This window comes from Polistes dominula, unplaced genomic scaffold (genome assembly GCF_049000335.1).
Source record: "Polistes dominula isolate Pdom_NZ unplaced genomic scaffold, Pdom_raw_medaka contig_84, whole genome shotgun sequence".
NCBI lineage: Eukaryota > Metazoa > Arthropoda > Insecta > Hymenoptera > Vespidae > Polistes > Polistes dominula.
In genome coordinates, this window is record NW_028300944.1 from 2457993 (window position 1) to 2685649 (window position 227657).

The 227657-nt window shown below is 31.4% G+C and overlaps 16 protein-coding genes, 5 long non-coding RNA genes, 3 other non-coding genes and 1 pseudogene across 42 annotated transcripts; 10 read left to right on the forward strand and 15 right to left on the reverse strand.

Annotated features, from left to right (window-relative positions):
• Positions 1–1445: 1445 nt before the first annotated feature.
• On the reverse strand, positions 1446–5254 carry LOC107071827 (fatty acyl-CoA reductase wat-like). Of its 2 annotated transcripts, none has more exons than XM_089171697.1 (9): positions 5127–5254; positions 4389–4568; positions 3792–3885; positions 3463–3708; positions 2786–2931; positions 2413–2715; positions 2018–2311; positions 1683–1940; positions 1446–1593 (listed from the first exon to the last, which is right to left on the reverse strand). In XM_089171697.1, the coding sequence occupies exons 2-9, from the start codon at positions 4556–4558 to the stop codon at positions 1488–1490; spliced, it is 1617 nt and encodes a 538-aa protein (XP_089027823.1). In that variant the 5' UTR covers positions 4559–4568; positions 5127–5254; the 3' UTR covers positions 1446–1487. The 2 variants fall into 2 exon arrangements, with proteins under 2 accessions (XP_089027823.1, XP_089027824.1); XM_089171698.1 differs by having other exon boundaries at positions 4389–4649; positions 5127–5198.
• A 22390-nt stretch (positions 5255–27644) lies between these two features.
• LOC149032807 (uncharacterized) lies at positions 27645–37640 on the forward strand. The gene is made up of 7 exons (XR_016176339.1): positions 27645–27881; positions 33515–33608; positions 33790–33875; positions 36352–36654; positions 36754–37042; positions 37163–37420; positions 37510–37640. It is a non-coding gene; the product is annotated as an uncharacterized LOC149032807 (long non-coding RNA).
• A 7168-nt stretch (positions 37641–44808) lies between these two features.
• On the reverse strand, positions 44809–45637 carry LOC149032808 (uncharacterized). Its single transcript, XR_016176356.1, has 2 exons — positions 45507–45637; positions 44809–45156 (listed from the first exon to the last, which is right to left on the reverse strand). It is a non-coding gene; the product is annotated as an uncharacterized LOC149032808 (long non-coding RNA).
• Positions 45638–45725: 88 nt separating this feature from the next.
• LOC107071843 (nischarin) lies at positions 45726–49806 on the forward strand. Its single transcript, XM_015331177.2, has 3 exons — positions 45726–46189; positions 46541–46853; positions 46943–49806. The coding sequence occupies exons 1-3, from the start codon at positions 46062–46064 to the stop codon at positions 47906–47908; spliced, it is 1407 nt and encodes a 468-aa protein (XP_015186663.1). The 5' UTR covers positions 45726–46061; the 3' UTR covers positions 47909–49806.
• Positions 48723–70602, reverse strand: LOC107071840 (alpha-crystallin B chain). 3 transcript variants are annotated; one of them, XM_089171827.1, is made up of 6 exons: positions 70488–70602; positions 70018–70407; positions 67470–69942; positions 64147–64263; positions 63146–63332; positions 48723–49928 (listed from the first exon to the last, which is right to left on the reverse strand). In XM_089171827.1, the coding sequence occupies exons 3-6, from the start codon at positions 67652–67654 to the stop codon at positions 49734–49736; spliced, it is 684 nt and encodes a 227-aa protein (XP_089027953.1). In that variant the 5' UTR covers positions 67655–69942; positions 70018–70407; positions 70488–70602; the 3' UTR covers positions 48723–49733. The 3 variants fall into 3 exon arrangements, with proteins under 3 accessions (XP_089027953.1, XP_015186659.1, XP_015186657.1); XM_015331173.2 differs by lacking the exons at positions 67470–69942; positions 70018–70407; positions 70488–70602 and adding an exon at positions 65720–65855; XM_015331171.2 differs by lacking the exons at positions 64147–64263; positions 70018–70407; positions 70488–70602 and having other exon boundaries at positions 67470–68186.
• On the forward strand, positions 65982–78013 carry AP-2alpha (adaptor protein complex 2, subunit alpha). Of its 4 annotated transcripts, none has more exons than XM_089171825.1 (14): positions 65982–66120; positions 72805–72892; positions 73501–73712; positions 73796–73989; positions 74061–74292; positions 74387–74495; positions 74574–75217; positions 75287–75418; positions 75502–75699; positions 75783–76117; positions 76197–76465; positions 76538–76682; positions 76755–76962; positions 77035–78013. In XM_089171825.1, the coding sequence occupies exons 1-14, from the start codon at positions 66070–66072 to the stop codon at positions 77110–77112; spliced, it is 2895 nt and encodes a 964-aa protein (XP_089027951.1). In that variant the 5' UTR covers positions 65982–66069; the 3' UTR covers positions 77113–78013. The 4 variants fall into 4 exon arrangements, with proteins under 4 accessions (XP_089027951.1, XP_089027952.1, XP_015186654.1 ...); XM_089171826.1 differs by having other exon boundaries at positions 66050–66188; XM_015331168.2 differs by lacking the exon at positions 65982–66120 and adding an exon at positions 71815–72038.
• LOC107071841 (uncharacterized) lies at positions 70670–71661 on the forward strand. The gene is made up of 3 exons (XM_089171828.1): positions 70670–70921; positions 71022–71133; positions 71231–71661. Exons 1-3 carry the CDS (start codon positions 70795–70797, stop codon positions 71493–71495), a joined length of 504 nt encoding a protein of 167 aa, XP_089027954.1. The 5' UTR covers positions 70670–70794; the 3' UTR covers positions 71496–71661.
• Positions 78014–84011: 5998 nt separating the features above from the next.
• LOC107071838 (uncharacterized) lies at positions 84012–94602 on the reverse strand. The gene is made up of 2 exons (XM_015331167.2): positions 94034–94602; positions 84012–87461 (listed from the first exon to the last, which is right to left on the reverse strand). The coding sequence occupies exons 1-2, from the start codon at positions 94097–94099 to the stop codon at positions 86943–86945; spliced, it is 585 nt and encodes a 194-aa protein (XP_015186653.1). The 5' UTR covers positions 94100–94602; the 3' UTR covers positions 84012–86942.
• Positions 94603–100520: 5918 nt separating this feature from the next.
• Positions 100521–103606, reverse strand: LOC107071857 (uncharacterized). The gene is made up of 5 exons (XM_015331239.2): positions 103309–103606; positions 102590–102876; positions 101939–102235; positions 101579–101734; positions 100521–101494 (listed from the first exon to the last, which is right to left on the reverse strand). Exons 1-5 carry the CDS (start codon positions 103604–103606, stop codon positions 101234–101236), a joined length of 1299 nt encoding a protein of 432 aa, XP_015186725.1. The 3' UTR covers positions 100521–101233.
• Positions 103607–103704: 98 nt separating this feature from the next.
• Positions 103705–110587, reverse strand: ENGase (cytosolic endo-beta-N-acetylglucosaminidase). Of its 5 annotated transcripts, none has more exons than XR_016176344.1 (10): positions 110334–110587; positions 109749–110257; positions 109230–109682; positions 108972–109146; positions 108671–108889; positions 108252–108577; positions 108024–108191; positions 107829–107938; positions 104242–104413; positions 103705–103845 (listed from the first exon to the last, which is right to left on the reverse strand). XR_016176344.1 is itself a non-coding variant. In XM_015331237.2 (10 exons), exons 3-10 carry the CDS (start codon positions 109994–109996, stop codon positions 103769–103771), a joined length of 1776 nt encoding a protein of 591 aa, XP_015186723.2. In that variant the 5' UTR covers positions 109997–110066; positions 110165–110257; positions 110334–110586; the 3' UTR covers positions 103705–103768. The 5 variants fall into 5 exon arrangements, 4 of the variants coding, with proteins under 4 accessions (XP_015186723.2, XP_015186721.2, XP_089027898.1 ...); XM_015331237.2 differs by lacking the exon at positions 104242–104413 and having other exon boundaries at positions 109749–110066; positions 110165–110257; positions 110334–110586; XM_015331235.2 differs by lacking the exon at positions 104242–104413 and having other exon boundaries at positions 110334–110586.
• A 400-nt stretch (positions 110588–110987) lies between these two features.
• On the reverse strand, positions 110988–157854 carry LOC107071836 (uncharacterized). Its single transcript, XM_015331166.2, has 4 exons — positions 157325–157854; positions 135570–135718; positions 115447–115756; positions 110988–115048 (listed from the first exon to the last, which is right to left on the reverse strand). Exons 1-4 carry the CDS (start codon positions 157416–157418, stop codon positions 114834–114836), a joined length of 768 nt encoding a protein of 255 aa, XP_015186652.1. The 5' UTR covers positions 157419–157854; the 3' UTR covers positions 110988–114833.
• On the forward strand, positions 118918–118988 carry TRNAG-GCC (transfer RNA glycine (anticodon GCC)). The gene has a single exon. It is a non-coding gene; the product is annotated as a tRNA-Gly (tRNA).
• TRNAL-CAA (transfer RNA leucine (anticodon CAA)) lies at positions 123191–123311 on the reverse strand. Its single transcript has 2 exons — positions 123274–123311; positions 123191–123235 (listed from the first exon to the last, which is right to left on the reverse strand). It is a non-coding gene; the product is annotated as a tRNA-Leu (tRNA).
• LOC149032811 (uncharacterized) lies at positions 142883–143752 on the forward strand (annotated as a pseudogene).
• On the reverse strand, positions 144580–147904 carry LOC107071835 (uncharacterized). Its single transcript, XM_015331163.2, has 5 exons — positions 147388–147904; positions 147073–147276; positions 146123–146305; positions 145827–146006; positions 144580–145308 (listed from the first exon to the last, which is right to left on the reverse strand). The coding sequence occupies exons 1-4, from the start codon at positions 147770–147772 to the stop codon at positions 145840–145842; spliced, it is 939 nt and encodes a 312-aa protein (XP_015186649.2). The 5' UTR covers positions 147773–147904; the 3' UTR covers positions 144580–145308; positions 145827–145839.
• A 507-nt stretch (positions 157855–158361) lies between the features above and the next one.
• TRNAF-GAA (transfer RNA phenylalanine (anticodon GAA)) lies at positions 158362–158434 on the reverse strand. The gene has a single exon. It is a non-coding gene; the product is annotated as a tRNA-Phe (tRNA).
• Positions 158435–158835: 401 nt separating this feature from the next.
• LOC107071834 (uncharacterized) lies at positions 158836–165515 on the forward strand. 2 transcript variants are annotated; one of them, XM_089171783.1, is made up of 5 exons: positions 158836–158967; positions 160480–161135; positions 161205–161663; positions 162115–162378; positions 164968–165515. In XM_089171783.1, exons 2-5 carry the CDS (start codon positions 160684–160686, stop codon positions 165128–165130), a joined length of 1338 nt encoding a protein of 445 aa, XP_089027909.1. In that variant the 5' UTR covers positions 158836–158967; positions 160480–160683; the 3' UTR covers positions 165131–165515. The 2 variants fall into 2 exon arrangements, with proteins under 2 accessions (XP_089027909.1, XP_089027908.1); XM_089171782.1 differs by lacking the exon at positions 158836–158967 and adding an exon at positions 159539–160194.
• Positions 165516–166366: 851 nt separating this feature from the next.
• LOC149032813 (uncharacterized) lies at positions 166367–166892 on the reverse strand. The gene is made up of 2 exons (XR_016176347.1): positions 166794–166892; positions 166367–166680 (listed from the first exon to the last, which is right to left on the reverse strand). It is a non-coding gene; the product is annotated as an uncharacterized LOC149032813 (long non-coding RNA).
• Positions 166893–167356: 464 nt separating this feature from the next.
• LOC149032814 (uncharacterized) lies at positions 167357–171170 on the forward strand. The gene is made up of 2 exons (XR_016176345.1): positions 167357–167983; positions 168952–171170. It is a non-coding gene; the product is annotated as an uncharacterized LOC149032814 (long non-coding RNA).
• A 1943-nt stretch (positions 171171–173113) lies between these two features.
• Positions 173114–176091, reverse strand: LOC107071837 (uncharacterized). Its single transcript, XM_089171784.1, has 2 exons — positions 174510–176091; positions 173114–174413 (listed from the first exon to the last, which is right to left on the reverse strand). Exons 1-2 carry the CDS (start codon positions 174589–174591, stop codon positions 174184–174186), a joined length of 312 nt encoding a protein of 103 aa, XP_089027910.1. The 5' UTR covers positions 174592–176091; the 3' UTR covers positions 173114–174183.
• A 4338-nt stretch (positions 176092–180429) lies between these two features.
• On the reverse strand, positions 180430–181784 carry LOC149032815 (uncharacterized). The gene is made up of 2 exons (XR_016176346.1): positions 181645–181784; positions 180430–181564 (listed from the first exon to the last, which is right to left on the reverse strand). It is a non-coding gene; the product is annotated as an uncharacterized LOC149032815 (long non-coding RNA).
• Positions 181785–181897: 113 nt separating this feature from the next.
• On the forward strand, positions 181898–185215 carry LOC107071833 (cardiolipin-specific deacylase, mitochondrial). Of its 8 annotated transcripts, none has more exons than XM_089171774.1 (11): positions 181898–182029; positions 182156–182423; positions 182556–182640; positions 182705–182887; positions 183000–183112; positions 183212–183350; positions 183439–183636; positions 183723–184020; positions 184175–184228; positions 184386–184671; positions 184758–185215. In XM_089171774.1, exons 2-11 carry the CDS (start codon positions 182332–182334, stop codon positions 184816–184818), a joined length of 1509 nt encoding a protein of 502 aa, XP_089027900.1. In that variant the 5' UTR covers positions 181898–182029; positions 182156–182331; the 3' UTR covers positions 184819–185215. The 8 variants fall into 8 exon arrangements, with proteins under 8 accessions (XP_089027900.1, XP_089027904.1, XP_089027903.1 ...); XM_089171778.1 differs by having other exon boundaries at positions 184428–184671; XM_089171777.1 differs by having other exon boundaries at positions 184193–184228.
• A 369-nt stretch (positions 185216–185584) lies between these two features.
• On the forward strand, positions 185585–206806 carry larp (La related protein). Its single transcript, XM_089171773.1, is given in 18 exon segments — positions 185585–187773; positions 187775–187904; positions 195964–196046; positions 196132–196182; positions 196744–196915; positions 196999–197100; positions 197704–197900; positions 198542–198669; positions 198783–198972; positions 199585–200259; positions 200432–200598; positions 200904–201132; positions 201611–201784; positions 202002–202270; positions 202364–202524; positions 202732–202986; positions 204007–204140; positions 204232–206806. Coding segments are annotated over 18 exon segments (4437 nt in total). The 5' UTR covers positions 185585–186993; the 3' UTR covers positions 204772–206806.
• Positions 206807–210222: 3416 nt separating this feature from the next.
• Pban (pheromone biosynthesis-activating neuropeptide) lies at positions 210223–213653 on the reverse strand. Its single transcript, XM_015334177.2, has 3 exons — positions 213091–213653; positions 212761–212994; positions 210223–212693 (listed from the first exon to the last, which is right to left on the reverse strand). Exons 1-3 carry the CDS (start codon positions 213194–213196, stop codon positions 212467–212469), a joined length of 567 nt encoding a protein of 188 aa, XP_015189663.2. The 5' UTR covers positions 213197–213653; the 3' UTR covers positions 210223–212466.
• Positions 213654–217361: 3708 nt separating this feature from the next.
• Positions 217362–220470, reverse strand: Hand (heart- and neural crest derivatives-expressed protein). Its single transcript, XM_015334176.2, has 3 exons — positions 220260–220470; positions 219430–220172; positions 217362–218678 (listed from the first exon to the last, which is right to left on the reverse strand). Exons 1-3 carry the CDS (start codon positions 220339–220341, stop codon positions 218544–218546), a joined length of 960 nt encoding a protein of 319 aa, XP_015189662.1. The 5' UTR covers positions 220342–220470; the 3' UTR covers positions 217362–218543.
• Positions 220471–227657: the final 7187 nt, after the last annotated feature.

Below are 227657 nucleotides of genomic sequence, written 5' to 3' on the forward strand. Positions count from 1 at the left end.
TTATATTATTATATAATCATTATATATATTCATCATTCATCATTCATCATTCATCATTCATCATCATCGTGAACGAGCCTCGTAAACAAGCCTCGTAAAAGAGCCTCGTAAAAGAGCCTCGTAAAAGAGCCTCGTGAATTAGCCTCGTAAACACAATTATTCTACACATGATATTCTGCATTCGTCTCATTCTCTCAAAATTTAGTTTTTTGATGGTTTCACTTCTAACACGTGTGAACTACACACATGATTTTTTTTCTCTCTCTCTCTGTTGAGCCTTATGACGTTAGACATTTGCCTCGCTCTTCTCATGAGCTAAATTCTTAGACACTTTTATCGACAATTGCAAGGTTAGGTTCGCCAAGGTTCGATCAGCTGCTGGTGCTGACTTCCACGCACTGACGAAATAGCGATAGCCTGTAGATAATATCATTAGTATTTTTGTGACAATCATCGAGTCTGGTAATTAATCTTCTATTGATCTTCAACGATGTGCGAATTCCTCGAGTTTGGCAATGTGCGTTGCTTAAGGATCCTATAGGAGGGATGCGCCATGTACATTGCTGGGGGACCGGAACTCGATTTTGCGCGCGAATGATTCAAACATTGAAATAATTATGAAATAATGAATGGCATCAAATACAGAAAAAAATGAACTATATTTAATGATAATTAAAAATTTATATTAAAATAGAATAGGTTAGACGAAAAAATTATTATAAATTCAAGCGGTCCCCCAAGATTTTCAGCCAATGGCACATGAGCTGAATATGAATGGCACATCCCTCCTACAGGATCCCTAGCGTTGCTATGCTTTCAGTGTCCTCTTTTGTAGCAATATACCACTTTTGCTGCAGTAAGTGTATTCAAGAATTTCAGACTTTTGTTTGTAGACATCTGATAGTCTCTGTTAAATCTCTCTCTTTCTCTCTCTGATTATGCGAAGCATATGCCTAACCTTTGATTATCGTTGCAATTACCTTTTGCTCTACTACGACTGCTTTAAGCTAAGCTGCCAGTTTTTTCTAACACACTTGGCGTGCCTGAGTATTCATATCGGTGGTTGATGTAGCCAGCTACTAGCGTCCCTTTTCATCTACTTATTGCACAAAACGTCCATAGCTATACCGCCGATAGAGTCGATGACAAGAGTCTATTTTTAACAGACCGATTAGTAAGTTCTTCTTTTATTACTTATAAATATTCTAGGTTGTAAATCTTGTTAAGTTAACATATTAAAAGTTATTTCATTTCCCTTAAAATCACCAAATATCATTTGAGCTAAGAAAAAAAATTCTAACTTCTAGATACTTGATAAGAGTTGTAACATGGAGACATCTTTTCGTTACAAATGAAATCAATGCTTCAAATAGCACAAATATTTTAAAGCTAGAAGGAAAAATACATATTTTATAAACAAAAAATAAACTCATTAAAACTAATAATAATTATAAAAAGATCATTTTATTGTTGTTTTTTACAGATTGTCAGAAATAAAATATATAAGTAAAAAGAGAATATAATAAAGAATATAAAATCCAGAGAATAAGAACATAAATAGACCACTTCAACGTATAATGAGCTATTTTCAACCTGGAAACAATAAACAATAAAAAGAATAATTAATTTTAAATAGGAAAAAAATAATATTTTTTATATAAACAAAATAATAAAACATTTACCTTCTATAAAAAGGTCTTGATTCTTCAACCGTATCCATCGGCTCTTTAACCAAAAATACTCGAACTCCCCTCATGTAAGTAATAGAAAAACATTGCCAATCAATATCAGCAACATTAAAGAAGAAATTACTTTTATCGACCACAGATAATTTGTCCCATAACTTCAAGACATTATCGTTTGTAAATTCCCATTCGTTAGTTGAAAAAGAGGAAATTACACTTTTAAACTTATTTATTTTTCCATAGATGTTAAGCAATCTGAAAAAAAATACAATTAATTTATTAACGTTTCGATTTATCTGCTAATAATAAATCTAGATATTGTTATGCATTACATTGGCTTTCTTCCACTGAGATATAATAAGGTGTCCACTATAATTGCTGGTATCCAGTGCAAAAAAAATGCCAAAAAAATATGGAAATAATAATACTTGTTCAACCATAAGGAGTAGTACCATAATGTTTTTTTCCATGGAACATCTAATCCGCTTTTTCTTAAATAATTTTCTACAATACCCCAGGTAATTGGTCTTTGAACGGAGGAAACAGAATTATAAACTGGAATCTCATCGTAATCGGGTAAATACTTGTTATCTTTGCTGCAAAGATTAACACTCTGTGATATGGACCTACGAAAAAAGAGTGCTATATTATTTATTGTAAATGATTTTTTAAGAGATTAACTAAAAGATGATAGTAAAGATTATTAAAGAAAGAAGAAAAAAATTACCGTTTCTGTGCAACGTCCCATGCTGCAGCAATAATGTTATTGATAACGTAGTCGGCAGGAATTATATCGCAAATTAAGTTACTATTACAATGCAGCGTTCGTAAAATACCGGACGAGCTACCATAAGTTACACCTGTTAGTCCATAGATATTATTTATCCAACCAGCGATTGGTTCCTTTTCCGTTGGGACAACAATGGATGGACGGATGATGCAAGTTGGAATTCCATTGGAATATTGCCGTACAGTATCTTCACAGATTGCTTTTGAAAATGCGTAAGTGTTGGGCCACTTACCCAGTAATCTGCAAAATAAACGAATATGCTTATCGACTTATATCTAAAAGAAGTCAATATGTTTTTAGGTTTTATTACTTCGGGGTAATTAAATCTAATTGGTCTTCGGTTAAAATCTCTGTCAATCTAATTATGTCTTCTGTCTTCATAGGTGGCTTATAGAATTTTTCTTCGATTTTATTGTATACACAGTGTGAATAAGCTGTTGAAACATAAACAAAGGCCTAAAAAATAAAATTATTATAAAATTAGAACATTTTTTTCAAATTAAACTAATTTTTATATATAAGCTAGGGGTGCTCCGGCCATGCGTTGCTGTGGCTAATAAATATATAGATAGATCTGAATCTATGCACATAACATTTGTCTTCTTTTTCTCTTTTTTCTTAATATCGAACCAACTGCGCATGAGCGGTAACATAAGATCACCACTTACTTCACATCATATAATTTTACATTGTCTGAATATAGGCACATAACATTTGTCTTTTTTCTTAATATCCTTTTAAAGGAAAAATAATTATGGTGGGTCACCCTTATCACTCAGGGGTATAAGAAATATACGAAAAACTATTCTCATACCTATCGAAAATACACAAAAAATTTCATATAAATCGGTCAAGTTGTTTCGGAGAATAAGAATAACAAACGCTGTGACAGGGGAATTTTATAGAGATAAGATAAATCGATCTAGTGGGGAACAATGCTTAAATATACGCATTAATATACGGATGGTTTAAGTAGAAAAAAAGTACCTTTAAGTTTGTCATCTCCTGTGCAAGCAAGAGGAGATCCCTTGTTCCTCTAATATTTGTATTAACTATAATACGAAGATTTTCCATAAAACGGACGGATGCTGCACTGTGAAAAATTAAGTCGGTATCTTTAATACGATCGCGGTCCTTCTCCGACAATCCTAAATTCAATAGACTCGTGTCTCCTTCAATCAGAATAATTTTCTTTTCGACATCTTTTTGCTCTCTCTTCAATCTATCAAAAATCTAAAGATTTAAATACAAACTGTAATATAGGTTATAACTTTTATTCGCATAACAATTAATACAAAGCAGGCAACTTTACTCACAACATCATTGAAATATTCTTTAAATCGAGTTTGCGGATCTTTCTGTTTCTTTGCCCTTATCAGCAAATAAATCGTTTTTATTTCTGGACAACATCTGCAAACGGCAGAAATGGCATTTATAGTAAAAGGTTTTATCGGAAAATTAATTCTTATAAAATAAAACAATATTGTCTAAGTTTACATATATAAGTAAATAAAGAGGTAGAAAAAGAGAAAAAAAATAGATACCTTTATTTTTAAAAACAGGTACTATTAGATAAAAAGTGTTTGCTATATTATTTTTCTTTTTAGAACTTACATTTTCTAAAAAAATAATTCCTCTCTTTTTTTTTATGAAAAAAACTCTATGCTATCTTTCTTATCTAGGAAGATTACATTCCTGTGGTACAAAAGTTAAAATAATTTATAGACAAAACTCCAGGATTATTTTTCTTCTTAATTTAAAATTATATTAATCTCTAGGAGAATAATACTTCTATCAAGAACTATTCAATTATACATACTATCCAAATTTATTTAAAATTTATGATTGAAAACTTATAACGAATGTACAAATCTGATCAATAACAAAAATATAAGTATATAAAACATTTTTACCTCAAAAGTTTTTCCATTATAAGCCTTCCTATAAATCCTAAGCCTCCTGTTATAAAAATTTTTTTTCCAGAAAAAAATGCAGAAATTTCACCCTGTTGATTATAATAATTCGGCTCTTCTACCATCGAAAACAATTCCTCTTGATACGTTTGGCCGCTTAATGATGCCATTTTTTGAATTCTTTTATAATAGAAAAAAATATCACGTACAAATAAAGTACGAAAAATTTCACTTTATAATAATTATCAATGCCTGACAGATCTTAAAGATAAGTAAATATTTACAAGTTATTGAAATATATGGTTTTGATACTAATTACAGTAAAAAGATATTTATTTTTGAATTACAGAAAAATTCAATTCTAATTTATATAAAAATAATATATTATTATTAAAAACATATATGGAGTAATTATATTTACTTTTAAAAAGTTTTTATTATGTAGATATAAAAATTTTTCAAAAATGATTCGTAATATAGCAAATAATATTTACAATAACTGATGCTACTCTAATAATCTTTGGCCTATCTAATATCTCATTCATGGAAACTCCTAATAATTTATTAGTTATCCATAATAATTTTATTCACAAAATAAATTAAATTTATGAATTTAATTCGACTGACACTTGATCTTAAATAAGTAAGTACAATAATTAAACTCAATTATATAATTTGGCCATATGTGATCTTCACATATTGAAAAGATATAAGATGTTAAAAAATAAAAAAACTTACCTATTTATCCAAAAAAATATTTCCACAAAGAATATAATAATATATGATAAGTTTTTTGATTTTACACTGTTAATAAAAAAAAACTTTTAATAACTTTTCATATTATGAAAAACTAAGTATGCTTGTTAATTATTAAAAAAGATTCTAACATTTAATTTATTATTTAAAGATTATCATACTTAATCAACAATGTTCTTTTGATAAAAATATCTATTGAACGAAGTAACCTAATCCTACTACGGTTTTATACTGACTGCTCAACGTAAATGTTTGCATATATATAGTACGCATGCATACATACGTAGAACAGGAAACGACTTTGCATGCGTAAGAATGTCCGTTTAAAATAAGACAGTTTATTTAATTTATTTGGATTTCAAGGCTTAAAGCAACTATGTATCGTATTAATATTTATTATTAATGTTTATAATCAATTCCGCATTTTTCAAGGAAACAATCAATAAAAACAGCGTACAGTAATACCAAATTTATAAAATACGGCTAAAATGTTTCACCATAATTTAATATTTCACTTCTGGAATAAACACAACACGAAAATTTCACCGTTTTCACAACAAATAAATACTCCACCGTACACATTTGTATAAGTAATCATGTAAACTATGTAATATTTGATTAATTTATAAGTGACAATGGAAAAAATATTGTATCTATTTAAATCGACGAGGAAAATATTTAATTTATTATTATTTATATCAATTTATTTAAATTAATTTATAATTTATAATATCATTTAATGTTTATATCGATTATCTAACGATATTATTATTTATAGCTTATTGATCACAAATGCGTGTAAAATTATTCAATAACAATATATAGAAGTGGACAATAAAGAAAAGAACGTAGAAAAGTATGTACGTCCTACAGAGTAGCCAGATACATAAAATGCGGTTAAATCAAGATTTTGGGGGAATTCTGGTCACAGGAATATGTTTAATGAACATTGATATTTTCAATCTTTAAAATTCTTCCAAATGTTCGAGTTTCTACTACTACATTATAGTTCATACCTTCTAATTTCATATTTGTTTAAAGTTCTTACTCTATTATTACTACTGACTAAAATTACATTTATTTTAGAAAAGTATTTCATGAAACTAGTCTTGATCTAATTTTTAAAGTAACGTCGATTAAAATTAAAATTTAGACATTTTATTATTACATTTAAAATAGTAGATAATTATTTATAGAAATATAAATTTATATTGAAACGTATAGGGTTTCACGTCGGTTTTTGATATTTAATAGATCTTAAAAAGATTTCATTGCTTGGAACGTTTACATATAATAAATATTAATTAATGTTAATCGTCATCAACATGGTTTCCGGAAACGGTAACGCTGAAGATTTTATGGAAAACGTCATAGATCACGCTATTTGCTACAAAAACATATTTTTAAAATATAAATTTAATAATAACAGGACATACGAAATATCATTTGAATTGCAAGTGTAAATCACATAAATATTAATTCTTATTGAGCTTATCGTTTAGGGTTAATAAGAAGCAGATACAATAGGTATCTCCAATATGCTAATAAACCTTCAGTTGATAGCATTGGTTGCGCACGAATATTCGAGCATCATCAAATTAGGTTTGGACGATCATGTAGCATTTTTAAAATACATAAAAGAATTTTGAAAAATTACAATATTGACGAGTTTATAGAAAATCTAATAAGAGTTGAGAATATTGTTTTTATTCACATCATATAAGATGTCTTGTAGTTCAGTAGGAATAGATGAAATTTGTTTTTAGATATAGGTATTTATTAAAATAAATCATTTTTATGGATTTCATAAATTATTACTTTTTAGATTATGCTATTGTTCTACTGCGTATTATGATGTTGTTAAATATAATGAAGCTTAAGGGGGTATTCTGGTCTAAGGGCATGAGTTTTAGGTACTTTTTCAAGTGCAATAACAAAAAGACGAATAATATTTTCACAATAATTTTCAGGAAAAAAACTAGTATTCAGTTCTTTTCGTTATATTTTATTTTCTGAATAGGAAAACTCTATTCAGAAACTAAAGGGAAAGTTTAGGAGGGCCATAAAACCATAAAACAAACTTTAGAATTATCGGGATATATTGGTGCAAGAAAAACCCTTTGTGCAGTGTCGGAACCCTTTGAAGAATTTCGGATTCCTATGTAAACATATGCGATACCATAAAAGAGATAACATTCCGATGTTCCAGATCAAGTTTCTTTATGCATAGTTTCCACTACCAAAAACTATAGGCTGTACCCATCGGTGGACTATGGGGTGGATCCTTATGCTATTGGTCAATAAGATTTATAATCTCCTTCCCTCTCCATAGGGGTGTTGCTCATTTTTGATATAATTATGTGGAAAAAAGTAAGAAAGTGTCCTTAGTCAGTCCTTAGTCTTCAGTCCTCAGTTAGTCCGTCTGTATCAGTCCTTAGTTAGTCAGTCTTCAGTATCTGTCTGTGTGTTATATCTGTAACTCATTTGCATTCTGTATTCATAAAATGTTGCTAAAATGTTTCGATATAATTTAATATTTGACTTCTAGAATGAATACAACACGAACATTTATTCGTTTTCACAACAAATAAATACTGCCCCGTACACATATGTATAAGTAATCGTTGTAAACTATATAATATTAGATTATTTTGTAAATGACAATGCAAAAAATATGGTATCTTTTTAAATCGACGAGGAAAATATTTAATTTATTATTACTTATACCAATTTATTTATATTGTGACGTTCCGCCACAATTCGTCACCTAAATTTTTCGCAGTAATTCAAATCCACTTGCGCGAAACACTATTCCAGTAGTTCGTCAAATAACAATAGAAACAATTATAAGTAGTACACATAAAAGAATAACTATTACTCGCATTTCTCGAATATTCATTCTTTTTATTGGAATAAACTATTGGAAGGACTGACCCGTGCAAGACACAAGTAGGAACCATACATTATACCTTGAAGAACCTTTTCCTGGAATAATAAATACCATTTTCATACATTAAAATCCGACACTACTCCAAGACTTTCCGTGACGCCAGTAATATTTATTGCTGAACAGAGACCTTCCTTTTAACCAGCATTTAAGGACAATAAAAAAAAAAAATAAATGTCGAGGGAAAAGAGTTAAATTCGAAACTCGGAATGCAACAGACGAAAAGGTTTTTAATAGCCACCAAATATGCTCCAATTTCTTTACATGGACCCATTAGCTAACTCATAAATTTTACTGATGCATAGTCATAAAAGCACCACTAATAAAAAAAAGACCTCCCTAAAGATTCCCTCCACCTTCACAATGTCATATACATATGAAGCCTATCATAAAAATTCCACCTACGACGCAGGTAGGCAACCCTTACCTAAATCCTGGAGAATGACCATCCCCCTTTGCAACCGAATATTAATCCCCTCAAGCCATAAAACCTTTTCCCGCGACTGAGTGTCGCCAAGCTAAGAGACGCTGGTAAAGGTCACGTAGGCCCAACGGAAATGTTACTCTCTAGAACTTTCTGGAACCAAAGATAATTCATAGATATTTTCGCCCCGAGACGTTGTAACTTGCGAAACTATGCGCCTGATTGAATGAACGACTAAATATGCGGAATTAAAGATATCCTAGAATAAAAGATGTCCTAGAATAAAGAATAAATAAACCTCATCGCTAGAATCGTGCCAAGTATGTAGCTAATTAAAGGATAATCAAATGTAATCGTTCGAGAATAACGAATTGATGATTGATTAAGGATTAACAAGATGTAATTAAGAATAATTAACCAAAAGACGTATAATGAATACAAAAAGGATATAAATGCACGAATATTAAGCTACGAGATTATATATATGTCGAATATGTAAAAATATATTAGAAATGTAAATGTATTAGTAGTCCATGAGGACATAAGAATTTTCTCGAACGAGGATGCCTAGGACGCTTGGGCCAGCTAGAGACTAAGAGTGGGGGTACTAGAGCTACCCCTCCCACGAAGGATTTTCGGGGGTTATAAAAGCCAGAGTCCATCGCCCCCGCACGCACTTTCAGTTTTCACCTCGCATTTTTCAGTTTTCACTTTTGACTTATAGTTTTCTACTTCTGCTTACAATTTTGACCTCAATTTATAGTTTTACTTCAATTTATATCTTGATCGTTACTACTAGCTACCAGCTATTCAATATTTAAATATTATTTGACTGATCAGTTATAATAAATAATTAACTTTCGGGTCTTTGAGTGTCTCGACCCCTTTGGAAAGAAACCAGCCCAAGCCTCCTGTGCAATCTCGAAAGCAACCAGCAACTGTACCGAATATTGTAAGTCACCAATCATTTTTTTATCATTAAATTGTTGTTAAATCAGAGCTGCGGTCCACTAATCTTCTCCCTTGCTTCAAAACCTTCCTCAATCCACCCTCTTATCGTACGCTTTTTGCCAGACTATATCACTGTTTTAAACGAGAAACGAACGAGCCTGGTCCCGGTTAAACTCGGTGAAAGCAGAGTGACCATAAACAGGCATTACTTATACTACTTAACTAAATTCGTCCACTAGGACGTAACAAAATTGGTGTCAGAAGTGGGATTCGAGTTCGTCTTTCGTTGGAAATAGTGATAGAAAATGGCAATGAGCACTCGCGGTAAGGCTAACTTGTCCGGAGAAGAAGTCGGGATAATGATGGAGGAGATGAACAAGAAAGAGAAACGGATTAACGAAGAAAGAAAGGCAATGCAATTAGAAAAAGAACGGGCCGCGGAATTACTTAGACAGAAGGACGAAGAATTAGAAAAATTAAAGGCGCGATTAGAAGCTTTAGGAAAACCCGCGAACTCCGAACCATCGTACTCTCCTCCCACCCACACTCCTGTTTCTCGCCCTCTCTCGCAATTCACTACCTTCAATCATGCATATTCACCGAGAAAAATAATACAACAAGTACCGAGATTTGACGGAAACAACTCACGAACTGATATTTTTATTAAAGCGTGCTTACGGGCTGCACAATCGTTACAGAACTATCCCGTCACCGAGGTAATATCCGCATTGAGAAGCCGATTAACCGGAATTGCAGATGATATTTTCGCCAATACCGAATTCGAGTCCGTTGAAGCATTCATTAAAAAAATAAAAATTAACTTTCGACCGTGCAAATCCACGCTCGAATGCCTCGCCGAACTAGCGCGTTGGGAACAGGGGCGCAACGAAAGTTTAATAAATTACAGCCATAGAACACACCTAATGGTAGCTGACTTAAAGAATTCGCTCCCAGTTAACCCAATGGACCTCGCCGTTATCGTAGACGAACAAGTAGATCAGTTAGTGATAGATAGGTTCATAGACGGACTACATCCATCAATACGTACGAGCATGCAAAATGCGTCCTTTGCCAATTTAGGGGAAGCTACAGACCGAGCCGCAGAAATCGCGAGAATTAAAAATATCGGTTTATTATTCAACCAAACGTACCAACATAGAGGTCAATCATCCTTTTACCGGAATAACTATCGCGAAAATACCGAAAACAGAAATAGACGCTCTGACTATTATAGGAACAACAATAATCAGCCAAGACAACCGAACGACTTCGAACATCGGGATTCCGAACGACTGGTTAACCCCAGATATAATAACAACTTTAATCCCCGTCGCTACACCGACACAAGACAAGGTACCGACCGCCAAAATCACAGTTATAGGAATAGCGCGTATAACTCCCAAAACACCTATCGCCAAAATAATTACCGCCCGAATAATTATCGTCCTACAATGTATTTTGTCCCCGCGCAGGATTCGCAAAAGACTGTACCGCCCCCGCAAAATTACGCTCCCAGTATAGATCAAACCGTGCAAAATCCAAAACCGGCAGAATTTCTCAGACTATCTGCACAAGAAAACTCAGAACCCGCCTACGTAACTTCTTTCCGCGATTTATCAGACGTACTCACAGAGAAAAGAAAGTTTTTAGAGGAGGAACCCCCTTACCCGGCGAATTCCCAATAAAGGTTTCGACAAAAAGACAAGGGGGTAGAGCAAAACTAGTAGCTACATGGTTAGAAGGAGTAGGAAAAATCATCTTAGCTGTAGACACCGGAGCAGATTTAAATATAATAAAATGGACGGCACTCCCCCCCCCCGAAACGGAAATTAACGGTACATTTACTCGACGCTTGTCCGGAATAGGAGGTTTATCCACAGAATTCGACTCAATAGGTATGGTAACTCTGTGCGTGTACGACAAATTTTTACCTTTCCACGTAACACCGGCCAACATAGGTTTGCAAACCGACGGTGTTATAGGAGACGAATTTTTTGAAGACAAAGTCGCCCTACCCAGGTACGATAATCGAACCGTGGAATTCGAAGGTGTCAATGTCCCCTATTACGAATCAACCATTAGACTTCTCCCGCCGAAGCTAACGTCAAATGTAAGAATGTGTTTTGAATCCAGAAATTCGCAGAAGTTTAGTAAGAGGAAGAAATGCAGGTCCTGGTGTATATTTTAAGGATACAGTAGTAGATGTCGAAAGAGGAAGATGTATGGTCAAAGTTTATAATGATTTAGATAAAACCGTTCCGTTAGAAATTCCTACCGTCCTAGTCCATCCGCTAGAAGATGGAAAACCTTTAGAATCAGGCGAAGTAAGTGATCATGCTGCGTCAGTCGTAGACAATCACGAAGAGCTTTCTTTCGAAAGGAGTTCGTCAGATAGCAAAGGACAAAATGAAAATTACCAAGCAAATAAAGAATTTACATCCACGTCACGCGTAGAATTGGCGTTCGAAGAATTGTTAAGTATTTTGCCAGACTTATTTGAAATTGATAATGTTAAGGAAGGATTAAATTTTAGTAGAAGTAAGGAGAATATTACGATTGAAGAAAATTTAAATGTAGATGAATTGATGGAAAATGTTGAATTTGATGATGATGAATTGTTTTCAGAAGAAATTAGTAGTGAAAGGAATAATGTTAGTAGAAATTTCAATGAAGGAAACGCGAAGATTAACAATTTGAATAGTATAAATGAAGAATTCGATCCAGAATTAGAACCGATTAGTAATTACGCGGAATTACAAAGAATGGAATTTGAATTAGAAATTGATAAAGAAAAATTAAGACTTCGGAACGATGATAATTGTTATAAAATAATGTCATGTAGTGTGGTAGATACACCCAAGGCCGTCACTTTAACTTCTTTACTAAACACGGATAATCTGGGAGAAAAGGAAAAATCATGTGTAGAGCTAATTGCAAATAAATATTCTGAAAATTTTCACCTGCCGAATGACACTTTTGGTGCGACGAACGTAACCCAACATAGAATTTTAACCACAGACGAAATTCCGATACACGTAAGGCAATATCGATATCCTGAAGCTTGCAAAAACGAAATTAAGGCACAAATACAAACGATGTTAGATAATAAAATACCCCGACAAAATAAAGGCAGTACAAGACTATCCAATACTTAAAAATCAAAAAAATATAAGAGAATTTTTATGTCTCGTAGGTTATTACCGTAGATTTATACCGAACTTTTCAAAAATCGCCAAACCTCTTACCGACCTATTGAAACAAGATAACGAATTTAAATGGACAAACCTACAACAACAAGCATTCGATATCATGAAAGTAGCTTTATGCACGAAACCAATATTGCAACACCCGGATTTCACTAAAACTTTTCTAATAACCACTGACGCATCGAATTACGCAATAGGAGGCGTTCTCAGCCAAGGAGATATAGGGAAAGGTTTACCAATAGCTTATACATCGTGTTTGTTAAAATCCGCCGAATCTCGTTACTTGACAATAGAAAAGGAATGTTTAGCAATTTTACACTGCGTTACACAATTCAGACCTTATGTTTACGGACGACATTTTAAATTTATAACTGACCACAAACCTCTCGTGTGGCTAAATTCAGTGAAGGATAAAACTTCTAGACTATGGCATTGGCACCTGAAACTAAGCGAATACGATTACGAAATAATTCATAAACCAGGAAGGGTGAACGTTAATGCTGACGCGCTTTCGCAAAACCCAATAGAACCATTAGTCCCTTGGGACACAGAAGGAAAAATTTCCAGAATTATGCATCTTTACGGCTATGATCAAGGTCAGGGACTTGGAAAGAATTCCGATGGAATAACGGTCCCCATCCAACCACACCCCACACTCGAAAATAGAAACGTTAACATAATCGCCCCTATTTACACTCGTTCAAAGCGTAACGCTCTCTCCTCTTCACATACCGAAGAAGAACAACCATCTCGCTCTCCTCCACTGAAAAGACCAACCACCGAAGCCGACACACCTACAGAGGTTCCCAACACGCGTAACCTCTCCGAACATCCCCTCTTTTCTCCTGACCCATCTCCACCACAGTCGCCACTGTCTTCTAGACCTTCATCCCCCTCTTCTTCAAGCTCCTTGGACTCTGACGAACCCGAACCACATGCAGTCCCTCGCCCCGCAGCTCTGACCTCTCTCTTTAAACTCGTTGATTCTAGAGATTGCTTAAAATTTAGAAAAGATAATTTAGTAATATTCATATCATACCAAGGCAAACCCCTTGATAAAGGTGCCTTAGAACTTCATGAAAGTAAAATGCTGCCAGTATTTAAAGACATCATGCCCGAAAGAGCGAAAGTAACCAATACAACAAAAGATAAGAAACTAATAGTATTATCGATAGCCGATCCTCCAACGAAACAGAGTATAGTCGAAGCGTTAAAATCACTACTTGATGTAGTCATCGAATTAAGATTGAATTCAATAAGCATTTCAAAAACAAATTACATGAGTGATCTCCCATGGAGAACAATAGAAAACAAACTTAAACAAATATTTTCCGAATCTGATCTAGCTGTAATCATTTGCAAATCATTAATTCGTACTCCTTCTGAGGACGAAAAAATTAACATACTACAGGAATATCACTCATCCCCTACAGGAGGTCATAAAAGTGTGAGCAAAACTTACTGTCGCATTAGAAATTATTACTTTTGGAAGAATATGAAAGATGATGTAAGAAATTTCATAAGTAAATGTAAAACTTGCCAAATGAAAAAGATGTCCCGAGTAAAACCAAGAAGGCCAATGATACTCACCGATACTCTCGGTCGAGCTTTTGATAAAGTAGTATTAGATATCGTGGGGCCTCTCCCCATGACCCGTAAACGAAATTTATATATACTAACCGCGCAAGACTTATTAACTAAATTGTCTCGAGCCATACATTTAGCGTCAATCAGCGGCGAAGCTACCGCCGAAGCTTTCTATCAAGAATACATTTGCCTTTTTGGAGCTCCTTGTGCCATAATTACTGATCAAGGTAGAAATTTTATATCCACCGTATTCAGAAAAATAGCCAAGAAATGTAATATAAAACAATTTACTACAACTGCCTATCACCCGCAATCTAACGGATCGCTCGAAAGATCTCATCAGGTCTTATTAGAATATTTAAACGCATATGTAAACAGTAAGGGAAACGATTGGGATTCATGGTTAAACTCAGCCATGTTCTCATATAACACTAGCGTACACGAAGGAACAAAGCACACTCCATATGAATTAGTTTTCGCTCGACTCGAAAACCTTGCTCGCAAAAATTTGGAAGAGGCAAAGGCCAAAAGCAAAACATACTATGATAAAAAGGTTGTATCACAAAAACTAAAAGTCGGAGATGATGTCTTACTATTGGCAGTAAAACAGAGAAAATTCGGTAATACTTACAATGGTCCTTTCAAACTATTAAAACTGTCAGAAAATAACAATGCGATCATAGAATTAAAAGAGGGAAAAACCAGAAGAGTACACGTCGATAGATTGAAAGTATACAACAACTAAAATTTAAATTTATATACTTTACACACCGTGGTATTCGTCATTTCTTTTATCCTGACTAAACTCGATTTTTATAAAAGGAAAAGTAATTTTCAAAATAAACTACTCCGAGATTGGAGAAGCGGCGAACCCCACCCGCTATACACCTCAGACTCTCTCCATAAACGAATCGTCATCGTATGCGAAAAGCCTCCTCTCGATCATAAGTATGTAATAAGTACGATATCATATATTAGAAAATGTTGCGTCACGTCGCTCTGGTTCTTGCCACCACAAACATCGTAGGAGAATTCATCGGATTTAATCGCAATATCCAGCCCGACGCTTGAACGCCTCGCGCACCCACATTTAACTACACAAATACAAAGGTATTAGTTATACTCGATGCAGGATAATGGCTACGTTGCATAACACGGATGGATTGGACTAACATCTAACCCAGTAAATGTACTCGCATCTGAAATATTGAAACAAAGCAAGGCTCTCATAGAAATATACCGCACCAAGCACTCTCGCCACCAGCGGTATCTATACGCCTCAGCAAATCGAAAAATTAAAAGACCATCTGATGTATCCTTCTGAACAACAAATAATACAAACAATATTATGAGGACAAGGACCGGCAGACAACAGCTGACCGATGGGTTGTACCTCTCAAATTTATAACCCGAAGATACATTGGGAAAAATAGCAGATTCCACCGCAAAGAAAGTGTCGGATGGTTTCATTAATTTCGGCTCTCTCTCCGCCGGATTCATTACAATATTTGTGATTTTCAGAACAGTAAAATCATTGGTCGATTCATTAATAAAAGGTTACACCAAGTCTTCCGTCACGTGTGCATCGTTTACCTGTTGTGAACCACGCGAAGCAAACTAAGTACAGTAAACTACGCAGCAATCAAGCCGAAGAAAACATCGGTGGAAAATATACAACACCATAAAACTATGAAGAAAAGATCAAGAGGACATAAACGAATGCGAGAACCAACGAGCGCCGTTGCGTACAACAGTATGTAATAGTTGAAAAATCTTTGATAACACCCACACTAACAAATACATACGCCCATAACAAAGTCATCGCCTTAACGATAACTTTATTTTTTCTAAGAGAGGGAGGTGTGACGTTCCGCCACGATACGCCACCCAAATTTTTTGCAGAGATTCAAATCCAGTTGCGCGAAACACTATTCCAGTAGTTCGCCAAATAACAATAGAAACAATTATAAGTAGTACACATAAAAGAATAACTATTACTCGCATTTCTCGAATATTCATTCTTTTTATTGGAATAAACTATTGGAAGGACTGTCTCGTGCAAGACACAAGTAGGAACCATACATTATACCTTGAAGAACCTTTTCCTGGAATAATAAATACCATTTTCATACATTAAAATCCGACACTACTCCAAGACTTTCCGTGACGCCAGTAATATTTATTGCTGAACAGATACCCTCCTTTTAACTAGCATTTAAGGGCAATGAAAAAAATAAATAAATGTCGAGGGAAAAGAGTCAAATTTGAAACTCGGAATGCAACAGACGAAAAGGTTTTTAATAGCCACCAAATATGCTCCAATTTCTTTACATGGAGCCATTAGCTAACTCATAAATTTTACTGATGCATAGTCATAAAAGCAACACTAATAAAAAAAAGACCTCCCTAAAGATTCCCTCCACCTTCACAATGTCATACACATATGAAGCCTATCATAAAAATTCCACCTACGACGCAGGTAGGCAACCCTTACCTAAATCCTGGAGAATGACCATCCCCCTTTGCAACCGAATATTAATCCCCTCAAGCCATAAAACCTTTTCCCGCGACTGAGTGTAGCCAAGCTAAGAGACGCTGGTAAAGGTCACGTAGGCCCAACGGAAATGTTACTCTCTAGAACTTTCTGAAACCAAAGATAATTCTTAGATATTTTCGCCCCGAGACGATGTAACTTGCGAAACTATGCGCCTGATTGAATGAACGACTAAATATGCGGAATTAAAGATATCCTAGAATAAAAGATGTCCTAGAATAAAGAATAAATAAACCTCATCGCTAGAATCGTGCCAAGTATGTAGCTAATTAAAGGATAATCAAATGTAATCGTTCGAGAATAACGAATTGATGATTGATTAAGGATTAACAAGATGTAATTAAGAATAATTAACCAAAAGACGTATAATGAATACAAAAAGGATATAAATGCACGAATATTAAGCTACGAGATTATATATATGTGGAATATGTAAAAATATATTAGAAATGTAAATGTATTCGTAGTCCATGAGGACATAAGAATTTTCTCGAACGAGGATGCCTAGGACGCTTGGGCCAGCTAGAGACTAAGAGTGGGGGTACTAGAGCTACCCCTCCCACGAAGGATTTTCGGGGGCTATAAAAGCCAGAGTCCATCGCCCCCGCACGCACTTTCAGTTTTCACCTCGCATTTTTCAGTTTTCACTTTTAACTTATAGTTTTCTACTTCTACTTACAATTTTGACCTCAATTTATAGTTTGACTTCAATTTATATCTTGATCGTTACTACTAGCTACCAGCTATTCAATATTTAAATATTATTTGACTGATCAGTTATAATAAATAATTAACTTTCGGGTCTTTGAGTGTCTCGACCCCTTTGGAAAGAAACCAGCCCAAGCCTCCTGTGCAATCTCGAAAGCAACCAGCAACTGTACCGAATACTGTAAGTCACCAATCATTTTTTTATTATTAAATTGTTGTTAAATCAGGGCTGCGGTCCACTAATCTTCTCCCTTGCTTCAAAACCTTCCTCAATCCACCCTCTTATCGTACGCTTTTTGCCAGACTATATCACTGTTTTAAACGAGAAACGAACGAGCCTGGTCCCGGTTAAACTCGGTGAAAGCAGAATGACCATAAACAGGCATTACTTATACTACTTAACTAACTTCGTCCTCTAGGACGTAACAATATCAATTTATAATTTATATAATCATTTAATGTTTATATCGATTATCTTACGATATTATTATTTATAGCTTATTGATCACAAATGCGTGTAAAATTATTCAACAATAATATACAGAAGTGGAACATAAAGAAAATAACGTAGGAAAGTATGTACGTCCTACAGAGTAGCCAGATACATAAAATGCGGTTAAATCAAGATTTCGGAGGAATTCTGGTCACAGGAATATGTTTAGTGAACATTGATAGTGTCAATCTTTAAAATTCTTCCAAATGTTCGAGTTTCTACTACTACATTATAGTTCATACCTTCTAATTTCATATTTTTTTAAAGTTCTTACGCTGTTATTACTACTGACTGAAATTATATTTATTTAAGAAAAGTATTTCATGAAACTAGTCTTGATGTAACTTTTAAAGTAACGTCGATTAAAATTAAAATTTAGACATTTTATTATTATATTTAAAATAGTAGATTAATATTTATGGAAATATAAATTTATATTGAAACGTATAGGGTTTTACGTCGGATTTTGATATTTAATAGATCTTCAACAGATTTCATTGCTTGGAACGTTTACATATAATAAATATTAATTAATGTTAATCGTCATCAACATGGTTTCCGGAAACGGTAACGCTGAAGATTTTATGGAAAATTTTTTTACTTACAAAAAAATGAATTAACGTCATTTCTCACGCAAATAGCCTACGAAAACATGTTTTTAAAATATAAGTGTAATAACAACAGGAAATACGTAATATCATTTGAATTGCTAGTTCAAATCACATAAATATTAATTCTTATTGAACTTATCGTTTAGGGTTAATAAGAAGCAGATACAATAAGTATCTTTGATGAATCAAAAGATTTCATTGCTTGGAATTTGGACATATAATAAATATTAATTAATGTTAATCGTCATCAACATGGCTCCCGGAAACAATTACGCTAAAGATTCTATAGGAAATTTTTTTACTTCGAAAAACATCAGTCATTGCTACACAAGTCATTGATTATGTAAATAACCTGTGGAAACATATTTTTAGAATATAAGTGTTATTACGTAATAGCATTTGAATTACCTTATGGAACTTATTTAATAAGGGTAATAAGAAGCAGTAATAATAAGTAGCTCGAAAATGCTAATAAATATTTGTTGATGGTATTGATTGCATAAGTATATTATATATAAATATATTATGTATAAGTTAACGTCATTGCTCACGCAAATACCCTACGAAAACATATTTTTAGATATAAGTGTAATAACAACAGGACATACGAAATATCATTTGAATTGCAAGTGTAAATCACATAAATATTAATTCTTATTGAGCTTATCGTTTAGGGTTAATAAGAAGCAGATACAGTAAGTATCTCCAATATGCTAATAAACCTTCAATTGATAGCATTGGTTGCGCACGAATATTCAAGAATCATCAAATTAGGTTTGGACGATGATGTAGCATTTTTAAAATACATAAAATAATTTTAAAAAATTACAATATTAACGAGTTTATAGAAAATCTAATAAGAGTTGAGAATATTGTTTTTATTCACATCATATAAGATGTCTTGTAGTTCAGTAGGAATAGATGAAATTTGTTTTTAGATATAGGTATTTATTAAAATAAATAATTTTTATGGATTTCATAAATTATTACTTTTTAGATTATGCTATTGTTCTACTGCGTATTATGATGTTGTCAAATATAATGGAGCTTAAGGGGGTATTTTGGTCTAAGGGCATGAGTTTTAGGTACTTTTTCAAGTGCAATAACAAAAAGACGAATAATATTTTCACAATAATTTTCAGGAAAAAAACTAGTATTCAGTTCTTTTCGTTATATTTTATTTTCTGAAAAGGAGAACTCTATTCAGAAACTAAAGGGAAAGTTTAGGAGGGCCATAAAACCATAAAAGTAACCTTAGAATTATCAGGATATGTTGGTGCAATAAAAACCCTTTGTTCAGTGTCGGGACCCTTTGAAGAATTTCGGATTTCTATGTAAACATATGCGATACCATAAAAGAGATAACATTCCGATGTTCCAGATCAAGTTTCTTTATGCATAGTTTCCACTACCAAAAACTATAGGCTGTACACATCGGTGGACTATGAGGTGGATCCTTATGCTATTGGTCAATAAGATTTATAATCTCCTTCCCTCTCCAAAGGGGTGTAGCTCATTTCTGATATAAATATGTGGAAAGAAGTAAGAAAGTGTCCTTAGTCAGTCCTTAGTCTTCAGTCCTCAGTTAGTCCGTCTGTATCAGTCCTTAGTTAGTCAGTCTTCTGTATCTGTCTGTGTGTTATATCTGTAACACATTTGCATTCTGTATTTCTGTAACTACGCCACTTTGTGTAAACTTATGTAAATACCACTCGACATCACATCATAATTTAATAAACTTATTATATCATCTTTAGTCAGTTTTATATTTCTCTCTCTGTCTGAAACCACCCCACTCTATCTACAATGTTACAAGATATTCATTAATATTTCGAGAATACATAAAACAAAACAAAAATAGTGAAAAAACTCAAAATTGAAAAAGATATAGGCTGATGAAGTGGTGGGTGGGGGTCCCAAAAAAACAGCGCGCGACGATTGTCAAGATTGCAGCTGTCCTGGTAATCCGAAATAAAAAAATAAAAAAGATTATTAATTAAGAATAATGCCGCTATCGTTCAAACTAAAAGAATTGAAAAAAGTTTTTTTTTCGCTAAATTACAGCTGTTTGAAAAAAAGATACATTATTTTTACCACTTTTTGTATTTTTACGAATTTTTTAAAAATAGTAAAAATTGAAAATTTTGTAAGATTTTTGTTTGCACGATAGAGTAATGCATAGAGAAGACTCTCACTAAATTTCAAACAAATCGGTTAGGTAGAACTTGAGATATTTCTTGACAATGTTAAAAAAAAACAGTTTCGAGAAAAACGCGTTCAAGGTTTCGCGTAATAGGGGTAGGATATAGGATGCTGAGTCACTAAAACAGCCATATCTTAGAAAATAATTTGAATTTTAAAAAATCCTCTTGAGGACATATTCTTAAAAGGTTAAGCTTTGAAAATATGAAAATAAATAAAAACCCTTTTTTTCAAATTTCTAGACCAGAATTTCCTTTTAATAGTGTTTTGCTTTTAAAAGAAAATAAATCGATAAAAGAGATTTCACTTAAATGTGACATTACTCAATGTATATTCTTTTCTTTTTTATCGTAGCAATTAGATCCAAATTTACTTACAATTAGATGTTATCACTATATGTTAAAAATTTGATCTTTTTTTCTATTGGTTTAATTGGCACAATCAACATTATCGATTAGTCTTGCGTATCAAATGCAATAGCTATTATGATAGTACAAAACTATTATACTGGAGGACTGCGATTAGGGGATTGATAGAGTTGGAATCGTAATAATGTATTCCCTGCTTAATAGAGCATTGACTACCAATTGACTGACTTACGTAAAAGTATACTACGAATAACTAATTTTAGTATTTGCATATAAAAAAATTCATAGAATATCTTTTTATATTTTTAATTTGCAGATGTTTATTAAAATTATCATGGTAGATGAACATTTTTTTAGTACTTATTTGCTATGGTTTCTTTGTGGAGCTGTTTTTTTATCTAAATTATCTAGTTTCAAAAATTCTAATTATTTTATCTTCCATACTATGTACTTCTCTTCTTACATGATTTTCCTTCGTGTCAGTTTTACATTATCAAAAATATTTAACATCGCTTTGTTACTTAGCCGTACCTAATAGACGGACAGCTGGCTACATAAAAATTGATTTATCTGGTACACGATTCATTTCTATTGAAAAATGTACCTTTAGTATAGCTGAACATAAAACTGCAAGTCTGCCATCGCAAAACTGGGGCCTAAAGCGGGTGGGTACGATAGAAAACATGAAATTTAGGTGTGAAAAAAATCATAAGGTACACGGATTCTAATTATGGAAAAAGCTTGTATTTATATTAAGGAATCGCGAAAAAATATTGGCAGACAGTTTGCTAGGGATTAAAGTGCCGCCAAAGCACGCCAAAAGGGTGTAAAAATTAATTTTTTAAAAATCACGAGGTACATGAACGAAAACTGTTTTATTTTATTATTTAAACATTAAGAAAACAATTTACTAAATGGCAGACAAAAATTTTGGGTCTAAAGCCTTGGCAGACGGCTTGAAAAAGCGCGCTATAATAGCCCACATAACATAAAAACTTTCTAAAACATTTCTTGAAAAGCTTTAAACCTTTCAAAAAGGTTTCTAAAAAATCTTTCTACAAGGTGAAAATGTCCGCGTTAAGAAAATATTTTACTGATAGAGTAATCTTTTGCAAGTCTCTAAACAAATATTATTTTTGTTCTATTTAAAATAATTATCCTTTTTATTATTTATCGTTTTCAGATTGACAATTTCTCATTATACGTTGAAGTGGTTTATTTATGTTTTTATTCTCTGGATTTTATACTGCTTATTATATTATCTTTTTATTTACATATTTTATTTTTGACAATCTGTGAAAAACGACGAACTTGACTCCGTCACTCCCGAAGATGGCAGACGGGTGACGAAGGCGGTAGCGGGGGGCGTTTCATTCTCTCGAAACTTAATTTTTGAAGGTTTCACTTCTAACACGTGTAATCTGCACACATGTTTTTTTTTATATAAGTAAATACACTAATTATACTCAATTATATAATTTTGTTATTTGTGATCTTCACATTTGGAAAAGGCATAAAAATTTTAAAAATAAAAAACTTACGTACTTATCTAAAAAAATATTTCTACAAAGAATATAATAAAATATGATATGTTTTTCGATTTCACACTATTAAACAAAAAGTATTAACCCTTTGCACTCCGCATGACTTTCAGCGCTGGGTAGCAGCAACTCCGCGCGACTTCGCGGCAGAAACAGCACATTTACAGACCCTCGTATTATTTAGTATAACTTTAGAACCAAGAAACGGATTCTAATGATATTGGACTTATATTAATCTGTGGACATCAAGGAACATATTTATCTAAAGAATTTTTACTAAAAGAACTTATTTACCAAGAGAATGTATATGTGTAATAGCGTTTCAATTGAGCGCGTTCTATTGTATTTGAAATGTGACACTATTTGATAATATTTCTTTGTACATTATCAATCTCACTATAAAATGCGAGATATGCTCCTATAAAAACCTTTCTTCTACAAATTCTTCTTAACGCTCTTCTCAAGTTTTGCCAAAAATTTCTCGGACCGTCGTAATCACGCGTCTCGCATTCTCTTAGAACACAAAACCTGCTGACATTTCTTTTATACATCTTTGTTGTTTTACTACATTTTGATTCGATGTCTTGTGTTATTTTAAGAGAAAACATCAGGGAAACATGCATGTCTCAAAAAGTTGTGCTGAAATAACTTAATTCCTCGTAATCACTAATAAAATTCAATACCTCATACGTTGAGACATCGGAGTGATAGCCTAGAATTACGATGTCTCATACGGTGAGACAGTGGAGAGCAAAGTGTTAATAACTTTTCATGTGTGACAGCGGAGTGATAGCCTAAAATCACGATGTCTCATACGGTGAAACAGCGGAGTGCAAAGGGTTAATAACTTTTCTTCCTATAAAAAACTAAACATGTTGATGAGTGATTAAAAACGATTATAACAAATTGAATATAAAAAACGTTCTCTTGATAAAAAATAAAAACATTTGTGCAGATCACACGTGTTAGAAGTGAAACCTTCAAAAATTAAGTTTCGAGAGAATGAGACGCCCCTCGCTACCGCCTCCGTCACTTCCGGAGGTGGCGGACTTCTTGATCGTCTATATATTCTTTGTACACGCGTAAATATCCTTCTCAAATATAATCTCGATTTTAATCTCCCTGCCAATCTTGTGAACCTTATACTTTTCATAATCTAAAAGGTATAAAAACAAGAGTTAAACTGCCTTATTCTCTCTCCTTTCAAAATAATGACGAAAATCTTACTATTGTTTTCTTGCGAGATAGCTGCTACTTCTTGACCGCCCATATTTTCTTTTTTGTAACAGACAAAGTACGGTTTAGTTGTATGTGAAATACCGTTGATGGTTACAATAGCACAACGCTCTGACATAGCAATATTACACCACGAATCTATGTTTTGACACACACACATACACACACACACACGCGCGAAGCTTAGTAGCCAGGAGTGGGGCCCACGAATCAAAGACTGAGAATAGGAAAAACTGTATAGCTATATTCTGTCTTATTCTCTCGCAGGCTTAATCTTATATGTTTGTCTCTTTTTCTCTTTTTCCCTACTACAACGTCCATTTCCCCCCACTACAGCGTCCTTTACGAAAGCTTCGTTACATTTTTTCAAATCACACCGATTTTAAAGAAGTTTTCACTACAAAAATCTGTTTATCTAAGTAACTTAATTTTACTGTGGTTCTAGGACGACTGCTGCATTTCAGTTACCAAGTCCCAGGATTTATGCATATGCGTATACATAGTCCGCACGTCTGCATACATTAAAACAGGAAACGACATTTCATACGTAAGAATGACCGTTTAAAATAACACAGTTTATTTAATTTACTTAAATTTTAATTTAAAGCAATTATTTATCGTTAATTATTAATATTTATTATTAATATTTATAATCAATTCCGCATTTTTAAAGGATACTATCAATGCAAACGGCGTACTACAATAGCAAATTTATAAAATGTTGCTAAAATGTTTCGATATAATTTAATATTTCACTTCTAGAATAAATACAACACGAAAATTTCACCGTTTTTCCAACGACTAAATACTTTACTCTCAAAACAGATGCATCAGTAATCGTTGTAAACTATGTAATATTAGATTATTTTGTAAATGACAATGGAAAAAATATGGTCTCTTTTTAAATCGACGAGGAAACAATTTAATTTATTATTATTTATATCAATTTATTTATATCAATTTATAATTTATATAATCATTTAATGTTTCTATCGATTATCTTACGATATTATTATTTATAGCTTATTGATCACAAATGCGTGTAAAATTATTCATTAATAATATACAGAAGTGGACCATAAAGAAAAGAACGTAGAAAAGTATGTACGTCCTACAGAGTAGCCAGATACATAAAATGCGGTTAAATCAAGATTTTGGGGGAATTCTGGTCACAGGAATATGTTTAGTGAACATTGATAGTGTCAATCTTTAATATTTTTCCAAATGTTCGAGTTTCTACTACTACATTATAGTTTATACCTTCTAATTTCATATTTGTTTAAAGTTCTTACGCTGTTATTACTACTGACTGAAATTATATTTATATAAGAAAAGTATTTCATGAAACTAGTCTTGATGTAACTTTTAAAGTAACGTCGATTAAAATTAAAATTTAGACATTTTATTATTATATTTAAAATAGTAGATTAATATTTATGGAAATATAAATTTATATTGAAACGTATAGGGTTTTACGTCGGATTTTGATATTTAATAGATCTTCAAAAGATTTCATTGCTTGGAACGTTTACATATAATAAATATTAATTAATGTTAATCGTCATCAACATGGTTTCCGGAAACGGTAACGCTGAAGATTTTATGGAACATTTTTTTACTTACAAAAAAATGAATTAACGTCATTGCTCACGCAAATAGCCTACGAAAACATGTTTTTAAAATATAAGTGTAATAACAACAGGAAATACGTAATATCATTTGAATTGCAAGTGTAAATCACATAAATATTAATTCTTATTGAACTTATCGTTTAGGGTTAATAAGAAGCAGATACAATAAGTATCTGTGATAAATCAAAAGATTTCATTGCTTGGAATTTGGACATATAAGAAATATTAATTAATGTTAATCGTCATCAACATGGCTCCCGGAAACAATTACGCTAAAGATTCTATAGGAAATTTTTTTACTTCGAAAAACATCAGTCATTGCTACACAAGTCATTGATTATGTAAATAACCTGTGGAAACATATTTTTAGAATATAAGTGTTATTACGTAATAGCATTTGAATTACCTTATGGAACTTATTTAATAAGGTTAATAAGAAGCAGTAATAATAAGTAGCTTGAATATGCTAATAAATATTTGTTGATAGTATTGGTTGCGTAAATATATTCGAGGAATACGAAATTAGGTTTGGACGCTGATGTAGCATTTTTAACCTATTTGCATCATATGGAAATATGAAAAAAAAATCCCAAATCACCAAAAAATTTTTATTATGTTTTTTGGTCTAAAGTTGTATAAAAATAAAAAAAAAAGAGATAACAAAAAGAAGCAAAATATCAAATCATCATTGCATCCAAACAGTGTAACACTTATCAGTATCGGTGCTTCTCTCCGTGATCTTATACTGCTAGGAAATGTGTGTTATTTCATAAATTAAATATTTGGATTCAGTACCAAACGTAGTTGCGTATATATACGCTCTGATGGTAGTGACCAGAAAATTGAACGTAACATATATATACGCTTATGATGCAAATGGGTTAAAATACATGTAAGAATTTTTGAAAAGTTACAATGGTTACGAGTTTATAGAAAATCTAATGAAGAATTCAGAAAATTGGGCGTCCTCATATTACACAAGATTAGAGTTCTTTTAGAATAAATGAAATTAGTTTTTATGCAGAGATTTTGTCCTTAACCTAGGGGTTAAGGGGTTGGTTAAGGTAAAATGTCTGCCATAGCTCTAGGTCTGAACAATAATAAAATTTATTAATAAAATTGGAATTTCTATTGTTGGGCGCCAGTTAGGTTTTTCTTAACAGAATATATTTAAAAAAAGCCTTTTTTGGGAATTTTTTTTGCGAAAATTAAATGAGGAATAGAATTTCTTTTTTGAGGGTTGGTTAATCATATATTGAACTATGTACACAAATATTTTTATTAATTTTAGATAGAAAATGGCGTCGGTATTCGTGGCTGAACAAAACCCTGTATTTTTTTTTTTTACTAAAACGGGCGATCTCATACCTGAACAACTTATAAGACCTAGAATAAAAAAACAAAATAAATTCTTAATCTATGTACTATTATCTTGAGAAGTAAATACGGATTTTTCCCTAAGTCAAATTCTGTGAAAATAGCGCAACTTTGAATAAAAAAATCGACTTTTCGACGAAAACAAATGTAGAAAATTTTTTATAAAAAAAAAGTTTTCATTCAATTGAAAATCGGATATATACTTCTGTAGATAATACAACTATCATACTATCTTTAAAATTTCAAGTCAATCGGTTTTAATGATGTTCCAGTTCTGAGTCCGGCCAGTTTTAAAAATATAGTTTCGAGAAAAACGCATTTAAAGTTTTGTTATCACCATTCGAGACGCTTTGAGACGCTTCGAAAAAATAAGATTTCGCCATGTTGAAAATATTTTTTTGCTTTGGGACCAAGTGCATAATGTTTTTAGATGTCTAAAGTACACTTCAAGCTAAAAAAACAAAAATCGATTTTTTGAAAATTCTATAGTGGTGTTACCCCTTAACCCTTTCGCTACTACGAGCGACTATAGTCGCTCTCCATGTGATGCCACACAGGTACTACGGGCGACTATAGTCGCTTTCCATGTGATGCCGCTGAGATACTACGAGCGGCTATAGTCGCCCCCACTAAAGATGTCGCGTAATTGTATATATGATAAGCGCCTGCAGTTGCTATGCATAGAGTATCTCACTCTAGACATGCCGCGTGAGTCTTTCGTTTTGCATCATTTGTTTTTTACGGGCTTCAATAATAAACCAAATGCCTCGATCATCAGTCTTACGACACCGGCTCGAACGGTCTGTGCGGATTACGTTAGTGCTTACAAATCGTAAGAACCCGTTGCAAAAGTGTGTAGTCTGTACTAAAAATGATAAGAGGAGGGAATCGCGATATCAATGTAAGATTTGTGATGTTGACCTATGCGCAACACCATGTTTTGAAAAATACCACACGCAGTATCATTATTAAAATCAATTCTAATCATACGCTTATATCATGTTGTATAATATTATTATATTGTGTAATATCATTTGATCTCAGTAAATAAAAGTGCGCATGTTAATAAATTATAAATACTCAGTTTTAAAACAAGTTTTTTCGTCGAAAGTACCAGCCAAGAACGCAGGTTACAATAAGACGTTGATGCGACCGCTGCGATCGGTTACGTGCACCGTGCACTGTTTCGGTGTAGTGCGCCGTACTGCGGAGATCCGCCCCGTAGCGAAAGGGTTAACACTTAGCCGACCGAACGCCCCACAGAGACCTCTATAGTTACCACCGCGCTTGGAAAGGCCAAACTGCGCTCTCCACCGTACTTTTTTCTGAAGTAGTGTTTTAGAAAATAATTTTATGGCTGGCAAAGACTCCATCGGAAATCCCGAAAATAAAGAGCCGTAATAATCAGCAATGAAATATTTCAAAAATTGGTGCATTTTATTATATGTTGTACCCTATATAAATAAACTCTATAGAGAAAGAAGCGTTTCTCAGATGAAAAGGGTAGATCTACTCGAGCGGTCGGCTAAGTGTTAATAAAACCACCCAATCTATGTAGTCTCGACTAGCAGAAGAAGAATGTGACAAACATAGGCCGGTTTTGTTGAGTGACCTAATATACAATAATTTCGAAATTTTAATAAAAATAAATAACAGAGACTGTAAAAGGCAAATTACTTAACTTGTGCAAGAACAAATGATCACTGATTTTATAATGTACGATTTTAATATGAAACAATATAATACACTTTTACTCTTTGCTGAGTTTTTGGTCAGACAAAAGTAATATAAGAGAAAATAATATTACATAACAGAAAAATAATATGATATTATGATTAACAATTTTTATTACAACGAAAAGAGTTTAAGTAGTCAAAAATAAGTCTATATGATATACAATAAAATAGTGTAATAAACTAGCAAAGTCAAATACAGAATATAACACGTAGAAAAACAAATAGAGAATAGATTAATGGACATTAAAATAATAAAGACATTTTAACGATAAATCAATTATCAAATAAAGTTGTATATAAATTAATCGAATGAAGTAATATCGTATAAGATTTGACTAGAAAAATTTGATTAGACTAAGACATTAAATATGGTTGGCGAAAGGGTGAAGATCTTTTTTTTTCTCTGATTGTAAAAAAAAGGTTCCAATTTTTGACAACAATTTTCAACATCTCTAGCGCAATTCTTTCCATATTTGATGAATTGCTTACCCTTATTCTCTAATTTTATTTGGATAGCATTTCTTAGTGTCGTCGTTTGTCGAATTTGTCGAATTTGTCGAATTTGTCGTTATTTAAAGGCTGCGCACGAGGAACTACCAAAAACAATGGAGAAATAAATTAGTGTTTAGAAAAAATAATAGGAAAGAAATTATTAATTATAATAATAGAAGAGTAGGATAGATATGCAATAGTTTTATCGTAGGAATGAATAGGATAGAGATAGATAAGTAAATCAATATACACAAATTTATGTATTAAACAATACAACTTGCCCCGACAGAAAAACTCTCACTGAATTTATAAAAAAAAGCCGTGACAAGTGAATACTTTATTTATCTATGAATAATTGCTATAAATTTTTGAATCTAAATAAATTAAATAAGTTATGGTATTCTGAAAGAACACGCTCACGATTACAATGTCGTTTTCTATTTTAATTTATGTACATTACATGTATGAATTCTATACATCGAAGGTATTTCAGCTATATATGTATATACATAGATCCATGGACATAGTAACTGATATTCGGCAGTCGTTCTAAAATCACAGTAGAATTAAGTTGCGTTGTTCAGTAGATACTTTTATCGAGAGAACGTTTTTGATACTTAGTTTGTTATAATCTCTTTTAATAACTCACAAACATACTTAGTTCTTCATAAGATGAAAAGTTATTAAAAAATTTTGTTTAATAGCGTGAGATCGGAAAACATATCATATTTTATTATATTCTTTGTGAAAATATTTTTTTCAATAAGTAGGTAAGTTTTATATTTTTTAACATTTTATACCTTTTCCAAATGAGATCACAAATGGTCATATTATATAATTCAGTGTAATTAGTGTATTTACATATTTAAGATCAAGTGTCAGTCCAATTAAACTCATAAGTTTAATTTATTTTGTAAATAAAATTAATATGGATTACTAATAAATTATTAGGAGTTTCCATGGGGAATGATATATTATATAGGCCAAAGATTATTAAAGTGACTTTAGTTATTGCAAATATTATTTGCTATATTACGCGTAATTTTTGAAAAATTTAAAATTCTACATAATAACGACTTTTTAAAAGTAAATGAAATTACTCCATATATGTTTTTAATAATAATATATTATTTTTATATAAATTAAAATTGAATTTTTCAGTAATCCGAAAATAAATATTTTATTCCTGTAATTAGTATCAAAAGCATATATTTTAATCACTTGTAAATAGGGCATTTCACGTGAAGCGGACAATGAAAAAAATGTGAGGTCGTGGATTTTGTTCATAATTAGCTTGATTGTACTTCTATAGGACCTCAATAATTGTACGTCATTATTCTTTTTTTTTACCTTAGTTACCGATTTATGCGGCTTCAAAGTATTGACTAAATATGAGGAATAAATTTTTCGAATACTATTAAAAAAGTCAATCTAATAGATTATATAAGAAATAAATCGTGTTTATTAAAGAATATAGATTAATTATCTTGGAAGTAAATAATAATTTGAAATTGAACTTTTTTTCGTCTAGTAAACCGGAAGTTAAAATTAAAAATGTGAATTTAATAAACTTTGCATATTTTTATTTTTTTATTTTTACCTTAAAAAATAGCTTGTAGTATATAAATATTAGGCAAAAAAAAATTATAATGGTATCTTGATTTATTTAGAAGATATGAACTAAAGAGTAGGATTGTGCCGTAAAGCGCGCTGTACTGAGCGGTTTCTAAGTGTATAATTCATGAGTTACAAAAGTAAACTGTAAAAAGCGAGTGAACTAACAGCTCTGAGGAAGCCCTGAGGAACCGGATATCTTCTAAACGAATCGAGACACAATTATAATTTTTTTTTTTTTTTGCATAATATCAACTACACTACAAGCTATTTTTTAAGGTAAAAATAAAACAAATCACACATGTTTGAAGTGAAACCTTCAAAAAAACTAAGTTTCGAGAGAATCTGACGAATGCACACTATCAAGAGTAGGATAATTGTAGGATTTATTTATTATAATATCATTACAATATATACCAAAGGGCACCAGTATGATCTATGGGTGGAATAGCTGATAAAAAGTACACTTTTCCAAATTCAAGCAATAAAAATGGAATGCTGAATGAGATAGTTATGGATAGACACCACAATCGTAGGATGTTTATCAAAGGAAATCTAATTCGTCGAAAACGAAGTAAATACGAATAATCCTTTTTTTGAAACTCAGGTATAAAATTCTGTTTCTTAGTATGGTTTTCAATTTCCCGTTTTCATCGACATTCTTGCGCTGCTAACAAAAATTTTAGGATAGACGAAATAAAGATGTTACGAAAAACATATGGAAAATACTGCTGGACTGAACGAAGGTTCTGGTAAAAAGCAATGAGAGATCTAATTGAGATATTCTCCAGAAATGTTTTTTCAACTCTATAGCCTGCCACACTTCGAGACCATTATTATCTATAACATATCTCGTCTTTATTATTTGAACCACAAACTTATCTTTCTAAATACTCTCATCTAAATAAAGATCTAAACCCCGAAAAATCTAATGAACGCATTGAATCGTATCGCTCTCTCAGCTTATTAAACTGTGTAAACAACGAGTCTCGAAATTGGGACTCGTGGTAAACTCCACCAATTCACGCTGGATGTTCAGCCTGTAAAAAATGTTTTTAAAGCAAATAAATTACTGTCACATTTTTATTTTGCTTCTTCATAAAATATATTTGATTTACAAAGACAAAATATGTCTATTAAATTTAATTTTTATATGTTTTTATACAAAATATACAAAGATTTGTATTGACCAAGGAATACAAAAAAATTATATTATTAATTTTAATATTTACGTTATAAAGAAATTTACGATAATTTTTTATTAAAATAAAAACATTTTTAACAGGCTGAACATCCAGCGTGAATTGATGGAGTTTACCACGGGTAAACTTACCGAAATTCGAGACTCGTTGTTTACAGAGTTTAATAAGCTGAGAGACCGATACGATTCAATGCGTTTTTTAGATTTATCATTGTTCAGATCTTTATTTAGACGAGAGTATTTAGAAAGATAAGTTTGTGGTTCAAAGAATAAAGACGAGATATGTTATAAATAATAAGGGTCGAGAGAGAGAGAGAGAAGTGTGGCAGGCTATAAGATAAAAAAATATCATGTGGGCAGATCACACATGTTAGAAGTGAAACCTTCGAAAAACTAAGTTTCGAAAGAATGAGACGACTGCAGAATATCAGGAGTAGGATAATTGTAGGCTTTATTTGTTATAATATTATTATTACATTATTGTTATCACATTCAAAAATTATTATACGTTTTATTGAAAACATATATAAATAGATACCATATTACACAGTAAGCAAGTTCTCAATTCAAAAAAATTAGACGAGTTACTCTGGTAACTAAAAAATGCATGGAAGCTAAACACCTCTGTTAGTGTAGTAAACACCTCTATAGTAAGGTTTTTTCCGAAAAGTAGTGAGGTTTTTTTCCGAAAAGTAGTGAGGTTTTTTCCGAAAAGTAGTGAGGTTTTTTCCGAAAAGTAGTGAGGTTTTTTCCAATAAGTTCGTAAGGCATTTCCGAAAAGTCCATAGGGTATTTCCGATAAGTCCGTAAGGTTTTTCCGATAAGTCCGTAAGGTTTTTCCGATAAGTCCGTAGGGTGTGTTTAATTAGGCTTCGAAGAAGAGTCTCGTGAACAAGCCTCGTTAGAAAGCCTTGTAATCGAGTTTCTTTTATTTAAAAACTTTTCTATTTTATTGAAAAATTAATATAAATTTTCTTAATACGCAAACATTATAATTAAATAACATTTTTTTATTATATAAAAAAGATTTGTACATTCGTTATAAGCTCTCAATCATACATTTTATATAAATTTAGATAATATGTACAATGGGATAGTTCTTGTTAGGAGTTTTATGCTCCTAGAAAATTATATAGTTTGAAATAAACAAGAAAAATAATCATTGTGTTTTTTCTATCAATTAACTTTAACTTTCGTACCACATCAATGTAAGCATAATAGATAGAAAAAATAGCATATAGTTTTTTTCATAAAAAAAGAGAGAAATTACTTTTTTAGAAAATATAAGTTCTAAAAAAAAAATTAATACAGCAAACACTTTTTATCTAATAGTACCTGTCTTTAAAAATAACAATAATTATTCTTCTTTTTTCTCTTTTTCTACTTGTCTATTTACTTCTATATGTAAACTTAGACAATATTGTTTTATTTTATAAAAATTAATTTTCCGCAAAGACCTTTTACTATAAATGCCATTACTGCCGTTTACAGATGTTGTCCAGATATAACAACGATTTATTTGCTGATAAGGGCGAAGAAACAGAAAAATCCGCAAACTCGATTTAAAGAGTCTTTCAATGAAGTTGTGAGTAAAATTACACATTTTGTACTTATTATTATCTTTAGATTCTTGATAGATTGAAGAGAGAACAAAAAAAAGTCGTAAAGAAGATTATTCTTATAGAAAGAGACTCGAGTCAATCGAATTTAGAATTGTCAGAGAAGGACCGCGAACGCATTAAAGATACCAATTTAATTTTTGACAGTGCAACATCCGTACGTTTTATGGACAACATTCGTCTTATAGCTGCAGGATCTTTTCTTGCCTGCACAGGAAATACCAAGCTTAAAGGTATTTTTTTTCTATTTAAAGCATCCGTTTACAAATGTCTATATTTAACACTAGATTGCCCGAGACTTTGTATATACCTATATTGCCGAAAAGTAGTCAAAATGACTGCTTTGTGAAAAAATAACTAATGTGTGAAGAAATTCATTGAAAATTAATTTTTAATATTTTTTTTATATTATTTACAGTTACAAAACGGGCTATTAATAAATATTACCAATTAAAAAAATTTATTTCACTTGGAAAAAAAATAATTGATGCATTATTATCTGTAAATTTTATGCAAATAAAAGTGGAAATCTTTTTATGTGTACATCTTTCGCAAACATATTTTTGACATTTTTCACATATATTATTTGTTTTGTTGTTACGGCGAAGTCGTACTTGACAAATTTTGCATTTGTTGGAATGAGTTGCATTTGATGATTTTGTAGCTTTGTATTAAAAAATGAAAAATGGCGAACTTCGAGAGAATAACGGTTTTTCTTTAAAAAATGCGAAAATTTCATGGATTTTATAATTTTGAAATTTTTTTGTATTTTTTTCTTAAAAGTACATTTAATTACGAATATTTAAAAAAAAAACATTCCAATAGGTTGAATTTTAAAGAAGTTATAGCCATTTAAAAAAAAAGAGCTATTTTTTTCAAAAATTTTTTTTGGGTTTGGTAAAAAAATTTGAAAAAATTCTGAAAATTGTTTTTCATAGGGTAGCATAGTATAAAAAAACTTTCAGCCAAATAGAAAGGAGTCAGAGTCAAAAGTGACCGATTTAACGTGGAATGCCCCATATATATATATTAGGGTGGGTCAAAAAAATCAATTAATTTTTTTTTACAAGTGCCACGGAAAAATGAGTTGCAAGACACCATAAAAAAGTTCTCACCAAATATGAGCTCTTAATTTTAATAGGAAGATCCTCCGCATCGCAGTTTTTTTATTTTTTTCTCAGTCCAATAGAATAAAATTCATACCTCATCATTAATTGATTGTACAGAAAAATTTCCTGGAAGAATTTTGTAGGAAATTTAATGCTCTACAAAAAAGGTATCTTATAATTTTTCCGTAAACCTCACCATTTGAATGATATTGAAGATTTAAGTTTGATTATTTTAAGACAAATTTCATTTTTGTTTATGAATTTTATAACTCGACAATAAATGACTATTATAAAATGCGCAATACAAATTTTTGTAGGAAATTAAGTGCTCTATAAAAATGGTGTCTTATGTTTTAGCGATTAAATTAAGCGTTCAAAAGATATTCATCATCAAACTTTCACCTGTACTGATTTCTGTCTCTGAATATTGTTTCCTCTAATAGTTCCAATTAGAGTTGTTTTTTTGGTCAATAATTTTGTTTTGGCTAATTTTGACATGCTAGTGAAAAAGTTATCGGTCGTAATATTTCTTTCACAGCTTGTATATGGCTCGACAAGTTTCAGAACAACGTGTTCATTTAGAAGCATTAACGATGGTCGTAGTTCATCTTTCCATAATAATGTTCATTTTTTCCTAATTAAGAAAAACCATTTAAAACAAATTTGCTATTAACACCTAATGCAAAATAAAAATAAAAATCAGAATTTGATGGAAAATTTGTTGGGTTTATTAGGCATATATTGTGTTAAATCTGCACCTGGCTTTTGAAGGAAATAATTGTTCGTCAATTGTTATATTTTGCCCTGGTTGATAGCAAGCTTGACTGTTTTTAATGAACTTATCCCATATTTTCGAAACCAAGGCAAATTTATTTGTTTGTAGGCGCCTACATCTTTCGGTTCTTTCGTCAAAACTAAATCGTTTATTTTTGTAAAAATAAATCGTAGGATTTGCTTGAACTTTTCTCCGGCCATAGTTTCTCTAAAAAATTCGGGACCCAACTTTGCTGACCATAAATAACTCAATTTATTAATAAAAATCACTTGATTATTTAAAATTTCCCATGTAGTTAAAATGACTGCTTTCGGGCAATTTAGATATAACACATATATATATATACCGGAAATAAAGCAAGGAGGAGATAAAGAAAATGATTAAAAAACGCATTTATATGTTGTATAAAAAGTCAAAACACAATTCTAAAAAAATTTATCATTATATACATACTTTTTTTTCTAGTTGAAAATGAAAAGCAGTCAAAATGACTTGTTTAGACAATCTAGTGTTAAGCACAATTCCACACAGATCAATTTATTAAATTATAGACATTAGTGTAATTTGAAAAATAAATCGTTCTAATTTTATAATAATTTAATTCTTTATGCCTTTGTTTATGTTTCAACGGCTTACTCGCATTGTGTTTACAATAAGATCGAAGTAAAATTCTATAAGCCACCTATAAAGACAGAAGACATAATTAGATTAACAGAGATTTTGACGGAAGATCAATTAGATTTAATTAGCCCAAAGTAATATAACCTAAAAATATATTGACTTCTTTTAGATATAAGTCGATAAGCATATTCGTTTGTTTTGCAGGCTACTGGATAAGTGGCCCAACACTTACGCATTTTCAAAAGCAATCTGTGAAGATAGTATACGGTAATATTCAAATAGAATTCCAATTTGCATCGTTCAGCCATTCCTTGTTGTTCCAACGAAAAAGGAACAGATTGTTGGTTGGATAAATAATATCTATGGACTAACAGGTGTAACTTATGGTAGCTCGACCGGTGTTTTACGAACACTGCATTGTGATGAAAATCTAATTTGCAACATAATTCCTGCCGATTATGTTGTCAACAACATTATTACTGCAGCATGGGACGTTACACAGAAACGGTAATTTTTGTTTTCTTTTTTGAACTACCACTAAAAGCAACCTATTCTTCAACTTTTTAAATAACATTTACAGTGAATAAAAAAAAACTTTTATTGTAGATCCATATCACACAGTGTTATACTTTCCAGCAGAGATAACAAATACTTACCAGTTGACGATGAAATTCCAATTTATAATGCTGTTTTCTCTGTTCAAAGTCCAATTACTTGTGCTACTATAGAAAATTATCTAAGAGCTAACGCACTTGATGTTCCATGGAAAAATGTGGTATGGTACTTCTCTTTATGGATGAACAAAAACTTTCCATATTTTTTTGACAATTTTTTTGCACTGGATACCTGCAACTATAGTGGACCTCTTATTATATCTCAGCTGAAGAAAGCCAATGTAATTTATAACGATATTTAGATTAAAAAGCGATTTATTATCAATCTAAATATATAAAATATATAAATACTTTAAATATATAAAAAGAAACATAAATAAATAAATGTTATAATTTTTCAGATTGATTAATATCTACAGAAAAATAAAAAACTTTTAACGCGTAATGAATTTCTTTACAACTAACGAATGGGAATATACAAACGATAATGTCTTGATGTTATGGGACAAATTATCTATGGTCAATAAAAAAAACTTCTTCTTTAATGTTGCTGATATTGATTGGCAATGTTTTTCTATTACTTACATGAGGGGAATTGGAGTATTTTTAGGTAAAGAAACGATGGATACAATTGAAGAATCAAAATCTTTTTATAGAGGGTAAATGTCTTATTATTTTGTTTTTATAACAAATATTATTTTTATCATATTTAAAATTAATTATCGATTTTATTGTTTATTGTTTCCAGGTTCCAAATAGCTCCTTATACGTTGAAGTGTTTTATTCATGTTTTTTGATTCCTTTGATTTTATATTCTTTATAATATTTTCTTTTTACTTACATATTTTATTTCTGACAATCTATAAAAAACGAAAATAAAACGATATTTTTCCATTTGTTATTAGATAGAATAAGTTAATTATTTGCTTATAGAATAAGTATTTTTCCCTATAGCTTCGAAATGTTTTTACTATTTAACTTCATTTTTTTAACGAGAATATTTCTCTATATTTAAAGTATAGCAAGTATTTAAAAGTTGGAATCTGTTTTTATAGTTTAAATAATATTTAGTAATTATAAGTGGAATAAAAAAATTTTTAATATCTGTACCTAGAAAGATTTAGAACGTAGAAAATGTGTAAGTAAAAAAATAAGAATTTATCAATCGGTCCTTATGAAGAATACAATAACTGCAAATAGTACCTCATAAGAAGAAATTTCTTAACTCTTAACATTTATGTAACTATTTTAATAATGCAAAAAATATGTAATTACGAATGCCTCATCGATAATATGTTTATATAGTAACAGAAAATCTTCAATTGAAAAATTGCTGAAAAATAATATAAATTTTTCAATTAAATTAAAAAAGTTAGGAGAATGCCCATGTATTTGATAGACATTTAATTATCTGTAGTGAATAACTAATGATATGTGACAAAAAAATGATGATCGAGATAAAGAAATAATTTAATCAAATTTTTATATGAATTTGTTAACTAGTATATACGTTAATTGAAATATACTATATAATAGAAATATACTATGCCTACAAAACGTAGAGAAGGGCTGAAAATATCAAAGTCCTTCATATAGATCGCTGAAAAACACAGAGCCTTACATGCAATGGAGACAAAAATAAAATCTTGTAATACTTACTAGGAATAATTGGAAGCAATACTTATATATAATAGAAATGTACTGCGGCTACTAGGGTTAAAAAATTCTGCATATTTTTCTTAGTAGATGGTGCAACATGTTTATTCCGTCAATAATATTTTAAATTAAACGTTTTTTCTTCCCTCCGGGTGAAAGGCGTCAACTTTTCTCCCGCTGTTCAAAACGAAGTTGCCGATTTCCGCCTACGTCGAGCAGAAAAAATGTATACTCACCATGGGCAGTAAATAAGAAAGCCTCAGAGCACATGTTTGTTGACATTTCTTACTTTACCTCCCTAGGTGAGTAATATACTTACTATTAATAGATGGTAAAAGAGGTCATAAAAGTATTTTTCCTTTTTGTAATGCTAGAAAACGATCTTAACAAACTAATCGTTTCGATTTCTATTGAAAATGTAAAATAATGTCAAAAATTGTATTTCCGAGTTATGTTTAAATTTCTCTCAACTGTATATATAAAAATTCAGTGTCAAATTGTTTGTTTACGATGAACTCCAAAACAACTTAACCGATTTTAATGAAATTTGTTTATTTCGTGTGATTATTTCCAACCTAAAATATAGTATAGTTTTTAGTGATAATTTAAAAAAGAAAAAAAACAAATCATCGTTTTTGTGCAACGTCCCGTGCTGCAGCAATAATGTTATTGATAACGTAGTCGGCAGGAATTATATCGCAAATTAAGTTACTATTACAATACAGCGTTCGTAAAATACCGGACGAGCTACCATAAGTTACACCTGTTAGTCCATAGATATTATTTATCCAACTAACAATTGGTTCCTTTTTCGTTGGAACAACAAGGAATGGCTGAACGATGCAAGTTGGAATTCTATTTGAATATTACCGTATACTATCTTCATAGATTGCTTTTGAAAATGCGTAAGTGTTGGGCCACTTATCCAGTAGCCTGCAAAACAAACGAATATGCTTATCGACTTATATCTAAAAGAACTTAATACGTTTTTAGGTTTTATTACTTTGGGGTAATTAAATCTAATTAGTCTTCGGTTAAAATCTCTGTCAATCTAATTATGTCTTCTGTCTTCATAAATAGCTTATAGAATTTTTCTTCGATATTATTGTATACACAGTGCGAATAAGCTGTTGAAACATAAACAAAGGCCTAAAGAACAAAATAATTATAAAATTAGAACAATTTGTTTATCAAAGTAAACTAATGTCAATATATAAATAAATTGATCCAGTAGAGAATTGTTGTTAAAATATGCATTTGTATACAGATGGTTTAACTAGAAAATATGTACCTTTAAGCGTGTCACCTCCTGTGCAAGCAACAGGAGATCCCTTGTTCCTCTAATATTTGTATTAACTATAAAACGAAGATTTTCCATAAAACGGACGGATGCTGCACTGTGAAAAATTAAGTCGGTATCTTTAATACGATCGCGGTCCTTCTCCGACAATCCTAAATTCAATAGACTCGTGTCTCCTTCAATTAGAATAATTTTTTTTCGACATCTTTTTTCTCTCTCTTCAATCTATCAAAAATCTAAAGATTTAAATACAAACTGTAATATAGGTTATAATTTTTATTCGCATAACAATTAATACAAAGCAGGCAACTTTACTCACAACATCATTGAAATATTCTTTAAATCGAATTTGCGGATCTTTCTGTTTCTTTGCCCTTATCAACAAATAAATCATTTTTATTTCTGGATAACATCTGTAAACGGCAGCAATGGCATTTATAGTAAAAGGTTTTATCGGAAAATTAATTCTTATAAAATAAAACAATATTGTCTAAGTTTACATATAGAAGTAAATAGAGAGGTAGAAAAAGAGAAATATAAAGAATTATGATCGTTATTTTTAAAGACAAGTACTATTAGATGGAAGTTATCTGCTTAAAATAGTTTTTTAGAAATTATATTTGTGCTAAAAAAATTAATTTATCTTTTTGTATAACGAAAACTCTATGCTATTTTTCCTATCTAGGAAGTTTACATTCATGTGGTACGAAAGTTAAAATTAATTAATAGACTTCAAACTCGAAGAATATCTTTTGTTAATTATTTCATACAATATGAATCTCAAAGATAATAAGAGTACTAACAAGATCTATACAATTGTACATACTATCCAAATTCTTTTAAAATTTATAATTTAAAGCTTATAACGAATGTACAAATCTGATTGGTAATAAAAACATATATAAAATATTTTTACCTTAAAAAATTTTCTATTATATGACTTCCTATAAATTTTAAGCCTCCTGTTATGAAAATTTTTTTTCTAGAAAAAAATGGTAGCAATTTCACGCCGTTGATTATAATAATTTGGCTCTTGTACCATCGAAAACAGTTCCTCTTGACACGTTTGGCTACTTAGTAATGCCATTTTTTGAATTTTTTTATAATAACAAAAAATATTACATACAAATAAAATAAGAAAAATTTCACATTATAGTAATTATCGATGACAGACAAATTTTAAAGATAAGTAATTATTTATAAGTGATTGAAATAGATGCTTTTCATTCTAATTATGGTTTTATTATAAGTTGTTCGTTTTTAAATAAATGGAAAATTCAGTTTTTATTTTTTTTTTTAATAATTTATTATAGTAACTGTTACGTCCTAGAGAACGAGTTTAAGTAAGTAATATAAGTAATGTCTGTTTATGGTCACTCTGCTTTCACCGAGTTTAACCGGGACCAGGCTGGTTCGTTTTTCCATTTTGAACAGTGATAAAAAATGACAAAGTGCGTAGAGTAAAGAGGTGGATTGAGGAAGGTTTGGTTTAGAGGAGAAATATTGGTAATTAATCCTCCTCTGGTTTTTATTTTTTCCTTTTGTTTTTATTAAAACAATGGTTTTAATAAAAATAAAAGAGGTTTATGACTTACAGCTTGTCGTACAGTAGTAGGTTGATCTCGAGATTGCGCAGGGGACTTGGGGCTGCTTCTTTCCAATGGAAGGTTGAATAACACAATAACTCGATATAGGAGAATTATTTATCGTTTAATTAATTAATAGAATTGAATAATATTCAACAATGAATAGCTTGAACGCTAGTAGCGAATGAGAAAAATCTACTGAATAACTATAAGTAACAACTGAACTATAAGTGACTGGTAAAAATATAAATGAAGAGTGAAAACTGTAAGTGAAGTGAAAACTATAAGCGACTGGTGAAAAATATAAGTGACTAGAAAACTATAAGTGACCGCGGGGGCGATGTTCTCTGGCTTTTATATCCCCCAAAAGTCCTTCGTGGACATACCAAAGCTACCCCCACTCTTTGGCTTTAGCTGGCCCAAGCTTCCTATGCATCTCTATTCTAGAAGGTTTTTGTGTCCTTGTGAGCTACTAATACATGCATATACTATTCTTATATATTCTAGATTATCATTTATGAATTTCTATCTCTCTAGTTCTTATCATATATTCGACATCTCTTAGTCAATTACGCTTTATCATTTCTTAGTCGATTACGTTTCGTGAATCTCCAATCAATAATCATTTTATCATCCTTAACAACATTATTGCTGCAGCATGGAGTGTTGCGCAGAAACGGTAATTTTTTTTTTCTTATTCGAATCATCTCTTATATCAACTTTTAATTAATCTCTTAAAATATCATTTACAATAAATAAGATAGAACTTTTATCGCATGTATTCATATGACATGTTGTTAATCTTTCCAGCAGGGTTAACAAATACTTATCCGTTTACGATGAAATTCTAGTTTATAATTCTGTTTCCTTCGTTTAAAGACCAGTTACTTGGGGTACTATGAAGAATTATATATTCTTTGAGGGACTTGAAGTCCCGTCGAAAAAAGTGTTCTGGTTCGGCACCTTATGGTTTAACACGAATTATTATTTCGATTTTTTTTGACAATCTTTTGGCACTAAATACCAGCAACTATAGTGGATTTCTTATTATATCTCAGCGGAAGAAAACCAATGTGTTTTATAATGATATTTAGTTTAAAAATCTATTTATTATCCGTCGATAATAAGGAACATAAATAAATTAATGATATCTTTTTTTCAGATTGCTTAATATCTACAAAAAAATAACAAAGTTTGAAAATGTAACTAGTTTCTTTACAAATAATGAGTGGGAATTTACAAACGATAATGTCTTGAAGTTATGAGACAAATTATCTGTGGTTGATAAGAGTGTCGTTCTTCTTTAATGTTGCTGATATTGATTGGGAGTGTTTTTGTACTACTTACATGAGGGGATTGCGAGTATTTTTAGGTTAGGGATCCTGTAGGAGGGATGCGCCATTCATATTCAGCTCATGTGCCATTGGCTGAAAATTTTGGGGGACCGCTTGAATTTATAATAATTTTTTCGTGTAACCTATTCTATTTTAATATAAATTTTTAATTATCATTAAATATAGTTCATTTTGTTTTTGGTTTCTGTATTTGATGCAATTCATTATTTCATAATTATTTCAATGTTTGAATCATTCGCGCGCAAAATCGAGTTCCGCTCCCCCAGCAATGTACATGGCGCATTCCTCCTATAGGATCCCTATTTTAGGTAAAGACCCGATGGATACGATTGAAGAATCGAGACCTTTTCATAGAAGATAAATGTTTTATTATCTTGTTTTTATAACAAATATTATCTTTATTCTACTTAAAATTAATTATCCTTTTTATTGTCTATTGTTTTCAGGTTGAAAATTAATCCTTATTTTATTCACTTTTTACTTCTGTTTTTTTCTGACAATCTTTGAAAAACAACATTTGAGAGATTTTTACATTATACTTCTTATAAAACATAACAAATCTGTGATTTGTAGATAGCAAAAGTATTTTTCGTTATAACTTAAAAATATTTTTCTAATCAAAAAATTTTCTGGTTATATATGTAGAATCTATTGGAATATTAAAATAATTGTAAAATTATCGATGGTAATGTCTACTGTTGTCTAAAAGCGTGAAATGTATGCTCTGTCTATCGTCCTCTTCAAAATTTTCCTTCAGACTGGCATGTTCTCCTCTACGAAATTTCTTTTATTAAATGTTGTTTATATAAATTTCAGAACGTTCTGATCTTACTAGTTGTTTTGCTTTAAGATAATTATTTTAACGCTTCTGTGCAATAATGAAATCGAGGAAATTTTATATACTTTAAATGCTCGACTCAAAACTTCTTAGTGTACAAAATAAGATATTACTATATTTTTATAAAATTTTATTTAAATTTTATTTACTTGAATATTACATTTCTTACAATTATAATACTAAATAGTTTACACTATCAGTGATCCCCAGAAACTTTTGCTTGTCTGATCGACACAGTGCCGTAAAATTATCGAAAAAGTGCAAAAAAAAAGTATATTTTCGTAATTTGATGACCTATTTTTTGTTGTTTTTTTTTTAGTCTTCTTGTCTTTTGTCCTTTTAATTTTTAATTTGAGTAACTCGAAGGTGACTATGCGACTATGCGACTATGGTTTGACCATCGAATACCGAGTAGTAAATATCGACTTTTCGATGCATCGATGTATATCGAAGAATCCTACTTTCAAATCTATCAATATAATATCAATATAATGGAATTACTAAATATATTAATTGCAACGATACATAAATAAGACTGTGTAGGGCAATAGGAGGCCATAATCGAGACATTTCGAAAATTATCGAATTATCGTAAATTATCGTACAATTATCGTACAAAAACTCAAATTTTTGTACATTTTTGTCACATAATCAAAGTTGGATGTACGATCGTACATTGTTTCAAATTATGTGACGTGTACGATAATTATCGTACGAATGGGAACAAGTTGATTAATTAACAAGTGGCCATGTTTATTTTATCCAAGGTAATAAACATAGCAGAAAGAAAACTTATGGCACCATCTAGCGCCACAGCATTAAATTAAAACATACATAATACGTGCTTTTTCATTTAGATGACAACAAATGTTTACACATTCGGTAAAACAAAGTAATAGTTACTACCGATAGATAGCAACATAATTTAACCCTTTCTAGGGTTAATTGCTCCATCCTATAGGAGGAATGCGCCATGTACATTGCTGGGGGACCGGAACTCGATTTTGCGAGCGAATGATTCAAACATTGAAATAATTATGAAATAATGAATTGCATCAAATACAGAAAAAAAATGAACTATATTTAATGATAATTAAAAATTTATATTAAAATAGAATAGGTTAGACGAAAAAATTATTATAAATTCAAGCGATCCCCCAAAATTTTCAGCCAATGGCACATGAGCTGAATATGAATGGCGCATCCCTCCTACAGGATCCCTAACCATTTCAATACGGTGAAAAATCAGTCCGAGTGCGTCCCATTACAAAGATCAGTTCATTTCTCCTCCAAGCGATTGTTAGAGAAAAAAACTTTTATGCCTAAAAGATTGAAGGACTTGGAGATGCATAAATGTCCCCATAACAGTGCACCATCAACAACAGTGATTTCACAATTGAATTTTGAATTGAATGAAAAATTGTCCCGACTGAGACAGCACATGTCCTAGCCGGTGCGAAAGGGTTAAACATCTATTTGAAATAAAATAAAAAATGCCGAATATATTCTCGTTAAATGATTAAAAATTAATGCAACAGAAATCATTTTTTTTTTTATCATAAGAATGAATAAATTTTAACAATATTATAATATTTGCTTCTTCCTCAAACATGATTATTATTTTTACCTCTAAATAGATTTGTAATACGAATTTAACGAACTAGTTAGACCAGTGCTGTCAGATCGTGGGTAAATCTTACCCTCTCCCTGTGCCACTGGGATTGCACACAATGAAAGTTTTCCATGTCCGTGTGTTTGGGATTTCGATGAAAGCCGAGTGTAACCGAAGTTGGCGGTTGGCCACGAAGTGGCACATTATGAAAGCGACTCGTGTCCATGTGTTCGGACGACACGAGTCGCTTTCATAGTGTGCCACTCCGGCGTGCCCGCCAACTTCGGTTACACTCGACTTCTTTCGACATCCCAAACACACGGACATGGAAAACTTTCATTGTGTGCAATACCAGTGGCACAGGGAGAGGGTAAGATTTACCCACGATCTGACAGCACTGAGTTAGACTACGACCTTTGGTCAAAAATATGGGGTGTCATTTAAAAAAAAACTGAAGATAGTCTTAAAAAACATTTTATAATTTTTGCAGCTTATAGTCAATGAAAAACAGATAAACATTTGTTTAAACTATTTTCTTATGAAATTATCGCAAGTTCTTGAAAAATCATAAATACAGTTATATAGGACACCTTGCATATGCTATAAGAGGTTTTGAATTTAGCCGCCATGATGACGTAATTGATCAAAGTAACAGTAGGGTATAGTTCACGACTGACTCATTAATAACAATATATCCACAAAGATGAATTAAATGCTTAAACGCAGGACGACTGAGCGGTGAAGAGAATTTTATCGTAAAAGAAGCGTGTGTTAGATAAATAAAATGCAAGTAAAGTGGCCAAATTGATACGCAAAGTGTATCTCATTTGAATAAATGAAAATAGCGTGGTTGATATCAAAGTGATTTCAGTTCAACCGAGTGAGATAACCTCTCAATCAAATCAACTTAAGTGTCATTTCGAACAAGAACTTTGTGCAATAAGTTAAATGTAATGGCGTGTCTCCTTTTAAATCAGGAAAATGTTAATATCAAAATACCATCGGTTGAAAATTTGGATGGTATCACCTATTACTGTATTGAGGTTAAGGTAGTTTCCGTCAAGTGGACCGTGAAGCACAGGTAAAATATTAAATGTAAACTTTAGAGCTTATAACTATCTGTCTATATATTTCTTTTCACATTTGTCTTCATTGGATTGCTTTTAACTTGTTAACCGTCCGGGACGTATATATACGTCAAACGTATATTACGTATTTTCTATATAGAAAAAATATATATTTCACAGTCCTTTCATTTATTTTAAGCATAAATAATAATAAATAATAAATAAATAATAAAAAAAGGTGCGTAAAATTAAAGAGGGAATTCCCCAGTTAACAGGTTAAAGTTGTACCTTTAGATGACGCATCAGTGGCATATTTTGTATTACAAATGTTTGCAAAGTTAATGATAATTGTTTACATTTAAAAGGTACAACGACTTTGTGGAACTTCATGAGAAATTGGTTACGGAGCACTGCGTGGAAAAGGATATCTTACCACCGAAGAAACTAATTGGTAATAAATGCGAAGCCTTCGTGGAAAAGCGCAGGGCCAGTTTGGAGAAATACTTGAACGCCGTTTACAATTATTTGAAGAAAGCTATGCCCAGGGAATTAGCCGTCTTCTTGGATCTACACATCTACGATATATTTTTTCTACTACAAAGCATGGCCTTGGAATTGTTCACCGAAGGCTGTAACTTATTAGAGAATTCTAAAAGTTACAAATTTAATCCGGTAGAGGTAAGTCAAATTTCTGTCATCTCTTTTATCATCCTCGTAAGAATAAAATTTGAGCGATAAGTAAAACTAATCTATATCTATTCTTTCAGTTATATGCGATCAGCGAAAGATTAAAACATCCGTGTCCTATCATGGAGGTCGTAGATAAGAAATATGACTTTAGTCATGTTTTGGATTTTAATAGTCATTTGAGTAATTTAACGATATTAGGTAGTACCGAGCCGTATAAAAATAGCAACATCTATTCCTCCTCTTTATCCATCGAATTGTCGAGTTTTAAAAATCTCGAAGAATTAACGATAGACCGATATCCCGTTGATAAGATCTATAATATGGGAAATGTTCGGGATACCGTTAAAGTTCTCAGAGTTACTAACACTAAACTACGAAATATCGTCGAGCTTGCAATGTGCGAGGAAGTTCACAAACATATAAACAACGCGAATGATTCTCACGTGTGGTTAAAAGTAACTCATTTGGATCTCAGTGACAATCGAATAGAAGTCATAGACGAAGCTATCAGATTGATGCCACACATAGAAGTTCTCGTTTTAAATAATAATCTTTTATCCGAGATATCAAACGTTACCTTATTACCAAGATTATCTCAGATCTATCTGGCATCGAATAACTTTACCAGCTTACCCGATGATTTGCATACTAAACTAGGTTACATAGTTTACATAGATTTGTCGCAAAATAAGTTAACCTCATTGGCCAGTTTCTCTAAGTTGTACTCTTTGGAAGGTCTCGATGTCAGTTGTAATCGTATTGAGAAAATCGAAGAAGTCAAAAATATCGGTCACTTGCCTTGTCTCGAAGACTTGAGATTAACCGGTAATCCTGTATCAACTATAGTTGACTATCGAGTCAAAGTATTGGAGCCCTTCGGAAAGAGAGCAGTTGATATTTGTCTCGACAATGAGAAACCTAATCAAAAGGAGCTGGATACCGTATCGGTGCATCAAGCTTTACGTATTGCTAGAGAAGGAAAATCTCCTACTTTCACAGCGGCTGATGCACCATTATTTTCTGCGGAGATACCGGGTCTATAAAATCAAGACATTTTTACATTTCTATACAATATTTATCGAAAGATACTAATGTACCCGACTAGCACTCGACACACTTATTTTTTAAATCATTGAACTAAATTTCTTTAAATATTTGACGATTACCAATTATTTAATAATTTAATTCACAATAATTTCTTGTATTATATTATTTTATCGCGTCTAGACGTAAAAATTAACTTGTAGATAACTATGCCAAAAAAGAAAAACAGATCTGTAGATCTGTAGAAAAAGAGATCTGTATCAAATCAAAATGAACAAATGAAGAAGAAAATAGCACTGCAAGAAAGAAAGTCAATTCGAATCGTTTGTAAGCATTAGAAATAACCAGAATGAAGAAAATCAAATAAATAGAATAAGCGTAAAACGTATTCCTCTTATCATTCGTATCATTATACTCGCAAAATAATAAATGGTAGGCATAAGTTATTGGAGAAAACGTGTCTAGCTAATTTTATCGATGATCAAACGTTATCTTCATTTCTTCAATACGTTCTACTAAAACATTATCAATCATTATCACTCGTTGTTTAATATTGTTATTTTTTACGATGTAAATTAGTATATGTACTTTTTAAGGTGTTATTTAAAAAGAAAAGAAAAAGGAAGAAAAGCAAAAAAAAAAGGCCGTGTAAGAATTATGCAAGAAGATTGGTACGATGGTACTAAGAATATAATTATATTCGCATATTACAAATACTCTCTGTACAAAGCGACAGAATATTTTTTGTTAAATAAAAGATGTTAAAAAAAAACAACAAAAAGAGAAATATATCACTTACTACATTCGTCGTGCTTGTTTTTTTTTTTTAATTTTATTTTTATCGAAACTTTCATATTCCTTGCGTTACCTTCGACGATTAACATACTCATAAATAATAATTGATCATAATAAACTTTAAATTACGTTAAGCATCGTTGTTACGGGTCTTTTTAACGTACATCTAAACTAACAAGTATATAAGTTATAATATCGATACGAGAAATCGATCATCTTCCATTTACACGTATTATAAGCTCCTGGTGATGATGGTGCAAAACTAAAAAACAACAACACGTATATACCAATGCTTTCGAAGCGAGTTATACGGATACACGTGCGTACATATACGCAATCAAAAAAATACATTTTAATAAAAAAAGAGACAAGTTGTCAAAGGCATTGCATATCTCTCTCTAAGCAATTAACGCATTATTTTTTTTTTCAAGAGTATTACAAGTGTATATCATATCAAACAAAGTTATCCAATTTACGCGTAAAAATGAAAAACATCTTTTTTTCCCTTTTTTTTTTTTTACAAATATTTAATATATGTATGTGCGCGTGCGAGTGCGCGTATATATATATATAATATAATTAGTAATATTATCTCTATACTTTTTGATATCATTTATCTTTTGCACGTTCCATCACTTCTTTTTTTTATTTTTTTTTTATTTTTGCGCGCAAACATATATTTTCTCTTTTAAGAAAACGTTTATAAATTCATCGAAAAAAGATTATTATGTCCGATCGAATCATTTTGTTTCTTGATCATTAAAGTCGAAAAAAAAAATAGTGTTAAAAAGTATCAGATGATTTTGAGTCGTATTGGGATAATATTTTTAGGGGTAGAAAGTTGGCGAGTTTTTTTTTATTTTTGTTTTGGTTTGTTTTTCGCAACGTTTCTTTCTGTTATTCGGTATGGAAGAAGACAAGCTTTTCAAAAAAAAAAGCTCTTTTTTGGGGATAATAGAAGGTTGTATGAATTTGGGACAAGAGAGAAAGGAGGGTCGGTCGGTGGATGGAAAAATTTTTGTAATTTTTTTATTGATGCGCGATGGGGATTAATTTTTCGCCAGAACCAATAGCCGGTAGAGGAGCTTCAACGGTTAAAACACCATCCTTGCTCAAAGATGACTTGATGCTTTCTGGATTCGTTCCTTTGGGTAGCAAAAATTCACGATTGTATTCCCTGTAAACGGATTTGCTTTCCGTTTTTTCCTCGTGCTTGGCGTGAACCTAAAAATCATATAATAAATTATTTATTTTATTCTATATAACTATAATTATATAGTTTATAGTAATTATATCTTTATATATAAAAATTCAGTGTCACATTGATGATTTCTAATAAACTTCGAAACTAATGAAACGATTTTAACCTCATGGCCACATATGTGGATGTTTAGTTTTTTTTATAATTATAGTTAATGTCAATAATAAATAAAACAAAAATTTGATAACTCAATGAGAGAAGTAAACATTTGGTTTGGCTGTACTATTTCCGATGTACAGTTAAAGAGAAAAAAACATTAAATCATTTTCTTCTGGCTATAAAAAAATCGTCCCTGAATAGGTTAATAAATTTGTTTATATTTTATTTTATGTGGTTTTTTTTTCAATTTAGTATATAAGATAGTTTTTATAGCGATGATTTTTATTTTTTATTGCTAATTTAAAGATTTATTATTTAAAGGTTATTTAGGTCTTCAGGTACTGTAATTTTTTAATAGATGGTGCTGTATTACAATTCAATTATTTCACGATTTTTTCAGATTTGTATATTACATAACTAAGCTTACTTTTTATGTTTTTTCGAGTATTATTATTTTATGTATTCAATTGTAATTACGATATTATTTTGTGCATCGTTATAATTAAGTAAATAGTTTAGAATTATATTGAATATACACATAAAAAGTCAGTGTCACATTGTTGGTTTGCGATGAACTCCGAAACTATTCAACCGATCTTTATGAAATTATTTTTATTTTTTATTGCTAATTTAAGAATTTATTATTTAAAGATTATATTAGGTCTTCAGGTATCGTAATTTTGTAATAGATGGTGCTGTATTACAATTCTGTGTTAGCATAACAGCTGCTAGTCTCAGGGAAGGAAAATTAGTATGTAGTGGTCCCCGGGGTGGGTAGGTCCCAGTCACCATGACACAGCGTGTCCTCAGGTTGCGGATAGAGGAAGGGCCTCTGGGTCCTGCATGGGGACGGAGGTTAGCTACGAATAAATTAAATAAACAGTCGCGGACAACCGACTTGGAATTGGCCCTCCTGTTCGGGGGTTGGGCGTAGGTCTGATTACCCCACTCCGTAAAAAGACTTTATCAAGAAACAAAGAAAACTGCCACGGATTCTACTAGGGTAACATTTTCCGGAGGTAAACTCGTCCCCCGTTCGGATCTCCGGGTGAGGACTACCTTTGGGAATTCGTGTCGGGTAAAGTCAAATGGAAGGATCGCGCTCAGTGACGGGAATAATGGCGGGATTTGGTATTTGCGGCAATGAACTTTCGAGTTCCTAATGCCGGTTAATAATAATAATAGTAGTAATACTATTGTAAAATTGTAAAATTCAATTATTTCACGATTTTTTCAGATTTATATATGACATAACTAACCTTATTTTTTGTATATTTTTTCGAGTATTATTATTTTATGTATTCCATTGTAATTGTGATATTATTTAGTGTGTTATTATAATTTACTAAATAGTTTAGAATTATATTAAATCCACATTTTAAAACAAAACCACAGCAATGTGTGGCCGGAGAACATTCTATTATATTATATAATTTATAGTTATATATTATAACTATAGGAATAGAGAGAAAAAAAATGAAAAAAAAAAAAAAACTGGAACGTAGATTAACATAAATCGATAGAAAATGTTTCTGCATTTGGGTTTGCGTGACATAGTATTATGTTTGCTTTTTATTAGTCCTTTCAAGCTAAACGACAAGCCTACACCTTCGACCTATTTTTCTTCTTTCTCTTATTTTCTACTTTCCAATATTTCTTTCTCTCTCTTTCTCTGTCTATCTCTTTCTCTCATGTCAGTTTTATTTTATGAGATATAAATAGTTTGTAATGAAAGGTTAGCTAGACTGATTCGCGAGGAATGGTTGACCTATTTGTCGCGTCGCGACAATGAATCATTCTTGCTTGGCTGTGACCAACAACTACTCTAAAGAATCTACTTGCATGAGAGGAACGTAGGTCAGTATATCTTGAAATAATTTCACCAGACAGAACATATGTGCCCATAATTATAAACGTGATCTAATTGTAAGTCAAAATTAAAACAAAAAATAAGTTTATCAGTTATTTCATATCATATTATTTTAAACTAAATAAATTCAATGTAATTTTCATGATACATGTAGCCCTCCTACAACATGGTATCTTATAACACGGTTTACTTTCAAAAAAAACCTTTGTATAACACTGTACTTCTACAGCCACGACGAGGATTGCCGTCTTAAAAATACAGTGTTGAAAAAAGTATTTCTTTTCATCTCTATGGTCTGAAAACAAAAGTCTCATACAACACGGTTTCACACAACACTGCATTTTTCTAGGTACCTATCTACAGTGTTATAGAAGGGTTACCTGTATTGTCAAAAATGATTCGTTAGATAATGTTTGTTATTTCAATATCAGAATTCATTTATCTCAAACCACTTTCATAATTATGGGCACATACATTTCATCTATGCAATTATTTCATTTTTGGTACGGTTGTTGTCTATAGACAACAACAAAAATGGAATCTAAAAAAGGTACAAACGAGTATTCAGTTATACTTTGATTGCTGATAAAGGTGAAAGACGTATGCAGTTTTAGTCATTAATGAAATAAAAGGTAATCCTGAAATCGCATGGAAACGTAATAAAGTTAAGATTACATATTAATGTATACGATACACGCGAATAATGGTAAAGAATAGAAAAGTACTGAAAGCTCGGAACACATATATATACATTATATGTATGTATGGAACCTTGGTTTGCAAGTATAATTCGTACCGGAAATGCATTTGCAATTCAAAGCACCGTAACGAATTTCCCTAGAAGAAATAACGAAAAATATCACTCGTTCTATAATTACTTTTCTCATATAAAAATAATATAAAATATAAAATACTAATAATAAGTAAAATTGAAATTGGCCGTTTATTTTGAAAGTGGCTTATCTGTACCTTTAACCAAAAAAATTGCGATTGATACACAAAAGATGCGAAAGAGGTGCAAATGAGTAACTTTATCACATGGAACAAGTTTAACACTTTCCTTGCCTAACTTGTCGTTCATACCACCATTTGATTTTCAGAACATTAAATAAATAACTTAAACTTGATTTTCAAGCAACGTGTATCACCAGTGGTACACATGACACAAAATGTGATTAAGTATCACTAAAGAAAGCACTGTTATCCATTGGTTCATTCAAATCTTTTTCTTTATGTAATAATTCAACAAGAAACCTAACTTGTTTTTGCCTCCTTTCAAGTATTTGATGGAAACGTAACATTGCATTATCATTAAACAAGTTTATTGCTCGTATTGCTGCAGTTTTACTTGGATAATATTTTTCAACAAAATGTTGCACTGTTTTTCAGATTGTATACATCTTTCCGATCTTATTTGAACTGAGAGATTCTTCAGTTGTATTATCTTCTTCTTTGTCAGACAAGGTATCTTCCATAACTTCTTGTTGTTGTTCACGTTGCAGATCCATCAATTCGTCTGTGGTCAATTTCTGTTCATGTTCTTTCACCAATTCTTGAATATCATCCTCATTTACTTCCAATCCCATGGTTTTTCCTAAAGACACAATTTCATCTACAACTGGCAAATCCTGTTCATAAACAAAATTATTTTCAATAACGCAAGTGAACCACAATTTTTTCCAAACAGAATTAAGGATTCCCTTAATGATCCCATTCCAGGCTTTATCGATGATATCGAGACAATTCATAATCGTGAATCGTTCTTTAGATCTAAACGACGATGACCAGGTGCATTGTTCATAATTAACAAAACTTTGAGTGGCAAATTATTTTCTGATAAATATTTTTTCACGGTAGGACCAAAGACTTCATTGATCCATTCAACGAATAAAATACGACTGATCCGAGCTTTACTGTTGCATCTCCATATAACGTTTAATTGATTTTTCTGTACCTTACATTTTTTTGAAAGCTCATGAATTCTCAGAATTATAAACTAGCAGGGGTTTGACTTTGAAATCACCGCTTGCATTAGCACAGAACAAAAGAGTAATACAGTCTTTCATAGTCATTGTCTTCCCTTCTACCACAAAGTAAACCTTTTTAGGCATCATTTTCTAAAAAAGTCCTGTCCGGTTGCAGTTAAAAACTTTCTGTGGTAAGTGGTGAAACTCGTCAATGAACGTTTTGTTTTCCTTAGAGTTGAAACTCACAGTTTCACTGTGTTTCGTAACAGTACAAATCCCATTTCGTTTTTTAAAATTATCGAACCATCCTCTGCTGGCCTTGAAACCTTCCTTTCTTACCAAAGTACCTAGCAATTTATTTATGAGATTGTTATACAAAACTTCAGCTTTTTTGCATACCAAATTCTCGATTATTGTATCACCTGCTAATTGTTTCTCATTTATCCACAGTAAAGTCAATTTTTCAACATCTTCCAAAACTCGTGACCGTTGTTTCGATATTCTTGTAATCCCTTTAGCAGTATCCAATCCCATTATTTCTTCTTTCTACTTTAATATTGTACAAATCGTTGACGTTAATTTGTTATAATATTTAGCAATGTTTGCTACACGCATACCACGATTATGTTTATCGATGATTTCCTTCTTAACACTAGATTTACCACCATTTTCAGTATACATATTTTTACCACACTAGTCAAAATAACTGATGTATAAAAAAAAATGCTTATTTAGGCTCTTCCAGTCTTTATTTACTCTTAAAAAATAACAAAACACTTAATTTCTATCGTAATTGTTTCTTTCTTTTTAATACCTTCTTTCTATTTTTTTCATAGGGTCCATTGCTTCATTAACCCATTAGCTGCCACGATCCCCATTTGGGGATTTTGGAATTTTAAATTCACCACTCGATGAAAAAAATATATTTGATACGCGTGACTGTTTTGTTTTATTCTATTGGGTTGTTCTGAAAGTAATTTCGTTTCTTCCCGACAAAGGATTTAATTGTATTTTTTCGAACCCAACTTCACACTTAAGCTGCATAATCATTATATGTTTTGAGAGCTGATATAGCAAGGCTTGTGTGTGAAAAAGTTCAATTAATTCTACGCAGTAGTTTTTGGTTGGTGCCCTTTTAAATATGGAGAGCAATAAGCAGCATTTTCGTCATATTTTACTTGTTTACTATAGAAAAGGTAAAAATGCTGTTCAAGCCAGAAAGAAATTAACCGATGTGTATGGAGATGTGTTGACAGTACACCAGTGCCAGAACTGGTTTGCAAAATTTCGATCCGGCAATTTTGATGTCGAAGATGCACCACGTTCCGAAAGGCCGGTTGAAGCTGATAAAGACACGATAAAGACATTAGTTGATGCAAATAAGCGAATAACAACACGTGAGATCGGTGAGAGGTTAAATTTATCGAATTCAACTGTTTATGACCACTTGAAAGGCCTGGGTTTAACCTCGAAGCTCGATATATGGGTTCCCCATGTTCTCACGGAGAGAAATTTGTGTCATCGCTTTGGCGTCTGTGATTCGCATTTCGAAAGCCAATATCCATCTAAAAAAGGTGATGCTGTCTGTTTGGTGGGATTTTAAAGGAATCGTTTTTTTTTAAGCTTTTACCGGATAACACAACAATTAATTCGGAAGTCTACTGTCATCAGCTGGACAAACTGAATGATGCACTTCAACAGAAAAGGCCAGAATTAATCAACAGAAAAGGTATAGTGTTCCACCGAGATAATGCGAAACCTCATACAAGTTTGGTCACTCGCAAAAAGCTTTTACAGCTTGAATGGGATACACTGCCACAACCACCATATTCTCCAGATCTGGAGCCTTCGGATTATTATTTGTTCCGGTCATTGCAAAATTTTTTGGACGGTAAAACCTTTACTTCAAATGAAGAGGTCAAAAATCACCTGGATCAGTTTTTGACCAGCAAAGACCACAAATTTTATGAGCGTGGAATCATGCTACTACCAGAAAGATGGCAAAAGGTGTTGGACCAGAATGGCCAATATATAATTTAATAAAATATTTATTCATTATAAGAAAATTGTTTTTCATTTTTCTCAAAAAAAAAAAAAAAACGAAATTACTTTCCGAACAACCTAATATAAATATCAGTCAGTATTGTGGATGGCGGAAAGTGTGTATTCTGTGCTTCGTTTCGTTACAACAAGCGAACAAATTTGAAATTCGTTTGTAAGTTGAGCGGAACAAAATTGTCATACTTGAAGCATTATATTTTTGGTTTGGTTCTTATTTTATAATAAAATACCGTGGATAAATATGTAATTTAGAGGTTATAGTAACAATCTGTTACTTACTCAGTCTTCTGTTTTTTATTGAAATGATTTTATTGATCATTTTATAACGATACCCATTTGAGGATTGTGGCTGATATCAAGTTTCTTTTTCTCTCTCATAGGATTTATTTTTATTTAGTGAGAGATGGATACTAGAAAGTTCAACCGTATATTGCATAAGTAACTATAATAAATTTATGGGTGGTGTTGACAAACTGGACTGGAATGTTAACAAATACAGGATAAAAATTCGTGGAAAGAAGTGGTATTTTCCTATTTTTACCAACATAACCGACACAACAGTTGTAAACGTTACGTACTATATTGCCATTCTAACAAAGCTATGTCATTATTGGAATTTCGACGAAATATCGTCCGAGCATATTTGCAGCGAGCATTTCCTTCTAATCATAAAAATCATGGTAGACCTTCTCTACAAAAGCAAACGTCAAAACGTGTTCCCGAAAGCGTAAGGACGAACCCAATAGAGCATTACTTAGAAAGAACTCTTGAAGGAAAACAAAAAAAATGCGCAGTATACAAAACAATGTGTGGCAAATGTAACGTTGGGTTACATGTGAACTGTCTGAAAGAATGGCATAAATAACAGCTATTCTCTTCTATGTATGAGAAAACGCATATAATTAGTTTTTTATTAATTTTCTTTCATGCAACCTGCCACAATCCCCATTTGGGATTTTTTCAAAAATATTAAATATTTTCAAGACAAAACTTAATTCGAATATAATTATACTGCTACACAAACTTTTGTGCATATATGTATATATATATATAACTTATCCGGCCAAAAATTTCACGAGTAAAAACAAAACTTTAAAAAAAGATTCTACCAACAATAAAACAACCTCGCATAGGGTAATTTGTTTTTATGTTTATAGCAAGCATGCAAAGATTGCCATCATACTCGTTTATCAAATTAACATTTTTTACTCGTCTCGCGGAACACTCGTAAACCACATTACTCACAATCCAAGGTTTAACTGTATATATATACACACACACATATATATATAGAAAGAGAGAAAGAAAAACCGACGAAGGCCGAGTTAACGCGACCCAAGCCGACACGACTTTTAACCAAACTATGACTCGAATCGATATACGAGAAATAAAAGATGCTTTGCTCGAAAGCTTTCTTCAAATTTGTAACAATTTTTACATAAATCAATTCCTTTAATTTGACTTTGAAAGAAAACAAAATGTTGCAACAATATGCAAGTGTATCTTGCAAATCTTTGATTATGTCATCGATCACGATTATTATCGTGTTGTGTAGTCATCGACGTATATAGAAAACATACAACATTTCAATTTAAACTCATTATAATAAAGTATAGTTTATTCTTGTTTGTAAAACTCTTTTAAAAAAAAAAAAAAGAACAAGGAAATGAATTTTTTCTTTGCGTGTCAAACCAAAGAATTCGATTATAGAAGATAAACATTTATTATTCGGTTCGATGACGATCCTAAAGAGGATGATCGAAAAAACAATGACACTGATAGGTGTGCCGAGTGATGAAAAATTGATCTCTCGTCAGAAGAAAATGGGAGTGGATCAAAAGTGAATAGAACAAAAAAATGCAGGTGCAGGATTACGCTTGAGAGGACAAAGTTACTATAGTTTCCTTTGCAACGTGTGTATATGTGTGTGTTGTGTGTTGTGTTATGTAAAAGGCGCTAACGAATCTTACCAATCCGTGATTAGGGTTCTTCTCTAAAAGTAATCTTGGTGCCAAGTTAACGCAACCTTCACCTTGTCTTACGCGCAAGAATACGTTCTACTTTTAAATTTGACTCTCGATTTATTTTCGTTCGTTAAAACAATCGAAAAAGAATCCAACTCGAATTAAATTCGGTTTGTTCTTCACTATTTTTTCAAATAGAATTACGTTAAGGGTAATCTTAGAAGTTGCCAACTAGAAAAGAATACACGTAGATGTAATTTAAGCTCATTCTTTGCTTAAATATCATCTTACCAACTATTACACTATATCTTGTATCATACTTTAAATTTTACCCCTTCGATCATCCGCGTTTTATTAATGCATTATTATTTTTAAGGTTAGTTTTGATTTGACATTTTAAATCGATTACTCCATTCGAATAAATTTTCAGATCATTTTTGTGTGTTATTTCGAGTACGATGTTTTAAGTAGAAATTGAAACAATAAATTAATCTTTTATCTTGTTTGGGTCACAGATGTACTGAAATTACATAACCTATATGTTAGGTTGTCCCAAAAATTTCTTCCTTTTTTTTTTGGTGATAAAATATACATATATTTATTATTATTTTAATTTTAATTATTTTCTTATTATATTAAATATTATTAATATATTAATATATAACATTGTATGCGTAATATATTATTTTTTAAATTGTGTTTTACGTTATTTTACTAAATAATATCAATTCTACTCTATTTTACCTTTTTTTTCTATATTTTAAATTATTCAACATAAAAAGTATAATGCCCGTAAAATTTCCCCCAAAAAAAAAAAATCTTTTAGGACAACCTAATATACAAAAATTCAGTATTACATACTAAAGTTGATTTAAGATGAATTTCGAAATTATTCAACCGATCTTAATCAAATTTTGTTCATTTTGTGTGATTTAATTCAACTTAGAAAATAGAATAATTTTTATCGCGATTTTTTAATTTTATTTTTTAATAATTTGATTTTATTTAATTGAAAGATTTATTATTTAGAGGTTATCTAAATCTCTAAGTACTGTAAGTTTTCAATAGATGACGCCACATAATAATTTAACTATTTCACGTTTTTTTCAGATTTACATATGACTTAACAAAACCTTACTTTTTATATATTATATTTTCGTGTTTTATTATTTATTATGTAATTGTAATTTTAATATAATATTATGTATAATAATTATTATCATACATAATAATTACATTTATTATGTATATAATTGTAATTTAAGTATCATTTTATGTAATTTTATAATTTACTATAAAATTAGGTGAACTCGGCCATGCATTACTGTAACTTTGTTATAAAAAAAAACGTTTATTTAATATAATATTAAACTATTAAATACAGTCAAATGAATATTTCATCCTTGTTTATTATGCATTACTATTTTCAAATACAATAGGTCAGTTTTGATTTGATATTTCAATCGATTATTCCATTCGATTAAATTTCAAACCATTTTTTCGTGTTATTTCGAGTACGACACGTTAGATAGAAAAGAAAACAATAAATTAATCTTTTACGCTATAATCGCGATCAACGAGACATATATATATATCTTGCTTGGGTCACAGACGTGTGCTGGAATTACATAAGTAACTAAATACGGATCATTGATGAGTCATCGCGAGAGTTTCTCTTTACATATTTCCTTCCGTCCGTCCCTTTTTCTTCTCCTATCCTCTACTTATGTTAAGTTACGACTCAGATAATTTTCTGTGTTTCATTTCATTCTATCCTATTTTTAGATAAAAAAAAAAAAAAATAATAAAAGAAAACATTCAAAGAATTCTTATTTTCCCTATCACATCATGAAAATGAAAAATGAACTACTTATCCGCGATTACGCTCGCTTTAAATCGTCCTTGATGCAAAAAGGAGGACCTTTTAAGGACAGCGTACGTCGTACCGAGGTCTTTTCAACCTGAATAAATTGGTCCTTGACCACGATTAAAATTAACAACCTGCTTTCGAGTATGCAATCCATCTTCTCCTCCTTTTCTCATCTTTTAAATCGGGAGGGACACGTATGGAAAATGATTAAAGTTTGTCGAATCATGGAGATCGATTACGAACGGCCATTTTGTTTTTATCGAAGCTCGAACAAAAAGGAAAAAAAATAAAGGCTGGACATCACCTCATTTGCATTTACAAAAGGAATGAGATAATAATGAATTGGCTTCGATGAAGGATGACGCAATCTGATGTAAAAAAATGCTTTATTATAGCGTTTGCTTTTATTTAACGAGAATAATACAAAATGTGCAAAAAGATTATATTTTCTTTTTTAAATAATGAGACGAGAGAGGATAATTTTGATTAATAAATGAAATTAAAGTCAAGGAGACCTTTTATTGAGCGAGACGAAAAAAGGGATAGAAGAGAAAACCGGTGCAACGACCTTGTTTCCGTAGCTTTGCATAACGGCGTCCGTACTATTAGGCAGACAAAAAGTTATGTCGTTACTACGCATGTCAAATTATTTATAATATTTTAAATCAAAAAATCGTTTACTGATTTTTATCGTTACGATATTAAAAATTTTGCATAGCAAATAGAAAAAAATTGTTAATAACGTGATTAATTAATTTAATTATTGATTAATAAAAAAAACTTGTTTGAAAAATTTGTTCGTTTGAATTTTGAGGTTAAAAAGTGACATTACTTTTCGATCCACTTAATATTACATTATATTGAAAAATAATGTCGTTACTACGCATGTCAAATTATTTATAATATTTTAAAACAAAAAATCGTTTACTGATTTTTATCGTTACGATATTAAAAATTTTGCATACCAAATAGAAAAATGTTGTTGATAACGTGATTAATTAATTTAATTATTGATTAATAAAAAAAACTTGTTTGAAAAATTTGTTCGTTTGAATTTTGAGGTTAAAAAGTGACATTACTTTTCGATCCACTTAATATTACATTATATTGAAAAATAATGTCGTTACTACGCATGTCAAATTATTTATAATATTTTAAATCAAAAAACCGTTTAATGATTTTTATCGTTACGATATTAAGAATTTTGCATACCAAATAGAAAAATGTTGTTGATAACGTGATTAATTAATTTAATTATTGATTAATAAAAAAAACTTGTTTGAAAAATTTGTTCGTTTGAATTTTGAGGTTAAAAAGTGACATTATTTTCCGATCCACTTAATATTACATTATATTGAAAAATAATGTCGTTACTACGCATGTCAAATTATTTATAATATTTTAAATCAAAAAACCGTTTAATGATTTTTATCGTTACGATATTAAGAATTTTGCATAGCAAATAGAAAAAAATTGTTGATAACGTGATTAATTAATTTAATTATTGATTAATAAAAAAAACTTGTTTGAAAAATTTGTTCGTTTGAATTTTGAGGTTAAAAAGTGACATTATTTTCCGATCCACTTAATATTACATTATATTGAAAAATAATGTCGTTACTACGCATGTCAAATTATTTATAATATTTTAAATCAAAAAATCGTTTACTGATTTTTATCGTTACGATATTAAGAATTTTGCATAGCAAATAGAAAAAAATTGTGTATAACGTGATTAATTAATTTAATTATTGATTAATAAAAAAAACTTGTTTGAAAAATTTGTTCGTTTGAATTTTGAGGTTAAAAAGTGACATTACTTTCCGATCCACTTAATATTACATTATATTGAAAAATAATGTCGTTACTACGCATGTCAAATTATTTATAATATTTTAAATCAAAAAATCGTTTACTGATTTTTATCGTTACGATATTAAAAATTTTGCATATCAGATAGAAAAAAATTGTTGATAACGTGATTAATAATTTAATTATTGATTTATAATAAAAACTTGTTTGAAAAATGTATTCCTTTGAATTTTGAGGTTAAAAAGCGACTTTATTTTCTGGTTTACCTAATATATTATTCCCTAATTGTATCTCTACTCACTCAGAGCTTAATTATTATTTTTTTTAATAAATAAGATAACTCGAGCATCGATCATTTGATTGTTTTAATAATTTCATATTATCTTATCGCGCTTGTTGTAATACGTTCTACGATGAATGATAGAAGAATAAGAAAATCATTTCACATTCTTATCGCGGTTGAAGAAATAGAAAACATTAGATCGAAATAAAGATAAATAAAGCGAGTTAAAAGAAATGTTGAAGAAAAAAATATGAAAGAAGAAGAAGAAGAAGTAATTGTTTCTAATATTCTAGTAGAGAAGTAACTCTTCATAATGGTCGAATATTATCCTGGTTTCTCCGCCGTGACGGGTTGGCATAAAATATATTTTTGGTAGCAGTTATTTTTATCCTAAGCCTCAGCAAGAACGTCGGCCAAAGAAGATGAAGAAGAAGAAGAAGAAGATGAAAACCGTCTTTTCACATCTCGAAATCTCTATCATCTTCTATGATCAGAAGAAAATATTTCCAAGAGTATTCGTTTAGAGAGATAAGTTCTAATGTAATTAGCGTATCTAATGAAACAAAGTATAGTTTCGTTCCTATTCTACACGTAACACAAAGCTGGTAGGTAACTTAAGTTTTCCCCGAACGGGAAGTGACGTAAGCAAGTGCAATTAGAACGTTCCAGGTCGTTCACGAAGACCACAAAATGATGTTCCCTTCCAAAGTATTCCAAAATATAATTAACACGTTTAATATACGAATAACAATGGGACACGCCATATGGTCTTAATAATATTGGCCAACTAATAATATTGGCGCCAATTGCGCAAGACACTGAACCAGATTTGCATCTTGCCAAAATGCAGCAGGGTTGCGCAAAATATTCGTTTAGCTATCATGAGTCAGACTATAATATTTTAACGTCGAAGCTATCTTTTCTTTCAAAACCCGTTAGGGTGAATCAAAAGTTTGTGGAATTTTTTTTAACAGGTTTCGTGCAACGGTAATCTTTCATGATTTTCCATTCAGGCCGCGTGGGTCGTATATGATCTACATCTTTAAAGATTAGACAAAAAGTTGTTGTTTAAGACGTATACCTTACATTTTGTTGAAGATTCCAAGTGGCTCGAACGAAAAATGTAGTGGGGGTCGTATACGACCCACATAGTACGGAACGTGTTAAACATTTCTGAAGTAAATTTTGACAAAAACAATTTCCCCATTATGAAGTTTTGATCCTATTTAATTGGAATGCATTTTATAAACTCACCAATAATTTGTTGTCCACAGTCTTGACGACGATTTCTTCGGGCGTATATTGAGACACGTCGAATCGTAGTTTTAACATTTTACTGTCACCCTCGTCCTGTATGAGAGGACTGTTAAGGCCATCCAACCAAGTCGAATCATGTTGAGGACTCAGCGAGCTGTTCTGGCTGCTCTGTTGTGTCGTCGAGCTGAAAATTTATCAAACGATCCTATTATAATATAATAAAAATGAAAAGATAAACATACAACGAGTAGAAAAAAAAACTACTTGGCTGAAGTTGAATCAGAATCGGCTGTCCAACTGACTCGTAACATAATTTTCAAATAATTTCAACGAATAAGAAAGAACAACAACTTTGTTCACAAATATTTCTAATAGTTTTTTATTAATTCGATTAACTTAACTTAAGTTGGACAGCGATTTTTTACATTTATGAATTTTCCTAACCTACGATGATGATGCAACGTACAATTGGAAAAAAAGGAAAAGGAAGAAACAGAAAGATGAAGATTTACAACGTGCCTGCCTAAATTGACCAATGTACGATTTCTGTGCTATGAAAGACGAAGACGAATAAAACGAAGACGAAGACAAAGTGCCATAATGAACGTAAAAACTAACATGATAGATAATATATATCTATATAACACATTGGAAGAAAAATAATTTTCTTCTATTTGTTTTATCATCCGAGAACATGAATAAACGAGTAATGAATCTATAAATTGATCGTGAACGCATTAAACTACTATAAAAAAGTAAACGCAATGATAAACATGCTATTAAAAAAAAAACTACAATCTAATAAATACATTAGGTTTATACTAAGTTCTACATGAAGTTTGCTAGCAAGCATTGGATAAATGAGGAATTAAGAAACAGGAATAAAGGTTTCTACGAGTGTGTAGGTGACATCAAATGGTTCATTTCTTTTTCGTTGGCCTGGACGATGCACTTGGGTGTTGTTGTTGATGTTGTTGTTGTCGTTGAAGCAAGTTCACCTTTTAAAGTTATCGAACGTCGATCGTGCCGATGATGCCGTAGGCTCGGCCTTGTCCCAACCATCACTCTTCGAGGTCGTCGAAGTTTTGTGTTCGCTGCTGCTCGTGTGATGCCGACTTCACATTCGTTGTTGTTGTTGTTAATCACCAACGTGTGCCAATGCAGAGAGAGATAGTTCAGGCGGAAATGGAGAAAGAAAGCAAAGAAAAAAATAGAGTCAGAGAAAAAGAGGATTAAAGGAAAGGGAGAAAAAGGGAACAAAATTTATTAATTAATAGCCTTTTTTTTTTAATTTCTTGTCATTTTCTGTTGCTGGGTTAGTTTTTTTAAGTTTGTATTTGTTTTATTCGAGTTTTTGACTGTCAGTAGAGCTAGCAAGTTATTGCGGGTTATCGCACTTTCTCGCGTTATTGCAATCTCTCACGAAATGCTTTCGATGATAATCCGAGTTAGATGACGTCTAATCTTTTGTTTTCAAAATCCGATAGGAGAATCGACGATTTCGAGGACGCATTTCGATATCTCGATCGAATTACTTTGATTTTTGTAAATTAAGCAAATTTTTTCCATATTTCTTAACCTTTTAGGCACTACACGCCATTACAGTGGTTTTCTCGGATGCATTTTCCAGTACAACGCGCCACTATAGTGGCTTTCGCGAATGCCATCTTCCAATACGACGCGTATAATGGCTTTCGCGGATAACATTTTCCAGTACGATACGCCACTATGGTGGCTTTCGCGGATAACATCTTTTAAAATATATTATATCTAATTTTATTATAATTATTAACACGTTGTCGCAAATGACGATTATAGTCGTCCGATCTTTGTGTTTCTGAGCACAATCGTCAAATTAAAAGTTTGCGGCAACGTGTTAAAGTAAATTGTTAAAGTTGAAGTATATGTGTATCATTTCTTTGAGATAAAATTATAATTTAATCATGAAAAACTTGATTAAAATTCATTTGCATCACACATCGTAGTTTTATCGTTTACACGTAATTCTCGTTGAAACCTGCCATACAGAGAAACAGCAATATTTAGCAGTGACTAAAAGGTTAAAAATAAGAATTTGAAGGTACGTAGGAACCTAACAAAATCCCTGCTGTAAAATGCCTAAACGAGTAAGGATGAAATGTCTGAGATATTAGCAGCCCCTCATTGAGGAAAATCAAGAGAAAACACGTTTATAGGAGTTATAGTTAGACAGGACTCGTTCGTGCGAGCTAATCTTTCTTCAGCACGCATCGTGCATGGTTACTCGAGTGGCGTAATTGTTAAAAGCCTAAGGGGGTTTAACTCTGACGGCTCGTCAATGAAAGCTCAGACGTTGTGAAGGAAGCACAATTAGAACACGTTGCACTTAACAATTTATAACTTGAACGAACTTTAACGAACTACTTAGATTTTTTATTTAAATGAAAAAATAACTATGGGAAAATGTAACGATGCTTACAAGATATCGATTTGAAAGTTTTCCTGATCAATTATTCGGATTAATCCTAAAACACGATGCACATTCTTATATATATGGTTCTTTTTTTCATTTATTTAAAATCATAAACCTACCGTAACTTGATAACAGTTTTATGCCTCGGAGGATAAAGATCCTCGTCGCGTTGAGTGAAAATCATTGGAAAAACAATGGAGTATGATAGAAAAACAAGAAATTTGTCGTTACGATCGAACGAAGCACAATACGCATATGTCAAATTGCAAGGTTGCGTTAAAACTATTGCGCATAGTGTTCACGGTCCTTCCTAAGAGCGTAGTGTGTCGTAGTAACTCTATGCATGATCGTACGAAACGATAGTGGGGAAACAAATTTGTGGATGAACGTGCAACGTGCGTTTATTACTGTCAGGGACACACCAAACGAGGAATGACTTCAGTATCGGGATTCAATCTTGCGAGAAACGATGCATTCAACAACGGAAGTGTTCTTCAGACACACCTGGGACACGCGTAAGGTGATCAAATTCATCATTTCATGTATTACGCAGTATTTACATTGATGTGATTACGTTAGAAAAAAAAGGTAATCCGTTAATAATACTTTTTAACTTAAGTCATGAATATTTATTTGACTACACGACTGGTGACACGTGGAACAAGTCTTTTTAATGATTGTTTTACTAATTACTGTCTCATCATTCAACACAAACATACACAACACACACACACGCGCGCGCGCGCGCGTATCGATCCGTTTAAAGTAGGAAAAAGGAGAAGGATATTTGTACGCGTCTTTTGTTCATTTCCTTCTTTCCCTTCACCCTATCTCTCTTTCTCTCTCTCACTTATACAGTTTGTACTATACATAGCTCCCACGTTTATCCCGTATATACAAGATTGAAAATCGTGGAGAGCTGCGTTTGGGTTGCGTCTTCGAATGCAGTGACGGAAGATCTAAAAATAACTGGAACGTACGACCTATGTAAGCTTTGCAGACGAGAAAGAATGAAAGAAAGAAAATGATGAATATATGATCGAAAAATCAAACTTCATTGATATTAAAAAGAAAATTTACAAATTTAAGGAGTGAAAAATCGAAATGCGTACCGATCTCTCGACGATTCTAACCAATTGCGTTTAAGCTTTAACGAGAAAACATGACTATGTTATACGGTACGTAATGCTAATACCTATTAATAGTAGATTAACCTAACACAGTAAATAATTAGTACTCATGTTCGTATTTACGAAATTGTACGAGATAAATGTGAAGTATCGTTTTTGCTTCGTCTTTAACGTTAAACGTTAAACACCTTTAACACTAGATATATCACCATTTTCAGTATACCTATTTCTACCACACTAGTCAAAATGACTGGTGTATAAAAAAAAAATGCTTTTTGAGGCTTCTAGTCTTTATTTATTCTTAAAAAATAATAAAAAATGTTTAACAATAATAATTTTAATAAATAAATGAATTTATAGATATTTTTAAATAACAAAACGCTTAATTATTTACAGAACTCAAATGTTACATGAAGTAGAAATTTTGAATTAAAATAGCCCGACCAGTCAAAATGACTGGTCTGGTATATCTAGTGTTAACCATTTCTATCTCTTGCAACATTGTGACCCATTGATAAATATTTAAAACAAATGTATAAATTAATGTTAATCGAAATCTGTCTAAGATTATAAATGTCAACTTTCTGTAATAAGCTGCCCTTTAATTTCGGAATATCGAAAAAGACGGTGTTGTCAAATTATCGAATAATAAAATGAACGTAGAATATAGAATAAAAAGTATACAAGTTGATAGAATAATTATTATTATTAATATGATATATTAAAATAAAATTCTTACCTGGTGGTACTCTTAAAGAAATTGCTTTCGCGATTCATGAGCTCGCTGCGGAATCGCGACATCTCGTCCTCCATCTTCCTCATTTCGGCGTCAAAACGTTCCCTTATGTTGGAAAATTCGGTGTCAATAACGCTAAAGTCACCCAACTTGATGGGAATGTTGCGTTTAATTCCACTATCAGCCATATTTTTTCCCGTGTACACAAAACTTTTTGTAATCTTCTCTTTCTCTCTCTCTCTCTCTCTCTTTCTCTCTCTTTCTTCTTGCTTCCTGATATTTCTATCTCTTTCTTTCTTTTTTCTATCTTCTTCTTCTCTTTCTTTCTTTCTTTCTTTCTCTTTCACTGACCCACTCGAAAAAATATGCTACTTGGTATTATAGAGATCACACGTGTTACAAAACTTGAATTTTTGAATCGCGAGCAACGATGAATGGAAAGCAAAATAAAAATGAATCAAAAAGTATACCCTTCGACGTTTGTTCTAGGAATGAGCGCGCCTTGCTCCCGACTCCTTAAATAGTTACGCGAAGATCATTGAGACGTTCGGCTCCTTTCGGTTATGTTCGCCCACTCTCGGTTATCATCGTTCGCTCTAACACGCGCTTCGACACATCGAATATCGATATATCTCGAAGTCAAACGCGCTAGATATTTAAACCTTTTCATTTGGAAAGTTTACTTGAAATTTCGATTGTTTGTAAAACTAAGATTAACGTTTTTGTAATTAATCATTTTGTTCATTTTAATTAATTGAAAATGGAGTTTGAAACGGATGCACACTTTTGCGCTAATATATCAAGTCGAGTCATCAGTAACTTTCGTTGTTTTTTTTTTTGCATTAGACATTTATTTTCAATTATATTAATTTATTCGTCATTTAACTGCAACGTAAGTTACTTATGACTCGATTTACTTTGCAATCGATTGTTATTAATAAAAAAAGAGAAACAAGATACGTATGTAAAACGTAAATAAGTAGATTTTCGTAGGCGTAGTTGAAACATCATCTCAAAATTAGATAAAACACTCATTGAATACCACCGAAGGAATTGCGATGACTAATACTCTTCTTACTATCGTTTCCTTATTAAAAAGCCCTTTTAATAAGGAAATAATGAATAGTAATTATAAATAATGTTCTCTCCCTCTCTCTCTCTTTTTAATCGGTGCTAATGCGCAACTCTTTTAAAAAAAAAAATCAATTCGATTCCGAGGTTATTGTGCCGGTACGTGGTAAAACGATGTCTGATATTAAAGAGACTCTTCTTATTCACTAAAGATCGATTCATTCGAACGAAAATATTTCTTTCGAAACACATCGTGAAATATTTTTACATCGCTTTTCCTTCGGCATTCGAATTCCTTGGCAACACGCCCGTCAAACGTGAATGAGTTTAACGAGATTTAGTCGCGGATAATTCGATTTTCACGCTGATAATTGGCTATTTAGATATATGACGGTCTATCAAAAACTTTCAGATTCGATTTTAACGAACCTCGATAATAAATATAATTCTACCATCAAATAATTACCGTGAAAAATTTAAATCAACGACTACTAACAGCTAAATCAGCTGTAGAAGAAAGATTTGATTAATTTGATTGAAATTTAGAAATGCATGTTATAAATGACGTAAGTCATGTTGTATATACTGCTTGTTGTCATATAACGTGTGTGACTACTACATCACAGAGATAAGGTCGCTAAAAGAAGAGAAAAGGAAGGTCGATGATTAAACTGTGTCAATGTCAGAATCTTTGAAGCTTGCGGGTCCATAGTAAATGCTCGAAAAGAGAGACCTGCAAACCGGTTTTTTCTTCTCTCTCTCTCTTTTCTTCAATCTTTTTAAACATAGTTAGCAAAATCTTCAAACGTTTGTCTTTTCTCTGCGTGGGGGAACTTGACTCGTATGACGTCATCTATGTGGGGGTTACGCTGATCGATAGAACGAGTCACAACGTCCCTAATATGGACAGAGCATGAATTCGTTACACATGATACGAATGACCGTATCTAGTTGTAAGAATTTAAAGAAAGTTTTTAAATTGTCTATCGCAATGTTGCATACGAGATCTATTATCTATTGCAACCGAGATCTTCATTCTTCGAGGAAGATAAGACAAACAGTTCTAGAAACCGTCCTATTTTCTTCCTATCCTCGACATTGAATTGTTAAAGAATGGTCAAGAGAGAGTGAGAGAGAGAGAGAGTGAGAGAGATTCGTTGAACGCTTAAAGAATTCGTTCGAACGTCTTTGGCCTCGGATACTAGGGCTGTGTCGGATTTGGTTAGCTATTAATAACTCTCGGCGCGTACCGAGGAGATGCTATCTCTTCCACGAAGTTGCTTTTCTTCTTTTCTTCGACGTACCAAACTTGAACATAATGTCTAACGAAATTCCTTCAACATTTGACGTTTTAATCATTTCCAAAGAATAGACCTTCTGGTTACCAGCAAATACACATTTCCATCTGAAAGGCCCAAACTTCGTTTAGAAATGAGTTATCCTTTACAACAAAGACTTTACATACAATTATTATTCTTACTCTAAAGATTAAATGCTTTTAAGCGAACCCTCCTCAACAATGATAATTTATTTGTCTCCTTTTTTTTTGTTGGACGTTGTTTGTACGATCATCCTTCTTTGAATTTTAAATCGATTATCGAACGAGATCATCAATGTTAAAACGTTGCAACAAATATTTTGTGTTGTAATCAATATTTTATTATTTTTACCTATAAATTGTCATCTTTCTAGACAATACATGCAACATGTATTTATATTAGAGCGCGTGCTAATGCGAAAGGTGGATTGTTGCCAAGAATGCAACATTGTATCGCAAGTACCTTAACCTTTCTTCATTTTTGATGATGTAACGATTGAAAGCATTTGTATAAAGGTACTTCTATTTAATAATTACTCTTTCATTTTTCGTCTGAAATAGAAAGGAATAAATAACAAACACGAAATAAATAAAAAAAAAGAAAGTATTAGAAAAAAAAATAATAATCTAACCTAATAACGGGGAATAATCTTCGAATGCAGTGGCTAGAAATTTAATAAGATTGAATAAAGTAAGCAGGCAAGATTGAGCGATTACATCGAATTAGAGCTTATTCCGGAGCTTCGTGAATAAGATAACCATAATAATAGACAATGTACTTGTAGAAAATCACAAATAAGAAGAAAACATTTGAATAGTTGCCCCTTGAGGCGCCACTTGTCGCGACTTTGATCCCTCTGACGGCAATTTGTACAAGTTTATCAACAGAAGTTGGTCAAACTAGAATGTGTATTTACATAGGTTATAAAATTCGACGCAATGCAGAGACAAGAGAATAGGGTTGAAAATAAAAAAGTGTTTAATAATGAATCAAGAATGCCCAAAAGTGAAAAAATATTTGACAAGAAAAAATATAGATTAAAAAAGTATAGTAATAAATATAAAGGTAAGAAAATGAAAGAATTTATATATGTCGTTGCGATTAGCGATCGTAAATTATTTTTAGGTTAGATTCTAATACTTTCAATGTGTTATATTTTTGATAGTTCATAAATGGCAATTACGAAAAACAGTAGCTATTTTACGTGATTTTTATAATAAAAATCACAGGGGTGAGCATGGTCAACAGAATAAACTTGAATTTAAAAAAGGAACGAGGTAAGATCATTAAATGTAAACAATTATTAACAACTCTTCAAAGTTCAATCAACTTGCTTCGAATTTTGATCTATTAATGTTTTATTAATTGCATTAGCGGGCCAAAAAAAAGTCCCAGCTTCTTTGACTTTGCAAGGAGTCAATACTTAGAGAAGAAGGCAGATAAGAAAAGAAAAAAGGAAGAAATATTAAGAATACTAACGATAAAGAAAGAAGCTTTACGGAAATACAAGGAGAATAAAATGCAAAAATATAAAAAGTTATCTAAAAAAACGAAGAAGGGTCAACCCGTAATGAAGGAAAGAATAGAACTTTTATTGCAAAAAATACAACAAGATAAAAACAACGATGTCACTGTGTAAATTATACATTTACAATATATTTAAATCTAAATAATATATTTAGATTAAAGTATGTGTTACGAGTTTAATTTGCTCGTACGTAGACTATTTTCGTTAAATGTAATTGTCATCGGTGTACAAAAGAATTAAAAAGAAATAAAATAACGAACGATTGATTAAAAAATAACGACTACGATGTGAACTTAACTATAAATTAAAATAATTATTTGTACATTCCTTCCTATAATTTTAAGTACAGCGGTACTTATTTAAAAGAAAAAATAATCGAACGAACAATTCGGTTTTATCGACCAATCGATTAGAAAGGTAGGAAAAAGAGAAAAAAAAGATGATGGCGCGAGCTCGAACGATTTAAAGAATAAAGTTTTTTCGCGCGCGTATCAGGGCGCATGCGCGTTGTTCTATACCGTCGAGCCGTCAACCAGTGAACGATTGCAAATGGCGACAGCCACGAAATCTTTGGCACCGACTCGCGAATAGTTTCACGCTCACCGTGCACTTCGCAACCGAGCCGCGCTTGAACGCTGTCCTTAACCCAGATCGGTATGTATTCTTTCCTTTAAACAATTTTTATCTTACATTTGACAGATCCTATCGAGAATTTTTCCAAAAATTATCCCAACTTTTATCCCGTACGGCAGACATCCTACGTTACCCCGCGCGTCCAGTAAAAAGACAGCTTGCCACCGATCTCTCTCTTCCCCGCCGAAATATCTACATTACACTCCTATTACTCTCTTTCTACTTCGATCGATACGTCAGACGATTCTATTCTCCTTCTACTTCTTCTTATTCTTCTTTCTCTATCTCTTTCTTCCTATTCTCGTCCTTTTCGTTGTCGTCGTCGTCGTCGTCGTCGTCGTACTTCATTCGCGACACAATTTCTTCACCTCCTCCACTCTTCCTCCTCTCCTCATCTTCATTTTTTTCTTCTTCTCTTCCTCCTCCTTCTCCTCTTCCTTCTCTTGATGATACCGCGACGATTTACGAATCTCCCTTTGTCCGCTAATCGTTTTTATTGACTACGTGAGATTCTAACGAGAGTGATAACTATTGTCAAAATCATTTATCCATCCAAATTCGTCATTGATAAAAAGTACATATATTATTTCTAATACTATTTTTTATTTAGATAAAATTGTATTTGATTTATTGTCTTACAAATTAATTGTTATCATGTACAGCGAATAGAAAGTTAACTTAATCATCTGTCATTTTTGTCTTAAGCATGTGAAGTGAATGGACACACCATATCTAAATATTTTCTCTGAAGGAATACTCGTCATTGATGATATATTTGACATTACAGGTGGTTCAAGCAAAAGGAGGCAAGATGCCGGCTGTTAGAGGTGATGGCATGCGAGGATTAGCAGTCTTTATTTCAGACATTAGGAATTGTGAGTTCAGCGATTAATATATTTTCATATGTACTCCTTAATAATCAAATGCGATTAGAAATAAAAATGGAATGTCTATTCTAAAACTGTCTTTATTGGTTTACTCGTTGAGATATGCACTGCCATTGAAATTTATGTGACGTATAAAATATGTAAAGAGACAGGGGGCGGAGTCCTGATATAACCGATATAAGAGTATCTTACTGATAGCTTTGCTTTTAAACACAGATGCATAAAAATAATTTGATAATGTTTAGGAAAGATACAGCGTGCCCTAAAAACAAATTAGGATGTTCTATTATTTACTTCAACTAATAATCAATGATATTATATTTATCATTTTCATTTGTTTAACAAAGTTTAGCAGTTTAAGCTTTAATTGTAAATAAATCAATATTTGGTTCTCTTGATGAACAGCCAAATGGCATAATGCCATTATAGCTTTTCAAAAAAAAAATATATATATATATAACAATTCAATGTCTACGTAGTCATTATGTGTCCAGAAGTTTCAATCATTAAATGTCATTTTTAAATATAAGAAAGATTAATAAAACAGATCTTAGTTTTAATTGCAAAGTATTATGAAAAATGTAATAATTGTTCAGGTAAAAGTAAAGAGGCAGAAATAAAAAGAATAAACAAGGAATTGGCAAATATACGCAGCAAATTTAAAGGTGATAAGACACTGGATGGATATCAAAAGAAAAAGTATGTGTGCAAACTTCTATTTATTTTCTTGCTTGGTCATGATATCGATTTTGGGCACATGGAAGCGGTTAACTTACTTTCCTCTAATAAATATTCGGAAAAACAAATTGTAAGTCGCATTCATCTTCTATGTATACATACATTTAAATATAAGAATGTTTTATTATATATTTATTTATATAATTTTTGCAGGGTTATCTTTTTATATCAGTTCTAGTAAACACCAACAGTGATCTCATTAAATTAATAATCCAAAGTATAAAAAATGATCTTGCGTCTCGCAATCCAATTCATGTAAATCTAGCGTTGCAATGCATCGCTAATATTGGTAGTAAAGAAATGGCAGAAGCATTTGGAAACGAAATTCCAAAGTTACTTGTGTCAGGGTAAGTAAACTCTTTACGTTCTTCTCTAGGTTATGTCACATGCTTATATATAATATATATTTTCATTTCAGGGATACAATGGATGTGGTTAAGCAAAGTGCAGCGTTGTGTTTGTTGCGATTATTACGTACTGCCCCAGACGTTGTTCCTAGCGGAGAATGGACATCTCGCATAGTACATCTTTTGAACGATCAACATCTTGGAGTTGTAACCGCAGCTGCATCGTTGATAGATGCACTTGTTAAGAGAAATCCTGACGAATACAAAGGTTGCGTTAGTCTCGCAGTTTCCAGATTAAGCAGAGTATGTATTACAAACAGAATTTACTCGTCTCTTCTTCAACTATTATAAATCAAACTAATTCTTTACTATTATAACGAATCTTTTATGATTGTAGATTGTCACGTCGAATTACACAGATCTACAAGATTATACTTATTATTTCGTGCCAGCTCCGTGGCTGTCTGTTAAATTATTAAGATTGTTACAAAATTATACCCCACCAGGTAGAAAAATATTCAATTTCTATGACAAATTTTCTTATTTATAACATGACTTATTAACAATTGTATTTCTATATTTAGCCGAAGATCCAGGTGTCAGAGGGAGATTAAACGAGTGTTTGGAAACGATATTAAATAAAGCTCAAGAACCACCAAAATCAAAGAAAGTACAACATTCTAATGCAAAGAACGCAGTTCTTTTTGAGGCTATTAGTCTAATTATTCATAATGACAGTGAACCAAATTTATTAGTACGCGCGTGCAATCAATTGGGCCAATTTTTATCAAATCGCGAAACGAATCTACGTTATTTGGCACTTGAGTCTATGTGCCATTTAGCCACATCCGAATTTTCCCACGAAGCTGTGAAGAAACATCAAGAGGTAGTGATATTATCTATGAAGATGGAAAAAGATGTTTCAGTAAGGCAACAAGCGGTAGATTTATTGTATGCCATGTGCGATAAGAGTAACGCAGAAGAAATAGTACAAGAAATGTTAAACTATCTCGAAACTGCAGATTATTCTATCAGAGAGGAAATGGTTTTAAAGGTAGCCATTTTAGCGGAGAAATATGCTACAGATTATACTTGGTACGTTGACGTTATCCTAAATCTAATCAGGATAGCTGGTGATTATGTCTCGGAAGAAGTCTGGTATAGAGTTATACAGATTGTCATTAATAGAGATGACGTACAAGGATATGCCGCTAAAACTGTTTTTGAGGTAAATTGAATTATTTCTTATTCCTACTTAAATCTTTTCTATATGATCCTTTAATAAGAAACATTTCAGGCTTTACAAGCGCCGGCGTGTCACGAAAATATGGTCAAAGTCGGTGGTTACATTTTAGGAGAATTTGGTAACCTTATTGCTGGTGATCAGCGTTCATCTCCATCCGTACAATTTCAACTATTACATTCCAAGGTACTTTAACACTCTTTTCTCTCTCTTTTTATATTATAAATTATGTATCCTTCTTCTTGATAACACATCTATGTCGATTCTAGTATCACTTGTGTTCTCCAATGACACGAGCGTTATTGCTATCTACCTACATCAAATTTGTTAATCTCTTCCCCGAAATACGGACCCAAATTCAAGACGTTTTTAGACAACACAGCAATTTGCGTAGCGCGGATGCCGAACTTCAGCAAAGAGCATCAGAATATTTGCAATTGAGCATAATAGCTTCTACTGATGTATTGGTATGTTAAAAGATATATGTGTGTGTGTATTTCTTCATTTAGGTTCCAAATTTAATAATATATATTTGCATGAAATTATATAGGCAACTGTACTAGAAGAAATGCCTGCGTTCCCAGAACGAGAATCTTCGATTCTTGCAGTTTTAAAGAAAAAGAAACCTGGCCGTGTACCGGAGAACGAAATAAGGGAAAGCAAAAGCCCAGCACCAAACACCAATCATCACGCGGAAGCACCATCTGTTACTGCAGTTTCTGCAGTTAACAATACTTCTGCAGATCTGTTAGGTTTGTCGACGCCACCTTCGTCTCAACCAACGAGCAATACTGGTGTTCTTCTGGACGTCTTAGGTGATATTTACAATATGCCAAATAAAGTTGGTGCAACCAACGGTACTCAAAATATGTACAATCCTAAAAAGTGAGTTATTTCAAACAAAAAAATCATCATTCGTATAGAAGAATATACATTTGTCAATATATTTATGGTCTGCTTGTAGATTCGTTTGTAAAAACAATGGAGTACTCTTTGAGAACGATTTGATTCAAATCGGTGTTAAATCCGAATTCAGACAGAATCTAGGACGCGTTGGTCTTTTCTACGGCAATAAAACTCAATACGCATTACATAGTTTTCAACCACAGTTATCGTGGTCGGAAGAAAATCAAGCAAAGTTGGCTGTTCAGGTTAAGGTCGTTGATCCTGTCTTGGAAGCTGGTGCTCAAATTCAACAGATGATCAATGCTGAATGTATCGATGACTACAGTGGTGAGTAAACTAACTGTATTAGAAATGTAACCACAACTAAATCTTAATGATTTTATTTTGTTTTTATTTCAGACACACCTAGTATGCTTATATCTTTTATTTATAACAACGTACCGCAGAAAATTACTATGAAGTTACCATTAACGATAAACAAATTCTTTGAACCAACGGAGATGAACGGAGAATCTTTCTTTGCACGATGGAAGAATCTTGGAGGGTAGGCAAATTTAAAATGAAGAAAGTAAATTTAAAACTGTTGTATTGTATCGAACATATAATATATTTTTAGTGCGAATCAACAACGCTCGCAAAAAATATTCAAAGCGCAACAACCGATGGATTTGGTTCAGGTTCGTACAAAATTGCAAGGATTTGGAATGCAGTTGTTGGATGGAATCGATCCAAATCCCGACAATTTCGTTTGCGCTGGTATTGTTCACATGAGAGCTCAACAAGTAGGATGTTTATTACGTCTTGAACCGAATAAACAGGCTCAGGTAATATTTTGTAATATTTTTTTTGATGAATGAATTTACTATACGAATGACTTGTATACACTTTTTCTTCAGATGTTCCGATTAACGGTGCGTTCGAGTAAAGAATCTATGTCCGTTGAGATCTGCGACCTGCTAGTGGATCAATTTTAAAAAAAGGGCCTAGCAGGCGTGTATAGAAGCGACGAAGGAAGCTAGTTTCATGGTCACGTCGCGGGAAGGCACGATAACGCTTTGTAATGCTCCCAAATGTCGTCGACCGCGTTGTACCAGGAAATAAGAAAAAATACTAATAATTAAACGTTAAGAAGCGTGTGCTGCGGTTATACCCAAGCTTACGGATGATAGACATCTTTGATTGCTGTTGTAATATCCAACGCCATGAAAATCATACTCACAAGAGATATTTGGTGGCACGTAAGAAGAAAGTTTAAGAAAAGAATTTACGAGGTTTCCTGAGCAGCCTAGCGTTAGGACGTAAGATTAATATAAAAAATGAAAGAAAAGAAAAGTAAAAAGTCTAGGACGATGAAAAATGTTCAATGATATATACACTGTATATACGGTGGTGGTATCATTGTACTTTGTCAATCGTTTCTACGCGACGTTTCCATCTTATCAGACTCAGCATTCCGGCACAGACGTAAACGTATGTACCTTTAGTTTCTAATTCCACGTGTCGGGTTCTCGTAGACGTTTATTCTCAACGTCCAAAATAGTTTTTTTGGGGTGGGGGGGGGGGTTTGAATTTTGTCAAGCAGAGAACGGAAAGCAAATAATTATTCGCACCGATCTTTCATTTCGTTTTCTTTTTTTGAAAGCGACTCGTTTCCGTTTACTATCTTTCTGTCTGTTAATGTGTGTGTCTGCTGTTCTATGTGTGTTGTGTGTGTATGTGTGGGTGTGTATCTCTCAATGTGCATATGAGAATTGTTGCGTACGTCACATGCGAATGATAGAAAGAGACACTCGTGCCGTACGAAACAAAAATGCGATTATGCGTGTGGTATATACTTTTTTTTTTTTTTTTTTTTTTTTTTTTTTTTATATATAACGAGCATCATACGAAATCCAAAAATAATCCTCAATAATTTTACGATATATGTGCATAATATCGTAGCAGCGTTTATAACGCAACATATCAGTTTTTTCGTAGCACACGAGCAATCATATGTCGCAAGTGCCATTTCCATGCAATCACTCGTTAAGAATTATCTATATCGCGATCCATTTTTGTCTTTACTATTTCTTTCGAACTTTTTCAAACCATTTTCTTTTAAACACTAAACGTACCATGATCGAGTCCTGTAATTTGTAAAGATTATTTAGAAATCTTGTTTTTGGTGAAAACACATCAAATTTAAGTTAATCAATTTTAAATAAAATAAGATACATTTGCTAAAATCTTATTCCATATGAAAATATAATCTTTTTTTTAAGATGGTATAAATAAATATATATACAAAGTGTCGGTAGGTTTAGTGTTAATCTCGTTTTCATCTTTATCACAATGGCATGCAAAGATTAATAAGTAGATTTATAGTTGCGTTAGAACAATTAGATCCAAGAGTTTCATTTATATTTGAATATTTTTCTATATTTTCCTAATATAAAAAAACTCAGAGACATAGAAGATTTCTATGATCAATTTTTTGTTTTCTCTGCTTCCTATAATGTTCTCTCTCTCTCTTTTTCTTTCTCTTTCTCTGTTCTTCTGCTTAGTTTCGCGGGATAAATCCATGGCTGGTATATTTCCCCCTAAATTGTATGTACTAGAAAAAAAAAAAAAGAAACATAATATGTTTATGCGTTGATAAAAATGATGATGCTTGTCGAAAACGTTAAGATGGATGATGGTGCCGTGATCTTTTTTTTTTTTTTTTGATGAATAATCCCGAGAGCGCTAATATAATAAATTAGTTCTATTTCCATGTAAGCATGACTAGAGATTGATCTTTAATTAATTTTAACGAATCTTTTATATGAGATGTATATTTCATTAGTAACATATGTAATAGAGAGACGCGTGTACATTGTACAGGTGGTGATATTTACAATGCACCGATAAAATGCATTAGGAAAGATTTGCTGCGTGGTTGGATTGTGAATATATGTTAACGAATATATATCGTCGAAAGAGTATAACCAAGAAAAGATTGATGAGGAGTCAGGGAGGTGGGACGTTGATGATGAGAAAGGAAAAGGAAAGTAAAAAATGCAGCTTTAAAGCGACGTTGAGACATGAATAATATAGTTTACGAAAGACGATGATAATTCATTCAGATGATTGTAAAGCTACTATTCAATTTGTAAATAAGTAATTTTCATTATAATAATTAGAAGCAAAGCCCCCTGTTAACACTTTAATGGCTGCTCACACAATATGTGTGTGATGGCTGGGCCAATTTTTAGCATTCGTTCACACAATTGTGTGATGCTACTAATGCTGTTTAAATTAATTCTTCAAAAATATTGCCAACCACTGGCAACATTTGACTACGTAGACGTGCGGCCATTAAAGTGGTAATGAGGGATTGTTTGTAAGCGAGATAATGTAGATCGGCAGTTACTCGTAAGCCTCGAGAGAAGGAACCTTTTAATTAATTCCTTTAGTAGTTTTTTATTTTTATTTTTATTTTTTTTTTTTTAAGGTTAGAATACCATCAAACTTTTCCTATTGCGTATATGCTCCTTCCGTTTGTTCAAAAGGCGCACCACTACTCTTCTCAATATGACGATGATGCCCTTTTTTTTTTTTTGCATATATTTTCTTTTTGTTTTATATTTAATCATAAGTTCACATAAATATTGTACAATGGTATAGATACATATCTGTTGAATGTGAATGTTTAACTTATAATATATTATTCAAAGTTATTGAGTTAAATGCGTTTGATGATCGGCGAAGAGAGAGTTAGAGGGGGAGGGGGAGGGAGATCTACGTAATTTACAGAATCGAAAAAAAAAGATGCCTACATTCTTCTTCTTCTTCTTCTTCTTCTTAAACGTTTTACGTCGCGTAGAAGTTAATATTTAAAAAAAAAAAAGGAACGAAATAATATGAAGCCTGTACAAATTTCGAACCGATAATCGAAATGATGATAAACAAATGCAAAGAAAGAATAATTAAATATATTAATCGTGGACAATAAGTATTAAACAGGCGATGTTTTTTGTTTTTTGCGAATAGCTTAATTGCGACAACAACAACAACAACAAAAACAAACGAAAAAATAGTTTGTTTTTGGAAACGGAAATAAAAAAATGAAAAATTGTCTTTTTGCGAATTCGGGGATACGTTCTATATATCCCATCCAATTAAGTAGTATTCAATGTGTTATATATGTATAAAATATATCCATGCAGAATCTCATTACTAATTTCGAGCATTTCTACTTCTTCCTTTTATTATTATTTTTATTCTTATTTTTTTTTTTTTTTTTTTTTTTGCAAAAAGTTCAATGGAGAGTAAAACAATACTCGTATTTCTGCTCGAGAAAAAAGAATAAGATTAAACGATTATCACATTATTCGCCAGTCATGGATTTTTTTTTTTAAATATCATAAATAATCGAAAAAAAACAGAACCAAAAAAACAAAATGTAGCTCTCTTATTTCTTTTTTTTTCTTTTTCTTTTGACAAGTGTGAACCACTAATGAAAACACAAAAAAAAATCATTTCTAAAGAAAACAAATTTATTATACAAAAATTGAAAGTGTTTATGGTAGTAGAGGTTCGTTTATTTGTTAATATATATATAAATATATATATATATATATATCGGTACAAAAATTATAATGAATGATGATGATGATGATAATATTCGAGATAATTGTATATTTAAATGTCTTTATTTGTTAATTTACGAATGAATGCGTGTTGTGTGTACGTGAGAGAATTTCGCGTGCGCGGTTATATACGATATAATATATACATATACATATATACATATATATATATATAAATATATGTATACATACACGAGATAAATATTTGATTATCTTTTTTGTTTTTTTTTCTTTCATTTTTATTTACGTAATAGGGGGCACACATAGAAAAAATCTCGATACTTTTCCATTTTCCAAATTATGCGATAAAAAAAAAGAATTAAAAAAAAAAATAGGGTTCCTTTAGCTTTATTAAATCTAATTTATATATATATTTTCTCCTTCTTCCAAGCACTGCTAGCGAAAAAAAAAAAACAAGAAAAATAATAACGAGCGCGAATCGCTTATTGTAATATTTGATTATTTTATATTTTTTAGTTTATATATATATATATATATATATATATATATATATATATCTGTACACATTGTTTTAGAGATGCGCGACTTTGATTTATATTATTGAACAAATATATATAATATAATATAATAATAATAATGATAATGATAATAATAATAATAATGATGATGATATAAGCCGTTTATTTTGAAAGTCGCCTGACTCCATTTATGTTCGAATTGAGATATTGAAGGGTTTGCGTTTCAATGCAATTAAAAATATACTAACGAATTATACTGCTTAAGTGTATGTAAAAGGTTTAAATTTACAGTTCTTATTAAAATAGTGGCAATTATTAAGTAAGTAATATGCGTTTTCTAACCACGAATGGAGTTAAGCGCCATTGTCAATATCAACAATTTGATTTGTTCAAAAATTTCGAAGAGACCCAACTCCATTCAACATAATTTAAGATACTTCAAATTGAAAAAAACAATACTTAATTTATTTTACATATCTTTAAAACACTTCAGAAACATAATTTATGCGATTCAAAATATTTTTTAACTAAATAACGTATAAAATTACAAACATAACCTACAAAACAATTTACTACTCATCTACATTTTGTGTGTGTGAAAGGGATTTGAAAAAGTCATGATGTTCCCGGTGGTATAGAACGTAATAGGTCAATTATGTCCTTGAATTTTGCCGTTGTAATTTGTCTGATATTTTTATATAGTGGTGTCAATACAATATTTTCGAATTTTCTTGGTCTATCTCGACGTGGTAATAAATTCAGGACTTTCAAATTTTCATTCTCATTCATTGATGTCTTATAGAAAATTTGATACGGTTTCATTTCTGACAAAATGCATGCAACATATTTTTATACCAGTTTATTGATTCTTCATCAGAATTCTTTACCTTTTTAAAAATTGCGTCTTCTAATCATTTTCTTCATACAAAATCTTCTTGTACAATAACCAGGTGCAACCGGAAAATAATTCTTGACAAATGGAGTTAGGCCATTTTCAAAATAAACAGCTCATATATTCCGTATATATATAAAAAAAGAAAACAAAAAGTTTGAAAATATGTTTATATTGATTACAATATGTTTGTTTGTTTTATTTTCTGACAATTTTCTTTCGTTTAGCATCACATGTTTTATAGTTTGCACCAGCCTGTAATGCGTTAGTGAGAGAGGAGAGCATTGTCAATGGGTGCCGTGACGTGCCGTGCCAAATACTCCGAAAGCGCAAATGGGTCCACGAATAAAAAAATATGCTATTATACGATGGAGACCAATAATAAGATGTACGCCAAACTATATAAAAAAAGGCTAAAAAGGAAAACACAAGAAAAAAAAAAAAGAAGAAAAATATAACCAAATATATTTCATTAAAAATCCTATATATATATAAAAAGGGTTATTCACCAGCACTTGCCACCTAAATAGCTCCGAACGTATGAAAGTAACAGAAAAATGGATAAGGAAAATGCTGCATGAAAAATTCAGGACTACAATATGACATTAGTGTCTTTTTGCGAGATTAAGTCATATTTCAGATTTATTTGAATACTTATTTTCGGATAGCGGCTGACAAGACAAATCCAATGATGTGCAACATTAAATACAAAACCCGACAATGACCAATAAAAACTATTCGGAAAATATCTGTACCGTCCGTTGTCGGAACAACTAAAGTATGACGCAACCCTGACGCGACCATGACGCGGAAGAGTTGTATTGTGGCCGGCTTGTTCACCAGTTTTTACCTTCGTTGACCTTCAAAAATATTAATGTTGCACATCATTGGATTTGTCTTGACAGCCGCTATCCGAAAATAAGTATTAAAATATAACATTATATTTCAAAAAACAAAGTTTATCAATAAATCTCGAAAATGACTTAACCTAGCAAAAAAATACTAATGTCATATTGTAGTCCTGAATTTTTTATGCAATTGTTTCCTTATTCACTTTTTTACTACTATTATACTTTCGGAGATATTTAGGTGGCAAGAGCTGGTGAATCACCCTGTATATTACCGTAAAAGACCGAAATTGGTTAATGTCAAGATTGTTGCATAATCATGGTGTGTATGTTAGAAATATTAATGTGTATGAATAAACTCAAATATTTAGTCTTTCACCGTAGTGTGTTTGGTACGTGTTGACGTTCACCAGGTGAATCTTGACATTATCTGATTTCAATATACATACGTATAAACATATATATTAGGTGGACCGGAAAGTAATGTCGCTTTCTAACCTTAAATTCAAACGAATAAATTTCTAACAAATTTATATTTTTAATTAATAACATAATCAACTTCGTTATCAACAACCTTTTTTCATCTATTATGCAAATTTTTAATATCGGACAGATAAATTCAATCAATTTTTAATTAAAATATAAGAATTGACATACATGGAATCCCCTAATATATATAGTTATAATATAATATATGTATATATATATTTTTAAAATTTTATTAAAAATTTTTTTTTATTTATTAATTTATGTATAAATTTTATTTATATATTTTAAAATTTTAAATATATATATATATGTGTGTGTATGTACCATAAATAGTTAGAAGAACTCGATACTATAAGAAACAAGATGAATGGTAATTCTTGTTCGTGCTTTTCGACGAGAACAAAACAACGAGCATGATTGAAGTATCATGTCCGTCTTTATTGTTCATTAAATTATTATTTATTATACCTCTGCTGGTCTGGGGTAAAAGAATATGACCGCAGTAAATCCCAGCTTGTCGTAAGAGGCGACTAAAAGGGATAACTCATTCTGGTGTATTGTTAATATTATTATTGTTATTATTATTAACATTATAATATCGTAAGTTTACATTTACACTTACATTTACAGACTTATTATGTATAAATTAAAAGTTAGGGGTATTAAAATACCCATATTCGTACGCGCTCATAATGCAAAGCACCAATGACTTTTGGCTGGACGGTTAACGAATGATTTTTTTATTTTCTTTTTTTATTTTTTTACAAACGCTTCCGTACAAGCCAAAAAAAATTATTCATTATTAAATAATTGTGTATGTATACGATGATTTATTTTGGCATTAGTTTTTTTTTTTTTTTTTTTTTTTTTTTTTTTAAGTGCATACTCTTCGTAAATAGGAACAACGAATTTTTCTACGTAAGTTCATTTAATTAGATTTAGAAAATGTTTTTCTTTTTTTTTTTCAGAAAAAGAACGTCCATTTATTGTTCATTTTTTTTTTAATTTTTTTTCGTAATAATTGAGTCTTTTTTTTTTATTTTATCTAAAGTGTGTTATAATTGTTAGATAAAATGTTCATTTAAATATATATATATATATATATCGCGAATCAGAGGTTTCTATTTATAATATAACAATTTATTATAATAGTATGAACGATTTAGAATTGAAATATGTTTTAAGGGATGAAATGAAAAAATGTAACAATAATAATATACACATAATTAAATTGTTAGGCGTATTCGATGTGTGAAATATTTTATAGGTTATAATTCCCATACGCGTTTTCCTATCTACGAGGACAAAAAAGTATATGCTATTTTTATTTCTTATTAATATTTATATACGTTTTTTTTTGCAATGATATATCGTATGTATATGTATAAACGATTAGGAAGAAAACGTGAAATGATTAAAAAAAAAAGTAGAATTATTAACCCTTTGAGTGCTAAATACTTTGAACTAAAATGTTTTGTAGAAATGGAATAATTTATTACTAACTAGATTCTAATAATAAATTGTATTTATTAATTAAAATTTTCATTTCTGAATATAATTTAATTAATTAATATAAACATTACATTATTTTTCATTAATATTAACAAACACGTATATGCGTCAATAGACGCACTATGGTAATTTTTACCAAACGCATATATACGTTCATAGCACTCTAAGGGTTAATTACGATTCTAGTGCATTTGGTTTTATTTTATTTCGTTTTCTGGCAATAATGATAATCGACCATTTGCGATTAGGGTACTTGTTATGTGCATAAACTTACGCAACCCTAACCTATAAGAAACATTTATTTTTCGATCGTATTTTTATCTTTTTTTATTTTTTCTTAAAATATCGTGTATTTTCACGATATATATATATATCATATCGTAATAACCATTAACTAACATTGTAAATCAGCAAGAACAAAAAACATATTGGCACCAATTTAGAATCTTTCGTGTTCTCCATAATGGCGTGTTTCATTTATTTAACAGGTTGAATGCCACGCCAATTTTACCGGAATTGTCCGTGGCGCCAGGATGTGGAATATATGTCTATTAATCTGGCCACGGCGGTCACCGGTGGCCCCCATGGCATCACAGCCAAATTAAGTGCCGATCACCGGTGACCCCCCTGGCATTTAACCTGTTAATAAAAAAATTAAAATAGACGGATTGTAATCGACAAAACGATGCTGATGTTTCTGTCGTTGTAACGCGATGAAATCTAATTCGAAAAGTTACAAAAAAAAATGAAAACCATTTAATTTTCACATTATTCACATTAAAAATAGAAATATATGCAATATGTGATTATATACAAGACGTGTATATAAAACAAAAGACCGATATTACAAGCGTCCTAATTAAAGATAAAATGAAAGTATGATGATGCCATCGATAAACGAAAAAAGTTCGTACACATTCTATCATTTACATAATCATTTTCTCATACGATAATTCGCTAGTACCGTTGTATACCTATTCAAAGTATTATAAAAATGAATCAAATAAAAATAGCTATAGTATACAAAGCGTGCTGCTGCCATATTGGTAGGGGGCACCACTAGTGTGACCGCTTGAAAAAAAGGTGATTTTGGAGAATATTTTTTAAAGAAAACTACTGCTTGGAATGTTTTAATTTTTTTAAGGAGATATTCGTGGATATGTAATGAATATATGACTAAATTTTTGGACCAGAAAATTGAAAATTAAGCGAGTTATTTGCAATTTTCCAAGGCCCCAACAAAAAGTCCCCTTACTGCTGTAGTTACAGCAACCTTGAAATCAAAAAAACCAAAAAATTTATTAAACTAGAAGAAATTTTCCGTACCATGAACCTCGGTCGAAATGAAAAATTGAAATTTAACAAAATGGCGGAGTTTTGAATAAAACGTTTCAAATTTCGTGCGAATATTTGATAATTTTTGGCCTGCTTGTAATTCAAAGTTGATGACTCTAATTCAAAAACTATTTGAGATATGCACTTGAAATTTTAGTATGTTATTTTTAAAGGTATAGAGACTATCGAAATATGCAAGAAAAAAAATCGATTTTTTTCAAAATTTCACACTAGTGGTGCCCCTTAAATGGACATTCGTGCAAAAAAAAACACACACATTCATACTTTATCGAAGTTAATTTCGGAAGAACTTTGGACTTATGATCGTCACATGCATATGTACACATATATATGTTGGCATATTGAGTTTTGACTAGTAAACAAGGATTGTTTTTTTTTTTTTTTATGTTTTTTTTTCCCCCTTTTATTAGGGTGAAACAAAATTTCGTGCGTTTTATTGTATAACAAACTGCATAATGAGGTCGTTTATTTTTGTAAAATTTATTTTGAAAATGTTAATGAAAAACAAGTGCATAATGGGGTAGATTATTTTTGTAAATTTTATTTTGGAAATATTAATTGAAAAAGAAAAACGCACGTACTTTTGATTCAACCTAACCTAATTCACCCAAATGAATTTCAAAGCCTTTGCATCGTTCGAGATTTGGAATCGTAATTTTCGTAATCGTTACGATCAGTTGATTCTTCATCCAATAGCAAATCATGATATCCAGCAGCTTCGATATCTTTTTCAATAATTTTTTGTCTGTCTGTCAAATGAAATATTTGTTCAGGTTGATTGATCAATACAGTTTCCTCGTCGGTATTTTCGGCATCTTCGGGTGCCAAGAAAAAGTTGCCACGATTTTTACATTTCCTATGATAATCCGGATTATCCGGAGCAGCACGATGACATGAATCGCAAACCGTGTCGGTTTTTGCGGTACACGGATGTGCTTCGTACAATCCTGGACCACACCTCGAACATATCCAGCAGGGTTGGGTACTGTGATGAGGACTATAAGTGCCAGATAAACATTTGGTACATTCGGTGTCACGACCACGAACACATCTACTGGTTGCACCCCAACCTGGACCGCATCTGGTGCAATGCGAACCCCCTTTATGATGCCTTATGCGTGGTCTACCCTCGGTCACCTGGAATCGAAGCAGAAAACAACAGACGGTTAATACCACCTTCTTTTCTTAAGGTTCACTTCCCTTTCCCTACATTCCCCTTACCCTTCACAGTAAACGAGATCGAAGTAAAAAAAAGGTTAGTGCGAAATTAGATAAATTGTCATTTTGTTGTTGTTGTTGATCGTAAAAGGGGTGAATACGATCAGTTTTATCTTCGACTAAATTTAGTATTCAAATTGGACCGTTGAAGAACAGGTGTCCAGGAATAAAATGCACCTGACTTCGAGGCGAACACCTTGCGCCTGCCTTTCTTTCTTTCTTTCTCTTCGTTTCCGTAAATACATGGAAAAATGTTATAAATAACCTAAAGGCAAGAACAGAAATGGCCTCCTTTTTCATTTATTCACGTTATTGGTTACCTTCTCTCGTGGATTCTTTTTTTCCTCTTCGAAATAAGTACATTGAACTGTTACTTTTTTCTTTTTTTATTTATTCTTAGAATATATATTTTTTTTCAAATTTCTACAAAGAAATAAACGAATTGGAAAAATATATGGGTATGGGAGTTGGGGTAAGGTAGGTTAGCAGGTGTTAGCAGCCGGTTTTCGGCACGTGTCGTTATTAATTTCTTATTTCTTTTAACGAGATAAAAACGAAAGGTGTATCCTGAAAAATGAGAATACGTGTCAGGTCGTATCGATCGATTTCAAAGAGGAATGATAACGTAGACGAGTTATCGAATTGATCAAAAATAGCGTCATAATAATAATACTAATACTTTATAAATATAATATTGCATTAATACTATTAGAAGGGGTGAATCTAAAGTTGTCACGTTTATTGTATTATAAACTGCATAGTGAATTGTTTCTGTAAAATTTATATATTTGGTTTATCTTATTAATATAATTAATATTTAATATATTGATAATACAAAATGTGTCACACAATTGAAAATTATCAAAGCTCTGAAAAAAAATATTTAACTCTTACAGTTAATTCAAAAACTGTATAAAAGATTGTTTTTGTAAAATTAACATTGGAAATAATAGTACATTTTTGTTTCAATCTAATAATATAACTAATATTTAATATATATAAATAATAATAATACAAAATATTTCAATTGGAAGATTATCAAAGCTTTCAACAAAATATTGAACTCTTACAGTTAACTCAAAAACTGTATAAAAGATTGTTTTTGTAAAACTTACATTGGAAATATTAATAAAAGTTTGATTCATAATATACTTTATACATATTTCCTAATAATATGCTAATATTTAACTCTTATTGGTCGTCAGGTTTTTATCTTGATAATTCTCACTAATTGTAAACAAGTTTTAAGTGATTTCAGTAAATATGCAATAAAATTGTTTAATATTATAAGAATAACTCATTATTTATTAGAAATTATTTATTTTTTCCTTTTTGAAGAATTACTACAATTATATAAGATTATAATTTATTATTTTATTATTAATAACATATTTTTATTTGTAAGTCATTTCCCATGTGACTTACGACCAATACGGGTTAATTTATTGAATGTACAAAATATTTCAATTGAAAGATTATCAAAACTGTGAAAAAAAATGATATTGCAATAAATTCAAAGGAATTTCCCTAATCAGAAACTACTGAATCGATCTTAATAAATTTTTTTTTATTTCATATGATTTTTTTTTAACTTAAAATATAGGATAATTGTTATCGAGATTATTTTTATTTTTTATTGCTAATTTAAAAATTTATTATTTAGAGGTTATGTAGATCTGTAGATACTGTAAGTTTTTATTAGATGGCGCTGTATTATTTTGATTAGCGCAATTATTTTGATATATTTAGGTCATACGTTTTTTTTCATATTTACATATGACATAACTAACCTTACTTTTTATATTTTTTACATTTTTATTATAATATATATTTATATTTTATATTTTATATTTTTTCCTGTACTATTATTTCATGTATTCCATTCTAATTGTGTGGTATTATTTTATGTTATTATTTATATATTATAAATATATTAAAAATTTATGTTGTTTTATGCCTAATTTGAATTCCTAGAAACTATTAGTGAATATTAATTTGATTGCATTAAATATTTTAGAATTATATTAAATCAATATTTTATAACAAAACCACAGCAATGCGTGGTCGGAGCATTCTAGTTTAATATATAATTGATAATACAAAATATTTCGATTGGGAAATTATTAAAGCTTTAAAACAAATGATATTGCAATACATTAAAGGATTAATATTTTATTAAATAACAATTACAAATAATTTAATAATAATTAAATATAATTTTATAATATTATATATAATATTAATAATTCCCTCTAATAATATATACTAATATTTATAATACATGATTAATAATAAAAAATATTTAAATTGAAAGATTATCAAAGCACTGACAAAAAAAAGAATAATATTTCGATACGTTAAAGGAATTCGAGTATAGTTTGATTGAAAATTTGTCGTATCGACGATTAACGGAAGTAGCAACGCTCTCGCAGTGACGAGTATGAATAGGAACTTCCGGCAGGGCGGATACAAACCGGAAGCTGTAATTGTCATCATATATATATATATACATATATACTCCCCTCCTTTGCATGTTTTATTTCCTTTTCCCTTTCCTCTAGTGTTTTTTTTCTTCTTTCTTTTTTTTTTCGAATAAACGTTTGACTTGACCATCGAAAAGTCGAGTTGGTTTTTTTCCCCCTATCTGGTAGTTTTATTCATCGACGCGTGCAATAAAGGGCCCGGTGCAATGCGTTAAAGGGGGATGTTACTCTGGTCCCTTCCACGATTAATACACGATAAGGAAGTAACATTTTTCCCATTTCCATGTTCAATTGGTATGATCGTGACTACTATAATATACTTAGTATAGTATTCACCCTACTACTACTACTACATCGACGATTCAAAATCGAAATGGTCTTCCCCCAAGTTTGCTCGAAGGGTTAAAGGAAATACCTTAGCAGCTGCTTCGATAATTATCTTTACGAAACACTCTCATAACTTCCCATTGTTTTCGAACGCCTTTGGCTTAAAAACGAGAAGTGGGCGGGAAATACTTTGGGTATAAAAAATCATAAATCATAGCAAATCGATTCACCTAAAGGCGGTCCCCCTCCCCTTTTCCTCTCCCCCCCTCCCACCTTCCTTTCTTAGTTTTTTACACGGTTTAACAAAGATACATTCGTTCCTTCTTTCATTCGTTCGTGAAGCTGTAAATTTTAAATCAGACAAATCGAAATAAATTTGATATAAAACATCGAACACATTTAACCTCTTAGACACGGCTGAATTTGGCGCGATTATGTAAACTGTACAATATGTGTTGAATAATGGTTGTTTTCTACATTAGAATTAAATTTTTGATAATTAAATTATAATTTTTCTTAAAAACATGATACACATACTTTAACTTTGACAATTTACTTTAATAATTAATAATACAGTTGGTACACAAACGGTGAACATGTGAGGTAATAGAGCAAGCCACAATAGTGGCGCGTTGTTCAAAAAGATAACATCAGCGAAAGCTACTATAGTGACGCGTCGTTCAGAGAGATGAAATTCGCAAAAGCCAGTATGGTGGCGCTTCGTTCAGAGAGATGACATTTGCAAAAGCCATTATAGTGACGCATCGTGTATTTGAGGTTAATAACAAGGGAAAATAGGTGACCTATGGTGGAATTTCTCTTCTCTTATATTAGAAATAGATTTATAACTTTACGAGACAGAGAAAGAGAGAGAAGAAATTTCGTAGCTTCGGTGCTAGCAAAAATATAGGTCAGATGGTGAAAAAAAGCTTTTCAAACGTTTCCTACCAGAAACAGAAAGAGAGAACATTTGCATTTGATTTTCCAAGAGCCTGCGCGCGTGTCAGGGACCTAAAGTAATTGCAAACAGCCTCGTAATTAGTGTATGTATATGTATGGGTGTGTGTATGCTTCTTTTTTTTTTTATTTTTTACAGAGGAAAAGGAAGAGAAAATTTGTGGCTAATCGTGGCCTTCAATAGATCCGACTAAAATTATAACGTTTCCAACTTTATTTTCTTTTTTTTTTTGTTGTGTTACCTTTTTAAACGACCAAAGTAATGAGTAAGCACTTGTGTTTATTTCAAAGGAAAAAAATAACTACTACTATTACTAGTCGTAGGCGATTCTTTTAGCGAGATAAAAGGGAATACGAATGTTTAGAATATTCTATTCGTTAAATAAAACTTGCCGTGGTATTTAATAAACACCTTAAATGCAGTTCTCCCTTTTTAAATGAATTTCTTTCAAACTCTAACCCAGCACATGAATAACAAAACTAGGGCAAGTTGAAGCTAGCCAAAAAAAAAAAAAAGAAATTAAAAACAAGTTGATTTCAAAAATATTTAACGAAATATATATTTTTTTTTCCAAGAGAATGTTTCACAACAACAACAACAACAACAATAAAAAAATGTAATTGGACTCGAATGATAATGACTAGAAGAATGACGCAGAAATCGAACGAAAAGTCAAAGTTTAAATAATCCGTGGGCAGTTATCTCATGTGTTGTGTGCGTGTGTGTGTATGAGTGTATGTGTGTGTGTATGTGTGTGTAAATGTAAAAGTGCATGCAAAGAGACACATGAACGAAGAATGAACTAAAAGATATAAGCACTTGTGGAATCGGCTCCCACGAGTTGCACGGTTCGTTAGTAGAAATTGCACAGACTTTTGACCAGCCCTGATCTTTCTCGGTCGACCTTAAGGTTCAACCCTATTCTCTTTCTCTCTTTCTTTCTTTGTGTGGGTTCGGGGCCCTATTGTCGTCACGGGGATGCGCGTTTCATGCGAACCACTCTCTTATCTGAACAAACGATCTTACCTTTTCGCCACTTCGAAGGAAATATCCTTATGAGATAGTTCCAATTTCATTTTGTCTTTTCTTTTTTTTGTTTTTTGTTTTCTTTATTTTATCTCCTATTATTAATTATCAAAGCAATTAGCCGGTAGATCTTTTGTCTGTACGTGTAGGTTAAAATTTACGGACTGTGAGTCAATTTGACTAATTTCAAATTTGTTTTGTTAAATATTTATTTTTATATATAAAAATTCAGTGCTACATTGCTGGTTTCCAATAACCTTGGAGACTACTGCAATTTACTTTTACTTAATAAAATATTTTTTATTTTGTGTGATTTTTTTCAACTAAGAATATAGAATAATTTTTATCACGATTATTTTTATTTTTTATGGTTAATTTAAAGATTTATTATTTAGAGGTTATCTAGGTCTTTAGGTACTGCAATTTTTCAATAGATGGCGTTGTATTAAAATTCAATTATTTTGATATATTCAAGTTATACGTTTTTTTCAGATTGCTTTTTATATTTTTTTTCGTGTATTATTATTTTATGTATTCCTTTGTAATTGTGTACTGTTATTATTATATAATAATTACATATTATATATTATATATTAATATTTATTATTATTATATATTTTATTATTATATAAATTTTATTATTTATATTTATATTTTTTATTATATATATAATATATAAAGTTATTAAAATTATATATGTATAATAATGAAAAATTATAAAAAAATTTTTAAATATAATAAAATAAATTATTATTTATTTTAATAATTTATTATTTATATTTATGTACATATAATTTTATATATATAAAATAAGGTTACTAAAATTATATATATAATAATAAAAATTATAATATAAATATATAATAAAATATATAAAATAATAAAAATTACTAAAAAATTTATAAAAATATAATAAAATAAATTATTATTTATTTTATTAATTTATTATTTATATTTATGTACATATGATTTTATAAATATAATATAAAGTTATTAAAAAATTATTTATATAATAATAAAAATCATAATCCAATAAAATATAATTATTATATTATATATTAAAAATAAATGTTATAATATAATTAATAATAAAAATTATAAAAAATTTATTAAAAAATAAAAAAAAATTATTATTTATTTTAATAATTTATTATTTATATATATATATATATATATATATTTCACATTTATCAATATATATATTGATAATTTTTTATTAATGTTTATATAATAATATTTATTATTATTATTATATAATAATAATAGTTAAGATATATAATAAAAATAATTTAGAATTATATTAAATAAACATTTTATAACAAAGCAACAACAAAACGTAGCCAGAATATCCTAATAAAATTTAAATATTATATTTAAAAAAAATATGTATATATATACATATTTTTAATACCATAAAAACAATTTTGAACTTAAATGTTAATTCCTCCCCCTCTTCCCACACTACTTTATTCAATGTTCGTAAGTTAAAAAAAAAAAAAAAATAGTGAACAAAACATCCATAAATCTAATGTTAACAGTTGTTGTTGTAATTGTTATAATCGCACGTTGTCGAGAGAAAGAATCATCGTTTCCGTCTTATGCAACGTATGCCCATCCTGCGTTGATTCGTATGCAAAGTCAACGTTTAGTATCAAAAAGTTAAAAAAAAAATTATTAAAAATGTAATTAAAACTTACATCAATAGGTAGGATTAGGGTGATAATTGTTAACAATATCACGATAGATTTCCTCGTTGAGATCATCTTCAACTCTTTTTTTTTTTTTATAATAATTAATCTTTTCTCAATGAGATATCTCACACTAGTGTTTATAACGTTCTCAAAGAAATCATACTCATAATAGGATTTTAAATCAACGATTGATACACTTGTTAAAACTTTGAAGTTCAATTATATCGATGAATATTATTACAACTACCGGCTTAGAAATAGAAAGGGAAAAACCAAATCAGTCAGACAGTGGACGTTACGCGAACGACGGTTCAACGTGGACTGAAGCTGGGAGAGCGAAGGTGGTGGGTACGGTGAAATGGTTTCGTTGAGAGAAACTACTACGACGGTCTGACGACGGTACAAACCGATACAAACACTGAAACAACACAACGTGTGCAGCTGTGTAACAACATGCACGTACGTTCGGTCATCTGGCTCCTTTCTAGTCCCTTAAATCCCTTCTACCTTTTTCCTTTCTTTCTTTTTTTTTTCTTATACCTGAAATGGTTCATATAGATGACACAGACTAGACCATAGGAATTAGAATGAACTTGCTAAATCAGTTCACATAGAAAATTCATCCCAGTATTTTGTCTTTTTTTTTTTTTTTGTTCTCAAGGGAAAACTTATAAATGGTATCGATTATGTGCATTCAGGTTCGATTAGTCGCATTTCATCCGACTAATATTCGATTAGGTCCCGCGTTTAGAATGATCGAATTACCCGATTATATCCCGACGAATTGTTCTGATTGAAATTCGATCTGAAATAGGGAAAAAAAGAGATTGGATTTAAGAACACTGAGGTTGGGTTAAGATATGGAATTTGAAAAGGTATTAAAAAGTTGGGAGCAACGATGAGCACACGGACCATTCGTTGTTGGTTGTTGTTGTCAGCTGCTGTTGGCGGTGCAGCTGACAGGCCTTCTGCTCAACGTTTTGCCAGCCGTCGTCTTCTTCTTCTTCTTTGGATACTTGTGCTACAAGAGAAGTAGTAGTACATTACTTGAGTATCTACTGAAAGAAAGACAGGTGTTTGGCGCAAGAACGGGGTTGTGTGCCACGCGACCACTGGCCCTTCAAACTTAACATAATCAAAAGAAAAAAATTATAACCTAAATGACAATATTTCCATCTGTTAGATTAATCGATTTTTGTTTTGTTTTATTCTTTTAAATGGGTTCCTTAGGATCTCCAAAATAGCCCCAAAAAATTATGCTCAAAAAATCATCCTTAATGCAAGTACTTGTTTGTCAAAATACATCATGACTTTCTAATAACTTTAAGACTGTAAACCCGTTTGTCTCAAAATAGCATTTTTTCAAGTTGGCCCCAACCACAACTCGGACAATTTTCAACCAACTCACTTCAAATTTTAACTAGTTCTTTTAAAAATATATTGTCTAAATAAGTACGTAAATCTTTTTTTTGTATATGGAATAGTTCATTTGTTCTTAACAATTTTCTGACGATTTTTCTGCTAATTTTGCAAATTCGACTTTAAAAGTGCGCCTATCAGTCAAAAATCGATATATCACAAAAAACCTACGTACTTTTCTAGCTGTTGTTATATACAATAAAAAAAAATATATTAACTCATAATTCAAAATTTACAGTAGCTATTGATATGGCGATGGGCCCTTCCAAAATAAAATAGGTTATCTAAGAAACGCTGTACAGTCGCCATTTTTAAATAAATTATTCCATAAAAATGATGTTTTACAGTCATATGTTTTAGATACTAATTCAAAATTTACAGTAGCTATTGATACGGCCATGGACCCTTCCAAAATAAAATAGGTTATCTGAGAAATGCTGTACAGCCGCCATGTTTAAATAAATAATTCCATAAAAATGATGTTTTACAGTTATATGTTTTACATACTAATTTAAAATTTACAGTAGCTATTGATACGGCCATGGACCCTTCCAAAATAAGATAGGTTATCTAAGAAACGCTGTACAGTCGCCATTTTTAAATAAATTATTCCATAAAAATGATGTTTTACAGTCATATGTTTTAGATACTAATTCAAAATTTACAGTAGCTATTGATATGGACTCTTTCAAAATAAAATAAGTCGTCTAAGAAACGCTGCACAACCGCCATTTTTAAATAAATTATTCCATAAAAATGATGTTTTACAGTTATATGTTTTACATACTAATTTAAAATTTACAGTAGCTATTGATACGGCCATGGACCCTTCCAAAATAAAATAGGTTATCTAAGAAACGCTGTACAGTCGCCATTTTTAAATAAATAATTCCATAAAAATGATGTTTTACAGTTATATGTTTTACATACTAATTTAAAATTTACAGTAGCTATTGATACGGCCATGGACCCTTTCAAAATAAAATAGGTTATCTAAGAAACGCTGTACAGTCGCCATTTTTAAATAAATAATTCCATAAAAATGATGTTTTACAGTCATATGTTTTAGATACTAATTCAAAATTTACAATAGCTATTGATATGGACTCTTTCAAAATAAAATAAGTCGTCTAAGAAACGCTGCACAACCGCCATTTTTAAATGAATTATTCTTTAAAAATGATGTTTTACAGTCAATCTCCTATGTACAATAAACTTTTACCTGTGCAAACTCAATTTAAATTACATTTTCATGAAAAAAAAATTCACAAAAAAGTATATTTTTTGGGGTACTAAAGTGGCCTTACCCCATAAGAAAATTATCTTGTTATCAAGGAAATCCAGTCGATCATTGCGAAAGGGTCAACTCAGCTCGTGATTCCACGATATCTGTAGACCAAACGTTTCCCATACATAAATAATGCCGCCTCGCCTACACCTAGCACTTTATAACGTGTATATATATATACCCCTCCCCCCCCCCCTATTATATCCTATTATATCAAACAGCTATTATACGGGATATATATGTATTTTATGGTTACGTCGTGCCTCGATGGCGACGTAACGATGAATGCCCTGAGCTGATTCATCGCCTAAATCGGCACGCTCCTATTTCCATGCACATTTCGAAACATTCCAGGAATGACGCCTTTCGAAACCTTTTATCCTAAGGATTTCTTATTTTTTTTTTTTTTTTTTACTATTATTACATATCAAATTTGTGATGTTTTTCTAATGAGTAAAAATATCTATTTATCTAATTTGATATATATATAATTGAATAAATTAAAACAGCATTGTATGAAACAAAAAAGGTATGCTGAATGTATTTGGAGAAGATATACATTAAATTATCGTGATTGTTATTTCTACAAACTCTAATGCAATTAAATCTAAGAAAAGAGGGATTGATAAATTCAATAGATCCGAAAGTTTTATTTGTACCGGAAAATGTCGGTCCGTTGCTTCATCTTCTTTCGTACTTTTCAATTTAATTCGATTAATGTCCTTTCCTTTTTGATTCACCCTAATTGATTTATCTTACGAGTAATTTGAATGCGTGTATTTTCTATTTTGTACAGAGAGTGTCATCTAGAAGGAAAAATTCGATTGCACCGACCGATAGTAAAAAAATAATCTAATTTATGTACAATCGGTAATGTAGAAATCTATATTTTTATTATTATTATTTTATACCTTTTGTAATTTTTTCTAATGAGTGAAAATATCTACTTATACAATTTGATATGTCAATAAATCAAGTTTCGAGTATTTAAAAAATATTTCTCGATATCAAATTTCGATTCAAGAGGAGCTTTAAAAGACAATTAGATACGAAATATGCAATAAGAAAATCTCCATTGTAGAAATTTTTTCAATGAAATTTAAGAAAGAATAATTAAATAAATTAAAACAGCGTTAAATAAAATAAAAAAGTTGTGCTCGATGTACTCGAAAAAGATAGAAATTAAATTATCGTGATCGTTGTTTTCACAAATTTTAAGGCAATGGAGTCTAAGAGAAGAAGAGTTGATAAATTAAATAGATCTGAATCTTTTATTTGTCCAGGAAATTGTCTGTCCGTTGCTTCATCGACTTTGGTACTTTTCAATTTAATTTAATTAAACATCTTTTTCTTTTGATCCACTCTAATTGATTTATCCTACCAATAATTTAAATGCGTGTATTTTGCATGTTTTTGTATTTTGTACAGAGAACACCATCAAGAAGAAACTATTCGATTGCACCGACCGAGCTGAGTTTCCAACCGATGGTAACAAAATAAACTAATCTATAAACAGTCGATAATGTAGACTTCTATATTTCCTTTAGACGGATATTACAGGCATACGACAAGTTATCGAGCGAGTTTATTGTGGTGATATTACCAATACCGCAAAATTTGTTTTTAACGTAATGCCTTACGTGCAGGACGGTGGTACGGCCCTGCGGGAAATTTTTTGAAAAAAATTTGCAAAATTTTCGAGAGATTGTAGAAGTTGTCGTCGATCAAATGGTATATTATTAAGAATACGATTTAATGATAATAATTACATGAATTTACGTGATTTATTAGATACAGGATGAAACTGACGTTATGATTCATGCTCTTAATGATATCAAAGATAAGTTTCGAGGATTATCGAAAGCTACAGCTCGGAGAATAACGAAAATAAAAAAACGTCTTCATGAGATTTCACCGGACTTTGACTGGAGAGCTGATGGAAAAGATACAAAGAAACTTTCTAAATTATTAGTTACGGTATTGTCCGATTCATAACTTGATTAGCATTACAGTAAGCCCTCAACTTTCGCATAGAATTGGCTCCTGAAAGTGTGTGCGAATGTTGAATGTTCAAAAGTAGTGGGATATAAAAAAATATGCACCAAAAATTTTGTTTTAACCCTTTCGCACCGGATGGAACATGTGCTGTCCCAGTCTGGAAAATTTTTAATATTACGGCTGAGACAATATGTCACAACTACTAAAAAATATCTACGATAAAAAGTAACGCCAAGTTAGGCCTAAAACTGATTCTTAGTCCGTCTTAATGGTGAAATCATTGTTGTTGATGGTGCGCTGTTATGGGGATGTTTATGCGTCTTGAAGATCTTCAACCTTTTATGCATAAAAGTTATTTTTAAGGAGAAATAACTGATCCCGATAATGGGGCGCATTCGGACTGTATTTTTGGCCATATTGAAAGGATTAAAGTATTTATCTAAATTAGTAAAACACAACACGTTGATGCACGCCTTAAGGGGTAACACCCCTGTAGAATTTTCAAAAAATCGATTTTTTGTTTTTTAGCTTAAAGTGTACTTTAGACATTTAAAAACATTATGCACTTAGTCCCGAAGCAAACAAAAATTTTTAACATGGCGAAATTTTATTTTTACGAAGTGTCTCAAAGCGCTTCGAACAGTGATAACAAAACTTTAAACGCGTTTTTCTCGAAACTACATTTTTAAAACTTGGCGGACACAGAACTCGACCATCATTAAACCGATTGACTTGAAATTTTGAAGATAGTTTAATAGTTATATTTTCTACAGAAATACATATCCGATTTTTAATTGAATAAAAACTTCTTTTTTTATAAACAATTTTCTACATTTTTTTATGTCGAAAAGTCGATTTTTTTATTCAAAGTTGCGCAATTTTCACAAAATTTGACTTAGAGAAAAATCCGTATTTACTTCTCAAGATAATAGTACATAGATTAAGAATTTATTTTGTTTTTTATTCTAGGTCTTATAGTTGTTCAGGTATGAGTCCGCCCGTTTTACCAAAAAAAAAATACACGGTTTGGTTCAGCCATGAATACCGACGCCATTTTTTATCTAAAATCAATCAAAATATTTGTTTGCATAGTTCCATATATGATTAAACAACCCTAAAAAAAAACAATTCTATTCCTCATTTAGTTTTCGCAAAAAAAATTCCCCAAAAAAGACATCTTTTTCAGGCTCTATAGTGGTGTTACCCCTTAATGCAAAACTGAAACTGTTTTGTTGAATCATCATCTTTTGTTGAATGTCATCTGAATAGTCATCTGATGACTATTTTGATGTCCCCCTGAGAGGGGACATCCGATCGCAGAGGATGAAACATTTTTATCTTTAAAAATGTGCAAAATAGAAAAAGTCGAGGGCTGCCTGTATTTACAACCGATTTGTATCTTTAATTGGTATTTTTAGAAACCCCCGAGATCAGATCAGAGCAGTCTGACCCAACGGAAAAACTCGTTCACCGAGTTTTCATGCGAGGACAATGGTTGAAGAAAGAATTGTTACGTTTGCAAGAAGAAAACGCTAAACTTGGAATATATTTGAATAAATTTCGATCCCTGGCGGAGGAAAGAAAGGAAGAGGAATTGCATGTACCGCGTATCTTGGAAAAAGAAAAGAAATATCTCGAAAAAGAATTGAACGAGTTGCGTCAAATTTACAAAAGAAATTTGTCAATCATCGAGCAACTTTATATTGATTATCGAAAATGTGCAATCGATCCAGAAATTAATTGTACAGTACTTCGACAGGAACATTATGATTAATAAAATCCAAAATGTTCTTTTTTCCTCCTTAAACTTTCTACACATTTTATTAAATTTTATTAACGGACAACAACTTTCTACATTTCGATGATGTTTAGATATAAAAATAACTATATATCATCATCATCATCATCATCACTGTAAATTAATTATTATTAACGTTATTATATTAATCTCAACATTATTACTATAATTAAAATTAATTAATTATTATTATTATCATTTGTAAACGTATATACATGACAGAATCTACACAAAACCAAGTACATGCCTATCGTAGTAAAAAAAAAAATAAGAAAAAAAAAGGGATAGGTGTACAAATAACTAGAGATTTGGGATATAAAAAATCTAATCTAAAATCTCATTTGTTCGAGCAACCGACAAAATCGAATTGGAATAGTAATACTTGAAATTGTTTCGTCGTTAAATCAACATACGTAAAAATTCGTCAATGCGAACAACTAATGTAGAAAATAATTCACGTTTCTATGTATACTTTGGAAAGTTTATAAATGGAATAATACCGATGGTATCAAAAAGAAATGCGAGAGAACTAAGTGTGCCGTCTGATGGAATTCTTTCTTGCTTCTTACTTAATCTCTCTCTCTCTCTCTCACTCTTTTTCTTTCTTTCGCATGCACGCGAAGAAAGCTATGAAATTATTTGATCCCAACGACGTTTTATACTCGACACAACGAATTTAATCGAGCATCGAGTTGGTCAGTTTTCACGTATTCTTAGGGATACCAACTTCGCTGCCATGATGACTCGAAGCTTTAGACTTTCTATCTGGATCCATTGCTATGGAGATAAATTCTTCGGAAATTCTTTTATCTAAACCGGTATAGGTCTGTGCCAGGTCAACTTGATCTTCACTTATCGATGATATTCTTTTGAATTCATTTTTTCCTTCCGTTTCTTTGCGCCCTTTCCTTTCAACGGTGTCCCCTTGTTCCGATTGATTGTGACGTTTATGTTTCAGTCGAATCTGTGGGGACAAACGTTAGATGCATCGATTCGTGCAACATTAACAATGTTATGCGTATACCTAAAAATATTTAGGAACATTCACCATTTGCGATGGTGGTCGTTGAACGTAAGGCGGCATGTGAGAAATTACGGAGACTGGGCCGTATGGTGTTGGTGGTATAGCAATTGGTGTCGCTGAAATAAATCCTCCTGGATACTTTCCTGGTGCACCGGGTGGTGGTGGTACTCCGTAAGGTGTCTGGAATGAAAAAACAAACAAATAAGACATGAAAACTTGAAAAAGTGGTATCAGAATTTATTTGCCTTACGGCAATCGACGTCCGAACTTTCTAGTCATACAATTAGTCGTGCCACTGACCTACACATCCCAAAAATCTTTTCGAACACGTTCGTTGTGACATCATTCTCAAAAAGAAATATATACGAAAATGAAGATACTTACTCGTATCAAGGGATGAACAGGCATCACCGGTTGAACCACATAAATCGGTTGGTTCTTCGGCACGTGATTTTGTGCGACAACCCATTGTTGAACCATATTACGTGTCTTCAGTCGACCATCAACGCAACCGATCTCATCAGCTGGATTCGATCTCAGACAGCTACAGAGTTTTGGTGTTAAGGTCAAACAGGTGTAGCCTGAGATGAGTAATTCCGCGACACTACCGATCAGCAAACCTATGCTTGCCAAGAGACCGGCCCAACCACCTTCTATTTCCAATATATTGTTCTCTTCACCCTAATAAAATCAACAAAATGATTTCATTTGAATTATATTTCGTAAGGTCAATCGAGAAATTCTCTTTCTCTCTGCCATTTTGTTCGTTTGCAGCCATTTTGGGTTGAACGTTAGCGAGACTATCTCTGAAATTCCATAATGGTGCTTCATGACCGCATTTTAGCCTTGGCATTGATAACTTTCTCCAACGATCGCGTCTACCTTTGCGAGCCGAGCCGACTACCTCGAAGTAAAAAACCTTGCGAGTTGCTCACCAATCAGGACGAGAGGAGAGGGGAAAAGGAGGTCATCGATAAGGGCTCGGCACGTTAATCGATGCAGAGAGAAAGAGTGGGGGAATCCAAGAATCCTTACAGGAAGCGTAAAAAGGGTCGTTTCCGGAGTCCTTTGAGAGTCCCTGACGACCGCTGTCAGGGCCGTGATGGCAGCCATGTTGGAAAGCGCAAGAGCGACCAAGCTTGAAGCTAAATGAGCTGTAGAAAATCCAGAATTTGTCCTTCCGGATGAACTAGCCAAAGCTGCAAGTACTCCCAATGCTCCGGCCACCAATGCACCTGTTCCTGCCCATAATCCTGCACCTGATCCTCCTAACGAAGCGCCATGGACCAATACCAAAACACCGAACACGACCAAGACGATACCTGTACAAAAGTACAATGTCAGTAGATCACATTGTTTTTTTTTTCTTGAAATAAGGTTTTCATTTCTGACAAAAATTGCTGACAAATTCCCTCTGACATTCCAATTTTTGTTGTCACGGTTTGCGAATCTTTACGGATTCTAATGGCCTTAACGTGTACGATTATTATAACTTTCTAAGTGAAATGTTTTCACTTTTACGCTATTTTATTCCATAGGGCTTAGAACACGCGCACATCTCTCGAGTCTTTCTAATGAATTTTTCTTTTTTTTCTAGTCTATTTAAGATCAACAGCATCGTATGAAAACTCATGCGTGTTACGAGAAATTAAATCGTTTTCTTTTCTAGCACGAAGATGTCGTGCCGCTAGTTAATATACCTCAAGGATCATATTAAAAGAATAAAAAGCTTTTTGAGTTTATTTCAAACTTACCTAACAATAATTGACCGCAAGATGTGAACATGAGAAGATTAGAATCGTCTCCGTGTTGCGCGTTACGCAATTTTGTTTCCTCCTCGTCGTTTTGTTGTCTAGCATGTGGCTGATGTTGCTGTTGTTTATGTTGTTTATCCGATATCAATATCTCTTTGGAGTGTTTAGATTCCATGCAACTTTCCGGCTTAGAACCGGCATTGCTAAATTCCTTAGATTCGTTCGAATCGCTAGAATCCTGACTCCTGACGGTCGAGTCCAAGGCCATACTTGCGTCATTTATTTTGTCCTTCATCATATTTCGAAGCAAAGTTAGAAGGAATTCCTTCAATCTATCTTCGATCTCTCCCTTTACATATTTCTTTTATTAAATCAATTCGAAATTGGATTCTATCGGTTGCTCGGTACTACTATACTTCCGATCTTATTCTTATAATATATTATATTACTTCTAACGTGGCTAGGTTGTTCGGGAAAGGTCAGTAGACACGGTGTAGTCGCTGATCCGGTTGGCACAGTCCGCTGACTCGCAACGATCTGTAAATTAAATAAGAAAGAAGTGTGTCGAGATCTTCTTTTTACAAACTCATAACATAAGATTTTTTCAAAGTATAAATCGAGGTAATTTAGAGGCAAGGTCAATCTAACGTGTATCAAAATCTCGAGCCAACAACGTACCAAGACAATCAGCAATCTGAACCTTCTCCTAGCTTCAAAATCTTAATCCCAAAATGTGAATGATCAACGAAATGATCCTAGTTTGTTGAATGGGTAGACACTTTTGAAAAAACACTAAAATAACACGCGTACACCGATGACAACACGACAGGGTCAAAATGAATAATATAATGTTGATAAAAATAAGAACGAGGGAGGAGAACAGTCGGCAAACAAGTGAACGTCAAAGTCGACCAGTCGATCTTACGTCCGTACCGTGACTGGGGAACGTTTAGAGGTAAAGAGAAGGAATCGCGAATGTTGTACCAGCAGCAACCTTTCTCTCTCTCTCTTTTCCCTTCCTCTTTCTATCCCGCTTTCCCGCTCACCGTAGACACACAGGTACAACGCAGTCTTCGTTCACCTTTCCCTCCTTTTCAACCTGCGCCTTCAACGAGAAGATTTAACGTTAAACCAAGAACAACCAAACAATAGAGGGGGGGGGTTAGGAACAAAAATAAATCCAAAGAAGAAATTTGGGGTTAAAGGACGTTTGTTGTTCTACCAGTGAAAAACGTTAGGCGAGTTCTCGCGCGTAACGACAGGTTGGTTTAAGCTCACTCGAGCGATAACTTTCCGCAGTTAGCCCTGGTTCTAACACACTCCTAGACTACAATTAGCCCAACCACGTCTAATAAGTTTTTCTTCTAGCGATAAAAGCCATAACATGTTAGTAACGTCGCCATGCTTTGCGTTTGTTGTTTGCCCGAGACCAAACTCGGTAAGCATATCTCCCGTTGGCTGACTTCTTTTATTATTATTCTCATACCTTTTTTTCCACGAGCATGATGCCGCTACTACTACTATTATTCAAGTTTCCGAAATGCCGATCGGAGGACAAGATGGAGCTAACTATTCCAACAGAGAACTTCCAGAAGTTTCTCTCTGCCTTTCTAAACCGAGAGAGAGAGAGAGAGAGAGAGAGAGAGAGAGAGAGAGAGAGAGAGGTCAAACATCGTGAACGCTAGCGAATCCTACTTGCGCGCATTTCAAATTATTATCCAGGCATCCCATTTATCTAAAACGTTTCCAAGGAGAGCTAGCGAAAGTTTAACCCCATGATTCGGTACTTTTTGCCAATCAAGCGCTCAAGGAAAGTGGCGATCGTTAGAAACCGACCGGACGTGGGAAAACGAAGACGACGACCAAGAGTCGTTGCTCCGATGAGAATTGTTGTTCTTTGCTGTACATTCCATGGAGATGAAATAATAATCTGACCTTTTCTTCTTTCTTCTATAGCAAATAACCGAGGCATTTTCCTTTTTTCTTTTTAGAGTTCCCATTTCTTTGCGAGCGCGATCGTAACTCTGAGAAATTATGCAAATAAGAAATAAGAAGCGTTGAATAGCAAAGCGTTGGCAAAGCGAGCAAGTAATTAACAAAATGGTGTTAACCAGTGTTAGGATTAGAACTACAATTTAATGTTTCGTCACATAAGGGAAATTGTCATGTTGCATTCGGACAGGAAATACCAAGAAGTCGGAGTGTTTTTAATGAAGCGAGGGAAGCAGAGAATTGGAAGGTAAACTTCTTGCCAGGTTATCGACCTAAACTCAAACTAAATTTATGCGGTTCTCAATATTATTATTATTATTGTTTAGCCGCGTCGAATTGATCGTCCAACTTGATTTTCAATTAAATTCGAAATATTCCAGTAACTCGATTATTTCGTCATAAAAAAAAAAACGGGTAACGACCCGAATACCTAAGCAACGAGTTTCCACGTACAAGTATTTATTGAAATGTGTTCACATGTGGCATATCAAGTAGTAATAGGTATATGCAATTTTCGCTATACTACAGTTAGGCGCGCACGCGTTCATTCGCGCGGCCAACTGGAAAATCGAGTTCCTTCAAGCCGTTTTCCCTCCAACCAACGGAAGCTGACTTTATTGGAGCAGAAAACTGTACCACTGTCACGAATCTTCCTTCCCTTCACCCTATCATCCTCGTCCTAACCGGATAATTATCCGATCGGACGAGGTGAAAGTACTCGTAATAGGATTTCATAAATGAACGCTATGTGAAAATACGGAAGCAACCTTGAAATACCTAAAGACTTCCTTGCTTACTTTTATTCCCACGGTATTAAAGTACAATATTATTTGAACGTTAGACGCTACCAGAACTTTCCAACTTAATCAAATCTTGTCATCTGAAAAACCACCGCGACCACGAAAAAAGAGCCGAAAGAGACGAACGAAATACAAGGTTTCTAATCGCTAGCTCACTTGACGGAGAAGAAGAAGGGGTAGGGGAGGGGGAGGGGAGGGGGACGCAAGGCAAAGAGAAACGTCACGGAAAGTCGAGGAGTAGTTACGTTAACCACCGACAACAGAATTTCACCGTCGGATTTACTTTCGATATCGATTCGTTGCGTACACAACAAGTGTTGAGACGATCGAACATAAGAAAATAATCTTACAATTAGAAAGAGAAAAATTTTCTGAAAGCACCTGTTTGGTGGAGGGGCATAGGGAGGGGTAGAAGAAGAGAGAAGGAAGTCGTATCGGTGCGATCGAAACGGTTAAGAGAGTAGGCCAACGAACTGACCGGTGCAAGACCAACGAACCTCGTTCCCCGCAATGGATTGCGTACGTTTACATTCCAGTAAGACGTTCCTAGGAGCGCCGTATCTCGTCATCGCGTCGCGAAAGTAAAACGTGACCGACCCGTGTGTGGCGGTCGAGTTGTAACCCGATTAACCGAAAATGATTTTTTGATTTCTATTATCAACCCATAAGAAGTAATCAAATATTTTGTTCTCCTGATAGAATTTGAAAAAAAAAATTGTGGAATGCGATTAGAGTGAACGCGCATTTTCTTTTCTACTCTTAACTATAAACTTCTCTCTTTTTCTCTCGCTGACCACCGTCGTCCTTGAGTATCAACAACACCCAACTGGCTCGCCTTGGCCAAGCAGGAAAACATTCTGATCTCATCCTACAAACGTGAAACGGCATCGTCTCTTAGTATAAGGATTATCTACTTATAGGTCACGCATAATCGAGTATTACCCGTTTATCCCGCCTACGGTTATAAACCTGTATCATCATCCCAAGGGATCGTTGAATCAAAATTGGAATAAAATTGCTTGCAAGACTAGGTGGTAATAGGCGAACGGGAATCGATATTTGAAAGAGGTGGGGGGTTTGGGGCGCGAAAACTCGAGCAAAGTACCGCAGGAATATCAATGAAGGTACGACCGCCACCTCGAACACTCTCGAATTACATAGGACGGGGTCTCTTTCTCTCTCTTTCTCTGTGTTGCGACAGGGAGTAGCGTAATTCGGGTCGGTCTGCCACTAGAATCTCAACGAATCGTTGTTAATGTACTCCTTTCGATCGAGCAAGCGAACGAACGCTTCTGCTTCCTTCCTCGAGGCTTACGTACGAAACATGTTGCGTATTTCAAGTGAAACGACAAATGCAAAATAATTTATACATTTAACCAACTACTCTTTGCGAATTACGCAAATCTTTTCTCTGTCGCAATGCTTAATTGCTTGCGCGCGCACTTGCATAAATAATAAAATGAATTTTTCTCTTTAAAATGCGAGGTCAAGGGTGTCGAAAGCCTATCTCCCTAAAGACTTTCAACTTTGACATATATATATTCTCTTTGGACGTATGTGCATTGTCTTTGCTCTTTGTACCGTTTGTCTCGAGTACCGTTGTTCGTTTCGCGTAGGCGCCACACCTATCGTTCCCGTAAACAAGTGTAAACGAATCAGCATTGTAATGCGGCTAATAAGGTAGAGTTGAATGAACGCGACGACGCGAGATTAGCAAGATCGACTCACCGTATCGACAGTGTTTCCCTTCCAACGCGATCTCCCCCAAATAACAGTTATTCTCCCTGTAGAACTTCACACCGATCTCGTTCACGGTCCTCAGGTCGGTCAGGTAAATGCTAAAAGAAAGTAAGAAAGGATAAATGAACATTTGTAAATACCGCTATTATTGGTTTTTTTCTTTTTTTCCTCGTGCTTACTTACCACTTTCTCCAACCTGCTCCTAACTCGAAGCTCTCGTAAGACGTGATAGATTTCAAGCCTAAATCGTTGCCCAATATCAGGACAGGTTCATCTGAGCTCGTTTCTTCTGCCTTGTAAACAATGGATCCTTGCAGATCTCGATCAAACTCGACGTATACTAGGAATAATCTGTAAATTGTATTTTATTTCATTTGTAATTTAAACTAATTCTATTGTTAATTTACTTACCTGTGATAGTAAAGAGGATTTGTAGTTATCACTTTAAGACAACCTCCACCTTCGAACGAATATTCGTTGCAAAACTCGAAATAGTTCGCGTTTGTGGCTGCTGATTTTGGTTGAAAATTTACGTTATTGTCTAAAATCCGAACGAAACTTTTTTCTGTTTCATACACGTAAAGAATTTTTTTCTTCGTAGAATTTTCATTTTCTTCAACGGATTGGACCTCTTCCGTGAAAGCAATAATTTTGAGAAACGGCACAGGCACGGAAATTTGTACTTTTTGCATGGACAAGTTATAAAATGGTTTCTTGTTGGAATCCTCGAGCTGCGTCTGTAATCAAACAGCAATAAATATATGAAATAACAAGTATTTTACTCTAACAAGAATAAACAAAAATAATGAAGTTAGCCTTTTTTTATTTACAATACCACGACGATAGTAGGCCGAGCCGCTGCCCCGACAAAAAGATGTACTAAACTTTTCGTTGTAATAAATTGGAATATGAACGTATAAGAAAGGAAACAGTTGAGCCCAAAACATATCCTCCAATTGATCAAAGGTTTTCGCACCGAAATATTCATGCGTCCAGCCTGGAGCAAAAATGGCAACCGATAGATTTTGTTTGCGTATCCTTTCCAGTGCCTAAAAGTATCAAAATATCCTTTTCTCATCCTTCATCTTTCATCCTTTTTTATTGATATCAAAAATAATGTTAATCATTTACATGGGCAGAATTGAAACCACCGCCTCCGGGACAACCTCTACCCCAAACGTCCAGACCCACATAAATGTCTTTTATGTTACGTTCGAGATCTTTTGCAAGCGTACAACTATTTATTAATTTCTGATCGGTCCAATTGTAATTTAAAAAAATTCCATCGCAACTTAGAAAGAAGTCTCTACAATAAAACATTAATTAATATCGATCATTCTAAATGATGTCATATAGTTACATGTAATATTCTAAAAAAAATAACATTACTTGTTTTTTATATTAAGTTCATCCTGCCATTTTAATTCTCCTGTGTGCGTTACGCTGTCATACCATATTATTTCAGAATCAATAATTTCTTTGTGAATACTATCAGTTAAATATTTGACAAAATATACAAGATTACCAATGTTTTCTAGTTTAATTTTATTTTCAACGTTCAATAGCCAACCTTCGAATTTATAAAATTTAGCTATTCGAACAAGCGCATTGGCAAAACGTTTGATAGTTTCCTTAGAGTGCAAGATCGAGTTCCAAATATCTTCTCCATTGGTATGCTCCGTTATCACCGTGCCCAACACCTTTACCCCATGGCTATGAGCAGCATTGATCCATCCATAAGGTGGTATAGTTACAAAATAGTGGCTGAAGTAAACGAATGTATCTATGATACTCCAGTGATAAAATAAATATTCTTCATTTGAATTAGAACCATTTATGAACCTGAATAAAATACAAAATTATTAATTCTATAATAAGTATAAGTACATTAAATAAGTGAAATCTTACCTATCTTGGAGGTAACCACCTTTCATGTCGTGACAAAGCAAAGTTTTTGGTACATTGTCCGCTTTAAGTTTACTTAAACTCAATGTTTTGTGATGTACCTCTAATCCATGATAAACGTATTCGGTGATCTCTCTCATCGGTGTCACTCTTGGCCATGTTACCAAATTTTCTAACCCATCGTACAATTCCTTAAGGTTACGAAATGGAAAAGATTCCTCCTTGCCACTGTTCATCTCTACGGTTTGCATTCTTCTGATGTTATCATAGACATACTCCGTACATGTTATATTAGTTATAGGACAAAGCCTTTCCGTTGTACTTGAAATACCGGAAAAAATGTGTTTTATAAACTTGATGAATAATATTTAATACAAATAACTCATGGGACGAATAAAACATTTGCTTATCGCACGTACAATTTTATCGAGACAAATTTTTATCAAACAGCTGCGAATAGTTTGTTGCATTGTCATAAATGGAATCCATGAGATTTTTTCCCCAATATCATTCTGTAACAAAAAACATAACAAACGGACAAAGAGGTTATGTTGTCGTCTACTACTGGAAATTTCCATTTAAACGTACACGTGAAAGGAAATGATATGAGAATCTTCAAATTGCATTATGTTATATTTCATCACACGAAAATATTGATAACACGTTATCGACGATGCGTCAACTACTGCATAATCATATTCATTTCTTTTTTTTTCCACAAGATAAGATACACAGTTAACTATTTTAAAAAAATATTTTCATATTTCTACCATATCCTTTTTATTATTTTTAAAATGTTTATATAAGAATGTATAGAGTATACAAGATGTTTTTTGTAAAAAAAAAATTTACCGCGACTTTTCGTTAATTTCAATATCGCGACTGACTCCATTTTGTATATCGATTTATTGGCGGTAAAATCAAACGAAATAACACGAGAATAGTAGAAAAGGATTGATATAATCAATTGAATAATAATAAAAATTAAATATTGATCGTAAGATCCTCATTTACTCGAATAACAATAATTTTTAAAAAGTTTACATAAAAATATATAGAAAAAAAAATGTTTATTATATGCAACCAGTAAAAAAAAATTTACCGCTACTTTTCGTAAATTTCGATACCATGACTGACTCCATTTTATATATCGATTTATTGGCGGTAAAATCAAATGAAATAATACGAGGATAGTAGAAAAGGATTGTTATTATAAGTTGGATAATAATAAAAAGTTAAATATTAATCGTAAGATCCTCCTTTATTCGAATAACAATCGTTTTTGAGAAGACAGGAGATCCCACGAACGTTAAGATAGACATAACTGTGTGTGGGATAGTTTGGAAGACGTACGAGATCGTTACTTAAATATAAAAAACTAACGAAAAATCAATCCGCTTGAAATATTATCCTTCTTCCTTCTTTTCTTCGTTCCTTCGTTCCTTCATGATGGTCCCTTGGCACGTCACCGCAAGATTTCGCAACTAAATTTATTTTACAAATCTATCAACTACTTGTTGTATTTTTCTTTCCTTTTCTCTTCCATGTTTTTTGCAATCCTCGTCGTCTCATCCGAGTTATTGCGGGGATAAGAAATGTCATGGATTGTCTAATATTTGTCGCATACTAGCCGATATTTTTTTTTCTTCGCAAGATAATAAAAATTGAAAACGCAATGGGTATGTGTACAAGAGTTTAACGTGGAGTTAAATTCCATCTACAAAATAATCATCAAATAACGTAATGACAATTTAATCCTTTGCATGCATGGATGAATATATATGTATATATATATATATATTTATTATATATATGCTGTTTACGTTAATTCGTTCATTCTGTACAATTGAAAAGGTCAAATCATTTGGTTTAGCATCGTTATTATCGTAATCGTATATTTCTCCACGAGATATTGGAAGCTCTTATATGTTAGATAAACGAATGCACAAGATCAAAGGATATATTAATTGTTTATAATATAGGAAATATGACGTGGCCTAAAATTTCACACGAAAAGAAAGACATTACACAATTCTTTTCGTTGATTTTATTGAAATGATTATAAAGCCACGTTGTTACTAAGTTTTTTTTTCATTACTAACGACCCTGATGAAAAGTCAAGCCTTTCAAAAGTATTGTAAACTTTTAGACAAAGTTATCATTTTTTTTGCGTGTATATATCACATTGGAGTCTATCTAATAATACGACTAACTATAGGTAATGTTATCTCTCGTCGTTCCTAAATATATTTACCTAATTATAGCCCCTTTTCTGTCACACTTTCTTTCATAATTAACTTATCTATAACACATAGGTTTGCTAACTTTTTTTCATACGATTTTAAATCTATTTTAATTGTAATTTAAATATACGAAAGTAGTCACAGGAGAACATCATTTCTCGTGCCTTGTTGTAACTGTTGTTGAAGATTTTTGAACAAAACAATTTTCATTTTTAATTCTAAATAATAATCTTTACAGAATAGGGACTTTTTAAATACAGTAAATCCTTAACGCGTATGGTCAATCGAAACTGCCTTTAAATTGTCAAACAAAATTATCCTAGAAACGCATTTGTAAAAAGTATATGACATCCAAATTCTATCCAACTAAAATTCTCTATTCCTAATTTATTCGTAAGTATTTATATATACATATATTTTGTTTGTATAGGTATATATAATATGTATAATGTATAGGTCGTTATCTTAATATTTGGTTCCTTGTATAGTGGTTAATTAATGCGTTCCTATTATGTATGTATGTATGTCTCTATATACGGATTTATATATATATACAGGGTGTCCCTAAAATATTATCCCAATCGTAATCACTTGCAAAGCAATAAAAATAACATAACTTATTTACTAAGCAAACAGATTACTGCATTTTATGATAAACGCTATCAAAGTTATCGAAACAACTTGAAGATTATGATAGGATCAAAATAATTAGGCGAATCAATGATAATAATTAGAAACACGTGGATATTATTTACACCTAAAAAAAAGATAGAAGATTACTATGGTATTAAAAGAAAAATATAATAATATTGAATGAAAATATTGACCTAAAATAAAAATTAGACATATAAAAATATATAATACTGTGTTTCGTTGGACTTAATAATATATATATATATATATAATATAGCCTGTGTGTGAGTATATTAATTGAATTATTCAGTAGATTTTTTTTTACACTCATCCCGGGCAAGGGAAATGCGATGCGGTAAAAATGATCACGTGATCTATGAATAATAACTAGAATATGACTAGAATATGAATAAGATATGAATAGGATATGATGATTTTTAGAACCAACTAATAATAGTTAAGATATAGTCACGATATGTGGTCTAAGCTAGAAAATGTCTATAATAAGGTATGACAATTCGAATATTTAGACAAAGATAAATGCAGAAATCTATAAGGATGAGAATTATGTTAACTTGTTTTGCACGTAGTAGTAGTAGTAGTGGCGTATAATCTATTTGACTAACTGCATGAAATTTATTTTCACGTTTTAACATCATGTAGGCCGAATAAATCTCCTACATTGTTTCTTTTTTTTTTTTGTTTCTTTTTTTTTCTTATTACATTCATAGGCCGTTCCCTACAGAGAAGAAATTTTTCCTATTTTAATCAGGAAACATCCCTCGAGAAAAATGACTAAACACATTTATGAAAGTTTCATATGTATTTGGAAAGGAGAATAAAAAAAGCTCCTTTCCTTTGCAAAATAATGGAAACACGTTTCTCGTACTATTTTCGGTATTTTTTTTTTTTTTAAACTTTTTTTTTCAAAAGTAAGCATTAGGTATGATCTAATAATAATAATAATAATAATAATAGGTGATAGAACACGATTTGATTTTTTGGAAAAATTTGAAGGTAGGCTGTTCTACGTAAAAAATGTTTGTTCTATCTTTGAGATGAATAAAAAAAGAAAAAAAAAGAAATGGAAAGGCACGTTCTCACGATTGAGAGAAGGCGCCGCAGATTTTTTTGTTCGTATCTCTTTTTTTTTAATCGTTTGAGTCCCAGGGTGTATTGAAAAAACATTGTCTAAGAATCCCAAAAGGCGCAACCTTGCGATTTCTCTAAATGAGTACGAAAAGACCCAATGCAGCGCGATAGCGCTTATTTTATTTTATGTCGAATATTATTTTTGAAATTGAGTGTCAGTGGATGAACGAAAAGCAAGCACACATAGTTATGTAAAAAAGAACATTTGGTTTAGTAAAATTGCCATAACCAAACTTACGACAGTGCGTAATCTGCAACACCAAAAATGCAATAAAAAATCAAATTTAATTTTCCTGCTATATAAAAATGGAATTTATCCAATATGTTTTAATAAACACTGATGTTACAAATTATAAATGTTACACTCTATTTAAATTGTTTGTTCACGAAACAAAAATATTATTAATTTGTAATTCGTTATTTTATAAAATGCATCTGTATTATTTTATGCATACTGTCAAAATTTTATAAATATTTCCAACTTTATTCAATAAAAATTATTAAGAAGAAAACAATCTAATAAAAATTAGTATTTTCTATAATAATAATATAATATATATTATATATTATATATATATAATTATTGTATATAGTACAATACTTTAATTATTGCATTATTATAGCATTATTCTACCTACTGTAAAATGTATTATTTACATTAAAAGGAGCTCTATTTTGTGCTTGTGTTATAAATTTATGCGATCGACTTTAGATAATTTGTGATGCACCCTAATTTATCCACAACACTCAAAATTTGCTGGGTTTTCTCGATATAAAATCCTCACGAGCGCGATCACGCTGTTTTGGGCTCAAACGGTTAAAGCGGATATTTAGAATGGAATAATAATTTAAAGCACTTTTTTCTCAACTTTGACGCAACCCTAAACTCATAGTTATCTATATATGTTCTATTAGGGTTAATACATTTTCTATACTTAACAATAAAAATTAATGAATAATATAATATCGTTGTTCATTGTTCGAAATGAGAATCGTTGCATCGAACGCGACGAAATAAAGGAGAGAGGGTAAAGAAAAAAAAATCAATGGGGAAAGCTTATTAAAATCCCTCGTCGATGCCTCGGTCACGTGCCAAATCAAAAACTTCGAAATCGGCACCAGGTGGTTCAGGTATATCTGGTGCAACCGGTATCTCGGGCCTTAAAGGTACGCAATCTCTAGGAGAACATTCGACTCGACCTTCAGAACCGCAGCTACATTCTACGCAGTTTCCGGTCGAATGTGGCAGTACCTCACCTTCTCGATACTCCCTACCTGCAATCAAAAGGGAATAAGAGAGAAAACCTTTAGTAACTTTCCAACAATTTTAGTGTTAATGTGTTCTAACTTATTCGAGACCATGAACTCTTTTTTCTTACACGGTTCCCAGGAGCCTTTTTTTGCATTATATTGTTCAATTTTAATAATAAAACTTGTTCATTATGAAAATTACCCAATTCATAATTCAAACAATATTTTGTATTCTTTTTTTTTTGGTATACATGAAAACCAAACCTAAATTTTGTTTTTCTATGCTTTAAAGATGATATTTAAAAAAAAAAGTCTTATCTTTAATACTTTACTCAAAATAACCGATAATGGCTCATTATTATGATTACACACACAGTGTTCAAGTGGTCTAGCGAACGGACTAAGGAAAACATTGAAAGTACCCATGACGAGGCACGTTGTTGGGCCAGACGGTGTTGTCGTAGTCGAGTAGGTCGAATTTATATCAACCCGATCACCGGAAGCTTCAGAACTATCGGCAGTGTCCGTACTTAATTCCAACATGGGTGTGTAATTGCTTCCTATCGTCGTTGTTGATAATGACGAAGCAGAACCACTACCACCACCACCACCACCGCCACCACCACCACCAATCCCCATAGAAGAGTCTGTACTCGGATTATAATTTTGCCACCAACAATAAACCTCACCGGCTACGCACAGGCAATGAGAGTTTACATCTTGCGACGGTATCTGAAAACAAAAATTATCATTCAATCAGTTAACTGAGTTTGACAAGTATACCCGTCATCAGTCAATTTATGGAACACACAGCGGTGCGCACTTTCAAAACGGAGCGCCACAGTTAACTAGTTAACAACGTATGCAACACATTTTTGACTTTCAATTAGCGATTACGTTTCGAAAATCTCATCAAATTTAGATTGTAATTAATAATTAGTTATACCGTTTATTATTATTATTCCGTAATTGTTCGTTTAAAATCAATATCTAAATTACGTTTATTATTTGATTTAACGAATTTGATTAAAAAGGATAAGCAATGACATTGCGAAAATCCAAAATTCCATCCGCGAGATATAATAATTTGAAAATGCATTGACCGCAATAGCAGCAGCACGTTGTGTTATAAGCAACCAATCAAAATCCCGGATTAAATTCGTCTAATGGTTTAAACGTTACGAACAGAGATGCATCCCAACAACAAATACAAATTTCTCATTTTATAATGCGGTATTTCTAGTTAGCTAACATATTTTACAGGTTATGCATCAAACAGATTCCTATCTTGTTCGTTGATGATATCCCACAAGTTGAAGTACGTAAAGCTTAGCATTTCAATGTGATACTTTTAACATCTCTCTGAACGATGCGCCACTATAGTGGCTCACTCTATTACTTCATACTGCATAAAGCTTAGCATTTTAATGTGATACTTTTAACATCTCTCTGAACGACGCGCCAATATAGTGGCTCACTCTATTACCATACTCATTCACCATTTGTGTACCAACTGTATTATTAATTATTAAAGAAGGAAGGATAATATTTCACAGCAGGATGATACAGAACATTGCTTTAGCTTTCGACCTCTTTTCAAAAGCTTTCGCGAATGTAAATTAGTTTCGCTGCGTTACTAATTGGACTTGGGTGCACTAGACGATGAACTTATTCGTCGTATATCGTTCGTATATTCGATATATTAGGTTGGGGAAAAAGAAATCCATTATATTTTTTCGGTTGATAACTTAAGTGATTGATATCTCATAACACATCGATCAAATAATTTCAGATTTATGTTCGTTGGAAAGGTGACATTTAAAGCTAAAAAAAATTCTTGTATTGTTTTTTGTTTGGTCCATTCAATTGTGAGTTACAGGGTGTTCAAAATGGTAGTCAACAAAAGAGAAAATTCGGTACATTTTACAGTTTTTTTTTTTTTTTTTTTTTTTTTTTTTATAAAAACACAAATACAAGGCTGAAATTGAGAATGATGTTTTTATGATTCCGATACTGTAACAGCCAATTAGATTTCTTTCAGGTATTTTTGATATTAAAAATTCATCTTACATTTTAGGTAGACTGTAGCTTCATCCAGAAGCAAAAGATCGATCATAAAACAGTTTTAAACCATTTGCACAAAAATGGATTCCAAAAAAAAAGCTCGATGTTTGGGTACCACACCAATTAACATAAAAATAACATGACGGATCGAATTTCTATCTGCGAAGCCTTGGCTAAATAGAATCAAATCGACCCATTTCTTAAACAAGTGGTGACACTGAGGATGAGAAATGGATCACATATGACAACATTGTGCGAAAACGATCATGGTCAAAACACGATGAAGCAGCTCAAATGGTTTTGCTCTTCATTTAGTGGGACTGGAAAGGAATTATTAATTATGGGTTGCTTAAATATAGCCAAACACTAAATTCGAATATCTACTTTCAACAACTGGACCGTTTAATACGTTGAATGGCCACGAGGGTCACTGGTGACCGGCATTCAACTTGGCAGTGACGTCATGGGGGCCACCGGTGACTGTATCACATAATAAAAAATTTATCGTGGCGCTACAATTAATCCCTGTACAATTGATGTGGCATTCCACGTGTTTAAACAAGCGATTGACCAGAAACAGCCAGAATGTTGACCAACAGGAGAAATGTTGTGTTGCACCAGAACAATGCCAGTTTACACACACGTTTATGGTGACAACTCAAAAGTTCCAGGAACTTGATTAGAAGTTTTGATGCACCCACCATATAGTTCAAACCTTGCACTAAGCGATTACTGTCTTTTCTTTTTCTTGTATTGCAAAACTTCCTTCGTGATAAGAAACTGGCATTAAAAGAAGATTGTAAAAATCGATCACTAGGATTTTCTTCATCAATGGGGACTAAGACTTTTATAAAAGAGGCATTATGAAGCTATTTTTAAAGTGGTAATAAATTATAGAACAAAACGGTACATATGTGACCAAAATCAGACAACCTGAAACATGTTAACCTCTTTTCGACACAGCTGAATGTTGCGCGAGACTGTTTCTCTGCACGGCAGGGTTCAACGAGGATTACGTGTAAACGATAAAACTACGATGTGTGACGAATAATGGCTGTTCTCTAAGCGAGTACATTTTAATTAAGTTTTTCATGATGAAATTATAATTTTTTCTCAAAGAAATAGTGCACATATACTTTAATTTACTTTAATAATTAATAATAAAATTAGGTATAATATATTTTAACACTAGGTATATACCAGACTAGTCATTTTGACTAGTCGGGCCATTTCAATTCAAAATTTCTACTTCAAGTAACATTTGATATCTGTAAATAATTAAACTGTAGACGATAAAACTAATATTTATTTCTTTCTTTATATTTTATTTTCTGTTTTAAATACGCTATCGATCTTAGTGAAAGAAAACTCCACTCAGAGATTAAAAGAAATATTTTGGAGGGGCAATAGATTCCTAAACAAACTTAAGAATTATCGGAACATAGCAGCGCGACGAAAACCATTGTGTAGTATCGGGTCCTTCGAGTGGGTTCGGATTTCTATGTAAACACATGCAACACTATAAGAAGAAATGATATTCCGTTATTTTAGAACAAAGTTCCTTTATGCATGGTTTCTACTACGATCTTTACCAAAAACATAAGCTGTACCCATCGGTGGATTATAGGGGGTGGATCCTTTTGCTATTGGTCGATAAAATTCATAATCTCTTTCCTTTTCCAAAGGGGTTTTACTCTTTTCTGATATAAATATGTGAAAAAAGTAACAATCTGAACCCTACAATATATTTGTTTATAACACTGTATAAAAATGATAAATTTAGATTAATATTCTCACTGATAAGCTTGTCGCAAATAGTTCTGTCACAAGCATCGGTGGTTCAGTGGTAGAATGCTCGCCTGCCACGCGGGCGGCCCGGGTTCGATTCCCGGCCGATGCAATTTATTTTTTATTTTTTTGCCTTTTTTTTTAATTTAATCAATGTCAATATATTTGTTTATAACACTGCAAGTTTTTTATGGTTAATTTTTTCTCGTAACGTATCAACACTATATTATAGCAAGTAACCATTGGCGGATTTGTCTCCTACTATTAATTAACAAAAAATTTATATAATCTTTTAACATTAAGTTATCGCACAATAGCGAGCTTACCCCCTTAAGCGGGTCAAGTTATTGCCTAATCTTCTTAGACAGCTAATATTATGGTTTTTGTTAATAGTTTTATTTGTACCACTTATTGTAAGATACTGTATCTCAATGAACAAATAAAAACTTAAAAAAAAAAAAAAAAAGGTTTCGATTCCCGGCAATATTATAGACAATAAAACTAATATTTAGTTCTTTCTTTATATTTTATTTTCTGTTTTAAATACGCTATCGATCTTAGTGAAAGAAAACTCCACTCAGAGATTAAAGGAAATATTCTGGAGGGGCAACAGATTACTAAACAAATTTAAGAATTATCGGAACATAGTGACGCGACGAAAACCATTGTGTAGTATCGGGTCCTTCGAGTGGGTTCGGATTTCTATGTAAACACATGCAACACTATAAGAAGAAATGATATTCCGTTATTTTAGAACAAAGTTCCTTTATGCATGGTTTCCACTACGATCTTTACCAAAAACATAAGCTGTACCCATCCGTGGATTATGGGGGGTGGATCCTTCTACTATTGGCCAATAAGATTCATAATTTCCTTCTCTCTCCAAAGGGGTGTAGCACTTTTCTGATATAAATATGTGATAGAAAGAAAGAAATCTGTTATCTGTATATCCGCTATCTGTCTGTATATATCCGTCTGTATCTGTCCTTAGTCTTTGTTAATCAGTCTGTTATATCAGTCTGTGTATTATCTGTTATATCAGTCATTCTGCAAATCAGTCAATTTATCAGTCAGTCAGTCAGTCGAACTGCTTTTGGAACTCTTTTGTACTCTGTATTTTTGTAACCACGCCACTTTTTGTAAACTATTGTAAATACCGCTCGACATAATAATTAAATAAACTATCATATATTTCTATCAGCGAACTACAATAAATATTATTATATATGTAGGGAAATTTTTTAGGGTTAGAGGTGCGTGGTGAACATACACCCAGTTTAATCCTACTAATAAGATTTATTTAAAACAGGTATTAGAAAAAGTACAATATTAGTTTCACAATCTTACGGTAACAAGTTAGATGAGCGATGGTATTCTTACAACTGATAACGACTTATAATACAACTGCGACTGTTATGACTGATGAATAACTACTTCTACGACTGCTACTGTGACTACTGCTCTACTTCTACGACTGAGACTGCTTTACTTCTACGACTGAGACTGCTTTACTTCTACGACTGCGACTGCCTTTTTTATTTCTTTCCATGTCTTTTATATCAGAAATCACCTACACCCCTTTTTGAGAGGGAAGAAGCTTACAAATCTTACTGACCAATAGCATAAGGATCCACCCCATAGTCCACCGACAGGTACAGCCTATGGTTTTCGGTAGTGGGAACTATGCCTACAGAAACTTAATCTAGCACATCGGAATGTTACCCTTTTTATGGCATCGCATATGTTTACACAGGTATCTGAAATTCTTCAAAGGGTCCCGACACTGCACACATGGTTTTTATTACACCAATATCCTAATAATCCTTAAGGTTCGTTTATTGTTTTATGGCCTACCTGATCTTTTCTTTTAGTCTGAATAGAGTTTTCCTTTTCAATAAAATAAGATCTACAGAAAGGACTGAATACTAGTTTTTGTCTACCTCTGCTACACTTAAAACTCTCCTACATATACATATATATATATATATATATATATATATATATTTCACTTCATTTCTTGTCTGAACCCCACGAAACGTTTTGTTATTTAAAAATGTCTATAAATCCATTTATCTATTAAAATTATTATTGTTAAACATTTTTTTTTTTAAGAGTAAATAAAAACTAGAACCCTCAAAAAGCATTTCTTTTAATACACCAGTCATTTTGACTAGTGTGGTAGAAATAAGTATACTGAAAATGGTGGTATATCTAGTGTTAAAAGATGTTAACCGCGAAAGCCATTGTAGTGGCGCGTTGTACTGGAAGATGGCATTCGCTAAAGCCACTATAGTGTCGCGTCATACTGAAAGATAGCATCTGTAAAAGCCATGATAGTGGAGCTACGTACTGGAAGATGGCATTCGCGAAAGCCACTATTTTGGCGCGTCGTACTGAAAGATGGTAGTCGCAAAAGCCATTATATGGAAAGCCATTGTAGTGCCTAAAAGGTTATAGTGGCAAGAAATTATAGAACAACATGATGCATATTTGACCAAAATCAGACAACCCGAATACTTGTTAAATAAAGGTTTGAAGCTCACGTAAAAATAAGGGATTTCTTTATCCCCAACTTAATTATATCACCTTATATGATTGGAAATGTGAATAGAAAGAATAACGGTAGAAAGAAGAACGTAAAAAAAAAGCTTCTTTTTGAAAGAAAGAAACATTCCTATCGATAAATAACTATATCATTCTTTTGGAGGGTCGAGGAAAAATAAAAAAGGATACAAAAAGAAAGTAGGCCTTGGAAAAAGCTAAGAGAGAACGAGAAAAATAATACAAAATGGAAGAAGATGTTTTTCCGTACTTTCCACAAGTAAGTGTATCCGTTGCATTTGAGATACGAACGAATATATTTTGTCCACATTTCTGTATTACCGAGTACTATAAAGGTCTGGTCAATAGAAAATCTTGCTTCTTGAAAGAGAAAAAAAAAGTCGAGAAACACAAGCACTCGCTCGAAACCTTGGAAGAAATCTCTTTCTTCGAGTTTAGGCCGAAGGCGTGTTCGAACTTTTTCAAGTTTATTTTTTTTTTAGTTGGTGAGTGTGATCCCTTAATAGAAAGATACAGCTGACGCGAATCCAAGGAATAAATATCGTAAGAATAAAAAAGGGTTTGATGAATAAAATACAAGTGGTGCATAAAACGCTTTGGTTGGTTGGTTGGTTGGTTGGGCTAGCTGGCTGGCTGGCGTTACGTTATTAACCGAAAGATTATTGTTTTTTGCCGCTTTATGTACACACGTAAAACCGAGATATTACATTCTAGCGTGACCTCGTTTCGTCGGCGCATATCGTGTTCCGTGTTTGCATTAAAATGGCATTGTTTGCACAAGCAGATTACGCGCGGGAAGTAGAGAGATGGGAAGAACACCATTTACACAAATAAATCTTCATGAATTTTCTTGATTTATGAAAATGCGAACGATTTCTACTATCCTTAATCACTAAAGATTAAAACTTATTGTTCATTTAAATAGATTTGTCATAACGCTTGTAAATTAATTTATTATTTGATTAAATTCATTAGCAAAGATTTACGTCAGATATTTCCCTCGATGTGGGTAGTATATGTACATCCTATATCAATTAGTACCGACTACGGGGGATTGCACCGCAATCTCGCCTATTTACTTATGCGTACGTATACGTGTTTGAGTAGGAAGAGTATACACTGATCTGAGAAACACATATGGATTTTACCAGAGTCCCTACCCAATATTACTCTCAAGACGCTTATATATGCGTCTCCGATCGCCATAAAAGCAAAGTCTACATCAACAGGGACACGAAATTTCTATTTGTACGCTACTCCTTACACCATATATTACTGGTTTATAACTTTGCCATTTGCACAATTTATCAACTGTATACGTGTATTAAAAAATATCACTATTTCTTTTTTTTTATATCTAAAAACTCACGATATAAATAAATAATATTGAAACAAATTTTTTTATAGGTTATGTATAATAAATTTATGTATTATATCAACGATAAGGAAGTTTCATTAGAGTTTCGTTAGAAAATAAATGTGTTTATTATTAAACTAAATAAATTATATTCGATAGAAAAAAGTATAATGTATTATATCATTGAATAATATTAAATAAAAATAATGATGAAAAAGAAAGAAAATGTATCAGGAATGAAATACGAACTAACATTCTCAAAGAAGACTCATTAGAGTTTAAGTTTTTATTAAACTAAATAAATTATATTAGATGTAAAAAAAAAAACAAAGTAAAACATATTATGTCATTAGATAATAGGAAATAAAAATAATGATGAAAAAAGAAAAAAAATTTGTCAGGAGTGGGATTCGAACCCACGCCCTCAGAGAGGACCAGAAGCCTCGAACAATCCCCGTATAACGGGTAAGGTATGAACCTTGAGTCTGGCGCCTTAGACCGCTCGGCCATCCTGACATGTTTGGGAAATTTCTAAAATTTCTATAAGAGTGAAGATTCAAATGTTATATTAATTTTCTCTTTTTTGATCTTTTTATTGATGTTATCGGCAAAATATGAATTCTACAAAATGCCTACGGCATTATTAATGATGCCTAGCGTTTTTAGGTTATGTACGAAATATAAAAATTATTATATACTTTTCTTAAATGTCGGATTTTTAAGTGAATATATTATAAAACTGCATATCTTTTTTCAAAAACTTTCTATTTATACAAAATAAACTCTATTTGCTTCAATACACTTTTCTCAACGAAATGTTAATGTATAGATGCCTGTCTTACAGAAATTCTGATTTCTATAATCAATAAACTGTAATATGGAATTTTTCGTTAAAAGTGAAACCTTCAAAAAAAAAAAAAAAACTTCGAGAAAACGAGACAAATGCATAGTATCAACAGTAAGATATTTGTATAGTTTACTTATTATAATATTATTAAAATATAGTTATCACGTTCAAAAATTATTTTATAATTGTCAATTATAATATGTAAAAGTTCTTCATGTACTGCGTATTTTGGTTTTAAATCTCTTTGGAATAACAATCTGTCGCAAACGAAGTATGCATAACCTAATTTATTGTTCAAAAACATTTTTCAAAATTCTTACACTTCTTGGTTTTCACAAAAGCACGAACATGTTTCATTGAACTTATTTTAACCTTTCTAATCTTATTTTTTCTGTTGATCTTCACGACACTTTTTGGCATACTTTGTATAATTGTTAAGATTTATCGAAATAAAGTCCTCTAGTGTTAGCGATGGATCTATAATGAATGGAAAAAGAAATAAATTGAAATGAGAAATAAAATACATGATCGAGCCAATAGAAAGTATAATAATACTTTATTGGATCGTCAAAGAAAAGCTTCGTAACCTAACAAACCGTAATTGATATAATAGAAATCAAAATTAATGGCACCCAACAAAAGATTGAACAAACATGGTTGCTTACCTCATGCTGACTTCGACTGTATACAAATACAACGAAGCTTTGTTAATAATAAGTATAAAAAATAATGGTACTAGCCTTTTTTCTCTGCTTTGTCTATCCTTTGTCGATTTTTAGGAAATTCTTTGCTGGTTGTCTCACATAAATCTTCGTAGGTGTCCAGCGGATGAATAGGAGACGATTTTCTTTGCAAAGGATCAACCAAGATGTCCTTAGCAACGGTTTCAAGAGTGGGGGGTCAGGAATAACATACTTCAATATTCTCTAAATAACTGAAGAAAGAAATATTATCGTATACATCAGTGGATCCCAAAGTGGACGATATCAAGCGATGACAAAATCATCACAGATAAAAACTAGGATTTTAAATGTGCGGATGAGGAATTAAAAAAAGGTCATGAGTGCAATGAGTGCAATAAATAATATTTCTCATTTTTCAGTTACTAAAAAAAGAAAAGGTAAAAGGTCACAAAATTAAGAAATTATGAAATTAATTTTCAAGGGGGCGATGAGCAAAATGTTTTCAGGAAAGGGAACAATAGGACAAAAAAGTTTGGGAACCACTGACATACATAAAGAAAAGAAAAGAAAAAGAATAAATACTAACACTCGTACAAATATACACACGTAAAGAACACATGTTGAACGTTCGGACACGTACAGACCTACACACGTGGAACGCTCGGATCAGATAAAGTAATGGGAAAGAAATATAAATATAATATAGGTTTTTCAGGTCAAGATAATTTTCATTTCAAATGAACGTTTTTTCATTTCAAAATAACAATTAAAAAAACAGAAATAAAATAATGAATGATAATTTTAAAAATTAATTCACCTAATATGCTACGTTAATTTTTAAAATTTATGTGCAATCATATTTAAAATAGTATTTATGAAATTAAATTTAGAAAATAATAATCTTTAAAAATAAATAAATTTTATAGAAAAAATGCGTTAAAATTACGTCCGCTTTCTTTACGTGGATTAGCTTTAAAAAAAAAACTTGATAAAAAATCTCTTTGGAAAGTACCTTTTATAGGATTTCAGATTTAAGAAAAGAGTCAACAGTAATTGAATGAATTTTGAATACCTGGTGATTTATTCGAAACGTAAATAATGAGGGAAAGCTGCTACAAAAAATTCCTAATTCCTAATCCTGACGACACATATTGTTGTCTTTTTTTCTTTACCATAGAAAATGAAAAAAAAGGAAAAGGTTATTTGGTAAAAAGGAAAGATACAAACGTTAGTCTTCCTTTTGTCGTTAATGACAGTCCGAGAAACTTTCTAATTTAGGAATGCGACTAATCTTCAAAATAATAATAGAAAAAATAACAATTTATTTATTATAATATTGTTACCATATATATCAAAAGGCACCAGTATGACCTTGGGATGGGGGTAGCTGACAAAAACTATCACTTTCCAAATTGTATCAATTAAGATAGAATGCTGAATGCGATAGCCATAGATAGAAACAGATATTTATGTATTTCAAGTAAAAACAATAATTTTTCATTTCAAAATAACAATTAAAAAAAGCAATTAGAAGTAAAATAATGAATGATAATTTTAAAAACTAATTCACTAATAATGTGCTATGCTTTTTTTTTTAATTTATGTGCAATCATATTTGAGACAGTATTTATGGAATTAAATTAAGAAAATAATAATCTTTAAAAATAAATAAATTTTATAAAAAATACATTGGATTTACGTCCGCTACACATCTGTCAGTATTCTTGGAATTTAATTAAACAAAATTAGAAAAAGACATCTTCATAAAATAAACATATATTTCTATACGTTGTCAACCAATGGGCTTGTACCAATGATAACTATTTATCATCGATATCATCGGTATTTACTATTGGTTACTGAATTCTCCAGTTGGTTAGATTTAATGGGGGTGATTCACCCCTTAACAAAATGGACAATGTCCACAATGAATTAAACAGCGACTTGAGCAATAGTTCCTCAACGAGATCAAATTATGGTAGAACTGTGGAATCAAATAATGATTTTGATACCAGTAGTGATGAAAATGTAGAAAATGTAGTTGTTGAACGAAAAAGAAATTGTACTTTAACAGTAAACAACAAGATAGGCTTAAAAAAAAAAGAAATTTTAATAAAACTATATGAGAAAGGTAAAACAATAGCCAAAGCACCGGAAATATCAAGTATTAATAAAAATACAGCTTATTATGTATTGAGACGTTACAAAAATGATGGTGGTGTTGTTTTAAACAAAAAACGTGGTGATAAAAGAATATTTCAAACTGACTGACGAAATTTTAAACTATAATGAATTAATAATAGAACACAATCCAGCAATTACATTAAAAAATATTAAAAGTGAGCTTCAGAAAAAGAAAAATGTAAATCTTAGTACTACGTCAATTTTTAATGCATTGAAAACTTTGAAGATAACTTAAATGGCTACTTTGCATTGGTTTTTAATCTTAGTTCAATAAATTGTTATTCATTATCTTATTTCTGTTTTTTTAAATTGTTATTTTGAAATGAAAAAAATGTTCATTTGAAATGAAAAATTGTTATCTTGACTTAAAAAACCTATATATTAGAAATAAAAATTAATGGCACTCAAAAAAATATTGGACACCCGTGGTTTAACTCACGCTGACCTTGCCTGTATACAATTACAATGAAAAAGTTTTGTTAATGATAAATGTAAAAACAAAAAAAATAATAGTACTAGCCTTATTCACTGTCTTTGTCGATTTTTTGGAAATTCTGTGCTGGTGTCTCAGATAAATCTTCGTAGGCGTCCAGTGGATGAATAAGAAACGATTTTCTTTGCAAAGGATCAACCAAGACGTCCTTAGCAACGGTTTCAAGAGTGGGGAGTCAGGAATAACACACTTCAATAATCTCTAAATAACTAAAGAAATGAATGATATCTCTTACATAAAGAAAAGAAAAAAAAAGAATAAATAATACTAACACTCGTAAAAACATACACACATACAAACTTACACGTGACGCTCGAAACACGAGACCTACACACATGAAACGTTCGGATCAGATCAAGTAATAGGTAAACGATATAAATATACACATACTTTGACACATATGCAGGCGTACACAAGCATACATTGTATATCGCTTAGTAGTCAAGAGTGGGGAGGCTACGAGGCCCCGCCTAAGGAAAGAGATGCCGAGATAAGAAACAAACGTATAATGTCTTCTATCTCATTCTCTCGCAGGCTAAATCCTATAGATGTTTATATATGTTTGTCTTTCTTTTATGACGTATTACCGTTTCAAGATTTACATATCACCCCGATTTCAAAAGAAGTTTTCACTTCAATTACACGAATATCGGTTAATACTAGATTTACGGAACCCCTCAAAATGACGGGTTTTCGATTTAATGTTTAAAAATTCTAACACATGCAAACATTATTCTTTAATATTAAATATATATAATTTTATTAATATGTTATTAATTAAAAAATATTTTATTATATATTATTTAATTAATTATATATATATATATTTATTTATTTATTTATTAATTTATAATTAAAAATATATTTATTTATATAAATACACAGGGTGATTCTTGTAACGGGGACGAGTAATAACTTCTTTTTAAGTAACAATAGAAAAAAATCATAAAGGAAAAAGTTATATGGCACAACAAATGTCAACTTTCTATGACCTTACTCTTTTTAAAAATGCATCAGTGCAACCGCTAGATGCAGTTGCACTTTTTTGTTAAATGGAACTCTAGATTTTTTTTAATACAATTTGATTCCTTTTTTTATTCTGCGTTAACAAGTATTAAATGAAGGTCTTTGAAATGTCAATAGTTTACGAAATATTTGAAGTTTTATATCAGTAATGTATTTTATTACATTGATTTGAATTGATATTGGAACGATACATTGTTATACGCTCCTTTAAATCATCGACTGATATAAAAGGACGTGAATACACATCCATATCGTTATTCGATAGGACACACTTTACATGTGGGGGATGATATTAGAAAAATGCGTTTTTGTCAATTTTTTCTTAGACAAGTACAACGAAGGGAAAATTTAGCAGAAAGAATTTTATGGACGCAAGATGAATGCACTTTTACGAATAATGGAATGTTCAATAGACGCAATGAACATACATGGTCTAAAGGAGCGTATAACAATGTATTGTTCCAATATCAATTAAAAAATGTAATGAAAAATGTAAAAAAACGCATTAGAAAATGTTTAGAATTCAATAGAGGAACGTTCGAACACTTATTGTAATAAAATACATTGCTGATATAAAACATCAAATATCTCGTAAACTATTGACATTTCGATGACCTTCATTTAATACTTTTTAACGCAGAATAAAAAAAGGAATCGAATAGTGTAAAAAAAATATAAAGTTCCATTTAAAAAATAAGTGCAACTGCATCTAGCGGGTGCATCGATGCATTTTCAAAAAAAGTAAGGTCATAGAAAGTTGCCATTTGTTGTGCCACATAACTTTTTCCTTTATGATTTTTTTCTATTGTTACTTAAAAAAAGTTATTACTCGTCCCCTTTACAAGGATCACTCTGTATATGTTATTTATATATTTATATTATATACTTTTATATTTATTATATTAATACCTAGGCGCTTTCTATATAATGACAAATGTTATTTAGGCAATGTAGAGAAAAATACATTCATAGTACATAAAATATAAACCAGCCCACACACACAATCGGCTGATTAAACGACCCGAAAGGAAAAACGATACAGGGAAGCTCTTTTTGTTGATCTTCAAGCTTTCTCGATAAGATAAGAAGAAACAAGAGACGGATAAGAGTATCAGTATCGGAGCGATTACTTCATAAAGAGCTGCCCTATCAGTACCATACGTATCTCTATATATTCTCTTCGTTTTTTCATATTATTATTATTAATTGGCATTAGGAACTCGAAAGTTCATTGCCAAAAATACCAAATTCCGGTCAGTGTCCCCATCCCTGAGCTTGACCCCTCCATTCGCAGTCTTCGTAGCCTATTTCTTTAAGAACCCGAAATAATATTGTCCTTCCATCTACGTTTCGGTCTACCCAGTGGTCTTTTCTAGTTCGATATTGGGATCTCTAACACTTGAATACGCTATCTGATGGCTAAATTTAGAACTAGATCTGTAATGGGAATTGCTGACGGATGATTTAAACTACACGATATTTATGTGGATATATTTATATTTTTAATTTTATTACTTGCTTATTTATTATTGAAATATTTATTTAGAATTGAAAATAACTAGTATCGTTAAACTAAAAAGTTGTTGTAAAGAATTTTTTGTTTGTTATGGAGTTCCCAGCAAAAAAAAATACAGGTAAAGTGTGTTGCTGTGTATTTGGTTGTACAAGCATGGGTTGTCGTGATTAAAAAATTAGGTTTTTTCAAATTCCACCTCGTAAAAAACAATTTGTTTATCGAATAAACAAATTTGGTGATAAAGAAATAATTGATAGACATATAGCTTGGGTCCGAAGCTTGGCGCTAAAAATCGGAAAAAGTATAACTCCTAATGTGAAAGTCTGTTCACTCCATTTTTTAAAAATGATTTTTTACATTCACATGAGTATTTTTAACAATTATTTTTTCTGATTATTATAAATTGTTACATCAATAAATTTACTCATGCTTATATTGTTTTTGTGTATTGTTATAGCTCTTGATTCAACTCGAACTTATTTAAAAAAAACAAGTATTCCTAGTCAAAATCTTTCTTTAGGATCATCCAAAGAATGTGCTTGTCTTGTAGATCAAATAGATTTTCGAGAAGAAAGAATACGTAGAAGATCAATTGAATTAGTGACAGTTAATGAAATTGCAATACTGCAACAACATATTTACAAATACCACTAAAACCAGCCTTGTATGAACAACTCATTCCAATTATTCGACCATCTTTTAATATTTCACCATTTATTTCATATGGATTATCTTTAATATGTGAAGTTTGTAAACAAAAAGCTAAAATACTTATAATATTACAATCACTACTTGGTACTTGCCTACACTTAATCACATGTCCCACAATCGTTATCTAGTATTAAAAAAATAGTTAAACGTCAGTCACTCATGACTGACGTGGCCTAATGAAAAGTCGTACTTTGCGAAAATTCAAAGTAGATTTTCTCGAAAACAAAGCCTCAAACGAAAAATTGTTATTCTTTGTTTTCGATTTATTTTTTTATATAGAATCACCCCTTTTCGCTTGTACCATCACTTACGGATCGCCCTGTATATTATTTAAATAAATAATATTTGATATTGTATTGTACTTGATATATAACCTAAAATTATTTTCGTAGAATTTAAATTTCGCTCTTGGCGCATGCGCAATAAGCGTGAGATTTTCTCTCATGACGATAGTAACGACTGTGGTATGGAAGATGTATGTTCTGAAGACGTTAACTATCTTTCTTTGAATTCATGTGTTTATTATTTAAATAAAAAAAAACATGAGTGCAGATCACACGTGTTAGAAGTGAAACCTTCCAAAATCTAAGTTTTGAGAGAATAAGACGAATGCACAGTTTCAAGAATAAGATAATTGTAGTATTTATTAATTATAATATTATTACCATATATAATAAAGGTCACCGATATGGTCTCTGGGTAGAATAGGTGGTAAAGAGTACACTTTTCCAAATTCAAGCAATAAAAATGGAATGCTGAATGCGATAGTCATAGATAAACACTAAAATCGTAGGATGTTTATTAAAGGAAATATAATTCGTCGTAAACTAAGTAAATATAAAATATCTTTTTTGTGAAACTCAGAAGTAAAATTTTGTTTGTTAGTATAGTTTTCAATTTCCCGTTTTCATCTACATTCTTGCGCTGCTAATAAACATTTTAGGATAGACGAAATAAAAACGTTACGAAAAACATATGGAAAATAATGCTGGACTGAACGAAGGTTCTGGTAAAAAGCAATAAGAGATCTAATAGAGATATTCTCTAGAAATGTTTTTTCAACTCTATAGCCTGCCACACTTCGAGACCCTTATTATTTATAACATATCTCGTCTTTATTCTTTTGACCACAAACTTATCTTTCTAAATACTCTTGTCTAAATAATGATCTGAACAACGAAAAATCTAAAAAATGCATTGAATCGTATCGCTCTCTCAGCTTATCGAACTGTGTACACTATGAAACTCAAATTTCAGCCCTGTGGTAAGCTCCACCGATTCACGCTGGGCATTCAACATCTTAAAAATGTTTTTATTTTATTGAAAAATTAGTATAATTTTCTTAAATACGCAAATATTACAATTAATAATATAATTTTCATATATGCATGGGTCAGGACATGTCTTTGGATATTTTTTATAAAAACATATAAAAATCAAATTTAATAGACATATTTTGTCTTTATGAATCAAATATATTTTATAAAGAAGCAAAATAAAAATGTGACAGTAATTTACTTGCTTTTGAATGGAATTTGTCAGCTGCTCCTCATGTATCTTTCAGTGTTGTCTAATTCTTTTTCTCTGATGTATTTTTTAATCATTTTTTTTTATATATTGCAGACAATACAATTATTATCTTTATCTCTATAAAATTCCCCTGTCACAGTGTTTGTTATTCTTATTCTCCGAAACGACTTGACCGATTTATATGAAATTTTTTGTGTATATTCGGTAGGTATGAGAATAGTTTTTCTTATATTTCTTATACCCCTGAGTGATAAGGGTGACCCACCATAATTATTTTTCCTTTAAAAGGATATTAAGAAAAAAGAGAGAAAAAAAGACAAATGTTATGTGCCTATATTCAGACAATGTAAAATTATATGATGTGAAGTAAGTAGTGATCTTATGTTACCGCTCATGCGCAGTTGGTTCGATATTAAGAAAAAAGAGAAAAAGAAGACAAATGTTATGTGCGTAGATTCAGATCTATCTATATATTTATTAGTCACAGCAACGCGTGGCCGGGGCACCCCTAGTATTCTATATATTTCATAATTATTAATTATAATATTTGCGTAATAAAGAATTTAATATTAATTTTTTAATAAAATAGAAACATTTTTTAATAGAAAAGATATGACACGTTTTAAAAAAAAAAACTGTAGACATGAATATTATCGCATCGATAATAAGGATAATAAATATAGATCGAATTTCAGCAGACCTTCCCTGTTTTTTATAATTCTATTCTCATGAAAAGGAACCTACCTTGGGGTGTAGGTAGCTTACAAAAACTAATATTTTCAAAATTCTATCCATCAAGATGGAATGCTGAATGCGATAGCCATAGATAAAAACAAAAATTGTAGAATATTTATCGACAGAAAGATACACCGTCCTAACCTAAGTAAATATAATATATTTTTTTTTTAAACTCAGATAGATGAATTGTTTCTTTCACTCTTTTCACCCTTCCTTTGAATTTGAGATATCTTTATCATGGGTTAGCACACACAAGTATTTCTTTTTGTGTTGCAACTAATACCTGTAAATGCTGTTAAAGAAGGGAACAACTGTGGTCGCATTTTTTTCGTTTTATCGGGTTTTGAATTACAACGATTATAAAATCTATTTTTCATTTTTGTTGTTTTAATTCACAATTTTTTCAATTTAAAAAATTTTTTTTTTCTATACTTTTAAAACAAGTTATATTATTATATTTTTATTGGAAATATAATAGCAAATAAGGTTTATTTGTTTGTGTCGCGTGCGTGTCCAGTTTCTTCTATTTAAAAGCTTTTCTATTTTATTGAAAATTTAGTATAAATTTCCTACATACGCAAACATTATAATTCAAAAACATGTCTTTGGATATTAATAAGAAAAATATTCTACAGTGTGGTCTAATTCTTTTTCTCTGATGTATCTTGTAATCATTATTTTTTTTTTTTGTAAAATATTGCAGACAATACAATTATTATATTCTATACATTTTATAATTATTAATGATAATATTTGCGAAATAAAAAATTTAATATAAAATTTTCAATAAAATAGAAATATGTTTAAATAGAAATAGAAAAATAGAATAGAAAAATAGAAAAGAAATGACACGTATATATATACCTTCAAGACTCACACAGACTTACACACTTATACACTTACAAAGCAGACTTCACACCTTCTTTCTTTATTTCGACCGACGGTTCGTTAGGACCTTATATATAGGAAATAATATGTGTCCACGCTTCGTAGAATATGCAGTCGCACACAAACACACACATATACAATCAGGAGCGATAACTACGAAGCAGAGCATAGAGAGGAGACCGGGAATAGGAAAAACTATATAGCTATATTCTGTCTCTTTCTCTCGCAGGCTCAATCCTATATGTTTGTCTCTACTTCTCTCCTTACTAAATATCGTTGCCGTTGCCTGAAACACCCGCGTTTCATTTTTTTTCAAATAATTCCTTATTCTAAAGAAGTTTTTCTAAAGAAGTTTTCACTTCAATAATTTATTGGAAATATGTTGCTGCGTAAAGACGCAATTAAGGGAATAAATCCTATATCACATTTTCCAGCACCATTGATCAGAGGTAATATCATAGACCATTCTTGAAGGCCATAAAAAACTAGCAAACAAACCCAGATATTACTCGAGAGGTATCGGGTACGATAGAAACCTTCGGCTGGCAGGCCAGGCCCTTCAAGTGGTATCGACTTACTAAAATAAACACATGTGATCCTACCAAGAGAAACTATTTTTCTTATCCTAAATAAATATCCTTTGTTGCATACTTTTCCCTATCACATTTACTAAAAAAAACATTAACCTTTTGCATTGATGGACTATTAACATTAGCCAATCAACAGTTGATTGACTAATAAAGAAATATTAATAATAAAATTTGCAATTTTATAAAATAAACCTATTTTTTAATTCAATATTTTAACAGCGTCATTTATACTCTGTGCTTGACGAATATACTCGTCATCGATCAATTTAATACTTTACCGACCGGCAGTCGATTAATCGACTTTTTGTTCCCAGCGCTTACCGACCGGTAGTCGATTGATCGACTTTTATTCCACAGAGCTTACCGATAAATATTGTTTAGCACTAATATCATTAAAATAAAAGATTTTATTCAATTTGGTTATCCTATAATAACGCAAAGCGTACGATTTTACCAGAGCATAAGAAAAGCGCATATATTCCTGCGCAACAGTTTAAGCCGAAACCGAGCCGGTGTCTCGGACAATATGCGGCTGAGGCATAGGATCAGTGATCCCAGAGACTGTAGTTCGTCTGATCGACACAAGGGCGTAAAATTATCGTATGAATGGGATCGCTGCATAGGATTCTCGAACCGCTACCGGTCGGTAAAGTGATAAGCTACACACAACGATGCGCACTTTCAAAACTGGGAGCGTCACAGTTAACTGGTTAAGATCTTTTTTCAACTGATATTATAAATTGTTAACACTATGACATCTGGTGGTTCCACGTTGGTGCCATTCTGAAATTATCGCGCAAGCATCGATGACTATTGTGGTATTCAAAACTGTAGAACGAAAGTTAACACTTTAATGACCGCACGTCAGCGGTTATTAATTAAATAATAATTAATTAATTAAAATTAAGTTATAAATTGCCGACGATAAGAGAAATTATGTAAGTCAGTTCTACCGGCGCGACACAAATAAATTAAACGTGCGGACGGCATAATGTTAACACACCTATCGTCGGGTCAGGTATTTCTACCCGTTCTACAGATTGACGCTGGTCGGCGGGTCGCGTATTAATACGTTTTATGCAGAACGTAAGCTAAGTGTCAATAAAACACTTACTAATGCTTGTTTTTTTTCATTATCACTAATTTTTGAGCAGGAATGATGTTTTTGGTTGTTTTTCATAAAGCCTGACCAGTGTTTAATCCTAAATTTATTAATTTTTAAGAAAAACTAATAATTTGATGAAATGTGCTATTTTTACATTGCAAGTTTCGTGCTTACAAAGTAGCATAAATTCAGTTGATTGATTTTGATAAAACTGAGTTTAAGTTTTCTACATATTCGAAATACTATTTGATACCTATTTTTCAAATTTCATTGAAATTCTACTATTAGATGTGAAGATATAACATGTTTTCTAAAAAGTGCACTGTTTTCATATTTCACTCATTTTCGCCCGCTATACGAATGAGTCAAGCTCACGACGTTACCCAACGATAGTGTGTTAATAGATAAAAACTTCATTTATTTTTCTACGTAAAATTTGTATAATAAAATAATATGTTCGTACCGTTTGACTATGCGAATAGGCATTTCCATCGACGATACATTTTGTCAAATAAGGCTCATCTGTGGTGATTTCGGTGACACCTAAGTGATCATCTTTAATCGCGATGTCGACTTCTCCAAGAAGAACCTGGCTGTCACCTCTGCCGGATACTGCAAGAATCATAGAAAGAAATATTACATAAATGTAGATTAGATGCAAATTTGGCTCATGCATATGCATGTATATATATGTTTTGCATATCCTATATATATTGCATATCCATATGTATATGCAAATGTATAAAAAAAGTTATTTAGAGATATTTAAGAGATACGTGCCTGTTTATTATTCGTAAAGGTAAGAAAAAACTTTTGTTAGGTGCTTTCTTTAAGTGGTTTAGCTTTAAAAAAAAATTGATGATAAAACTCTTTGGAAAGTACCTTTTATAGGATTTCAGATTTATGAAAAGAGTCAACAGTAATTGAATGAATTTTGAATACCTGGTAATTTATTCGAAACGTAAATAATAAGCTGCTACAAAAAATTCCTAATTCCTAATCCTGACGACACATATTGTTGTCTTTTTTTCTTTACCATAGAAAATGGAAAAAAAGGAAAAGGTTTTTTGGTAAAAAGGAAAGATACAAACGTTAGTCTTCCTTTTGTCGTTAATGACAGTCCGAGAAACTTTCTAATTTAGGAATGCGATTAATCTTCCCAATAATAATAGAAAAAATAACAATTTATTTATTATAATATTGTTACCATGTTATATCAAAAGGCACCGCTATGATCTTGGGATGGGGGTAGCTGACAAAAACTATCACTTTCCAAATTGTATCAATTAAGATAGAATGCCGAATGCGATAGCCATAGATAGAAACAGATATTTATGTTTTTTCAGGTAAAAACAATAATTTTTCATTTCAAAATAACAATTAAAAAAAGCAATTAGAAGTAAAATAATGAATGATAATTTTTAAAACTAATTCACTAATAATGTGCTATGCTTTTTTTTTAAAGTTATGTGCAATCATATTTAAAACAGTATTTATGGAATTAAATTTAGAAAATAATAATCTTTAAAAATAAATCAATTTTATAAAAAATACATTGGATTTACGTCCGCTACACATCTGTCAGTATTTTTGGAATTTAATTAAACAAAATTAGAAAAAGACATCTTCATAAGATAAACATATATTTATATACGTTGTCAACCAATGGGCTTGTACCAATGATAACTATTTATCATCGATATCATCGGTATTTATTATTGGTTACTGAATTCTCTAGTTGGTTAGATTTAATGGGGGTGATTCACCCCTTAACAAAATGGAGAATGTTCATAATGAATTAAACAGTAACTTGAGCAATACTTCCTCAACGAAATCAAATTATGGTAGAATTGTGGAATCAAATAATGATCTTGATGGCAGTAGTGATGAAAACGTGGAAAATTTAGTTGTTGAACGGAGAAGAAATCATATTTAAACAGTAAACAACAAGATAGGCTAAGAAAACAAAAGAAATTTTAATAAAACTATATGAGAAAGGTAAAACAATAGCCAAAGTAGCGCAATTATCAAGTATTAATAAAAATACAGCTTATAATGTATTGAGACGTTACAAAAATGATGGTGGTGTTGTTTTAAACAAAAAACGTGGTGATAAAAGAATATTTCAAACTGACTGACGAAATTTTAAACTATAATGAATTAATAATAGAACACAATCCAGCAATTACATTAAAAAATATTAAAAGTGAACTTCAGAAAAAGAAAAATGTAAATCTTAGTACTACGTCAATTTTTAATGCATTGAAAACTTTGAAGATAACTCTTGAATGGCTACTTTGCATTGATTTTAAATCTTAGTTCAATAAATTATCATTCATTATTTTATTTTTGTTTTTTTAAATTGTTATTTTGAAATGAAAAATTGTTATTTTGATCTGAAAACCAAACCTATATAAAAATGTAGATTACGTTTGTGCTTAATCGATAATCTTCAAAAGTACTTTACTGATTGTCTTGAAATTTTGACACAACGTTGCATTTGTATACAGTTAAGTCTTTATTACATTAATTTATTTATAAAATATATAATTAATTTTTAAAAAAGAAAATGATACAGGTAAATCCAGTGTTATCTATTGGTTATAGATTTCTGTGAGTGAGCGAAACATTTGAACATTATCTAACCTTTTTCTATACGATAACGTCATATTTTGGTTCACATGATTCCCGGTAACGTGTGGCAAGGCACAGCGAGTGAATAATAATAATAATAATAATAATAATAATAATAATAATAATAATAGTATGCATATGTATATGTAAATGTATAGATGTATTTGGAAATATTTAAGAGACACGTGCTTGGTTTGTTGTTCGTAAAGATAAGAAAAGACTTTGGTTAGGTGTTTTCTTTGAGTGTTTTAGCTTAAGAAAAGAAAAAAAATAAGAAGAGAAGTAAAAAAGCAACAACATGTATATTTACAACGTATTTACGTTTGCTTTTGACTCGAGAGAAAAAACATCGTACAACATTTCGCAATTGAGCAAAGAATAAATGCTTTTTTTTATTTGTACACAACAGGGATGCGATGCTCGTAAAAAGATATCATAAAGAAAGCAATATCCGATGGCGTGTTTTTTATTTATTTGTGCGAGAAACGAAAAATATCGAAATATCGGCTAAAGTAACTGGACCGTTTATCAGAACGATAATATTCGTAGAAATCTTCGGATGAATTGTTTTTTTTTTTATTATTAATAACGCTTCTCAAATATTCAATATTACCTGCTTGAAAAAAAAAGTAATAAAAGATATTACTACAGGATTGCATTCGCAAATGAAGCGTTTAATTTGAATTTCAATGCGTCGAAGAAAGAAGAAGAAGAAGAAGAAGAAGAAGAAGAAAAAAAAGAAAAGAGTTAATTTCTCTTTTTAAAATTTAGTCATTCATGAGAGAAAAACGGTATCCTCCCTTTATTTTTCACTCCACACCTACCTTCTACCCCTGTTAAATATAACACGGCATTCTCATAGTTTTCGACGTTATTTACTCTAATTACTCATTTAGCCCTAAAAAGATCTTTGTTTTAAAATCTGCATCATTAATATTTGCGTCGGACATAAATTGCTCACTCTCTCAACACGTCAAACAATATTCATAAACTTTTTCGATAAATTTTCTCTTCTTGACTTTTAAAAACGTCTCCTCCCTCCCACCCTTTTCGTACTTCAACGTCGTTGAAAAAAAAAACAACTTATTCGCAAATATATATATATATATACCTTTTCAGAAGAAAATTCATTAACTCTTCCTAGAAATACTTCGCAACTTTTCAAACGTGACTTTAATAACTTTCAAATTCAACTACTAAAGATTGCTAAGAGAGAGAGAGAGAGAGAGAGAGAGAGAGAGAGAGAAACACGATTTTTCCATTAGAAATTTTTTTAATTTTTAAGAGAAACCAAAAAATTCGTCCGTGATAAGTGGTTAGTCTCATACGTGAACGTTTAGTTTTTTTATTATTATAATTACTGTTAACATATTGCGTACGGTTGACGAGATATTTTGTCTTTAGCAAAACGAACGTTGTGAACGAGTCACAAGATATCTTGTTTTCATGATTTGTGTTTTTCATGTTATCATATTGAATTAACCCGACATTAAACTAATATTAGACGTATTATATGATTACTTTCTAATACCAAGTTTATTTCTGACAATAATGAGTTTTTTTGGATTGGAGGTAAACCAAACATCCTTATAACGCGTAATAATACATTACTTGCAGATTGTTTCCACTTTCTGATTTTATAATTCATTGTTTGAACAAAAATGAACAGATCTTGAACATTTGAACTCATGAGATTTTCTCTTATTAAAATTATTCATCCGTATAAGTTTATTAGAATACCACTTTTTTTTTAATTTTAATTTTACTTTTCATTTGAAAAAAAAATTTTACTTTAATTAGTTTTTATTTTTTTGTTTTGTTACCAAGAATTAATATGTGTTGTGGTAATTTGGAAGAGATAAGAAAGCGCTGTCAAGATTATATCGATGAAATGGTCAAGCCTGCTTTACGACGAGTTAACCCAGAATATGAACATATGATAAGATGCATCATCCAAGGACATCGTTACTTTTTAATAACTCAGAGCTTTGAAACAATGCTATTGTTATTTGCCGATTTATTGGATCTTGAAATGCCGACTTTTTACTCCTCCTTGACGTTTTATCAAAGGATCAAATTCTATTTTACCAAGTAAGACAAATATTTTTTCTTTAACTATTCATTGCTATTCCTTTTTTTTAACCAATTAGCGATCGATAAGTTACTCGGATGGATTAGTAAGAAACTAATCGAAGAGGAATTTCCCTTTTCCGAATTATTTTTCTCATACTTTCATTATCATTAATAGTGACACTAATTTTTACGATGACTATAATAACACATTGGGTACGAGTCACGAGATATCTCGTTTTCATGTTTTTTCGATTTACTCAGTGATTTAAGGAATCCAAATTTGATTTTCTTATTACGTTAACCAGGTTAACGGAGTCTCGCGTATTATCCTAACATCTAATTAATGAAAAAAATTAATTCTAACATTAATCAGTGGGTCATTACAGCTATTGCAACAATAGCTCTTTTGTCGTATCTTATAAAGTGTTTTATTGTTGTACATCATTTTGTTATTTCAAAAATCGCGTTTTATTTTATAAGGAAATAGCTTTTTAAAAATCATTTATATTTGTAGTCTTATAAACGATAATAAAAAAATTAGAATTATTTGATGAAATAGGCTTTAATTCTAAAATGGTAGTAAAATGACGAATACAAGTAAAGAAAATAAAAATCAATGTGAATTGTTGTTTGATGATTTATCAGATGAATCAAATAATACTGCAGATGAAAAATGAACTCAGTGATAATAACGAAATTCTTGAATTTAGTAATGTTATTAGATATAGAAGTAAACCCAAAAATGTGCGGTCCCAGGAACAGTGTGCCATATGCAATGTGTTAATAACAAATTATGGAGGGTAGAGGTAAGGAGTAACATCTTTGTATATGAAAAGTGTCCGTCGAAATGCATTCAATTAGGGTGGCGCCACAGTAGCTTCAGGGTAAATTTTAAAGGAAGCGCTAAATATTATTAGAGTAGGATTGAGAAATAAACAAGGAACACACATTTCACAACAAAAATTTTACCCATAACTGTTTTGTTATTCACATACTTTTTTATAAAATTAAATGATAAAAAATCAATAAACGTACTATTCACAGTTCACGAAATAAAATCACTCTAGCTACATGTTTTCTCATAATAATTCTTTAAGGTTATATTTACTACATTATTACATAACTCGGCATACTTCAATTCGTTTACAATTGTTACATTCACACCATACTTTTTGTCTACACCAGCGCTATTCTGGAAGGTTTTTGAACTATTATTTATAAAAAACGCTGGACACTTTTTCACATTTTCTCCTATAAGAGATGTTACTCCTTACCTCTACCCTCCATATAACAAATAGAACGAAAATATAATAATTCAAACAGAAAAATAAACATTTTTTGGTTTTACTGCACTAGTACTGGTTATTTCCAATGTACAGTTATAAAAAAAAGTAAAAAACATTAAATCATTTTCTTCTGGTCATAAAAAAATCGTCCCTGAAAAGGTTAGAAAAAAAGAGAGAGATAGAAAAACTTAGGAGAATCGGAAATATCGGTATTTTCGATGAATGCATAGGATGGAAACAATTTTGAATAATACGAAGGAATTGACGTCAAGATATTGAAAGACAATGAAAGAGAACAATGCTGTTTGACAATGAAACCTAGCATTAGATGAAATGAGAAGGAGAGAGAGAGAGATAGAGTGAGAGGAATTCGCAACAATGGCCGTTGCTAGTAAATATCGATCAGCCAGCAGATCTGTCAAGCTCATGGCCAGCATATCGTCGTCCAAACGGTGTTACTCATCGTCACTGTGTTCAATCAGAACATCCGATTTCTGATATCTATCATTTACGAGCAACACCGATAGACGTTTATTATACATGGCTTCGTTGCATTTCCTCATATATTATTCCTTACACGTATATAAAAACGATATCAAGTCTGTTAACCGTATTGGCAACCGCTCAAAGGCTTTGAAATCAGTCGAGTACGTGTCTACCAACCTGTTTGTCTACCTGTTTAAAAAAATTCTATCTATTTTTATTTGTAGAGGAGTAGATAAATATTTATAAAGTAACAGGTTTACAATGATTTTTATATTATTTGAAATATGTAGGATAACATAAACGATTCATTCTGTTTCATTCAACATAACTGATTCATTGAGTTTCATTCTGAAATCTTTTGTATGTCCATGTGTAAGTATACATACGTATATATATATATATATATTATCTTTATAAAATTCCCCTGTCACAGTGTTTGTTATTCTTATTCTCCGAAATGACTTGACCGATTTATATGAAATTTTTTGTGTATATTCGGTAGGTATGAGAATAGTTTTTCTTATATTTCTTATACCCTTGAGTGATAAGGGTGACCCATCATATTTATTTTTCCTTTAAAAGGATATTAAAAAAAAGAGAAAAAAAAGACAAATGTTATGTGCCTATATTCAGACAATGTAAAATTATATGATGTGAAGTAAGTGGTGATCTTATGTTACCGCTCATGCGCAGTTGGTTCGATTTTAAGAAAAAAGAGAAAAAGAAGATAAATGTTATGTGCGTAGATTCAGATCTATCTATATATTTATTAGCCACAGCAACGCGTGGCCGGAGCACCCCTAGTATATATATATATATATATATGTATGTATGTATAAAGAAAACCATGTCGGTTTTAGAATGTTTTTCTTTAATATATTTAATCAGTTAACTGTGATACTCCGTTTTGAAAGTACGCACCGTTGTGTGTCCCACAAATTGACTGATGACGAGTATATTCGTCAAACTCAGTTAACTGGTTAATATAGTATTTATGTTATATATATATATATAACACTATAGGTCACAGCTAGTGACATCGGTAGATATATAAAATGATAGGAAAGAGTGTGTAAAAAAAACCTTTCATAAAGAAAGATAAACTGATTTGAAAGAAAGTAATAGAAACTAATTGTAAAATAAAGACTTTCCATGTTTTTTCTTGTTTTATTATAAATGAATGAATCTTTTGTTAATTCGTTAAGGGGTTATACCTAGTTAGAATTTAAAAAAAATCGATTTTTTTTTGACATTTTCGGAATGTACATATATTTAAGTATATGCTCTGAAAATTTGAAGTCAATCCGATAAATATTTTTGGAGATATACCTGAATTTGTAAGGCTACGTCAGAGTGTTAGAAAGCAGGTAGAGTAAGAACCGGAATAGCAGCTGCACTCACGACACCGCGAGCTAGTAAAAAAAAAAAAATGCAGAAACAGTTGAAAAAGGCGGAAAAAAATTGCAAAAAAAATACTTTCAGGGAAAGTTAAACTCACGGCTAAGCTAATAAATAAGCTGACAGTTTACTATGGTTTGGCAATAAACAGAAATTTTGATTCTGTGGATAATATGTATAATGCAATTTGGGAAACATATTATCCCTATTGTTCGACTGATAAGAAGCCTCGCCACGAAATGTGCGCAGGTGGAGAAGGTTCATGGTGTAGTTGGCAGCAAGCGCTAGCAACATACACATTATCTTATTACACCGATGATTGTCCAACTTTATCAGCTGATGTTGCTGAAGCTATATATCCAATTTATGAAGACCTTAGCAACGTAAAATTATTGGAAAGGTGTGTTGGTGGATTTACACAAAACAATAATGAGAGTTGTAATCAGTTAATAAGGAAAACAACTCCAAAATTTTTTCCATGTGGCTCTAAAGTTGTTGGAATAGCGGCTTACATTTCAATTGAAATGTTTAATGAAGGTACAAAATAATTATTGTACTTTATGAGTGCATTAGGACTTTCATTATGCACTGCAGCTCCTGCTTATGTCGACAAAGAGGATGCAGAGCGTGTGATGATCTCTGACGCGAGAACGCATGGGAGCACGCGAGAAGAATAAATGGCTCGACGAAAACACCAGCTGGTATTATTAGAAGCTACCGATACAGCAAAAGGTCCTTTTTTGGCTCTGCAATAGATGATACAATGTAAGTTAAAGAAAAATAATTTTAACTATGTGTAATCTACTTCTGAAACTTTAAACGCGTATTTCTCAAAACGTTGTTTTCAAAGTCGGTGATCTCGATTTCTCAGAAATGGCTTAACCGATCGTTCTCAACTATTTACACAATCTTCTTAGATATATTCCTCACGTAATAAACCGATAAAAAAAAATTTTTTTAATTCATTACTATTTTTTTTTTTTTATCAATTTAGATGGAAAATCTCAGTTAAAAACGAAACATTTTTTCAAATAGCCGCCATTTTGTCAAAAATCAAAATATTTTTTTTTCTTTTTGTTCAATACTTGCATTGATCTATTGTTTATAAGAATCCACAACCGTTTTTGATTTCAGATAATCCAAACCGCTGAGACGGAAGCCTACGCAAAACACCTTTTTTGGAGATCGTTCGAGAGATCATCTACAGGAGCGGTGCACATTAATATTTTTTAATGATCGACACGCTATTGTATTTTCAAAAGAAGCATTTATTTGAATTATCATAACTTGTAATTGATAAATAAAAACTGTTTCTATAAAAAATTCATAAAAAGACATCTGTTTTGAGCCTCGCAACTAGGCATAACCCCTTAAACGACATTGTCGCGTGTTTCAGAATGAAAAGAATCATTTTTATTTAATAACACATTCGAAAGAAACTACATTTAAAATATAATGAAAAAAAAAAAATATTTTTATGTTTGTTGTAACAAAATATAAGTCAGGAAATCATTTAACCTGAAAATTTTATTTGAGTTATTTGCAGATTAATTAGGTTAAAAAAAATATCTTTAAAAGAACAAAAGTAATGTTTAACATAAATTATATTTTAGCTATTTATAAAGTAAAGTTAAATAATCGAATAATCAATAATTTAGTAGAATATTTTTACAATTATAAAATAAATTTACAATAAATATAATAATATTATGTTTGTCCAAAGATTATAAGATAAGAATCTTTATTTGAGGTACATTTAAATTTGCAGAGACATTTTCAGAAACCCTGTAAAGTATCAAGGAATTATTTTAATATTAGTTGACGTAAAAATATTTCTACAGTAGGTAAATCTTCTTTAATTATACTTTAACGATACAGAAACGGTTAATGTGTTCATTAGATAGGTAAAATACGGAAAACTCTTGATTCCACACATAAAAGAAATATATCAAATAATCTTATGAATTTTCCCCTAACATCAGTTACCCAAATATCTCAAAAAATAATAATCAAAAAAGGTGAAAAGAGTGCAGGGCTATACAATCCAGTTTATCCTGTGACGCTCAAAGAAACATCAGGAGCAGTCGAATTCTGTTATCAACAGGAAAACACTGCATCGTCTAAGATTTCGGTAAGTGTTACAGCTACATTTCTGTGCTTTAGTCAATATGGTATTTGTTCGTCTAGAAGAAGTCCCATTATTATACGTTATATATGGATTGTTCGTATATTTTCAAAACGGATTTTGTAAATATCACGTATTGTCGATATTATCCTGTCCCATAGTACAAAACAGAAATAGTCCTTTACGCTGTACAGTCAAATCTACATTTTAAATAGAAAAAGAAAAAAAATAAGATAAATATTTATATACACAATGAGTAACAGAATTATTCTGTATATCATTACTGATAAAGTTTATAAACAATAATCGATACCCAATGTTTTCAAATTCGAATTCATTTCAAATTCATATCATTTTAATAAACGGAAAATCTATTTTAAAATCATTTATTCTTTAATGAATACATATTTACATGAATAAATACAATACAAATTTAAAATGAATTCTATGGAACGAATATTCGTAAATAAATATTATTTGTTATACCTAGTAACGGTTTATGTAATATTATATACTGAGGAAATAAATCATAAATAAACTTTGATAATGATCATTAAAGTTTGAAAATATGTTTCAAATAAACGAACAAACAAACGAAAAAAGAATAAAATTTTTCTTTAAATTCCGCCGATTTCAAAAAGAAAGTAACATTTTTATTATATACATATATATAATATACATATATATATACTACTATTAGATATAGAATTTTGCTTACGCTTTTTTTCATTTTATTCGTTTTCTATTTTCGAAGGGTCTAAGATCCTTTCAGCTTGAGATATGCTTATGTCATGTACTTTTGCTAACTCTTCTGGAGTTACACCCGGGAATTCATCTATAAAATGCTCTAATTCTTCATCTTCCGACTCTGTGCTTGGTGTTCTTGAAATACGTCTTTCTAAGTTAAAATCACATCTCTTGAAGCGTTTATTCCATACACAACATGTACTTAAGGATATAATATCCTGTATATATATACATTATATTATAGTAATATTTAATATATTATATTACTTTTAAGTATAGTACTTGGCTCCAGCCCTTTTTGTTTTAATTTGTTTTGTATTCTCTGAGTGTTTACGCCTTTTGAAGTTGTAGGTAGGCTCATTTCCAATTGCTTTGCTAACTCATCTTGACTCAAACTCACCAATTTTTCATCTTCCAATTCTCTATGTTGTCTTTTTAAAGTAATTCTTTCTAAGTTAAAATAAGCCGACTTGTAGCGTTTATACCATCCACAAAATTTACTTAAGGATTTCTTATCCTATATATATATTAGGGTGGGTCAAAAAAATCAATTTTTTTTTCTACAAGACACACTGAAAAATTGGTTGCTGAAAATTGGATGATGAATATCTTTTAAACGCTTAACTTAATCGCCAAAAAAATAATAAACCATTTTTATAGAGCAGTTAATTTACTACAAAAATTTGTATTGTGCACTTTTTAATAGTCATTTATTATCGAGTTATAAAATTCATAAACAAAAATGAAATTTGTCTTAAAATAATTAAACTTAAATCTTTAATATCACTCAAATGGTGAGATTTACAGAAAAATTATAAGGATACCTTTTTTGTAGAGCATTAAATTTTCTACAAGATTCTTTGAAAACATTTTTCTGTACAATTAATTAATGATGAGGTATGAATTTTATTCTATTGGACTGAGAAAAAAATAAAAAACTGCGATGCGGAGGATCTTCCTATTAAAATTAAGAGCTCATATCTGGTGAAGAAAGTTTTTAAGGTTTCTAGCAACCAATTTTTCAGTGTGTCTTGTAAAAAAAAAATAATTGATTTTTTTGACCCACCCTAATTTATATATATATATATATATATATATATATATTTGTACATAAAATAAATTTCATTTCTTAAATTTTACAATTTTGTCCGAATAATAAATAGGAGACAAAATATGTATATTATATTATATTAAAATTGTATACATATATATATTACCAGGAGGTATAGAACTTTGGTCCTGCTGTAGTACTTTTAATTCGTTTTGAAATTCCTCACTTTTTAGGTATCTGAAAACTGTATCTTTACACATTCCTACTTTTGCTGCCATCATTGCTTGAGTCATACGCGGGTTTTCCAGTCTTAAACGCACTAATTTTTCAACTGTCAGTTTTCTTTTTAATGCTCTTGAAGTAGTTCTTTCTGAGTAAAAATAACCCGACTTGAAGCGTTTATACAACACACAACATGTACTTAAGAATATAATATCCTATGTGTATATAAAAATGATATATATATATATATATATATTACCAAGAGGTATAGAACTTTGCTCCTGCTCTTTTTCTTTTAATTTGTTTTGAAATTCCTCACTTTTTAGGTATTTGAAAACTGTACATTCACACACTCCTACTTTTGCTGCCATCATTGCTTGAGTCATACGCGGGTTTTCCAGTATTAAACGCACTAATTCTTCAATTACCCGTTCTTTATTTGGTTTTGTTGGAATAAGTTTTTCTAAGTTGAAATCACCTTTCTCGAAGATTTTATACCATCTATAACATGTGCTATAGGATATAATATTGTTACCATAAGCGTATATAAGCATTCGGTGAGTCTCACCGGCGGATTCTCCACTATTACAATAATAAAGTATCACCTCCTGCAAATGACGTTTAGTTGGTATATAATTCGACATTTCTAATTTGAAATAATTATATGGTGTAAACACAAGTCAACTACTGAGACTACCAAGTTATCTTCACGAAATGTTAAAGAGTATTCCAAGCTGTCTTATATATATGTATTTGACATCTACTTGTCGCTAATGCCATCTACAGAAATCTCTCTCTCTCTCTCTCTCTCTCTCTCTTATATATATATATATATATATATATATATATATATATATATATATATGGGGCATTCGTCGTCAAATTAGCCACTTTTGACTCCGATGCCTTTCGATTTGGAGGAAAGTTTTTTATCTTATTATACCCTATGAAAAACAATTTTCAGAATATTTTAAATTTTTTTACCAAACTCAAAAAAAATTATTAATTTTTAAAAAGAATGGTTCTTTTATTTGAAGTGGCTATAACTTTTTCAAAGTTTAACCTATTGGGACGTATTTATTTTTCAAATTTTTGCTTTTATATGGTTATCTGAGAAAAAAATTAAAATAAAACTTAAAAACTAAAATATCTATGAAATTTTCGCATTTTTTGAATAAAACAGTTATATGCTAGAAGTTCGCCATTTTGCATTTTCTTTTTAATTCTCTAAAAAAAACTTTGACTAATTCTGCGATTATCCTTACCAGTCTCAGAGTACGCCGAGTTAATTTTTTACATTTTTTATTTGATCGAAAAACAATTTTTTAATTTTCAAAATTTTTAATTTATTGTTTTTAAAATTAAATTAATGCAATTAAACAATTTTACCATATTATATACTTAATTTATAGTCTCAAAATACAAAGTTTTTCAAAAAAAAAAACATTTCAACCTTTCGTTTTTTGCTGTAAGAATATGATGGAATTATTACGTCATTTTTAAGTCAGAACATATGACTTTATATTGAGGTCATAAATAAAGTCACCATTACGTCATGTCTACGAAAAAATTTGATGATCACTATATGACCTATGTATGACATCATTTTAAGGTCTTGTGTTCACTGGGTATAACCCCTTAAATGTGATAAATATTGTAAATAAAAACTTGTTTTGTTATAGAGAAACGCAACTTTGTCTTTATTTCTAAATCCAACATATCAAAGATCCAAAACCAATTAGAAACTCGTTATGATAGGATGTTCCGGCCACTCGTTGCTGTGGTTTTGTTATAAAATGTTGATTTAATATAATTCTAAACTATTTAGTAAATTATAACAACACACTACATAATACCACAATTAAAATACAATATATAAAATAATAATATTTGAAAAAATATAAAAAGTTAGGTTAGTTATGTCATCTGTAAATCTGAAAAAAAGGTATGAGGTGAATAAATTAAAATAATTGAATTGTAATACATCGCCATCTATTGAAAACTTAAACTACCTAGAAACCTAGATAACTTTTAAATAATAAATCCTTAAATTAGCAATAAAAAATAAAAAATTAATGCAATAAAAACTATTTTATATTCGAAGTTGGAAAAAATAACACAGAATACAAAAAATTTCATTAAAAACTGTTGAGTAGTTTCGGAATCCATAGGAAACCAACAATGTGACACTGAATTTTTATATATATATATGTATATATGTATATATTAGATACAGAAGACGGTGAATAGCACCTGGGGCATACAGAAGCCTAATTAAAAATGCTTCCGTCACGAACCGACAAAGACAGACAAAAGGAACTTGGAAATTGCATGTAACACGAAGGATTCCTCGAGAAAAAAAAAACTTCAAGTACTGGGACAAGTCGAAAGGATGATAATTAACAAATTTAAACGTTTATTTTTTTATTTTTCTCTCTTTCACTTCCAAATTTTTTTTTTTAATAACTTAAAAAAGGACTTTTTCATTTCTTATGTTTGGAACTTTCCATTTAGCGTTTCCAAAAAATGAAATACGTCGAACGTGACGTTAGGTTCTTATTGTTTTCCCCACAAATAAAAAATATATATGAGCGTTTATATTGAAAGTAGCCTGACTCCATTTATGTTCGAATCGAGATATTAAAGGGTTTGCGTTTTAATGCAATTAAAAATATACTCACGAGTTATACTGCTTACGTGTGTCTAAAGGTGTTCAATTTAAATTTCCTATTAAAATTGTGACAATTATTAAATGAATATTATGCGTTTTCTAACCACGAATGGGAGTTAGGCCAACGTCAAAATCAACGATTTGATTTTTTCAAAAATTTCAAAGGGACTTAACTTCATTCATCATAATTTAAGATGCTTCAAATTGAAAAAATCAATACTGAATTTATTTTACATATCTTTAAAACACTTCAGAAACATAATTTATGCGATTTAAAACATTTTTTAACTACATAGCGTACAAAATTACAAACATAACATATAAAACAATTTACTACTCATCTACATTTTGTGAGTGTGAAAGAGATTTGAATAAATCATGATGCTCCGGTGGTATATATCGTAAAAGGTCAATTATGCCCTTGAATTTTGCTGTTGTAATTTGTCTGATATTTTATATAGTGGTGTCAATACAATATTTTTGAAGTTTCTTGGTCTACCCCGACGTGGTAATAAATTCAGGACTTTCAAATTTTCATTCTCATTCATTGATGTCTTATAGAAAATTTTATACAGTTCATTTCTGACAAAACGCATCCAACATATTTTTATACCACTTTATTGATTCTTCATCAGAATTCTTTACCCTTTCAAAAATTGCGTCATTTAACAATTTTGTTCATACAAAATCTTCTTGTCTCATTTTATTTACAATAAAGTATTATCATATTTACTCGGAATATGAGCAACCTCAAATGCTTTATTAATACATCACATGAAGTTTTACAATAACCAGGTGCAACCGGAAAATAATAAATGACGATTGGAGTTAGGCCACTTTTTAAATAAACGTCTCATTTATAAAAAAAAGTATCAGGCCTATTCATTAACCAGCCAAGATTAAATTAATAGTAACGTACGTTTATTATACAGCATATTTTGTTACATAGAAAATTGTAAAGAAATAATATATGTAATCTAAAGAATTCGTTAAACATGTGTAAAGACATGACATTGACAATGAAGTATTGAAAAAAGATAACGAAATAAATATTGAATTAAATTCTTTGTCATACGTTGAGTTACGACAGAAATTCTTGTTCGTTTTAATTAATGTTTCGTTCATTCAAACAAAACCAGACGAGAGGGTTGTAAACGACATACGTTTATATTTACGTATTTATTGTACATGCATTAACGCAATTGTTGTTCCTCGTCGACGTTTAAACGTCGTGTCCTTTGTTTGTTAACATTTTCTCTAACATTTCCTTTATAATTTTATCAAAGAGTAAACAAGCGTTCCGTTTTATCAGCGATAACGTTGATATTGCAAACGGTCTTATAACGCGCTTATAAACCAAAGGACGAGGAGAATCGAACCAGGAAACCTATGCAACAAGCCCTCTCGTCGAAAACCACTTTCCTGATTGGTTCGTATCTCGCATGGTGCACGCCTTGATAGCCAATCACGTGGCTCAACCGCGGCCTTCATTTGTTTTGTCCTACGCCGTGCTATCCAATTTTCCATGCGTAACACAACGTCTCTACGCATATACCTATTTACTTATGTACCTATATATATACCTATGTGTATAACAAACATATATAGGGTGATTCACCAGCTTTTATCACCTGAATAGCATGAATAGCAAAAAAGTCGATAAAGAAAAAGTTGCATGACAAATTCAGGACTACAATATCACATTAGTGTTTTTGATAGGTTGAGACACGTCAACAAAAAAATCGATTTTTTTTCGATTTTCTGAAAGAATATTATTTCAAAAATATTTCTTCAAATTTTGGTAAAGATCCGCGCATTATTTACGAAACTGTAGTAGTTTAAACGGAGCGCGCCGTAGTGCTCCAAGTAAGTTGCCAAAACTGTAAACGTTAATTTCTCCTATTCGCGTTTTTAAAACGGTTGCCCTCACTGCGTCCAGACCATTTATCCGATCCTTACCAAATTTTGTACAGTAATACTAGATACACGTATCTAAGGAATGAACGAAAGGATTTTTAGAAAAAATGCCAATTTTTTTTCTCAAAAACTCGGCGATTTTTCTGCAAAAATGTCAATTTTTTCGCAAAAAGTTGACTATTTTGAGAAAAATTAAAAAACCAAAATTTGACCTTTTTTTTTTGGACTCTTAGAAAAGTGGCCACAGACAACACAATTTACAATATTTTTACACACAAAAAAAATTGTCAATATAGTTCAGATATATAACTTACATATACCAAAAATTTGTATTGATATTAATAAAACTGGCTGCAAAAAAAGTTCACAAAAAAACCGCTTTTTTTTGCACTCGAAGGTGACGTGTCCCCTTAAGTCATATTTGAGATTTATTTGAATACTTATTTTCGGATAGCGGCCGACAAGACGAGTCCAATGATGTGAAACATTAAATACAAAACCTGACAATGACCAATAAAAACTATTCGGGAAATATCTGTTCCGTCCGTTGTTTGAACAACTAAAGTATGACGCAACCCTGACACAACCCTGACGCGACTACGACGCGACCATAACGCAAAAGAGCTGTATTGCGTCCGACTTGTTCGCCAGTTTTGACCTTCGTTGATTTTTAAAAATATTAACCCATTGCACTCGAGCGGCACTAATACGGCGCCCGGCTTATTGGAAGTCTTTTGTTACTCTATCTTCTTATTTATGATGTGGAATAAGATATACTTAAAGATAATACTTAAAGGGCCAAAAAGGGACTGTAATGTTTGTTCTGATCGTAATACGCCTGGAGGTAGGCGGGAAGTAACATATTATTGTGATACGTGTTCTGATAAAGGATGCACCTTGGGTATTGTTTTACGAAATATCATACAAAAACTGATTACAGAGTATATTTCTCTCAAATTTTGATGTTTTTGATATAAAAATAAATAAATTGGTGAAATTTGATTATTTGCATAGGTTTGTATGTTTATAAATGATTTTAAAGTACATGTAAAATGTTTCCCTAATTTTGCCGGAATCGTCTCGAATTACTAGTTAGCGCAAGCGAAAAAGGCTTCGAGTGCAAAGTGTAAATATTACATAACATTGGATCTACCTTGCCAGCCGCTATCAGAAAATAAGCATTTAAATATAATATCGTATTAAAAAAACATCCTTGACCAATAATACTTAGAAATCAGTCAGCTGCGTATGCGTTATTGGATCGTACTACAGGCAGCCGGTTTTTCTGGTAAGCCGACGATATGTATATGTGCATATGTAAGTGTTATCGACCTAATATTTAACAGCAATTTTCGAGACTTCGTGTAATTCAAACTCAGTGTTATTCGAGGATTGTCGCAATTTTCCACTGTGCTATTCGCGACTTCTTGCAATTCAAGTACCGTGCTATTCAAGGGATGCCTGTACACATATATCTGATTTCTCGCTAGATTTCTCGAATGAAGATCAACCTGTTGTATTATTATTCCTCTCGATAAGGTAAGAAGTAATGTCAAACAAAAGTCATTTTTTCACCATCCACCCAAACCAATTCATTTTCCAATTTCTTTAATTACGAAAAATATATATCATAATTTTTTTTTTACCCTTTACTTCTTTAACGTCCTCGCGCGTTTCTCTCGTTAATTTCAAATATGTATTAATTAAAATTTCTATGGATTTTGCTCACGTTCGATTATTATTTCGAAATATTATTATAGACGATGAGACATTTAATTGGAAAACTTTGTAAGGAGAATTTTCATTTTCCATTCGTGACCAGCATGAAGAGGTAAGGGTGGAAAGGAGATAGATACTAATCCGTAAATCCCATTGGCTAAAAACGTCCGTCTGTTTGCGTACAAAAGATTTTCCTCCAAGATTTCTCTCGTCTCGGTTGTCACCGAATGTACTTAAATTGTATTCAACAAAATGTATACAATATATATTGTAATATTCTCTTGAAATGTGTCTCTCTGTTTTATGTTTTCTTTTTAACCGAGAAATAAACGGTAAAAGTATTATTCGTAGCCAATGGAAAAGCGATTATTCGCAAAAAGTAAAGTTGACAGAAAGTTGGAGTAATTTGTTTCCCGTCGATTTACCTCGCCTCTAACTAAGTCGTCGCGTACACTTTCCCTTTCTCGACTTATACAAGAACGTCTATCTAGCTGACTGAAGGTACCAAGCGATTCAATTTGAGCAAGTCATTAAACTCAATTCCTATGAGAGAAAGTCATCGTCGTGTCGATTAAGAGAAAGGGGCAGAGGAAAGCTTGAGTGAGGTAGGTAAGTGTCATAACGGTAAAATGCGCTTTAACTATTATAGTTTTTAATCACCGACTATTTCCAAGCATTCTATTTCCAAGTTTAAAGGGTACCACTAGTGTGAAATTTTGAAAAAAAATTGAATTTTTTTTATTGCATATTTCAATAGTCTATACCAGTGGTTTTCGAACTTTTTTATCCTACCGCCCCCTTTCCAGAAATAATATTACTTAGTAACTCCAGGAAATTAATTTCTTTTTAATATTAATAGCAATTAATAAGAAATATATGAGCCGCTTATTTTGAAAGTGGCCTAACCCCATTTTCCAAAAAAATCGAGTTAAGAGATTTTTTCATTCTGAAGCAATTTGTTACAAATATATTTAAAATCATGAAAATTTTGTAATAAGAAATTTTGCCGATTAACGGAATGATGAAAAGTTTATTTCGAAAGTTGCCTAATTCCAATCGTCATTTATTATTTTCCGGTTGCACTTGGTTATTGTACAACTTCATGTGATGTATTAATAAAGCATTTGAGGTTGCTTATATTCCGAGCAAATATGATAATACTTTATTGTAAATAAAATGAGACAAGAAGGTTTTGTATGAACAAAATTATTAAATGACGCAATTTTTAAAAGGGTGAAGAATTTTGATGAAGAATCAATAAACTGGTATAAAAATATGTTGGATGCATTTTGTCAAAAATGAACTGTATAAAATTTTCTATAAGACATCAATGAATGAGAATGAAAATTTGAAAGTCCTGAATTTATTACCACGTCGGGGTAGACCAAGAAACTTCAAAAATATTGTATTGACACCACTATATAAAATATCAGACAAATTACAACAGCAAAATTCAAGGGCATAATTGACCTTTTACGATATATACCACCGGAGCATCATGATTTATTCAAATCTCTTTCACACTCACAAAATGTAGATGAGTAGTAAATTGTTTTATATGTTATGTTTGTAATTTTGTACGCTATGTAGTTAAAAAATGTTTTGAATCACATAAATTATGTTTCTGAAGTGTTTTAAAGATATGTAAAGTAAATTCAGTATTGATTTTTTCAATTTGAAGCATCTTAAATTATGATGAGTGGAGTTAAGTCCCTTCGAAATTTTTGAAAAAATCAAATCATTGATTTTGACGTTGGCCTAACTCCCTTTCGTAGTTAGAAAACGCATAATAATCATTTAATAATTGTCACAATTTTAATAGGAAATTTAAATTGAACACCTTTAGACACACGTAAGCAGTATAACTCGTGAGTATATTTTTAATTGCATTAAAACGCAAAACCTTCAATATCTCAATCCCCTAAATTGCTGTAGCACCCACTTTGAGAATTACTGGTCTTACCTTTAAAAATAACATACTAAAATTTCAAGTGCATATATCAAATAGTTTTTGAGTTACAGTCATCTAACATTTCTTGATTTATTACGATGAAATTAGTAACTTAACCTTTAAATTCTTTTTTCTCGAAAATTACATTTTCAAATTTGCCGCAATTATAATTCAAAGACAAATTATCTGATGGATTTGATTCTTGTTCAACTTATGAACCTTCAGTTTTCCGATTGAATAAAAAATGTCATTTTGGCAGGCCAAAAATCATCTAATTTTTGCGCGAAATTTGAAACGTTTTTCTCAAAACTCCGCCATTTTGTTAAATTTCAATTTTTCCCTTCGACCGACGTTCATGGTACGAGAAATTTTTTCTAGTTTAATAAACTTTTTGGTTTTTTTGATTTCATGCACTGTGAAGGTCTCTATAACTGCAGTAGTGGGGGGACTTCTTTTTTGGGCCTTAGTAGATTGCGAATAACTCGCTTAATTTTCAATTTTTTGGTTCAAAAATTTGGTCATGTATTCATTACATATCAACGAATATCTCTTTAAAAATTAAAACATTCCATGCAGTAGTTTCCTTTAAAAAAAAATCCCAAAAATCACCTTTTATTTTTAATAGTACCCCTTTTATCCCTTTCGCTACAGGCGTGTTTTCCATGGCGCTACTTCACTGTACAGGCTGCTAATACGTGTAGCTACGAAACTACACTTTATTTTTTAGTAATTTTGTTGTTGATGTTAACAGTTTTTAATTGAGAAAAAAACAAAACACTAAAATAACGAGATATATATGGGGTATTAATATATACCATAATGGGATATTTGATGTGCTATAACTGCATATGTTCGTCGTATGTAAAAATACGCGGCATTTTATGGAGGGCCACTATAGTCTCCCGTAGTAGCGAAAGTATTAATCGTAAAATTTGCTCTATCCGAAAGAGAGAACAAAAAAAAATAAAAAGAAACCTTTCTTCTTAGATAGAAAATAAAAATTGATGACCGATTCGAAGGGATAGGGGGGGGGGTCTTTGAATGGGTACTTTAATTGAATCTGTCCGCAAGAATTAGCGGGCCGTACTACCCCAGCATATAGAGCAAAGCACGACGACCCAATTTCGTAATTAAAGCAAGCATTAAGCACATTCCCTCTCTTCCTCTCTCCTTCCCACCACCTTAAGCATCAAGCTTCAACACTTGAAACGTTCCTTTCGATCCCTTCCAGGAGCGAATAAGTGAAATGGGAAAAACACTTGGAAGGTTCTTCCTGGAAACCTGATCTGGCATAATTTCACTTAAAATTCATTTCGGTTACGGATTTATGATTCTATTCGAATTTAGCGCGTTGTTTGATTTAATTATCGATAGTTAAGCTCGTTATATCGAGCAAGTCAATTGTTTAGAATCATCTATCGTATTTAAGGTCAACCAATTCGTCTTTGTTGACACAAAAGAGAGAGATAGAAAGAAGAAAAGACAGTGTGAGTGAATTTTGGGAAAAAGTTGATTACGTTTGCGGAAAATATGAGGGCTAGGAATTTCTCTCTCTCTCTCTCTCTCTTTCTCGGTCACTTTTTACTTCGCGCTCGAATACTTCCTTCCAACATTTAATATCGCGTCGCGTACTCAGCGTCCATGAAATACCGTTTTTCTACAGCACACTTGAGAACACATTCGCAGAAAAAAAAAAAGAAAGAAAGAAAAAAAATGAATTATTAGAAAAGCACGTTAAATTGCCCTTTTGTATTTTCGCATAATACATACAGGTGTCCCATTTAGTTATTTGTCCATCTTATAAATAAATATATATACATATATATATGTATATAATTGTTCGAATCAGGACAAAGTTAAAGCGTACGAAGTTGGGAAGAATACAATAAACGTAGATTTGAATCTACGACGAAATGATATTTAAATCTTTCAACTTACTTGCATGAGAAAAGTCAGCTTGACAAAGTAATAGACAAAGGACAAGGACGAAAACATGCGACGCAGCAACAGCAGCAGCAGCAGCAGCAGTCATTTTCCTTCTTTCCTTCTTTTTCGAATGAAAACAATAACGCGTTGACACCAAAGTTGAGATTCGTGATATGAGAAAATCAACACGAATCACGAACCACGAATCACATTGAATTCGTTTTACGATAACCAATAGTCCTTTTCTTTTTTTCGCGAGATAAACAAGGATATGAAAAATGGAAAGATGATTCTTGACGTTTTAACGAATGTGTTGCATACGAGCTCTTTTTATATATCACTGGTTTTTTCCTTGGATCGTGATCGTTGGATGTTTACACGAAAATCTCTATATATTCGAAAAGAGAAAATAGTAGAGAAATTGTATTCTCAGGATTTGAACAATCGTCGCATCCTTGCGTTGTCTCTCACAATGAGAGAAATGCACGACTTCAACCCTAACGTAATTCCGACTGTCGACTGTCAAGTGGACCGAACAACCGAAACAGCTCGACGAGCTAAAGGAAGTGAAACGAACGATACGCCTGCGCATTGATAAACCAATCCCAAGGGCGCGGTGTAAACCACCCCGTTTAAAAAAAAAAAATCAAGTTGATCCTTTAGCAAATTGATTGATGTTTCTCATTGATTTCGTAGGCTCCTTACAATGCTTAATTCTTTTATAAGAATAGAAATTATTTCTATATTATCCTGTTTCTAAAAAAACATTTTTTGGAATATCAAAAAATAAATCCTTTTTTTTCGGAATACAATTAATGTTTAAATGACCTATAAAATTGTATTAATTTGCAACTCGTAAATTTCAATTTTCATGTATGACAAATGCATGACACTTTTTCAAAAATCACGAAAATTGATAATGCGAGAAATAAATAAATTAATTATTTAAAATTGAACGAATTGAATATAAAATAAAATTAATAAGAATATTAAATTCTTGAAAGATGAAAAATACGTTAAGCGCGTAAACACGAAAAAAAAACTTCACTTGCCGAAACCCGGGATTGAACCGGGGACATTTAGATCTTCAGTCTAACGCTCTCCCAACTGAGCTATTTCGGCTTGTGAAAGACGAGAGGAAAAATATCAATAAATAGCTGAAGTATTTAATTTTACTTTTAACATTAATATCATTTTGATGTGACATAATTTTTAATAATAAAAAAAATGATTTTATTTTATTGCAAAAATATTAAGAAATGTTTAATAACAATCAGACTGATTTTACCGATCAACGGCAATATACTTCGTTAAATATTTCTCGCGTAAACGAGTTATCGGCTGAAACGATACTTATTTCAAAAATAAGCAAAAAATTATTCAATAACGATTTTTTATCAAAAATTGGTTTAAATATTGAAAATATGTTTGAAAATAAAATATTGAAAGTATTATTTAACATAGTAGAGTTCTACATTATCGACACGTATTATCGAATAAGGTAGATATTACAGTGAAAGTTGAATTGTCCTTGAAATGCTAGAACTAGAAAAATTTTGGAATTTTATTAATAAGCTCTTTTTCTTCGGCACTTCAGTAGTATAATATATAAAATTGTGCGTTGTTCTCGAGTCTACGTTTTTTTAATCTAATTGGTAAGTTTCAAATAATAACAACTGTGTTGAATAAAACAATCGTTGCTCTGCTCTAATAACATAAGTATAATGTAAAATTTGTGATAATATTAAAAGTTTTACAAAATTCTAGGTAATAGGACACACATATATATATATATATATATATATATATATATGCCCATAATTATGAAAGTACTTTAATGTAAGTCAAAATTAACAAAAAATGATTTTATTAGTTATTACGCACCACATTATTTTAAACTAAATAAATTCAATGTAATTTTCACATTGATATTGTCAAAAATGAGTCGTTAGATAATGTTTGTTTTTTCCGTATTACATAGAATTCATATAGTGTTCAAATATAAATCTTTAAATATCTCGAAACAAGAAATAAGATGACTTAGACCAGTTTCATAATTATAGGCACATATATATATATATATTTAGCCTTGAATTACAATTCATATATAATATATTAAAGGATTTAAAAATAGCTTTCTAAATTTTAAAGGTTAATATAGTCGTTGTTGTTTACAAGGAAGACGTATTTCGATGTAGCTAAGCTTAAATAGGCGCATGCTTGATACAACGTACTAGAAATACATTAATCGATAAACTAGAATAAAACTTATATACAACGGGAACGAACAAACACGAAATGTGTCGGAGTGTATTTTTTAATTTTCAACTTTAATGATATTTATTAAGAAAATATTTCATTAAAATTATGTTTATATCTCGTTTCATTTTATCGGATTGTAAGTGAGACTACTATTGGTGAACACTACATCGAATTCAAATGAATGCAAATTACATGGATATCAACGGCATATTTTTCCGTAAAAGCAATGCAATAGAATAACTATGATGATGGATTACTGTGTCTATTGTGGCTACATTGTACAAGAAATTAATCAACGGAAAATTATTTAATTGTCTTATAATAGAGTCTGAACTTCTCAACTTATGAGAGAGACATTTGTGTCTTAATAATTGTAAAAAAAAAAAAAAATTACATATTTATTATTAATTCCACTTACAATGTAATCCAAACATGATTCGTTTAATATTCTTAATGTCTGTTAATATTCAAATCTAATATAAATGTTATGTAGAAACGTGTTGTTAAAAAAAAAAGCACGGAAATAAACAGAGAACTTTAAACAAACTTGTTTACAATATATATCATATTCCACAATAAACATGGAACTTAAAAAAAAAAAAGAAAAAAAAACCTTTGATGTAATTATGACAAATATATAATGGGTTTACTTATCGTCGTTACGTAGTTCAGATAAAAACAGTTAATTGTGTATGGGCTAATATTTAAATATATCTACAAATATTACCGAATAATTATTTGTATCTAATCTATAATTGACTAGATAATCTAAAATTATTTATTTTTAATTTATATACTTTAATATATTCGCTAATATTTTTTCCTCTATCATTAATAGATTTTTAAATTTAAATTTGTTTTTTTGTATATATATTCTAATTATTATTTTCTTTATTTTTTTTCAGATAAAGACTCTGTTATTAATTATTCTAGTCAGATAAACAAAAAATATATATATATATATTATTTTGTTTTTGCATAAAGGTAGTGCTAATCTAAAAGAAAGATTGACAGAGAAAAAAAATGGTAAAAATGTAAAGTGGTATAATAAGAAGGAGATGAAATAACCATTGCCATTCAGTTGAATACCAGTAAGCTAGCAGTGAACTATGAGTCAACAAGAAATAGATAAGTTTTCGTGGGAAGTGGAAAATAAGAAAATAAAAGAAAAGGAAAATAATGAAGTTGAAGAATTCAAATTGATTATTGACAAGTTATACGATATAAATCTTGACAGTAAATATGTCAATCGAAATTATAAAGAAATAAAAAAGAAAATCGAATATATTCTTGAGAAAAATGTGAATTCTACGTCAGATATTCACAAAAAATTGTTTTATTTCTTATATTTACCACCTGATAATGATAAAGCAGTTTTGGAGAAACCAGATTGGTTAGATATGGAAAAATTTGAAAAAGGTCAACAGTTTGCTCGTGATAACCTAGCTGCAATATTTTTAGGACAGTTTTATGGTTTAATGAGTTTGCATTGCGATCGTGATGGCTTGCAGACTTTGATAATGACACAAAAATCTCATACACCTTATTTAGCCTTCAAAAGGTATCCTTTAATGAACACTTTTAATTGATAGTTTTTTTTTTCATTATTAAACGATATCCATCTGTTAAGGTATTTAGACACGGCTGAATGTCTTCGCAATTGGTTCACGGGAAATCCTTGGTGTGAAGATACGAAATCTCATAAAGATATTCTAAAAGTGAGAAAGATGCATTTAAATGTAAGAAGAAAACTCGAAGAAACCGACAAAATGAAAATAAGAGAAATTTCTACTATAAATAACCCTTACTGTCCTTTTTTTCGACCTATTGTGGAAGATTTTTCTACGAAGATGCCTAAAGATCCGATCACGGATTATTGGTACGAAAAATATAGACAAAGTGGTGATTTACCTACAACCAAACGAAGAAGTATTAATCAAATGGATTTAAGTTATACTCTTTTCGGTTTTATGGGCTTTATCGTACTTTATCCCAGTTATTTTGGAATTCATGAGAATGTCGATGAGAATTTGGAAAATTTTTGTTACCTTTGGAGATGTCTCGCTTATCTCTTGGGAATTAACGACGAGTAAGTTAGGATGGATATATATATATAATTATAATGATCAGATAAAATATGATTCTAATTGATGTTAGTTCCTGGTTCACAACTCTTACCAATGTTGATTCAATCCGACATTATCCTAATATTAAACGCATTACACGATTACTTTCTAATACCAAGTTTATTTCTGACAATAATGAGTTTTCTTGGATTGGAGGTTAAAACAAACATCCTAATAACGCGTAATAATACATTACTTGCAGATTGTTTCCACTTCCTGATTTTATAATTCTTTGTTTGAACAAAAATGAACAGATCTTGAACATTTGAACTCATGAGATTTTCTCTTATTAAAATTATTCATCCGTATAAGTTTATGAGAATACTACTTTTTTATTAATTTTAATTTTACTTTTCATTTGAAAAAAAAAATTTTAGTTTAATTAGTTTTTATTTTTTTTGTTTTGTTACCAAGAATTAATATGTGTTATGGTAATTTGGAAGAGATAAGAAAGCGCTGTCAAGATTATATCGATGAAATGGTCAAGCCTGCTTTACGACGAGTTAACCCAGAATATGAACATATGATAAGATGCATCATCCAAGGACATCGTTACTTTTTAATAACTCCGAGCTTTGAAACAATGCTATTGCTATTTGCCGATTTATTGGATCTTGAAATGCCGACTTTTTACTCCTCCTTGACGTTTTATCAAAGGATCACATTCTATTTTACCAAGTAAGACAAATATTTTTTCTTTAACTATTCATTGCTATTCCTTTTTTTTTAACCAATTAGCGATCGATAAGTTACTCGGATGGACTAGTAAGAAACTAATCGAAGAGAAATTTCCCTTTTCCGAATTATTTTTCTCATACTTTCATTATCATTAATAGTGACACTAATTTTTACAATGACTATAATAACACATTGGGTACGAGTCACGAGATATCTCGTTTTCATGTTTTTTCGATTTACTCAATGATTTAAGGAATCAAAATTTGATTTTCTTATTACGTTACCAGGTTAACAGAGTCTCGCGTATTCTCCTAACATCTAATTAATGAAAAAAATTAATGCTAACATTAATCAGTGGGTCATTACAGCTATTGCAACAATAGCTCTTTTGTCGTATCTTATAAAGTGTTTTATTGTTGTACATCATTTTGTTATTTCAAAAATCGTGTTTTACTTTATAAGGAAATAGCTTTTTAAAAATCATTTATATTTATAGTCTTGTAAACGATAATAGAAAAATTAGAATTATTTGATGAAATAGGCTTTAATTCTAAAATGGTAGTAAAATGACGAATACAAGTAAAGAAAATAAAAATCAATGTGAATTGTTGTTTGATGATTTATCAGATGAATCGAATAATACTGCAGATGAAAAATGAACTCAGTGATAATAACGAAATTCTTGAATTTAGTAATGTTATTAGATATAGAAGTAAACTCAAAAATGTGCGGTCTCAGGAACAGTGCGCCATATGCAATGTGTTAACATAATCGCGAAAATGATAACAGGTTGCATAGAGCTCACTATATATCACGTATCTAATTAAACAAACCTTATTTTTTCAATTTTGTAACGCGTATCTATGACTAGGGAAAATAAAATTAACGCATTAACATAAGTAATATTTTCTCCACTACTTATTCGTATTTTTTTTTATTTATCATTTTTTGCTACCAATGAATGTTCAGATACAAGAAATTAAAACCGGTATTTGGACTGATTTATAACTACTGCTGAATGCTTTAGAATATATATTTTTATTGCGTCATGAAGTAAGAAAAAAATTAATTTAAATTTGCGTATTTTTATTCTGTCAATAAATGACTCATCGCTCGGTTTCTGTCTATGTGCTTCAAAATCAGGTTATACATGATAATCATCTTATCGTTAGTCCTTTGTGGTACCGAAACGTGGTCACTTACAAAGAAATTGAGAATTTTTGAAAATAAAGTTGGTCGTAAAATGTTCGGTGCAAAACGCGAGGAAACAGGCAAATGGAGAAAACTCCATAACGTAGAAATACACCTACTGTACAACAAACTGGACATCATTAACGTCGTAAAATCACGCCGATTAACATTTTGTTGACCGGCTATTACTACGTAATTGAATTGAAAAGTAAAAAAATATAAGTATTTTTTAATTACTTATTATTAGACTTTAAATATTTCTTTTTCGTATGATTAACACAGTATAACAATAGTACAAAATAATTTGTTACTATTGTAATACTTATTTTCGCTGCATTTTCCTTTTAAATAGCGAGATGCGAAAAAAGCGCATCACGAGTTAACTCGTGAACGGTCAGCAACGTTCGACCATAGAAACATGAGTTAACTCGGGACCGGTCAACAAAGTGTTAAGATGGGCAGGTCACGTGGCGCGCATGGGGGAGGATCGAACGGCGCTCAAAATATTGGTCGGTATACCAAACGGGGAAAGACCACTAGGTAGACCGAGACGTAGATGGGAGGATAATATTAGAAGAGACCTGAAAGAAATAGGATACGAAGACCGCGAATGGAAGGATCACGATCAGAAACGGGAAAAATGGCGGGATTTGATATTTTCGGCAATGAACTTTCGAGTTCCTACTGCCAATTTACAATAATATTGGATTGGCAACTAAGTTATTGCAGATTTTGTTTTACACCTAATTCAGTCTTTTGGTAGCAAAGATCAGAAATTTTATGAACGTTACATTATGACACTGCGTGACCGATAGCAAAAGGTCATCAACAAAAATGAACAGTACCTGATTGTATAAATTTATATTTTTAAGCAACAATTTTGAATTTTCATTCTTATTTAAAATCCGCAATCACTTAGTTGCTAACCCAATTGTAATAATAATTACGTCATGAAGGTGATAAAGCCTTCCACATTCTTATGACAAATGAGTAACGAAATATATACATATCGAAATTCCGAAATAAAACAATTGGTAAGTATTGTTATTACGCCATTAATTATTATTGTACTTTATAAAAATGTTTTATATTGTTGTACAACATATTATTATTATTTGAAAGTTCTACAAAATTTACCCTAATTCTAAATGATATTGCAACAATGATAATAGTTATAATAATTTTGAAAAATAAATATTACGCCATTAATTTATCGTACTTTGGAAAAGAAAGTGTTTTATATCGTTGTACAACAAATTATTATTATTTGAAAGTTTTACAAAATGGATCCTAATTCTAAATGATATTGCAACAATGATAATAATTTTTAATAATAGATATGCTAGCGGCCACGTGCAGAAAAATCATTAACAGATTTAATTATTTATTTTATTTCAGATATAGCATTCGTTTGTTAATGAAATACAAATTTTTGAGAGATCGCGCAACCAAATTTCTTAATAAATCTATTGATAAAGCTCTTAATTACGATTGTGCAAAGATGGCTGAATTAAAGGCAAAGTCAATGAGATCACCGTTGCACGTTACCGTTGGTAACTAATATCGATTATTTCGAGTATATATCTTTTAAGTATTGGGTTGTGCGAAAGGTTTGTGCCAATTTCCGGTAGATAGCATAAAGTTCTTTTGCTAAAAAAACCTACAAAGTTTTCGGAGGATGAAATTTTAAAGTTACCCTTAAAGATGAAGAAAGGTTGTGGAACAAAATGGTACGTTATATATATATATATTCAATCCTTATGACTCTATGATCTTCTATTAAATTTTATGATCTGTCTTTTATATGTTATGTTTTTATTTTATAACGTTATTTTATAACGTTACTTTTTTTTAAATGAGAACAAAATATCATGTTAATAGCAATAATAAAGAAAATGACAAAAAAAGTGTCATTAGCATTTTTAAAATAAATCAATTGACAAAAACTATCACGTTACTTTTTTTTCCTTCATTAATTCTACACAAAAAAATGCTAAAATATGTATATTAAATTTCAATATATGTTACTATTTCGAAAACGTTAAAAATTTCGACTAGTGAGAGAATGTTTGGAGTGCGTATACACCATAATGACGCCAAGGTAATGTATTACATCTTCGGCTAATGTCGGTAACGCTCGTGACTCACGCCAATAACGTAACTACGAAGTCAGATAATAGGAGGGTGATCGCAATGTATTACAAATATTCGAAAATGAGGGGACAAATCTTTTGCCATTACAGCGCGTTAGTGTGGCTAATGTCACGTTTTTAAAACCTTGTTTAGTGTCACGGGAATGTGACAATTGTACTCACGCGTTAGTCAAAATAAATAACCCAATCTTATAATTAACGTTAAAAATAGCAATAAGAAAAAATTTTTTATTATCTTACAATTATTTCCAAGATATTATCGTCAACTTGTTGTGTAAATCTATTCAATTTCATCTTACCTAGTCGCAGTTGAGTAAAGGATAGAAAACTAAATTAAAAAAGTCCAATTAAAAGTAAATTGTAATTTATTATCGTAAATTGCACTTTTTACAAGACTAGAAATTTCTGTAGCATAAGTAGAGTTAAAAAACATTTGCATCATTGCATTTTTTTATATTAGTATATAATAACTATCAATTAAGTAATTAATAACTAACTCAGTAAACACAATTACATAAAAATGACGTCAGGATTTACGTAAGATATAAATCAAATATGACTCATTATTTCACATTTATTGACGTAAGACTTTTACGTAATAAATATGACGTTCAGCTGACCTGACGAAACAAAAGAACAAAAAAGCAATGATGTCATAAAGATGTCCAGTTGTTGCCGAATTTCTTATTAGTGTATGACGTATAATTTTTTTTGTTTCCCCCGGGATTTGAATTCGGGAACATACGATTACGGGATGGACATTACTGGATGGTGATTTGCCTCACTGAGCCATGGGAAAACGAAAAATAGGATGCTAGACACCTTAAAAAAATTTTCACCAAATATGAGCTCTTAATTTTAATAGGAAAATCCTCCGAATCGCAGTTTTTTATTTTTTCCTCAATCCAATAGAATAAAATTCATACTTCATCATTAATTGATTGTACAGAAAAATGTTCTGCAATGTAAGTTTCATTTTATTTAATTTAATTACAAAAAAATGATAATTTTATAAAATTATTTTTACGTTGTTCCCTATTTTGTTTATATACGTAATGCATAGTAACCTACAGACTCTAGTTCATATTTTTGCCTCTAGGGTAAGCCTCGATTCGATATTTATCGAATTTCAACAAATCGATATTTCCAGTTGATTCTCTACTTTTCACTTTATTCGATTAGCTATAAACAATTCGATTGACAAAACTAATCGAAAATCGATAGTTTAATATAAAAAAATATTTTGTATGAGTCAGTGAAGCCAGATCGCGAAACATTTCTAACCCTTCTCTCGAGCTCTACACGCCCGCACACAACGAAATGTTACATGTCGGTGTGTCGGAAACCGAAAGAAGTCGAGGGAACAATGGTAAAACAATGTGTAAAACAATGTGTTGTGTCCATGTATTTCTCCACGGCGCGTGGTGGGAGTATTATTTCTCCTCTGTCGCGCAGCTACCTCGGCTTATCTCGACTTCTTTCGGTTTTCCGACACACCTACACGTACATTTCGTTGTGTGCGAGCAGTGAAGCCACATTGCGGCATTTCTAACCCTTCTCTCGAGCCCAGCACGCCTCGCCCAGCAAAATTTACGTGTCGGTGTGTCGGAAAACCGAAAGAAGCCGAGGGAAGCCGAGGTAGTTGCGCGACAGAGGAGAAATAATACCCCCACCACGCGCCGCGGAGAAATACATGGACACAATTACATTTGAACAATGTATAAAACAATGTGTAAAACAATGTGTTTGTGTCCATGTATTTCTCCTCTGTCGCGCAGCTACCTCGGCTTCCCTCGGCTTCTTTCGGTTTTCCGACACACCGACAAGTAAATTTTGTTGGGCGAGGCGTGCTAGGCTCGAGAGAGGGGGTAGAAATGTTCCGCGATCTGGCTTCACTGTGTGCGAGGCGTGCTAGGCTCGAGAAAATGGTTAGAAATGTTCCGCGATCTGGCTTCACTGTGTGCGAGGCGTGCTGGGCTCGAGAAAAAGGTTAGAAATGTTCCGCGATCTGGCTTCACTGATATGAGTTAATTATTATAAATTTGTAATAAAATAAAAAAGTGACCAGATTTTTTTCCAATTATTGACAAGGAATAAAATTTCAAATTTTCTTGCATTTATTTTCTTCTGCATTTATATCGTATAAAATGAATCGCTAGTCGGCATTACGTATCTATTTTTTATACGTATATGGTGGGAGAATAAGAAACGGATATAATCTAAGTGAAGCTACAAAAATCATCAGTTGGTAATTTCAAAAGGTGTGGTTTAGAATTAGAGATAAAAAGTGGAGAAAAAAGGTATAAAAGAAAAAGATTCTATAATTTGTTCAATAACATAACCATTTAAAGATTTATTAACAGTATTAATATTATTTATTAATATAAATATATATATATATACATCCTTCGAAGCATTAGAGTTGAATGTTTGATAAGGTTATGAATGGTTATGAATTTATATTGTGGTTAGGTTTACACGTGTTTCAGTAACTGTTCTCTAACTTTTAATCAAAGATTTTATAATTTTATCATTTTTTTGTTATTATTAGAAATTATTTTCTTAATCAAAATTATGAAACTCATTAGCGAAATTCGAGATTTGACATTGTGAATACAATATACATATATATATGTCTGCCATTGAAATTATGGGAACGATGCTAAAAAAGTTTGAAAAATAATTCGTATTACAAATTGGTGAATAAATTTACATAATAAAATCGTACGATAAGACTGAAGTGATCACACCGCGTGCTCGTTATAGTTAACATTTGAATATAATTATTTATGTATTATATTGTTTAATCATCTATAAATGCGATATATAATAAACCCAAGAGAAGACAAAATCCACACACACGAGCGCGTGAGAGCATATACACACACAAAAACAATCTTTGTCCGTTTGAATTTTCGCTTATGCTGATAACACCGGCTTATTTTTAATGACTTCGCGTTAAAATTCATCAACGATAGACGTTGTGGATTGCACATTGCTAATTTTCGATCATTGCATGAGGAGAATTATTATATCAGAAACAAACCCCTTTTCCACCCTATATGCAGGAATACTCGGAGGTATTTGGATATATATATACTTTGATAAATAAATAATTGAAAAAATATAAACATGACAAACATGGAAACGTTTTGTTCGTTCTATTCGATGCAAATATATACAAAATCTATTCGAATTAATTGTAATTTAATAAAATGAAAAATTGCAGCATCAGCACTAGTCAAGACATCATGTGGACTCCTTGGACAGTGGCAGTGGTTTAGGTTGGTTAAGACCCACAAGACCACATGTCAATAGTGCCATTGATGTCGCTGGCTTCCTATCACAGGTTTGTAATCCCATTAAAAATGATTTAATATTAACTTATCCTATTCTATTGACAATAAATCCGTATTTAAACGAGCTTCAAACCATTTACAGCTTTAATCTAACCCATTAGATCATTAATGCTGCTTACTGTTTCTCGATATATTTCTTCCACCCTTTCCCTGAGCCTTTCTCTTACCTCTCTCTTCTCCATTTCCCGAAACAGTACTTTCCGATCCACAGAATCAAATGCCGCTTTCAGATCCACAAACGTCGCCACCAGCTTCCCCTCTCTTTCCTGACCTGTCTCCCTACTAAATAATTTAACACATAAATATTTTCCATTGTCCCTAATCCTTTTCTGAAACCTGTTTGGTACTGCGGCGCCAGCCTCTTCCTCTCCACCTCCTCCTCAATCCTTTTCGCCAAGATTGCTGTGTAAATCTTATAGAGCGAAGGCATGAGTGTTATCCCCCTATAATCTCCTACCTTTTCTCCCTCTCTTCTTTTCACTATAGGAATTATCACTCCTTCCTTCCACTCCTCTGGCCAGTCTTCTACTCTCCACACCTTATTGCAAGTCACTCTAGCCATCTCTAACCCCGCTCTTCCTCCGAATTTCCAAGCCTCATTAGGGATTGCGTCTATCCCCATTGCCTTTTCTTTCTTCATCCTCCCTACTACCCTTACTATTTCTTCCACACTTATCTCTTCCCCCCCGCCTTCTCTCCTTCCTCCACCTGTATCCATTCTGACTCTTTCACCCACCCCTCCCAGCAGGCTCATGAAATGCTCTCTCTTATCCTTTCTACCTATTTCCTCATTTATCCTCTTCCTCCTAACTCTCCCTCTGTTCACTATTTCCCAAACTTTTTGCTCCGTTCTCGCCTCCTCTATCTCTTTCATCGCCGTATCTCTCTTCTCCTCTTGTTTCTTTTCGCATAACTGTTTGTATTCGGTCTTTTTCCTTCTGTATTCCTCTCTCGTTCTTCTCCCTATCCTCCATTCTTTTAATATCCTCCTCGTTTCACATTTCTTCCCCTTGCACTCTTCATCACACCATCCCTCTCTACTCGTTCTTCCCAGTCTTCCCCCTTACTCTTCATTCCTTTCTATCTCTCTTTTCAATTTTTTCGTTGTCTCCCTCACTATCTCCTACACCCCGGCCTTCTCTATTTTCACTCCATTTATCCCCTTTTGATATTCTTTCTTCATTTCCTCAGACCACTTGCCGCGCTTCCCTCCTTTTCCTCTGATCTTACTCGATTTCCTATCCCTCTTTCCTTTCTTCATGGTCATTATCAATGGATGATGGTCCGACTCTATCTTATCACCTACTACTACCCTCTCTATACCACTTTTCGTATTTAAATCCCCTAGCACGTAGTTAATCACCGTGCTGGCTCTCCCTCCCGTTTACGTATATTTTCCCTCTTCGTCCCCCTCAATGCTTCCATTCAGAATCTCCCAACCAACCTCTCCTAGCACGTTCGTTAACATCTGTCCCTCTCTTTTTACCTTCTTGTCTTTCGACTTTCTTTCTCTCGCTTCCTCCTCCTCCTTTTCTCCTCCTCTCCCTCCTGTCTCCCTGTCCTTGCATTGAAATCTCCTCCTATAATTACCCTCCTTTCCTGTTCCTATTCCTGTTCCTGTTCTTCCATCTACCCTCTTATTTTCTCCATTCACATACACTGCAACCACCGTCCAGCTCTTTTCTCCTGCCTTCGCTTTCCTCATCATGATTCCCTCTTCTGCATCCTCTCCGTTTTCATCCCCATCTTCAGCCATCTTCGTTCTCACCCCCATAACCATCCATCCTATCCCTCTCCCTTTCTCATTTTTCCTCTTCGCTCCTTGTGCTGTCCATATATATCCCTTTTGGCAATTTTCTTTTGATTTTCTCTCAGTTCTTTCCAACTATCCGTGCCTCAATTAAAACTATTACCTCCCACTTTTCTATTTCCTTCTAAAATTCTTTGTCCTTACTCACTAAATCTGCAACGTTCCAGAACGCTATTCTCCAGCTCCCCCCACATATCTCTCTCTTTCCGCCTAGCTTTCTCAATTTTCTCCCTATTTCCGTTCACCACCTTTCCTTTCTCCCTCATCTTTTTCACCTTCTCCTTCACCTTCCCTGTCCTCCCCCACCCGGCCGACTTTCAGCCTCTCTTTTTCCTCATCCCACATCCACGTCCTTCCATTAATTGTTATCTTCCTGTACCCCATTCTTATTTTCTTCCCTTTCCTTACCTCCCTGTTCCCCAATTCCTTCAGCATCCACTGCATTTTCCTTTCTCTCCATGTCCAGTCATCCCCTACTAGTTCGTTCCTCCCTTTGAGCCTGCTTTTCTTCTCCATAACCTCCCTTTTTTCTTCTACGTTTTTTAACCTTACCTTTAACATCGTCTCTTCCCTTTCTTTTCTCCTCCTTCCTATCTCCTCCACCTCCTCTACCTTCACCCCTGGCCCTATTCTTTCTCAACCTCTTTATTACCACGTTTCTCCTCCTATCCTCCCTCTCTTTCTTCTCCATCTTCCTCTTCATTTCCATAACCTTCTTTCCTATCCTCTCCTCCTCTCCTCCCTGTAACTCCCCTTCCACTCCTTCTCATACTTTCACCCCCGCCCCACTACCTTCTTCGTCATCTCTATTTCTCTGCTTTCCCTCCAGCTCAACTATCCTTCTTTCCATTCTCTTTCTTTTTTCCCTCCATTTCACCTCCCTCTCTTCCATCACCCCTCTCATTTTTTCTAATTCCTCACTTATCACTTTTCTTATTACTTCCTTTATCTCTTCTATTCACTCCCTATGCATCTCCGCTTTTAATTCCCTCCTCACCAGCTCCCTTATCAGCTCCCCTTGCCCATCCTCCTCTTCCCTCTTCTCCTGCGTGCGTATTTTACCTTCCTCACTCCTCTTAGGTGATCTAATTATCTTTCGGCTCTTTCGAAACGCCCTTTCCTCCTCTTCTTCCTCCTTCGCCATTTTTCTCATCAACAATTCCCTCACCCTTGCCGTCCTCGCCTGGCTCACACTCCTTGTTCTCACCATCCTTTCCGCATTCGTCTTCCTCCCTCTCTTCTTCTCACAACCTAAGCCCCTCTCTTCACTCATCCGCCTATTTGTCTCCTGGGGCATTTCACGTGAAGCGGACAATCAAAAAAATGTAAGATCGTGGATTTTGTTCATAATTAGCTTGATTGTACTTCTATAAGATTTCAATAATTGTAAATCATTTTTTTTTTTACCTTTTTTTTTCCTTGAGGTTTGTTTACCCGGGCGCTCAGTCTCTGGACCATTGTACCCGGGCCCCTTACGGGGAAAAACCTATGACCATAGCGGTCCATCGGGCAGCCCCGACTCCCTTGCAAAGCGCAGGAGTCTGGCCGCCCCTGAGCCCACTAGGTCGAAGTCTTTGTCGGTGGTCCCGAGAACATCATTTTTGACGTCCGCGAGCCCAACGCATTGAGTTATGAGATGGAGGGGGGTATCCTCTCCTTCGCCACACCTGCCGCAGACCGAGTCTTGTGCAAGGCCCAGTCGCGTAAGGTGCTTTCTAAGGTGCCAGTGCCCGGTGACCAATCCTACAACCAGCTTCAATTGGGCTCGGTCCAGGTTGATCAACTCGGTACCTAGCTTCTCCGAAGGCCCTGAAAACAGAGCCTTCGTGTGCCTCATGCCAGGGCCTTGCACCCAGAGATCCCTGAAGCGGTCCGTGGCCCACTTCTTAGACCTCTTCCGCATGAGCCCCTCTAACATGCTGATGTGGCATTGGTTTACCAGATCGTACCGTGAAGCTTTTTTTACCTTAGTTACCAATTTATGCGGCTTCAAAGAATTGATAAAATATGAGGAATAGATTTTTCGAATACTATTAAAAGAGTCAATCTAATGGATTATATAAGAAATAAATCTTGTTTATTAGAGAATATAAATTAATTTTCTTGGAAGTAAATAAAAATTTGAAATTGAACTTTTTTTCGTTTAGTAAACCGGAAGTTAAGATAAAAAATGTGAATTTATTAAACTTCGCATATTTTTTTTTTATTTTTATCTTAAAAAATAGCTTGTAGTGTAGAAATATTATGCAAAAAAAATTGTAATGATATCTCGATTTGTTTAGAAGATATGAACTAAACAGTACGAAAGTGCCGTATGGCGCGCTGTACTGAGCGGTTCCTCAGGGCTGTTGGCTCACTCGCTACTTACAGTTTACTATTGTAACTAATGAATTATACACAAATAACTATAATTTTATTTAAAAAAAAAGACATTTACGTAATAAAAAACATATCGAAGTATTAATTAATCAGATATATTTTGTTTATAAGGTTAAATAAAACCATAAGTTAATAAAAAATGTTATTATTTATTTTCCGATATTTACCACTTTATGGGTCGTGTTAAAACTTGTGCTTTTTATAATTAAGCCCTCATTTGTTGGTATAAAAGCGTGGAATTTTGTAGTCCCTGGAATAGTAACAACATTCGCGAATTTCGGTCGCAAAAAATCTCTTTGATGTTGTAGGTCTTCTTTTGAAGAAAAATATACAGTAGTTTCTGTTAAGGGACCATCTCAGTGTAACCGGCCAAAAAATTGTCAATTTTCGTGATTTTTTTTTGGATGGATAGAAGGGGATCGGGATGTTTTTTTTTCCGAATAAGACCACTCTTTAACAATACAAAAATATTTTTTTCATTCGTTTTTATTTATTTTTACTTATTGTTAATAATTATTTTTAAAAGTGAGTAAAAAAAATGTCAACGATTGTGATCGCAGTTTGCATCTCAAAGAAAAAAATCAAATTGATTATTAATCTGTAGGGAAGCCGCTATGTACCTCCCTATCGAGGTTTTATTTTTTTTTTTGAAATTTGACAAAATGGCGACGGCTTGAAGAAAAAGTACGAAATTTAGTCCTGTTTTTCAACAGTTTTTCGTGTGAAAATATAGAAAGAATTTAAAAAAAAGCTTCTATAGGGACATAAAGAATAAAGTAAAAAAAATTCCGTAAAAATTTCAAGTCGATAGGAACTTACGCTCCAATCTCTTTTTCCAAGAAAGATTGTAGCGACCGTAATAATTTGAATTTAAATTTGAAAATTTTACAGAACACGCACAACTATATGTACTTCAAGATAAGACCAAACAAAATCGACTTTTTTTAAATTTTACACTGAGATGGTCCCTTAATGCCGTTTTCGCCCATTCGTATAATCTTATAGGAGAAACTATTGCCTTATTTGCAGGCAGTTGAAGGCTTGCACGAGTTGCCAGCCTTTTGAGGTTCCCGCCAAGACCATCACATGGCCTCTTTCCATGTGAGATCGCATGGAAGTGAAGTTCAGCTTCTATTTCTAAATCTTCTTTGTAATAATATTAATTGATAAAATTAAATCGGTTTTTAAAATGTTAAAAGACTCCATCTGTACTATATATAATTTTTTTTACTGCAATACCTTTGTTTGAAAGATGTTGATGTAACAGTTTCTGAAAAGCGTAAAACGTAGCTGTGTCGTGTTTTAAATCGTCTGATATCATGACTATGCTTCCGTGTTTTAGTTTATTTTCATGATTCTAGTTGAATACTGACGTTAGCAACGAGGATCGAGCAATGACAAAATGCCAAATTGATCCACAAGTTCCTTTGCCTTTTTTGCTTGTTTTCGCGATGTCCCAAATTCTTCTGCTAGTTTATTTTCGCTCCAGGACTTAGGCGCAATTGTAAGTATTAAAGTTTTCGTGGAAGCAGATGTGGATGGATCATTAAACTTCTCCTTTAACTGGCCTAGAATTTCTTGCTCTACTACTGCGCTATCCGTCTGAGTTGAAATAGTTTTGTATTTATCGCAATCGGGAACAAATGATTCGGTTTGAGAGTTTAGTGAATATTCACTCGATGTTTGGCTGTTTTACGAATGAACGAGATTGGTATCTGGAGGTGTTTCTTTCAAAAGGCGTAACCTGCAGGACGTACAAACGTAAGCAAAAGATGAAGCTCCCCACTTCTTAGCTAAACTTGTTGAAATTTTTCGAACAGTTTTAGACTTCGTATGAGAAGGTAAGTCAAAAGGATTGTAACACCGATTACCGAAATAATTCATTTTATTACAATTAACAACAAAATTACTTTTACACAATATTACAAACGCATCGCAACCAAAGTGATAACCAAGGAGCCTAGATACCAGAAGGGCGATCGACATAGGAAAATAACTATCAAACGCGACTGGAAAGAAAGGGAAAGATCATTTTCGGAAATACGCCGCTAGGTTTCGTTATGTTCGCTAATGTCAAGTTTATAACGTCATATTTTTCATTGACAATTGTTGACAATACTGCATCATTAACAATTGTATTAATGTTTTTTTAATTTATAAAAAGTAATATTTATTTAGAAATGATAAATAAACGTATTGTTCACGGGTGTACAAGTGGACGAGTCAAGGATCGTAATAAGAATGCTAAATTAAATCAGAGAAATACGTCTTTATTCACTGTACAACAGGTAACATAATCTTAATTGATAGCTATTAATTATTAATATAAAAAAATGCAATGATGCAAATGTTTTTTAACTCTACTTATGCTACAGAAATTTCTAGTCTTGTAAAAAGTACAATTTACTTTTAATTGGACTTTTTAAATTTAGTTTTCCATCCTTTACTCAACTGCGACTAGGTAAGATGAAATTGAATAGATTTACATAACAAGTTGACGATAATATCTTGGAAATAATTGTAAGATAATAAAAAATGTGTTCTTATTGCTATTTTTAACGTTAATTATAAGATTTGGTTAATTTATTTTGACTAACGCGTGAGTACAATTGTCACATTCCCGTGGAACTAAACAAGGTTTTAAAAACGTGACATTAGCCACACTAACGCGCTGTAATGGCAAAAGATTTGTCCCCTCATTTTCGAACATTTGTAATACATTGCGATCACTCTTCTGTTATCTAGGCTCCGTGATTGTCCCGTTCACGTGAAATGACCATAGAGATATTACAGATAAAGGAGACAAACCATAGACGATTGTGTAAGTGGAAATGTCTCTGCATGAATATAGCAGCTAAAAACGAAAGGTTGATGTTGTCTCTCTCTAACTCATGCGGTACCGGCGCATGCGCATTAGAATTGTGCTTATCGTACACGATACCAGCTACCTTAACCTCTACTAGCAGACTAATGCGCATGCGCCGCTCAGCGCAATTTAGAGAGAGACAACATCAACCTCCCATGTTCTATCTCTTTTTATTTCGCCGACAGGCAGTGATCCCATTCGTATGATAATTATCGTACGCGTCACATAATTTGAAGCCTTGTACGATCCAAAATTCAGCCTGTTCGAAAATTTTCGATTTTACGATAATTCGATATTAATCGATATTATTCGATATGTACATAATTTTATCGATATGTCTCGAAGTTGTTTGTTAGTTCGCTCGCTTGCTCAGCGTCTAGCGCCTCCTAGTTCCCCCACCCCACTGCTGTCACACGTCACACTGTCATACGTCACACTGTCCACTGTCCACTGTCACACTGTCACACTGTCACACAGGCACAAGTCACACATATTACAAACTACCACAGCCCAATAGAACGGTTACATGAGTCTACAAGTTAAAGACCTTTACGGTGGTAATCGACTTCTGCTCCCTCCAGCGATCCCATTCGTACGATAATTATCGTACGCGTACGATAATTTGAAGCTTTGTACGATCCAAAATTCAGCCTGTACGATAATTTTCGATTTTCTGTCCAATTAGGAATTTCGAAAACTTGATGACCTTTTTCTTTTTTTTTAGTCATCAAATTTTGCAAACGGGTAAGTTAGGGTTCAACAAGCGATTTGCGATTTGCGATTTGCGATTTTTCGATTTTGATTCGAAATCTCGAAAACCACCACTGTACGATCTGTGTATGATCTCTGTACGATCTGGCTTTCTCCTTGTCGTACGCCGTATTAACCGTTTTTACGATAGGTTTTTTGAACTTGAAGACTAAAAGGTCATCAACTTTGAAAAAGTTGGAACTTAGACAATTTTTTTAGAATTTGAAAATCCAATCCGACAAATTGTACAAATTCAAAATTTTTCCTGTGCGTACGATAATTTTCCGGTGTGTACGATAATTTTACGCCCCTGTGCCAATCAGACGAACTAAAGTCTCTGGGATCACTGGCTCCCTCACTGCCGTGCTTACGACAGCTTGAACTTGAAGACTAAAAAAAAACAAAAAAAAAAAAGGTCATCAACATTGAAAAAGTTGGAACTTGTACTCTGTTTTCAGATTTTGAAAATCTCATCTGAGAAATTATAGTAATTCAAATTTTTCCCGGGGCGTACGATAATTTTCCCGCGTGTACGATAATGTTACGCCCCTGTGTCGATCAGACCAGTGTCGTCCGAACACATGGACACGAGTCGCTTTCATAGTGTGCCACTCCGGCGTGCCCGCCAAATTCGGTTACACTCGACTTCTTTCGACATCCCAAACACACGGACATGGAAAACTTTCATTGTGTGCAATCCCAGTGGCACAGGGAGAGGGTAAGATTTACCCACGATCTGACAGCACTGGATCAGACGAACTACAGTCTCTGGGATCACTGCCGACAGGTTTTATGCAGGTTTTTTCCGCGCTCTTTCACCAGCATTGCAGTCGTCGCTTCCGAGTTTTAACCTCACTTTCATCTGTCGTACTTTTTCTCTTTTCCTCCTTTCCTCCCTTAATTTCCACCCTTTTCTCTTTATCTCCCGTTCTCCTCTATCTGTCCTCTACCTGTCCTAACTTTTCCTATCCTCTCCGTTTCCCTAATCACTCCCAACCACTCTTTCTTTCCTCTGCCCACCTTCTCACTCTATCCCGAACCTAATAATATTAATATAAATCTTATAAATCGTTGTTACAATTTATATGAAAACAATAAAATTATCTGTTCTATTATAACATAAAAAATATGTGATATCTATTTAATTTTACAATTAATCAAATTACACATATAAACACATTTGATTCGATATATATCGAATCTAAACAAATTGATATTTCCAGTTGATTCTCTAATTTATACTTTAATCGATTAGCTTTCTCGATTCGATTGAAAAAACTAATAAATTGAAAATCGATAGTTTGATGTAAATAAAAAATATTTTTCTAATGAATTAATTAATATAAATTTTTAATTAAAAAAAAAAATGACCAGATGTTTTTCCAATTATTGACAAGGAATAAAATTTCAAATTTTCTCACATTTATTTTCTTCTGCATTTATATCGTGTAAAATGAATCACTGTGTCAGAATTGTGTATCCATTTCTTACACGTATGTGGTGGGAGATTAAGAAACGGTTATAATGCATATATGTAATACTTTATGGTGGGTAGAGGTAGGGATCCTATAGGAGGGATGCGCCATTCATATTCAGCTCATGTGCCATTGGCTGAAAATTTTGGGGGACCGCTTGAATTTATAATAATTTTTTCGTGTAACCTATTCTATTTTAATATAAATTTTTAATTATCATTAAATATAGTTCATTTTTTCTGTATTTGATGCAATTCATTATTTCATAATTATTTCAATGTTTGAATCATTCGCGCGTAAAATCGAGTTCCGGTCCCCCAGCAATGTACATGGCGCATCCCTCCCATAGGATCCTTAGGTAGAGTTAAGGAGAATCATCTCATATAGGAGAAAATTTGAAAAAGTGTCCAGCTGTATGCTACAAATAACAGTTCAAAAACCTTCCAGAATGGCGCTGGTGTAGGCAAAGGGTAGAAGTATGCCGAGTTAAAAAATTTAATATTATTAGCGACTAAAGTTAATTATTGAAAATTTCAACTACTTGCGTAGTACAAAATAACGTAGTAAATATAACCTTGAAGAATTATTATGAGAAAACGTGTAGCTAGAGTGATTTTATTTCGTGAACTGTGAATAGTACGTTTATTGATTTTTTATCATTTTATTTTATGAAAAAGTAAGTGAATAACAAAACAGTTATGGGTAAAATTTGTTTTGTGAAAAATTGTCCAAGTGGGCGTAAATCCAAAAACAGAAAAAATAATTCGCCTCAGTCTCTTTCGTATTTCCAACCAACAGTATGTAAATCAATTTTTTATGAAAAATTTACTTTCTAAACCATTGCTCATTTTTATCATTTTTTTAATCAATGAAGACATATTCATTTTTTATTTATCTAATTTCACAGACACCGGTGAGATTACAAAATCGGAAAATTTCGTTGGGCACTGAATTAAAAGCTACTGATTACATCTGTCATCTCCATTTTAAAGAGGAACAAATAAAAATGTACGAGAAACTTTATATAAAAGGAGAGCTCAAGATTATACCTACAGGAAAAAAATACTTAAAGAAAAAGCTTTACCAACGATTCAGCATCAGTTTATTCCGATACTTGAACATGAGTTTGTAACAAGTACTGTAGATGAACTGGAAAAGCCAAGCTTACATTCAAATAACTCTGAAGACGAACAGCTGTTTTAAATGCAAGTAAACAACATCGAGCCACAGAAAATATTAGCATATGAAGATGTTTCTAATAATCTAATAGGTGCTGGTGTTCAAAGTGAACAAGACTTGATAGAACCACATTTCAGTAAACACGCATCTAAGGATTCGAAGAATCTACAAGAAATCGAAGCTCCAAAATTGTCGCCGTTTTGGTTGTATGTACCCAAGCCCAATGGATTTGTATTTATTCGAATGGATCCAACAATTCAGCAGATCAAAATTCGGTTATACTTAAACGAGGATACATCTATTACTGTATGTATTAATTAATGTCCAAGTAGATACATCTATTTTTTTTTACAACAATCATTAACTATTATTCTATTTCAGGTTATTTTTCCTAACAATGAAGAACTGCCTTTAAACGAAAAAATTAATTCATCAAGTAGTGTCATATGATTACTTGAAATCAGTGGAAAGATGGTCTTTATCCGTTGGCACTCAGATTGACAGTACTTAGTAAGGATAACTTGTTTTTACATAAGTAAATGTATGAGCTATACTAAGAAGAGGATTTATACGAATTTAATTTAAATAATTACATTAATTTTCAGGTATTCAAAACTTTGTAAAAATGTGATTGTTGGTAATGACACTTATAAAAGAAATCAAGCTAATTAAAGATGTAAATCCTGTCGAATGTTACGGAATCGACTACAGAGTCGAAATTAGACTTCAAATAATTTGGAAACAACTGCTACAAAAAAGATGTTCTTCAAATCTGATTAAACAGTGCAAATGTCTTAAAAGAATGGTAAGTTTTGTAAAATACAATTGTTTTTGATTTGAAACAGCATTTCAATCTAACCATTATATTCAAGATTTATTAATTTAACAATTGAAATCGTTTTCGATTATACGTTAATCAGTTCTATAATAAATATTGTGTTGAAGAAGTCATAATGCTTACATAATTTAACGAAGAATGACACCAAAGGGTTATAAATTTTAGGTAAAGGGTAGGACTAAATCTTCATGATTTTCAAATCATTGGATGTTATTAAATTCGAAAAAAAAATTAAAAAACGATTTTATTTATTTGTTTAACAGGCAAGCCTCTCAATTTATACTACTTGCAAGGTTACATAGTACATCAAAAATTGATTATCACCAGGAAACATTTCCAACTGGATAATATTAATATATGTATTTGCGAAGAGTATGCAAACATAATATTACTTGATAATCTATTGAGAAGTTTCGTTAAATGAACATAAGTCAAAAATATTGAATAGTTATTGACAACATACTCATGTTTATCATAAAATATTCGATTTTTTTATGGCAATTTAAAATGATTTAAAAATTTGTGCTCAGTATTTAATAAGACTGAAGATCAAATAATTTTACATACTTCCTAATGTTTTTGTTTAATCAAGAATGATTTGTACATATAAATTGTACATATATTTTTGCAATGAAATAGTTTTTGTACATTTATTCTAATGTACACAAAATTTGTACACAATGTTAAATTGTTTATTGTTTATTTTCCAATCCTACTCTAATAATATTTGGCGCTTCCTTTAAAATTAACCCTGATTCTAATGTGGCGCCAACTTAATTTAATGCATTTCGACGGACACTTTCATATATACAGATAATTCTCCTTACCTCTACCCACCATAATAATCCTCCTGTCCACATGGATAGTTTCCATAAGTGGAAGCTGTTAGGACAAAGTGTGACAGATAATATCACCTTCTTTATCCTCCGAGTTTCCAGCTCAGTTCTGCGCATCCTTTGTGCGCATGCGGGAAAACGTCGAGTAATTCAAATAAAATATATTTTTATAATAACTTTTTATTTTATTTATGAGGAAAATAAAATTGTTTTTGAAATATAAAATGATAATGAATAATTTTATTTTTATTGCTTAGATCAATGTAAAAAAATAATTCATTTTTATTGAATTCTGGAAGTTTCATTTCAATTTAGCCACTTTGTACGTATGTCCAATTTTTTTTGGAAATCTAAATTCGTTAAAATTTAAATATTATTCTGAACATAAAAAACTTTGTTATTTAAAAAATTGGAAATAATTTGCACTTACCTATGCAATGAAATATTGTCAGCTCTAGATGCTTTTTTAATTGCATAAATAACACGAGTTCACCATTTTTTAATAATTAGTTGTTGGAATATTGATAAATTAAAATCACAAATTTTTAAAAATTTAGGACTATTTTTCTGAATTATAATAATGAATAAAACTATAAACACAATTTTAACCACAAAATTATTCTCCAGTTTATGTCCCCACTACTGATATTTTAGAGAAATTTCAAGCATGCGCAGATTAGACAAAGTGTTTTGGAAGAGAGAGAAAATAAATATTGTCGGCACCGTAATGTTGGGACATTCTTTCTCGTATCAAGAAGGTCACCACGCCATCGCGTCGATCTCAAAACACCTAATCTATATACATGTATATATATGTATGTATGTATATATGTATATATGTATATGTAGATTACTTACGTGTAAACATAATATATACTTATGGATCTTTTTTGGTTCACCTAATTGTATTATCCGTTCAACACCTTCAAATCTTTTTTCAGGCGATAATAAAAATAGGATTAAATGCGATATGTCGTTTAGTTAATCAAAGAATAAGATGATCAAACATGCGTCAAAGTACAAAAATGGATTCAAATCTGTATTAAAATTCATCCAAGTTATTTTTTAACCAATCTAACTTATAGTTGATCGCAAAAATATCGATTAATTAATAATAATGCCACCGAGTCGTTTAGATGCCGTTTACAGAAGTATTCTTCTAACTAAGTTTTTTACAAAGGGATGGGGCAATCCTCAAAATTTGAAAAGGCAAGTAAACTTGGTTATGTTACTATATAATAAAAAGTTCATATATAAATAAGAATAGTTAATAATAGTTGTGAATCAGAAAATATTTGTTCCAACGATGTATACGATAATAACGTTTAAATTTAATTTTAGGATATTTGAATTTAGAAAAGTTATAGCAAATAGAGAAACTTGTTATAATCTTATACCACGTAATTATCCAATAAATATAACCAAGGTAAGTTGAGAATAAATTAAGATTTCAATATTGTCATGATTTTTCTTTCATTTTTATTTAACAGGATGAACAATGGTCTGACTGCCATATAATAGAAGGTTCCTTTATTTCTCCATTTGATCAATATCTCTCAGGAATGATGCCGGAAAAAATAAAAACAGCATATTTCCAAGTTATTTTACCACACAAATGGAACTCTAACAAAATAAAGCCTATTTGTTTACATCTTGCTGGAACAGGAGATCACGTATGTTTATCAATTAACGTTGTCTTTAATTCATTGAACATTCCATAATTGACCTTTTTATGTAATTGCATAAAATTTGAATCATCCTGATGATTTATTACTTTTAAATTAGTTTTTTTGGCGACGGAGAAACTTAATTGCTAAACCATTGCTTAAGGAATCAGGAATCGCTTCTATACTTTTGGAAAATCCATTTTATGGATTAAGAAAACCAAAAGATCAAATGTAAGAAATCAGTTTTTCAAGGTTTGTACTAAATAAAATTACATAACGATTCTATTGATCGTTATCGTCTTTGTAAATATTTTTGTTAACATTACATAGACGTTCAAGTTTACATAACGTCAGCGACATTTTTATTATGGGAGGTTGCTTAATAATGGAATCTATTGTTTTATTGAATTGGTGCGAACAGCAAGGATTTGGACCATTGGGTCTAACAGGTTTATCGATGGGTGGACACGTTAGTATATTTAATTTATAAAGTTAAAATAATTTCTTATAACTTATTTATAACCAAGTTATTGTACGCTATAATATTATTGTTACAGATGGCATCATTAGCTGCTACGAATTGGCCAAAACCTATAGTCTTGGTACCGTGCCTTTCATGGTCAACAGCCTCACCTGTCTTTACAGAAGGTGTAATGAGTGCTTCTATAAATTGGAATCTTTTAGAAAATCAATATTTCTCTGATGAATCTTATCAAAATGATCTTGCAAAAATGGTGAAAGTTATAGATGAAGAAGTATGCTCAATGTTTTCGATAGTTCTTTCCTTACAAATATCTTACGGAACAATATTTTTTAATGTTTATGCATTATGCATTTATAGAATGCGTTCTTGGCCGGGCAACATTTTGCTAAACATTATCCTGCTAGTATGAACAGAATAAATAGATTAAAGGAAGAATTAGGACAGACTAACGAGAAAAAAGAAAATCTTACCTTAGAAAAAGATGGAAGAGCAAATGACAATAATATTGATAATAATTCTTTAGATGATACACATCAAAAAAATAAAGGCAATAATTTAATTGGCCAAGCGACTGAAGAGAAATCTGCAGCAAAATTGTTTTCTCTGAATCTTATTTCAAATAAATTAAAATCAAATGATTTTGAAGCACTTAAAGGTAAGAAATGTATGAACGTATGACTGTTGCTTTTAAATGTTCACGTCATTTGTGTTTCATTTCTACTTTAATATTAACCAAGCGATTACTATAACTTTCATTCATTTAGATAATATATTATTTTTGTATATTTCATATTTCTTTACATATGCAGTTGTTTTCAAATATACAGATACGTACACAAGTAAAGTACGAAGAACATTTGGTCGTAAGTTTGAATTTTTTTCAAATAACTCTAACATGTATGTCAATAATTGAAATTTAACCAATCGAATGTTGGAATATTACATTTCAATGTTCAACGAATGTTTATAAACAATAATGCAAACAGAAGCATGATATTATCGAGATTTGTTTGGCAACAGGTGTTTGTTCATTTCCCGTGCAGAAGCATCCGCTATTTTCAGACGGCAAGTGGCGAGAAAGAGAAGCTTTGCAATTTATGCGTGGCATAATGGACGAGTGTACGCATTTAAAAAATTTCGAAGTTCCTGTCGACACCGAACTTATTATAGCTGTCTGTGCGCGCGATGATGCTTATGTTCCGCGAGATAGTTGCATGAGTTTAGAACAAATTTGGCCTGGAGTTGAGATACGTTACATCGATGCTGGTCATGTCAGTGCATACCTTCTTCATCAAAAAGTCTTTAGGTATAGACTTTGTTTTTCATAATTAAACTCCTTACTAACTTTGTCTGCATTTTTTAACATCACACATTTAACAATCTCTCTTTCAGATCAACTATCGCAGAGGCATTTCAGCGATCATTGAAAAAATATCCTCTAGATCCTAGTTGACAGATAAAAACATTTTTTTAATGAAAGAATAGATAGTTTCAAAATTGTGTTTTCAATCAAATCAACAAATATCTACTTTTATTGTTAAACGATTAGTTTCTTCTTAAGAATATGAAGGAAGAAAATATGTTATACACAAAACGTTGCAATCTAATATTTTGAATGTAAACTAAACTGTAGATTAGCCAAATTTTAGCTAGTTTTATTATATTGATATTGATGCAATAGAATCATATTTTTTGCCATATTTTTTCATTGGGCGAGACTTTACATCTTTGCCATATTTATATAAGAATATACACGTTGAAATTGAAAAAAAATGTTATATGATATATTCTTTGTACATACATATGTTTAAATAATAATAAATAATAATAAAAATATTAAAAATACTATATATCAAAGAGTATGAAACATCCAAGTTTGGATATTCAATTATTTAATAACAAAGTAAACCATTTTCTTTTTAAACAAAATGGCAATTTGATAAGCGGAACGTAACGATGCGGCAATAATTTGATAAAATTTCATTTAGCAATAAAATTTTAATCGATCTTTGATTTTATTATCACATACATACAAATATTAATTTTTGTCCACGTTACGCTAATTTTATTTGAATAAACGTAACATATCAGATTGAAGAATAACTGTCGTAATAAATTGATGTTTGAAATTTCCCGCGAAATAATCGAAAGAGGAAACATTAGTAGCGCTATCTTACGAAATGTATAAAAGAATTAGTTGCGCCGTTGTTGCGCGGTGTGTTCTGTAGTAACCGGAAGTTAGTCTAGCTCTCTCAGAGCAGAGAGACGTAGACGGTTACATGTGTTTCGCTTGCTTCGTCTTGTGTTAAAATATTGTTGAAAATGCATCGCATTTACGTAATAAACAAGAACTCGGTGCTACAACGATGTTACTAGACGTTGCAAATCAAAGAAAAAAGAATCTACGGTGTCGATACGACGAATAAGAAGAAACATTAGGGCGTACGGGTATAACCATAAAAGAAGATAAGTTCCTCCCGGTATTCTACTACTTTTCTTCTACTTAAAATTGTCTCAGCACGTGTGGTACGTACTTATTTGCTTGATCAACGTCTATTCTCTTTTCATTGATACGAAAAGTACCCAAAGACGATTAAATGGAAAGAAGAAAAAACTATTTTTCATCGTAATCGTGTAATCCAAATTACAAGAGATCGTGGTAATATTTTAGACCTCGTGGTGCAAGACGAACCACGTCTCTTTTTTTTCTCTCTTTACTTCTCTCTCTTTTAGCATCATTCACATTGAATCAGTGGTACTCATTTTCTTTTTCAATAAAGGCAATATTCATTCAAATATATGGGCGAATCGTAAAAGACACGTGGTGTAGAAAGGTTATAGTAAAAGAATTGTAAGATAGAGGGAGAGATTCTCGAGTCATTTCTCGTGGCACCGTACTGTTCCTAGTAGTTCTCCCTGCGTCGCTAGTGACCAATTCTCCTTTGCCAAGCACAGTCTGGTGAGATATAAGACGACGCGCATGCGCAAGAGCAAACTTATACCGGTGGAAGTAGAGAAGCATACGACGCGACCATAACAGCGTAGACACACGGCATAAGAAGATCGTTCTTGCTGAATATGAGTGCGTCGCCTGTGTAGTTTTCTTAATATTCGACGAACTTATAAAAGAGATTGAGAGAAGAAAAAATAGATCAGTATTGTATTAAATTAAGTGCGTGCGTGTGTAAAAACGATTGAGGGCATACGGTTATTTTTAATTTTTTATTTTTTATTCTTTTTTAAATATTTCACGACGTACAAATGTCTCATGCGTTTGAAGCGTGTCACGACGAAAAAAATTCTGTTCTTTATTAATTGCCTGAGTGATAGTTCATAATTACGATTGAGATTCATGTTATTTTGATTTATTATAAAAACGAAAAGATAGATTTGATGAATCATTCATAAAACCGGCAAATGAGAAGAGTACTCGTATTATTTCGTCATAGTTGAAAATTTCGATAGTAATACAAAATAATAATAACTAAAAAAAAAGTTAAAAAATAAAGTGAAAGATCTGAAAAAGAAAGAATTACGTTGAGAAATAAATTGTGAGAGAAAGAGAGAGAAAATAAAAGGTGGGACAACCAGTTTCCTCGTGTTTTTGTCTCCGCGCGGGCGATTCAAGATGGCGGCTAAGGTGGTCAGCAGCAGCGCCCAAGGAAGCGCTGAAAGAGAGGAGGTAGTAGTAACTTGTGTATCCTATGCTAGCGTAGTCAACCCCAAAGCAGCCTCTAACGAGGCTAATAACGCTAGAGTAGTTTCCTCGGATAAAGGAAACAATAAAGAAAATATTGGAGGCCAAATTGCAACTCAACAATCCAATGGAACTAAAGAGCACGTGGTCTCTCAAAATTATGTTGCCAAAGGTAAATCTTATCAAAGGACTGGAAGACGATTTGCCTCATCCACACAACCACAGCAAGCACAGCAACTTAGAGTAGATAGAAGTCACAGAGATGTACAATTTGGTAAAAATGTATCGGACAAAATTTCCACAGTTAAAGAAACCGAGAAACGGTCTCAATCTCAAGCGGTTGAAACTTCTACTGAACCAAAATTAGAAGAAGAAAAATTAAATAATGGAGATATTGGAAGCGATGGAGAGTTTCAAACAGTTGCTCCTAAAAGTGCTAGGAGAAAAGAAAAATTAAGAGAACAGCAGTTAAAGGATCACAGAGATCATCATCGACATAAGGATCACAGAAAAAGATTGCGTGGACTTAGCGACTCGAGTAGAGAAAGAATGACAAAGGACAAAGAACGAATCGATAGAATTGGCACAGAACATTCTAGTAACAATAAAGAAATTAATAAAGATAAGGACACTAAAGAAGAAAATCAAGTTCAAAATCCTGCTCCGAAGAAGTTCGTAGAGGCCCCTTTACCTAGAGTCAATGCATGGACTAAAAAAGAAGCCTCTTCAGTCTTCCATTCAGCAGCAGCCTGTAATTACACCTAGTACTACAGACAAACCTGCTACGACAAAAGAGAAAAGAATATTACAACCTCAGCAACAACGTGTACAAGGATTAACAGGTAAGTTTTCGCATTGAATTTTTATATTTTTTCTATGCACTGTGATATTGTCGATGAAAGTTGTAACCGTAAAATGTAAATGTGAACGGGCAGAATGTAAATGATTGTAATAATTTTTTGAAAAATGTTGTATATTTGTTACAAAATGCATCTATTGCACTACTAATTAATGAATATATTATATTTATTATATATATAATACATAATGTATATATATATATAATGTATATGTTTATATTATATATACATAAATTACATTATGTATTATATATATATTATATAGGTTATCCCGAAATTTTCTGTCTTTTTCTGGTGATAAATTGCACAATATTATATGCACACATAACATTTTTTTAGGTTATTTTACTAATTAATATTGGTTCTACTCCATATTACTTTTTTCTTTACTGTATATTATTCAACATAAAAACTAATGTTTGCGTTAAAAGAAAAAACAACTTTTGGAACGACCAATATTACAATTATTTATAATACTTTTTTTTCTATTTTTTTTCCTTTTAATTAATAATATTATAAAATACTGTTTATGTCAATACTTCAACACGTGCTCACGCATAGTTTGTTAGGTTATTCTTTACATAATGAAACTTACGAGGAAAATAGAAACATCTTCGAATGTCGAAAGGCTATAAGGATGACGAAAAATAGGTGAATTTTATTACGTTATATTTATATAACGAAAACTTTTCATTAAATCGCTAAAAAAAACATCGTTTCATAGTCACGTGATGTTGGGGTTATCTTATAAGGAGACATTACGGTGGTACGCCAACGGATTTTTACGAGTTTTGATATATCAATAGTACACCTTAAAGGTATTTTTGTAGTAAAATATTTTTATCTATTGGTCAGCCAATTTTGAGGAAAACATTTTTGAAATTTGCTTTTTTTTTTTTTTTATACACGTGCTTATATTTTTGTAACTTGAACGGTTTTTCAAGTAGCGCGGTAGTAGCGTTGTCGCCTGTCGCATTTATAGGTTAGGTTAGTGTTCGATTCTGCACGAGGTATTTTTTATGTTTATTAATGTTTAATTATATATAAGAAAGAGAATGAAAATTATATATGAAAAAAATTAGGAAACAAATTTTTAACATCTTGCGCAAATAAAAGATAATTATTTACTAGAATTACAGAGTTAATATTTTATATTTTTTAATTAGATAATTAAAAATATACAAAACTTCAATAGTAACAAATAACAATCATATATACTCTAATAATTAAATATTAACTGTAATTCTAATAAATAATCGTCTTTTATTATTTACGCAAGATGTTAAATTTGTTTCCTATTTTTTTTTTATATAATTTTCATTCTCTTTTATTTTGTATATAATTAAAAATTAATAAATAGAAAACAATTATATCAAATTTATAGGTAGAAAAATTAAAAAAAAAAAAAAAAAATACTTTGTGCAGAATCGAACACTAACCCAACGCCATTACCTACACTACTACTCCATTTGAGAAATTGTTCAATTTATACAAAAAACATAATAGAATTTTTTTAAAAAGAATAAAATTATATAACAAAAAAAAAGCAAATTTCAAAATTGGTTAGTGAAAAGTGAATTAAAATACTTTACAACGAGAATACCTTAAAGGTGTATTACTGATGTACAAAAAGCTCATAAAAATTCGTTGATGTACCACCAGTAATGTCTCCTTGTTAGAAAGAAAAAAAAAAAGAAAAAGAAATCGTTCGTAAAAACAAAATTCGCGGTCCGATTTTAATTGCTATACGTGAGAGAACTATCTGATAAGCTGATAATGATAACAGTACGATTAAAAAAAATATATCCAATCATATCTCGTGTGTTCGACGAGTTAGCATACAACAACTATGTAGCATACGTGGCAAGAAAGTGGATAGGTGGTACAGAAAATTCGACACGTTGCTTGCTACCGCCTTTTTTTATTTTTTTTTTCTACCAATTTGCATAATGTCTTTAATTTCTTCTTTTTATTTTATTCTTGTTTTATTTGTGTGAAATTTGTTCGTAGATTTTTCGGAATTGGGGGAGGAGGATGACGACATATTACAAATAACATATACCCTTTTAATACGTAATTCTTCAAACTTTGCCATATCGTACGATGTTTGTTCGATACTTTCTTTCCCCTTTTATAGATAGAACAATAAAGAGTAAGGGTCCGTTAAAATACGAGGGTCAGATACAAAGTCCAAAATACGATTGGATGATACTTTTTCTTTCTTCAAAATATATATATATATATTTCTATTTTATTAATTAAATATAATTCTAAATTATTTAATGAAGTTTAATATTAATAATGCAATTAATATTTATTAATAATTTCTAGGAATTCAAATTCAGCATAAAACAAAAGAAAATTTGTAATACTAGATATACCACCATTTTCAGTATGCCTATTTCTACCACACTAGTCAAAATGACTGGTGTATGAAAAAAAAAATGCTTTTTGTAGGCTTCCAGTCTTTATTTACTCATAAAAAATAATAAAAAATGTTTAACAATAATAATTTTAATAGATAAATGGATTTATAGACATTCTTAATATGTTACATGAAGTAGAAATTTTGAATTTAAATGGCCCAACCAGTCAAAATAACTGATCTGATATATCTAGTTAATATATATAATATATATGATATGTAAATAGACAAACAATAAACAAAATAACATTATTAGAATAGAATACATAAAATGATAATATAGAAAAAAATATGAATAGCAAGATTAGTTATATGTAAATCTGAAAAAAAATGTAACGTAAATAAATTGAAATAATACAATTGTAATACAGTGCCATCTATTGAAAACTTGCAGAATTTAGAGAATTAGATAACCTCTAAATAATAAATTATTAAATTAGCAATAAAAAGAAAAAGAAAATAATCGCAATAAAAACTATCCTATATTCTAAGTTGAAAAAAAATCACATGAAATACAAAAGATTTCATTAAGTAATTAAATAATTAAGTAAGTCAATTTCAGTAGTTTCGAAGTTCACTGGAAACCAATAATGTAGCACACTGAATTTTTATATTATATATAATATTATAATTATAATATTATTTTTAATATTTATATTAATTATATTATATTAAAATATAATAATAAAATATAAAAATATATTTACGGTAGTGTTGGGTGTTAACTGCAACGGGAACGATATTTAAGATCATCGGAGAGGAAGATGCGAGTTGGAGGGCAACGACATTGAAACTTTTACTATAAAAAAGATAGAAAGAGAAAGAGAGAGTAGTTCACGTAATGCAGTTACGAAGAAACATGCCCTAACAATGTTACGTTAGTAGTAGTTAAGCTCCAGACACACACACACACACACTCTTTCTCTCTCTCTCTCTCTCTCTCTCTCTCTCTTTCTATTTCTTTCTTTCCTTCTCTCTCTCTTTTTCTTTCTAATCGGCATTCACATTTTAAAAAGGACGCTGCTGCTATTCGAGACTCGTTTTTCATCTTCAGCCTCTACTCTAGATTTCTATTTATTCATTTTCTTCTTCTTTTCACGATATATTTCTCTTTGATGAGCTTTAGCCCATTTTGGTGTCTAACTTGATCCTTCGATCCATATATTCTAAAATATGTGTCGCAGAAAGCGAGAGTAGAGAAAAGTTAAACCGGTTTTTAGTCGTAGAGAAGAACGATTAAAAAAAATCTTTCGATCGGAAAGGTCAGTAAAATATCGTACTATATAGAAATTGATCTAGTTATATAGAAGAATTTTCTTTCATGTTTTTTTTTTTTTATTCTTATTTATTTTTCTTATTTCCTAATTTTTTATCCATTTATTTTCCTATTCCCTAATTTTTTAATCCTTATTTATTTTTCTATTCCCTTATTTAGTGATTTCCAAAATGGTCGCTACTGCCCCCTGGTGGGTGCTGCAGCGATTCAGGGGGCGGTAGAAACATTAATACATATTATATATTTCCTGTTACAAATATATATATATATTAATAATTGCTATTAAAATTAAAAAAAATTAATTTCCAAGGGGCGCTAAGTAATATTTTTCTTGGAAAGGGGACAGTGGGATAAAAAAAACCCTAGTAGCACAAAATATTGAAAAATATTAAATACACATGTATTTTATGCTACTAGGGAAGTTTGGGAACCACTGCCTTGTTTTTTATCTATTTATTTTCCTGTTACCTAATTTATTTTAACCTTAATCATTTTATCCTTTCATTTATAATTTCCTTCCAAGTGGAAATATGATGGAAACGATAAACAACGAAATGTAAAGACTGATGATATTTTTTTTCTTTTTTTTTTTTTTTTTTTTTTTTTTTTGAAAATTATCCTTGAATAAGTATCGTGTTCTTCGTGTGTTTGTTACGTTCGATAATAAAAAAAGAATAAAGAAAAAAAGCAAATATTTAAAAGAATCGTAAAAGAACATTTCAGAAGGACGTATTATGAAGGAATTTGCATTCGACCAATCACTTTGTTCGATCTACTAACGTAATACAACCGTTTTAAAGGCTCCGCCGTTCTCTATCTTGAAAAAATGACTATGCTTTAACTTTTGCCTTCTTAGGCATATAAAGATACCAAAATCAATATCAACTATCTTTTGTTCACATATACATATCCATTCTTTATTTCTTTCTTTCTTTTTTTCTTTGAAATCATCGTCATCGTCATCGTGGTAATAATAATTATCATCATCATTATTATTATATTTAATATAATGTAATATTAAGTAGACCGAAAAGTAATGCCGTTTTTTAACCTAAAAATTCAAACAAATATATTTTTCAAACAAATTGTTATTATAAATCAATAATTAAATTAATTAATCACATTATCAACAACCTTTTTCTATTTGCTATGCAATATTTTTAATATCGTAACGATTAAAATCATCAATTGGTGTTTTGATTAAAATATTATTATAAAAATTGGACATGTGTAGTAACAACATTACTTTTCAGCCCCCCTTATATTAATATAACTATTATATTAATCAATAATTAAATTAATTAATCACGTTATCAACAACCTTTTTCTATTTGCTATGCAATATTTTTAATATCGTAACGATTAAAATTATCTATTGGTTTTTTGATTAAAATATTAAATATAAAAATTTGACATGCGTAGTAACGACACATTACTTTATATATTTAATATAATAATAACTATTATTAAATTTAATGTAATAATAATAATAATATTATTATTATTACTCGTTTTTCATAGTTAGTCACTAGTTAATCACTAGTTAATTTCGCCCGAAGTTACGCAAGTTTTTTTGCGCCCACTTTTCTATCATAAAATACGACGGAAGTGTATAATTCGGCCGTAGAAAAGACACCTTTCTCTCCCTCCTAAAAAAAAAAAAAAAATGAAAAAAGATATATTCTTCGATCGTTATTTGTACACGTGCATATCTTTCTCTTTAATAAACAAATCGATTGTTTATTTTTTTGCCAGGAATAAAATTGTCGAAAAACGATTCGTGTCGCGCGACAAGTTAGTTTTAGAATTTCTTAGGTATGCCAGTTTTCGTTCAAATTAAAATATCCTTATATTTAACAAAAATGTAACATACGTTGCTATTGCTCTCTTTTTCTTAAAGTGTTTTTTTTTTACTTTTATTTTCCCCTCCTCTCCTCTCCTTTCGTTTTTACAAAGAGTTTGGCAGAGTTCTACAAAGTACACCTGCAAATGCTGTTTTTCTATTGGCAATCATGTTTTGCACTTATCAATTTTATTTTTATCAACTTACCTAGCCTAAAGATTTTTTTATTTTATTAAAATAATTCTTATTAATAAGGAATTGTATATATATAAAGGAATGGTATAGGACTACTAGCAAAATTTGAACCCTAATTTTTTCGAAAATGTCTGTACTAGTGTGTACTAATGTACTAATTACTATACACTGTATTTACAGTCTGTAACTATAATGAACTCATATAAATTTATAAAGTTTCATAAATGTTTTAAAATAAACGATCTGTGGACTCTCTTTGTACATAGAAAAATCACTTCTATTTACACTTAGAAGTGTAAGTTTCCTTCAAACTTCACTCTTCTCCCCACGCAATATCATTCGTGATGATATTTGACCTTGATTAGTTTGTTTATTGCATTTCTTCCTTGTTGTTTATTGTCAACGTGACGATTTGGTCGAATTTTTAGGGTAACGCGTGTCTCGTCGCCATCCTTCTTCTTCATCTTCTTCTTCTTCTTTTTCTCTTTCTCAACCAGTTTGGCATGGATAAAAAGTCTGTCCCGTTGCCAAGAAATGGTCGGTTAAGTGTGTAAGAAAGATACTAGAATAGAGAAGGAGGAGGGATCGGTGAACTTCCTCCTTCTCCTCTAGCTTTTCTAAAATTTCGACCCTCTTGAAATTGAAAACGTCATCGTAGCAATTTTACTATCTCTACTTGTTTTAGATATTCAGATTGATAAGTTACGTTATAATTCCCTTTAGGCAGTACACTTTTAACACTAGATATACCAGACTATTCATTTTGACTAGTCGGGCCATTTTAATTCAAAATTTCTACTTCATGTAACATTTTAAGAATGTCTAAATCCATTTATCTATTAAAATTATTATTGTTAAACGTTTTTTGTTATTTTTTAAGAGTAAATAAAGACTGGAAGCCTTAAAAAGCATTTTTTTGTATACACCAGTCATTTTGACTAGTGTGGTAGAAATAGGTATACTGAAAATGATAGTATATTTAATGTTAACACTAGATTTATGGATGTTTTTATGTTTATTATTTTGCTAATGATTTACAAACATTGTTTGAACGAAGAGTTAAGTTAAGGGTAGGAATTAATATATTTCTATATTTATAACAAGCTGGGGCCCGCCACACGTTACTGTGGCTCATGTGAACCAAATTATGACCAAATTAAAAAATATTATAATATATTTAATAATAACAATAAATATTATGCATAATGTAGTTATAATATATATATAACAAGATAATTTGAAATGAATTAAATTAGTTCAGTCAATAGATCTAATGTTAAAAACAATAATCTAAAGATAACGTTAATGAGATATTCATAGTTTCAAATTATTATTCTAACCTTAATTATTTGTCTTGTTTTCTTTCCTTTAGGACTTTAGTTTGATGATATATTTAATTAGATAAAAGTATTTTATAAAAGCGTGTTCTCGTGTTACCGATAGAGAAACAGATAAATTGAGGTCATAGTTTAGAACAAGATATGACGATAAGAATACACCATCGTTTGGACAAAATCGTGTTAATATTATTCTAAACATTTGTCAATCGTTGTGTTCGTCAAACTTTTGAATGTTGCGGACCGCATATATGCTCTTATCACTTTCTTCGACCTTTTCTTTTTGCCTTCTTTGTGGTTCTTTTATTTTATCAAAAATAGTTCACGTTTGGCAGAAAAATTATATTTAATCGTTAGGCCGCACTTTGCAATCGAAGGGTTAAACGAAAACGATAACTCGATCTATATTATTATTCTAAATTAAACAATTTAGTAAACATCTAATAAACATTCCAATATTTGATTTACAGTTTTGTATAATTACAATTTTTAGTATACTTTGTACATTTTAATATTTCATTTACAGTTTTGTACAATTACAATTTTTGGTACATTTTATACAATCAAATATTTGATTTACAGTATTGTACAATTACAATTTTCAGTACATTTTGTATATTCCAATATTTCATTTACAGTTTTGTACAATTACAATTTTTGAAACATTTTGTACAATCAAATATTTTATTTACAGTTTTGTACAATTACAATTTTTAGTAAATTTTTTACATTCCAATATTTCATTTACAGTTTTGTACAATTACAATTTTTGAAACATTTTGTACAATCAAATATTTGATTTACAGTTTTGTACATTTATAATTTTTGGCACATTCTTTACATTCCAATATTTCATTTACATTTTGCCCAATTATAATTTAGTAAACAATAAACATTCATATATTCTAATACCATTTAGACATTGAAAGATTTGTTTAATTTATAATGATTTATTTCTTTTTTAGAAAATGGATCGTCAGTTCCTGCCGAATCGTCGAAACCAGCGATAATTAAAGTTAGCAAAGAAAAGAAGAAAATCAATGCAAAGGTAAAGGGTCCATTTCTTTTGAATACAATCATTTTGTTTTTTCAAATTGTTATTTCATATCTAATATTTTTTTCTTTTTTTTTAGGCAAGCGATTTTTCGGATATTTGTGATTGGCCAACGTTGGGACCTCAAGACGTAAGCATACCTTTCATACTATTTATCATTTGTGCCCATAATTATGAAAATGGTCTAACCATAAATCATATCTCTTGTTTCAAGATAATTAAAGAATTACATTTGAACATTATATGAATTCTATGTAATATTGAAATAACAAACATTATCTAAATAATTCATTTTTGACCATATCGTGAAAATTACATTGAATTATAATTTAGTTGTAACATAATGTGCTGTGTAAAATAATTGATAAACTCATTTATTTTTTTTAATTTTTAATTAGTTTAGGTTAGACAACTTTCATAATTATAGGCATATTTAAATTCATTTAAAATGAATATTAATAATTTCATTTGCAAATGCTAGAGCTTGCAGAAAATATAATAATACGTTTTTCTGCGAGTGTATACGGTTTGCTAGAATAAAAGATACTTTATATAAGTGATCAGAGTATTCGATTCTGTTTTCTCTGATAAACAAAGTATTCGTACATATATCTATTTTTATTAATAATATTTTATAATTAAAATTTGTTCAAAGTATTTATCCCTTTGTTTGATATTTTGATTTTTTTAGAAGAAAACAACTGTGACAGTACAGAAACAAAATGGCGTTACTGAGACAAGTAATACTAAAGAAATTCCTAGCCATCCTGTTGAGAATAAATCCAAAGAAAATAAAGAACAGAACCATTGTCAAGACGACAGTGATGAACTAACGGACAACGGTAACGATAAAAAAAGAAAGTGTAAGTATTGTATGATTTTTCTAAATGATCCACATACAAATTTTATTCAAACTTTTTAATATCCTTCATTTTTGTATTTCCAGTTAATAAGCAGAAATGGGTTCCTCTCGAAATAGATATCGCAAAAAATAGAGGGAAGAGGGAACGTTCACCAAGATATAATCCAAGAGATAGATACAATGAAGGTAATTGTTCTTTATCACGTTTAATATCTTTATTAATCGTTATTTATTATTAAATTTATAGGTTATTTACGGTTAAATTTATTGGTTCATTTATTTATATTAAATTAGCTTATACCTATTTATTAAATTTCATTCAGCACTAGATATATCGCCATTTTCACTATACCTATTTCTACCACACTAGTCAAAATGACTGGTGTATAAACAAAAAATGTTTTTTGTAGGCTTCCAGACTTTATTTACTCTTAAAAAATAACAAAAAATATTTAACAATAATAATCTTAATAGATAAATGGATTTATAGACATTTTTAAATAACAAAACGCTTAATTATTTACAGAAATCAAATGTTACATGAAGTAGAAATTTTAAATTAAAATGGCCCGACCAGTCAAAATGACTGGTCTGGCTGGTATATGTAGTGTTAAGGTTAGAAAGCGACATTACTTTCCGGTCCACCTAATATTAAATGAAATTTAGTAAATTGTATTTGATATTACAGATCTCTGATTTGATATTACATATTTGAGATTACAGATCTCAATTTTGTAATTTACGTCCTTTTAATATTTTATTTATTTTGATGTGATTTCTTTTTTAAAGATGGAGAAGGCTGGAGAGATAAAGATCATGATAGGTCAGGATCCGGTATTAGGGGTGGCCCATATGCAACACGAGGTGGTCGAAACTATAGGAGTAGAGGGCGTGGTGGGCGTAATGGAATCACGCATCGTCACAACTTTAGGCATAGATACGATAACGATTATTCTAATTATGACGTAGATTATATGAAATATGAGGTAAGCTAGAATTTCTATTACTTTCTTATACATGGTGCGTCTAAAAAGTTCGGTGAATGGTCTCATATTTTACAAACCGCGCTAACAAGGATGAGGTACCCGCGCATACACATTGGAGGACATGTCAACAAACGTTTCCTATCGTGCAAAGCACTGTAGTGAAGCGGTGGTACACGCTGCTACCCAGGTAACAGGGTCAGTGTGAGAACTCGTGTCATTGCAACATGGAGCGCAAAATGGAGCAAAATGCTCAATTTTCTCGCTAGAAGCAAGTTCACAGTGCTTCTACACCCCTCCTTATTCTCCAAATTTGGCGCCGACAGACTTCTTTTTGTTTCCCCGCCTTAAATTAGCCCTGAAAGGCTTACGCTTCGCAACGGTTTTGGAGATCGTGAGCGTAACCGCAGTACTTCGAACGATTCCACAAGAAGCGTTTGCTGACAGTTTCCAACAGCTGTACAACCGATGTCAAGTACATTGTAGACAATGGCGATTACTTTAAAGGCCAGTAAAGGTATTTCGTTTGTAACTCTTGTTTCCTTTATTTCCTGAGACCATTCACCGAACTTTTTAGATACACCATGTAAGATTATTGCAACTTCAGATTTATAAACCATTGATTTTTACCATTCTATTCGTAGAATCAAGATTTAACTCAAGATAAATCGAGGTTTATAGCACCGGCCTATGTAGGAACGTTGTTTTACGATAATAGTAATTATATTCAACCGGATGCGTTGCTTTTACAAGAATGTATAAGAAATCAAATGTAAGTTTAACACTTCTTCTCTTTTGTTTCTCTTTTTTCAAGACAAATAATTAGAAATTTCATATGCACATTTCATGTGTCAAAAATAACATGTGTTTTTTCGGCTTTTTTAGAGAATACTACTTCAGCGAAGAGAATCTATTACGTGACATTTTTTTGAGACGTAAAATGGATAAAGATGGATTTTTGCCCATTGCATTAGTAGCATCCTTTCGTCGAATTCAAAACATGACGGAGGATCTGAATTTGGTGATAGAATCTATTGCAAATTCTGACAAATTGGAAATGGGTCCAGGATTCATGGTAAGATCTAGAATGTCATTTTTAATAAATATTGGGCACAAATAATCTTTAATATCAAATGACACGTTTATGAGTCAATTGGATTGAATTATTGTGCAAGAAAAACTTGAGAGGAGGATTCGCTGACACCATTCGGACCAAATGGTCCAATGAATGGAGTTTGAAAGTAGACCTCCTTACACGAATTTACAAAAAAATTTTTATAAGACTATAACCAAAATTATGAGTCTTTTTCTTTTAAACACTTGACATGCGGGCAACGTATTTGTACGTTTTTCGCAATCTGTCACTGGAGCGCGGATCACGTAAAAATACGTATTTAGTAGATTTGTGATTGATAGCGGGTAACGTATAATTACAACACGGTTGAAGTGGACTTTAAGCGCTTAGCTATGTATATGATGAATTGTGCATTTTTCAATGTATATGTAGTATATAATTCGATAAAGACACAAAAAATAAGGTACAAGAAATTTTTGACCAAACTCCCGCACGATTCACGGAAAAATGCCCGCTGCACGTTTAACTTGACGGCAAAGTATACTCGCATGCCAAATGTTAAAATACATATGTTTTTGTTTTTCATTTGCAACGATTTTTTTTTGCTTTTAGGTAAGAACCAAAAAGGATCCAACAAAATGGCCATTATTGGATCCAACTTTTACCGAGTCTCATAACGAAAAAATATTCGATCCACTTCCAAATTATTCTGAATATGAATTTTATCCTTATTCGAGAACGTTAACATCGGTTTCGCGTGCACAGCCACCTCATCGTACCTATCGATCTGCTGGTGGTTACCAATCACAATTGATAATAGGAAAAATGAACGAATATGAAAATATCTTATCAACTATGGGTGGTGATAGTCTTAATCCGAATGTGCCTGAATTTGTACCCGTGGATATGACAAGTAAACTCGTTGCTAGTGAACAAATAAATCTAGAAGAAATTGATCAACCAACCAACTATGAAATGATCGATGAAGCGGTCGTTAATCAAATGGTCGATGAAGAACCATCAAATTCTATGCTTCTTGAATCGTCAAGTAATGAATTGTCTCCGTTATCAACTAACGAATCATCTAGTAGCAGCGAATCGACGATCACTATGACTGATAAAACGCATACCGAGGATTGCACTCAACAGAAAGAAGTACAAATCAACAATGATAAAGTACAAAACAACGATGAGGTGGTACAACACCACAACACTACAATCAACAATGATGAGAAAGCATCATCATCATCATCACCTTCCTCTAAATCCGAGAACACTTGGAAAGAGGTTATTTTCTAATATCTTTATTATGTAATATATTTTATTTTTCATATCACGGATGAATAGTGTTATAAGTTGAAAGGTTAATTTCTAATTTTTTTTTTTTTATTTCATATATATTATTTCATTTTTCAGTTTTATATAACACCCTGACACTTATGCATGATTATTATTATAGGTTAAAAGACGAACAAAACATTCGCATAAAGATGGAGTAAAAGGATCTGAGGAAAAAGGAAAAATTGGCATTCGTAAAAATGAGCAACGAGAGGAATTAGAATTTCAATTTGATGAAGAGTTGGATACACCACCTCCAACTGGACGACACAATGCTTTTTCGGAATGGTAAGAATTATTATTTGCTATTATCCCTTTGCGTTCGAGGGACTCCATTCCGGCTCCACTGAATGTTGTGCAACTACTTGTACGGTGTCACTAGGATCGATGCGGTATATTGAGTGATAGTTAGTTAACAGTTAACAAGTTGAGTGCCATGCAAATTCTTAAAGAAATCCCTGTCAGGCCACGGGCGTTACTTTGTATTGAAAAAGAAGTTGAATGTCAGTCACCGGCGCTTGACGCGGCTTACATGGAGAGCTTTACTATTAAGCATCGCTGACTGACGAAAAATTTGGAAAACTTGATTTCAGGTCAGAGGATGAAGAAGAAGATAACGAATTATCGGACAGAGATATTAACAAACTGTTAATAGTTACGCAAATGACTGTTCCTAATTCATCTAGATTACCTAAACATGAAGGTTATGATCGTACCGGTGCTTGGACTACTAGAGTCAAAATGACTCAAGATCTCGAACAAGCAATTAATGATGGATTACGTTATTACGAACAGGGTTTATGGAATCGAGATGGTCAATGGGTAAGATATCCAAATGGCCCCAATATAATAACTATGTTCAGGATTTGTCAAGTACTTGTGATAATCTGGCAAAAACACATAAATTAATTTGTTTTAACAACAATTGATTTGTTTTGGATTTAGTATAAATTGTAATAAATAAACTTTGAAAAAATCTTTTTCTTTTTTTTTTGATGTTTTTTTTTTTTAAAGAATACCTTTGTGTTTTTAAATGACACTCTATATTTTTGACCTCACAGTATTACAGCTCATATTAACACATTGTACGCCGGCCCCGCGAAAACGCGGGTTTCTGAGTTTGTCGCTTGAGTAGCTGCCCCACGATGGCGCTCAGGCTTTAAATGTCTCTTAGGTCGCCGGCGTACAATGTGTTAATACGAATTCAACGAACTTGTACACCATGACCTTTGGATGACCTTTTATTTCCATAACATTTTCTTTAATGCATAAACATGACGAGTCGTATTATTATTTGCAGTATGGATCGTCATCCTCTACTAATAATTACAAAACCGTCAATGTAATCAGTCAAGAGGACTTTGAAAAAATGGCACCGAAACCTCCAAGAAAAGCCAATCCTGAAGTTCCTCCACCTCCACCGTCTGCCGTTGAGGAGGATGATTTGGATATTTCACAGTCTCCTCCGATTCAAGTACATATATTTTTCTATTATTAACTATTTTTATCAAAAGATCGTGAGGAATTTTTTTAAATTTATTTTTCACTCGCATATAAAATGATTTTGAGTTCAAATAATTGCGCTATTCAAAACAACATAAAATGAACGCACGAACTTTTGCTTTTCACTCTAATATTATTATTATTATTTAACTTTTCAAATTTAATATATATTATATATTTTAAATTAGGTTCCTACTACTTCGGAAAGTTCGAACAAAAGAGAAAAAATAGTTGAGAAAAATTATTGGAATGATCAAGCGAAAAATGATATTAATGAGGTACAGATAAGACGAGGTACAGTTCCAAGATTCTTTGCAGTAGTTAAAGATGAATCATCGGTTGATTTGAGAACACCACGTAAACGTAAGACTCGACACAGTAACAATCCTCCCGTTGAACATCACGTTGGTTGGATAATGGATGTTAGGGAACATCGTCCGCGTACTTACTCTACTGGGTACGAATTTATTTTATACATAATTTATTATATCTGATTTTTTAAAAGAACTTCTCTTATAATTCCACATCTGTGTTTTATTCCAAATAACAGAAGTAGCGCTGGAACGAGTCCTAGCGAATCTTTTCTCGCTGGTAGTTACGGTAGTGTTCCTCAATCTTTACCGACATTCCAACATCCAAGTCACGCTCTGCTAAAAGAAAAGGGATTTACTCAACAGGTCTATCATAAATATCACTCGCGTTGTTTAAAAGGTAATTCAAAGAGAATTATGTCATTATGATAAACATTTTACTATCTGAATTTACGAAATGATGAATATTATATAATTATGTCTTCTTTTCCCGGCTGAGGGATAGATGTGAAGAGAATTACAATCTGAAGTTATTCTTTTTCTTTTCTTTAACGAAATTCTTATTTGTACTTTTTTTTTTTTAACGAAATATTCTTTTTTATTTTAGAACGGAAAAGATTAGGAATTGGACAATCTCAAGAAATGAACACGCTCTTCCGCTTCTGGTCCTTCTTCTTGCGACAAAATTTCAATCGTGCCATGTATGAAGAATTTAGAACCTTAGCAAAAGAAGATGCCTTAGAAGGTTACCGTTATGGACTGGAGTGTCTATTTCGATTTTATAGTTATGGTCTGGAGATCAAATTCAGATCTATGTTGTATCAAGATTTTCAATTGGAGACGATAGATGATTACGAGCGTGGTGAGTACAAATAATAAATTTTTTATTAACACTTTACCGACCGCTAGGGTTCCAATAGCATATGCACGTTTGACCGATAGTTCAGCCGCAGATTCTACTAACAAATTTTAATAGGATGCTGAATAAGATTCTAATAACAAATTTCTGTTCATGTAATGATAGTGATTTTATCACAATGTCAACCGATAACTAAGTTTTCGGTAGGTGACAAAAAGCTGATTAATAAATTTGTGTTCGGTAAGCGTCGGTGACAAAAAAAAAGCCTATTTATAGACTAGCGGTCGTGTTAACATAATCATGCACATAATAGGTTATTTAGTTACGGTATTTTGCTACGTAGCTAAATGGTAAGATTGTGCTAAAGTAAAAGGGTTTTGACTTAAAGTCTTGTCTACATAGACATGATGAAATTTGAATCTTTTCTAGTAGACGATATAACTCGACAAAAGCATACTTCATATACAGATAATCCTCCTATAACATGGTAGATAGGTTCCTAGAAAATGCCGTGTTGTGTGAAACCGTGTTGTATAAGACCCAGAAACCATGAGCCAAAAACTTTTGTTTTCAAGCCATGGTGATGAAAGGAAATACTTTCCGCAACATTGTATTTTTTAAGACGGCAAGCCGCGGCGGGCTGTAAAAATGCAGTGTTGTACAAAGGTTTTTTTTTTAAAGTAACCGTGTTATAGGATGCCGTGTTGTAGGAGAGCTACCTATATATAATTCATTTTTATATATAGGGGATCGGAAATTAATGTCGTCTCTACGCATGTCAATTTTTATATTATAATCAAAACCGATTAATTTTTATCTGTCCAGTATTAAAAATTGGCATACTAGATGAAAAAAGGTTGATAACGAGGGATGATTAGGTTATTGATTAAAAATAAAAACTTGTTACAAATTTATTCGTTTAAATTTAAGGTTAGAAAACGACATTACTTTCCGGTTCACCTAATATTATCATTAATACAAAAATATTCATAATTAATTATTTGTTGTTTGATTTGATAATAGGACAACTGTACGGTTTAGAGAAGTTCTGGGCTTTCTTGAAATATTATAAAAATTCTGCGAGTCTTTATATTGATCCGCAATTGCAAGAATATTTGTCCAAATTCAATAGCATCGAAGACTTCAGAGTCGAAGAGGTATAATTTATTGCTTTTATTTTTTTATCTTGTTACTTTCTTATCTTATATTATAAAATAAATGAATTGAAATGAATATTTGTTTATACAGCCTCAAATTAACGAGATGCTTCAAGGATTCTCGATAAATGCTCAACCATTTGCATCGAACAAACGTAATAGAAGTCTTTCCGAAAGTGGAAGTGGATATGTAGGAGGTGTAGGTGCAGTTGCAATTCCAGGTGCAAGTGCAAGTGGAAGTGGAAGTGCAAGTAGTGTAATTGATAGTGCTTCTGTAAATATAGTCAGACGATTTTCGGGTGATTCTTGTGCGGTTATGTTAGCAACAACGTCTAATAACGATGCAATTATTAATAATCAAAAGACACGTATGGACATGAGTAATAATGCATCGCATGTTCGTAGTAGAGCATGTTCTTTCGGTTCTGGAAAAATGGGATATTCAAGACGAAAGAATGATTCAGGTGCATCGTCGAGTAGTAATCAGCGTGATGTAAATAATAAGCAACAACAAACAAGAAGTAGACCAAATTCTTGTTCCCTCTCGAGTAAATCTTACGAGACCAGTAAAGTTTTAAACACTGCCAGAAATCAATCTACCAACAAGAATGAACAACAACAGAAGCCTTGAACTTGAAATACTTCATCGATGCATTAGATGTGATCAATTTATTTATAATTTGTCTATGAAGTATCACTTTTCTTCTGAAATATCGATAAAGGAAAAGGTGAAAAAAATTAATTCCAGACATATTATTTCTATAATTGACTATTTCACCATTGTCAATTGTATTTATGATATTCATAAAGGACAAATTAAAGAGAAAGAGGTAGTGAAAAACCTTTTTCGTTGAATTATTTTCTATGATGACGAATAAAATGAATAGTTCATTTGATCACAATAAAATTATGTTCAGAAATATGAGAAACTTTTGACAGTTCGTTGGGGTAAGCCAACTAAGAAACGTGCTGTGAAAAATATAACGGAACGGCCCGTAAAACACACATTTTTGGTGAAACTCTCGCTTGTATATATTTGCCGCGAATCGTTGTTATATATTGTATATGCCTTTCTTGTGTTTTAAATTGACTAATATGAATTAAAGTAGTCTTTACTTTAATTAGATGAAGGAGAAGGAGAAGAAGAAGAAAAAAGTAAAAAAGTTGGCAAAACTTTTACTCCAATATTTCATCTAAATAATGATAATTGATAAAAATATGCAGTGATGTAGTATCTGCATATTTAAGAATACATATACTATTTATTACTATCGCTACCAACTGTTATTTCTAGTGATACTATTACTATTATTCTTATTAGTAATAATATTACTATTACTGTTTTTGCTGGATATTACTATCATTGCTATAAACAATAATTATTATTGTTTATATTGCTACAGTCTATAATTACAGAAATTGTAAATATACAAATGAATTGTTTAATTCTTAAAAATATAATAGGACACAAATAATTGACAAGTTATATGATTATTATGATATATAATAATTGAGCAAAAAAAACTATAAAATTTAGGAAAATATTTGATATGTGTGTTAATTGACTTGTATTTAATTTATAATGTGTATATTAGACAAATAATTTTATTTTTATGCGATGCTGCCGCTTATGAAACAGAATAGTACTATATATTATTATTATAAAAGTACTATTACTTTTATTAAGTTGCTAAAAGAGAAAGAGTAAACAAAAAAAAAATTTTTAAAAATGTTGGCATAAAAATAATAATATCACGTTTGTAATCGCTTAGAAAGCAACGCGACAAAAAAAAAAAAGAAATGAAAGGAATTAAGCTGCAGGTTTATAATCTTTATCGATGTTATTTTTATTTGTAATTTTTGTTTTGTTTTGTTTTGTTTTGTTTTTTGAAGTAATCATATATTTTTCCCCCAATAGAAAAATTTCTATTTTATATATAATTTTCTTAATTTTGTCAATCCTTATTTAGAATTCGCGCGTTTACAGTGATATGTATATATTATTGCTAAAAAAAAAAAAAGAAAAAAAAGTTTTGTATACAAGCATATTCATACATACATACATAACATATATGATGTAATATATATATATATATAATTATAAAAAAAAAGAAAAGGCAAGTAGATAGCAAAAAAAAATCAGATATTTCAAATTGCCAAATATAATACAAATCTTTTTCCTATAGTGTAGATACTAAGGAAAAAAAAATGATTATTCTAAAAAGTGCGTCGAACGAGAGAGAGAGAGAGAGAGAGAGAGTATGCTATCGAAATTTTATTTTTCTTCTTTTTTCAACGTGCTCTTCGTTGTAATAGATAGCTTTTATCATTTATTATATGATAGGATTACATGTTAAGAAAACATATAATTTTTCTAAAAAAAACTGTTATTTATTTGTTAATTAATCATTTATACAGCACATAATTTTATTTGCGAATTTCGTGCAATGACTTTTTTCAAAGTTGGAGAGAAACTTAAGCGTTTCAACGATTTACATGAATCACTGCCGATAGAAAAATAACTCGTTCGAATGCACGTTTCGTTTAAAAAAAAAAAATAATAATAATAAAAGAAAAAGGAAAAAAAATAATAAAAAATGATAAGATAAAAAGAAAACGTTCCTCAGGTGTAACGGGAAGTCTTTTTTTTTTTTTTTTTTTTTTTTTTTTTTGAAGTAAAACATTACTAAATCATGATATTACATACGTTCAAGGTCATGTTGGATTTCATATTCATCATAAATAAAACATCTACTACTACTTGTTATTTATTTCGTGTCGTATAGTTAAAGTAATACGATAAATTTGTATATACACATCTATACATATACATATATATATATATACGCAGGGTAAGAGCCATCTTGAATTTGAATAAAAATAAATGACTTGTAAATAATAATGTCGTCCCTAAGAAGAAACAAAAATTAATTGAAATAAGGACAAGTGATTAATTTCATTTATTTAACAACAGTGTCGTTCACTTTGTATAACATCTTGTAAATATTGAATTATAATCAGAAAGGAGACATGAAAACGGCCAAACAAATCTAATTGTAATATTTTGTTGTTGTTATTATTATATTTAAAAAAGAAAAAAAGAAAAAAGAAAAAAATGAGAAAAAAAAATTGAGAAAATGAGATTATATCGTAAATAGTTAACACGAGCGTTTTCTTTTCGATAGATTCTTTCTTTGAACGGACATTTTTTTTATTTTTTTTTATAATTTTTTTCCCGACAAAAATGATTATTGAAAGAAAGAAAAAAAAATATTTTAGTTACCTATATTTTATGCATTTTACCGTATACTTATGTAATTAGCATATATATATATACTTATAAATGAATAAATTTATATATATATATAGTAGAAATATAATACTCTGCTATAAAATAGAAAAAAAAAATACGTTCTGCACACCGTGATGATGATAATGAAGATGATGATGATCCGTTAAATTGATTAAAACATGTCCTTATAATTCTTGTTAAAACGCACTAGTCATACTTTATCGCATAACCGGTATTTATATATTAAAACATTGTCAAAAATATTACAATACTGCTACTACTACTACTACTACTACTACTACTACTACTACTACTACTACTACTACTACTACTACTACTACATCGTATAGAAAGAAAACAAAAATGAGATGCATTTTACTCAAAATACTACTTAACAAGTTTTACGATTCATTTCTACGAAAAGAAAAAAATAAAGCATTTAAGCATCTCTTATATTTTTATACCTGAAATATATACGCGTACACACCTGCAATAATAATAATAATAATAATAATAAAAAAAAGCAATAGATTTTAGATATATATATACACCATTTTGCAAACTCTGTGGAGGGGGGGGGTAAGAGGAGACGAGAGAAAAAAAATGAAGAAAAATTCTATTTCCAAATGATTTTTTCCTTCCATATTAGATTTTTCTTCCAACAAATGATGAAAACCTCGCATAAGGACTAATTTTGGGAAATAACGGATTGATTTATTAAAAAGTCTTCTTACAAGGTTAACATAACCTTTTTTTTCGATATAATAATGTGTTGTACATATTTCTTTTCATAGTCTTCAATTGCCATTTCATAAGCGGCGATATTTTGTTTTATTATTCTAACGAATTTAATAATAATAGCTTAGCGTGTGAGAGCTATATATTATAATGATAAATATAATAAATAAAGTTTCATAGTAATTTTATGATTAGATTTTAGAATTATATATATATAACATTGCATAGATAAAAAAAAATCATATTTTCCCGATTAATGCGGGGAATTTATCTTAATGCGATAAAAGATGATAAAAAGAAAACAAGAAAAAAAGCTTTTCCAATTAAACTACTATCAACTGGTGCAAGATTATCTCTTTTTAAAATAAAACAGAATAATAATAATAATAAAAAAAAAAAAGAAATGGAGATGAGAATAATTATGTAATATAATACCAATGTAAATAATTTTACGTATATTTCATTATAAAAACATTGAGCACACATACACACACGTATATATATATATATATATATATATATAAAACACACAATAATAATGATTTTGTTTTGTAAGAAAATAATTAGATGAAATAAGAGCTTCTTTATATAATGATAATAATAAATAAATAAATAAAAAATGTGAAAAGAGGAAGGAAATTAGCATGAAAGAAAAAAAGGAAGAAAAAAAAACCAATCAGACAATACACACATAGACAACGCACCTTTATAAGACTATAAAATATGCTGCTTTTATGCACAAGTCTCCTAATTACATTGTTATTTAGTTTTCCTGCTACTACTTCTTCATTTTATATTTAATTAAGGGTTGTATAATTAATAATAATAATAATAATAATAATTAAAAAAAAATAAAAAAGGGTAAAGGTGAATGGTTGATAAAAAGAAAAAAAAAATTGTAAAATACGCGTACGTATGCATATATATATATATATATATATATATATATATATATATATATATATTACATAACATACATACATATATATATATATATATATAACATATATATGTTATATATATATATGTATAACATATATATTATATATATATATAATATATATATATATATATATATAACATAAGAGGTAGACTGCTTAAATAATAAGACAATTAATTTGTACAGTTGCCTAAATATATACATACAATGCATAAATATTAAACATAAATATAGAAGACATACGTTATATACAGAGAAAAATTACAATCTCGGCATGTAAAATTAATTTGTATGATGGTGGATGCTACTACTACACTCCTAGCATAAAATTACGACGATCTCTGTGTTGGTTTATTTAACTTGTAGGAAAAATAAGAAGCAACGTTCAGGAATCCTCCTATAAAGCATTTGAATCAACTGCCTTGATTTTGTACAGATATACTACCCCCCCCCCTTCTTCTTCGCACCCCCCTCCCTCAAACTCGCACATTGACTTTTCTTCTCTCTGCTCTCATTATTGTTTACCCATTTTCTATTGTTGTATATGTATATATATATAGAATTTGATTTCATTGATTTTTTCCTTCTTCATTTCATTAATTAATGTGAGCCGTTTAATTTGAAAGTGACCTAACTCCATTTTCCAAAAAAATCTAGTTATTTTTGTTCATTCATTCATTCAGAAGCAATTTCTTAATACTAGATATACCACCATTTTCAATACACCTATTTCTACCACATTAGTCAAAATGACTGGTGTATTAAAAAAATACTTTTTGAGGCCTCCAATCTTTATTTACTCTTAAAAAATAACAAAAAAATTTTTTAAAATAATAATTATAATAGATAATTGGATTTATAGACATTTTAAAAATAACAAAACGCTTAATTATTTACAGAAATCAAATGTTACATGAAGTAGAAATTTTGAATTAAAATGGCCCGACTAGTCAAAATGACTGGTCTGGTATATATCTAGTGTTAATAATAAATATATGTAAAATCATGAAGATTTTGTAAGAAGAAAATTTGTTGATTAACCACTTGACATACAATGACATTATTTATTTCATATGCCATTGTAGACTTGGACGTTTCCAAAACGTCAAAAATTGTTTTTGGCTGTTTCTGCTTGATAAAGTATCACACGTTACAAAATTATTAAATTATTATTTTATAGTATTAATTAATTAATTATCAATCTTATTGAATTTTATAAAGCAATGTAAATTTCAAAAAAACAAAAGAAAAAACACCGCGCATTTTATTTGTATGTCAAGTGATTAATGAAGTGATGAAAAAGAGTTTGTTTTGAAAGTGGCCTAAATCCATTCTTGATAAGAAAACTCATATTATTCACTTAACAATTGCTATTATTTTAACAGAAACTACAAATTGAACTCCTTTAGGATACACTCAAGCAGTATAACTCATTAATATCCTGTACATAAATTTGTAATTGCATTAAAACACAAACTTAACTCCATTAGGCTAACTAACCCACTTTCAAAATAAACGGCTCATGGAAAATTTTTGTATTCTAATATCGCAAAACTTGATAAATTATTATTATTGTTAATAATCACCTGGTGGGTGGTGGTGATAAAAATATATATTATATTTAATTAAATGTATTTCGGTTAAATGTTATAAATAAACAAAGTGCAACTGTCCGGTGTATAAAAGAAAAAATAAATAAATAAGATTAAAAGTAAATTGAAAACTGGAATGATGATGAAGAGGAGAGATAGCATCTTCATTTGAAATGAATAAAAACACAAATTATAATCGCAGTAGTAAGTTTTTTTCGTTTTAATCTAATAATCGTGCCTTCAATCGTGATTTTTACTTGCTAAAATACTCTCTTTATAAACAACGCGTCATCTTTGTCGTTCACGTTTGAATTTTCAGTGTTGTTAAAAAACAAAATCCGATGAAATAAAACAGAGAGAGAGAGAGAGAAGAGAACATTGGAAAAAAAAAACAAGTTTTTAACAAACGAAGAGACAAACAAAAAACCCATAGTTAGGTAGACAATTGTTAGAAAAAAAAAATATACAATTTAGACATTTATGTTTGGCGAAATTTGCAAGTATTTTTTCAAGCGTAGATACAACATAATATATATATATATAAATAAAGATCCTAGCTAATTATACAATAGTTTCTCAAGTAACATATACTATAAATACCTCACGTGTATTTGTTACTACGAAATATATGACTCGAATTACAAACCCCACGTTTCACGATTAATTAATAATAATAATAATAATAATAATCATGTCAGCCATGTAAATAGACCATTAAGTCCATACGATAAATATAATTTAACGATATATAAGACTTTTAAATTGCCAGAATAAAAATTCAATTACTCTATAAAATACAATTGTGAAATGCGATAATAATAATAATAATAATAATAGTAAAATAATAACAGTTAACGATAATTTGTGGTGATGAATCTGAACGAAAGAGAGAGATGCGTCGTGTTTGCGTGAGTTCATTAAAAATCCAGCGATTATTTCATGTATGAATGAATTTATTTGATTTTTGGAATCTTGTACACGTAGCCGAAAAAGTTGTAACCTTTGTGAATATATAAATAATAATAATAATAATAATGATAATAATAATAAAAAGCCACAAAAACCGAACAGAAATTGGAATTGTTAATTACAATAAATAATTCAACTTCCCACACAACCTTTTCCATACAATCCCAATCAAATTGTTTTTATAGGATTATATAGTAAACACGATTTTTTTTTTTTTTATATTTTTCGTAGATAAACACAAAATGAAAGTTTTTTTTAACCGATCGTGTTTACAGTTTCAAATGAATGTACGAGTTTTACAATCGTAACACGGGATTCGTTGGTTTTATTCGTCTTAGAAATAAGTCGAAGTTAATGGGTTAATTTCGTATCTTCTTCTATACGTTCTTCCCCGATGTGTTTTCGTATTTTATGATTACGAGCTGTATCATCTAACGTTGCCACATGGCCCACAACGTTACGAGGAATTACCCCTAGGATGCATGTGCACCTACCACCACCACCATCACCACCACTACCACCCTTCTTGTAGCAATAATACATTTCCCTTTTTTTCGTCTTATTTTTTATTATCTAACCAACGTTAACTCAACTATGCGATTATTTGTACATCGCGTTTGTAGAAGAAAAGGATATCTAAACGAAAATAAAAGAAAATAGGATTTGCAAACAAACATGAATTACTTATATTTTATTTTGGATTGTTTTAAATCGTTAAAATGTTCTCTCTTCTCGTATATACGAGGATTTAGTCGAATAATTGGGAAGAAATACGATCTTGGACTGATGATTATTCTAAGACATCGTTGAAAAGCGACGAGTTCTATGAGGAAATCGCGATGAAATCGTCCAAGGAAGAACTCGATCGTTTCCACGATTGGTTGACAAATAAAATGATTTCTTCGAGAATGGGTCGTCCTTTCGTGGATCCTCCAAAATGATCAACTTCGAAATAATTCGATCGTCGTCGTAATCACCTTCTTCTTGATTAATCTTTATTCCGGTAATCCTTTTTTTGTCACCTGAAATAAAATCACATAAAATAGAGAACACGTTTTTATTTTAAAATGATATATGAGATTAGTATACCTGGCAAAGCAAGAATATCCCAATGGGAATTGTCCAAAGCATTAGCTACAGCATCCAATTCAGTGTCCATTTCCGTTGGACTTTCCAATTTTTGACGTTTTCCTAATCGAGGACCAAACCACATACCGCTGCTTATTTCTTGGGTAGTCCTTTTTATACATTTTCCTTCGGTACACGAATGAAAATCGTTGTCCTGCGTTCTATCGTTCGATATACTACCAACGTCTCTCGAATCTTAACAAATAAACGAACGTTAAGGAAGAAAACCAAAAAAAAAAACACAGACACAGAAGAATTTTTCGTTAGATAAAAAAACAAAACTTAACTTACCGTATTCCGCTGTAGTAGAAAAAGTCAAGAAGAAATAAAATAGAAGTAAGGAATAAGAAAAGGTCCTAGTTGTCCAAGAAAATTGACCAACTTCGAATTCGATCATCGTGCGGTTTTTTTTCCTACTGCCGGCTTTCAGTTTCTTCTTGAACGTCTCGGATGGAATTGCTGAAGATACGAACCCGATCCTCGGGTTTTATACGGTTGATCCACGGGCGTTGTCACGGGTTTTACCCTCACCCTTTTGCGATCTTTAAAACATCGATCTTATAACACGCTAAGAGAGATAAAGAGAGATAGAGAATATCAACCAATTCCCCAGGAGGGTAATCTCGGGTGAGAACGTAACAGCAATTATTCTCCATTTGAATCAAAAGCTTACGGTACGAGAGTTCTCCTTCCATACGAAATAAGAATTTTCTTTTATCTTCTTCTTCTATTCGTCTTAGCGGAACGGTCAAGAAAATGCCAACCAACCCACGTTATCACTCTCGAGTACTCTAGAAAGTACTCGTTATTGACGAATATATATATTTGTGTATCGATTAACGGGGAAATTACTGAGAACTGGTCGTCACATTTGTCGCAAACCCCCCCTCCCCCCATGCAGCTCGAACAAAATGAAAAAAGCTCTAAAGGCCAAATAATCTCACGGTTATCCAATTCAATTTGTGTGTGATTCGGGGAAGAGAATCGAATCTTACCGTCGGTATATAAAAGGACGTTTCTTTACTTTTATCCGGCATTTCGTCAAAGTTCCTCTAACTAAACGCATTTAATTTTCTTTCTTCTTTTCCACGCAATTCTAGATAAATTAACCTCTTAGGCATTACGTGTCACTATAGTGGCTCACTCTATTACTTCATACTACATAAAGTTTAGCATTTCAGTGTGATACTTTTAACATTTCTCTGAACGACGCGCCACTATACTGGCTTTTGAGAATATTATCTCTCTGAACGACGCGCTATTATAGTAGCTCACTCTATTACCTTATTCGCTCATCATTTGTGTACCAATTGTATTATTAACCTTTTGAGAGCTATGGACGCATATATGCGTTTATTAAAAATTAATAGCGTGGTTCTTCGACGCATATACTTATTTGTTAATATTAATGTAAATTATATTCATAAATAAAAAATTTTAATTATTAAAATTATTTTTTTGTTAAAATTTGGTTAATAATAAATTATTCTGTTTCTACAAAACATTTTAGGTAAAAGTATTCAGCACTCACAGGGTTAATTATTAACACGTTGACTACTATGTTAACCATAAATGGCTGACAGCAAACATTCTGAACAGGCCTCAATCTGTCACATACGGCTGACACTTATTTTAACGCTTATAAGGTAAATTGCTAAATTTTTCGGAAGATATTTCACAGAATATGAGACTACTAAATTGATTTTAATATTTACTAATAAAATTTGAATTGTTATTAAAAAATTATGAAATAAATTATTTACAATGAAACACTTTGAAACAGTTTATATAAAGTTGGGGTTGATCAGTGCAATCTGGGCAAAATGTTGTTGTTTTTTATATTTTATTTGTGCCTTTGATCGATCCGTATGAAATCTTTTATTCGACATAACCTAATTTCCAAAGTATTTCTAATTTTTTTGCCCAAGAACATTTTTTTGAAACATTTCGTTCTAAACATACTTATCTTTTGTTATAAGAAGATAAACAAAAAACCATCAATAATCTTCCAAAAAAGATTATTTTCACCATAGAATAAGAATGGCCTTTCTAAACGTAATAATTTCTTATTACAATAAGTAATTATTTTGCCAGTATCTTTGTTATACCGGAATTGTTGATTAACGTAGTATGTTATAGCAGCGCAGTGTGGGTCTGACGGAGATTTTTTTAACCCTTTGAATGCTGAATACTTTTAACTAAAATGTTTTGTAGAAACAGAATAATTTATTATTAACTAGATTCTAATAATAAATTATATTTAATAATTAAATATATATTATTTGTTTCTGTGAATATAATTTAATTAATTAATATAAACATTACATTATTTTACATTAATATTAACAAACACGTATATACGTTGATAGACCACTCTGGTAATTTTTACCAAACGCATATATGCGTCTATAGCACTCTAAGGGTTAAAAACTAACGTAGTAGTCAACGTGTTAAAGTAAATTGTTAAAATTAAAGTATATGTGTATCATGTCTTTAAACAAAAATTAAAATTTAATCATGAAAAACTTCATTTCAATGTACTCGTGTAAAGAACAGTCATTGTTTGTCACATATTGTAATTGTACAGTTTACAAGCAATTCTCGTTGAACCCTGATATACAGAAGAAACAGCAACGCGCAAAATTTAAACCCTAAACCTAAGAGGTTAATATAATAAGCGAGATTATTATTATTATTTCTAAATTATTTCTCTTCTACATCTTTCGCGTAACGGTTTTCTTCTTCTTCGATAATGTCGTCTACAAAATCCGAGAAGCCCTTCCGAAGGACGTAATATTTTATCATGGTTGAAACAATATACAACATCACTCTTTCTCTTTCTTTCTTTCGAAGAAAAAGGTTACTCCTCCGCATATGCGAACCGATGCCCCTTTTTTCCCTTAACATTTAAAGTGGCTCACGAAGCCTCTTACTGCTTGCTTCTATGCATAAACGTGTATTCTACACAACACACACACACACACATATATATATATATATATATATATATGCACTTTGCTACTTGTCAAAGCAAACAAACGTTCGCGCCTGTGTGTTGTTGTTGTTGTTGTTTCGTTTTTTTTCCTCTTTTTCTTTCTTTCTTTCTTTCTTCTTTTTTGTTCGTGCGAGCAAGAGCAAGATAATTGAAACATTCCCACGTCATTAAAATATCTTATGTTATTGGTCCCATCGTTAAAAAAAAAGAAGAGAGCAAAAAAAGAAAAAACTTAGGATCGAAATAAGCGTGAATTTGTTCATTTTTCTATCGTTTTATTTTGACGGATTCGGAGGAGCCGCTTTTGCTTATCCTCCTCGGGTAGCATCACTTTGAGTTGTTACCGAGAATAACCAAGTTCTTTAGGTAACTCGCACACAGGAGTGTTTACACCCCAACGTCCGACTTAGGGAGGTGTTCTGGGATTCGTCATTCGGCATAAGTTTACAAAGATATTCCCACCTTCCTACTGGGTTTCCTTATATACCCCCAATCATTTCGCGATATTGAAGAAAAATTCATCGTCAGTGACGTTGTTGAAACTTTATCGATACGCGTTACGTTTATACCAAGTTGATATCACTTTTCAAATATACAATATATACAGGGTGATTCACCAGCTCTTGCCACCTAAATATCTTCGAAAATATGATAGTAGAAGAAAATTCGATAAAGAAAAAGTTGTATGAAAAATTCAGGACTACAATATGACATTAGTGTATTTTTGCAAGGTTAAGTCATATTTCAGATTTATTTGAATACTTATTTTCGGATAGCGGTTGACAAGACGAATCTAATAATGAGCAACATTAAATACAAAACCTGACAATGATCAATAAAAACTATTCGGAAAATATCTGTTCCGTCTGTTGTCAGAACAACTAAAGTATAACGCAACTCTGACGCAACCCTGACGCGACCATGACGCGGAAGAGCTGTATTGTGGCTGGCTTGTTCGCCAGTTTTTACCTTCGTTGACCTTCAAAAATATTAATGTTGCACATCATTGGATTTGTCTTGACAACCGCTATCCGAAAAATAAGTATTAAAATATACCATTGTATTTAAAAAAACAAAGTTGATCAATAAATCTCGAGAATGATTAAATCTAGCAAAAAAATACTAATGTCATATTGTAGTTCTGAATTTTTCATGCAACTTTTTCCTTATCCACTTTTTTGCTACTTATCTTACTTTTTGAGATATTTAGGTTGCAACAGCTAATGAATCACCCTGTATATATGTATATAAGTATATAACGCCCATCGATGAAAGAAAAGAAGGGATAAATATACAAAGAGATTACGGTGTCGTACGAATAAACTCTACCGATTGCAATAAATAAATGACAAATTACGTTATGACTCGATCAATCGACATATTTACAAATCAAACTCGTCACAATGTCTATGAAATATCAACGAATATTTTATTTACTTAGTCTTCTTTTTATCAAATGTAAAATTGATTAACATAATCTTTATCCAATGATTTTGTCAACTTTCTTCCAATGTTTTCTAACAGATCGTTTTTTTTTCTTTTTTCTTTTCTTCCTTTTTTTCTTTCTTTTTTTTACGAGAAAAATAAGTAGTGGCGCCAGGATATCGAAGAAATCCGATACCCGGGGTCACATTTTTGACAATAATTTTTCTAGCTTGTAACTCGGAGACAAAGTCGACATTTTTTTAAAACAAAACGCAGCTAGACTTCCTGTATTTATACTAACACGTGTGTTCATAAATCTCCTTTTAACCTCTTAGGAATGACGCGCCACTATAGTGGCGCTTTCACGGATGTCATCTCTCTGAACGATGTGCAACTACGGTGGCTTTTGCGAATGTCATCTCTTTGAACGATACGCCCACTATAGTGGTTTTTGCAAATGTCATCTTTCTGAACGACGTACCACTATAATGGCTCACTCTATTACCTTACTAACTGTATTATTAATTATTAAAGTAAATTGTCAAAGTTGAAGTATATGTGTGTGTGTAATTTCTTTAAAAAAATTATAAATTAAAATTGTATCGTTTCTTACATGCAATTTTCGTTGAACAAAAAACAAAAGAATACCGCGCAAAATTAAACCGTGCCTAAGAGGTTATAATTTTCTTTCTTCTACTCCGTGTGTGTTTATTTGGAAAAAAGCACCAATTATGTATACTTTTGATAATAAAAAAAAAATATACGATGGGTAAACATTTTGTTGGCCAAATTCTTCGTGATACGGCGTTTTTATTATTATCATATTATTATCATATTATCGATCGATATCTTTTACAGAAAATTTAAGGCTTAAAAGTTATCATCGAATATCAGTCCGAGTTAACCTTATAGAAAAGTATTATTCGTTAGAATTGATATGTTTTTTATTTTTTTTTGCTATTAACGTTAATAAATAATTACATTGTTTTTATTTTATAATCGTGATAGCTTTCAAGAAGGTTTTATAGAAAAATTTTACAAACGAATTAAAGAGTAAACGGATTCAGTTTAAAAAATGTGTTGTTCGATTATTTTCTTGTTTCCCCTCCTCCTCCTCCTACTCCTCTTTCTCCTCATTTTCGATAAGCTAAATCAACGAGTAGCTTAAAACAACGATCATTTTCACTATTTACACATAAATTTAAAACGCGAATGAAATATTTACACAATACGCGAGAGATCATCTCTTTGACATTATTTTTACAAAAAAGTATTTATATAAATAAATTTGAAAAAAAAAAAAAACAAATCGTTCGTTAATTTATTATTGCATTTGATTCGTCGGTGATTCTTGCTTCAATTCCAGGGCCCACATGTGTTGGGGCCATCCCGTTCGGCCTTTGCTCTTGGACGATTCTTCCTGCGTTACGTTCGAAATTGATTGCAAACACGTCTCGTTCTGAAATTACAACAAAAAAAAAAAAGAAAGAACGAACAAAAATCACAGTGATTTTTTTCCAATTCGAACTTGAAACGCTATTAAAATTTGTCTTTGTCTTTCTTTTGAAAATTTCGAGGAAACAAATAAGGGGGAAAGAGAAAATCGACGACGATGCGGTCAGAAATAACGGTTTATATTCCATCTCCATCCGATTCGTCGTGGGTGGTAAAACCACATGGAAAATTAGACTAACCTAACTAACCTAATACTTTTATTAAACTTTTATTATTTTAATTAACTCGGAATTTTCGTATTATCAACGCTTAATCGTAACATTTTCTTTCTAACGCGAGTATAAAGTACCCACTTGAATTCGATGTAAAGACCCCCTGCCCCCACCCCACCCCACCCCCTCCAACTACCGTCGATGAATTTAAGGTCAAGAGGCCGATGTTTACTTTGGAGTAACGAAAGATCGGAGTAAAAAAAAAAAAGACAGAAAAAAGAATCTTTGGCTCTTTGGCAATTTAAAAAAATAAAAAAAGAAATCCATTATCATCCATAGGGTCCTCTTTTGTGGAAGATTTAGTGACAGAGTCGAGTGAAGGTAACAAATTAGTAGTCTAACGTTTACGAGCAGTATAATAAATCTCGTTTTCGAATTAGAGGAGTTAGAAAGCGTTCTAAACTTCTTCCTCTAAAGAGAGGATGATCGTATTAGCTAGACGAATTGTGTTTTTTGTTTTAGTTTTTTTTTATTCGTACTTACCTGATTAGATTGAACGTTTTTGTTTCTCCTAGCATTGGACAATATTTCGGCTCGAAAAGTTTGCGGTTCTTCGGTTTCGTCGCTTTCCAACACGGCCATCAAATATCCGATGTAGGAAGCAGCAAGCCTCAAAGTTTTGATCTTTGATAATTTAGTATCAGCTGGTACGTTGGGAATGCAATCGCGTAAATCCGCGAAAGCGTTGTTGATACTCTGAGTACGTCTTCTTTCCTTTTTATTGGCCGTATTTCGACGTTTAGGCCTGACCATTGGTATGCCTTCCCTTTGAAGATGTTGTTGAAGAGATCCGACGCCAACACCGCCGACGCCAAGTTCGACGTTGTTCAACGAAACCGTTGATCCACCAATTCCGGCGGTCATCGTAAAATCTTCTTCTCTGCGTTGATCGTGTTGCTGTTGTTGTTGTTGTTGTTGCGGTTGTTGTTGCTGTTGTTGGTGTTGCGTTTGATGTTGCTGATGCTGATGATGATGATGATTATGATGATGATGATGATGGTGCTGTTGAGGATACAACAAAGTTGAATAATGTTGAGCACCGTTCGTCGAACTTGGATGCACGTATTGTTGAAGAGAAGAATAATTGGAATCTTGAACACCGATTTCTTCTATCAAAGGTGGCGTAGAAGCCGTCGGACTTCCCGCACCCGAGCTACCACCTGAGATACCAGAATCCGCCCCCCAATAGGTCGATTGGTTGTCCGAATCGGGACCACTGAGTGGACCTGGAGAACGATCGTACGATTATTTGAACATTAATTTATCGGAAACATTTGATTGTTCATGTTTTTTTTAATAAATAATAAACGTACCGTAAGGAAGTTGGGTGACGTAATTGCAGGGTTGATGCCATTGTGGATAATATTCCGATTGAGCGTCAAATCCACCGAGCATTTTGCACGTTTGCAAAATGCACTTGGAAGGACGTACGATAATTTCACTTGCCGACGACTATAATCGTTGCCAGATTAGTATCGATGGATGCGCTTTCGGATGCAGTCGCGGGGTCACTGAGAAGGAAGATCACCAAGCTAATACTCCCCGTCCAACACTACGTCTCGACATGGAGGCTAAAGCTCTCAAGGTCGTCCGTGGAACGAGATCATGGGTGGGATCGCAAAGGGCGGAGCTCGGTTTCGTCTACGCCTCCGGAGGGTCTCTTCTCTCCCTCTCGTGATGCTGCCTTCCACGAGCCGTTAGCCTCTCCTGCTTCCGATTCAATTAGCAAATTGAACGAACGGGCGCGATACTTTGCGCCCGCGCGCACGCCTATTTTCTTTTACCATTATTATATTCGATTCCCATTCGTACTAAATACTCATATCCGGTGCCACCAGTTGTTCACTTTCCCAACAAACTAAGGGATTTGGTGGTGGTAGTGGAGGTGGTAATATTCCCAGAGGGATCGTTTCTTTCCTCAGAACAACCTGCTCGCATAAATAATACTCAACTTCCTTTCTTGTCACGAATTAACAAATTTGTTTTAAAAGAAATAATTATTGACTTAACTGATCTGTTCTAAAACCGATCAAGTACTTTGATTGCAGCAAAAGTTGAAACTAAGTTAAAAAAAAAAAAAAAGAAAAAATGGATGAGTCCTGTTCAGTCGATGTTAAAAGGCATCTGGCTTTTTATATTCGAAAGATAAGAGATAGCACTCGTGGATGCATTTAGAACGATCGTGATCGTTCTCGTTACGGCACCGGCGCTACGATTAAAAAGAAATGAATTCCTCTACGTTTTGGTAGAGGCTTTTTTTCCCTTCTTCTTCTTCTTCTTCTTCTTCATCTTCTTCATCTTCTTCTACTACTTCTACTTATTATCACTAGGGAGTCTGAAACTTCCGGAACACCTCGGGTAATACCCCGGACACGAGCAGAGACTTATCCTTTTTTTAGACACTTACTTAGGGTTTCTAAGATAGGACGAGAAAGTGATCGGTCGAGTGGCCGAGGATTCCGTCAAAGGAAAATGCCGTCAAAGATTGCAGAACCACTTATATACGACGATTAATTAATTTCTCGTTTCTTTGATGGCCCCCGCTCTTCAAATTTACCTACTAGAATATTTCAAATTTATATTTTTAAAATCTTCTTTTTTTAGCGTTTTGAACAAAGGCTGAAGTTGAATGACAATCCCTGCTAGATTCGGTTTATACCTTTTTTTGGTTAGGAGATGATGGTCCTACTTGGAAGACAACCAAGATAGTTGCTTTTGCGTTACCGCGACGTAATCCAGAACTCCTCCTAATCGACCCTAATCGTTCCTAATCGTCCCTAATCTCTCTCACTGTTCGCGTCAACTGTGGAAAACCGCAGAAAACATTCTAACATGATTTACAATCTTGTCTTTCTATATATTAATCATTATATTAATTCATTAATAATAATAGAATAAATATTGGATTCGTTGATTATTAAAAATAATTTAGGTTAGGGTTAATTAGGTCAGTCGTAATTACTTGAGAAACAAGAAGGGGAGAATTTTGTTTAAAGCAAAAGAATAAACAAAGAACGCGTGCCAGTCTCGTGGCTCGTCGTTTCCGGAAGTCCTACGATACGTCGACACCTTGACTAATTATTATTCTCCCCGGTTAAGTAGGCCATTTTTTTTCCTTCTTCTCGAATAGCACCATTACCACCACCACTTTGGATATGCTTGTGTTTCTGCGCTTTCTCTTCGCACAGCTACCAATATTTATTTATTTTCCCATCGATGACACGTGCTTCCTTCTCCCCTTTTTTCCTTCTTTCTCCAAAAATTCTAACTCTTTCTCTTTCTCTTAAAATACTCGACAGAAAAACGTAAACTATTCGTGTTTTGGAGGAAGAGGAAAAATAACATATCTTTATATATAAAAATTAAGTATCACATTGTTGGTTTCCAATAAACTTTGAAACTGCTAAATCCGCCACAATACAAAAATGCAAAAAAAAATTAAATTAACTGTATAACCAATTGTTTTTCTTTCTATTTAAATATAAAAATTATTTTATATCATTAATTATTGATTTTTAATAAAATAGTGAGAATTAATAATAATTTCATGATTTTAACGAATATATTTCATTGTAAAGTTGTAGTTATTAAAAAAAAAAAAAATTAAATTCGAAAATACGTCCAAAAAAAAGGTCATTGGCGGGAAATGGGTTAATGAAATTGTTTTTATTATATGTGATTTTTTTCTACTTAATACAAAGGACAGTTTTTATCGCGATTATTTGTGATTTTTTATTGCTAATTTAAAGATTTATTATTTAAAGGTTATCTAGGTCTCTAGGTACTTTTAATTTTTAATAGATGGCAGTGTATTACAATTCAATTATTTTAATTTATTCACGTCTAATATTTTTTCTTCTTTCAAATTTACATATGACATAATTAACCTAACTTTTCATATATTTATCGAGTATTATCATTTTATGTATTTCATTTTAATTGTGGTATTATTTAGTATGTTTTGTTATTTATATATTATATATTATATATATTAAAAATTTTATATTGTTTTATGCCTAATTTGTGAGAGTTCTCTTAAAATTTAACCAAACTTAGTTTAACCTATATTTACATACTACAGTTGGTAATCTTTTATACATAAAATATAATATATATATATATTAACCTGTTAACTGGGCGGGACGTATAAATACATCAAACGTATTGCTTTAAAGCTAAAGGTACAAATCTTTGTACTTTATACATATATAAATAAACGAAAGAATATATATCTCTTAATAAGGGCCAAGATAGGGGGGAAGGGGGAACGAGAAGATAGACAGAGTGTGAGTGGAACAATTAGGCATATAAGGGAATAGATGTAAGGAAATGAAGTATATATATGTTATAGTTTTATATAGTCTATATAGTTACTAAATGAGGTATATTGTTTAATGTTGTTTATATTGTTTATATTGTTTTATATTGTTAATATTAATATCTAATATTATATTAGGGCATAATTAGAATTAAGTATATTGTCAAGGGGAACGAACATGTAGGGTGGGCCTTCGGGGTAAACACCCTAAAGGGGTATACCTGAAAAATAAACTTCTTCTTCTTCTATATATTTCTTAATCTTTTCATTTATTTTAAACATAAATAATAATAAATAAATAATAAAAAAAAGCTACGTAACTAAAAAGGGAGTTCCCCAGTTAACAGGTTAATATAAATTACAGTAACTATTTATTAAGTCGAGTTATAAATAACTTCCGTTTTTTATGAGACAAAGAATGGTGTTTCTGCGACTGATAAGTGCAAGACACCTTTCATGGAGTTTTTTTTTTGCACTCTTTGCAATTGTTCAACGTATCTATTGGATTTTGCTCCAATATTACCTTTAAAAGGTTCATCAAAGTCGAAAATACGTCCTGCACTTGGTTCATCTTTTAACATCGTATCTCCAGAACGGAATTTTACAAACCAATTTCTGACTGCCCTATCAGTTATCAGTCCTGCCCTGTATACGCTGCATATTTTGTCAGTTGCCACTTTAGTGCTAATTGCCTTGTTTCAATTCTTAAAGCATTACATGTCGAATATGCACTTTTTACTATCCATTTCAGTGGTTAAGAAAAACGGTTAAATGTAACATTGACTGGATAAAAAAGTTAACAGAAAACTAACTGAATCCTCATCTATATAGTGAAATCGAAAATCCGTTTGTTTCTGTGACTTATAGTAGGTAAATACGAAAAATAGATTCTACATATCCGCATCGGAAGTTACTTATGACTCGACCTAATACATGACGCTGTATTATACAAATACAATTCAATTATTTCGATATATTAACGTCATATGTTTATTCAAATTTACATATGACGTAACTAACCTTGCTTTTTTATATATTTTTCTAGTATATTATTATTTTATATATTGTATTCTAATTGTGGTATAATTTAGTGTGTGTTTTGTTATTTATATATTATATACATTATATATATTAAAAATTTTATATTGTTTTATGCCTAATTTGGAGTTCCTTTAAAATTTAACCAAACTTAGTTTAACCTATACATATTTACATATTACAATTAATAATCTTTTATACATAAAATTTAATATAAATATATTAATGTAAATTACACAGTAACTATTTACATTATTCAGGTCAAACATTTTATTTTCAAATTTACATATGACATAACTAACCTAACTTTGTATATTTTTTCACGTATTATTAATTTATATGTATATTGTATTCTAATTGTGGTATTATTTAGTGTGTTGTTATAATTTACTAAATAGTTTAGAATTATATTAAATCAACGTGTTGTAACAAAACCACAACAACTTGTGACCGTAGTAGCATTCTAGTATAAATATAAAAAAAAAATGTTAAACGATTATAGCTATAGGACTTTTATAATAATGTTTCTATCTCTCTTCCTCTCTTTTTTTAGTGTACGAGCGAGCTAACGAGAGAAGAAGAAAAAGAAAAAGAAAAAAAAACAACAAAAAAAGAGCTATAGTCGATATCATCCACACACACATTTCTTCGGTGGTCGATTAAAAAATTAATTACTTAACGGAGAAAGAGAGAGAGAGGGAGAGTGAGAGCCAGGAGACCGAAGTAAACGCTAAAGTTCCTGAAAGAAAGATCAACGAGAGTAGAAGTGTGAGAGAGAAAGAGAGAGAGAGAGAGGAGCAAGAAACGAAGGGAGAAATTCCGGGGGCCATGTGGCGTTTCACGAGATATCAAATCATACCGCGCGTACGCCATGCCGCCCCCTAAATATAGTTTATTGCGTTACCGGGTATTAATGGAGGAGGGCTTCCTATAGAAACGCGAGTCGAACTCTGATCTTCTTGCTCTTCGATAGTACAAGCAAAACAAACTTTTTTTAAAAGAAACAGAAAAAGAATGAGTTATACTTAATCAATTAGAATCAATCTTAGCTAGTCCTTAGAATTAATACAACGTTTCGATAAATACAACACTGTACTCGTATTAGTTCACTTTTTGGGACAGGTTGAGATTAAAAGTGTCCAACTTAGCGAAATATTTGCAATAACTGTATACTCATAAGTGTTTAATATAGTGTAAATATTTTGATGAATTTGATGAATCATATTTATCAAATTTAATCAAAATATTTGCAATAAATGCTACAAATTTAATTAAAACTTTATCGATCGCTAAACTTTTCATACGTGATTTTAACAAGATTGTAGTTAGTTTTTTGGTAAATATTTTGATAAATTTGATGAATCATATCTATCAAATGTAATCAAATCAATATCTTATTTAATCAAAAGAACATTTGTGTTAAGAGATTATTTATTTGTTGAAGGTATATTACAAATATAAACCTATATCTATTATGATAGAATAATTATTTATAGTAGTTTTTTAACGTATCAAAGTATCAAAATTCATTTTATAGAACGACGTAAATTTTGATTAGTTCAATGGTTGTCACCTCCGACATGACGTGTGACTACAGCGACAAAATATTGTTGTCGCGTGAGAGATGATTTACAACCATTAAGGATTAAATTATTACACTTTCTTTTTTATGTTTTTACATTATGTAATACCTTTATTAATAAAAATATATCAAGTTTATTTGATTTAACACTAGATTTACGGACTGAGCCAATTTGACTCAAATTCAAATATTTTGGATACATATATAGGCCGCTTATTTTGAAAGTGGCCTAACTCCATTTTTCAAAAAAAATCGAGTTAGCTACCGTAATAGTTACATTTTTACATAATCTTTTCATTCTGAAGCAATTTGTTACAAATATATTTAAAATCATGAAAATTTTGTAATAAGAAAATTTGCCGATTAACGGAATGATGAAAAGTTTATTTTGAAAGTGGCCTAATTCCATTTGTCATTTATTATTTTCCGGTTGCACCTGGTTATTGTACAACTTCATGTTATGTATCAATAAAGCATTTGAAGTTGCTTATATTCCGAGTAAATATGATAATACTTTATTGTAAATAAAATGAGACAAGAAGATTTTGTATAAACAAAATGATATTAGAAGACGCAATTTTTAAAAGGGTAAAGAATTCTGATGAAAAATCAATAAACTGGTTAAAAATATGTTGGATGCGTTTTGTCAGAAATGAGCCGTATACAATTTTCTATAAGACATCAATGAATGAGAATGCAAATTTGAAAGTCCTGAAATTATTACCACGTCGGGGTAAACCAGGAAAGTTCGAAAATATTGTATTGACACCACTATATAAAATATCAGACAAATTACAATAGTAAAATTCAAAGACATAATTGACCTATTACGATATATACCACCGGAGCATCATGATTTATTCAAATCCCTTTCACACACACAAAATGTAGATGAGTAGTAAATTGTTTTGTAGGTTATTTTTGTAATTTTGTACGTTATGTAGATAAAAAATGTTTGGAATCGCATAAATTATGTTTCTGAAGTGTTTTAAAGATATGTAAAATAAATTCAGTATTGACTTTTTCAATTTGAAGCATCTTAAATTAGGTTGAATGGAGTTAAGTCCCTTTGAAATTGTATAACAAATCAAATTGTTAATTTTGACAGTGGCCTAACTTCATTCGTGGTTAGAAAACGCATATTATTCACTAAATAATTGCCACTATTTTAATAGGAAATATAAATTGAACATCTTTAGATCCCCTTAGCAGTATAACTCGTCAGTATCTTGTACATATATTGTTCATTGCATTGAAACGCAAACCCTTTAATATCTCGATTCAAACATAAATGGAATTAGGCCACTTTCAAAATAAGCGGCTCATATATATAAAATTTAAATATTAATTCCTAACCTCTGATCAATCCTTCCTTCAAACAATGTTTGTAAGTCATTAAAAAAATAATGAACAAAACATCTGTAAATCTAGTGTTAAGATTCAATAAAATTTCTATGCAACATAGGACTATTATTTTATTATTTTTTACCTAAGTTGTATCGTTAAGAAACAGTTATAGGAAAATAAAATTGTCTTCTTCTTCTTCTTTTTATTCTTTTTATTCTTGTTCTTCTTCTTGTTTCTCCGTTGAAAGGATGACGAGCGAGCTTTCTGTTTGAGTCTTCCGTTCCGGTGCGACGTTCTCGGCGCAAAAGGGATGTAAATACTCGACGACTATGTGCACGTGTCTTCTGTATATCATGATCCACCGCAGGCTACTACTACTACTATCCCTTTTTTGATTTTGCTTACTACGATCGTAACCCCGGCGCA

What these genes read in the sequence shown, in the direction of transcription:
- LOC107071836 (XM_015331166.2), bottom strand. Translation starts at nt 157,418, where the DNA reads ATGACTGCTGCTGCTGCTGCTGCTGTTGCTGCGTCGCATGTTTTCGTC. An exon ending in CCTATTCGCATAGTCAAACG is followed by an intron (nt 115,757 to 135,569) that starts GTACGAACATAT and finishes TTTTGTTTTCAG; the next exon opens with ATACCGTCGCAAGATGTAAA. An exon ending in AACAACGTGCCTCGTCATGG is followed by an intron (nt 115,049 to 115,446) that starts GTACTTTCAATG and finishes TTTTGATTGCAG; the next exon opens with GTAGGGAGTATCGAGAAGGT.
- LOC107071833 (XM_089171774.1), top strand. Translation starts at nt 182,332, where the DNA reads ATGCCACCGAGTCGTTTAGATGCCGTTTACAGAAGTATTCTTCTAACT. An exon ending in AATCCTCAAAATTTGAAAAG is followed by an intron (nt 182,424 to 182,555) that starts GCAAGTAAACTT and finishes ATTTAATTTTAG; the next exon opens with GATATTTGAATTTAGAAAAG. An exon ending in GTTTATCGATGGGTGGACAC is followed by an intron (nt 183,351 to 183,438) that starts GTTAGTATATTT and finishes TTATTGTTACAG; the next exon opens with ATGGCATCATTAGCTGCTAC.
- ENGase (XM_015331237.2), bottom strand. Translation starts at nt 109,996, where the DNA reads ATGCAAACCGTAGAGATGAACAGTGGCAAGGAGGAATCTTTTCCATTT. An exon ending in GGTGGTTACCTCCAAGATAG is followed by an intron (nt 109,683 to 109,748) that starts GTAAGATTTCAC and finishes TATTTTATTCAG; the next exon opens with GTTCATAAATGGTTCTAATT. An exon ending in AGGGAAACACTGTCGATACG is followed by an intron (nt 103,846 to 107,828) that starts GTGAGTCGATCT and finishes TTTAATTTACAG; the next exon opens with ATCGTTGCGAGTCAGCGGAC.
- LOC107071837 (XM_089171784.1), bottom strand. Translation starts at nt 174,591, where the DNA reads ATGATATCAGACGATTTAAAACACGACACAGCTACGTTTTACGCTTTT. An exon ending in TCAACATCTTTCAAACAAAG is followed by an intron (nt 174,414 to 174,509) that starts GTATTGCAGTAA and finishes ATTACAAAGAAG; the next exon opens with ATTTAGAAATAGAAGCTGAA.
- LOC107071838 (XM_015331167.2), bottom strand. Translation starts at nt 94,099, where the DNA reads ATGATCTCAACGAGGAAATCTATCGTGATATTGTTAACAATTATCACC. An exon ending in CCCTAATCCTACCTATTGAT is followed by an intron (nt 87,462 to 94,033) that starts GTAAGTTTTAAT and finishes CTTCGATTCCAG; the next exon opens with GTGACCGAGGGTAGACCACG.
- LOC107071834 (XM_089171783.1), top strand. Translation starts at nt 160,684, where the DNA reads ATGAGTCAACAAGAAATAGATAAGTTTTCGTGGGAAGTGGAAAATAAG. An exon ending in CCTTATTTAGCCTTCAAAAG is followed by an intron (nt 161,136 to 161,204) that starts GTATCCTTTAAT and finishes CCATCTGTTAAG; the next exon opens with GTATTTAGACACGGCTGAAT. An exon ending in CTCTTGGGAATTAACGACGA is followed by an intron (nt 161,664 to 162,114) that starts GTAAGTTAGGAT and finishes TTTGTTACCAAG; the next exon opens with AATTAATATGTGTTATGGTA.
- Hand (XM_015334176.2), bottom strand. Translation starts at nt 220,341, where the DNA reads ATGCTCGGTGGATTTGACGCTCAATCGGAATATTATCCACAATGGCAT. An exon ending in CGTCACCCAACTTCCTTACG is followed by an intron (nt 220,173 to 220,259) that starts GTACGTTTATTA and finishes ATCGTTCTCCAG; the next exon opens with GTCCACTCAGTGGTCCCGAT. An exon ending in AAAACGTTCAATCTAATCAG is followed by an intron (nt 218,679 to 219,429) that starts GTAAGTACGAAT and finishes TTGTAATTTCAG; the next exon opens with AACGAGACGTGTTTGCAATC.
- LOC107071843 (XM_015331177.2), top strand. Translation starts at nt 46,062, where the DNA reads ATGGCGTGTCTCCTTTTAAATCAGGAAAATGTTAATATCAAAATACCA. An exon ending in AAGTGGACCGTGAAGCACAG is followed by an intron (nt 46,190 to 46,540) that starts GTAAAATATTAA and finishes TACATTTAAAAG; the next exon opens with GTACAACGACTTTGTGGAAC. An exon ending in ACAAATTTAATCCGGTAGAG is followed by an intron (nt 46,854 to 46,942) that starts GTAAGTCAAATT and finishes CTATTCTTTCAG; the next exon opens with TTATATGCGATCAGCGAAAG.
- Pban (XM_015334177.2), bottom strand. Translation starts at nt 213,196, where the DNA reads ATGATCGAATTCGAAGTTGGTCAATTTTCTTGGACAACTAGGACCTTT. An exon ending in TTCTACTACAGCGGAATACG is followed by an intron (nt 212,995 to 213,090) that starts GTAAGTTAAGTT and finishes TTATTTGTTAAG; the next exon opens with ATTCGAGAGACGTTGGTAGT. An exon ending in GGATATTCTTGCTTTGCCAG is followed by an intron (nt 212,694 to 212,760) that starts GTATACTAATCT and finishes ATTTTATTTCAG; the next exon opens with GTGACAAAAAAAGGATTACC.
- LOC107071841 (XM_089171828.1), top strand. Translation starts at nt 70,795, where the DNA reads ATGCAGAGACAAGAGAATAGGGTTGAAAATAAAAAAGTGTTTAATAAT. An exon ending in GTATAGTAATAAATATAAAG is followed by an intron (nt 70,922 to 71,021) that starts GTAAGAAAATGA and finishes TATTTTTGATAG; the next exon opens with TTCATAAATGGCAATTACGA. An exon ending in GAATTTAAAAAAGGAACGAG is followed by an intron (nt 71,134 to 71,230) that starts GTAAGATCATTA and finishes TAATTGCATTAG; the next exon opens with CGGGCCAAAAAAAAGTCCCA.
- LOC107071835 (XM_015331163.2), bottom strand. Translation starts at nt 147,772, where the DNA reads ATGTCGAATTATATACCAACTAAACGTCATTTGCAGGAGGTGATACTT. An exon ending in GCAAAGTTCTATACCTCTTG is followed by an intron (nt 147,277 to 147,387) that starts GTAATATATATA and finishes ATTTTTACTCAG; the next exon opens with AAAGAACTACTTCAAGAGCA. An exon ending in GCCAAGTACTATACTTAAAA is followed by an intron (nt 146,007 to 146,122) that starts GTAATATAATAT and finishes ATTTTAACTTAG; the next exon opens with AAAGACGTATTTCAAGAACA.
- LOC107071840 (XM_089171827.1), bottom strand. Translation starts at nt 67,654, where the DNA reads ATGGCTGATAGTGGAATTAAACGCAACATTCCCATCAAGTTGGGTGAC. An exon ending in TTCTTTAAGAGTACCACCAG is followed by an intron (nt 64,264 to 67,469) that starts GTAAGAATTTTA and finishes ACGAATGTGAAG; the next exon opens with TCGGCATCACACGAGCAGCA. An exon ending in CTGTGGACAACAAATTATTG is followed by an intron (nt 49,929 to 63,145) that starts GTGAGTTTATAA and finishes TATGATTTTTAG; the next exon opens with GTTCACGCCAAGCACGAGGA.
- LOC107071857 (XM_015331239.2), bottom strand. Translation starts at nt 103,606, where the DNA reads ATGATGAAGGACAAAATAAATGACGCAAGTATGGCCTTGGACTCGACC. An exon ending in CGACCCTTTTTACGCTTCCT is followed by an intron (nt 102,236 to 102,589) that starts GTAAGGATTCTT and finishes TGATTTTATTAG; the next exon opens with GGTGAAGAGAACAATATATT. An exon ending in CTGTTCATCCCTTGATACGA is followed by an intron (nt 101,735 to 101,938) that starts GTAAGTATCTTC and finishes TTTTCATTCCAG; the next exon opens with ACACCTTACGGAGTACCACC.
- AP-2alpha (XM_089171825.1), top strand. Translation starts at nt 66,070, where the DNA reads ATGCATTCAACAACGGAAGTGTTCTTCAGACACACCTGGGACACGCGT. An exon ending in ACACCTGGGACACGCGTAAG is followed by an intron (nt 66,121 to 72,804) that starts GTGATCAAATTC and finishes TTGACATTACAG; the next exon opens with GTGGTTCAAGCAAAAGGAGG. An exon ending in CAGTTTCCAGATTAAGCAGA is followed by an intron (nt 74,293 to 74,386) that starts GTATGTATTACA and finishes TTATGATTGTAG; the next exon opens with ATTGTCACGTCGAATTACAC.
- LOC107071827 (XM_089171697.1), bottom strand. Translation starts at nt 4,558, where the DNA reads ATGGCATCATTAAGCGGCCAAACGTATCAAGAGGAATTGTTTTCGATG. An exon ending in ATAATGGAAAAACTTTTGAG is followed by an intron (nt 3,886 to 4,388) that starts GTAAAAATGTTT and finishes TGCCGTTTGCAG; the next exon opens with ATGTTGTCCAGAAATAAAAA. An exon ending in TGGGACGTTGCACAGAAACG is followed by an intron (nt 2,312 to 2,412) that starts GTAATTTTTTTC and finishes CTTTTTTCGTAG; the next exon opens with GTCCATATCACAGAGTGTTA.